The sequence below is a fragment of the Anomaloglossus baeobatrachus genome, chromosome 3 (genome assembly GCF_048569485.1).
Source record: "Anomaloglossus baeobatrachus isolate aAnoBae1 chromosome 3, aAnoBae1.hap1, whole genome shotgun sequence".
NCBI lineage: Eukaryota > Metazoa > Chordata > Amphibia > Anura > Aromobatidae > Anomaloglossus > Anomaloglossus baeobatrachus.
The window spans coordinates 266,082,126-266,323,016 of NC_134355.1; the positions used below are offsets into that span (position 1 = coordinate 266,082,126).

Consider the following 240,891-nt stretch of genomic DNA (forward strand, 5'->3'; position numbering starts at 1 on the left):
CAGCCATATAATGTGCCAGGAAGGTGAGGTGCCAGCCATATAGTGTGCCAGGAAGGTGAGGTGCCAGCCATATAATGTGCCAGGAAGGTGAGGTGCCAGCCATATAGTGTGCCAGGAAGGTGAGGTGCCAGCCATATAATGTGCCAGGAAGGTGAGGTGCCAGCCATATAGTGTGCCAGGAAGGTGAGGTGCCAGCCATATAGTGTGCCAGGAAGGTGAGGTGCCAGCCATATAATGTGCCAGGAAGGTGAGGTGCCAGCCATATAGTGTGCCAGGAAGGTGAGGTGCCAGCCATATAGCGTGCCAGGAAGATGAGGTGCCAGCCATATAATGTGCCAGGAAGGTGAGGTGCCAGCCATATAGTGTGCCAGGAAGGTGAGGTGCCAGCCATATAGTGTGCCAGGAAGGTGAGGTGCCAGCCATATAGTGTGCCAGGAAGGTGAGGTGCCAGCCATATAGTGTGGCAGGAAGGTGAGTTGCCAACCATATAGTGTGCCAGGAAGGTGAGGTGCCAGCCATGTAATGTGCCAGGAAGATGAGGTGCCAGCCATATAATGTGCCAGGAAGGTGAGGTGCTAGCCATATAATGTGCCAGGAAGGTGAGGTGCCAGCCATATAGTGTGCCAGGAAGGTGGGGTGCCAGCCATATAGTGTGCCAGAAGGTGAGGTGCCAGCCATATAGCGTGCCAGGAAGGTGAGGTGCCAGCCATATAGTGTGCCAGGAAGGTGTAGTGCCAGCCATATAGTGTGCCAGGAAGGTGAGGTGCCAGCCATATAGTGTGCCAGGAAGGTGAGGTGCCAGCCATATAATGTGCCAGGAAGGTGAGGTGCCAGCCATATAGCGTGCCAGGAAGATGAGGTGCCAGCCATATAATGTGCCAGGAAGGTGAGGTGCCAGCCATATAGTGTGCCAGGAAGGTGAGGTGCCAGCCATATAGTGTGCCAGGAAGGTGAGGTGCCAGCCATATAATGTGCCAGGAAGGTGAGGTGCCAGCCATATAGTGTGCCAGGAAGGTGAGGTGCCAGCCATATAATGTGCCAGGAAGGTGAGGTGCCAGCCATATAGTGTGCCAGGAAGGGGAAGTGCCAGCCATATAGCGTGCCAGGAAGATGAGGTGCCAGCCATATAATGTGCCAGGAAGGTGAGGTGCCAGCCATATAGTGTGCCAGGAAGGTGAGGTGCCAGCCATATAGTGTGCCAGGAAGGTGAGGTGCCAGCCATATAATGTGCCAGGAAGGTGAGGTGCCAGCCATATAATGTGCCAGGAAGGTGAGGTGCCAGCCATATAGTGTGCCAGGAAGGTGAGGTGCCAGCCATATAGTGTGCCAGGAAGGTGAGGTGCCAGCCATATAGTGTGCCAGGAAGGTGAGGTGCCAGCCATATAATGTGCCAGGAAGGTGAGGTGCCAGCCATATAATGTGCCAGGAAGGTGAGGTGCCAGCCATATAGCGTGCCAGGAAGATGAGGTGCCAGCCATATAGTGTGCCAGGAAGGTGAGGTGCCAGCCATATAGTGTGGCAGGAAGGTGAGTTGCCAACCATATAGTGTGCCAGGAAGGTGAGGTGCCAGCCATGTAATGTGCCAGGAAGATGAGGTGCCAGCCATATAATGTGCCAGGAAGGTGAGGTGCCAGCCATATAGTGTGCCAGGAAGGGGAGGTGCCAGCCATATAGCGTGCCAGGAAGATGAGGTGCCAGCCATATAATGTGCCAGGAAGGTGAGGTGCCAGCCATATAGTGTGCCAGGAAGGTGAGGTGCCAGCCATATAGTGTGCCAGGAAGGTGAGGTGCCAGCCATATAGTGTGCCAGGAAGGTGAGGTGCCAGCCATATAATGTGCCAGGAAGGTGAGGTGCCAGCCATATAATGTGCCAGGAAGGTGAGGTGCCAGCCATATAGCGTGCCAGGAAGATGAGGTGCCAGCCATATAGTGTGCCAGGAAGGTGAGGTGCCAGCCATATAGTGTGCCAGGAAGGTGAGGTGCCAGCCATATAATGTGCCAGGAAGGTGAGGTGCCAGCCATATAGTGTGCCAGGAAGGTGAGGTGCCAGCCATATAGTGTGCCAGGAAGGTGAGGTGCCAGCCATATAGTGTGCCAGGAAGGTGAGGTGCCAGCCATATAATGTGCCAGGAAGGTGAGGTGCCAGCCATATAGTGTGCCAGGAAGGTGAGGTGCCAGCCATATAGCGTGCCAGGAAGATGAGGTGCCAGCCAGGAAGGTGAGGTGCCAGCCATATAGTGTGCCAGGAAGGTGAGGTGCCAGCCATATAGTGTGCCAGGAAGGTGAGGTGCCAGCCATATAATGTGCCAGGAAGGTGAGGTGCCAGTCATATAGTGTGCCAGGAAGGTGAGGTGCCAGCCATATAGTGTGCCAGGAAGGTGAGGTGCCAGCCATATAGTGTGCCAGGAAGGTGAGGTGCCAGCCATATAGTGTGCCAGGAAGGTGAGGTGCCAGCCATATAGTGTGGCAGGAAGGTGAGTTGCCAACCATATAGTGTGCCAGGAAGGTGAGGTGCTAGCCATGTAATGTGCCAGGAAGATGAGGTGCCAGCCATATAATGTGCCAGGAAGGTGAGGTGCTAGCCATATAATGTGCCAGGAAGGTGAGGTGCCAGCCATATAGTGTGCCAGGAAGGTGGGGTGCCAGCCATATAGTGTGCCAGAAGGTGAGGTGCCAGCCATATAGCGTGCCAGGAAGGTGAGTTGCCAGCCATATAGTGTGCCAGAATGTGAGGTGCCAGCCATATAGCGTGCCAGGAAGGTTAGGTGCCAGCCATATAATGTGCCAGAAGGTGCGGTGCCAGCCATATAGTGTGCCAGGAAGGTGAGGTGCCAGCCATATAGCGTGCCAGGAAGATGAGGTGCCAGCCATATAATGTGCCAGGAAGGTGAGGTGCCAGCCATATAGTGTGCCAGGAAGGTGAGGTGCCAGCCATATAGTGTGCCAGGAAGGTGAGGTGACAGCCATATAGTGTGCCAGGAAGGTGAGGTGCCAGCCATATAGTGTGGCAGGAAGGTGAGTTGCCAACCATATAGTGTGCCAGGAAGGTGAAGTGCCAGCCATGTAATGTGCCAGGAAGATGAGGTGCCAGCCATATAATGTGCCAGGAAGGTGAGGTGCTAGCCATATAATGTGCCAGGAAGGTGAGGTGCCAGCCATATAGTGTGCCAGGAAGGTGGGGTGCCAGCCATATAGTGTGCCAGAAGGTGAGGTGCCAGCCATATAGCGTGCCAGGAAGGTGAGGTGCCAGCCATATAGCGTGCCAGGAAGGTGAGGTGCCAGCCATATAGTGTGCCAGGAAGGTGAGGTGCCAGCCATATAGTGTGCCAGGAAGGTGAGGTGCCAGCCATATAATGTGCCAGGAAGGTGAGGTGCCAGCCATATAGCGTGCCAGGAAGATGAGGTGCCAGCCATATAATGTGCCAGGAAGGTGAGGTGCCAGCCATATAGTGTGCCAGGAAGGTGAGGTGCCAGCCATATAGTGTGCCAGGAAGGTGAGGTGCCAGCCATATAATGTGCCAGGAAGGTGAGGTGCCAGCCATATAGTGTGCCAGGAAGGTGAGGTGCCAGCCATATAAAGTACCAGGAAGGTGAGGTGCCAGCCATATAGTGTGCTAGGAAGGTGAGGTGCCAGCCATATAATGTGCCAGGAAGGTGAGGTGCCAGCCATATAGTGTGCCAGGAAGGTGAGGTGCCAGCCATATAAAGTGCCAGGAAGGTGAGGTGCCAGCCATATAGTGTGCCAGGAAGGTGAGGTGCCAGCCATATAATGTGCCAGGAAGGTGAAGTGCCAGTCATATAGTGTGCCAGGAAGGTGAGGTGCCAGCCATATAGTGTGCCAGGAAGGTGAGGTGCCAGCCATATAGTGTGCCAGGAAGGTGAGGTGCCAGCCATATAATGTGCCAGGAAGGTGAGGTGCCAGCCATATAGCGTGCCAGGAAGATGAGGTGCCAGCCATATAATGTGCCAGGAAGGTGAGGTGCCAGCCATATAGTGTGCCAGGAAGGTGAGGTGCCAGCCATATAGTGTGCCAGGAAGGTGAGGTGCCAGCCATATAGTGTGCCAGGAAGGTGAGGTGCCAGCCATATAATGTGCCAGGAAGGTGAGGTGCCAGCCATATAGTGTGCCAGGAAGGTGAGGTACCAGCCATATAATGTGCCAGGAAGGTGAGGTGCCAGCCATATAGTGTGCCAGGAAGGTGAGGTGCCAGCCATATAGTGTGCCAGGAAGGTGAGGTGCCAGCCATATAGTGTGCCAGGAAGGTGAGGTGCCAGCCATATAATGTGCCAGGAAGGTGAGGTGCCAGCCATATAACGTGCCAGGAAGGTGAGGTGCCAGCCATATAGCGTGCCAGGAAGATGAGGTGCCAGCCATATAGTGTGCCAGGAAGGTGAGGTGCCAGCCATATAGTGTGGCAGGAAGGTGAGGTGCCAGCCATATAGTGTGCCAGGAAGGTGAGGTGCCAGCCATATAGTGTGCCAGGAAGGTGAGGTGCCAGCCATATAGTGTGCCAGGAAGGTGAGGTGCCAGCCATATAGTGTGCCAGGAAGGTGAGGTGCCAGCCATATAATGTGCCAGGAAGGTGAGGTGCCAGCCATATAGCGTGCCAGGAAGATGAGGTGCCAGCCATATAATGTGCCAGGAAGGTGAGGTGCCAGCCATATAGTGTGCCAGGAAGGTGAGGTGCCAGCCATATAGTGTGCCAGGAAGGTGAGGTGCCATCCATATAATGTGCCAGGAAGGTGAGGTGCCAGCCATATAGTGTGCCAGGAAGGTGAGGTGCCAGCCATATAATGTGCCAGGAAGGTGAGGTGCCAGCCATATAGTGTGCCAGGAAGGTGAGGTGCCAGCCATATAGTGTGCCAGGAAGGTGAGGTGCCAGCCATATAGTGTGCCAGGAAGGTGAGGTGCCAGCCATATAATGTGCCAGGAAGGTGAGGTGCCAGCCATATAGTGTGCCAGGAAGGTGAGGTGCGAGCCATATAGCGTGCCAGGAAGATGAGGTGCCAGCCAGGAAGGTGAGGTGCCAGCCATATAGTGTGCCAGGAAGGTGAGGTGCCAGCCATATAGTGTGCCAGGAAGGTGAGGTGCCAGCCATATAATGTGCCAGGAAGGTGAGGTGCCAGTCATATAGTGTGCCAGGAAAGTGAGGTGCCAGCCATATAGTGTGCCAGGAAGGTGAGGTGCCAGCCATATAGTGTGCCAGGAAGGTGAGGTGCCAGCCATGTAGTGTGCCAGGAAGGTGAGGTGCCAGCCATATAGTGTGGCAGGAAGGTGAGTTTCCAACCATATAGTGTGCCAGGAAGGTGAGGTGCCAGGCATATAATGTGCCAGGAAGGTGAGGTGCTAGCCATATAATGTGCCAGGAAGGTGAGGTGCCAGCCATATAGTGTGCCAGGAAGGTGAGGTGCCAGCCATATAGCGTGCCAGGAAGATGAGGTGCCAGCCAGGAAGGTGAGGTGCCAGCCATATAGTGTGCCAGGAAGGTGAGGTGCCAGCCATAAAGTGTGCCAGGAAGGTGAGGTGCCAGCTATATAATGTGCCAGGAAGGTGAGGTGCCAGTCATATAGTGTGCCAGGAAGGTGAGGTGCCAGCCATATAGTGTGCCAGGAAGGTGAGGTGCCAGCCATATAGTGTGCCAGGAAGGTGAGGTGCCAGCCATATAGTGTGCCAGGAAGGTGAGGTGCCAGCCATATAGTGTGGCAGGAAGGTGAGTTGCCAACCATATAGTGTGCCAGGAAGGTGAGGTGCTAGCCATGTAATGTGCCAGGAAGATGAGGTGCCAGCCATATAATGTGCCAGGAAGGTGAGGTGCTAGCCATATAATGTGCCAGGAAGGTGAGGTGCCAGCCATATAGTGTGCCAGGAAGGTGGGGTGCCAGCCATATAGTGTGCCAGAAGGTGAGGTGCCAGCCATATAGCGTGCCAGGAAGGTGAGGTGCCAGCCATATAATGTGCCAGGAAGGTGAGGTGCCAGCCATGTAATGTGGCAGGAAGGTGAGGTGCCAGCCATATAATGTGCCAGGAAGGTGAGGTGCCAGCCATATAATGTGCCAGGAAGGTGAGGTGCCAGCCATATAGTGTGCCAGGAAGGTGAGTTGCCAGCCATATAGTGTGCCAGAAGGTGAGGTGCCAGCCATATAGCGTGCCAGGAAGGTGAGGTGCCAGCCATATAATGTGCCAGGAAGGTGAGGTGCCAGCCATATAGTGTGCCAGGAAGGTGAGTTGCCAGCCATATAGTGTGCCAGAAGGTGAGGTGCCAGCCATATAGTGTGCCAGGAAGGTGAGGTGTCAGCCTCATAGTGTGCCAGGAAGGTGAGGTGCCAGCCATATAGTGTGCCAGGAAGGTGAGGTGTCAGCCATATAGTGTGCCAGGAAGGTGAGGTGCCAGCCATGTAATGTGCCAGGAAGGTGAGGTGCCAGCCATATAATGTGCCAGGAAGGAGAGGTGCCAGCCATATATTGTGCCAGGAAGGTGAGGTGCCAGCCATGTAATGTGCCAGGAAGATGAGGTGCCAGCCATATAATGTGCCAGGAAGGTGAGGTGCCAGCCATATAATGTGCCAGGAAGATGAGGTGCCAGCCATATAATTTGCCAGTGATATAATCTCACTTTCCATGTTATCTCCTACAATTGCATACAAGATTTCTCCCGTGCCTCCCCCATACTCTGGAATTCTGTACGCCAAGACATCAGACTCTGACGTATTGTGGACACCTTCATAAGGAACCTGAAGACCCATCTCTTCCGACAAGCCTACAACCTACAATAACCCTTAGTCGACCATAGTGTCACACGATCAGCTCTACCTTCACCTACTGTATCCTCACCCTTCCCGTGTAGACTGTGAGCCCTCGCGGGCAGGGACCTCTCTCCTCCTGTACCAGTCTGTGCCTTGTATTGTTCACGATTATTGTACTTGTTTTTTATGTATACACCTTTTCACAAGTAAACCGCCATGGAATAAATGGCGCTATAATAATCATCTATATACAGTGTATGATTGCTTTATTATTTTTGTCAAATAGCTTTTAAGTTGAGATATCGTATGTAAAAGATGATACTAAAAACGCAATGCAGTGTTGACTCTTTCACTGCCTTCATCTGTACTCTAAATGAGTATCTTTTGATATTAATGTAGCTAAAGGCAGGAAATATATGGGGGAAAAGCAGGGGTTTGGGAGCTGCTTACACGCAATACAGCAGGTGTGGGGAACTTTTTATGCGGTCCCTGGGCAAATTTCCAGGGACCATAGAGATCGGAAAGCAGCCGCGGTCTTGTCGGCTGCCAGCCCTTTAAATCACAACCCCCCCTCTCCCTAGAGCTGCCCTGGTGGTCGCCCCCTCGGGATTGGCCTCCCTCTCTCCGGTATACAGTCTTCCATTACATGTCCTTTTGTATTTCTCCTCCTCTCCCTCTCATCCTCATAATTCAGTCTACATCCATATGGCCTATTGGCCTAGTGCCCTGTATATTTTTATAAGCAGGAAACCTGTGGGCAAAAAGCGCATAGGGTCTTACCCTGATAACAGGGGGTGTAATAAGAGTAATCCTACTCACCTGTTAGAGTTGTGAAAGGCACAACTCCTGTAACCGCATATGTTGATCAAAGGCAGCAGCACCCCGATTGGCAGATAACAGAGAGAATAGCGGAGATGGGTTTTATAAACCGCGCCAGAGATCCAGATGTAAACTTGATCAATGTACACTTTATTTCGGCATAGGTCTACGCGTTTCTGGGGTCTCAGCCCCCTTCTTCAGGACCAGCAAGCACAAGATACAAAGATTCTTTGTATCTTGTGCTTGCTGGTCCTGAAGAAGGGGGCTGAGACCCCAGAAACGCGTAGACCTATGCCGAAATAAAGTGTACATTGATCAAGTTTACATCTGGATCTCTGGCGCGGTTTATAAAACCCATCTCCGCTATTCTCTCTGTTATCTGTATATTTTTATATATACCTGACCTATGACAGAGCTTATATACACTGGCATTTGTTTTTTGGACTTGTTCTTTTATGCCTTTTACTTCACTAATATGAACGCGGCGGTTACACACGGTGTTATGGTTGCTATGGTAGCGCTATAGTTGCTTCCATACAATGGATACGCCTGCGTTCCACTCAACCGGATGTGATGACATCGGGTGAGGGCGGCCACGTCACTTCAGCGACGTTGCCCGGATGACGCGTAACTTCCGGTCAGGGGTGTTATTGGAGTACACGTCACGCTAATCCAGCCATTCCACGCATGCGCCGGGCTTTATCTGGAATGCTCTTCCGGATGTCAAGCGCGGCTAGTTTGAATGAGGCTGGAGACACGCCAGTGAGCGGTGAGTTATTACAGCCTAATGGTATGCGGTTCACTATTAGTTCCTTGGGCTTTTTTCTGATTACTGTTTATTGCTATTGTAGTGAGTCGGGCACCGGTGGACGGTATTGACATAGTGACGTCCGCTATTGATATCCCACTTGGACTCCCCTGATGATCCATATTGAAACGTTGGGAGTGGGAGCCTACTGCTATATGCCTGATATGGTGTAACCGGCCGTTTTGGGATCTAAAGTGCTGAGTGAGAGCCCCCCCCTACGGAGCCGGTACTCTATATATTATGCCCGCCGTGTATCTCGGGATGTGGTAAGACCATTCCCATTTATAGGGACTACTGTTTGGTATGATTTTCCCTTTATGAGTATCTGTTTGTGATACACACACATGAATTGTTTTCCCCTAAGGTTGGGGGTTCAGAATATAACAAACTGTTTTGTGTGTATATGATACTTCTATCTTGGCTTGATACAGTGGTTGAGGTGGTACGGCCGTCCATTCACTTCAAGCAAGCTAAGGTAGCGCGTACTATTTGGGTCTCTTCTGATATCTTTTGACCCTTAGGGTGTCTATATGAGTGATTGGTTTAATGTCACCCTGTTTTTAACTCACGTCTATGAACGGAAGTTCATTTTTATATGTTATTATAGTAAAAGTTAAGTTTTAGGTCTACGTTTACTTTCTTGCCCCAACATTGATCCAGCTAATTATTCGATCCCAAGATAACCCAGCCCAGTGGATGATCGGAGCCTGGGCCCACCAGTGCCACTGGCATCGACTCCTCTCCCATCACCAGCACCATCCACGGCAGGAACACGGCGTCGCCTGGCGATCGGAGCAGAAGTCGCTGGGGCGGACTCGAGTGGGGACGTAACATACAGGTACTGGCGACAAGCACTTTTTAGACACTCAAATGAGTACAAAGCACGCTCAGACCAATTAGAAGAGTCTGTACCTTTTTTCATCAAGTCAGAGGTCTTTCTCATAAACTTCCAGTAATAATTTCCAAACCCCAAGAAACGCTGCTGTGCCGCCCCCACCCCTGTAGCAGCCAGGCTGCTCGGATCCGGACCCGCTGTGTGACTCGAGGGATCCTCCGGACGCAGGGGTCACGTGGAAACGCCAAATGAAAAGGGGGGACGTAGTTGTACGGCCTTGCCGTATTCAGTTTGTGACACCACCCACGGTGTGTGGTGAAGTGGGACACCACCGCTGCTGTTGTGGGGCACCCGGGGGAGATGTAGTGGCAGCTGGATGTTAACCCCTCCGTGGGTAGGGATGGTTGCCCCGGGACCCAGTGTCTCTGTGCAGGGTATGGCGATGGCAGGGGCTTGCGCGCCCAGACGTACCAGGGGATGTTTGGTTACTCACAATTAAATGAATCACACGAGTCTTTTGGTAAACCAAGGTGCTGGTGGCCGGCCGCCGCGGCCGGTTGTACTCTGGTCCCCCACCCGAGCTGGTGGTCGCCGTCTTTTCCCTCTGCACCGTGTTTGCTTGTGTTGAACTTCCCGGTATGGAACACGGGAGTCCGCTCACGGCTTGTTGTGTACCTGAGGAGCCGTGCCCGCTGACGCTGACCCGTGGGATCTATGGCCCTGGCGGTTGCCCTATCCCTCTCTGTGGGTGGTTGTCTGCTTTTGGGACTTTGGTTGGGACAGGACCTATAATCCTGCCCTCAATCTGTTGATTAGCTAGGCCGTTGGTTCCGGTCCTGGCTTCAGGTTCCAAGTACCCCCTCTGAGCATGGTTTCCAGGTCAGGTCTCTGGTGTCGGTACTGGCGGGCTCCAACCCTCTCCCGGTCCACCTCAGATCTCCGGCTGCCGTCTTCCCGTCGCCTGCCGACGGAGACCACCGTCTGCCACCTAGCCAAGGTACCAGGGCTCCAACCCTGGCACCGTTCAACTTGAGCTTCTCCTCTGCTGGAGCTACACCTCGCCCCAGCCTCCCCTTCTCTCAACTTGAATTACAGACTAGAACTGCTTGTTTTCCCGCCCCGGGCTGTCTAGACCCCTAGGTGGGCGTTCCCTAACTACCTGGTCCCGCCCACTGGTGTGCCTGTCTTGCTCTGAGGGGGGTGACTAGGGTTTCAGGTCAACTGCATGCAACCCTGTGAGGGATGGTGTTATGCGGGGGCCTAATGTGTGACTACCTGGTTTTGCCAGGTAGTCACACTGCAGCGTATGAAGGTTCTCAGGGCGGTCTCTTTTCAATATCACCTGTAACTTAGAGTGATCCATCCTAAACCAGGAACGGAAATTATGTAACACAAAAATGGAAGTTCCTGAATAGCAAAGACACAAATTTCTAATTTTACGTATAATTTATCCTCTCTGAGAATTTGCAAAACCTGTCTAACATGTTTCATATGAGACCCAAAATCCTGTAAATATATGAGAATGTCATCCAGGTAAATGACCACAAATTTCCCTAACAGATAAGCAAATACCTCAATACCAAAGTGCAGTCATATGGCACAGTCATAAGGTCTGTGTGGCAGTAACTTGAGTCCTGACAACCCTTCTCAGGGAACACCACCAAAATCTGTGAGAGGATCAGTAATACTAGTGATTATGGCAGAGATACAGGTCCCTAGACAGTGTTCATGTGTTCAGTAAGAGTTCCATTTAATTATGTCCTGGGTTTTCCAATCGACAATAGGGTTATGTAATGTAAACCAAGGGAAGCCTAACACTAATTGTGCAGGAAGGTCTTTGAGCACATAACGGTATGAGTTCCAAATGAAAACCCCTATGCAGAGTTCTGGGCCCTGTGCACACTCCATAAAGACCCCTTGGGAGAGAGGTGACGAGACAATGGCAAAAATCCGGACTGTACTAGATAACTCATTCATCTTTAACCCTAAGGAGTGAGCAAACTGTTCATTAATTTTATTTGCCCCAGAACCACTATAAAAAAAACCTTTATAGGAACATCCTGGCCCGTTATTTTAACTCTAGCAGGTATTATACACTGAGACACCATGGTGGAGGAAATACTTAGTCCCAGGTTAGAATCCCCCAACCCACCTAGGTCTAAAAGTCTTCCGACTGCCAATGTTTTCTTGGGCACCGAGGGACAGGTGCTAATTTGTCTTCAAATATGTATATTTATGTATTCCTATATGTGTATGTATCTGTGTAAGTGTGTGTGCACGGAGCCCACTGAGACTTTTTCGCCCGGGGCCCATGAAGACCTGGAGCAGGCCTTAATTCCAGCACAGGACACACAGGTAGATATACCCAATGACACTTGCTCATTGTCAACTTAACAAACCATGTTTTTACCCCTCATGAGACTCATGTCCTACAAAAGGGACTCACGTTTTCAAACATGAATAGCCTTGGATGAATGTGTACTCTTTAAAGACTTTTCTGTAAGAAGCTCGTTCTGCAGGTCATACACAGAAAACTATAAGTTATTCAGGGTCTGGACAGCTTTGAACATCAAACATTGAGGGACTGTTACAGGTAGGAGTACCTTTCCACACAAAGAGTAAATCTACAACCTCATAAAAACCGACCAAAGCCGCAGCTAGTTTTACAAAGGGAACCAATATGCATACCTCCCAACTTTTAAAGAAGGAAAAGAGGCAAATTTTTAGGCCACGCCCCCTAACCACACCCATTTCACAGTCACGCCCATATCCACTCCCCATCCACACCCATTCAGCACAAACACGCAGGCAGCCGGCGGGCCTCCAGCACGGACACGCAGGCAGCCGGCGGGCCTCCAGCACGGACACGCAGGCAGCCGGCGGGCCTCCAGCACGGACACGCAGGCAGCCGGCGGGCCTCCAGCACGGACACGCAGGCAGCCGGCGGGCCTCCAGCACGGACACGCAGGCAGCCGGCGGGCCTCCAGCACGGACACGCAGGCAGCCGGCGGGCCTCCAGCACGGACACGCAGGCAGCCGGCGGGCCTCCAGCACGGACACGCAGGCAGCCGGCGGGCCTCCAGCACGGACACGCAGGCAGCCGGCGGGCCTCCAGCACGGACACGCAGGCAGCCGGCGGGCCTCCAGCACGGACACGCAGGCAGCCGGCGGGCCTCCAGCACGGACACGCAGGCAGCCACAGTGAGGCGGCCGGTCGCCTTCACAGACAGGCGGCCGGCCGCCTTCACAGACAGGCGGCGGGCCGCCCGCACAGAGAGGCGGCCAGCCGCCCGCAGAGAGAGGCGGCCGGCCGCCCGCACAATGAGGCGGCCGGCCGCCCGCACAGACAGGCGGCGGGGGGCGCCCGCACAGACAGGCGGCAGGGGGGCGCCCGCACAGACAGGCGGCAGGGGGGCGCCCGCACAGACAGGCGGCAGGGGGGCGCCCGCACAGACAGGCGGCAGGGGGGCACCCGCACAGACAGGCGGCAGGGGGGCGCCCGCACAGACAGGCGGCGGGGGGCGCCCGCACAGACAGGCGGCGGGGGGCGCCCGCACAGACAGGTGGCGGGCCGACCGCACAGACAGGCGGCCGGCCGACCGCACAGACAGGCTCCGGCCGGGGGTGAGGGGGGAGGGAGGGAAATCAGCGCTGGGGAGATTAGTTTACTGTACCAGCAGCAGCACAGGCAGCGCTCCTCTCTATGCCACGTCTACTAGGATGGTAGGAGGGAAAAGCAGGGAGGCGGAGAGTGGGTGGGCGGAGCCCGGGAGCCGGCCGTCCCGCCCGTGGCAACGGGACAAACAACGTAAAGCGTGAAAGTCCCGCTGTATCCGGGACGGTTGGGAGGTATGCAGCATGTTAGAATGTGTACATAAGATCCCGCTGGTGGTGGCCGCAGCTTATAGGCCCCAAATCTGGTGACAGGTTCCCTTTAAAGTGAACCTGTCAGGTGCAATATGCACTCAGAGCCAGGAGCAGTTCTGGGTGTATATTGCTAATCCCTGCCTAACCGTCCCTGTATACACTAGCATAGATAAAGAGATCAGGAACAAATATTTTTAAAGATCTTATATCTTATGCTAATGAGCGCGGGGACTAGTCACAAGGGCGTTACTTCACTTGGCTAGTCGGCTCGCATAGCATGTTAGCATGTTATTACGCCCCTGTGTGAGTACTAACACGCTATATGAGCCGACTAGCCAAGTGAAGTAACGCCCTTGGGACTAGTCCCCGCGCTAATTAGCATAAGATATAAGCTCTTTAAAAATACTTTTTCTATAGATGCCTTTATCTATGGTAGTGTATACAGGGACAGTTAGGGAGGGATTAGCAATATACACCCAGAACTGCTCCTGGCTCTGAGTGCAGATTGCACCTGACAGGTTCCCTTTAAAGGGAACCTGTCACCAGAAATTTAGCAAAAAAAATAAAAGATTCCCCTCTGCAGCTCCTGGGATGAATTCTGGAAAGGTTCCTGTTGCTATTGTGCCCCCTTTGAGACCTAAAATAATACTTTATGAAGTCTTACCTTTTTGTATGCAAATCTGTTTTTATGGTCACGGGGGCGGGCTGCCTGGCGTCCGTTATTCCCCCTCCTGCTGTTGTACGCCGTCCCCCATTGCTCATTTCCATACATGAGGACGCCTTCCTCATGTAACTGTCCTCCTGAAGTTTTGTGCATGCCCAGTGCCACTCTCGCGGGACTGAGCACTGTGCAAAGTGTGAACGCTTTTGAGGTGATTGCGCAGGCGCGAGATTATGGGCGGCGCTGTGATTGTCATCAGCAGCGTCATCCAAGTACCCGCCCATAATCTCGTGCCCGCGCTTCTCACTCTGCCTCCACCGTTATGCGCAAGCACTGGCCATATGAACCACGTTACCTATTACCATGGGCGCGAGATTATGGGCGGCGCTGTGATTGTCATCAGCAGCGTCATCCAAGTACCTGCCCATAATCTCGTGCCCGCGCTTCTCACTCTGCCTCCACCGTTATGCGCAAGCACTGGCCATATGAACCACGTTACCTATTACCATGGGCGCGAGATTATGGGCGGCGCTGTGATTGTCATCAGCAGCGTCATCCAAGTACCTGCCCATAATCTCGTGCCCGCGCTTCTCACTCTGCCTCCACCGTTATGCGCAAGCACTGGCCATATGAACCACGTTACCTATTACCATGGGCGCGAGATTATGGGCGGCGCTGTGATTGTCATCAGCAGCGTCATCCAAGTACCTGCCCATAATCTCGTGCCCGCGCTTCTCACTCTGCCTCCACCGTTATGCGCAAGCACTGTCCATATGAACCATGTTACCTATTACCGTGGGCGCGAGATTATGGGCGGCGCTGTGATTGTCATCAGCAAAGTCATCCAAGTACCCGCCCATAATCTCGTGCAAGCAGTAATAGGTAACATGGTTCATATGGCCAGCACTTGCGCATAACGGTGGAGTCAGAGGGAAAAGTGCGGGCACGAGATTATGGGCGGGTACTTGGTTAACGCTGCTGATGACAATCACAGCGCCGCCCATAATCTCGTGCCTGCGCAATCACCTGAAAAAGCGTTCACATGCGCAAAACTTCGGGAGGACAGTTACATGAGGAAGGCGTCCTTGTGTATGTAAATGAGCAATGGGGGACAGCGTAAAGCGGCAGGAGGGGGAATAACGGACGCCAGACAGCCCGCCCCCGTGACCATAAAAACACATTTGCATACAAAAAGGTAAGACTTCATAAAGTATTTTTGTAGGTCTCAAAGGGGGCACAATAACAACAGGAACCTTTCCAGAATGCAGCCCAGGAGCTGCAGAGGGGAATCTATTACTTTTATTGTGAAATTTCTGCTGACATGTTCCCTTTAACTGGTAGGGGAGCCAGGATAAAGCAGAGCTGAAGCTGTTGGGAAGCTAGGACCCAGCAGCTCTGCTCCACAGGCAGGAGACCACTGATCGGTAATAGAAGCCTGCAGATGTCACTCTGCATAGGTTATTGTCACTGCTATCTGCAGGAGATAAGTGCTGATTGCACGGTCTCCTCAGCTTCCTGATTCCCGTGTGTCTGCAGCAGTGAGAAGCCGGGGAGTCAGAGAACAGCTGCAGACACACGCAGGCTCCGGGACTGGGGGGGGTCGGCTCTGGTGCAGGGGGGGTGGGGGGGGGCTCTGCTGCAGGGGGGTCGCTCTGCTGCAGGGGGTGATTCATACCTCAGCAGCAGTCACAGGAGTAGGTGCGCGCTCGGCTCTGTAATGAATAGTAGAAGGGAGAAACAGCGAGGCGGGGCTACAGTGGGTGGGTGGAGCCGGGACAATCAGCCTCACGGGCGGGGCCCGGGATCAAAGGCTCAGAAGAGGGACTGTCCCGCTGTATCCGGGACGGTTGGGAGGTATGAATATGTTTAAGACCAGAAGAAATAAATTCCCATAAAAAATAACCTTTAATTTATCATATAAAAGGTATAAAATTTACCAAAAAGTGTAACACTCACCCTAATACACCGTGTGCAGAATTATTAGGCAAGTTGTATTTTAGAGGATTTTTTTTATTATTGATCAACAACTATGTTCTTAATCAACCCAAAAGATTCATAAACATCAAAGCTTAATATTTTTGGAAGTTGGAGTGGATTTTTTTTAGATTTGGCTATCTTAGGAGGATATCTGTTTTTGCAGGTAACTATTACTATGCAGAATTATCCCAGGGATCACAGGTTCTCTATGGGGTTCAGATCAGGTGAACAAGTGGCCCATGTCATTATTTTTTCATCTTTTAGACCTTTACTGGCCAGCCACGCTGTGGAGTAGTTGGATGCATGTGATGAAGCATTGTCCTGCATGAAAATCATGTTTTTCTTGAACAATGCCGACTTCTCCCTGTACCTCTGCTTGAAGAAGTCTTCCAGAAACTGGCAGTAGGTCTGGGAGTTGAGCTTCACTCCATCATCAACCCAAAAAGGTCCCACAAGTTCATCTTTGATGATAACAGCCCATGCCAGTACCCCACCTCCACCTTTCTGGCGTCTGAGTGGAGCTCTCTGCCCTTTACTGATCCAGCCTCTGGCCCATCCATCTGGCCCATCAAGAGTCACTCTCATTTCATCAGTCCATAAAACCTTTGAAAAATCAGTCTTACGTTATTTCTTGGCCCAGTCCTGACGTTTTATCTTATGTTTCTTGTTCAAAGGTGGTCGTTTTTCAGCCTTCCTTACCTTGGCCATGTCCCTGAGTATGGCACACCTTGTGCTTTTCGATACTCCAGTAACGTTGCAGCTCTGAAACATGGCCAAACTGGTGACAAATGGCATCTTGGCAGCTTCACACTTGATTTTCCTCAATTCATGGGTAGTTATTTTGCGCCTTTTTTGCCCAACACACTTCTTGCGACCCTGTTGGCTATTTGCCATGAAACACTTGATTGTTCGGTGATCACGCTTCAAAAGTTTGGCAATTTCAAGACTGCTTCATCCCTTTGCAAGACATCTCACAATTTGGACTTTTCAGAGCTTGTCAAATCTCTTTTCTGACCCATTTTGGGTCCCTAATAATTAAGCACACCTTATATAGGGTGTTGATGTCATTACACCACACCTCTCCTCATTACAGAGATGCACATCACCTGATTTACTTAATTGGTAGTTGGCTCTCAAGCCTATACAGCTTGGAGTAGGACAACATGTATAAAAAGCATCATGTGATCAAAATACTCATTTGCCTAATAATTCCGCACACAGTGCAGTGTAGGGGAAAAACAACAGGTAAATATAAGAAAAGGAAAGGGAGGGGGGGGAGACTATTCCTAATTTACCCCTAATTTTTGCCCTACCTATCAATGGAGGGTATGACGCCCTAGGTTTGTGGTGCCCCCATTCACCGACGGGAGATCCTAGAGTCAACCTAGTGTCAGTGTTCCGGGATTTCCAGTTTGCTTCTGAAGGATCTTGCCCTTTGTTAACATGGAGTTTTCTGTTCTGTTGCCCTACTTCCTGTTCATCTGTTTAAAAGCCCGCCCCTAAGCTTAGTCTAGTTGCTTGAATATACTGCTTCCTGTCTACTCCTGCCTCGCTGCTCTCATTTCCTGGTTGTTATTTTGGATCCTGGTGAATCACCTGAAACCAGCCCTGGACTCCACCTGGTCTCATCGAGCTGTGCCCTTGCTGGTCCCGGACTCTGTCTGCCGTCTCTGGTTGGCGCTGGTGCCCGGTCCCTTCCGGTACATATCCACCCTAGGACCCGCGTTCCACATCCCGTACGGACAATTTTGGACTATAACCTGTTACCCTTTCGTGTCCCGGCTGCTGTGCATTTAGGCCTTCTGGGGTGATCGCCAGAAAGCCCCTGTATAGGGGTTCGCTCTTGGTGGCCTCCCTGGGGGAGTCCGGTGCGCAGTCCCGGGAATTCCCCTTCGCTCCAAACCTGGCAGGTATATACCGTGTTTATGTTATGTTCTGTGTACATATTGTTGGTTGTATATTATAACACTTCTTTGCACCAAGAACCTATCTCTGGTTGTCATTGCCCTAACGCGATCGAAATACTCAGTTCATACAATAGTATTACATTATACTCAAGCCCAAAATAAGAGGATTTCGCTGGGGCAATGACGGAGACACGGGTGGATCAACTTTTCTCCATGATTAACTCCTTGCAGCAGGAGATGGGAGGTGGTGCAAACTAAACTTAGAGACGTGGAGGTACAGCTGGGCCACAATCACCAGGTATTTGGTCCAGCTCTTCAGGATTTGCAAGCCAGAGTGAAGGCTCAGGAAGCCGCCCCCACTACATCCGTATCAGCCCCCGGTATGCCTAGGTTACCTCCATTTTGTTTCAGTGGCGATCGAAGTCAGTTCCGTGGGTTTGTTAATCAGTGTATACTGTTTTTTGATGTACATGCTGATTATTACCGGTCTGACTGGTCAAAGGTAATATGTATAATCATGTTGTTAACCTCACAAGCACTAGCTTGGGCTAATCCTATGATTGAGAATCGTGATACCCATTTAGATAACCTGGATGACTTTTTAACAGCAATGGCACAAATGTTTGATGATCCTAATCGCCGTGCTACCGCTGAATCGGCTCTGCTTTCCTTACGTCAGGGAAAGCGGTCTGTCATCGAATACGCCACCGAGTTCAAAAGGTTAGTGGTAGACACCGACTGGGGAAATAATGCGCTATTGTCAGTTTTCAGAAAGGGTCTGTCCAGTACCATCAAGGACGAGTTAGCTCGTGCCGAATCTCCACGGGATTTTGAACTGTTTCTCCGACACTGTGTGCGTATCGATACCCGCTTGACGGAACACAGACAGAAAAAAATGGGCAGCTGTAAACTGGGTAACCAACTTTGCTTTTCCTTCTACTAGGGAACCCGCTCACAAGACGCCACGGGAGGCCGAGGATGTTCCTATGCAAGTGGACTCTCTGCAAAGGCGAGAGACCAACGAACGTCGTGAACATCGGCTCCGTGAGCGTTTGTGTTTCTATTGTGGTCAATCGGACCATTTTCTGATTGACTGCCCAAAACGTCCCAATCGCCCGAATAAGGTACTGGCAGCAGTGGCAGAATGTGACAACATGGACGCAGAGTCCAATGTCTCTGAAGCAAGTATACACCTGGATGCGGTATTTCCCTCGACATTGATGTCAACGTCACCTAAGGATCCGGAAGGGAAATACACCCATTGCTCACTTCCCATTCAGATTCGGTGGGAGGGAGAGTTACTTCCTACATCTGCTATGATAGACTCTGGGGCAGGGGGAAATTTCATGGACTCTTCTTTTGCCAGGAAACACGGTATCCAGACTCAACAAAGATCCTTACCTGTTACCATGGAGACAGTAGACGGTTCTCCAATTAGTTTCTGGACCAGTTGATCGGGAGACAGTACCCCTTGAATGTGTGATGAAACCAGGTCAGCAGGAGACCCTTGTTTTCATGTTGATTTCTTCTCCCCATTTTCCGATAATTTTAGGAATTCCTTGGCTGCGGTCTACAAATCCAGTCATCGATTGGGAGACTAAAGAAACATCCTTCCCACCCCCGAGTGGTTCGACCATTAGTCCAACTGTACCGGTTCCAGTAACAGAGAACGTGGAGGGCACTGTACAGGTACCTGTTCTACCTCCGGTTTATAATGAATTCGCAGATATATGTGACAAAAAAAAGCAGATCAGCTTCCCCCGCATAGACCGTATGATTGTCCCATAGAATTTTCTCCCAGGGGCAGAAATCCCGTTTGATCATGTCTACCCGTTGGCGGCCCCAGAGTTACAAGCACTGAAAGATTATATCAATGAAAACCTAGCCAAGGGATTTATTCGACCTTCTACCTCACCAGCGGGGGCACCCATCTTTTTCGTGAAGAAGAAAGAGGGGACTCTGCGACCTTGTATCGAATACCGGGAACTTAATAAGATAACCATCCGGAACCGTTATCCGTTGCCGTTGATTCCCGAACTATTGGAGAGAGTACGACAGGCCAAAATATTTACTAAATTGGATCTCCATGGGGCATATAATCTACTCCACATACGTCCCGGGGACGAGTGAAAAACAGCGTTCAGATGTCGGTATGGACATTATGAGTATCTAGTGATGCCCTTCGGACTCTGTAACGCCCCTGCGACTTTCCAACACCTAGTCAACGATATTTTTAGGGATATAATGGACCAGTTCATGGTGATTTACCTGGATGATATCTTGATCTTTTCTGATTCCCTACAGGAACACCAGGAGCACGTCAAGACAGTCCTTGCCTCTCTGAGGGATAACCACCTGTATATTAAACTGGAGAAGTGCGAATTCCATTGCTCAAAGATTCAATTCTTAGGATATGTTATCTCTCCGCAGGGACTGAACATGGAGTCTGACAAGATCCGGGCAATTCTAGACTGGCCGGAACCGGGAAACATCAAGGAGGTACAACGTTTTGTCAGTTTTGCTAATTTTTACAGACGCTTTATCCGCAACTTTTCGGAGATCGTCCGTCCTATCACATTGTTGACCAAAAAGGGGCAAAAGTTTGTGTGATCTGCCCAGGCCCAGGAAGCTTTTGATCGTCTCAAGGTTTGTTTTACCTCGGCGCCAATACAAATACACTTGGATCCCGCACTCCCTTTTATTGTGGAAGTCGATGCTTCCGATTATGCATTAGGGGCTATCCTTTCACAGAGGACTGGGGACGAGCGTCTCTTGCACCGGTGTGCCTTCTTTTCTTGCCGGTTGTCCCCTGCAGAAAAGAACTATGACATTGCGGACAAGGAATTGTTGGCTATTACTTCCGCTTTTAAGGAATGTAGACACCACTTACAGGGAGCAGCGCAACAAGTGGTAGTTCTCACAGACCATCGCAACCTGGAATTCCTTAAATCTGCCAGGTGCCTGTCTCCATGACAAGCCCGGTGGAGCCTGTTTCTTAACCAGTTCAATTTTATCGTTACGTACTGTCCAGGATCACGTAATGGGAAAGCCGATGCCTTGTCCCAAATTCATGCCACGGACTCCGTGCCTGGAACCCTGTCTCGGACTGTTTTATCAGATGCCAATTCTGTTGGAGTAATCCAGGACCAGAATTTGTGGAAGGACATCAAGCTGGCCTGTGATGGTGACATATTTCCTGCTGCCCCCCCCCCCCCGAATGATTGGACTCTTGTCCTTCGGAATGGTATGTGGTTGAGAGAGCGACGTATTTATGTCCTGGAGGCTGTAAGACTGCGGCAGTTCATAGGGGGGTACAGAAGACGCAGGAATTTCTGAGTCGTTTTTTCTGGTGGCCTACCTGTTTGAAGGATGTGAAAGACTATGTCCACTCGTGTGTGGTTTGTGCCCGGTGCAAGGTCCCTCGTGTGGCTCCTATGGGACTCCTTCAACCATTACGCGTACCATCTCGCCCTTGGGGATCCATCTCAATGGATTTTATTGTGGAGTTGCCCATCTCGGGCGGTAACAATACCATTTTGGTGGTAGTGGACCGGTTGACAAAGGCTGCTCACTTCATTCCATGTACCGGTCTTTCCTCAGCCGCAGAGACAGTGGATTTGGTTATCCAGGATATATTTCGGTTGCATGAGGTACCGGATGAGATCATCTCTGACCGGGGCGTGCAGTTCACTTCTAAATTCTGGAAAGGGTTTTGTTCCGCACTCCATATTGATGTCTGTTTGTCTTCTGCATACCATCCCCAAGCAAATGGGCAAACAGAAAGGACTAATCAAACCCTGGAGCAGTACCTGCGATGTTATGTCATCCATCTGCAGGACGATTGGTTGAAGCTGCTTCCTTTGGCGGAGTTTTCGTATAACAACACTCAGAGCCTCTCCACTAAGGTAACGCCCTTTTTTGCTAACTTGGGTTATCATTCGAGTATTTTGCCTAGGTCACCAGTAGCAGTTTCAGTGCCAGCGGTGGAGGACAGATTGACGGAGCTACAGCAAAATCTAGAGGTTTTGAAGAACTCTTTGGCTTCGGCTCAGGAGCGTTACAAGAAGTTGGCAGACACTCACCGGAAACAGGCGCCCATGTATAAGGTAGGGGACTCGGTGTGGTTGTCCACCAAGAATCTAAAACTGGGTATTCCTTCGCAGAAGCTGGGGCAGAAATTCATTGGTCCGTTCAAGATCACTGGGCTAGTGAGCTCTGTGGCCTGTCGGCTGAAGTTACCGCGGAATTTGAAGGTACACCCAGTGTGACGCCCTGGACCCCAGGGGTCACAGAACAACATCACATACACACACCCCCTCCCCTGGTCAGGAACACCCGTCAAACAAAACCCTTGTTGCCTCCTCCAGGGTCTGATGTCCACACCAGGTGGGGTGGAGCCAGGCGGTTGGCCCCACCCACCGAGGAGTTCACAGGCCTGGAGGCAGGAAAAGTAGTCAGTAAAAGTTCAGGAGTTGAAGAAGAGAGGTGGTAGAGAGAGAAGGAGAGACTGTGTGTGTCTGGGTCGGAGCCCAGGCACCATCAGCAAGGTCGGCAGACGGTGGTGGCCATCTGCAGGAGTAGGTGGAGGTCTGCGGAACCTTAGGACCGGGGTCGGGCGGTGGCCCGCCGGTACCGAACCGGGGAGCGGATTGAAGCCAAGCACCAAGGCAGGGTACTCAGACCCCGACTAGGCTCGGAAGCCGCCGTAACGGTCAAATTCTCTGATTGCGGTCTGGACCTCAGGGGTTCATTCCCAACCAAGTCCCGTCAGAAGGCAACAGCCCAACCCGTCCGGATAAGAGCCACCGCCAATGGCCAGAGATCCAAGGGCCAGCGCCTGCGGGCAAAACAGGCTCTCCCGACACGTACAAGCCGAGGAGCGGACCACCCGTGGGAACCCATAGGGGTCAAACACTTACACATAGGTACAGGGAACAACAGCCACCATCAACCCGTCCGGGGAGAGTGAAGATACCGCAGCCAACTGTGGGCCCCATCCATCCAGCCATTTGGTTTACCAGAGACTCTGTTCTTGACTACCTGAGTGAGTATACCAGTGCCATCCGGCACAGCGCTGCACCGTAACGCTGCCCTGCATCCACGCTGCCTCCCCGCATCGGCACCTGTACCTATCCCCTCCTCTCCACTCCCCAACCGAGGCCTCGGGACCAACAGCCCCTACCCACGGAGGGGTCAACACCTTAGCTGCTCTCCGTCATCGCTCCCGGGATCCCCCGTCACCAGCAGCGGTGGTGCCCACCATCACCACAACCCGTGGGTGGCATCACAACCGACATCCCACCACCAAACCTCCCCTTTTCACTCGTGGGTGAGGAGGCGCTGCTCGAGCCCCCCTGGGTCCGGCCCTGTGCTCGAGCCACCGAGGAGCAGAAGCACTGGACCCGAGCACCAGCGATTCTCAGGCGAGCAGTGTTCCCGACCCCTCCGCCCGCGACACTGGTCTTTCACATTTCCCTGCTGAAACCGGTTCCCCTAATTCGTTTCAGGGATGTATCGTGCCTCCTCCTCCACCGGTGATGGTTGATGGCCAGGAGCAGTTTGTGGTTGAGGACATTATGGACTCCTGGCTCCATCGGCATCGGCTTCAGTATCTGGTTCGTTGGCAGGGGTACTCCATCGAGGACGATTCCTGGGAACCTGTGGGTAAAATCCGAGCACCCCGGAAGATTGCTCAGTTTCATCGGAGGTACCCGGACAAGCCTGGCCCTGGTCTGTCCTGAGGCCGTTTCTGGGGGGGCGGGGGGGGGGGGGAGTACTGTCAGTGTTCTGGGATTTCCAGTTTGCTTCTGAAGGATCTTGCCCTTTGTTAACATGGAGTTTTCTGTTCTGTTGCCCTACTTCCTGTTCATCTGTTTAAAAGCCCGCCCCTAAGCTTAGTCTAGTTGCTTGAGTATACTGCTTCCTGTCTACTCCTGCCCCGCTGCTCTCATTTCCTGGTTGTTATTTTGGATCCTGGTGAATCACCTGACACCGGCCCTGGGCTCTACCTGGTCTCATCGAGCTGTGCCCTCGCTGGTCCCGGACTCTGTCTGCCATCTCTGGTTGGCGCTGGTGCCCGGTCCCTTCCGGTACATATCCACCCTAGGACCCGCCCGCGTTCCACATCCCATACGGACAATTTTGGACTATAACTTGTTGCCCTTTCGTGTCCCGGCTGCTGCGCATTTAGGCCTTCTGGGGGGATTGCCAGACAGCCCCTGTATAGGGGTTCGCTCCTGGTGGCCTCCCTGGGGGAGTCCGGTGCGCGGTCCCGAGAATTCCCCTTTGCTCCAAACCTGGCAGGTATATACCGTGTTTATGTTCTGTTCTGTGTACATATTGTTGGTTGTATATTATAACACTTCTTTGCACCAAGAACCTGTCTCTGGTTGTCATTGCCCTAACGCAATCGAAATCCTCAGTTCATACAATAGTATTACACCTAGATTGCCCTACACTATACTAATATGTGCACCAAACATGAAATAAAATCCTAATAGTATAACTTGTCAACATAATAGTATGACTTATCTGGCAGAGGTGCATCAGATTCTCATGATCAGACATCGTCCCGATGCGTTTCTCCCTGTTAGCTTCACAGGGTTCATCAGGGGACAGCTACAGATAAATTCCAGGACTAAAGATACCACATCCCGGTGCCTGCCAGAATCTAGGTGCTGTGAGGAGAATCCCTGAGGACCGAAAGGATATGACACCCTTTTAAAGTAGGTGTGGAATGAAAGTGAGGCCTGGGCAGCAGAAACGCCCCATCGTGGATTGTTATATGATTAATTATCATAGTATGACTAATCCTACAATAACCGACAGAGAGGATTAAATACCAATACGTGATGGAACACAGATGTGCTCCACCACTATTTGCAACACACCGACCTCATAATAGAAATACAATGTGATTGTTAACATCAAATGATCAGACCGGTAATGAATAAAGTTACATGGTGGAACACAAATGCGTTCCATCACTCCGCACCGTCATCAGAGTGTGACGAATATCCGGCGCATACTGGGCTCGTCAATCGTATATCCCAAGGAAACCCCATATTAGGAGTGTCATGTGACTACTCGTGTCACATGGCTAACACGGAAGCGGCCGAGAGAATGTATAAAGTTTCATGGTGGAACGCAAATGCGTTCCACCACTTAAGTGCCATCTCCAGAGTTTGAGGAAAATCCGGCACATAATGAACGCGTCACTCATTATTACTGGAAGTGACGCGAACTGCCGGTAATATTTAAAGCTAAAGATATTAAATGTCTCACGTCAAAAGAAATAAGGGGGTATATATATATATATATATATATATATATATATATATATATATATATTATATATATATATAACATATGCGATATATCTCACATGACCAGAAATAACCCTCTCAGCCAGAAATTATGTTATTTACAAGATTTATTTTGCCAGTGGAGCATAAATGTGCCCCGACATTGGGACGCGCGTGCGCTCCATACATCACTGTTAACTCTGAAGAAAGGTTGTCAGCATATGATAAGATGCCATAGGATAGAAATAGGCTTATTTCATAAAGATGGGCCCACAAATGTAAAGTCCTCAGTGCCTAAATGTATAAATATATAGTATGGCTATATTGTATATTTCCCCACTGATTTATAGAAATAAAATAAAATCTCCAATACTTTATTAACCCTTAAACCTCAATATAATAGACAGAGGAAGGGGAGGGTTCTGTCAATAATGGCCAATGAAACGAAACTTAGTAAATTAACAGATCAAAGATGTATACAATCATACCCAAGTATTCTTATAAACTGTGATAAAAAAAAATCTATACAGTCAAAACTGACATATATATATAGGTCATAAATTAACTGGATATTAAATAAAACCAGCAAAGCTAAGATGCTCGTTCAGACCATTGGGGTTCATTGAGTTAATCAGACAAATCCATTTGATTTCGGATTGTAATATTTTCTTATTCCAATCCCCCTGTCTGGGTGATTGTGGAATAGTCTCAATAACACAGAATGACAGACTGTCCGGATGACCAAGAAGCTACACAGGCTTCTTCAAGCAGCGTTCATTCTTGGTATTATGTTGGATACAGAGAAAAAGTATTTGTGGGTTGACCATCAAGTGATTTTTATATTTTATATGCTACCAAAGATAGAAGAATTTAAACAAACCTCCGACGATCCATTGTCTCCAGCATAAGGGGGCCTATGTGAAAAAATGTGTTTATGTTGACCTTTTTTTTTACAACCTATAATAACTCATCTCCCTTCCTTTATTAGAGACATCGCAATTTGTCCAGCTCCTGAAAGTCGAATGCCTGCCGCCTGGGGCCCTCGTCATTAACTGCAATGTAGAATCACTTTATTCTAACATCAGTCACGGAGATGGTCTCAGAACTGTCACCTATTTTTGATGCTCACGTGAGTTCTCATCGTATACACGATTCTTTTCCCATTGATTTGTTACACTTTATCCTCCATCACAATTACTTTCTGTTTGACCTCTCCTTCTATAAACAGGTATCCGGCGTAGCTAGGATGCAGATTGAACTCCAGCGAAATTTTTTTTGGGTGGTGGGAGGCCACAGTTGTATACTCTTCACCAACTTATAAAGAGCATATCGTCCACTAGCATTGCTATATACAGGTATCTGGAAATTGCACCGAAGGATGAACCAGACTTGGCTGATTTCTTTTGAATTTCCGATGATGCTACAGAAAGAAGCAGTGTGTGTTCAGGTGTGCATAAAATAGATCCACAGGTGTGTCTCTAATTAACTCAGATGTTGCCAATAAACCTATCAGAAGCTTGCAAAGACATGACATCATAATATGGGCTGTAACATATTGTTTAAAGGCAAAGTACTTTTAGTGTATGTAAACTTTTGACTTTGCAGAAAGTAATAAAAATGCCTCGAAATATTCTCTCTCTCATTATTTTGGCATTTGGCAAATATAAATAATTTTGGTAAGACTAAATGACCTATAACCGGAAAGGTTTATTCTGATTTCATGTCAGATAGTGAGAAAAACATGTATATGTGTCTTTTTAGATAGTGTATGTAAACTTCTGGTTTCAACTGTATATAATGCAGATACGTGACGCCCTGGCAAAACCAGGTAGTCACAGGGTTAATCCTCCTTGGTAACCTGATCCCACTGGTATAGCAAGGCAGCTGCACCCTTCCCCCCAGTGTACTGATAAGAACAGGAGGGGAGGAGTTTTGGTCAGGGAGAGGTAGAAAGGAGAGGAGAGCAGTCGGGATTGTAGCTCCCGGGCTGCTGCAAAAAGAGAAGTGAAGGCCCAAATAGTGAAGCATGCTCCAGGAGTCCCGGGACAGGCTGTGTGTGAGGAAGGGACCTGAGGTGATCGGGACAGGGTAGTGGCCCGCCGATACCGAGAGAGGGCCCGGATCCCCGCAGTGGAGTGGACTCCCCGTTCCCGGCCGAGGAGGAGAACAGAGAAGGATAGAGAGGGCCTTGCTGTACTGCAGGTGGGATCCGAATAACACCCGCCGAGAACCTGCGGACACCAGCAGCTTCTGGATAAATACAGACTCTGTGTTTGTTATTCTCAAAGTGACAGTGAGTACCGCACACCATCCCCTGGTCCAACCTGCACCATCACTCCCGACACAACCTCACCAGGCCCCGGGGCACCCATCCCTACCCGCGGAGGGTTAACTCCATCTAGCTGCTGAAGTCCAACTCCCCGGGTGTCCCCCTGAAGCAGCGGTGGTACACACACATTACCACACACCGCGGTTGGTGTCAAGGACAATCAGAACTTTATCCAAAATCCAATCCCCGTTTTCACTCGTGGGCGAGGAGCGCTGCTCGAGCCCCGGGTCCGGCCCCACTCGAGCCACCAAGGAGAAGGTACCGGACCTGAGCGTGATCCCCCGAGCAGCCCCCGGGACGGAGGACTGGCCCCCGCCCGTGACACATACAGCAGACTATATACATTACATAGGTGACATTGCGACTGCTGGCAGTATCATATATGTAATATATATAAAGCAGTCTTAATATTACCTATATAATGTATATATAGCAGTCTCGGTATAACCTGCATATTGTATAAACAGCAGTCTATATACATTATACAGGTGATTATACAGGTGATATTGCGACTTGTATATGTAAAGTAGGTGATATGTTATATGATATGATATGAGGTGATATGTTTGTGTATGTTAAATTGGTGATACTGTGATTGCTGGCAGTATCACCTATGAAATGTATATACAGCAGTCACAGTATTACCTACATAATGTATATACAGATGTCGCAATATCACCTACATAATGTATATGCAGCAGTCTATATACAGTGAGGAAAACAAGTATTTGATACGGTAAGTTCACACAGTGCATTTTTCGCGGCGTTTTTGCTCGTTTTTCGGGTGCGTTTTGGCTCATAAAACTGCATGAATTTGCTTCCCCACCAAAGTCTATGAGTTTTCATTTTTGCTGTCTGCACACAGCGTTTTTTTTTAGCTGCATTTTTGTGGGCACCACAAAAATGCAGCATGTCAATTATTTTTGCGTTTTTCACTGCGCTTTCCACCCATTCAGTTCAATGAGATGTTCAAAAACGCAATGAAAAACGGAAATTGCAAATATAGCTGCGTTTTAGTGCGTTTTTATGACTAAAAATGCAGCTATAAACGCAAGGGGTGGGTAGTAAAGTGACATGTACAGGAAGAGGATACCTTCTGTCAGTAAACACAGAAGCGTGAATCTTCCCGGTACCGCCACCGCTGCTTCCATTTCCCGCCCGGTGCCATGTCCGCTCCCGTGCAGGAGGTGGAAGCGGCTCCTAAATCAAAAGTGAACAGCAGAAAAATCTCATACTCACCTGTCTGCAAACTCCCGGTGCCATGCTCCCAGCTCCTCTTCCCGGTACCGCAAGCCCCACTCTGGCTGTGTGCCGGCTCCCAGGCACGTACGATAGCTGCAGGACCTGGCGGTGATCACCTGATGCGGTCACCTGACGCATCAGCTGATCGTAAGTCTCTCGGTGACGGATTCACCGGGCTTGTAGTCAGTTAATGACAGCTGCAGACAGGCCGGGGTGATCTCCGGAGTTCAGGTGAGAGCACCGGAGATTAGCCCGGGATGTCTGCAGCTGTCATGTACTGAACCGCAAGTGCCGGGGAATCAATCAATCATTCGGTGCTCGCTGTAAACTCCAGGCTGCACGCCGGAGCTCAAGTGAGAGCTCCTGAGTGCAGTGCAGGTACCTGAATCAAGGCCTGACATTTTGTTTTTTTGCACTGATGCATCAGCTGATTGTATAAAAGCCGTTTATACAATCAGCTGATGTGTCATCTGAATCAGGCCCTTGAACGTGACACATCATCTGATCGCTTTGCCTTCCAGCAAACTGATCAGATGATATTGGATCCAGATTGGACGTCGCGGGACCCTTGACCCAGGATTACTGCGGAGGGGGGTTCTTTATGTCAATAAAGATGGAGTCACTAATTGTGCTGTGTTTTATTTCTAATAAAAATATTTTTCTGTGTCTTGGTTTTTTTTTTTATCTTTACAAGAAATTCATGGTGGCCATGTCTAATATTGGCGTGACACCATGAATTTTGGGCTTAGGGCCAGCTAATAATACACAGCTAGCCCTAACCCCATTATTACCCAGCGAACCACCCGGCATCAGGGCAGCTGGAAGAGTTGGATACAGTGCCAGAAGATGGCGCTTCTATGAAAGCGCCATTCTCTGGGGTGGCTGCGGACTGCAATTCGCAGCGGGGGTGCCCAGAAAGCTTGGGCACCCTGCATTGCGGATTCCAATGCCCAGCTGCCTAGTTGTATCTGGCTGGACACAAAAATTGGGCGAAGCCCACGTCATTTTTTTTTAATTATTTCATGAAATTCATGAAATAATTTAAAAAAAAAAAGGGCTTACCTATATTTTTGGTTCCCAGCCGGGTACAAATAGGCAGCTGGGGGTTGGGGGCAGCTCGTAACTGCCTGCTGTACCCGGCTAGCATACAAGAATATGGCGAAGCCCACGTAATTTTTTGGGAGGGCAAAGAAATCCTGCATACAGTCCTGGAAGGAGGATGCTGAGCCTTGCAGCTCGACAGCTGCTGTCTGCTCTCCTGCATACACTATTGGATGGAGAATGCTGAGCCTTGTAGTTCTGCAGCTGCTGTCTGCTCTCCTGCATACACTAGTGGATGGAGTATGCTGAGCCTTGTAGGTCTGCTCCCCCTGCCTCTCACTCCATCATATAGTCCTGGATGGAGCATGCTGAGCCTTGTAGTTCTGCAGCTGTCTGCTCTCCTGCATACACTAGTGGAGAATGAAGAATATATTGAAGAAGGAAATGACATCAGACCTTTTTTTTTTCTCAACAATCTTTAATGGCAATGTTCACTGATAAAAAATGCATAAAAACGCAGTGAGCAAAAACGCAGCAAAATGCAGCAAAAAACGCACCAAAACGCGGTAAAAATGTATGCGTATTTGCCGTGGGTGCGTTTTTGTGCGTTTTTTGCATAAAAAAACGCAGCGTCGAAAAAACGCAGTGTGTGAACTTAGCCATACTCTCCCGATTTTGTAAGATTTCCCACCTACAAAGAATGAAGAGGTCTGTAATTTTTATCATATGTACACTTCAACTGTAACTGACAGAATATTAAAAAAAAAATCCAGAAAATCGCATTGTCTGATTTTTAAATAATTTTATTGCATGAAATAAGTATTGATCACTTACCAACAAGAATTTTGGCTCTCACAGACCTGTTATTTATTCTTTAAGAAGCCTTCCTATTCTGCAATTATCATCTGTATTAGTTACACCTGTTTGAACCCATTACCAGTATAAAAGACACCTGTTCAGATGATCAATCAATCACACTCCACCCTGTCCACCAGAATGTTGTCTAAGGACACTAGGGACAAAATTGTAGATCTGCACAAGACTGGGGTGGGCTCTAGGACAATAGGCAAGCAGCTTGGTGAGAAGGCAAAATTTGGTGCAATTATTAGAAAATCTGAGGTCTGGGGCTCCATGCAAAATCTTGCCTCATGGGATAAGGATGATTCTGAGAAAGATCAGGAATCAGCCCAGAACTACATGGGAGGGCCTGGTCAATGACCTGAATAGAGCTTAGACCACAGTCTCAAAGATTGGTAACACACTCATGCCAGCACATGTTCAGGCCCGTTTGAAGTTTGCCAATGACCATCTAGATGATCCCGAGGTGGCATGGGATAAGGTCGTGTGGTCAGATGAGACCAAAATAGAACTTTATGTGCTCAAAGAAGAAAAAGGATGAGTACAACCTCCAGAACACTGTACTATCCGTGAAGCATGAGGGTGGAAACTTCATACATTGGGGGTGCTTTTCTGCAAAGGGGACAGGACGAGTGCACCATATTGAGAGGAAGATGGATGGGGTCATGTATCATGAGATTTTGGCCAACAACCTACTTCCTCCAGTAAGAGCATTAAAGATGGGCAGCGGCTGGATTTTCCAGCATGACAATGACCCGAAACACACAGACAGGGCAACTAAGGAATGGTTCCGTAAGATGCATTTCAAGGTCCTGGAGTGTCCTATCCAATTTTCAGACCTGAATGCAATAGAAAACCTTTGGATAGAGCTGAAACTCAATGTTGCCCAGTGACAGCCCCAAAACCTGAAAGATCTGGAGAAGATCTGTATGGAGGAGTGGGCAAAAATCCTTGCTGCAGTGTATGCAAACTTAGTCAAGAACTACAGGAAGTGTCTGACCTGTAATTGCATAGAAAGATTTCTGCACTAAATAATAAGTTCTGTTTTACTATTATATCAAATACTTATTTTATGCAATAAAATGTAAATTCCTTATTTAAAAATCATGCAATGTGATTTTCTAGATTTTTTTTTTATTCTGTCTGTCACGATTGAAGTGTACCAATCAGTGGCGTAACTAGAGTTTGATGGGCCCCGGTGCAAAGTTTGTGTCTGGGCCCCCCCTCCACATACACCGACACGTAGCGTACGGGATAATGACACTGACACTCGGGGTACAGGATAATGATGCTAACACTTGGCTCTTACCCTCAGCACCCAGATTTCTCATGATCTGAAATCCCTCTATCAGTACCCAGCTTTCCTATGTTCTGATATCCATCTTGTCCTCGGCACACTGCTTCCCCATGCTCTGCTATACATCATTCCCTCAGCACCCAGTTTTCCCATATCAGAGCATGGGAAAGCTGGGTGCTGAGAAATGATGTATAGCAGAGCATGGGAAAGCTGGGTGCTGAGGGAAAGAGCCTTTTTCCCTCAGCACAAAACGTTCCTATCCCCTGCTTGTATCTTTGTCCCCCCTTGTATATAGTTATCCAAATACTATAATGGCCCCCACATAGCCTTCCAAATAATATAAAGGGTCCCACATAACCTTTCATATATTAGAATACACTTCCATAGTCCTCCATGTATTATAATGCATTTCCCATAGTTCTCCATGCATTATAATTCACCCCATAGTACTCAACATATAATACTGCACCACATAGTCCTCCATATATTATAATGCACCCCCATAATCCTCCATGTATAAAGTAGCTCTTCAATTATTATCATGAATTTCTCATAGTTCTCTGTGTATTATAATTCACCCCATAGTTCTCCATATATTATACTGCACCACATAGTCCTCCATAAATTATAATGCAGCCCTATAGTCCTCCATGTATAAAGTAGCCCTCCAATTATTATAATGAATTTCTCATAGTTCTCCATATATTATAATTCATCCCATAGTTCTCCATATATTATACTGCACCACATAGTCCGCAATGTTTTATAATGCACCCCCATAGTCCATGTATAAGGTAGCCTCCATAGTCCTCCATATATTATAATGTAGCCCCCATAGTCCTATATGTATTATAATGCAACCCCATAAAACTTCATATTGCATTATGCAGCCCCATACTCCTCCATGCATAATGCACCCCTATATTCCATGTATAAGGTGTCCTTCATTTTGTATTATGCAGCCCCATACTCCTCCATGCATAATGCACCCCTATATTCCATGTATAAGGTGTCCTTCATTTTGTATTATGCAGCCCCACCAGACCTCCATATACTGTATAATAATGCAGCCAGCCTCTCCAGGCCTCCATGTATAATAATGCAGCCAGCCAGCCTCCTCAGGCCTCCATGTATAATGTAGCAGCCAGCTTCTCCAGGCCTCCATGTATAACAATGCACCCAGCCTCCTCAGGCCTCCATGTATAATATAGCAGCCAGTTTCTCTAGACCACCTCCATGTATAACAATGCACCCAGCCTCCTCAGGCCTCCATGTATAATATAGCAGAGCAGCCAGCCTCTCCAGGCCTCCATGTATAACAATACACCCAGCCTCCTCAGGCCTCCATGTATAATGCAGTATCTCCAGGCCTCCATGTATAATGCAGTATTTCCAGGCCTCCGTGTATAATGCAGTATCTCCAGGCCTCCATGTATAATGCAGTATCTCCATGCCTCCATGTGTAATGCAGCCTCTCCAGGCCTCCCTGTATAATGCAGCCTCTCCAGGCATTCATGTATAATAATGCAGCCTCCCCAGACCTCCATGTATAATAATGCAGCCTCCCCAAACCTCCATGTATAAAGCAGCCTCATCAGGCCTCCATGTATAAAGAAGCCTCTCCAGGCCTCCATGTATAAAGCAGCCTCTCCAGGCCTCCATGTATAATAATGCAGCCTCTCCAGACCTCCATGTATAAAGCAACCTCCTCAGACCTCCATGTATAAAGCAGTCTCTCCAGGCCTCCATGTATAATAATGCAGCTTCCCCAGACCTCCATATATAATGCAGCCTCTTCAGACCTCCATGTATAAAGCAGCCTCTCCAGGCTTCCATGTATAATAATGCAGCTTCCCCAGACCTCCATATATAATGCAGCCTCCTCAGACCTCCATGTATAAAGCAGCCTCTCCAGGCTTCCATGTATAATAATGCAGCTTCCCCAGACCTCCATATATAATGCAGCCTCCTCAGACCTCCATGTATAAAGCAGCCTCTCCAGGCTTCCATGTATAAAGCAGCCTCTCCAGGCCTCCATGTATATTAATGCAGCCTCTCCAGACCTCCATGTATAAAGACACCTCCTCAGACCTCCATGTATAAAGCAGCCTCTCCAGGCCTCCATATATAATACAGCCTCCTCAGACCTCCATGTATAAAGCAGCCTCTCCAGGCCTCCATGTATAATAATGCAGCTTCCCCAGACCTCCATATATAATGCAGCCTCCTCAGACCTCCATGTATAAAGCAGCCTCTCCAGGCTGCCATGTATAATAATGCAGCTTCCCCAGACCTCCATATATAATGCAGCCTCCTCAGACCTCCATGTATAAAGCAGCCTCTCCAGGCTTCCATGTATAATAATGCAGCTTCCCCAGACCTCCATATATAATGCAGCCTCCTCAGACCTCCATGTATAAAGCAGCCTCTCCAGGCTTCCATGTATAAAGCAGCCTCTCCAGGCCTCCATGTATATTAATGCAGCCTCTCCAGACCTCCATGTATAAAGACACCTCCTCAGACCTCCATGTATAAAGCAGCCTCTCCAGGCCTCCATATATAATGCAGCCTCCTCAGACCTCCATGTATAAAGCAGCCTCTCCAGGCCTCCATGTATAATAATGCAGCTTCCCCAGACCTCCATATATAATGCAGCCTTCTCAGACCTCCATGTATAAAGCAGCCTCTCCAGACTTCCATGTATAATAATGCAGCTTCCCCAGAACTGCCTTCCCAAGCTTCTGGCCACTGTTTACTCACTTATATTAAAAAAAAAACAACAAGTACTCACCTTCTCTCCTCCTTCCACCGCTGCTGTCCTCCCCGCTGCTCGTTCTCCCGGTGCTGCGGTCGGCGTCCTCCCGTCCTGCACTTTGTGCACTCAGCACAGCAGTCGCTCGGGAGTGACGTCACCGCACAGGGGGAGAATGGTGATGCATAGCGCGGCACCGGCCGCGCTATGCTTCATCATTACTATGCGCGGTGACGGGGGAGACGCCGCAGCCGCTGACACCAGGCAGGGGGCCCCGGTGCTGCCGCTGACACCAGGCAGGGGGGCTCGGTGTCGGCGGCGGCAGCGGGTCAAATAGTGGCCGCGTGGTCTGTGACAGATCAGCGCAGCTCCTCTCACGCTGACAGGAGCTGGCTGCTGATCTGCCTGGCGGCCGCCGGGCCCCTAACCTCCCGACCGCTGCGACTGCGGTAGTTACGCCACTGGTACCAATGAGAAAAATGACAGACCTCTCCATTCTTTGTAAGAGGGAAAACTTGCAAAATTGGCAGTGTATGAAATATTTATTTTCCTCACTGTACATTAATAAGGTGATACTGTGTCTGCTGTATATGCAATATGTACGTGATACTGCCACAGTATACATACATTATGTAGGTGATCTGAACACTGAGACTATAACAATTCCGAGAAAGGTGGCTTTGAAGAGCACCATGTAAATAAAGCTGTGGTCGATCTTAAGCACTCTGGCGCCATTCACATGTGGCTCTTCAAATACCTCCTTTAAGTGAGTGGTGAGGGGTATGACAACATAAATGCAAACATCACTGATCAGGGCTGATGAGTGTTATAGTATGTGGACTGGTGGGGTTTGTGTGCCAGGACTGCTTTTTGGTCCCAGTCCGGCCCTGTTCATTCCCACCTAAGAAGCACAGGGAATATAATATACACCTGTTTATATGGGATATATTATTATTATTATTTATTATTATAGCGCCATTTATTCCATGGCGCTTTCCAAGTGAAAGACGGTATACATGTGGTCAAAATTGTTGGTACCCCTCATTTATTGAAAGAAAAACCCACAATGGTCACAGAAATAACTTGAATTTGACAAAAGTAATAATAAATTAAAAATCTATGAAAATGAACAAACGAAAGTCAGACAATGCATTTCAACCATGATTCCACAGCATTTAAAAAAAAAAAAATAAAACTGATGAAACAGGCCTGGTCAGAAATGATGGTACCCCTGAAAATAATGTGACAAAAGGGACATGTTAAGTCAAGGTGTGTCCACTAATTAGTATCACGTGTCTACAATCTTTTTTTTAGGGCCTGTATATAGGGCTACAGATACTCATTGTGCTGTTTGGTGACATGGTGTGTACCACACTCAACATGGGCCAGAGGAAGCGAAGGAAAGAGTTTTCTCAGGAGATTAGAAAGAAAATTATAGACATGTTAAATGTAAAGGTTATAAGACCATCTCCAAGCAGCGTGATGTTTCTGTGACTACAGTAGCACATATTATTCAGAAATTTAAGACCTATGGAACTGTAGCCAACTCCCTGTGGGCGCAGGAGAAAAATTGATGACAAAGAAAGAGACGAATAATACGAATGGTAACAAAAGAGCCCAGAAAAACTTCTAAAGGGAGTAAAGGTAAACTTCAAGCTCAAGGAACATCAGTGTCAGATCGCACCATCCGTCGTTGCTTGAGCCAAAGTGGACTGCATGGGAGATGACCAAGGAAGACAGCATTGTTGAAAAAAAAAATAATCATAAAAAAGCCAGACTGGAATTTGCCAAACTACATGTTGACCAGTCACAAAGCATCTGGGAGAATGTCCTATGGACAGATGAGACAAAAATGGAACTTGTTGGCAAGGCACATCAGCTCTATGTTCACAGATGGAAAAATGAAGCATATCAAAAAAAGAATACTATACCCACTGTGAAACATGGAGGAGGCTGAGTAATGTTCTGGGGCTGCTTTGCCGCATCTAGCACAGGGTGTCTTGAATCTGTGCAGGGTGTCTTGAATCTCAAGACTATCAAGGGATTCTAGAGAGAAATGTGCTGCCCAATGTCAGAAAGTGTGGCGCCCCTGACCTGGTCAAGCACCACTGAGTACTGCACCCATGCTGGGACAGTACTTCCAGGTAATCCTAAGGGCCAGAACGAGGTGTGTATGAAAAGAGACACAGCGCCAGCAACCAGTTCTACAGGGTACAGGTCCCTAGAGCAGACTCCATTTTAACTACCTGCTAAATTTGCCTGTGAGGGGAACTACAAGTACCTCACCAACCTCACAGTGTCCGAGCCTCAGCAGCAATGCAGGGACCCATAAGGGGACAGAGCCTGGAGCCATCTCACTTGGTCCACGCTGCCGGCAAACGGGCAAAACACAGGGAAGAAAAGGCAGTAGCGACTCCCTGGATAGACCCCCATGGTACTCCACGTCAGTGGGTTATCCGAACACAGAGTGCTAGGAAGGCGAGCTAACAGGTTAATCACAGCAACGCCCGGGTCACCTCACAATAACATCTGAAGTGAGTAAAAAACAGTTGGAAAACTTTTGGACTGTGTTATTCCGGGACCCGCTACCCCGCTCACCTGAGCCCCTGGGGCCTACCTCACTCACGGGAGGCTACATCACCTGGCTGCAGACCCCATCAGCCCCAGACGCTCGTAAAACCTGCAGCGGCGGTCATCCACATCCTGGACCGCAATCCGTGAGTGGCGTCACGACACATAATAAAACTGACATTACTTGTTCGCCATATTGATCAAGCCCTGTGGCGTCCCCGAACAGGATCAGCACTCCTGGGGTGTCACAAAAGCTTGGTCTCAGTCGCAGGTCTTGCAATAGGATAATGACTCAAAACACACAGCTAAAAACACCCAAGAATGGCTATGAGGAAAATGTTGGACTATTCTGAAATGGCAGTCTATGAGCCCTGACCTAAATCCTGTTGAGCATCTTTGGAAAGAGCTGAAACATGCCATCTGGAAAAGGCAACCTTCAAACACGAGACAACTGGAGCAGTTTGCTCTTGAGGAGTGGCCAAAATACCTGTCGAGAGGTGCAGAAGTCTCATTGACAGTTGCAGGAATCGTTTGACTGCAGTGATTGCCTCAAAAGGTTGTGCAACAAAATATTAAGTTAAGGAGGAACCATCATTTCTGTCCAGGCCTATTTCATAAGTTTTATTTTTTTCTTAAATGCTGTGGAAGCATGGTTGAAAAGCAATGTCTGACTTTCATTTGTTCATTTTCATAGATTTTTAATTTATCATTACTTTTGTTAGATTCAAGTTATTCCTGTGACCATTGTGGGTTTTTCTTTCATTAAACGAGAGCTACCAACAATTTTGACCATGTGTGTGTGTTAATTTCCCTTTAACCTACATATATGTCATGTTCAGTCCCCACCTATTAAGCACAGGGAATATAATATTCACCTGATTACATGGGATATGTGTTCATTTCCCTATTATCCACATAGATTCATTGTTCATTCCCTCCTAAAGCCTGCTTTACACGTTGCAATTAGTCGTACAATCGCATTTGCGATGTGACACGCCCAGGTTGCATACGGGATCTTATGAGATTGCACGTAGGTCGTTCATTTGCTGTCACACGAGCGTTAGTAGTCTATGTTAAATTGATCAATTTTGTGTGCGATCCTTTAGATCATGTGTTCTGTGATGTATGCATTGGGCACCCTTTTTTTTTTAATTTATTGACTTGCCAAGCGTGTGTAATGTGTAGGGATGCGTTTTTACTATGTCACCTGCCATTCAGCTCTGCTACATGGCCGCTGACAGCAGCCACAGACAGCCATGTAGCAGAGCTGAATGGCAGATGACAGCAGACACAGACAGAGCCGCACTGTCAGAATGAACTCGGGTGAACCTCACCCGACTTCATGGTCATGCTGCGGCTCTGTCTGTGTCGCGCCCTGATTAGCAATCACCTGTGAAGGGCTCACCGGTGACCGCTAAACTCCTGAGTAACTGAATTGAGCAGCCCTCTCTCATATACTCACCGATCCCCGATCCCCGGCGCTGCACGGCGTTCACACTGCTCCGGCGGCTTTTACTATTTTGAAAAAGCCGGCCGCCCATTAAACAATCTTGTATTCCCTGCTTTCCCCGCCCACCGGCGCCTATGACTGGTTACAGTGAGACAAGCCCCCACGCTGAGTGACAGGTGTCACACTGCACCCAATCACAGCAGCCGGTGGGCGTGTCTATACTGTGCAGTGAAATAAATAATTAAATAATTAAAAAAAACGGCGTGCGGTCCCCCCCAATTTTAAAACCAGCCAGATAAAGCCATACGGCTGAAGGCTGGTATTCTCAGGATGGGGAGCTCCACGTTATGGGGAGCCCCCCAGCCTAACAATATCAGCCAACAGCCGCCCAGAATTGCCGCATACATTAGATGCGACAGTTCTGGGACTGTACCCGGCTCTTCCCGATTTGCCCTGGTGTGTTGGCAAATCGGAGTAATAAGGAGTTATTGGCAGCCCATAGCTGCCAATAAGTCCTAGATTATTCATGTCAGGCGTCTCCCCGAGATGCCTTCCATGATTAATCTGTAAGTGACAGTAAATAAACACACACGCCCGAAAAAATCCTTTATTAGAAATAAAAAACACAAACATATACCCTGGTTCACCACTTTAATCAGGCCAAAAAAGCCCTCCATGTCCGGCGTAATCCAGGATGGTCCAGCGTCGCTTCCAGCTCTGCTGCATGGAGGTGACCGGAGCTGCAGCAGACACAGCTGCTCCTGTCACCTCCACACAGCAACTGAAGACAGCCGCGCGATCAGCTGAGCTGTCACTGAGGTTGCCCGCGGCCACCCCTGGATCCAGTGACAGCGGGTAACCTCAGTGACAGCTGAGCTGATCGCGCGGTTGTATATGTATATGTATATACCAGGGTATATGTTTGTGTTTTTTATTTCTAATAAAGGATTTTTTTGGGTGTGTGTGTTTATTTACTGTAATTTACAGATTAATCATGGAAGGTATGTCATAGACGCCTGACATGATTAATCTAGGACTTATTGGCAGCTATGGGCTGCCAATAACTCCTTATTACCCCGATTTGCCAACGCACCAGGGCAAATCGGGAAGAGCCGGGTACAGTCCCAGAACTGTCGCATCTAATGTATGCGGCAATTCTGGGCGGCTGTTGGCTGATATTCTTAGGCTGGGAGGCTCCCCATAACGTGGGGCTCCCCATCCTGAGAATACCAGCCTTCAGCCGTATGGCTTTATCTGGCTGGTTTTAAAATTGGGGGGGGACCGCACGCCGTTTTTTTTAATTATTTAATTATTTATTTCACTGCACAGTATAGACACGCCCACCGGCTGCTGTGATTGGGTGCAGTGTGACACCTGTCTCTCAGCATGGGGGCGTGTCTCACTGTAACCAATCATAGGCAGCGGTGGGCGGGGAAAGCAGGGAATACGAGATTGTTTAATGGGCGGCCGGCTTTTTCAAAATAGTAAAAGCCGCCGGAGCAGTGTGAATGTCGTGCAGCGCCGCGCCGGGGATCGGGGATCAGTGAGTATGAGAGAGGGGGGAGAGGGATAGACTGATATGGACAGAGAGTGAGGGACAGAGATAGTGACCGACTGACAGAGATTACTGAATGACAGACATTTTGAGGCGCTTCAGAACGCAGCTTTTCAGCTGCGCTCTGAAGCGGACCTTTTTTAAGCTGCGGTGCAGAGCGCACACCTGCGCACATAGCATCAGACACCAAAATCGTATGAGGGATGTCACACGTTACAATTGACTAGGTTCGAGCAACAAAACGCTCAATTCTAGACAAAGATACGATGTGTTTGCGATCAACAGTTTTGCGTTCAATCCTGATCGCACGTAGATGTCACACGCAGATACCTCACAAACGATGCCGGATGTGCGTCACTTACAACTTGACCCCAACGACGGATTGTGAGATATATTGAAGCGTGTGTAGCGGGCTTAAGAAGCACAGAGAATATAATATACAGTACATCTGTTCATGTGGAATATGTGTTGATTTCTCCATTGTCTACATATATTAATTTGCCATTCCCCACCTAAGAAGCACAGGGAATAGCATTTTGTTATGCTTGTCAGGCAAGCACTGGGTTAGTGAATCTGTCGCGGGCGGAGGGGACGCGCATGCCACGCTCGGGTCAGGGGCTTCTGCTGCTGCTGCTCGGTGGCTCGAGCGGTGGGCCGGACCCGGGGACTCGAGCAGCGCTCCTCACCCGTGAGTGAAAAGGGATGGTTTGTTTGGGGAGAGAGTTCTTGACGCCACCCACGGGACGTGGTGATGATGGCACCACCGCTGCTGGTGACGGGTATCCCGGGAGAGATGGTAGGGAGCAGCTAGGATGTTGTCCCCTCCGTGGGTAGGGGTCGGTGCTCCCGGGGTCCGGTGATGTAACGGGGAGGCTGGATGGCCGGGGTGCAGGGTTGCAGGGACAGCGCAGCGCGGTGCCAGGCGGCACTAGTGTACTCACTCAGACAGTCAATGACAGAGTCTCTGGTAAACCAAACGGCCGGATGGACAGGTCCCGCAGCCGGCTGCAGTGTTGTTGTGCTCTCCCCGGACGGCTGATGGTGGTGGTCTTTCCCTGCACCTGTGTAAACTGTGTTGACTCCGATGGTTTCCCAACGGTAGTCCGCTCCCCGGCGTATAGGTGCCGTAGGAGCCCTTTTGCCCGCAGGCGCTGGCCCTTGGATCTCTAGCCTGTGGCGGTGGCTGTATATCCTCACGGTGTGGACTGTTGCCTTCTGTCGGGACTTGGTTGTTAGGAAACCCCTGGGGTTCCTGTCACACTCGGATTTGACTATTGTCGGCGGCTCCAAGCCTGGTCGGGGTCCGATGGCCCTGCCTGTGTGCTTAACTTCACTCCGGTCCCCGATTCGGTACCGGTGGGCCACCGCCCAACCCCGATCCTACAGTTCCGCAGAGATCCGTCACTCCTGCAGACGGCCACCACCGTCTGCCAACCTTGCCGTGGGCTCCAACCCAGACACTTGCAGTTTGTGACCTCTCACTTTCACCTCCTAAACTGATCTACTGCTTTTCCCGCCTCCAGGCCTGTGAACTCCTCGGTGGGTGGGGCCAACTGCCTGGCTCCGCCCCACCTGGTGTGGACATCAGACCCTGGAGGGAGGCAACAAGGGTTTTTTGTCTGACTGTTGCAACTGCCTAGGGTGGGGGGTTGTGTATGGTGTTATGTCTGTGACTACCTGGCTAGTCCAGGGTGTCACATTCCCCCTTGGTGAAATGCAGACTGTCCGCGGGCTGCCCGTCCATCACCGGTTTTATTTTTGTTTCTGTAAAAGATAAATTAACATGTCAACATATAACATAAGCATTCTTTAGTTCTTCCCTTTCGGGAGGCATGACACTTTAACGTTGCAAACGGTAAACATTTTTATTTCAAAACGGACGGGTTCATAGTCATCCGCTCCCCCACCCAAGCAACCTAAACCTTGGTGCTGCTCCTAAGAAACAGGCAGCACCCCTCTTCCCTAGTCCTGGTCCAGGTTACCCGAGCGGGAACGGGTACGGTGTCTCGCACCCGGCTGTCACTTCAGGGGACCCCACGTCCAGGGGGACCCCTGACCCCCGGAGGATGGCCACCGGTCCTGGTGGTGGCCGGACCCCAGCCTACTCTGCTGCGGGTCCTTCCTCAAATCTGCCTCTCCGGAGGCGGCACGGCACGGAAAACAGCCCACAAAACTATTTACAAACCCACAAGTTCGTGGGTGGCCTGCTAGTTCTCGGCCATGTCCATGAGCAGTTCCTCATGCGGACGGTAAAAACACATAGGGTCCCTCCGGGGACAACTTGTCTTAAAACGGACGACAATCAGGTGAAACTTCGGTTTGGTTAGTGGTCATTCATTCACAACTGGAACAATCAAGATACTGCACCCCTAGATGGTAGTTTCCCTGTACCTAAGTGGGGGCCTACCTAGGTTGGGGCGTGTGGACCTTCTGGGCCCAATGTAATCAGTGGAGGGCAAGGGGACAGAGGAGACAGTCAGTTCCTCCTCCTGTACGGCAGGTATGGCAGTTGGAGACCCACAGGGGTCGGGTATAGGTGCATCCCTGGAGAGTGGTTCACTGGCGGTTATTTCCGTTTCCATTTCTTCCACGTGTTGTGGGAACATTATCACCGGAAGAATCACCGCGCCGTTCTGCATAGGCCAGTCTGCTGGAAAGTCACCCATCACTGTGTGGATCACCTCCTTCTCCTTTTCCCCGCTCGGTGTGGGAACCGGAACCTCATTTGCCACTCTCAAGGGGTGGGGGGACTTCTTCAGGTGGTCCCTGGAAACTGTAGTGGCAGTCCTCCCCTGGTCGCGACTGATTAGGTAAGCCTTCTCATTCTCCCATTCAGTGGGCTGTATGACATACGGGGTCCTTTCCCACTGGTCATCAAGCTTATGGGTCCTTCTCTTCCGCTTCAGCACTACATCTCCTGGCTCAAAGGGGACGGCTGACGCTTATTTATTGAAGCGTTGCGCTTGTTTCTCTCGGCTCTGACCGAGATTCTTCTCCACATACTCCTGGACTTGTCGGTATTGGATTTGCCGCCAGGTATCCCAGCCTGCAGTCGAGGGAAGGGCCTCAGGAGCTTCCAGGTCCATTTCTAGGTCCACCGGCAGCCGGCCCAGTCGGGCTCTCATCAGATACACCGGGGTGCATTTGGTAGAACTACTGGGGATGTTGTTGTACATGTCGACCAGGTCAGGCAGCTTTTCTGGCCACAGGTTCCGCTCTTCCAACGGTATCACCTTGAGGAGGTCCAGGACAAGATGGTTCATCTTTTCACACATCCCATTAGTTTGGGCATCATATGGCGTGGTCCTGATCTTCTTACAACCGTACAATTGGCAGAACTCTTGAAACACCTCTGCTTCAAAGGCTGAACCCTGGTCCAGAAGTAGGCCTGGAACGCCCTAGCTGCGGTACGGCCGGTCAAATCCTTGACCGGAACAACCACCATGAATCTGGAGTAGTGGTACACGATGGTTAAGGCATAGGTATACCCATTCCGGCTGGGTGTGAGCTTGACGTGGTCCAGGACAACCAACTCCAGCGGATGATGGGTGACGATTGGCTGTAGAGGGGCTCTTTGGCTGACTTCATTCTTCCTTCTCACGCACAGGGGCCGCACTCTCGGCACCAGGCCTCCACAGATTCTCGCATCCCACTCCAATAGAACCGCTCTCTCAGCAACATTTCCAGCTTTTTCCAGCCGAAATGCCCGGCGCCATCGTGATATGCCCGTAGGACTTTGGGCACGCTGGCCTGAGGAACCACCAGCTGAAGGACCATCTCGTGAGTCTTCGGGTTGATCAGCCCCCGATGCACCTTCCTTTCATGCAGGTACAGGCGGGCTCGTTCTTTCCACAGCCGCTGGGCCTCGGAGGGAGCTGCAGGATCCATTCCGGAGGAGCCTTGCTCAATCATGGTCTTGACCAGCTGAACGGCAGGCGCTTGGTCTTGGGCGTCTTGCCATCCCTGACTGGGTAGTGGGTCCAGGTTCACCTGTTGTTGTTTGACATATAGTTTTTTGACCGGCGCCCGATGGAACGCGGGCAACTCGATTTCTTCGAGGTCATCGTCTTCCGGCCCCCCATCCGGCAGGTGGGGCATCCGGGACAATGCGTCCGCGTTGGTGTTCTTGCAGCCGGCTCTGTATTTGATAGTGAAGTCATAATTAGACAGCCTGGCCACCCACCGTTGTTCCAGAGCGCCCAGCTTAGCCGTGTCCAGATGGGTTAATGTATTATTGTCCGTATAGGCAGTGAACTTTGCCACTGCGAGGTAATGACGGAACCTCTCGGTGATTGCCCACACCAGGGCCAGGAACTCAAGCTTGAAGGAGCTGTAATTTTCGGGGTTTCTCTCCGTGGGCCGGAGTTTTCTGCTGGCGTAGGCGATCACCTTTTCTTTCCTGTCCTGGACCTGGGACAGGATTGCCCCCAAGCCCACATTGCTGGCATCGGTGTAGAGGACGAATCGGAGGCTGTAGTCTGGGTACGCCAGGACTTCTTCCCCCGTCAAGGCGGTCTTCAGCTGGTGAAAGGACTTTTTGTGCTTCTCCTCCCACACAAATGGGGGCCCAGGGGCCCTGCCACCCTTGGTCCGTCCCACGAGGAGGTCTTGCATAGGGGCAGCCATCTTCGTATACCCCTTGATGAAGCGGCGATAATAGCCCACCAGGCCCAGGAACTGCCTCACCTCTCTCACGGTGGTCAGCCTCGGCCAGTCCTGAATAACCGTGATCTTCTCGGGATCTGGGGCAACGCCTTCGGCGCTCACCACATGTCCGAGGCACTGTACTCTAGGCTTCAGTAGATGGCACTTGGAGGGCTTTAGCTTGATCCCGTATTTGGCAAGGGACGCAAACACTTCGGCCAGGTGCTCCAGGTGGGCCTCGTACGTCTGGGCGTATACGATCACATCATCCAGATATAGTGTCACGCTCCCCGGGTCCTCTGCTCCGCTCCCCGGGTCCTCTGCTCCGCTCCCCGGCTCACCTGCCACGCTCCCCAGCCTCCAGTACCCGCGCTTCCCAGGCCTCCTGGACCCCGCTCCCGGCGCCCGTCGGCTTCCCAGTCCCTGGCCGGCTCTGCTGCGTCCTCCTCTCAGCTTCCTGCCCTGGCTTCTGGCACCCGGGCCGCGCGCATGCGCATTAGGGCGCGCGCGCGGTCACTGACCCTTTCTTAAAGGGCCAGTGTCCACTGACAGGAAACGATGCATACAGGTACTGGGTATAAAGGGGGTTAATGTCCAAGGGAGCGGGGCCTGTTCTTCGTGTTTTCCCAAGCTAGGAGTCAGGTCTCCTTGTGTTCTGTGAGATACTTACCTCTCTGTCTTCTAGAGCCGATCCTGCATCGCCATCCGGTCCTGCTGTATCTCGAACCCCGAACGCTGCCCATCTGCCATCCTGACAGTCCGTACCATCTCGGTTCCCTGCGGTGACCCGTCATCTCGCTCCAACGGTTCCGGACCCCGCCTGACATCATCACGGCTTCCGAACCTGAGCTCCGTCACCCGGACCACCATCAGTGACCTCGTGGTCCCAGGGACTTCTCCATTGTGTTCCAGTGCACGGACTGTCCTGCTACCTAAAGTGCTCCGGCTACCGGACTCCTTTCCCTCATCTGGGAGTTCGGCCCAGTGGATCCACCTCCCGGGTCTGCCCGTCCATCTGGCCCTAACAGTAAGAACAGGCCATGGATCCCGCCGAAGCACTAGCGGCCTTGCATGAGGAACTCCAACGCCAGCGTGAAGTCCAGACCCGCATGCTGAACTTTATGACCTCCGTGGACGCCCGCTTGAACACGCTACAAGCCTCGGTCACATCTTCAGCGCCCCGGGTCTCCACTAGTCAATCCACGGCCCCCGCTCCCGTGGCAGCCTCCTCGGATGCTTCCAGACTGCGTTTGGCCTCACCACCCCGGTACGCCGGTGATCCCAAGACCTGCAGGGGGTTTATAAACCAATGCTCCCTCCATTTCACGCAGCTGCCACATTTGTTTGCCTCCGACCAAGCCAAGGTCGCCTTCATCATGTCTCACCTAGAGGGCGAGGCACTGGCGTGGATGAACCCCTTGTGGGAGAAGGAGGACCCTATGACCAAGAACCTCCAGGAGTTCCTGCAGGCCTTTCGCAGCACCTTTGACGAACCCGGACGCGCCTCCGCGTCTGCTTCATCTCTTCTCCGGTTACGTCAGGGAACTCTGACGGTGGGTCAATACGCCATCCGTTTCCGCACCTTGGCTTCAGAACTCGGGTGGAATAACGAGGCCCTAACCGCCGCCTTCTGGGAAGGACTCTCGGGTCGAATCAAAGATGAGCTGGCTGGACGTGACGTACCGTCCACCCTGGACGCCCTGATTACCCTAGCGACTCGAGTGGACATACGCTTTCAGGAGCGGTCCAAAGAGGTGTCCCGTGAGAGACGTCCGGTAAGGCATTCCTCTCCTCCACAGAAGCCCGCCGTACTCCAGTCAACGGCCTCTGGTGTCTCCGTCCATGAGCCCATGCAGATCGACCGTGTGCGACAGTCTGAACAACGCCGAGCAGAGCGGCTCGCCAAGGGTCTCTGCTTCTACTGCGGAGAGGGCACACACCTGCTACGCTCCTGTCCAGAGAGGCCGGGAAACTCCAAAGCCTAGGGTTGGTAGGAGAGGCCACCCTAGGTGCTGGGACTCTCTCAGACCCAGTTACATGGGCTGTGCAAGTGACAACGGGAGAGACGCGGTTTACGGCTGAGGCGTACCTCGATTCTGGGGCAGCAGGCAATTTCATCCAGCAGGCCACGGTGGACAAGTACCAGGTGCCTGTTACTCCACTCGCCAAACCTCTTGTGATGATTGCCTCTGTGGATGGGAGACCCCTCTCTGACACCATCTCCTGGATCACCAAGCCGCTTGAACTGCGTATCGGTGCTCTGCACACCAAGAACATCGCTCTCTACGTTCTCCGACATAAGTCACATCAAATCCTGCTGGGCCTTCCTTGGTTGCGGACACACGAGCCTTCAGTCAGCTGGGGCACTGGCGATATCACTCGATGGGGGTCTTCTTGCCATGAGAACTGTCTGAAGACCATACAACCTATCCGGCGACCTCCGGTTCCCGAGTCCCTACCGGGACTGCCCTCAGCCTATTGGTCCTTCGTGGACGTCTTTGATAAGAAGGAATCCGAAGTACTTCCGCCACATCGTCCTTACGATTGTGCCATTGACCTGCTTCCGGGAACTACACCACCTCGAGGACGGATATATCCACTGTCTCCAGCCGAAACAAGAGCCATGTCTACGTACATCACAGAGAGCCTGGCTAAGGGATTCATTCGGAGATCCTCCTCTCCTGCTGGAGCAGGCTTCTTCTTCGTAAAGAAGAAAGAGGGCGACTTACGCCCATGTATAGGCTACCGGGGATTGAACCTAATCACCGTAAAAAACAAGTACCCCCTGCCGCTCATCCCCGAATTGTTTGATCGGCTCAGAGGAGCTCGTGTGTTCACCAAGTTGGATCTTCGGGGTGCCTACAACCTGGTCCGTATCCGCTCAGGGGATGAATGGAAGACCGCGTTCAACACTCGCGATGGGCACTATGAATACTGCGTGATGCCCTTCGGCCTGTGTAATGCACCAGCAGTCTTCCAAGAATTAGTGAACGATGTGTTCCGGGACCTTCTCTACGTTTGTGTGGTGGTATATCTGGATGACATCCTTGTCTTCTCTCCGGACCTCCAGACCCACCGAGAGAACGTGCAACTGGTTCTACAAAGACTGAGAGAGAATCGCCTGTACGCCAAGTACGAGAAGTGCGTCTTCGAACAGTCTTCTCTCCCCTTCCTGGGTTACCTCATCACCGATACCGGACTGCAGATGGATCCAAAGAAGGTCTCTTCCGTTCTCAACTGGCCTCCTCCTTCTGGACTGAAGGCAATCCAACGCTTTCTGGGATTCGCCAACTATTACCGCCAGTTTATTCCTCACTTCTCGGCTCTGACTGCTCCTCTTTCCGCCTTGACCAAGAAGGGGGCTAATCCAAAGGACTGGTCACCTGCGGCCGACGCCGCGTTTGGCTCTCTAAAGCGAGCCTTTGCCTCCTCTCCTGTACTCCACCGTCCAGAGTTAAACCGCCAGTTCACCTTGGAGGTGGATGCCTCCTCCTCGGGAGCCGGAGCAGTGCTCATGCAGAAGTCCTCCTCCGGGAAGATGGTGACTTGTGGTTTCTTCTCCAAGAGCTTCTCAGCGCCTGAACGCAACTACACCATCGGTGATCGAGAGCTATTGGCAGTCAAACTGGCTCTGGAGGCATGGCGCTATCTTCTGGAAGGAGCAGTGTACCCCGTCATTATTTACACGGACCACAAAAACCTGGAATACCTGCGGACGGCTCAGCGACTGAACCCCCGGCAAGCCAGGTGGTCCTTGTTCTTTGCCCGGTTCGACTTCCAGCTCCATTTCCGACCCGCGAACAAGAATGTACGCGCTGATGCCTTGTCTAGGTCTTTCATGCCCATGGAGCAGGAGGAAGAGACATTCCAACCCATCATCTGTCCTAATAAGATCATTCCGGTGGCTCCTGTCACCCTGGCCCAGATACCGCCTGGGAAGACCTATGTCTCTGAGTCTGACAGGCAAAAAGTGTTACTCTGGGGCCATGCCTCGAAAACAGCCGGTCATGCAGGTCAGAAGAGAACATGGAGTGCGATTGCACGTCATTACTGGTGGCCATCTCTTCGCACGGACGTCGCCTCTTTTGTCTCTGCCTGCTCCTCCTGTGCCAGGAACAAGACTCCCAAACACCTGCCATATGGCCGTCTTCTGCCTCTGCCCATACCCTCAGTTCCCTGGCAACACATAGCGATGGACTTTATTACGGACTTGCCATTGTCCTCCGGACACACAGTCATATGGGTCGTGGTGGATCGGTTCTCTAAAATGGCCCATTTCGTTCCTATGGCTGGACTGCCCTCTGCCCAGGAACTCGCGGACGCCTATATACATCACATCTTCCGCTTGCATGGCTTTCCATCACACATAGTGTCCGACAGAGGAACTCAGTTCACCTCCCGCTTCTGGAGGGCTCTCTGTAAACATCTGGGAGTGACTTTGGACTTTTCTTCGGCCTACCATCCTCAGTCGAACGGCCAAGTGGAACGGGTCAATCAGATATTGACCTCTTTCTTACGTCACTACGTCAACGCCCATCATGACGATTGGTCTACGCTTCTTCCTTGGGCTGAATTCTCCCATAACCACCATGTCAGTGAGTCCTCCTCCAGTTCTCCCTTCCATGTTGTCTACGGACTTCAGCCGTCTGTCCCCTTGCCTGTATCCTCTTCCTCGGACATCCCTGCTGCTGATGCAGTACTCCGTGACTTTACAACCATTTGGGACTCAGTTAAGGCCTCCCTTGCACGTGCATCCCTGCGGATGAAGAGACACGCGGACAAGAGACGTCTGGATCCTCCGTGTTTCTCTCCGGGAGATCTCGTCTGGCTTGCTTCCAAATACATCCGACTGAAGATACCATCCTACAAGCTGGGACCTCGCTACATCGGACCATTTAAAGTCCTCGGCAAGATCAATGAGGTCTCCTACAAACTACAGCTCCCGGCCACGATGAGGATACCCAACTCCTTCCACGTGTCTCTGCTCAAGCCGGTTGTCCTTGGTCCCTTCTCCGCTGCCGCCAGTCCGGCTCCTCCTCCTATTGCTGAGGACGACATCTATGCGGTAAGGGATATCGTGGCCATGAAGACCGTACGAGGTCGACAGTTCTTCCTGGTGGACTGGGAGGGGTATGGTCCTGAGGATAGGTCCTGGGAGCCCAGGGAGAACGTGGGCACTCCTCTGATCCGTGCCTTCCTGTCCCGGTTGCGGGGAGGGGGGCGTGGGGGGGGGGTACTGTCACGCTCCCCGGGTCCTCTGCTCCACTCCCCGGGTCCTCTGCTCCGCTCCCCGGGTCCTCTGCTCCGCTCCCCGGCTCACCTGCCACGCTCCCCGCTCCCCAGCCTCCAGTACCCGCGCTTCCCAGGCCTCCTGGTCCCCGCTCCCGGCGCCCGTCGGCTTCCCAGTCCCTGGCCGGCTCTGCTGCGTCCTCCTCTCAGCTTCCTGCCCTGGCTTCTGGCACCCGGGCCGCGCGCATGCGCATTAGGGCGCGCGCGCGGTCACTGACCCTTTCTTAAAGGGCCAGTGTCCACTGACAGGAAACGATGCATACAGGTACTGGGTATAAAGGGGTTTAATGTCCAAGGGAGCGGGGCCTGTTCTTCGTGTTTTCCCAAGCTAGGAGTCAGGTCTTCTTGTGTTCTGTGAGATACTTACCTCTCTGTCTTCTAGAGCCGATCCTGCATCGCCATCCGGTCCTGCTGTATCTCGAACCCCGAACGCTGCCCATCTGCCATCCTGACAGTCCGTACCATCTCGGTTCCCTGCGGTGACCCGTCATCTCGCTCCAACGGTTCCGGAACCCGCCTGACATCATCACGGCTTCCGAACCTGAGCTCCGTCACCCGGACCACCATCAGTGACCTCGTGGTCCCAGGGACTTCTCCATTGTGTTCCAGTGCACGGACTGTCCTGCTACCTAAAGTGCTCCGGCTACCGGACTCCTTTCCCTCATCAGGGAGTTCGGCCCAGTGGATCCACCTCCCGGGTCTGCCCGTCCATCTGGCCCTAACATATAGCAAGACGGTTTCGAAGTTGAGATGTCCCAGGCAACACTCCATGAGCCGTTGGAAGGTTCCAGGGGCATTGCACAGCCCAAACGGCATGCTGTTGAACTCGCAGAGTCCCATGGGCGTAGCGAATGCCGTCTTCTCCCGGTCCTCTGGGGCGACCGCTACCTGCCAGTATCCGCAGGTAAGGTCAAGGGTAGAGAAGAAGTTAGCAGTTCTCAGCGCAGCTAGCGACTCTTCGATACGGGGGAGAGGATAGGCAACTTTATGCGTTATCTGGTTGATTTTCCGGTAATCCACACACATCCTCATGGTGCCGTCCTTCTTCTTCACCAGCACCAGTGGGGCTGCCCAGGGACTACAACTATCCCGAATGACCCCTGCCTCCTTCATGTTCCTCAACATGTCTTTGGCGCATTGATAGTGTGCTGGCGGGATGGGCCTATACCTTTCTTTGATGGGTGGATGTAGGCCTGTAGGAATATGGTGTTGAACCCCTTTAATCCTCCCGAAATCTAGTGGGTGCTTGCTGAAAACCTTTCCATACTCCTGTACTACCCGGTGTACCCCCTCTTTGTGATGCATGGGTGTGGCTTCGGTGCCTATATGCAGTTCCTGGCACCACTCCTCTAGCTGTTCGGGGGGTAGGTAGTTACTGGCAGGGGGTGCTGAGGTAGGCGGGGCGGCTTCGTGAATGGTGTGAGGGTCTAGGGTAAGCACCTTGGCAAGTGTGGCGTAACGGGGAAGCCTAACTTCTTCCTCTCCACAATTCAGCACTCTCACAGGCACTCTCCCCTTTTTGACGTCAACCACCCCTCTGGCCGCCATCATCGTGGGCCAGTGTTCGGAAGGCATGGATTCCACCATCGCCGGGTAGTCGCGCCCCTGGGGGCCCACTGCTGCCCTGCACCAGATCATCATCTCGCTTCTGGGGGGCACTACCAAGGGGGCCACGTCCATCACTCTTACGCCACCAATCTCTCCACCCGTTGAATTCACTTGTTGCCGATATAGGAGGGCCCGGATCTCACGCTGCACAGCCCTCTGTCGGCCTCCTCCTGCTGTGGCGGCCAACTGCTGTAACAAACTCAGCACCTCACTCATACAATGCTCCATCACATTGGTCCCTAGGATTACTTTTGGGTTATGGTCACTGGGTTCATTCATCACCACAATCATCCCTTGGTGTTTTAGCTCCGCACGTCCGACGGTCAGGGTCACTTGTTTGTATCCCACTTGGGTTAAAGGGAGTCCATTGGCCGCAACAAGTCAGGCTATCATCAGAGGGGGCAAGTTCATCAGTACCCCAATACAGCTGGTACAGTGTATAAGGTATAGTGGTTACCTGTGATCCTGTTTCCAATAGGGCCATAAGCAGAACACCGTCCACTGCCAGAGGGATGATGGGGCGAGCTCCGACGTACCGGTCTCGCCAGTCGGTGGGGCCGTTGATGTCTACTCCTGAGGATTGGCCCTTGGCCCCAGGGGTTGCTCGTTTAACGGGCATCGCCTAGAGTAGTGGCCAGGCTTGCTGCACCTGTAACAAATAGGAGGCCCATACCGTGAGTCATTGGTCCTTCTCCACTGCATCCAGGGGATGTCCTTCGGGCTGTCGGCGAGCTGGATCCTGTCTGGGGGCTTGATTCTCGTCGGAAGCTGGAGTGCGGCGAGGATCTTGGCTAGGTCTCAATCCATGCGGTGGACCTGGGCAGCCAGCTCCTCCATCATCCCAATGGGTGCTGCAGGGGCTGGTACAGCCGGGAGAGGAGGGGCCACCGTGATGGGAGCAGTTTCAGCCGCCCATGAGGCCGCCTCAGGGGCGTCTGGCATTGGAGCTTGCAGGGCCTTGATGGCCCGCTCTTTCAATACTGCAAAGTCCAGATTAGGGTGCTCCAGGGCCCACAGCCGTAGCTGCTTGCGGTCTTCCGTGGACCCCAACCCTTGCAAGAACTGTTCCACTAGCATCTTATTGCTGTCCACATCGTTAATGGTATCCACTCGCTTCAGCGCGCGGAGGGCTGTTTGTAGGCGTAAGGCATAGTCTCTTATATTATCCACAGGCCACTGTCGGCACTGATAAAACTGCATCCGCAGCTCCGCTTCCGTGCGGGTCTCAAAAGCGGTTTGGAGTTTCTCAAAAATGATAGTCAATGAGGCCCGGTCTGCGTCGGCCCAGGTCTCCGTCTCCTGCTCAGCCGCGCCGGTTAGCTGCCCTAGCACTACCGCTGCCCGTTGCCTGTCCGTCAAGGGATATAAATCGAGGACCGGGCTAATCTTTTTCCGGAACACCTGCAAAGCATCAGGCTTCCCGTCGTACTGCGGTAATCAGGTAGCACCAGGCACATAGGGCAGAGAGAACGGCATCACCTGGGCGACCGCTGGACCCGCGGCCTCCCCCGCTCTTGCGGCAGGAGCATGGGCTACCCCGTTTCTATCTGCGGGCGCCGCTGCGGCTGCGACCGCCACTCCTCCCACGGCTCTGTCGGGCGCAGACATCTTTTTCCTGTCCCCCTTGGTTCTTTCTAGCACATCCTCTTTGGGGCGGGGCTTCGCTTTTGCGCCTTCCCTGCTCGGGCAAGACGCTTGAGCGGGAAATCTTCGCGCCAAAGATGGCGGCGCTTCAAATTTTTCGGCCGGACGCTGCCGGCGGGGACTGCAAGGCGCACTTCTACCGGTAGGTAGACTGGTTCTATCCTGTTCGTAACGCCAAGTTGTCGCGGGCGGAGGGGACGCGCTCGCGACGCTCGGGTCCGGGGCTTCTGCTGCTGCTGCTCGGTGGCTCGAGCGGTGGGCCAGACCCGGGGACTTGAGCAGCGCTCCTCACCTGTGAGTGAAAAGGGATGGTTTGTTTGGGGAGAGAGTTCGTGACGCCACCCACGGGACGTGGTGATGATGGCACCATCGCTGCTGGTGACGGGGATCCCGGGAGAGATGGTAGGGAGCAGCTAGGATGTTGTCCCCTCTGTGGGTAGGGGTCGGTGCTCCCGGGGCCTGGTGATGTAATGGGGAGGCTGGATGGCCGGGGTGCAGGGTTGCAGGGACAGCGCGGCGCGGTGCCAGGCGGCACTAGTGTACTCACTCAGACAGTCAACGACAGAGTCTCTGGTAAACCAAACGGCCGGATGGACGGGTCCCGCAGACGGCTGCAGTGTTGTTGTGCTCTCCCCGGACGGCTGATGGTGGTGGTCTTTCCCTGCACCTGTGTAAACTGTGTTGACTCCGATGGTTTCCCAACGGTAGTCCACTCCCCGGCGTATAGGTGCCGTAGGAGCCCTTTTGCCTGCAGGCGCTGGCCCTTGGATCTCTAGCCTGTGGCGGTGGCTGTATATCCTCACGGTGTGGACTGTTGCCTTCTGTCGGGACTTGGTTGTTAGGAAACCCCTGGGGTTCCTGTCACACTTGGATTTGACTATTGTCGGCGGCTCCAAGCCTGGTTGGGGTCCGATGGCCCTGCCTGTGTGCTTAACTTCACTCCGGTCCCCGATTCGGTACCGGTGGGCCACCGCCCAACCCCGGTCCTACGGTTCCGCAGAGATCCGTCACTCCTACAGACGGCCACCACCATCTGCCAACCTTGCCGTCAGTGCCTGGGCTCCAACCCAGACACTTGCAGTTTGTGACCTCTCACTTTCACCTCCTAAACTGATCTACTGCTTTTCCTGCCTCCAGGCCTGTGAACTCCTCGGTGGGTGGGGCCAACCACCTGGCTCCGCCCCACCTGGTGTGGACATCAGACCCTGGAGGGAGGCAACAAGGGTTTTTTGTCTGACTGTTGTAACTGCCTAGGGTGGGGGGTTGTGTATGGTGTTATGTCTGTGACTACCTGGCTAGTTCAGGGCGTCATAAATCCACTGGACCGAAGTGATCACTAGCTTAGAGGAGCAAACTGGATCGGCCACTGAGCCTTCACTAAAGCCACCAGAGGTGGTGATCAGCACACACGCTAGTAGGTAGCTGACAGAGGGAAGCCCCAGGGGATCAATGGTACCTTGGCAGCTGATACCACGGGCACAAACAGTCTCTGGTTGTAAAAGCAGCTGCAGCCTGTGTCGTTGATTCGGCCGTGATGGATGGATGCAGTAGCAGCGGTTGATGTGGATGCTTGTAGCAGCAGATATTGTGGAAGCAGCCGGCGTGGATATTTGTGGTAGCAACAGCGTACAGTACTTGTCATGCACGGAAACACAGATCGGAATCAGCAACAGCACACACACAGTAACAGCAGCAGCACAAGTGGACCTGAGTACTAGAAACATATAGCACTCGTTGCCCAGGCACCTCTCTAAAGGGGAAGGTGCCTTAAATACCTAATGCCTCTCAGCCGAGCTGAGAATTACTTCCGGGTTAGGTCAGACTGGCCCTTTAAGAAAAGATGCGCATCTGCACCTGCACACTATGGGCATTCCCAGGAGGGCTATGCAGCACGCACAGACCCTGGAAGACAGGGCATGGGGCAGCCACCACTGGGCGGCTGGGATGGTGAGAGTGCCGGCGTACCCTCCAGGGGAGGGATGCAGGACAGCGCGGGGATGCCGGTATGGGCATTACAAATACACAACTTTTCATATGGGTATGTATGACAAAGGAGAGCACTGGAGTATATGGCTAAAAACAGTATTATTTTATTACATCAAAATCTAAAATGTACAAGATGAACAAAGACCACACAAGAATCTCTGGGTAAACATAATATAACCAGTAAAATGGGCATAGCAAGCAGGGCTGTAGAGTCGGAGTCGGAGTCGTGGAGTCGGAGTCGGAGCTCATTTTGGTGGAGTCGGAGTCGGAGTCGGTATAAAATGCACCGACTCCGACTCTTAAAATATATAATAAATTGGGGACAGGAGTGCAATGCAGAATGTGCTGAATATTTTACTAAATAATAACATTTAGTATAATGCTTATATTTAAGTGAAAAATTTATTGTAGTACAATGTGAACATCAGACATTTAATTGTTTTTATGATACAATAATCAAGATATTTGGATAGAACATAAAATATTTATTGGAATACAACTTTAGAACACAAAAAACTAATAAATTGTAAATATGTAATATATATATATATATATATATATATACACACAGTGTATATACACACACAAGATATATATGTAATCTACTGTATATTACATAGTGTATTACATATTTACAATTTATTACAGTTTTTTGTGTTCTAAAGTTGTATTCCAATAAATATATTTTATGTTCTATCCAAATATCTTGATTATCGTATCATAAAAATTATTAAATGTCTGATGTTCACATACACATATTCATGTACTACAATAAATTTTTCACCTAACTAAGCAATATATGTAGGAGCCGGAGTCGGAGTCGGAGCCGGAGTCGGAGTCGGAGCCGGAGTCGGAGTCGGTGCAAGAGAATTTGAGGAGTCGGAGTCGAAGGTTTGGCTTACCGACTCCACAGCCCTGATAGCAAGGTGGATAACTTTGGGTAACGATAGCTATTGTTATAATAAGTAAAAAGACTCAGATTTGGAGATTAACCCCTTAATGACCGCGGGCAGTAAAATTACTTCCTAAGCGGTCAAAGTGTAAACCCCGCTGGCTGCTGCCGGCAGCCGCCGGGGAGCTGCGTAGATATCAGCTGATTTGTACAGCTGACATGTGTACCTCGCAGGCACGAGTGGATCCGCGTTCCACCCGTGCTTGTTAACACCTTAAATGGCGTTGTCAAAATGTGACAGCACAATTTAAATGACGATCGCGGTAAATCTTTACTCACCCAGCTCTATTGGTGGCGCAGTGACATGATCACTGTGAGCCGATGGTTGTCATGGTAAAACAGGCTTCATGTGATGACTGCTGTAGCTAGCATGAGTCACTTTCTGTTTCACTCAGCCGGATTCTGCCAGAGACAAGAGGTGAGTGTTTCTAGTGATCATAGCTGTGTAGCTGTGATCAAAAGAAGTGCACAGGCGATCATACTGCTGATCCTTATATATCCCTAGAGGAACTAGTAAAATAAAAAAAGTAAAAAAAAAGTTAAAAAACCCTAAAAGTTCAAATCAACCCCCATTTGCCCCATTGAAAATGAAAGGGTTAAATAAAATTTAAAATACACATATACAGGATCATAGCATTCAGAAATGCCCGATCTATCAAAATCTAATATCAATTAATCTGTTCGGTAAACGGCGTAGCGGCAAAAAAATTCCAAATGCCAAAATTACGTTTTTTGTTCGCCACAAAGTTTGCGCAAAATGCAATAACAGGCGATCAAAACATAACTTCTGCGCAAAAATGGTACCGTTCAAAATGTCAGCTCAAGAAGCAAAATATAATCCGTCACTGAGCCATATATCCCAAAAAATGAGAACGGTACAGGTCGCGGAAAAAAACAACCCTTATATGGCAAGATTGATGGAAAAATGAAAAAGCTACGGCTCCTCGGAAGAAGGGGAGCAAAAGACAAAAACGAAAAATGGAAAATCTGCCGGGGGTGAAGGGGTTAAAGACTGCTGTGGGTACAATAGAATGTCCTCCCAAAAGGTAATATAAAGAATATAGTAAAGTTCAGCCTTACCCATAAAGTGCATCGGACCCAGTAGTCAAAAAGCAAAAGCCATCAAGCATTGCTAATATAATATACATCTTTTTATATGGATATATATGTTCATTTCCCTGTAACCTACATATATTTTATGTTCATTCCCTACCTGAGAAGCACAGGGAATATAATATACACCTGTTTATATGGGATATTTGTTAATCCAAGGACATACCATACTGATTGGGACTTTAGATTGTGAGCTCCAATGGGGACAGTGATGTACATGTATGTAATGTGCTGTGGAATTAATGGCGCTAAATAAGTGAATAAATACTATTATTATTATTATTTTCCCTATTATCTACATATATTTCTTATTCATTCCCCACTTAAAAGCACAGGGAATATCCCATATAAACAGGTGAATATTATATTCCCTGTGCTTTTAAGTGGGGAATGAATAAGAAATATATGTAGATAATAGGGAAATTAACACATATCCCATATAAACAGGTGAATATTATATGTGTTAATTTCCCTATTATCTACATATATTTCTTATTCATTCCCCACTTAAAAGCACAGGGAATATAATATTCACCTGTTTATATGGGATATGTGTTAATTTCCCTATTATCTACATATTTTTCATGTTCATTCCCCACCTAAGAAGCACAGGGAATATAATATTCACCTGTTTATATGGGATGTTTCTTAATCCAAAGACATACTATACTGATAGGGACTTTAGATTGTGAGCCCCATTAGGAACAGTGTTGCTGATGTATGTAAAGCGCTGTGGAATTAATGGCGCTATATAAGTGAATAAATATTATTATTATTATTATTTTCCCTATTATCTACATATATTCCTTGTTCATTCCCAACTAAAAAGTACAGGAAATATAATATTCACCTGTTTATACGATATACAGTTGAAACCAGAAGTTTGCATACACTATCTAAAAAGACACATCTGCATGTTTTTCTCACATGACATGAAATCAGAATAAACCTTTCCCGTTTTTGGTCAATTAGGAACCAAAATTATTTATATTTGCCAAATGCCATAATAATGAGAAAGAGGGAGAGAATGTTTTACAGAAAATAGAAAAGGTCAGCTCCAACTGAAGGAGGCGTCCATTGCAATGGAATGTGCCAGCAAGGAAACAGAAACCATGAAGACACATCCAGCAATCGGCGTCTGCCTAAAAACATCCTCTTTATTCCATTAGATTATTAAAAAATATAAAGTCATCTCAGGCCAAAATACTTCTTCCACAAGCAAGTGGTTTAAAACAACACGTTTCAGTTGGGAGTCCTTATTCATTCTATGAATAAGGACTGCCGTCCGATACACCGTTTTTTTATTACTTTCTCCAAAGTCAAAATTTTACATACTTTTCATTAGTATTTGGTACCATTGCCCTTAATCTGTGTGACTTGGGTCAATCGTTTTGGATATCCTTCCACAAGCTTCTCACAAGAGTTGGTAGGAAAGGAGGCCTATTCCTCCTGACTGAACTGGTGTAACTGAGCCATGTTTGTAGGTCGCCTTACTTGTACCTACCTTTTAGCTTTGCCCATAAATTTTCAATAGGATTGAGATCAGGGTTTTGTGATGGCCACTCCAAAACATTGACTTTGTCATCTTTAAGGCACTTTGTAATCAGTTTGACAGTATGCTTGGGTCATTGTCCATTTGGAAGACCAATTTCTGCCCAAGCTTTAAGTTCCTGGCTGATGTCATGAGATGTTGCTTCACTATTGCCACAAAATCTTCTTTCCTCATGATGCCATCTTTTTTGTGAAGTGTACCAATCTCTTTGCAGCAAAACAACCCACAACATGATGCTGCCACCTCTGTGTTTCACAGTTGGGATGGTCTTCTTAGCCTTCAAAGTATTTCCGTTTTTCCTTCAAACGTAACGAGTCATTATGGCCAAATAGTTAAATTTTAGTTTTGTCAGACCACAGGACATATCTCCAAAAATTAAGGTCTGTGTTCTTGTGTGAATTTGCAAACATTAATCTGTCTCTTTTATGTCTCTTTTGGAGTAATGACTTCTTCCTGGCAGATTGATATAGCCCATGTTGATATAGTACTTGATTCACTGTTTATAATGAGACACTCTTACCAGCTTTCACCAGCATCTTCACAAGGTCTTTTGCTTTTGTTCTTGGGTTGATATGCACATGTCTGACCAAACCATGTTAATCTCTGGTACACAGAACGCGTCTCTTTCCTGAGCAGTATGATGGCTGGACATTACCATCTTGTTTGTACTTGCGTATAATTGCTTGTACAGATGAACGAGCCACCTTCAGGTATCTGGAAATTGCACCCAAAGATGAATCAGACTTATGCAAGTCCACAATTCTCTTCCTGAGATCTTGGCTGATTTATATTGACTTTCCCATGATGCTACACAAAGAAGCAGCGTGTTTCAAGTGTGTATTAAAATACATCCACAGGTGTGTTTCTAATTAACTCAGATGTTGCCAATAAACCTATCAGAAGCTTCCAAAGACATGACATCATCACATGGGCTATCTCATATGGTTTAAATGCAAAGTACTCTTAGTGTATGTAAACTTTTGATTTTGGAGAAAGTAATTAAAATGTCTTAAAACATTCTAATTATTCTGGCATTTGGCAAATATAAATAATTTTGTTTCCTAATTGACCTAAATCGGGAAAGGTTTATTCTGATTTCATGTCAGATAGTGAGAAAAACATGCAGATGTGTCTTTTTAGATGATGTATGTAAACTTCTGGTTTCAATTGTATATGCTCATTTCCCTATTTTTTACATATATTCCTTGTTCATGCCTCACCTAAAAAGCACAGGGAATATAATATTCACCATTTTATATGGGATATGAGTTCATTCCTCTGTAATCTATATATGTTCCATGTTCATTACATGTTTAAGATGCCCTAGAAGGCTGTTAAACATCGCCATAATTTTGGACCAATAAGTTATGTTCATTCTCTTTATTTATTCATTTTCTTCCTTCTTTTTAGTATGTCCTACTTTAATTAGCGGAGTCTGAGTACCTTGGTGTAACACTGCGGTCTACCACTGGGTGGTGCTGTTGTCCCGTCTGTGATCAATAAGTACGAACTCTAGAAACTCGCGCACGCGCTGTCTTCTTGGGCAGTGACTGGAGCGCGCGGTCCCTCTCCATGGATATCCCTCCCCACCACTAGGGGCGCTGCTCTCCCCGCTGCTCCTCCCAAACCTGTCAGTCCGGCGGCTGAAGGGTGCCTGCTCTACATCCGGCTCCCCAGTTCACGTCTTTTTCGGACTTGTGTATGTGACGACGTCATCCCGGGGCGCAACACGGGGAGCTGCGGAGTGGAGGCGGCCGAGCGGAGTTGTGATTCCCGAGCGCTCCCCATCCGGCGAGGTGGTGGCCAGTGACCGGGAGCCCTGGGCTTCTGCTCCCGGGACGTGGAGGGGCGGCCGCTGAGGGAAGTTGTGCTTGTAGAGGGGCGGTGCTCCCCACCTGCTGCTGACACATGAGGACCACGGTGCCCCCCAGCACATGTGTTTTGTAGCCCCCTATGTCCCTGAGCTTTTGGTGAGGGCACATGTGGCTTGTAGCCCACCGCTCCCCCGGGTTGTGGTGTGGGCACATGTGGCTTGTAGACCCACTCTCCCCTGGCTTGTGGTAAGGGCATATGTGTTTTGTAGCCCCCTAGGTCCCTGGTCCTTTGGTGAGGGCATATGTGGCTTGAAGCCCCCTAGGTCCCTGGGCCTTTGGTGAGGGCATATGTGGCTTGAAGCCCCCTAGGTCCCTGGGCTTTTGGTGAGGGCATATGTGGCTTGTAGCCCCCTAGGTCCCTGGGCTTTTGGTGAGGGCATATGTGGCTTGTAGCCCCCTAGGTCCCTGGGCCTTTGGTGAGGGCATATGTGGCTTGTAGCCCCCTAGGTCCCTGGGCCTTTGGTGAGGGCATATGTGGCTTGAAGCCCCCTAGGTCCCTGGGCCTTTGGTGAGGGCATATGTGGCTTGTAGCCCCCTAGGTCCCTGGGCCTTTGGAGAGGGCACATGTGGCTTGTAGCCCCCGGCTTGTGGTAAGGGCACATGTGGCTTGTAGCCCCCCGCTCCTGGCTTTTGGTGGACCTTGTGTCGTGTTTCCAGACTTGGAAGTGAAGGGGTCTCCGGCCTGCGGAGCTATGGAAGGACTGTCCCTCAGTGATGCGGAGCAGAAGTACTACTCTGACCTCTTTACCTACTGTGACACTGACAGCACCAAGAAGGTGGCCTCCAATGGCCGGGTGCTGGAGCTCTTCCGAGCCGCCCAGCTGCCCAGTGAGGTCTCCCTGCAGGTAATCTTGTGTTTCCTTCATCCTCATGGTCCAGCACTAATCTCTAGCATTAGAATGGGTAATTCACTCATGAAGTGCCAGTTTGGGGAGTAACTTAAGCACAGGGTTTCTTGGGGGGACACTTTTGCATCCAAGCTTCTCCTGATCTTGGAGACTTTGGCGTCTTGTGGCTTTTTCTCCTTTGTCCTGACATCTGGTTCTTCTTTCTCTCTGGGTTTTTACACTGTCACATAATTCAGAGTGTTTTGGTAAGATTGGAGAGCTCCACATATTCATCCTGGGTTCTCATCCTGAGCTCATTCCTGTCCCTATGTTCTACAACATCCATGGTAATTGAACTCTACCAGGGCCAAATTCAGACCTCCGTGTATCAGTGTCCTGACCCCCAACCTGACAGGACCACATCTGACGATCCGTACTCAGACATGGCTGTCAGAAGCGAGCCTAAGTGCGTCATGTTATGATCTATTCGATGCTGGAGTAAAGAGTGCAGAGTCCTGATTGTGATGGTTTGGTCTGTACATGGCATCCACAGAAGGTGAACTTCCTACCTGCTGAGCCGTGGAAGCTGCAGTGATTAGGGCTACACGGTGGCTTTGGTAGTGACACAGGATGCATGGCCAGAAATTGCTGTATACTGTGGCTATAGTGTATCATAGTGCCCTCCAATATCCAATAGTTGGAACTAAGTTTGCAACTTTCTTGTCGTAATCGCGATACCTTTTGTGGCCGTATATAGTAAGCAGCCCTGGGCTTATGATAGCTGTAGTCCTGTTCATCCCATACATGTTAGTTGTGTGGTTGTAGCTCCTTCCTCGAGTGCTTGTGTTTCTTGGCTCGCTGCCACACTAAAGGGGGCTTTACACGCTACGATATCGTTAATGTTTTATCGTCTGGGTCACGTTGTTAGTGACGCACATCCGGCGTCATTAACGATATCGCAGCGTGTGACTCTTACGAGCAACCTTAAGCGACCTCAAAAATCGGTAAGGATTGTTTTTCGTTCTGGTTCGTCGCTCCTGCGGCAGCACACATCACTGTGTGTGACACCGCAGGAGCGAGGAACGTCTCCTTACCTGCCGCTGGCCACAATGCGGAAGGAAGAGGTGGGCGTGATGTTTACATCACGCTAAGCTCCGCCTCTCCGCTTTGATTGGCCGGCCGCTTAGTGACGTCGCTGTGATGCCGAACGTCCCTCCCCCTTGAGGGAGGGATTGTTCGGCAGTGACAGCGACGCCGCCGACCAGGTAAGTACGTGTGACGCTGCCGTAGCGATAATGTTCGCTACGGCAGCGATCACAAACAATCGCATGCACGACAGGAGTGGGTACTTACACGGTCGCTATCACTAGAAATTGCTAGTGATATCGCTACCGTGTAAAGCCCCCTTCTGTCTTTGTTTCAGGACACGCCATTGTATCTTATGGTGGCACTGTCAAAATATCAGACACAGAAATGCTCACAGATTGGTATTGTGAATTGCTGAGTGGTGACAGTGGCAATGAACCACCATTGTGCCCACCCGATTGACCTCTAACTGAATGGGTGAAAGTAGGAGATGCTTTGTATTTGAGTTCCATCCCTTTTCATTGATCCATGTTTACATTGGAGGTTGTCCACTACTTTAACATTGATGTCTTCTCCTTAGGATAGGTCATCAATGTCTGATCGTCTGGGGTCCCGACACTCCGCACCCCCTCCAATCAGCTGTTCTTGGTAGAGGTGAACGGAAATGCTCAGTTCTGTAGCTTCCAGTGTTCTGATAGCAGCTGGGTACTGCACATCTTCCTCCTATTGATTTGAATGGGAGGTGGATGCGCAGTACCAGACCATGGCCACTATCAGAAGACGGGGCAGCCCCGCAACTGAGCATTTCCGGCGGCGCGACTGAGAACAGCTGGATATTATATAATGGATACGTGTCGTATCAGTGAAAATCACCACTAGAGCATGCATGTGATTAGACGCTTGAGTGAGACCTAAAGGAGCATTTAAAGAAGTATATAATTGTCATACCTATTCTGTAGGACCACTCGTTCCTGATTATCTGCTGCCAGTGATCAGATGAAGACCGAGCAAAACGCTCATTCATTGGGTGGTTAGATCAGGGATGCCAGCACTTCACCCTGTGTAAATGGGTAGCATGATACTATATAGGTCCATCATTGTAGGCTGGTGCACGCGCCTACTTACACCAGCTGATGTTCTGGTATATAGTCGATAGAAGCTCATTAAGATGCATCAATAGGCCAAAATTGGCAACTTAATGGTAGGAGGAACCCGGGAAGCCTTCAGTAGTCTGGTTGTTACATACAAATGGCACACAGATGTTAAGAATGGATATTATTTATTATTATAGTGCCATTAATTCCATGACGCTTTAAAAGTGGAAAAAAGGGTAAACAAGTGCAACAATCATTAACAGTAGAAAGCAGACTGGTACAGGAGGACAGAGGTCCCTGCCCGCGAGGGCTCACAGTCTTCAGGGAATGGGTGAGGATACAGTAGGTGAGGACAGAGCTGGTTGCGCAGTGGTGTACTGGACTGAGGGTTATTGTAGGTTGTAGGCTTGTTGGAAGAGATGGGTCTTCAGGTTCCTCTTGAAGCTTTCCACGGTAGGAGAGAGTCTGATATGCTGGGGTAGAGCGTTCCTGAGTATGGGGGAGGCACGGGAGAAATCTTGTACGCGATTGTGGGAAGAGGAGATAAGAGAGGAGCAGAGAAGGAGGTCTTGTGAGGATCTGAGGTTACGTGTGGGTAGGTACCGGGAGACTAGGTCAGAGATGTAAGGAGGAGACAGGTTGTAGATGGCTCCACACAAAAAAACAAATGAAAATTAGGTCCTGCTTACTAATGAAAATCAGTTTTTTTTTTTGGTTTTTTTTTCAATGTAAAAACCCTGCTTTCACCTTTGGAGGATGGTGGGGGGATGCCTCCCTTTCTCCTTCCATGCTGCTTGATGTTGAATAGATCTACATAGTACAGAATGAGTCAGTGTGTGTGCACGGGACTGAGAAAGGTATGAGAAGTCTGCAAATCAGTCCTGTACACAATAGACCCTTACCATCACGTTTTGTTGGGGTTAATATATCCAAATGACAGATTTTTAGTGGATCTGTTGTTCTATACACCGGCCAAGGCTTTCCCAATTTACTGAAGATGGGTCCTGCCTCTTGTTTTGTGTGGGTTCCTGGCTGACTCCCTCCTACTCCTTATCAGGGACACTGCCGGCCTTTGTGACATAATGGGGTTTCTTCACAACACATGACATTGTTATTAATCCATAAAATCAGTCATATTTCAGAAGAACGACATAACCAATCTTCATCTTGGCATTGGTTACACAGCCCCCAAAAACTTGGGTTCTGGTATCTTGTGTGTGAATGAATCTTTTAGTTCAGGCTCTCTTGACATGTTAGCCTCTCTGCTTTGATTTCCCAACATATACCTGAAGTGAAAGTCCATGAGGCCTTCTTATATTGCCTGTGTCCATCGCACAGTGGTTTGAGCAGAGGGGGTATTGACTTTACAGTAGTGGTCCAGCTACTCCTACATATGCCCTGAAGAGTCACTTGTAATGAAACCACAAAGCCGGCCACCCTATGTCCCCTTCACTCGCTGTTGCCCATTCTCAGAAAAGTGGAGTACAAATGGTTAATGTAGTATGTAACAATTGTTTTGCTATCACTTTAAAATAAAAAGTGGAAAGTCCCTTTTAAAGTCACTTAATCTAGAAATGAATAAGAGAAAGCCCGGCCTCTCTTCCTTGCGGCTACGAGATAAAGGTCTGTGTCACATCTTGGCTGCAGTATACTGTTTTCTTTTAGTCCTTTCTTTTTTTTTTTTTTTCTTCCAAAACTGAGATAAGCGTGGAAAATAGATACAGAGGAAACTTGTTGGATCTGTCACGGGGGAAGTGGCAAACAAGCTGTACTAAAACCAGGAAACTGCCTGACACATCCTCCGTACATTACTGGCGTCACTCTCATCGAAACGTCTTAAAGGGATTGTCCTAAGATTACAACTTATTACCAATCCACAGGATCCTATTGTTCTCCAGAGTTTAGCTTTTCAGAGGTTTTGCCAGGACTTATTCTCCCCTCTCTTTTGTGACGTGAGAACTTGGTAGCACCGGGTGTGCAGATTTTCGAGGATTGAAAAGTAATGTCTATTTATGGTCCCTGAAGTGCTGGCACCCATAGTCTCAGCTGGTATGTGACTGACCGTATGCATTTGTTCCAACAAGTAAAGCTGTCAGGAAGATCAAAGGTTGTCCCTAAGTATAGCAGTGCTAGCTTGTAAGAGGCTGTAATCGAAGAGCTGTTTGCGGGTGCTAAATGTATATATACATAGTCAGTGTTTCTATTGGTCAATTTGATTGCAGAAATTAACTTGTCGAGTTATTTTGAACAAATCCAACATGTTAAGGTGTTATATTGCTCAAAGCCAAAGATTACATATAAGCGTCCTCTGAAGTCTGAGGACGAAATGGCAAAGTATAGGTGCACCATTTGTCCACAATACTAGCCAGCTAGAGGTCCAGATGCCTTCCAGCTCCTAAATTAGTGTCTTCTGTAGGCCTCATTTACACGACAGTGTGTTTGATCAGTATTTGCTTACCAAATCCAGGAGTATCACCAAAACAGGTGTCCTTCTTTCCATTTTAGTTTTCTTGGTAAGTCCCACTCCTGGCTTTGGCATATAAACACTGATGCAAAAATACTGATGTGAGTCAGTCCTTAAAGGGGTATTCCTATCTCCAAGATCCTATCCTAATATGTAGTAGTTGAAGTAATAATGTTAGCAAATACTGAATTTTCCAGCATATATGATGACTTTATAACCCCTGAAAATCTTCTCAAAAGTCGGGGGTCATCTTATACGGCAGTGCACAGTGCCGTCATGGCTTTACTGCCGCTGTTTACACACAAAAAAAATATTCTCACCTGTCCTCCGTTCCCGCGGTGCCTCCAGTTGTTTCTTGCAGTGCGCAGGCACACAGACCCTCTGTGATAGTGTCCGGAGCGGCCGCTGCAGGATGTCATCATGGCTTTACTGCAGTTGCATGCTTTGTGGCGCCGTAAAGCATTCAACTGCAGTAGAGCCATGATAACATCCTGGAGCGGCCGCTCTGGATGCTATCACGGAGGGGTTTGTGTGCTTGCGCACTGCAAGAAACAGCTGGAAGCATCGCGGGAACGGAAGACAGGTGAGAATATTTTGTGTGTAAACAACGGCATAATAGAGGACATGAAGGGAACTAGCAGTAGGACATTACTAAACAATGGGGCATTACTGCAGGGGACATTACTATACAATGGGAACATTACTATACAATGGTGACATTACTATACAATGGGGACATTACAGTAGGGGACATTACTATACAATGGGAACATTACTATACAATGGGGACATTACTATACAATGGGGACATTACTATACAATGGGGACATTACAGTAGGGGACATTACTATACAATGGGGACATTACAGTAGGGGACATTACTATACAATGGGGACATTACTGCAAGGGACATTACTAAAAAATGGGGACATTACTGCAAGGGACATTACTAAAAAATGGGGACATTTAACTGGAAAAGTTGGGGGTCGTCTTATACTCCGGAAAATACGGTACCTCCAATTAGAAATGTAGTATAGTTCTTCTGATTCGCTATGTCACTTGCCTCATGTGCAGGGCATTGCAGCTTATGTATCCATGGTTACGACATGCATATAGTCAGTTAGTTGCTTGTGGTCATAGCCATGGATACTGAAGGTCCTGCAATGCCCTGATCCTGAGGTAAGCGACATAGCGAATCAGAAGAACTGTGCTACATTTCTGATTGAAGGTGTTTTCTATTATTATTATTACATATTGGGATAGGATGTTGGAGCTGGGAATACCTCTTTAAATAGTACATAAAAAGCACTGCCCCATCAGGCTGAGTAAGGCTATGCTCACACGACCAGTTTGAGGGCTGTCCATGAAAAACACCGGCAGCACTCACTCCATGTTACTCAGCACGGCCGTCCAGAAGACTTTATTTTTTATTTTTCTGTCTGTGTAAAATACATTGCAGCATGCAGGGGACACCTCCATGTTTTGGTTCAAGTCTATGGGTGTGCCCAGAAAATTGCATCCCATACGGCACAACCATAAAGCAAACGATTTTTATACATGTATTGCAGTTATTACAGTCTTGTAAGGTTTTATAACTGCTGATGTATAGAAACTGCTGCATACAGACCACACAGCTGAAGTGTCTCATACACTCGTGTGAACTTTGCCTTACAAAGTCAGACCCAGCTTTGAACCTCCCAAAATGTGCAGTGATGGCGAGGTCACAGCGACCCTTCCTGCTGCAGCACTCCCCGCAGGTCAGTGCGAGGATTGTCGTCTAACACCATACACACATATTGGCAGAGTTCATGGACAGTACACAACGCCTCCAAGTTTTCTTCCAGTTAATGATTTATTTATTTTTGTTTTAAAAATAGGCTATCAATTTTAACTCCTTCTTGCCAGTGATTATATGTGTAAGGCTGCGTGCCCAGTGCCCACGATCAGTATTTGCAGCGTTTTGGATGCAGCATTCTTCAGCTGCGTCCAAAATGCTGCAGTGTACAGTACAAGCACAGTGAATGGATTTCTAGAAATCCCATGCCCACTGTGCTGCTTTTTTTGCAGCATACACTGACCTGTGGAGCGTCTTTCCAGACCGCAGCATGTCAGTTTTTTTCTATGGAATTGCATGTGTCCTCCGTAGGTAGAACAGAAGAGAAAGACCGCAGCGCACTGAACCCTGATCGTGGGCACTGACAGCTGCGTTCTCCTGTGGGGGAGACCCGCAGCCCCGCCGGTCAGGACTCGCTGCGTTCAGAATGTAGCAAGCCCTGATCGTTGGCACATACCCCCAAGTCACCCCCCCCCCCCCCCCCCCGTCTTCACATTTTCTTCCTTACAACTTGATACATCTATTAGCCATCTAATACAAGTAAAGTGTACTGATTTAGTGCATCCAGCCACCCAAAAACAAAATTGAAATGATCATAGTCATGAACTCCAAATTGGTAGCAATAAAACTGCTGTACTGTTTGTTTTGCCCGATAATCTATTTATAAATTTGGTCTTCCTGTATTCCCACCATTTTTTTTTTTCACCTATTGACAAAGTATGTACCCCAAAATGATTCTATTGAAAAATGCAACTATTACATTAAAACACCACCAATGTATCGGGGTGAAGAATGCATTTTGTGCTTTTCAGACTGGCACAAGCAGTGGCACCTTAAATCCTCTGCCCTCTGGTCTTATTTTCGCCCTCCAGTGGCTTCATCCTTTTTCAGTGCCATCTTGTGTCCATAACTTCTTACTGGCTGGAAGTCAGAAGTTACGTCACAAGCGCTCTGTGACTCTGAGAGCCAGAATGAGACTCTCATAGACTTGTATTGAAGCGTGACCTCCGATGCACTCCATGACACACTGGAGCTGCTGGCAGGTCACGAACTGCCTGACACCGACAAGAGTGGCATTGATAGCATGATGCTGGAACGTTAATATGAGACGCGGGCAGAGGACTTGGATTTAAAGCGCCACTCTAGCATTGAAATGAAAAAACGCTGGAGTGGTGCTTTTAATTTGCCTCCATCTACTCAACTGTAGTGAAGGTGGTTTTCCAATCCCTGTTCCCTGTCTGTAGGCTTAATAATATGAAATAACCCGAGTTTTAGTCTCACTGCAATGCACACGTCACATTGACAGCACTGCAGCCAATAAGTGAGCCCGTGATTAGCAGCTGCGCTGTGGACGTGATGTCAGAGCTGCAGACAATAGCCGATGCCAGGAGCAGCGGTGAGGAGTAAGTGCTGGACCCTGGGAAGGGGAGTAAGGCACAGTATTTTTTTTTTTTTATTTTATATTTAAAAAAACAGTGTATTTGGAAATTGTTTTTGTGACTGCAGAAAACCCCTTTCACACATCAGTTTTTGCAATCAGTCACAATCTGTCGAATTTTTTAAAAAAATTGATCCCCTTTTTTTCTCATCGACTTGTATAGCGAAGGATGGCCTCACGTCTTAGGCTAGGTCCACATTTCCGTTGCTTTGCATCAGTCACAATCCGCTGCTCTGATAAACGCAATCCGTTTGGCGGATTCCGTCGTTTCCCATAGACTTATGAGCGGCGGATTGTGACTGATGCCCTTGCGTTGCATCCTCCGCCCGACTGATCAGTCACGGATCGACTGACCGTCGGGCGGCAGGAACGCAGAGTGTAACGTTTTTTGAGCAGCAGAATCCTTAGAATTTCGCTGCGCATGCTCTCTCTCGGCGGCCAAACGATCAGCTGATCACCCAGCGGCCGGCTGCGGTGAGCGATCAGCTCGCTCTCATTAGCTGGCTGCCAGGAGATCATCTGTTCGCTCTCAAAAGCCGGCTATTGTGAACGATCAGCTGATCGTTCTCTCTTTCATGTTTTACAATGGAGTCCGACAATGAATTCTAATTCTTGTCACCCGTTGTACAACGCATCAGTCACAACCGTCAAGCAACGCATGTGACTGATGCAAAACAACTGAAATGTGAACCTAGCCTTATCCGTCGAAAAATGTTTGTCCGTCGAACGGAGACGACGGCCACAGTAATGTTTGTGTACCTTGAAAAAGTGGACAGCGGTAGATCAGTCGCCATCCGTTGTTTGGTAGAACGGAAGCCTATGGGCGCAGGATCCGTCGTAATCCATTAATCGTTTTTTTTTTTTAACTGAACATGCTCTAATTTTCTTTTTTAGCCCCCATCTAGTCGGATCTGTCGCATCAGTTTAGCCACAATCTGTGACGGATCTGTCAAGAAAACATGAAATGTGACTGATGGCAAAAAACTGATGTGTGAAAGGGGCCTACTCCATGTATTGACATTGATCTCAGGAGCGTGTTCCAGGGGATGATATTGTTGGTGTTCAGTCAGTGCTGTGTGGCCACAGCTGCATAATGTCCTGCCACACTCACGGGAAGGATTAGAGGACTTAGGATCAGCTTTTTATTCTTGGGTGTGCTCTCACAAACGACGCTCAGAGAACCTGCCAGGTTGCTTCTTGTTATCTTTCATAACTAGCAGAATAGTTGCATTGGGCTGGTGTGAGTCATGGGGAGGCCACACTTTACACACCTGTTGTGAATGCGGAGCGAAGAGTTGGATTCTCCCCGTAATATCTCATAAGGTTCCTGGTTAAGGCCCTGTGCTCACTGGAAAATGGAATTTTCTTAAGAAAATTCCACAGGGTCTGAAAGATTACCGCACCCGCGGTAAAAAACCACGGCAAACCGCATGTGGTATTCGCGGTATTGCCGCGGTTTTGCCGCGTGCGGGTTGGTACATGTGCTTTAATGCATTCAATGCAATAAAGCACATTGAAAAAAAAAAAAAAGTCATTTCCTTAGATAGCAGATAGATAAATAGAAGAATAGATAGAGTCCCTGTGAGCACACCTGCATTTCTCACGGTCGGTAGTGAGTTCACATTACTGGCCGTGGGAAATGCCCTGTGGTTACCTCTGTTGTCTCGTTGCGAGGCTGCATTCAGCGCTGTGGTTGTCAGTCGCGGCTGGATGCAAGCATCGCAGGACATGCATTACACCGGAGCGGTGTGTTTCGGGGGGGTTAATAAACGGGTGAACCAGGAGCTTTTTTGTGTTTTTATTTAAAATAAATGACTTTTCGGTGTGTGTTTTTTCACTTTACTTACGGGTTGATCATGTCAGCTGTCACATAGACGCTGCCATGATCAAGCCTGGACTTAGTGGCGGCGATCCGCCGCCATTAACTTCTTATTACCTGGATCGCCACCGCATCACGGCATCTGGAAGAGCCGGGGACACTCCGGGACTGCCGCATAATGCATGCGACAGTCCCGGGGCAGCTGCGGCTGATATTCTCGGCTGCGGGAGGTGGGAGGGAGGCGGGGACATTAACCCTGCCCCCCGTCCTCCCCAGCCTGAGAATACCGGGCCGCCGCTGTCTGCTTACCTCGGCTGGAAGGTAAAAATACGGCGGAGCCCACGTGGTTTTTTTTTTTTTCTTTTTTCTTCTATATTTCCGTTTGATTTCTATGTGTATTCTATGTCTGTGTGTGATGTGTGTGTTCTATGTCTGCGTGTGATGTGTGTTTACTCTCTGCTCCGCTTCCTCTTCCTGTCATAATGACATCACTTCCCTGCAAACCGCAGGCAGTGATGTACATTACCGCAGGTAAACCGTGAAATACCGGAGGGAATAACGCAGGAAAACGCAGTGAACCGCACAGAATTTGCTGCCTGTGTTATTCCCTGTGGGATTTCACGATTGCATTGGAGTCAATGGAGTGAAATCCCGCAGCGACGTGCGGAAAAGTGACATGCAATTGTTTTTGCTGCGGGAATCCCACAGCAAAACATGCAGCTGTCAAAATCCGCATAGTGCGCACAGCATTTTTTTTTTTTTTCCCATAGGTTTTGCTGGTGATTCACTGCAGAGATGTTATGAACATTTTCTGCAGCAAAACCGCGGGAAAAACCGGTAAGTGCGCACAGGGCCTTAATGTTTGCCAGCCTGACAGGTCTTGTCACCATAGATGAAACCTTGGTGGGAGCATGATGCCATTTTGACATGTGATTTACCTGGAGAGCTCTAGTCCCTATTAGTAATGATCAGCATTCATGCTCGCCTCTACTCGATTGAGCATTGGGGTGCTCGGGTATGCTCAGTACTCGGCCGAGTATCACGGGTGCTCGGAGATGAGAACGATGCCCCTTCAGTGGATGATGGGAGTAGGCACCACAGTCGGTGCCGCATGCATTCTCTGGCTAGGGGTAAAAATAACATTTTCGGATGCTGTGTGTATTGAGAACCTCATTTTTGTGTAAAATGTTCTGGACACAAGTGTTACCGATGCAGATTGAGTGCAGCTCCCTGGGACGTCAGCGCTCAGTCTTCTGTCTTTAGCTTGATGCTTATGTTCTACCTTATCCAGTATTGAACCTCTGCTTCCCCTTTTCCCCGATATTTTTCAGATCATGGAGCTGTGTGGAGCGACTAGACTTGGCTACTTCGGAAGAAGCCAGTTCTACATTGCGCTGAAGCTTGTGGCTGTGGCACAGTCTGGCTTACCATTGCGAGTGGAGAGCCTGAACTCAGGTGAGTGACTCCCTACAAGTTTCTGTCATGTGATAAACAGGTTTCATCAGAAATGCAGAACAGGGAACATATAATTTCCATGTGGAGGGCTGGTAATTATTCTAGAGTCAAAACAAAGGGCGAAGGTATTGGCAGTCAGTGGTGTCTGCAGTCAAGTTCTGTTTCTACATTTGCATTTTATCCTCCCTTTCTTCCAAGAGCCATACGTTTTTTATTTATTATAATAATAATAATAATAATAATAATTATGTATTATTAATTTTTTATTTTTACGTCCACATGTCATTTTAGGGCTTTTTTTCAGAACTAGCTGTAGCATTGAATGGCCCCATCCATTTTACCATAGTATATGCTGTTATTTATGGTATTCATTGTATGGTAAAAAGACATGATTTTCCAAGCCAGTATGATTACTGAATACTAAACTTTAAGTTGTTTTTTTTTTTTTCTCTGCTTAAAAAAAAAATTTTGGATGTTGATCTGATGGGTTTTATTGATACCGATATGGGGTACATGTGTTTTTGATATTTTAATATGACATTTTTAGAGATATATGGAGGTTGAAAACCCCCAATTCCAATATTTTGACTTTTTTTTTTCTCTTTGAGCCACATGCGGAGTTTTTGGTGCAAAAATTCTGCACTGTGTGGCAGAAAAATGCACCAAAAAAGAAATGATTTTTTTTTTGTGTTTTTGTGCCATGCGTTTCCCTTTTTTTTAATTTTTTTTACATTTTTTTTTTTTTTTTGGTAAAATCAAGAGCTACATAACCCAGGAAAAAAAACGCACAATTGATATCCTGCAGATTTTTTTTTTTTTTCTGCACCCAAAACTGCAAGAACAAAATGAGCAATGTGTGCACAGCACTTCAGAATTCTCATTGACTTTGCTTGCATAAGGATATACATCCGTTTTTGTCACAAAAACACCAAACAATGCTTTACTAAAAATGCGCTGTGTGCATGCAGCCTAAATACTCAATGTACACGTGGCCTAACGGCTGGTAATTACTTTGGTATCCTGATAGACTGGACTTTTACGGATGCAGCAATGCAAATATTTTTTTTCAATTCTGACTAGTGACACTTTGAGTTAATAACTCTGGAACGCTGCAACAGGTCCAAGTGATTCTGACATTGTTGTTTTGTGACATATTGCACTTCATGATAGTGGTAAATTGTGGTCCATATTTGTGAAAATATCAAAAATGTAGAAAATATCACAATTTTCAAACTTTGAATTAGGGGGTGGTGGAGCGAAGTCACAGGAGGCAGAGTGATGCTACAGTAGGGTGATGGCGCAGTGTCCTGGCTGCTCACTGTGAGGCAGGACGTGAGATCTTGAACAAAGAGCTCAATCTGTGCACACGCTGACTCTGGGCACCATTATTTGAAGTCTACAGCACTGACATTTTCAGGATTACCACCTGCCTCTTCCTCCGCAGCGAGCACAACTAGACATCAACACCGCCCACAGAACAGCGCATAGCCCTCAGCATCGTCCCTCCTTCCTGTCCCCCCCCCCTTTTCACCTCCCCCGTGTAAGCTACATTCTCCCCATTTTCCTCCCAAATTTGTGGTAGGAAAAGTGTCTTACAATCAGAAAAATACAGTAGTTGTGTTTTATTTTTATTTGTTTTTGCCATTTTCACACCATAAAAACTTATAACAACAATAATAATAATAAAAACATAAATTTATAGGGAAAACATGTTTGTGTTGCTGCATTCTGAGAGCTATAGTTTTGTTTATTTTTTATTTTTTTTTTGCTGACAGCGCTATATGATGTTTTTTTGTTGTACAAGATGTTTTCATTTCATTGCTACCATTTTTGTTTTTTGATCGCCTTTTATTCCACTTTTTTGTCAGTTGAATGATAAAAAGACAGTTGGTTTTTTGTTTTTTTTTTCTAAACACTAAAGGCCGCTTTACACGCAACAACATTGCTAACGAGATATCGCTGGGGTCACGGAATTTGTGACGCACATGCGGCTACGTCGTTGCGTGTGACACGTACGAGCAACCGCTAACGATCAAAAATACTCACCTGATCGTTGACCCGTCCATTTTCAAAATGTCGTTGCTCGTTCTGGTCGCAGGTTGTTCGTCGTTTCTGAGGCAGCACACATTGCTATGTATGACACCCCAGGAACGAAGAACAACAGCGTACCTGCGTCCTCTGGCAACTAGGTGGGAGTGACATTCATGCGGCTGCTCTCCGCCCCTCTGCTTCTATTTCGTGGCCTGCTGTGTGACGCCGCACGAACCGCCCCCTTAGAAAAGAGGTTGTTTTCCACCCACAGCGATGTCGTTAGGAAGGTATGTGTGACGCTTACTAACGATTTTTAACAGACGAAGTGGAGGAAAGCTTGACACGCCCAATGGAATAGGTCACCACACATCCATGGAGTGCAACGATATGAAGTCCGCCAGGTGGACTATAACTTGAATAGGAGGAAAAAATGTCGGCACATCCAACGTAAAATTTCTTTCTTTATTTTCACATAGTGTTAAAAAAGTCCATCCATATTCAGAAGACCCTGACGCGTTTCCGACGCAAAAGAGCGTCCTTAATCATAGGCTAACATTTTTAGTGAGCTCTAGACATTTATAGGTAAAGATCAACAATAGTTAGACAATTAGTAACACATGATTAAAAATCACACACTAAAAACAAAAAGTAGGATTGGACAAAAAGAAGGGGGAAGGGATTGTGAAACACCGTAGTATAGAGCATCTCATATAAAGCACCATTAATAGTATTTCAGCAACGACAGAGCAAGTCATATTTAATCTCATTGCAATGAACTGTGTGACTGAACACATTGGAGGGAGAGAAAGGAAGAAAAAAAAAAAAAATTGTTGCATATTCAATACAATAAATTGTATGATCTATATCACAATTGTTAAAAGATTGCATCGTATGCGTCTTACCAGAAGGAAGTGAAATCAGTTTTTCTATTTTGGGCATAAGGACATACATTACAAAAAAAAAAGAGGGAAAAAGGGAGATTTTTTTTCCCCGTTTTTCTTTTTATTCAATTATATATAATATAAATCATTTCTATAGTTCATACCTCCTGGAAATTTGTTTTTTAATGTAAGGATCCAGTAAGCTTCTCTCAAAGCTAGATTTTTCATCCTGTTACCACCTCTAGTGGATGCATTGACTTTCTCAATAGCAAAAAAATGCTTCATGCTCAGGACAAACACTTTATACCTGCACATAGGGGGGGGGGGGCTGGATAGCTTCTCTTTTTTTGCTATTGAGAAAGTCAATGCATCCACTAGAGGTGCTAACAGGGTGAAAAATCTAGCTTTGAGAGAAGCTTACAAAATAGAAAAACTGTGATTTCACTTCCTTCTGGTAAGACGCATACGATGCAATCTTTTATCAATTGTGATATAGATCATGCAATTGTATTGAATGTGCAACAAATTATTTTTTTTCCTTCCTTTCTCTCCCTCCATTGTGTTCAGTCACACAGTTCATTGCAATGAGATTAAATATGACTTGCTCTGTCGTTGCTGAAATACTATTAATGGTACTTTATGAGATGCTCTATACTACGGTGTTTCACAATCCCTTCCCCCTTTTTGTTTTTAGTGTCATTTTTAATCATGTGTTACCAATTATCTCTAACTATATTGTTGATCTTTACCTATAAATGCCTAGAGCTCACTAAAAATGTTAGCCTATGATTAAGGACGCTCTTTTGCGTCGGAAACGCGTCAGGGTCTTCTGAATATGGATGGACTCTTTTAACGCTATGTGAAAATAGAGAAATTTTTACGTTGGATGTGCCGACATTTTTTTCCTCCAACTAACGATTTTGTTCACAGGCACAGATGCCCCGTGACACACAATTGATGGGGGCAGCTGCGATCGCTAGCAATGTCAGTGTGTAAACCCCTTTTAAGGCCACTTTATACGCTGCGATATCATGACCGATATCGGTAGCGTGCGTACCCGCCTCCATCGGTTGTGCGACACTGGCAAATCGCTGCCCGTGGCGTACAACATCACGCGGACCTGTCACATTACTTACCTGCCTACCGACGTCGCTGTGACCGGCGAACCGCCTCCTTTCTAAGGGGGCGGTTCGTTCAGCGTCACAGCAGTGTCACTGAACCGCTGCAACAATAGAAGCGGAGGGGCGGAGATGAGCAGAACGTAACATCCCGCCCACCTCCTTCCTTTCTCATTGCGGGTGGCCGCAGGTAAGGTGAGGTTCCTCGTTCCTCCAGTGTCACACATAGCGATGTGTGCTGCCGCAGCAACCATCTACTTCGTACACCAATCAGCAGCGATATTTGGGAAGGGACCCCCAGTTCACCGATGAGCGATTTTGAACGTTTTTGCGACGATTCAAAATCGCTCATCGGTGTCACACGCAACGGCATCGCTAAAGCGACTGGATGTGCGTCACAAATTCCGTGACCCCAACGAGATCGCTCGGGCGATGTCGCAGCGTGTAAAGCCCCCTTTAGTGTCAGTGCTCGATCATTGCAGTGGATTATATGTGATTGCTGCACTTGCACACCGTGCGTCTGGCAGGTTAATAAAGTTCTTGATGTGATTTTGAGCAGTCTGAGGGGTGCAGTTTTTAAAATATTGTCACTTTTTGGAATTCTCAAAGTCATTTCAAATATGATCCCTAATGAAAAAAAAAAATAGTATTGTAAATTTGTTGTAAAAATTAGAAATTGCTGATAAACTTTTTAACCCTTGTAACTTCCTAACAAAAAATGTTTCAAAACTGGTGCTGATGTAAAGTACACATGTGGGACGTCATTTAACTATTTTACGTGACAACTTTCTAGTTTTAAGGGCATAAAAATTCACAGTTCGAAATTTTGCTAAATCTTTGCAGATTGTTCATTTTATTTACTTTTTTTTTTTTAATTTCACAAATTAACTCGAATAATATTCTGACGTTTTACCACCATAATTAAGTACAATATGTCACAAAAAAAAACTATCTCAAAGTCACCAGGATCCATTGAACCTTCCAGAGTTATAACCTATCAGTGACATTGGTCAGAATTGGAAAATATGGCCTGGGCATTAACCCCTTCAGCCCCGGGGCACTTTCCGTTTTTGCGTTTTTGTTTTTTGCTCCCCTTCTTCCGAGAGCCGTAACATTTTTATTTTTCCGTCAATCTTGCCATATGAGGGCTTGTTTTTTGCGGGACAAGTTGTACTTTTAAATGAACCCATAAGTTGTACCATATGGTGTACTGGAAAGCAGCAAAAAAATTCCGAGTGTGGAAAAATTGCAAAAAAAGTGTGATGGCTCAATAGTTTTTGGGATCTTTCTTTTTCGCTCCTAATTGGGAGACCCAGACAGTGGGTGTATAGCTACTGCCTCTGGAGGCCGCACAAAGAACTACACTTAAAAGTGTAAGGCCCCTCCCCTTCTGGCTATACACCCTCCCGTAGGAGTACGGATTCCTCAGTTTTTAGCTTTGTGCGCAGGAGGTCAGACACGCACGCATAGCTCCATTGTTTTTAGTCAGCAGCAGCTGCTGACTATGTCGGATGGAAGAAAAGAGGGCCCATACAGGGCTCCCAGCATGCTCCCTTCTCACCCCACTGTATGTCGGAGGTGTTTGTAAGGTTGAGGTACCCATTGCGGGTACGGCGGCAGGAGCCCACATGCTGATTCCTTCCCCATCCCTTTTTACAGGGCTCTGGGTGAAGTGGGATTTACTGGTCTCCAGGCACTGAGACCGTGCTCCATCTACAGCCCCTGGAGAAGATGCTGGATGGAGCGGAGTACATCAGGGACATGGCCCTGCTTCCTCAAGGTACTCTGTGTCCCCGTGCATTTGGCGCTCACACCGCAGCATGCTGGGTGTTGTAGTGCGCCGGGGGACATCAGCGCTACGGCGCTTGTGCCATGGCCTCATTCAGCTTCGCTGAAGCAGGCACACTTCTGGGAATCGGTCGCGCCGGCCGCTGGGACTGCGGCGCGGCTGGCACTTGTGGTGCGCCGGGGACTTCAGCGCGGCCTGCGCTTTTACGGCGGCCGCGCTGATAACTCGAGTCCCCGGCTTTTGCGGCCTGCTTCCGTTCGTTCCCCGCCCCCAGACCTGCCAGTCAGGAGAGGGGCGGGACGCTGGCCACTTCTGGGAATCGGTCGCGCCGGCCGCTGGGACTGCGGCGCGGCTGGCACTTGTGGTGCGCCGGGGACTTCAGCGCGGCCCGCGCTTTTACGGCGGCCGCGCTGATAACTCGAGTCCCCGGCTTTTGCGGCCTGCTTCCGTTCGTTCCCGCCCCCAGACCTGCCAGTCAGGAGAGGGGCGGGACGCTGGCCAGTGCATCAGCGCCGAGGGCTGGAGTCGTTTTTACATACTCCAGCCCTCACAATCGGCACAGAGGGGACACTGTTTCCCGCACTTTTGTTTGGAAACTCCCACGGACCGCCCCTCTCCACAGACGCCGGCAGCCATTCCTGCTGACACGCTGAGCTGCAGAGGGGAGCCGGGGAGACCCAGACAAGGAATTCTGCGCCTCTTACCCGCTATTCAGCGGGCGGTAAGCAGCCCTCAGGGCTCACCCCCTCTTGTGCCAGTAGTATTCTTAGTATTTTGTTTCTACAAATACTTGGTATTACATAGCGCTGGTCGCCCTTTGGCTATAGACTCTCTCACATTGCAGAGAGCCAGCAGCATGTCGTCCGTAAAACGCAAGGGTGCCAAGGCACAGACATTATATGCTTCCTGCACCGCATGTGGGACTTTTCTACCGGCAGGCTCCACGGACCCCCATTGTGTGCAGTGCTCGGCCCCTGCGGCGCTTGCACAGTCGGGACCTCTGCTGGACGTGACCCAGGGTGTACCACCTGTGAATGCTGTCCAGGTGACAGGAACTGAGTTTGCAGCTTTTGCTGACAGAATGTCTCTCACTATGTCACAAATTCTTGACACATTGCGAGCTAGGCCTGTACTTCAGGCCACGGACACTGTGCAATCATTGCCCCCTGGTCCCCCTCAGCTGAATTACCTCCAAGCTCCGGGACGGGCATATACACCTCAGGGTGAAGACTCTGACTCGGACGATGGCCCCGGGCAGCCTAAGCGGGCTCGCTATGACGGGCCTTCACATTCATCTCAATGGTCAGGATCCCAGCGAGATGAATCTATGGGTGATGAGGCGGACGTAACTGATCAGGATTCTGATCCTGGGACCGCTCTCAATCTAGATACACCAGATGGTGACGCCATAGTTAATGATCTTATATTTAACATCAATAAGATGTTAAATATTTCCCCACCAGCTCCTCTTGTAGAGGAGTCAGCTTCGCAGCACGAGAGAATCCATTTCAGATACCCTAAGCGTACATTAAGCACTTTTCTGGACCACGCTGACTTTAGAGACGCAATCCAGAAACCCCACGCTTATCCTGAAAGGCGTTTTCCTAAACGGCTTAAAGATACACGCTACCCTTTTCCCCCTGAGGTGGTCAAGGGTTGGACCCAGTGTCCAAAAGTGGATCCTCCAATTTCCAGGCTTGCAGCTAGATCCTTGGTTGCAGTTGAAGATGGAGCGGCACTTAAAGATGCCACTGACAGGCAGATGGAGCTCTGGCTGAAATCCATCTATGAAGCGATTGGAGCGTCATTAGCGCCTTCTTTTGCGGCCGTATGGGCACTCCAAGCTATCTCAGCCGGGCTTGCGCGAGTCGACTCAGTCACACGTGCATTTGCCCCGCAGGTAGCACCATTGACCTCGCAAATGGCGGCATTCGCGTCGTACGCGATTAATGCTGTTCTTGACGCTACAAGCCGCACGGCAGTGGCGTCAGCCAACTCCGTTGTTTTGCGTAGGGCCCTGTGGTTGAGACATTGGAAAGCAGATTCTCATTCCAAGAAGTGCTTAACCAATTTGCCTTTTTCTCGTGACCGATTGTTTGGAGAGCGTTTGGATGAAATCATCAAACACTCCAAGGGTAAGGACTCATCCTTACCGCAACACAGACAAAACAAACCCCAACAGAGGAAGGGTCAGTCTGGTTATCGGTCCTTTCGAGGACCGGGCAGGTCCCAATTCGCCTCGTCAAAAAAGACTCAAAAAGACCAGAGACGCTCAGATTCTTGGAGGTCTCAGTCACGCCCAAAAAGGACAGCCGGAGGAACCGTTGCCAAGACGGCGTCCTCCTGACTTGCGGTCTCCGATTCCCACACCCGCGGTCGGTGGGAGGCTGTCCCACTTTGGCGACATTTGGCTGTCACGCGTCAAAGACCGTTGGGTGAGGGATATTCTGTCTCACGGGTACAGGATAGAGTTCAGTTCTCGTCCGCCAACTCGTTTCTTCAGAACTTCTCCACCACCAGACCGAGCCGATGCTCTGTTGCAGGCGGTGGCCGCTCTAAAGGCGGAAGGAGTGGTGACCTCCGTCCCTCTTCAGGAACAAGGTCACGGTTTTTACTCCAATCTGTTTGTGGTCCCAAAAAAGGACGGATCGTATCGACCCGTCCTGGATCTAAAGTTGCTCAACAGACACGTAAAAGTCAGGAGGTTCCGGATGGAATCCCTACGCTCCGTCATAGCCTCAATGTCTCAAGGAGATTTTCTAGCATCAATAGATATCAAAGATGCGTATCTCCACGTGCCGATTGCACCAGAGCATCAGCGTTTCCTACGCTTCGTCATACACGACGAACACCTACAGTTCGTAGCGTTACCTTTCGGTCTGGCAACAGCCCCCCGGGTCTTCACCAAAGTCATGGCAGCAGTAGTAGCTGTTCTGCACTCGCAGGGTCACTCGGTCATCCCGTATCTAGACGACCTGCTTATAAAGGCACCCTCTCAAGAGGCATGCCAACACAGTCTGAAGGTGGCGCTAGACACTCTCCAGAGTTTCGGGTGGATTATCAACTTTCCAAAGTCTCATCTAACCCCGACCCAATCTCTGACTTATCTTGGCATGGAGTTTCATACTCTCTCAGCGATAGTGAGGCTTCCACTGGACAAGCAGTGCTCGCTACGGACTGGAGTGCAATCTCTCCTTCAGAGCCAGTCGCACTCACTGAGGCGCCTCATGCATTTCCTAGGAAAGATGGTAGCAGCAATGGAGGCAGTCCCGTTCGCGCAGTTTCATCTGCGCCCTCTACAATGGGACATTCTACGCCAATGGGATGGGAAATCGACGTCCCTCGACAGGACTGTCTCCCTCTCTCAGACTGCCAAGGACTCTCTGCGTTGGTGGCTTCTCCCCACCTCATTGTCACAGGGAAAGTCGTTCCTTCCCCCGTCCTGGGCAGTGGTCACGACGGATGCGAGCCTATCAGGGTGGGGAGCGGTGTTTCTCCACCACAGGGCTCAGGGGACGTGGACTCAGGAAGAGTCCACCCTGCAGATCAATGTTCTGGAAATCAGAGCAATCTATCTTGCCCTGCGAGCCTTCCAACAATGGCTGGAAGGCAAGCAGATTCGGATTCAGTCGGACAATTCCACGGCGGTGGCGTACATCAACCACCAAGGGGGAACACGCAGTCGCCAAGCTTTTCAAGAAGTCCAGCGGATTTTGACGTGGGTAGAAAGCAGAGCGTCCACCATATCCGCAGTTCACATCCCAGGCGTGGAAAACTGGGAAGCAGACTTTCTCAGTCGCCAGGGCATGGACGCAGGAGAATGGTCCCTTCACCCGGACGTGTTTCAGCAGATCTGTTGCCGCTGGGGGACGCCGGACGTCGATCTGATGGCGTCACGGCACAACAACAAGGTCCCAGTTTTCATGGCACGGTCTCACGATCACCGAGCGCTGGCGGCAGACGCCTTGGTTCAGGATTGGTCGCAATTCCGACTCCCCTATGTGTTCCCACCTCTAGCATTGTTACCCAGAGTTCTCCGGAAAATAAAGTCCGACTGCCATCGAGCCATACTCGTCGCTCCAGATTGGCCAAGAAGGTCGTGGTACCCGGATCTGTGGCATCTCACGGTAGGCCAACCGTGGACACTACCAAACCGTCCAGATTTGCTGTCTCAAGGGCCGTTTTTCCATCTGAATTCTGCGGCCCTGAACCTGACTGTGTGGCCATTGAGTCCTGGATCCTAGCGGCCTCAGGTTTATCTCATGAAGTTGTTGCCACAATGAGACAGGCTAGAAAACCATCCTCAGCTAAGATCTATCACAGGACGTGGAAGATATTCTTAGCGTGGTGCTTGGCTCAAGGGTTTTCTCCCTGGCCATTTGCATTGCCAATTTTTCTTTCCTTCCTGCAGTCTGGGTTGGAAAAAGGTTTGTCGCTTAGCTCGCTTAAGGGTCAAGTCTCCGCGCTATCCGTATTCTTTCAGAAGCGCTTGGCACGGCTTTCTAAAGTACGCACGTTTCTCCAAGGAGTTTGTCATATCGTTCCTCCTTACAGACGGCCATTGGAACCCTGGGATCTGAACAAGGTTCTCATTGCTCTCCAGAAGCCGCCTTTCGAGCCTTTGAAAGAGGTTCCCCTTTCTCGGCTTTCACAAAAGGTAGTTTTTCTTGTGGCGGTCACGTCTCTTCGAAGAGTGTCCGAGCTAGCGGCGTTATCTTGCAAATCTCCCTTCCTGGTGTTTCACCAAGACAAGGTAGTACTGCGTCCAATTCCAGAGTTTTCTCCCAAGGTGGTTTCTTCCTTTCATCTCAATCAGGATATCACTTTGCCATCTTTGTGTCCGCATCCAGTTCACCAATTTGAAAAGGGTTTACATCTGTTGGACCTGGTGAGAGCACTCAGGATTTACATTTCTCGCACGGCGTCTCTACGCCGTTCTGATGCGCTCTTTGTCCTAGTCGCTGGTCAGCATAAGGGATCGCAAGCTTCCAAATCCACCCTGGCGCGGTGGATCAAGGAACCAATTCTTCACACATACCGTTCTGCTGGGCTTCCGATCCCATCTGGACTGAAGGCCCATTCTACCAGAGCCGTGGGTGCGTCCTGGGCATTGCGGCATCAGGCTACGGCTCAGCAAGTGTGCCAGGCGGCTACCTGGTCGAGTCTGCACACGTTTACCAAACACTATCAAGTGCATACCTACGCTTCGGCAGATGCCAGCCTAGGTAGACAGGTCCTTCAGGCGGCGGTGGCCCACCTGTAGGAAGAGGCTGTCTGACAGCCCGTTCATGTGGTATCTTTTTACCCACCCAGGGACTGCTTTTGGACGTCCCACTGTCTGGGTCTCCCAATTAGGAGCGAAAAAGAAGAAGGGAATTTTGTTTACTTACCGTAAATTCCTTTTCTTCTAGCTCCAATTGGGAGACCCAGCACCCGCCCTATTTGTTCTTAGGGTTTCGTTTTTCGGGTGCACATGTTGTTCATGTTGTTTCTTAAGTTCTCCGATCTTGTTATCGGATTGAATTTGTTTTTGAAACTGTTATTGGCTTTCCTCCTTCTTGCTTTGGTACTAAAACTGAGGAATCCGTACTCCTACGGGAGGGTGTATAGCCAGAAGGGGAGGGGCCTTACACTTTTAAGTGTAGTTCTTTGTGCGGCCTCCAGAGGCAGTAGCTATACACCCACTGTCTGGGTCTCCCAATTGGAGCTAGAAGAAAAGGAATTTACGGTAAGTAAACAAAATTCCCTTCTTTATTCACGGTGTTCACTATATGGTAAAACTGATGTGTGGGTATGATGCCTGAGGTCGGTGCGAGTTTGTAGACACCAAACATGTGTAGGTTTACTTGTATCTAAGGGGTTAAAAAAAATTCACAAGCTTGTCCAATAAAAGTGGCGTACGTTTTGCGCTATTTTCCGAAACCTGTAGAGTTCTCATTTTTTGGGATCTATGGCTCAGTGACAGCTTATGTTTTGCGTCTCGAGCTGATGTTTCTAATGGTAGCATATTTGCGCAGATGCTACGTTTTGATCGCCTGTTATTGCATTTTGCGTAAAACTTGCGGCGACCAAAAAACTTAATTTTGGCGTTTGGAATTTTTTTGCCACTACGCTGTTTACCAATCAGATTAATTGATTTTATATTTTGATCGGGCATTTCTGAACACGGCGATACCAAATGTGTGTATTTTTTTTTTTTAACCCTTTAATTTTCAATGGGGGGAAAGGTGGGTGATTTGAACTTTTTAGGTTTTTTTTTTTAAACTTTTTTTTTTACATTTTTTTTTTTTACTTTTATTTTACTAGTTCCCCTAGGGGGCTATAGCGATCAGCAATCCGATCGCTGATCACTATCTGCTGATCACAGCTATACCGCTGTAAACAGCAAAAATAGTCATTCTTTTTTCCTCTGCTCCGTGCCGAGGAAAAAGGAAAGTGAAACTTCTTAGCAGCAGGCGTCATCACATGACCCTGTGCTACGATGGCAACCACTGAACGTCACGTGATCACTCACGTGACGTCCGGAGGGGGCGGCGGTAAGTAGAAAACATGGCCGCGCGCATATAGATCTCGCTGCCAGACTTTGGCAGCGAGATCTAAGGGGTTAATGGTTCGGGTGGAATGCGATTCCACTCGGAACATGTAGGCACACATGTCAGCTGTTGGAAACAGCTGATGTGTGCCGATCCACGCCACCTGCCCGCGGTAGGGGGCGGGGCTTACCGGGACACGATCCATGACGGAAAGATCCGTCCATGGTCGTGAAGGGGTTAAGGTCAAAATTGGCACTAAGGGGTTAAACCAGTAGTCAACTGGCAAATAAAAGCACCAATGAATTTGATTGTTGGGGGATTTCCACGGTTTTCCACAGCTTTTTGTAAAACCAAAACCATTCTCAAGCTGCAGTTGTCTTGCAGCCTAAAGCGGCTGACAGAAAACCTTCACATTACCGCAGCAGGCTGGGGAAATGACAGGCTAATTTAAGTTTTTGAGCATCTAATGTGACGGCCAACTGTGGCGAACCTTGCCGTCACTTCAAGCGTAGCTGCCATATTGAAGCAGTCACAAATGCTGTTATCTATTCCCTTTTCAGTTAAGGATCTGCCTCTGCCGAGATTCCTGGTGCCGAAAAACGAGCAAGATTCAAGACACTCAGTCACCCACAGCTCAGAAGGGGATAACTCCTCTTACTCAGGAGTTATTCCGCCTCCTCCTGGCAGAACACAAGTCAAGAAAAGCTCAGTTAGTCATGATTCTATCCAGTCACGTGGTGCAACCGATCAACAGGTATCATTTACAGTCTCTACTTTCAGTAATAAGGTTTGTCTGAACCCACAAGTGGTGAAAGGAGCGCACAGCAACTCATACTAATATACAATAAATATATGTAACAAGGTGGCACCTCCGAAACTATAAACATGTTCTACACCTATGTGGGAGCCAAGTCTACTCCACACACAATGGTGGATGTCCTCTGTAGAAAGTCAAAACCATCTACCAAATATAAAATTTCATCTATACACTAAATCAGAAAATACAAACCCCCAAATTGCTGTTTTTCTTTTTCAGGCAACACACTTACCTTTCCACCCCAATGCAAATGAAATAAATAAAAAATGCAAAATAACTTGCTATGTAGAAACAAGCCCTCAAAAAGAGAAGATAAAGGGAATCTGTCACCAGTGTAGTTTTGATAAAATCCCTGTTTAATCAGACCAGCAGTAGTTTATCATTACAGGACTACATTGCATCCTGCCAGGTAGTCCAGCATATTCATGAGCTCTGTATAACTGCTAGCTAGATCTGCAGCAGAGAAAACACTGATTTTTATCAAAATGACAGCAAACAGGTCAATAAGTGACACATTGCTGGAATCAGGGTCTCTGTCTCTACATTATGCAGCCCTGGGGAAGCAAAAACCTGATGACAAATTGTCTACAAGGATCTTCGAATAGGACTTGGAACATCTAGAGAGAGAGACATGGCGAGAGACATGGCGTCCTTCACACCTTCAGAACTGTAGCTGATTCTCTCAAAGCATGCTCTGTCTGTGAGCGTAAATATCAAAAGGTTATGCTTCTTAGAATAAGGGGAGGGAAAAGCAAAAATTTGTCGTATAAAGAACTTAGTCACCGTCTGTTTAATTTTTATTTTATAAATCAATAGTACACATGAAAATAAGCAACTTTGTAATATTTCTCAGACAAATTTTGCTTCTTTCTCTGCCAAAATGGATTCGTCATGATCAAATATCTCAATTGTGAGGTAAAATGTGTATTCAGTGAAGACTTTCCATTACTGAGAGGAGATGAGAGCCGCTACTGAGGAGATTCTATGTACCATACTTTGTTTTATTAGACACACTCCAAATATAGAGGAAAAGAAAAAGGGGGAAAGGGAATATGGGTCTGTCTTATAATCCGGTGGTGTCTTACCAGAGGGAAGGGCAGCAGTGGTGCTGGAGCGGGGTCACCGGAGGCAGGGGCAGTGGTGGAGTAGGGCAATGCTGCGGGCGGTGCAGCGGGTGTCCCAGATGCTCGTGAGGCAGGAGGAGCATCCAGAAACTGTTGACAGTGCGGGCTTCAAAGAAATGGCGCCCAGAGTTGGCATGTGCACAAATGGAGCTCTCGGCTTAATAACAAGCCGAGATCTCATCTGCGCACGTGCCACCTCCGGGCACCATTTTCCTTAAGTCTGCTGCAGGGACAACAGTGGGATGGAGGTGACGCGTGCGTGGATGCTCAATCCATGCACATGCCAACTTTGGGCGCCATTATTTGAAGCACGCACTACTGACATCTTCAGAATGGCGGCTTCTGCCACACAGCCCCTTGCCCACAGCATCTCCTCTGCCTCCTGTGACACCCCCCCCCCCCCCCCGCCGCTCTATCCACCACCCCCGTAATGTAACTTACATTCAAATTATAAGACGCACCCCTCATTTTCCTCCCAAGACTGCATCTTCTAATCCAAACAATACAGTATATAGAATAGGAGAAGGAGCTAGAGGCAGAGCGCCGCCTGTCCTCCAGTCTGTGTAGAACCTCATCAGTAGCGGCTGTCATCTCCTATCTCAGTAATGGAAAAGTCTTCACTGATCCAGATTTTACCTCACAATGAAGCATTCTGATGATGAATTCTGACAGGGAAAGAAGCAGCTTGTCTCATAGAATATATTACACTGTAGCTTGTATTCATGGGTATTATTGATCTATGAAATAAAAATTTAAACGACTGTTACGCACGTTTTTACCAGATTGTGGTAACCTACGGTTGTTAACTAGATAGTGACAGCAGGATTTATCTGACAGCAGAAATTGGCATGGGGAGTGCGTCATTCCCTGCTCCCATCAGTGCACCTGTGACGTCATTGCAGGGTGCCGATGGTTTATCATGACAGCCGGGGGTCAGCTGATGACGAACGTCATGTCAACACTGGCTACAGCGTTCATAGAAGATGATGATTTCTGCTGTACAGCGCAGTGCTAATGCCCTGCTCCGTATAGCACAAGCGATTGGACGATCACAGCTTTACGTCCCCTAAGGTGACTAGTAATTGCACTAACTGGCAATCAAAACAGCGCAAAGGGGTATAATTATAAACGTCACCTAAGGATGTAAAAAATAATCCCTTACCCAGCTTTAGATCCCGAAAAATAACGCTGCAAGTCTCGGAAGTCCGCAATAAGGCTATGTGCCCACGTTGCGTCAAGGTAGTTGCAGTTCTAAACGCACCATTTGGCAGAAATGGTATTTGCCAAAGTTGCTTTTGACCACAAAAACGCTATAAGTCCACGTGCGTTTTGGCCGCGTTTTTACCGCGTTTAACATTCTTTTCTTTATCGTTCCTATGGGAGACCCAGACCATGGGTGTATAGCTACTGCCTCCGGAGGACACACAAAGTTACTACACTCAAAACGTGTAGCTCCTCCCTCCCAGTATATACACCCCCTGCTAGCCAGTCCTAGCCAGTTTTTTGCTTTGTGTCAGGAGGCACATGCATCCTTTTTTTTTTTTTTTTTTGATTTTCATTTTTTCTGCAGATTTGGAAGAAAAGCGGGTCCACTGGACCCCCGGCATGTTCCTTCACACCCCCCTGGCGGCGGTGCTGTTAAGGTTGATTCAGGGCAAGAGCCCTTCATGCCGCGCTCCTTCACCATCCCATGCTGGGGCTCTGGCTTGAAGTGGGAGCCAACACGGTTCTCACTGCTTTGCAGGTGACCGGCCTCCATCCGCAGCCCTTTGACAGGACCCTGCTGGACGGAGCACTGGACCCCCACCCCACCAGGGACTGGACCCTGCGTCTCAAAGCTAAGTATAGAGACGTTATTCAGAGGGTCCTTCTGCAATGTGGGGCACTTTATTAGGGGGACAGTGTTTGACTTTGATAATGCTGCTTGTACTGTGTTTCCGGCCGGTTCCACTGTTTTTTTCTGTGTACCGCGCCGATGATGCCTGATTTTCGGCCGCATGTTTAACTCTAGGCCCCGGCTTCGGCCGCGGCCTAGTTCCGTCTCGTTCCCCTGCATGTCAGTCATGCAGGGGGACGCTGCAGCACCGCCCGCCGGCCGCTCTGCACAGGGGAGGACACTCCTTGTTGAGGAGATGATTCCCTCCCCTGTACATTTCTTAGCCCTCCGATTCCCGCTCCTGGGTTAACCCCCGCCCTCCCCCCTCACTCTGGCGCCATTTTCTCAGCGTTCTTAGTACGCTGATCGGCGCTGGCTGCTCTGCAGTGCAGAGGGAGTGAATATCTGGGGGGGGGCTGGGGGTCCAGGCTTGGAACCTGGGGGGGCACTCACAGCGGCCTGACAAGTCACAACCTCTGGTTGTGCACTTTTATATACTATCAGGGCATCGTGAAGGAGTTAATTCTTTATTATAGAACCTCCTCCTCAGCAGCATGTCTCACTAGGAGCAAAGCTCCAAGGCTGTACACTACATGTTCTGCATGTAAGCTTATATTGCCTGAACCGGCACAGGCCATACTGTCATGGTTCTTAGGTGGTGGTGCCTCAGCCTGGAGTCTCCCCAGGCTGAACCCCTGTCTTGTGTTTTCTACACATTCTAGACAGAGCCCCCACCTCTGCAGCAGGTCTCACAGAGCGAGGCTGCAGGCTGTTTTTTATTATCCACTGCTGGTAGTCTCGTACGGCTGTACCGAGCTCATAACCGCTGTGGCCCCTCAGCTTGGAGCCTCATGCATGGTCCCTCCAGCTGCTCCGGGTTCGGTGGCTGACCCCTGGGGGAATCTTTTTCCAGGGGTCGGCTGTCCCGGCATCCCCTGAGCATGCAACCCCCTTCTCAGGGCGTTTTCTGCTTGCTCAGCAAAGCTCACAGACCCCGTCCTCCTGACAGGGAGACGCAGGGTCCCCTGTCCTCCCCGTCCCGCAGCTCCGATACGAGCTGACCCACTGGACGAGGAGGATGTCTCTATCAGGGGCTCGGACGCTGCTTTACGTACTTTGATCCGTCCGTAGATGACGGGGATGCGAATGATTAGATTGTGTCCATTATATTGGACCTCCATCCGCTTGTATCAGGGGAGTATTCCCCGCTGGCAAAAAGGCATCCGTATACCTTTAACAAGACGAGGAGTGTGTTCCTTAACCACTCCAGTTTTCAGCCCGCTGCGTCCAAGCCCGCAGCCTGTCCTGCAGATCCCACAGCGGGGTTCTGCTGCCTGTCTCCCCCTCCCATCAGAGGTGGTCAAGGAGTGTACTCATTCGCCAAGCGTGGCCACTCCGGTGTCCAGACTTTCAGCCCGGATAGTTGTATCAGTGGCTGACGGCACCTCTATAAGGATCCCACGGTACATTAACTTTGTACTGGACCTCAATCCGCCGGAGTTACCTTATCTAGGTGAACACAACGTGTGTTCCTTAACCACGCCAGTTGTCAGGCCCCTGTAACCAGCCCAGGGTCCGCTCTGACAGTCGCTTCCCATGAAGCGTGATTCTGAGGACTGGGTTTCCCCCGTCCACCAATGATGGTCAAGAGGTGGGCTCATTCACCTCAGGTGGCTCAGCCCGGACCGTTATGTCAGTGGCTGATGGCTCCTCAGAGGAGATGCATTCCCTCACAGGGACTCTATGCCCAAGACGGTTGCCTGAACTTCCAGACTTCAGTCTTTCCATCCTCTGCCAAGTCTGCCATGCTGGACACCGCACAGCGGTGGTTTTGGCTACTTTCCTCGCTATCCGCAGGTGTGGCTTCGGCAATGGAAGGCAGATGCCTCTATAGAGGTTCCTTGCTGGGCTCCCCTTTGGTGGGACCAGTCTCTTCGGAACCAACTAGATGAAATTTAGGAAGCTCTCGGCGACGAGAGTTCTTCCTTGCCACAAACCTAAACCAGGGCAGGAATCAGTTGAGGTTTCGGTGGTTTCCGTTCCTCCTTCTGATCGTCCTCTAGCTCGGCCTTAGTTCATAGAACCAAATGGCTTGAAGCTGCGTCTTCAGAAGACCGCAGGAGATGCTACCTCGGAGTCAGCTTCCTCCGAGCTATCTGGCCACGCCAACCACCTCCTTGGTCGGTGGCAGGCTCTCTCCACTTGGCGACGTATGGTTCTACCACGTCTCCGTTCAGTGGGGGCGAGTTTATATCTCCCATGGCTACAGGATGGAATTCTGTCCACCCGCCAAACAGATTTTTTCTGTCAACTCCTCCCGGCTCCAAGGCCGCCGCCTTCTCACAGGCCGTGGAATTTCTTGCAGGCCAACGGAGTAATTGTTCCGGTTCCCGACTGGGAACGGTTCTGAGATTTTTGCTTAAATCTATTTCTAGTCCCCGAAGAGGGCGGTGCCTTCCGACCTGGATCTTTAGCTTTTCAAGCATGGTCAGGTGTGGCGTTTTCACATGGTGTCTTGGTCTTGTTCCGTGTGTTTTTCACCGGATCAATCAAGAACCCAAGGAGATTCCCTAGCAGCCATCGGCATCAGAGATGCCTTTCGGCAAGGATCAATCGCAGTTTCACACCAGCGTTGACTACGTTTTGCCATCGGAGTGGTCCAATTCGTGGCTCTTCCCTTTGGGTTAGCCACGGCCCCTCGAGTATTCTCCTTGGGGCTGCTGTGATTAGGGTCCTGCACCCCTAGGGGTTGGCAGTGATCGTTTGCCCTGGACGGTTTTCTTCTCGGGGTTTCATCCAGCGCAGACTCTTAGAGTACTTCGCTTACTCTCGCCACTCTAATCTATTCGGGTGGCTTGTCATTCTGTCCAGGTCCACTCTGACTTCGCACCAGAGGTTTTCAGGGACGCAATTCGAGACTCTGTCGGCACTTGTGAAGCTGCTCTTAGTCGATCAGTAGTCCCTCCGGGTCGACGTCGTTCTATCAGACACCAAATAAGGTGCTGGTCAGACGGTGGCGTCAATGGAAGCGATTCCTTGCCTAGTTTCTCCTGCGTCCTCTGAGACTGGAGGGTTTCCGCTGTACACGCGACCTCCCTCCTTCTCGGAGTGGTGGCTTCGCCACTGACCAGGGGCTCCTTGCAGTGGTGGTTTCGGCCGCTCTGTCTCAGGGATGCTCCTTCCTAGCCCCGTCCCGGGTGATCCTCACCAGGGTGCTGGTCTTTCCGCCTTGGGAGCAGTATATCTCCACCGTGGAGCGCAGGGCGCTTGGACTCTGTCCGATTCAGCCCTCTGGTTCAATGTGCTGGAAATCAGGGCTGTATTTCTAGCTCTCTAAGCCTTCACCATCTGTTGGCGGCTAGGCACATTCGAGTCCAGTCGGACAACGTGACAGCGTTTTCCTACATCAACTTCCAGGGCGGGACATTCAGCCGTCTGGCAATCTTGGCGGCTCATCATTCTTCAGTGGACAAGGGACTCCTAGTCCACCATATCCGCAGCCCACATCCTAGATGTGAAAACTGCGAGTCAGACTATTTCAGCTGTCCAACCGTGGTCCATTGCGGTAGGCACACTGGTTCATGTTTGATCCCAGCTTCGTCTCTACCTCTTGCCCAGAGTCCTGCGCAAGATCAGTTAAGGGGGCCGTCGGGTCATTCTCATTCTCCAGACTGACCCAGGCAGGCTTGGTACCCTAACCTGCTCCTTCTGTCCGTTGGATTGCCATGGCATCTTCCGGACCGTTCAGACCTTTTCTCAAAAGGGTCCGTTTTTTCCGTCAGAATTCTGGATTCTCAGATTGACGGCGTAGATCTTGAGTCCTGGATCTTGGCGACTTCTGGTATCCTTCCTGAAGTCATCTCCGCTATGACTCGAGCTTCAAAGTGTCCTTTGACCTTTTTAGCCTTGCCGACCCTCCTGTCTCTTTCACAGTCCGGTTTACAGCTAGGACTATCCCTCATAAGGGACAGGTCTCGGCTCTGTCAGTATGTGCCAGCGGCGTATCGTCCGGCTGGCTCCGGTGCGCTCCTTTCAGGGCGCATCTCACATTATTCCGCCTTTCCTGCGGCCTATGGAGCCCTGGGACCCTAATCCGGTCCTCCCGGTTCCCGGAAACCCCCCTTTGCGCCTCTTAGGGAGGTTTCTTTGTTTCATCTTTCACAGAAAGTAGTCTTCTAGTGGCTATAATTTCCCGCCAGAGAGTTCTAGCTGTACTCTCTCGGAGTCACCCCCTTCTTGGCCTTTTGCATCAAGACAAGGTGGTCTCCGTCCGACTCCGGACTTTTTTCCCTGAGGTGGTTACTGCTTCCACCTTATCCGGGGCAATTTTCCTGCCTCCCTTTTGTCCGGCTCCTGTTCATCGTTTGAGAAAGCGTTGCATATCCTGGATCTGGTGCGGGCGCTCCGGATCTATGTGTCTTGCACCGCCGTTATTAGGCAGTGCACCTCTCTCTGGTGCTGACCGCTAGTCAGCGTAGCGGTCTCTCGGCATCTAAGCCGACCCTGGGTTGTTGGCTTAGGTCGGCCATTTCCGAGGCCCAACAAGTGTACTCAAGTGCCTTCCCCGCCGGGGATCAGAGCACATTTGATCAGACCTGTCGGTGCCTTTTGGGCTTTCAGGCTCCAGGCTACGGCTCAGTAGGTCTGTCAGACTGCAGCTCGAATTAGTCTGCATACTTTTTTCGAAGCTCTATCCAAGCCATGCTTATGCTTTGGCAGACGCGGGCTTAGGCAGACGCATCTGTCAGGCGTCTGTCGCCCATTTGTGAAGTTAGGTTTTGCCTGCTTCTCAGTTGTCTGTTTATTCCCACCCATGGACTGCTTTGGAACGTCCCATGGTCTGGGTCTCCCATAGGAACGATAAAGAAAAAGAGAATTTTGTTTACTTACCGTAAATTCTTTTTCTTATAGTTCCGTCATGGGAGACCCAGCACCCTCCCTATTGCCTGTTGGCAGGTTTCTTGTTCCGGTGTCTTCACCGGCTGTTATTGTTGTAGACAGAGGTTCCGGTTCTTCCGGCTTTTACTCTGTCTCTTCTTGTGGGTGGATGTCCTCCTTCAGCTTTTGCACTAAACTGGCTAGGACTGGCTAGCAGGGGGTGTATATACTGGGAGGGAGGAGCTACACGTTTTGAGTGTAGTAACTTTGTGTGTCCTCCGGAGGCAGTAGCTATACACCCATGGTCTGGGTCTCCCATGACAGAACTATAAGAAAAAGAATTTACGGTAAGTAAACAAAATTCTCTTTTTTCATTGCTTAATGTCAGATGCGTTTGACAAATACACTGGAAAATAAAGTTTTAACATTCAAACACTATGAATAAATGGAAAAAAATGATAAATATCAGGATTATAATCATAAACAAAATAGCGGATTATATTAAAATGATAAATGTTTGTTAAAATTTATGTATAAAATAACGTTAAATTAATGTTTTTCTTAATTTTAATTGTCCGACTGTGTGTGTGTAAAGGGACATATCATGCCTTTAATATGTCAAAAATGCATGCAATTAAATTGTCAAAAACGCATGTTTTCTGCATCCAAAAAGCATGTAAAACACTAGGATTTTGATTTAGATTGCGTTTTGCATCTTCTCATTGACTGTTATCAAAACGCAACTCAAATGGCAAAAACAATTGACATGCTGCTTATTTAAACGCTGAGTTTTTGCCCAAAAATATGCAAATTAAATGCAGCGTTTTGAACAGCAAAGTGGGGACAGAAAATCCCTATTTCCCATAGACTTTGCTTGGAAATCAAAACGCAAGCCTTTTGGCATTAAAACGCAGTTAAAAACGCAAAGTGCGCACATAGCCTTAAGGCGTCTGTACAAAAAAAAAGTTGGAATTATTGGTAACAGCATTACACTCAGACACTGACAAGTTGTGATTGCGGGCATAAGATACCATCGTATCACTGAGCAGGATTCTCAATTCATTTTCAACAATATTGTGGATAAATGCCAAAACCCCCCTCCCCTCCCCCGATAGTTATGGATAAATTGATGAATTATGTACATAGGAGCCATGTCACCCCCCCCCCCCTCCCCCCCCCCTCCCTTTCTCTGTTCCCTCCCAATCAGCTGTTCCCTGTGCTGGGCAGAACTGCTCAGTTATGAAGCTGCACCTACATAACACAGATATTTGAGTAGGAGGCAAATGTGCACTACCCAATTATGTCCACTATAGAGTTGGCGGAGATGAACTATGCAGCTCAGTAACTGAGCAGTTCTGGCCATCACTGACGTTGACAACCACTGATTGGCGAGGTGTCACACTCCTCACCAGACATTAATGACCTTGCAGAAGCATAGGCCATCAGTGTAAGACCCTGTGCGCACACTCCGTTTTCTTTGCTGCAGTTTTTGTTCATAATCTTCATGCAGTCCTACCCCAGCAAAGTCTGAGAAATCCAAAATGCTGTGCGCACTCTGCATTTTTATTTCTTTTTTTCCCTACAGGTTTTGCTGCAGAATTTCTGCAGCAAAAAGAAATCGCATGTCACTTCTTTTCTGCGTTTTTCTGCGTTTTTTCAGTCTTCAATGTTAAAAAAAAAAGCAGTGAAAACGCACCAAACCATGGTAAAAACGCATGCATTTTTGTTGCGATTTCTTTGTCGCTCCATTGGGAGACCCAGACAATTGGGGTGTATAGCTATGCCTCCGGAGGCCACACAAAGTATTACACTAAAAGTGTAAAGCCCCTCCCCTTCTGCCTATACACCCCCCGTGCTCCCACGGGCTCCTCAGTTTTCATGCTTTGTGCGAAGGAGGCAGACATGCACGCATAGCTCCACAGCTTAGTCAGCAGCAGCTGCTGACTATGTCGGATGGAAGAAAAGAGGGCCCATAACAGGGCCCCCAGCATGCTCCCTTCTCACCCCACTCTTGTCGGCGGTGTTGTTAAGGTTGAGGTATCCATTGCGGGTACGGAGGCTGGAGCCCACATGCTGTTTTCCTTCCCCATCCCCTTTAGGGCTCTGGGTGAAGTGGGATCCTAATCGGTCTCCAGGCACTGAGACCGTGCTCCATCCACAGCTCCTGGGGACTCTGCTGGATAAGGAGCCGAGTATCGTCAGGGACAAGGCCCTGCTACTTTAAGGTACTCTGTGTCCCCGTGGGGACCGCGCACAGAAACACCCCAGCATTGCTGGGTGTGTTAGTGCGCCGGGGACCGCAGCGCTGACCGCGCTTGTGCCATCACACACTGCAGCGTGGCTGGGTGTGTTAGTTTATGGGGACTACCGCGCTGACCGCCGCTGCCATTTTTACACTGCGGCGCGGCTGGGACTGTTAGTGCGTCGGGGACTACCGCGCCGACCGGGCTTATACGCCGGCCGCGCTTATAACTTTAGTCCCCGGCTTTTGCGGCCTAGTCTCACTTTTTTCCCGCCCCCAGGCCTGCCAGTCAGGGGAAGGGCGGGACGCTGTACGAGAAGTCAGCACTGAGGGCTGGAACATGCTTTGCATACTCCACCCCCCTCACTGTGCACAGTGGGGCACCAGATTCCCGCACTTTCTAGGGCACGCCCACGGCCCCCTCCTCTCCTCAGGACGCCGGCAGCCATTCCTGTCAGCTCTTCTGACGCTGGAGAGGGGAGACAAGCTCGGGGAGACCCAGGCAGGGATTCTGGCGACCACACAACCGCTTTGAGCGGGCGGTAAGCAGCACCTGAGGTGCTGGCCCCACTTGTGCAGAAGTGTACTTATAGATTATATGATTATAGGCTATACTTTACACTGTATGGTGCACGGTTGATTTTTGGCTATATACCCTCCTGGATTGCTCAGGGGAGACAACAGCATGGCGTCCACAAGAAGCAAGGGTGCCAAAGCACAGGCTTACTATGCTACCTGCGCCGCATGTACGGCTATACTACCGGCAGGTTCCACTGACCCTCATTGTGTGCAATGCTCGGCCCCTGTAGCACTTACTCAGCCGGAGCCTCTGCTAAGGGTGGCCCAGGAGGAACCACCTGCTAACACTGTCCAGGTGACAGGGACGGAGTTTGTAGTTTTTACTGAAAGACTTTCTGAGACTATGGCTAAGATACTAGAAGCTTTGCAGTCCAGACCGGTATCTCAGACCATGGGCACTGTGGAATCATTGCTCCCTGGTTCCCCTCAGTTGGAACAACAATGTCCTCCCGGGGTGTCTCATAGATCCCAGGGTGAGGTCTCTGACACGGACCGCAGCCCCAGACCGCCTAAGCGAGCTCGCTTGGAAATTCCCTCGACATCATCACATTGTTCAGGGTCTCAGCGGGAGGACTCTCTGTATGATGAAGCGGAGGTAGCTGATCAGGATTCTGATCCTGAGGCCGCTCTCAATCTTGATACTCCGGATGGGGACGCCATAGTGAATGATCTTATCGCGTCCATCAATCAAATGTTGGATATTTCTCCCTCAGCTCCTCCAGTGGAGGAGTCAGCTTCTCAGCAGGAGAAATTCCGTTTCAGGTTTCCCAAGCGTACGAGTATGTTTCTGGACCACTCTGACTTCAGAGAGGCAGTCCAGAAACACCAAGCTTGTCCAGATAAGCGTTTTTCCAAGCGCCTTAAGGATACACGTTATCCCTTCCCCCCCCTGACGTGGTCAAGGGCTGGACTCAGTGTCCCAAGGTGGATCCTCCAATCTCCAGACTGGCGGCTAGATCCATAGTTGCAGTTGAAGATGGGGCTTCACTCAAGGATGCCACTGACAGACAGATGGAGCTCTGGTTGAAATCCATCTATGAAGCTATCTGCGCGTCTTTTGCTCCAGCATTCGCAGCCGTATGGGCACTCCAAGCTATCTCAGCGGGTCAAGCGCAAATTGACGCACTCACACGTACGTCTGCGCCGCAAGTGGCGTCCATAACCTCTCAAACGTCGGCATTTGCGTCCTACGCTATTAATGCTGTCCTGGACTCTGCGAGCCGTACGGCGGTTGCAGCCGACAATTCGGTGGCAATATGCAGGGCCTTGTGGCTACGGGAATGGAAGGCAGATTCGGCTTCCAAAAAGTGCTTAACCGGTTTGCCATTTTCTGGCGACCGTTTGTTTGGTGAGAGATTGGATGAAATCATCAAACAATCCAAGGGAAAGGAAACATCCTTACCCCAGGCCAAACCAAACATACCCCAACAGAGGAGGGGACAGTCGAGGTTTCGGTCCTTTCGGGGTGCGGGCAGGTCCCAATTCTCCTCGTCCAAAAGTCCTCAGAAGGATCAGAGGAACTCCGATTCATGGCGGTCTAAGTCACGCCCTAAAGACCGCCGGAGGTGCCGCTACCAAGGCGGCTTCCTCATGACTTACGGCCTCCTCACACCGCATCCTCGGTCGGTGGCAGGCTCTCCCGCTTTTGCGACACCTGGCTGCCACAGGTAAAAGACCGTTGGGTGAGAGACACTGTCTCACGGTTACAGGATAGAGTTCAGCTCTCGTCCTCCGACTCGATTCTTCAGAACATCTCCGCCTCCCGAGCGAGCCGATGCTCTTCTGCAGGCGGTGGGCACTCTGAAGGCAGAAGGAGTGGTGGTCCCGGTTCCTCTTCAGCAACAGGGTCACGGTTTTTACTCCAACCTGTTTGTGGTCCCAAAGAAGGACGGATCCTTCCGTCCTGTCCTGGACCTAAAACTGCTCAACAAACTCGTAAAGACCAGGTGGTTCCGGATGGAATCCCTCCGCTCCGTCATCGCCTCAATGTCCCAAGGAGATTTCCTTGCATCGATCGATATCAAAGATGCTTATCTCCACGTACCGATTGCTCCAGAGCATCAGTGCTTCCTGCGCTTCGCCATCGGAGACGAACACCTTCAGTTCGCGGCACTGCCGTTCGGCCTGGCGACAGCCCCACGGGTTTTCACCAAGGTCATGGCTACAGTAGTTGCGGTCCTCCACTCTCAGGGTCACTCGGTGATCCCTTACTTAGACGATCTGCTGGTCAAGGCACCCTCTCAAGAGGCATGCCAACACAGCCTCAACGCTACTCTGGAGACTCTCCAGAGTTTCGGGTGGATCATCAATTTTCCAAAGTCAAATCTGACACCGGTCCAATCGCTGACATATCTTGGCATGGAGTTTCATACCCTCTCAGCGATGGTGATGCTTCCGCTGAACAAACAGCGGTCACTGCAGACAGGATTGCAATCTCTCCTTCAAGGTCAGTCACACCCCTTGAGGCGCCTCATGCACTTCCTGGGGAAGATGGTGGCAGCAATGGAGGCAGTCCCTTTTGCGCAGTTTCACCTGCGTCCTCTTCAATGGGACATCCTACGCAAATGGGACAGGAAGCCGACGTCTCTCGACAGGAACGTCTCCCTCTCTCAGGCAACCAAAGCTTCCCTTCAGTGGTGGCTTCTTCCCACTTCTTTATCGAAGGGGAAATCCTTCCTACCCCCATCCTGGGCGGTGGTCACGACGGACGCGAGTCTGTCAGGGTGGGGAGCAGTCTTTCTCCACCACAGGGCTCAGGGTACGTGGACTCAGCAAGAGTCCTCACTTCAGATCAATGTTCTGGAGATAAGGGCAGTGTATCTTGCCCTAAAAGCGTTCCAGCAGTGGCTGGAAGGCAAGCAGATCCGAATTCAGTCGGACAACTCCACAGCGGTGGCTTACATCAACCACCAAGGCGGAACACGCAGTCGGCAAGCCTTCCAGGAAGTCCGGCGGATTTTGATGTGGGTGGAAGCCACGGCCTCCACCATCTCCGCAGTTCACATGCCGGGCGTGGAAAACTGGGAAGCAGACTTTCTCAGTCGCCAGGGCATGGACGCAGGGGAATGGTCCCTTCACCCGGACGTGTTTCAGGAGATCTGTTGCCGCTGGGGGATGCCGGACGTCGACCTAATGGCGTCCCGGCACAACAACAAGGTCACGGCATTCATGGCACGATCTCACGATCACAGAGCTCTGGCGGCAGACGCCTTAGTTCAGGATTGGTCGCAGTTTCAACTCCCTTATGTGTTTCCTCCTCTGGCACTGTTGCCCAGAGTGTTACGTAAGATCAGGGCCGACTGCCGCCGCGCCATCCTCGTCGCTCCAGACTGGCCGAGGCGGTCGTGGTACCCGGATCTGTGGCATCTCACGGTCGGCCAACCGTGGGCACTACCAGACCGACCAGACTTGCTGTCTCAAGGGTCGTTTTTCCATCTGAATTCTGCGGCCCTCAACCTGACTGTGTGGCCATTGAGTCCTGGATCTTAGCGTCTTCGGGATTATCTCAAGAGGTCATTGCCACTATGAGACAGGCTAGGAAACCAACGTCCGCCAAGATCTACCACAGGACGTGGAAAATATTCCTGTCGTGGTGCTCTGCTCAGGGTTTTTCTCCCTGGCCATTTGCCTTGCCCACTTTTCTGTCCTTTCTTCAATCCGGATTGGAAAAGGGTTTGTCGCTCGGCTCCCTTAAGGGACAAGTCTCTGCGCTCTCTGTGTTTTTTTCAGAAGCGCCTGACCAGACTTCCACAGGTACGCACGTTCCTGCAGGGGGTTTGTCACATCGTCCCTCCTTACAAGCGGCCATTAGAACCCTGGGATCTGAACAGGGTACTGATGGTTCTTCAGAAACCACCGTTCGAGCCAATGAGGGATATTTCTCTCGCACGCCTTTCGCAGAAAGTGGTTTTCCTAGTAGCAGTCACTTCACTTCGGAGAGTGTCTGAGCTAGCAGCGTTGTCATGCAAAGCCCCTTTCCTGGTGTTTCACCAGGACAAGGTGGTTCTGCGTCCGGTTCCGGAATTTCTCCCTAAGGTGGTATCCCCCTTTCATCTCAATCAGGATATCTCCTTACCCTCTTTTTGTCCTCATCCAGTTCACCAATGTGAAAAGGATTTGCACTTGTTAGATCTGGTGAGAGCACTCAGATTCTACATTTCTCGTACGGCGCCCCTGCGCCGCTCGGATGCACTCTTTGTCCTTGTCGCTGGCCAGCGTAAAGGGACACAAGCTTCCATATCAACCCTGGCTGGGTGGATCAAGGAACCAATTCTCGAAGCTTATCGTTCCTCGGGGCTTCCGGTTCCCTCAGGGCTGAAGGCCCATTCTACCAGGGCCGTGGGAGCGTCCTGGGCCTTGCGGCACCAGGCTACGGCTCAGCAGGTGTGTCAGGCAGCTACCTGGTCGAGCCTGCACACTTTCACGAAACACTATCAGGTGCATACCTATGCTTCGGCAGATGCCAGCCTAGGTAGGCGAGTCCTTCAGGCGGCGGTTGCCCACCTGTAGGACGGAGCCGTTACGGCTCTATTATGAGGTATTATTTACCCACCCAGGGACTGCTTTTGGACGTCCCAATTGTCTGGGTCTCCCAATGGAGCGACAAAGAAGAAGGGAATTTTGTTTACTTACCGTAAATTCCTTTTCTTCTAGCTCCAATTGGGAGACCCAGCACCCGCCCCTGTTTTTTTGTGTACACATGTTGTTCATGTTGAATGGTTTCAGTTCTCCGATATGCCTTCGGATTGAATTTACATTAAACCAGTTTATAATTCTTTTTCCTCCTTCTTGCTTTTGCACCAAAACTGAGGAGCCCGTGGGAGCACGGGGGGTGTATAGGCAGAAGGGGAGGGGCTTTACACTTTTAGTGTAATACTTTGTGTGGCCTCCGGAGGCATAGCTATACACCCCAATTGTCTGGGTCTCCCAATTGGAGCTAGAAGAAAAGGAATTTACGGTAAGTAAACAAAATTCCCTTCTTTTCTGCCTGAAGGTGCGTTTTTTACTGGAGAAACAATTCCGCAGTGTGTGCACATAGCCTTAACCCCTTAACGACTGCGGGCAGTAATATGACGTCCTAAGCGGTCATAATGTTACTGCCCGCGGTCTGCCGGCGGCAGCATTCCGCGATCGGCACACATCTGAGCTGATTTTCACAGCTGAGATTTGCCTGCTAGGCACGAGAATCGTTATCTGCTCGTGCCGTTTAACCTCTTAAATGGCGCTGTCAATGTGTGACAGCGCCATTATAATCGCGATGGGGGTAAACTTTTACTTACCCCCCGATACCATAAGTCACGTGACGGGATCACGTAACTTCCGGTGGTTGTCATGGTAGCACAGGGTCATGTGATGACTCCTGTGCTAAACATGAACTACTTTTAGTTTCATTCGGCCCGGAGCCCAGTGAAGCAGAAAATGAGCAATAATGCTGTTTACAGCTGTGTAGCTGTGATCAGCAGACAGGGCAGAGCGATCGGATTGCTGATCACTATAGCCCCCTAGGGAGACTAGTAAAATAAATAAAAGAAAGTGGGAAAAAAAAGTTTAAAAAAAAAAACCCTAAGTTCAAATCACCCCCCTTTCGCCCCAGTGAAAATTAAAGGGTTAAAGAAAAAATATACACACATTTGGTATCGCCGTATTCAGAAACGCCCGATCTATCAAAATATAAAATCAATTAATCTGATCAGTAAATGGCGTAGCGGCAAAAAAATTCCAACCGCCAAAATTACGTTTTTTGGCGCCACAACTTTTGCGCAAAATGCAATAACAGGCGATCAAAACGTAGCAGCTGCACAAAAATGGTACCGTTAATGTCAGCTCGAGACACACAAAAAATAAGCCGACACTGAGCCATAGATCCCGAAAAATGAAAACGCTACGGGTCACGGAATATGGCGTAAAACGTGTGCCACTTTTTTCAGAAATATTGTTTTTTTTTTTTTTTTTTTCTTCAACCTCTTTATACAAAAGTAAACCTGTACATGTTTGGTGTCTACGAACTCGCACTGACCTGAGGCATCACACCCACACATCAGTTTTACCACATAGTGAACACAGTGAATAAAAGATCTCAAAAAACATAGTGCTATTGCACTTTTTTTGCAATTTTTCTGCATTTGGAATTTTTTTGCCGTTTTCCAGTACACTATATGGTAAAACTTATGGTTTCATTTAAACGTACAGCTCGTTCCGCAAAAAATGAGCCCTCACATGACTATATTGACTGAAAAGTTAAAAAGTTACGTCTCTCAGAAAAAAAATGGCAAAAAAAAAACAAACTCGGCCAGTCGTGAAGGGGTTAAAGTAGTGGACAACCTGTAAAACTCCTTAAGAACCAGGCCAAATTTGGCCTTAATATCTACACAACTATATACACAACTAATTAACTGGTTTTTTTTTTGTTTGTTTTTTTCCCAAAGCTCAATGTGATTGTTTTATAGAGCTGATAATTACGGACACAGCAATACCAGATACATAGTTGGTAAACGTAATCATTTGATGGCATACACAATACTTTGCACTACTTATATGGTGCAGTCATTGTCTCTGGTTCCATGTGTTCGCTCTTGATACATAGCGGACTGGAAGCCAATCTGTAAGAATACTGCACCCCTCAAAACTGTATTAACGGTCATGTTACTGTCTGAAAGATATTGTCATCCATATCTTATGCAAGCTGTTGCTCCCTGACTGAAAAATCAGCTTTTCTTCGGCGCTCCATTGGGAGACCCAGACGATTGGGTGTATAGTACTGCCTCCGGAGGCCACACAAAGCATTACACTAAAAAGTGTAAGGCCCCTCCCCTTCTGGCTATACACCCCCAGTGGGATCACTGGCTCACCAGTTTTCTGCTTTGTGCGAAGGAGGTCAGACATCCACGCATAGCTCCACTGTTTTTAGTCAGCAGCAGCTGCTGACTATGTCGGATGGAAGAAAAGAGGGCCCATACTAGGGCCCCCAGCATGCTCCCTTCTCACCCCACTCTTGTCGGGTGTTTGTTAAGGTTGAGGTACCCATTGCGGGTACGGAGGCTGGAGCCCACATGCTGTTTTCCTTCCCCATCCCCCCTCAGGGCTCTGGGCGAAGTGGGATCTTACAGGTCTCCAGGCACTGAGACCGGGCTCCATCCACAGACCCAGAGAACCTGCTGGATATGGAGCTGAGTATCGTCAGGGACAGGCCCTGCTACATTAAGGTACTCTGTGTCCCCGGGCAAGCGCGCACACACACACCAGCATTGCTGGGAGTGTTAGTGCGCCGGGGGCACAGCGCGGAGCGCTCGTGCTATTATTCACTACAGCTTTGCTGAGTGACTTTATGTATTGGGAACTGCCGCGCCGGCCGCTGCTGGGTGTTTTTTACATTGTGGCGCGGCTGGGACTTGTGGTGCGCCGGGGACTTCCGCGCTGGCCGTGCACATGGACGGCCGCGCTTATTACTCGAGTCCCCGGCTTTGCGGCCTAGTTTTCGTTTCGTTCCCGCCTCCAGCCCTGCCAGTCAGGGGTGAGGCGGGACGCTGTACAGACAGTCAGCGCCGAGGGCTGGAGTCTGCTTTGCATTCTCCAGCCCCCTTCACTGGACACAGTGGGACGCCAGTTTCCCGCTCTTGTCTGGGGCACGCCCACGGCCCGCCCCTCGTCACACGAGCTGGAGAAGGACGCCGGCAGCCATTCCTGCACGCAGTCCGAGCTGGGGAACGGAGACATGCTCTGGGCAACCACTCACAGGGCTCTGGCGACCACACACCCGCGTTATAGGCGGGCGGTAAGCAGCACCTGAAGTGCTGACCCCACTAAATACCGAAGTGTCCATTTGTAGTTTATGCTTGTATGCTATACACTGCACTGTACGGTCGCTATCTTTGGCTATATGCCCTCCTAGATGGCGAGATAACAGCAGCAAAAAAAGCAAGGGTGCTAAGGCACAGTTTTTCTAGGCTGCTTGTATTGCATGCGCTGAAGTGTTCATTTGTACTTATGCTTGTATGCTATACATTGCACTGTACGGTCGCTACTCTTGGCTATATTCTCCTAGAGGGCTGGACGGCAGCAGCAAAAAAGCATGGGCGCCAAGGCACAGGCTTTATAGGCTGCTTGTATTGCATGTGCTGAAGTGTTCACTTGTACTTATGCTTGTATGCTATACATTGCACTGTACGGTCGCTACTCTTGGCTGTATTCTCCTAGATGGCTGGACAACAGCAGCAAAAAAGCAAGGGTGCCAAGGCACAGGCTTTCTATGCTGCTTGTCTTGCATGTGCTGAAGTGTTTATGCTTGTATGCTATACATTGCATAGATGGCTAGAATACAGCAGCAAAAAAGCAACACAGGCTTTCTATGCTGCTTTTCCTGCATGTGATACTGTTCCACCGGCAGGTTCCACTGACCCCCATTGTGTCCAATGCACCCCTGTAGCACTTGGTCAGCCGGGGTCTCTACTAGAGGTGGCCAAAGGAACCACCTGTGAACCCTGTCCAGGGACAGGGACGGAGTTGCAGTTTCGGCTGATAGATTGTCATGGGATAGAGACTTTGCAGTCCAGACAGGCCATGGGCAATCTTGATTAATGCTCCCTGGCCACCCTCATTTGGAACATAATCAGTGCTCCGGGGGGGGTCCCAGGCATTCCAGGGTGAAGGCTCTGACACGGACGGCAGTCCCAGACAGCCTAAGCTAGCTCGCTGGGTGCGGCACTCGGCTTCATCACTGGTCAAGGTCCCAGCGGGAGGACTCTCTGTATGATGAGGCAGACGTAGCTGATCAGGGCTTTGGTCCTGACACCGCTCTCAATCCGGATACACCGGATGGTGACGCCATAGTGAATGATCTTATAGCGTCCATCAATGGAATGTTGGATATTGCTCCCTCAGCTCCCCCAGGGGAGGAGTCAGCTTTACAGCAGGAGAAATCCTTTTTTTCAGTATCTCATGCGTATATTGAGTACTTTTCTGGCCACGCTGACTTCAGAGAAGCAGTTCAGAAACACCACGCTTACCAGATAAGCGTTTTCTCCAAACGTATTAAGGATACACGTTATCCCTTCCCCCTGACGTGGTAAAGCGCTGGACCCAGGGTCCAAAGGTGGATCCCCCAATCTCCAGGCTTGCGGCTAGATCCATAGTTGCAGGGGAGATGGGACGTCACTTAAAGATGCCATTGACAGACAGATGGACCTCTGGTTGAAATCTGTCTGTGAAGCTATCAGCGTGTCGGTTGCTCCGGCATTCGCAGCCGTATGGGCACTCTAAGCTTTTTCAGCTGGTCTTGCGCAGCTGGTCTTGAGCACATGTACATCTGTGCCGCAGGTGGTGTCCTTAACCTCGCAATGTCTGCATTGCGTCTTACCCTAGTAATGCTGTCCTGGGGGGACAGTCGAGGTTTCGGTCCTTCCCAGGCTCGGGCAGGTCCCAATTGTCCTCGTCCAAAAGGGCTCAAAATGCTCAGAGGGGCTCAAATTCCGGCCGGGCTCAGTCACGCCCAAGGAAGGCTGCAGGAGGAACCGCTACCGAGGCGGTCTCCTCATGACTTCAGCTCTCTCTCTCCGCATCCGCGGTTGGTGGCAGACTCTCCCGCTTGGCGACATTTAGCTGCCGCAGGTCACAGACCGGTGGGTGAGAGACATTGTGTCTCACGTGTACAGGACATTCTCCCCCCCCCCACCGAGCCGAGGCTCTTCTGCAGGCAGAAGGAGTGGTAATCCCTGTTCCTCTTCAGGAACAAGACACGGTTTTTTCCTCCAATCTGATTGGGGTGCCAAAAAAGGGTGGCTTTCCGTTCCGTTCTGGAACTAAAACTGCTCACCAAGCACGTGAAGGCCAGGCGGTTCCGGATGTAACCCTCCGCTCCGTCATTGCCTCAAGGTCTCAAAGAGATTTCCTAGCATCAATAGATATCAGGATGCTTATCTCCACGTGCCGATTGCTCCAGAGCACTAGCGTTTGCTACGTTTCGTTATTGAAGACGAGCATCTTCAGTGCGTAGCCCTGCCCTTCGGTCTGGCGACAGCCCTACGGGTTTTCACCAAGTTCAGGGCAGCAGTGGGAGCAGTCCTGCACTCTCAGGGTCACTCTGTGATCCTTACTGGGACGATCCACTTGTCAAGGCACCCTCTCAAGAGGCATGCCAACACAGCCTGAACGGGGCGCTGGAGACTCTCCAGAGTTTCGGGTGGATCATCAACTTTTCAAGGTTACATCGGGCACCGACCCAATCGCTGACATATCTGGGCATGGAGTTTCACACTCCCTCAGCGATAGTGAAGCTTCCGCTGGACAAGCAGCGTTCACTACAGACGGGGGTGCAGTCTCTCCTTCAAGGCCAGTCACACCCCTTAAGACGCCTCATGCAGAGGCAGTCACTTTCGCGCAGTTTCATCTGCGTCCACTTCAATGGGACATGCTTTGCCAATGGGTTGGGGAGTCGACGTCCCTAGACAGGAACGTTTCCCTTCTCAGACGGTCAAGGACTCTCTTCAGAGGAGTCCATCCTTCGGATCAATGTTCTGGAAATCTGGGCAGTGTATCTTGCCCTGCAAGCCTTCCAGCAGTGACTGGAAGGAAAACGGATCCGAATTCAGTCGGACAATTCCACAGCGGTGGCAGACATCGCCCACCAAGGCGGAACACGCATCGCCAAGCCTACCAGGAAATCCGGCGGATTCTGACGTGGGTGGGGGACAGAGCATCCACCATATCCGCAGTTCACATTCCAGGCGTAGAAAAATGGGAAGCAGACTTCCTCAGTCGCCTGTAGCAGCTGGGGGATGCTGGACGTCGACCTAATGGCGTCTCGGCACAACAACAAGGTGCCGATTTTCATGGCGCGGTCTCACGAGCAAAGAGCTCTGGCGGCGGGCGCCCTAGTTCAGGATTGGTCGCAGTTCCAGCTACCCTATGTGTTTCCATCTCTGGCACTGTTGCCCAGAGTGCTACGCAAGCTCAGCTCCGCTTGCCACCGCGCCAACCTCGTCGTCCCAGACTGGCCGAGGAGGTCGTGGTTCCCGGATCTGTGGCATCCCACGGTCGGCCACCCGTGGGCACTCTCAGACCGGCCAGACTTACTGTCCCAAGGGCCGTTTTTTCCACTGAATTCTACGGCCCTGATCCTGACTGTATGGCCATCGAGTCCGAGATCCTGGCGTCTTCAGGATTATCTCAAGACGTCATTGCCACCATGAGACGGGCTAGGAAGCCGACGTCTGCCAAGATTTACCACAAGACGTGGAAGATATTCTTATCTTGGTGCTCTGCTTCGGGAGTGTCTCCCTGGCCATTTGCATTGTCTCCTTTTTCCTCCCTTCCTGCATCTGGATTGGGAAAAGGTTTGTCGCTCGGCTCCCTTAAAGGACAAGTCGCAGCGCTGTCGGTATTCTTTCAGAAGCGCCTAGTACGACTTCCTCAGGTACGCACGTTCCTGCAGGGGGGTTATCACATTGTCCCTCCGTACAGGAGGCCGTTAGACCCATGGGATCTGCACAGGGTATTAATTGCTCTCCAGGAGCCGCCCTTCGAGCCTCTGAGGGATGTTTTCACTTTCTCGACTTTCACGGAAAGTGGCCTTTCTGGTAGCGGTCACGTCTCTTCGGAGAGTGTCCGAACTAGCAGCGCGGTCATCCAAAGCTCCCTTCCTGGTGTTCACCAAGATAAGGTAGTGCTGCGTCCGATCCCAGAGTTTCTCCCTAAGGTGGTATCCCCTTTTTATCACAATCAGGATATCTCCTTACCTTCCTTTTATCCATTTCATCGATATGTAATGGCTTGCATTGTTGGATCTGGTGTAGAGCACCCAGAATCTACATTCCCGCACGGCGCCCCTGCGCCGCTCGGATGCACTCTTTGTCCTTGTCACTGGTCAGCGCAAGGGATCGCAGGCTGCAAAATCCACCCTGGCTCGATGGATCAAGGAACCAATTCTGGAAGCCTACCGTTCTGCGGGGCTTCCGGTTCAATCAGGGCTGAAGGCCCATTCTACCAGAGCCGTGGGTGCGTCCTGGGCATTACGACACCAGGCTACGGCTCAACAGGTGTGCCAGGTAGCTACCTGGTCGAGTCTGCACACTTTCACCAAACATTATCAGGTGCATACCTATGCTTCGGCGGACGCCAGCCTAGGTAGAAGAGTCCTGCAGGCGGCAGTTGCCTCCCCGTAGGGGAGGGCTGTCTTTGCAGCTCTAACATGAGGTATTTCTTTACCCACCCAGGGACAGCTTTTGGACGTCCCAATCGTCTGGGTCTCCCAATGGAGCGCCGAAGAAGAAGGGAATTTTGTTACTTACCGTAAATTCCTTTTCTTCTAGCTCCTATTGGGAGACCCAGCACCCGCCCTGTTGTCCTTCGGGATTTTTGGTTGTTTTTCGGGTACACATGTTGTTCATGTTGAATGGTTTTCAGTTCTCCGATGTTACTTCGGAGTGAATTTGTTTAAACCAGTTATTGGCTTTCCTCCTTCTTGCTTTTGCACTAAAACTGGTGAGCCAGTGATCCCACTGGGGGTGTATAGCCAGAAGGGGAGGGGCCTTACACTTTTTAGTGTAATGCTTTGTGTGGCCTCCGGAGGCAGTACTATACACCCAATCGTCTGGGTCTCCCAATAGGAGCTAGAAGAAAAGGAATTTACGGTAAGTAACAAAATTCCCTTCTTTTTTTAATCCTAAGCAGACGTGGCTTATGTGCTGTGGACATGTTAAAGCGCTCCTCAAGCCTGTGCCTACCTGGTGCCAACCCTCTCCCTGACCGGCTTGACTTCACAGGTGGTGAGCTGGCAGTGAGAAAGCAGAAGGTGGGGCTGATCGGGGAATAGAGCCAACAATGCAGAGGCTTGGGAAGTGCTTTGAGAGGTTACATTAAGTAGAAGGCTCCATTGTTCTCATTTTCTCTTTCTTTGACCAGTCAGTGACTTCTTTGACTCCCAATGACACAAACAAACAAACCAACCAACCCCTACGTTGACCTTATAACCAATATATTACGATATGGAGATCTGTTTTTGTAGCATTTAACATTTTCTACCACTAAGAGTAATTGAGTATTTTTGTTCCTTTCTTTTCTAAGGAGTCCACTTCACCTGTAGTATCCCCCCAGCAGTCTCCACCATCTTCTCCTCATACTTGGAGGAAGCACAGCCGACATGCCAGTGGAGGAAACAATGAGCGGGCTGTATCGGGGTCTGGTCCATTTTGGACACCTTACAATGAAACGCAAACAGGTAAGATTGTATTCTGACCCGGAAGCACATTTTTCTATTGGAAATGTCCGAGACAGTTTGGTATATGTGGAATATCTCTGACAAAGCCAGTTACATTTAGCGAGATTTTGGTATAATTTCTCTAGCCCTGATGAAGTCCCAGCAGAGATTAGTTGTGATGGAAGGCATTGTACCCCCTCCAATACCTTAACTCTAAGGATTTTTTTATTCAAAACTTATAAATATTCTTTAGCGTTTTGAAGTGAAGATCCATTGTTACTCTTCTGATTGTGTCAGAAATCGGACTGGGATTATAAATCTTTGGTTAAAAAAAATTCCTGTAGGGTTTTGTTAAATTTCTTTTATATGCCATAGTGAGACAAAGGACCTTTTGGTTAGAACTGGCTGCTGCTAAGGGTGCACATAAGTACCCTAAAATGAGTAGGTATAACCAATGGGGGCTGTCCTTCTCATTTAATAAGTGAGGGCAGCCCCAGACTTGCGGCTATTTTAAGTAGACGTTATTGACAAGTGTTCAGAACACTCCCTAATATTCCCTTAGAGGGCCTGACTGACTTCCTAGCCAAAGTTGGGCTCGGACGTCTGCGTTCTGGCTTCCTGGCATGCAGAGCAGATTTGCACAACCCTCTGTGGCTCCTTTTGCTGAGAATGCACACCAGAGAGGCTGGGGAGGGTTTTTGGATCCCTCTCTGCATGCTGGGACTTCTTAGAGGGTCTGGATTTTTCTGAGGTCTTTTGTCTTTGACTTATATTTAGAGAAATGTTATTGACACTTCAGACCCAACTAGTCATGAGTCATGGCCACCACTTGACCAGTCCGGGGCACAAGGGTGCACCTACACTTCAGAGATGTGTGGCTCTTTCATGTTCAAGACTCCTAAAGACAGAAGGTGATTTCTATGGTCTACAAAACTCTCCAAACTGTTTTTTTACCTCATAACTCCATCTCAAGCAGCGACTGTTGGTTTCACATTCTCTTTGCCTTCAGATGAGGTAGCAAACACCTGCTGACAGATTTCCTTTAAGTGTCAGCAGCTTGGACTTGCCTGCTGTCACTATCTCACATGAGTTTAGTTTATCAATCCCAATACTTGCCAGAAGTAGAAGTAGACCTTTCTTACAGCTAAAGTCCCCAGAGACTTCTTATTCTTGGTTGTGTATTCTGTAGTTGCTTGTGTGGCATATACTTACCTTGTTGGCTTTCTCCCTAGGTGGTTCATCAGGTGACGGAGCATGGCCAGCACACTCGCCGCTTCCACATCAGGAAAATTGGGTCAGTTTTGCAGATACTCCACCAAGCAGTGCTCTTTTAGCCATGCATCCCGCCTCTGTCCAGGTGTGACATTTTATCAGTTGCATATTCATTTGCTTTGTTTAATTTGCTGCACTAGAATGGCTTTATTTTTCCATTATATTTTTTTTATTTCACTATTGCCTTTTGTTTTCTATTTTGGAGAAGGCTAAGTGCAGTAGTTTATCGCCCTACAGCAGGCACTACAATGTCACACTTTTTAACCCCTTAGTGATGACCAGTACGTCTGTGTACTGACCTGAGCTATAAGTGACCAGCATCCCTTGATGGGTGAAAGTGCAGCAGATGTCAGCTATCCAATATAAGGCATCTCTTATTAGAAAATATCGCTAATACTATGTAAAGGTGGCCAAACTCATTAGCTGAATGCTGGCAAATCGGTCAACTTTCAAAGATTTATGAGGGTGTATGAACACTCTTCCACGGGCAATTCTGCAGTTGTTTTGGTATTTTATATATATTTTTTTCTACAACATTCATTTTACTGTAAAAATGACCTGACAATATGATGCTCCAGGTCCTTACGATTATGGCAATTCTATATGCATAGATTTTGCTTTCTTTAAAGCTATAATCTGTCATGTAAAGAAAAAAACTTAACCTGCAGGTTAAGGCTGTGTTCACACACTGCGTTTTTTACCTGCGTTTTTGGTCCGTTTTGGGTCCGTTTTTGCTGCAGAAATTTCTTGAGAAATTCTTGTAACCTTTCTGCAGACATTCCCCAGCAAAACCTATGGCAAAAAAAATTAGCTGTGCACACACTGCGTTTTTTTCTTAAGAAAATTCTTTCAGTAGATTTTCTTAAGAAAAAGAATGAGCATGTCACTTCTTTTCTGCAGCTAACTGCGTTTTTTGCCATAGATAATTGGCACAATAACGCAGGGAGCAACCAGCGGTAAAAACGCACCAAAAACGGACCTAAAACGCACCAAAAACGCACCGAAAACGCGGCAAAAACGCAGGTGCGTTTTTGGTGCGTTTTTTTACCACAGGTGCACTCTTAAGAAATTTCTTAAGAAAAATCATTTTTCTAGTGTGAACATAGCCTAATAATTTTCTTACACTGTGTGTCCGCCGCAGTGAGAGCCCCACTGCCGGGTGAAGTGATCTTTTATTCCTCCTGGCAGCTTAGGCATTCAGTCATAGGACATGGCCGACGTGATTTCAGCATCACTCTGACCCTTCCATGGACTTAGATTGCAAAAGCCACTTCCGGGTCACGCAGAGCGATCCGGAGAGTATGAAGAGTGGTGATGTCACTGAGTAGGGGAACAGAACAGCTCTAGATACTAGAGAAGACAGCAGTGAGTATATTAACACACTGACGGTACATTGCATGGAGAAAAACAAGGACTTTGCACTTTATGGAGTGCTTCTTTAAAGTGATACTGCCAGCAGGTTCATGCTGCTAAGGCCTAAGATACATGGCATGAAAATCGGTGCGAGTGGAGTGCTATAAAAAAAATCACATTCCATTCGGCCCAATATTAGCCTATGTGTCAGCACCCATGAGCAATTATTTTCTCAGCCCTAATCGGACCGAGTAAACAATCGCAGCATGCTGCCACTGTAATGCGATCCTGTTTTCTCTCGCACCCATTCAAGTGTGTGGGGTGAGCGAAAAATCGCACTGCACTCACTGGTGTACCGCGAGTGCAGGACGAAAATGGCAATAGCCGGCTACGGAGGAGAGAGGGAGATAAATCCCTCCTCAGCCCCAGCCCGTCCCTCTGCAGCACTGGCCCTACAGCCTGAGTGCCGGGCCGCCCCCCGCAGCTGAGGTCCGCTCGCATGATTGGACCTCAGTCGCAGGGACACTCGCATGATACTCGGCTCAGCTGTACTGCCAGCGTGAGCCGATTGTCATGCGAGGGGATCGCAGCAATCCCCATGTGGCCCCGCCTAAAACCACCACAGGTCTTCTGTCTTCTGACTAATTTGGTGGTCGTTTAGCAAAACCATATTTTTTTTTTTATTTTTTTTTATAAAAGCGCTAGGTCAGGAAAAGGTCTGGTTATGCTAAACAGGTCTGTCCCTATTTGTGTGTAAATGGAGAACCTGTGCTTTTCATGCTACCTTAAAATACTTTAGATTTAGGATTTCCCTTTAAACTCTTCAGAAAGAGGAGATTGGACAAATGCATCAGACGCTTTCCTCTTATGGTAGGTGACCCGCAGCTGCATGTTGTGAATGTGTGCATATAGGACAAACCTGTCATGTAGACTTCGAAAAAGGACCTGTCAAGGTGCAGTTCATGGATTAAAGAGAATCGGTCACCAGGTTTTTACCATCTAATCTGAGAACAGCATAACGTAGGGGTAGAGATCCTGATTCCAGTGATGTATCACTTACTGGGCTGCTTAGTGTAGTTTTGATAAAATCAGGAGTAGATTATCTTTAGACTGGGGCCACACGGGGCACTAGTGCGATGCTTGTAGACACTCTGCTCCCGCTGGCAGCACAGCAGGAGCAGAGTGTCCCTGCATCTGAGGTCCGACTGTGCGAGCGGACCTCAGCTGCGGGGGGCGTGCTGGCACTAAGGCGGGACGGGCCAGCGCTGCGGAGGGGTGGGCCAGTGCTGAGGAGGGGAGGGAGGGATTTCTCTCTCTCTCCTCCGTAGCCGGCTATTGCAATTCTCGCTCTGCATGCACGGTACACCCGGTGTACTGCGAGTGCAGTGCAATTTTTCTCTCGCCCCATACACTTGAATGGGTGCGAGAGAAAGAGTCTCGCATTACACCTGCAGCATGCTGCAATTGTTTTCTTGGTCCGATTAGGGCTGAGAAAATAATCGCTCATGTGCGCTGACACACAGGCTAATATTGGTCCGAGTGGAATGCCATGTTTTATCGCACTCTCCTCGCACCGATATTCTCGCCGTGTGGCTTAGGCCTTAGAGGACTACTTTCCCTACTGCCAGGTAGTCCAGTATTTTTGAGTTCTGTAGAACTGCTAGATCTGCAGCAGAGAAAACATTGATTTTATCAAAATGACAGCAAACAGCTCAGTAAGTGACACATTGCTGGAATCGGGGTCTTTGTCTCTACATTATGCTGCTCTCAGATGGCAGAGCAAAAACCTGGTGACAAATTCCCTTTAAAGAGATTGGCCACTTTATTTTAATAAATGTAAAGTAAATGTGATCTGACACCTTTCCTAGCATATAAGTACTCCAGGTACTCCCCCATGTGTTACTGCAGATACTTAACACTCCAAAAGAAGTGTTGATGGAGGAGCATGAGACCCAACCCATCCATCAGCCTCCTCCAATAAAAAGTTTTTTTTTTGTTTTTTCCAGTTTTAGAAATATACATCTCTACCCTCAGAAATCAAGTCCTCGTATTGTAAAATGTGAAACCCTAAACCTCTGTGGCTTACACGCAGTAGTGTAGAAGCATTTCTATACTGTAGCCGAGCGCGTCCCAAGCACTAGACTGGCTCACAGCTGGCTTTCTATTGTAGGAGTATGGCCGCTCTACCTCATTCTCTAGCTCAGACCTGGGCAAGGGGCGGCCCGCGGGCCACATCCGGCCCGCCTGCTCTCTGTGACCGGCCCGCCCGTCTTCAGCCTGTGCAGTGGAGCCGGGCTGCAGCGTGCCGAGCAGGGAGAGAGCCTGTGCAGGTCCGCACAGTCAGTGCAGGCAGCAGAACGCAGGAGTCTCTCCTCTGTTCCCTGCCGGCACTTATTGTCAGTGACACACGCGCGCGCTCTGACGTTGTCAGTACTGCGCTGCATGTGTCATTTCAAAAGTTCCCGCCCGCCCTACAGGAGAAGGAGCAGCACAGCAGACGGAACAATTCATCTTGCAGGACCTGCGATGATGTCACGCCCATGTGACTGTGTGGGAGGAGACACGGGATGCCGGGCAGAAAGCAAGACATGCTGAATGCTGAAGGAGATGTGGACACATGACTGGCAATGAGAAAAGAGGGGACATGAGGGGGAGGGGGGCTGCAGGGTGAGTGCATATGAGGGCTGCAGACTGACAGAAGGATGTGAAGGGGTGCAGAGTGTTTGAGAGGGGTAAGTTGGGGTACAGGCAGGGTGAGATATGTGGGCATGGTGTGTGAGATATGGGGGTGTAGTGTGTGTGATATGGGGGTGCAGGCTAGTGGGGTAGTATATGGGGGTATAGTGATGTAGTATATTACAGGTGTGCTATATGGAGGTGTAGTATATTACAGGTATGCTATATGGAGGTGTAGTATATTACAGGTGTGCTATATGGAGATGTAGTATATTACAGGTATGCTATATGGAGGTGTAGTATATTACAGGTGTAGTATATGGAGGTGTAGTATATTACAGGTGTACTATATGGAGGTGTATATTACAGGTGTGCTATATGGAGGTGTAGTATATTACAGGTGTGCTATATGGAGGTGTAGTATATTACAGGTGTGCTATATGGAGGTGTAGTATATTACAGGTGTACTATATGGAGGTGTAGTATATTACAGGTGTGCTATATGGAGGTGTATATTACAGGTGTGCTATATGGAGGTGTAGTATATTACAGGTGTGCTATATGGAGGTGTAGTATATTACAGGTGTGCTATATGGAGGTGTAGTATATTACAGGTGTGCTATATAGTGGTGTAGTGATGTAGTATATAGGGGGTGTAGTGATGTAGTATATTACAGGTGTGCTATATGGAGGTATAGTATGTTACAGGTGTAGTATATGGGGTGTAGTGCTGTAGTATATTACAGGTGTACTATATGGAGGTGTAGTATATTACAGGTGTATATAGGGGTGTAGTGATGTAGTATATTACAGGTGTAGTATATGGGGTGTAGTGATGTAGTATATTACAGGTGTATATAGGGGTGTAGTGATGTAGTATATTACAGGTGTAGTATATGGGGTGTAGTGATGTAGTATATTACAGGTGTATATAGGGGTGTAGTGATGTAGTATATTACAGGTGTGCTATATGGAGGTATAGTATATTACAGGTGTAGTATATGGGGTGTAGTGATGTAGTATATTACAGGTGTATATAGGGGTGTAGTGATGTAGTATATTACAGGTGTATATAGGGGTGTAGTGATGTAGTATATTACAGGTGTGCTATATGGAGGTGTAGTATATTACAGGTGTAGTATATAGGGGTGTAATGATGTAGTATATCGGAGGTGTATTATATAGTGGTGTAGTATAATACAGGCAGTGGCGTAACTAGAGTTGGATGGGCCCCGGTGCAAAGTTTAGACCTGGGCCCCCCCTCCACATACACAGACACTTGGGGTAAGGCATACCTCCCAACTTTTAAAGAAGGAAAAGAAGGACAAAGTTTGCGGTGCGCGAAGCGCGCCGCGGCAAATTTTTAGGCCACGCCCCCTAACCACACCCATTTCAGTCACGCCCATATCCACTCCCCATCCACACCCATTCAGCATGGACACGCAGGCAGCCGGCGGGCCTCCAGCATGGACACGCAGGCAGCCGGCGGGCCTCCAGCATGGACACGCAGGCAGCCGGCGGGCCTCCAGCATGGACACGCAGGCAGCCGGCGGGCCTCCAGCATGGACACGCAGGCAGCCGGCGGGCCTCCAGCATGGACACGCAGGCAGCCGGCGGGCCTCCAGCATGGACACGCAGGCAGCCGGCGGGCCTCCAGCATGGACACGCAGGCAGCCGGCGGGCCTCCAGCATGGACACGCAGGCAGCCGGCGGGCCTCCAGCATGGACACGCAGGCAGCCGGCGGGCCTCCAGCATGGACACGCAGGCAGCCGGCGGGCCTCCAGCATGGACACGCAGGCAGCCGGCGGGCCTCCAGCATGGACACGCAGGGAGCCACAGTGAGGCGGCCGGTCGCCCACACAGTGAGGTGGCCGGTCGCCTTCACAGACAGGCGGCAGGGGGGCGACCGCACAGACAGGCGGCAGGGGGGCGCCCGCACAGACAGGCGGCAGGGGGGCGCCCGCACAGACAGGCGGCAGGGGGGCGCCCGCACAGACAGTCGGCAGGGGGGCGCCCGCACAGACAGGCGGCAGGGGGGCGCCCGCACAGACAGGCGGCAGGGGGGCGCCCGCACAGACAGGCGGCAGGGGGGCGCCCGCACAGACAGGCGGCCGGGGGGCGCCCGCACAGACAGGCGGCCGGCCGACCGCACAGAGAGGCTCCGGCCGGGGGTGAGGGGGGGGGGAGGGAGGGAAATCAGCGCTGGGGAGATTTTACTGTACCAGCAGCAGCACAGGCAGCGCTCCTCTCTGTTATGCCACGTCTACTGGGATGGTAGGAGGGAAAAGCAGGGAGGCGGAGAGAGTGGGTGGGCGGAGCCCGGGAGCCGGCCGTCCCGATCGTGGCAACGGGACAAACAACGTAAAGCGTGAAAGTCCCGCTGTATCCGGGACGGTTGGGAGGTATGGGGTAAGGGATAATGACACTGACACTCGGGGTACAGGATAATGACGCTGACACTTGGCTCTCACCCACAGCACCCTGAAATCCCTCTATCAGCACCCAGCTTTCCTATGTTCTGATATTTATCTTGTCCTCAGCACCCAGCTTTCCCATATCAGAGCATGAGAAAGCTGGGTGCTGAGAGATGTATATCAGAACATGGGAAAGCTGGGTGCTGAGAGATGTATATCAGAACATGGGAAAGCTGGGTGCTGAGAGATGTATAGCAGAACATGGGAAAGCTGGGTGCTGAGAGATGTATAGCAGAGCATGGGAAAGTTGGCTGCTGAGGGAAAGAGCCTTTTTCCCTCAGCACAAAACATTTCCATCCCATACTTGTATCTTTGTCCCCCCTGTATAAAGTTCTCAAAATACTATAACAGCCCCCACATAGCCTTCCAAATAATTGTATAAAGGGTCTCACATAACCCTTCATATATTAGAATGCAGATACATAGCCCTCCATATATTATAATGCACCCCCATAATCCTCCATGTATAAAGTAGCCCTTCAATTATAATGCATTTCCCATAGTTCTCAATGTATTAAAATTCACCCCATAGTTCTCCATATATTATACTGCACCACATAGTCCTCCATGTTTTATAATGCACTTCCATAGTCCATGTATAAGGTAGCCTCCATAGTCCTCCATATATTATAATGCAGCCCCCATAGTCCTATATGTATTATAACACAACCCCATAAAACTTCAGATGGTATTATGCAGCCCCATACTCCTCCATGTATAATTCACCCCTATATTCCATGTATAAGGTGTCCCTTCATTTTGTATTATACAGCCCCCCCCCCGACCTCCATTTTAATGCAGCCCTATAGACCTCCAGTATAATGCAGCCTCATAGACCTCTATGTATATTACACCTCTATATTCAATGTATAAGGTGTCCTTCATGTTTATTATGCAGCCTCACCAGGCCTCCATATATAATAATGCAGCCAACCTCTCCAGGCCTCCATGTATAATATAGCAGCCAGCCTCCCCAGGCCTCCATGTATAATAATGCAGCCAGCCTCCCCAGGCCTCCATGTATAATAATGCAGCCAGCCTCCCCAGGCCTCCATGTATAATAATGCAGCCAGCCTCCCCAGGCCTCCATGTATAATAATGCAGCCAGCCTCCCCAGACCTCATGTATAATAATGCAGCCAGCCTCCCCAGGCCTCATGTATAATAATGCAGCCAGCCTCCCCAGGCCTCCATGTATAATAATGCAGCCAGCCTCCCCAGGCCTCCATGTATAATAATGCAGCCAGCCTCCCCAGGCCTCCATGTATAATAATGCAGCCAGCCTCCCCAGGCCTCCATGTATAATAATGCAGCCAGCCTCCCCAGGCCTCCATGTATAATAATGCAGCCAGCCTCCCCAGGCCTCCATGTATAATAATGCAGCCAGCCTCCCCAGGCCTCCATCTATAATAATGCTGCCAGCCTCCCCAGGCCTCCATGTACAGTATAATGCAGTCTCCCCAGGCCTCCATGTACAGTATCATGCAGCCTCCCCACCCCAGGCCTCCATGTACAGTATCATGCAGCCTCCCCACCCCAGGCCTCCATGTACAGTATCATGCAGCCTCCCCACCCCAGGCCTCCATGTACAGTATCATGCAGCCTCCCCACCCCAGTTCTCCATGTACAGTATCATGCAGCCTCCCCAACCCAGGCCTCCATCATGGAGGCCTGGGTTGGGGAGGCTGCATGATACTGTACATGGAGGCCTGGGGTGGGGAGGCTGCATGATACTGTACATGGAGGCCTGGGGTGGGGAGGCTGCATGATACTGTACATGGAGGCCTGGGGTGGGGAGGCTGCATGATACTGTACATGGAGGCTCCATGTACAGTATCATGCAGCCTCCCCACCCCAGGCCTCCATGTACAGTATCATACAGCCTCCCCACCCCAGGCCTCCATGTACAGTATCATGCAGCCTCCCCACCCCAGGCCTCTGACCACCGTGTACTCACTTTATATATATAAAAAAAAAAAAAAAAAGTACTCACCGATCTTCTCCTTCCACTGCTGCTCTGTCCTGACGTCTCCTTGTTCCACTGCTGCTGTACTCCCTGCTCTCCTCCTTCCACTGCTGCTCGTCCTCCTCTCTCTCCCGGTGCTCCGGTCGGCGTCCTCCCTCCCTGCGCTCTGTGCACTCAGCACAGCAGTCGCACAGGAGTGACGTCACCGCGCAGGCACAGGGGGAGTATGATGATGCAGAGCGGCGCTGGCCGCTCTATGCTTCATTATTACTGTGCGCGGTGACGGGGGAGGGGGGCCCCGGTGCCGCCGCTGACATCGGGCAGGAGGGCCCGGTGTCGGGGGCGGCAGCGGGTCATATAGTGGGCGCGTGCACTGTGACAGATCAGCGCAGCTTCTCTCTCACTGAGAGGAGCTGGCTGCTGATCTGTCGGGTCCCCGCGAGCCCCAAACTGCCCGGGCCCGGTCGCGATGGCGACCGCTGCGACCGCGGTCGTTACGCCCCTGAATACAGGTGTATATGGGGGTGTAGTATATTACAGATATATGGAGGGAGTGTAGCATAATACAGGTGTAGTATATAGGGGTGTAATGGTGTAGTTTATTACAGGTGTAGTATATGGAGGGGGTGCAGTGATGTAGTATATTGGGTAGAACTGAGGTAATTATATTAATCCGGCCCTCTAAACCAATCCCAATTTCTCATGCGGCCCCATGGGAAAATTAATTGCCCACCCCTGCTCTAGCTCTACTTATGTGCAATGGCTCGCTTTTGTAGAAATCTAGTTCATCTGTCAAAAAAGCGGAAAAGCTGCTGGCGTATAGTCAGCCTCGGTAGATTATCATCTTTAGAGCCCTGCTGTTCTGTGCACATTATATTTTCAGAAATGTTTAAAGACCATGGCCCCGATTCATCATTGCCGTTTACGCCTGTCCAGTTTTGTGGGCTTTGCCTTTGTTTTTTTTTTTTTTTTTTTTTTGCTTGGCACCCGATTCCTTATTTCATTTGCGCCTTTTTTAAAGCCTATTCTACATGTGCTCATGTGTTTATTTTATTTTCTGTTTTTATGGTTGGAATTTAGGGATTCCCGATGTTTTCAGCTATCGTGCAACTTTTAAAATGTCGCAAGGTTTGACGAAAGTCAATTACAGTCCTTTGGTGTAGTTCTGTGCTTGTTTTGTGATATTTTAAAGGATGCATCATTGTGCTCAAGAAAAATGTGCCAAATCAATGAACCACATAGGACGTTTTGATGAATTTAGTGCAATAAACATCCGAATTGGGGCCAATGAATTTCTGATATTTAGTCTTTAATTTTACAGGCACACTTGTCTCTTTAATTCACATTTCTTTGTCGCTCCATTGGGAGACTCAGACAATTGGGTGTATAGCTTCTGCCTCCGGAGGCCACACAAAGTATTACACTTTAAAAAGTGTAACCCCTCCCCTCTGCCTATACACCCTCCCGTGGATCACGGGCTCCTCAGTTTTATGCTTTGTGTGGAAGGAGGCACACATCCACTCATGCATTCTCATACATAGTTATGTCGGATGGAAGAAAAGAGGTCCCCAATGGGGTCCCCGGCATGTTCCCTTCTCACCCCACTAAGTCGGCGGTGTTGTTAAGGTTGAGGTACCCATTGCGGGTACGGGGGCTGGAGCCACATGTCGTCTCCTTCACCATCCCTTATGCGGCTCTGGGAGAAGTGGGATCCTATGCGGTCATCCATGTGTTGGGACCGTGCTCCATCCGCAGCCCCTGGTGGAACCTGCCGGACCGGAGCTTCTTCATCCCCAGGGACCGGGCCCTGCAACTTGAAGGTACTCTGTATCCTCATGTGGGGACTGTACAGGGGTCGCATCTTCTCCCCGGAAGCCGCGGTGGTTCCGTCCGTTATCTTTTCGGCGGACCTCCGCGCCGACCGTGCCTGCTTGTCGGCCGCGGCCTTAAATTTAGCCCCTGGCTTCGCCGCGGCCTAGTCCAAAAAATCCCGCCCCCGAGCCTGCCTGTCAGGGGTAAGGGTGGGATTGCCGACATGACGTCTGCCTTGAGGGCTGGAGCATCCTGCATGTCTCCCTCCCCCCTCATTGACCACTTGGGGACTCCAGATTCCCGCTCTCTGCTAGCGCCGCCCTCGGCTCCACTCCCCCCCCTGAGAGCTCCGGCAGCCATTTTTAGCATTCTGCCGGTGGATGCTATTCAGCAGCAAGGCTCTGCAGCTCCGGGGGATCCACGACAGGGAATCTGGAGGACACACTCCGCTCGTGAGCGGTTGGTTAGCCACACCGTTCACCCGGTGCTGGTCTCCCCTAAGGTGCCGGGATGGATGGATGGATGGATGGATAGATAGATAGATAGATAGATAATCTGTTCGGAAAGGCGGTATACCCTTTTCCCATATACCCTCAGTGGTCACTCTCCTAAGAGACAACAGCATGTCGTCCACAAGGAGCAAAGGTACTAAGGCACAGATTTTTTTCGCGGCCTGTACCTCTTGTGGGGCTATGTTGCCTGCGGGATCCACCTACCCTCACTGTGATCAATGCTCGACTCCTGCCACGCTTGCTCAGCCGGAGCCTAGGGCAATTGTGGGCCCCTCGGCTCAGGTAGATCCCCCTGCTCCCCCTGAGCAGACTGCAGGGACAGAGTCACCGGCGTTGGCCCCTTTCGCTGAGAAACTGTCACTTTCTCAATCCATTGCTCAGTCTATGGACAAATGGTCATCTAAGCTGCTTGAGGCATTGCAGTCCAGACCGGGCTCTTCACAGGCCCCGGTCCCTGTTAGTTTGTCTCCTCCAGGCCCTTCTCGGTCCGCGCCGCAGCGCGCTCCCAGGATAGCCCCTAGGTCCCAGGCGGAGGACTCCTGCCCGGATTGCAGCCCCAGACCTGCTAAGCGGCCTCGCTGGGATTCTTCCCCGGCCTCCTCACGCTGCTTTGGATCCCAGTTTGAGGACTCTCAGGAAGACGAGGCGGACGTGGGAGCTCAGGGCTCTGACCCTGACTTCGCCCTTAACCTTGATACCCCTGAGGGGGACGCCTTAGTAAATGATCTTATCTCGTCCATCAACCAGGTGCTGGATCTCTCACCACCACCTCCTCCTGCAGAGGAGTCGGCTTCTCAGCAGGAGAAACACCAATTTCGATTCCCTAAACGTACGCGCAATACGTTTTTTGATCACTCTAACTTCAGGGACGCTGTCCAGAAGCCCAGAGCGGTCCCGGACAAGCGCTTTGCTAAACGGCACACTGACACGCGTTATCCCTTTCCAGCTGAAGTCGTTAAGGGCTGGGCACACTCTCCCAAGGTGGATCCTCCAGTCTCTAGATTGGCTGCTAGGTCCGTTGTGTCGGTTGCCGATGGCTCATCCCTGAAGGATGCCACTGACAGACAGAGCTCTTGAAGTCTATTTATGAGGCCACGGGCGCGTCTTTTGCCCCGTCCTTTGCGGCTGTTTGGGCTCTCCAAGCAATCTCAGCATGTCTGACTGAGATTAATGCTGTCACGCGGAATTCTGCTCCGCATGTGTCTTCCTTGACCTCTCAGGCATCAGCATTTTCGTCCTACGCCATGAACGCCGTCCTGGACTCCGCTAGCCGTACGGCTGTGGCATCCGCTAACTCCGTGGCAGTCCGCAGGGCCATGTGGCTGCGCGAATGGAAAGCAGACTCTGCTTCCAAAAGGTTCCTAACTGGTTTGCCTTTTTCTGGCGAACGTTTGTTTGGCGAACGGTTGGATGAGATTATTAAGAAATCCTCGAAAGGACTCCTCCTTACCCCAGTCCAAACCTAAGAGGCCTCAGCAGAGAAAAATCCAATTGAGGTTTCGGTCCTTTCGTCCCTCCGCCAAGCCCCAATCCTCTTCGTCCAACCAGCCGGAGAAAGGCCAGAGGAACTCCTATGCGTGGCGGTCTAAGTCACGCCCCCAAAAGGCCGCAGGAGGCACTGCCTCCAAGACGGCCTCCTCATGACTCTCGGCCTCATCTAGCCACATCCTCGGTCGATGGCAGGCTCTCCCGCTTTGGAGACGCCTGGTGGCCACACGTTCAAGACCGATGGGTGAGAGACATTCTGTCTCATGGTTACAGGATAGAGTTCAGCTCTCGACCTACGGCTCGTTTTTTCAGAACCTCCCCACCCCCCGCACAGGCCGATGCACTTTTTCAGGCAGTGGACGCTCTAAAGATGGAAGGAGTTGTGATTCCCGTTCCCCTTCAGGAACGTGGTCGCGGATTTTACTCCAACTTGCTCGTGGTGCCAAAAAAGGACGGGTCATTCCGTCCCGTTCTGGACCTCAAGCTGCTCAACAGACATGTGAGAACCAGACTGTTTCGGATGGAATTTCTCCGCTCGGTCATCGCCTGGATGTCACAAGGAGACTTCCTAGCATCGATCGACATCAAGGATGCTTATCTCCATGTGCCGATCGCACCCGAACATCAACGTTTCCTGCGTTTCGCCATCGGGGACGAACACCTCCAGTTCGTCGCATTGCCCTTCGGCCTGGCGACAGCCCCACGGGTCTTCACCAAAGTCATGGCATCCGTCGTGGCGGTCCTGCACTCTCAGGGCCACTCGGTGATCCCATACTTGGACGATCTCCTAGTCAGGGCCCCTTCTCGGGTGGCGTGTCAACGAAGTCTTACTGTCACTCTGGCGACTCTCCAGCAGTTCGGGTGGATCATCAATTTCCCGAAATCCAAGTTGACGCCGACCCAATCACTGACTTACCTCGGGATGGAGTTTCATACCCAGCCAGCGTTAGTCAAGCTACCGCGGGACAAACAGCTTTCTCTGCAGGCGGGGGTGCCGTCACTTCTTCGGAGTCAGTCACACCCCTTAAGGCGCCTCATGCACTTCCTGGGGAAGATGGTTGCAGCTATGGAGGCAGTGCCGTTCGCGCAATTCCATCTACGGCCACTCCAATGGGACATTCTTCGCAAATGGGACAAGAGTTCGGCTTCCCTCGACAAGAACATCTTTCACTTGCAGCCAAAACATCACTTCAGTGGTGGCTCCTACCCACATCTCTGTCTCGGGGAAAATTCTTCCTCCCCCCAACCTGGGCCGTGGTCACCACGGACGCGAGCCTGTCAGGTTGGGGAGCGGTTTTTCTCCACCACAGGGCTCAAGGAACCTGGACTCCAATAGAATCGTCCCTTCAGATCAATATTCTGGAGATAAGGGCAGTATATCTAGCCCTATTGGCTTTCCATCGGTGGCTGGAGGGCAGGCAGATCCGAATCCAGTCGGACAACACCACTGCCGTCGCCTACATCAACCACCAAGGCGGCACTCGCAGTCGTCAAGCCTTCCAGGAAGTCGGGCGGATTCTGCAGTGGGTGGAAGTCACAGGCTCCACCATCTCCGCAGTTCACATCCCGGGCGTGGAAAACTGGGAAGCAGATTTTCTAAGTCGTCAGGGCATGGACGCGGGGGAATGGTCTCTTCACCCAGACGTGTTTCGAGAGATCTGTCGCCGCTGGGGAACGCCGGACGTAGATCTCATGGCGTCACGACACAACAACAAGGTCCCGGCCTTCATGGCACGGTCTCAGGATCACAGAGCTCTGGCAGCGGACGCTCTGGTCCAGGATTGGTCGCAGTTTCGACTGCCATATGTGTTTCCCCCTCTGGCGATGCTGCCCAGAGTACTACGCAAGATCCGGTCCGACTGCCGTCGCGCCATTCTCGTCGCTCCAGACTGGCCGAGGCGGTCGTGGTATCCGGATCTGTGGCATCTCACGGTGGGTCAACCGTGGGCGCTTCCAGACCGCCCAGACTTGCTGTCACAAGGGCCATTTTTCCATCTGAATTCTGTGGCCCTCAACCTGACTGTGTGGCCATTGAGTCCTGGCTCCTAGCGTCTTCAGGGTTATCTCAGGATGTCATTGCCACCATGAGACAAGCCAGGAAGCCAACGTCCGCCAAAATCTATTACAGGTCTTGGCGAATCTTCTTATCTTGGTGCTCTGATAACGGTTTTCCTCCATGGCCGTTTGCTTTACCCACATTTCTTTCATTCCTACAATCTGGAATGGACAAGGGTTTGTCCCTCGGCTCTCTCAAGGGCCAAGTGTCGGCGCTCTCCGTGTTTTTTCAAAAGCCTCTAGCCAGGCTTCCGCAGGTCCGCACGTTCCTGCAGGGGGTTTGCCACATGGTCCCACCTTACAAACGTCCGTTGGAACCTTGGGATCTTAACAGGGTTCTGACGGCTCTTCAAAAGCCGCCTTTTGAGCCGCTGCGGGATGTCTCTCTCTCCCGTCTTTCTCAGAAGGTGGCCTTCCTGGTGGCAGTCACATCACTTCGGAGAGTGTCTGAGCTTGCAGCGCTGTCATGCAAAACCCCCTTCCTGGTTTTCCACCAGGATAAGGTGGTTCTGCGTCCTGTCCCGGAATTTCTCCCTAAGGTGGTATCCCCTTTTCATCTAAATCAGGATATGTCCTTGCCTTCCTTTTGCCCTAATCCAATTCACCAGTGTGAAAAGGATTTGCACTCTTTGGATCTAGTGAGAGCACTCCGGTTCTACGTGTCTCGCACGGCGCCCCTGCGCCGTTCAGACGCGCTCTATGTCCTTGTCACTGGCCAGCGTAAGGGCACTCAGGCCTCCAAGTCAACCTTGGCTCGGTGGATCAAAGAACCGATTCTCGAGGCCTACCGTTCTTCTGGGCTTCCACTTCCTTCAGGGTTGAAAGCCTATTCTACCAGAGCCGTAGGTGCGTCCTGGGCTTTGCGGCACCGGGCGACGGCTCAGCAGGTGTCAGGCAGCTACGTGGTCTAGTCTGCACACTTTCACGAAGCACTATCAAGTGCATGCCTATGCTTCGGCAGACGCCAGTCTAGGTAGGCGAGTCCTCCAGGCGGCGGTTGCCCACCTGTAAGAGGGGGCCGTTCTTCGGCTCCTTTTATTGAGGTATTCTTTTATCCACCCAGGGACTGCTCTTGGACGTTCCAATTGTCTGGGTCTCCCAATGGAGCGACAAAGAAAAAGGGAATTTTGTTTACTTACCGTAAATTCCTTTTCTTCTAGCTCCTATTGGGAGACCCAGCACCCACCCCTGTGCCCTTCGGGCTGGTTGTACTTTTGTGTACACATGTTGTTGATGTTGATTTATTCTTTTGGTTCATGGTTTTCAGTTCTCCGAACATCCTTCGGATTGAATTTACCCTAGACCAATTTATAAGTTTTCTCCTTCCTGCTTTTGCACCAAAACTGAGGAGCCCGTGATCCACGGGAGGGTGTATAGGCAGAGGGGAGGGGTTACACTTTTTTAAAAGTGTAATACTTTGTGTGGCCTCCGGAGGCAGAAGCTATACACCCAATTGTCTGGGTCTCCCAATAGGAGCTAGAAGAAAAGGAATTTACGATAAGTAAACAAAATTCCCTTTTTTTTAGCACTTATTTCTGACATTTAGTGTCTTTAATTTTACATGCACACTTGTTGTCTTTTTATTTAGCATATTTTTTAGCACTTATTTCTGACATTTTTTCAACTCCATTATAGAAACCATAGGAGAATCTACTAGACCATTTCTCTCTATTGCTGCATGCCACATTATTTTGTTTCTTGCAAGGCCTTTTGAGTCTGCATGCCTTGTGGCCAGCTCTCTAAGACAAAGGCCGTTTCCATTCCTGTTGTTTTTGGCTAGATCTTCCCAGATGTGCCAAAAAAACATTTCTTGGTTTTCGCTCTGTAAGAGGAACACTTTGGATCTGGATGAGATCGTCTCTGAAGTCATGTGGTAAAAAGAAGTGCTTACTCCCAAAAAATATAGATGTTCTCAGACCTGACAGTCCCAGAGAGGTGTCCTTTTCTGTCTTTTTCCTCAACAGAAGTACCGTATTTTTCGGACCATAAGACGCACTTTTTTCCCCCCAAATGTTGGGGGAAAGTGGTGGGTGTGTCTTATGGTCTGAATATAGGGCTGTGGCGAATGAGGGTGCTGCGGTGGAGCGGGCCATCGGTGGCATGAGCAGGCTGTAGCAGCGCCTGTCGTGACCACATGGACCCACTCATTACATATGCACACCCATCCTCCCACCCATCATCTCTCAGCGATGAAGTCGACGCTGACAGGTGGGCGGGATGATGAGTGGGGGATGCGCATAGTAAACAGCCGGCCGTGATCATCCCTGGCAACTGCAGCCTGGAGTGATCATGTGCGGCTGTATTCACTGCTCCCCGTGCATAATCATCAGCGAGGGGTGCAGTGATCAGTACAGCATACTCACTGTTCCCCTGCAGCACCGCGATCTCCTCCTGTCTGCCGGCCGCGCTGTGTGGAGACTAGCGGTGCTCAGAGCGATGACGTCATCGCTGTGCGCACGTGTCCACACGCAGCCGCACCAGCACAGACTGGAGAAGATTGCGGTGCTGCAGGGATTGTGGCCGGCTCCACACAGCGCTGCCAGCACTGACTGGAGGAGGAGCGATTCTGCGTGGAGCGAGGAAAGGTGAGTACAAACTTTTTTTTTTTTTTTTTTATGTGTGTGTCACAGGATGGGGGTATATGAGCAGGATGATGGCGTATATAGCAGGATGATGGCGTATATAGCAGGATGAGGCCATATGCCAGGATTGGGTATATAGCAGGACAGGATGCGGCCATATGCCAGGATGACGTAAATAGCAGGATGGCAGCACATACCAGGATAGCAGTATATATTAACATGGGGTTATACCAGGATGAAGGGGATTATATAAAAAATATATAATATATATATAATATATATATCAGAAGGCTACTTTCAGGTTGGGAAATGGTTTGCCTTTTTATTTTTCATTCAGAGATTTGGCTTTCTCCCACTGGTCCCATCTCCTTCCTCTCCAGAACAGTCCTGTGTGCAATGCTTGATCCTTGGGGAGGGGGGGGGGGGGGGGTGAAGGGGCCCCAGGAGTCCCTCTGCTGTGAGGACAGCTGTTAGAATCCTTCTGTAGGTGGGAACCTTGTGTCCCAGCGCTCTTTGTAGTTTACATACTTGGGGTGGAAAAATGGGCAGTGGATTTCTTCAGCAGTTAAACTCTGGATCCAGGATTATGGCTCTTCTAAAGATCTTCCTCCATTTTTGCTGGTTCAAGAACTGGCATGAGTGGCTTTAATAAAACCTAAGCACGAGGTTCCATAATATACCGTATTTTTCGTTTTATAAGACGCACCCCAAATTTAAAGATAAAAAAAGTAAAAAAAATAAAATAAAAATGGGGTTCATCTGATAATCCGGTGTTTTCTTACCAGAGGGGCACAGCAGTGGTGGTGAAGAGGGGTTACAGGAGGCAGAGATTGTGCTGGCAGCAGCAGGTTGGTGGCGTGAGCCGCGGCGGGTCAGGCCGGCTCGGTGAGTGTCCCAGTGTGTCTGTGGTCTTGGTTCAAATGATGGCGCCTAGAGCGGCGCATGCGCAAATGGAGCTCTCATCCAAGAGTAACATATGCGCACGTGCTGACTCCCGGCGCCATCATTGGTTGCTGAAGCTTCCATGACCTCTTCATTTTTGTCCTGACCTCCTTTAGTCTATTTTCCCATTTTACTTCAGCTGTATTAAATAGGCTGGCTGTTGAGACTAAAGTTCTGATATCTAGGGGCTTTTCTGATTTGAATGCTTAAACCATGGCGTGCTCCACCCCTAGGATTTGCTCTCGTTAGTGTTTTTTTTTTTTTTTTTGTTTTTTCCAATTCATGCCTCAACAATGTCTTCATTAATGGTCACAATTCAAATGCAAAAAAGGGTGGTAATCCGGGTGCTGTGTAGATCTCACCACACTGACCAGGAGGTTTTGACAATTTAATCGCACAACGCGTTTCTGGCACGGTACGTCCCCTTCATCCGGTGCTTTATTCTTATCTTTCCTTAATGGTTAGGTTTCTGCCATTTCCATTCTTTTTCACAGCACTCTGCAACATGTTTTCTGTGCTTCAGGACCTCTGCCATATTTCTCCTAAATTTCTTTCCTAGGAAGTGACGTTTCTGGTGGCTATCGTCTCCATTTGCAGGGTGTTGTAACTACCTGCTCTCTCCTGAAAGACCCCTTTCCTTGTTCTCCATCAGGGCAAGACCTCGGCCTACCACATCATTGAACACATTATTCTTGCTTTTCTTCTTTGCTTTTCTCATTCCCTTTCACAGGAGCGTTCTTTGCATTTCCTGTGTCTGGTCAACGCTTCATATTGGTAATGGAAGCCTTCCAGCATTTAAGTGTTTTGTGATGTCAAACAGGCCATGCATGGAGTCTGGAGTCCTTCAAGACCATTTCAAAGGGGATTATGTTTGTGAATGTGGAGCACTAGAAGGCCAAGGGTAGAGTTGTGACGCTAAGTAGTACACTCTGCTGTGTGTTAGTTGACCATGCAGGCCACCTGTTTTCCACCCCTTTGATATCCTCCTGTGCGGTGTCCACCCCAGTATAGAGAAAGTTGGATTTTTGTTTTTTCTCACTGTAGAATTTTCTTGTCGAATACTTTTGAAAGACACAAATTCACACTATTAAATGTTACCGTCCTGTGGATAATTCTGGGTTCCTTTTTTGTGCATTGTTCTCTTCTTGGGTCCAGGTCATGTTGTTTATTGCAGATTTTTGGGAGTCTGCTAGTTCTTTTGCCTAATGGAAAGAGAGGATACAGACCACTGGGCAAAGTCAACAAATTTTCTACTGGCCTCCTAAGGGCAGGGCCTATACCCATGAAGTTTTGTGTACCCCATTGTATTTAGCTGGAGAAGATTTTATGGCGAGTACAAAAATTTGTATTTTTACAGGCTTTTTAAGTGCTCTCTAAAGTGATAAGAGGTTTTAACCAGAAAACATACAAGAAATATTTTCTACGTAATCTATTCCTGCTTGGATTTAAATGCAATATCCCGAATTACAAATTATGGTATGGCCACCAGATATAATAACGTAGATGTCTGATTATATAGGGACCCACCTCTAGCTCCACAGAGGGGGTCCCCAACCTGTCCAGTGAGTGAGCCACTGTAATTGAGAGATACCACATGAGCACATCGCTCTGTTCACCCCAATGGGAGTTGTGAAATCGTCTGAGCACCCTGCGGCTGGGCCGTGAATGTATAACGTGGGAATAAGCGTTAGTCTCCCATTCGTATGATTAGTACCTATTTTGATTTACAAGTAAACAATAATTAGTGTATGAGGCGATTTTAAAAGTCCTTAAATGTGTATATACATACACACTACACTTCAATGCTAATTTGTATTAATGAGACCATGAATTTAGACCAGTGTATTATTTTCATAATTTTCTCAACTTTTATCATTTTGGTTAATTGGTGTTATTTCAACACTATAAAATGATTAATCTTGGGCTGCTTTCACACTTATGTTGTTTTGCATCTTTTGCCTTGAGAAATTATGGTATCCTGCAAAATATTTTGCGGTAATCCGTTTTTTTCCATATAGACTTCTATTAGCGACGGATGCGTTGCATCCGCCGCCTGACGGATCGGTCGTTTACTGACTGACTGTCAGGTGGGAGCAACGCTGAATGTAATGTGAATGAGCGATTAGCCGGCGGCCTCCTTTTTGTGAGCGATCAGCCGGCGGCCTCCTTTTTGTGAGCGATCAGCCGGCGGCCTCCTTTTTGTGAGCGATCAGCCGGCGGCCTCCTTTTTGTGAGCGATCAGCCGGCGGCCTCCTTTTTGTGAGCGATCAGCCGGCGGCCTCCTTTTTGTGAGCGATCAGCCGGCGGCCTCCTTTTTGTGAGCGATCGGCTGATCGGCCGGCAGCTGGCTGTGAAAGATCAGCTGATCGTTCACAAAAGGCGGCCGCTGGTAAAACAGTAAAAAAGAAACTGATTTTTTATATATATTTTTTTGCAGCATCAGTCACATCACTTGTGCCACTATCTGAAACATCCTTTGCATTAGTCACGCAACTGATTGTGACGGATGCAAAACAACGGAAGTGTGAGCTTCGCCTTATGTGCTCCATTGTCTGTAGATTTGTGGTTTAGTTTTCTATTGCTTGTGTTCCCTGGGTTCCACCTGCTTGTGATCTTTCTACGTTACATGTAAAGGCATGCATGACTAATCCATTCACTGTATACTTTGTGCTTTTAAGTCTTTTTCTTTTCGAAATGTTTTTGATTCAGTTCTGCTTCCACACAAGTGGCTTTTATTTTTTCTTTAAGGATCTATTTTCTTAAGCTTCTACCTGCACACTGACTTTGTTAATGTGTCAATAACCTTTTGTGCTTTCTCCAGTCGAGTAGGTCTATCTCTCCCTCCATTTCTAATAATCTCAATGATTAATAGGGAAGGATTAACCTGTAATTCCAGGACCAGACAACTGTACGCACTGTGGCCTCTGCTACCACCACAAAGGAAATCCGTAGACAATCCAGTAGTTATGACGATCCCTGGAAGATAACTGATGAACAAAGGCAGTATTATGTCAATCAGTTCAAGAACATTCAGCCTGATCTAAATGGATTCATCCCAGGTAAGAAGTGTGACCATTCCTAACCATGAGACATCTTAAGGTGGCTTTACACACTGCAACATCGCAAACGACATCGCTGTAACGTCACCGGTTTTGTGACGTAATAGCGACCTCCCCAGCGACATTGCAGTGTGTGAAACACATCAGCGACCTGGCCCCTGCTGTGAAGTTGCTGATCGCTACAAATCATTCAGGACCATTCTTTGGTCCTTTTGTTTCCCGCTGTGCAGCATGATCTCTAGAAAGTCTCAGTGTGTAAAGGGGACTTAAAACACTGGAAACGAGTGATGTGTCACAATATCTGTCAATCACTATTCTCTGTCAGTCGGTCTCTATTCTCTCTCTGTCGGTCCGTCACTATCTCTGTCCCTCTCTCACAGTCTGTCGGTCATTTTCCCCTCCTCTCTCATACTCACCGATCCCCGGCGCGGCGCTGCACGGCATTCACACTGCTGCGGCGGCTTTTACTATTTTGAAAAAGCCGGCCGCTCATTAAACAATTTCGTATTCCCTACTTTCCCCGCCCACAGGCGCCTATGATTGGTTGCAGTGAGACACGCCCCCACGCTGAGTGACAGGTGTCTCACTGCACCCAATCACAGCAGCCGGTGGGCATGTCTATACTGTGCAGTGAAATAAATAATTAAATAAATTAAAAAAACGGCGTGCGGTCCCCCCCCAATTTTAATACCAGCCAGATAAAGCCATACGGCTGAAGGCTGGTATTCTCAGGATGGGGAGCTCCACGTTATGGGGAGCCCCCCAGCCTAACAATATCAGTCAGCAGCCGCCCAGAATTGCCGCATACATTATATGCGACAGTTCTGGGACTGTACCCGGTTCTTCCCGATTTGCCCTGGTGCGTTGGCAAATCGGGGTAATAAGGAGTTATTGGCAGCCCATAGCTGCCAATAAGTCCTAGATTAATCATGTCAGGCGTCTCCCCGAGATACCTTCCATGATTAATCTGTAAATTACAGTAAATAAACACACACAACTGGAAAAAATCATTTATTAGAAATAAAAAACACAAACCAATTCCCTCGTAACCAATTTAATCAGCCCCAAAAAGCCCTCCATGTCCGGCGTAATCCACGGACCTCCAGCGTCGCATCCAGCTCTGCTGCATGCAGGTGACAGGAGCAGCAGAAGACACCGCCGCTCCTGTCACCTCCACGCAGCTAATGAAGACAGCTGCGCGATCGACTGAGCTGTCACTGAGGTTACCCGCTTTCACTGGATCCAGCGGTGGATGCAGCGGTGGCCGCGGGTAACCTCAGTGACAGCTCAGCTGATTGTGCTACTCACCGCCGCTCCGGTCAGCTCCACGCAGCAAATGAAGTGAGTAGCGCGATCAGCTGAGCGGTCACTGAGGTTACCCGCAGCCACCGCTGCATCCACCGCTGGATCCAGTGACAGCGGGTAACCTCAGTGACAGCTCAGCTGATCGCGCGGCTGTCTTCATTAGCTGCGTGGAGGTGACAGGAGCGGCGGTGTCTTCTGCTGCTCCTGTCACCTGCATGCAGCAGAGCTGGAAGAGACGCTGGAGGTCCGTGGATTACGCCGGACATGGAGGGCTTTTGTGTGTGTGTGTGTGTGTGTGTGTGTGTGTGTGTGTGTGTGTGTGTGTGTGTGTGTGTGTGTTTATTTTCTGTAACTTACAGATCAATCATGGAAGGTATCTCGGGGAGACGCCTGACATGATTAATCTAGGATTTAGTGGCAGCTATGGGCTGCCAATAACTCCTTATTACCCCGATTTGCCAACGCACCAGGGCAAATCGGGAAGAGCCGGGTACAGTCCCAGAACTGGCGCATATAATGTATGCGGTAATTCTGGGCGGCTGCTGACTGATATTGTTAGGCTGGGGGACTCCCCATAACGTGGGGCTCCCCATCCTGAGAATACCAGCCTGCAGCCGTATGGCTTTATCTGGCTGGTATTAAAATTGGGGGGGCCGCACGCCGGTTTTTTAAATTATTTATTTATATCACTGCACAGTATAGACACGCCCACCGGCTGCTGTGATTGGGTGCAGTGAGACAGCTGTCACTCAGCGTGGGGGCGTGTCTCACTGCAACCAATCATAAACGCCTGTGGGCGGGGAAAGTAGGGAATACGAAATTGTTTAATGAGCGGCCGGCTTTTTCAAAATAGTAAAAGCCGCCGCAGCAGTGTAAATGCCGTGCAGCGCCGCGCCGGGGATCGGCGAGTATGAGAGAGGAGGGGAAAATGACCGACAGACTGTGAGAGAGGGACAGAGATAGTGACGGACCGACAGAGAGAGAATAGAGACCGAGAGGGAGAGACCGACTGACAGAGAATAGTGATTGACAGACATTGTGACACATCACTCGTTTCCAGTGTTTGACTAGCTAGGTCGTTCTGCAGGTCCGGATCGCTGTTGCGTCGTTGGCCAGGTTTGCCTGTTTGACAGCTCACCAGAGACTCACCAGAGACTTTGTAGCGATCCCGGCCAGGTTGGTATCGCTGGTGGGATCGCTGAAAGTCTGTGTGTAAAGGGGCCTTTAGACAGATCACACGCATCTGTAGATAAAGGAGTAATGGACACAGGATTTAGGGCGTCTGTCAGCACAAAATGACTTTCCCAGTCAAGTAGAGCACCTTATAGGGGCCATAATTCCAATAAGAACCAAATCACGTCTTGTGTGTCCAGAATCCGTTGCTGTAATTCTGTAATTGTACTTTCCTGAGATGTGCCCATGATGTTCTTTTCACCATCAGCTCTGTGCAGCTTCCACCTTCCTCGTCCTCCAGAGATACATTTCCATGTGTTCGGATTATAGTCGTGTAGTAACCCTCATGGTTCATTTTTAAACTGCTTCTTGCCCTTATGTATAGCATACCGTAATAGATTTCTGCGCTATAATCGTATACTTTATTGGACATTATTCGTCACCTTATCCTTCTTTTTTTTTTTTTTTTTTTTTCTCTCCCCGGGTTATGGAGCGTATTTACATACATGCGCAATATAATGAACCTGCAAAGGTAATTCTCAGCAGTAAAGCTATAAAATAACCCTTGGGATAAGGCAGTAATATAACAGCTTGGAGCTAGTATATTAATAGGAACAATCTTTATTTTCACTCCTCTTTGGGAACAGTTCCTTCAACTATGACTGTGTATCTTTTGTTCTTCCACCTTTTTAAGTGAAGAAAAAAACCTTCCCTCCCTCCTAGCCCAACTGTGCACCATGGATTGTCCTAAATCTCTATTTCTACGGAAGCTTCTTAGGTTCAAAAGATGTCAGCTCTTACATGTTGCATATGGTTGCTTAACCCTTTCACCCCGGACATTTTTCAGTTCTTCTTTTTTCCTCCCCTTCTGAGAGCTGTAACTTTTTTATTTCTTTGTCGCTCCATTGGGAGACCCAGACAATTGGGTGTATAGCTATTGCCTCTGGAGGCCACACAAAGTATTACACTTAAAAGTGTAAGGCCCCTCCCCTTCTGGCTATACACCCCCAGTGGGATCACTGGCTCACCAGTTTTGTGCTTTGTGCGAAGGAGGCAACACATCCACGCATAGCTCCACTTTTTAGTCAGCAGCAGCTGCTGACTATGTCGGATGGAAGAAAAGAGGACACATATAGTGTCCCCAGCATGCTCCCTTCTCACCCCACTGTATGTCGGAGGTGTTTGTAAGGTTGAGGTACCCATTGCGGGTACGGCGGCAGGAGCCCACATGCTGATTCCTTCCCCATCCCTTTTTACAGGGCTCTGGGTGAAGTGGGATTTACCGGTCTCCAGGCACTGAGACCGTGCTCCATCTACAGCCCCTGGAGAAGATGCTGGATGGAGCGGAGTACATCAGGGACATGGCCCTGCTTCCTCAAGGTACTCTGTGTCCCCGTGCATTTGGCGCTCACACCGCAGCATGCTGGGTGTTGTAGTGCGCCGGGGGACATCAGCGCTGCGGCGCCTGTGCCATGGCCTCATTCAGCTTTGCTGAAGCAGGCTCACTTATGGGAATTGGTCGCGCCGGCCGCTGGGACTGCGGCGCGGCTGGCACTTGTAGTGCGCCGGGGACTTCAGCGCGGCCTGCGCTTTTACGGCGGCCGCGCTGATAACTAGAGTCCCCGGCTTTTGCGGCCTGCTTCCGTTCGTTCCCGCCCCCAGACCTGCCAGTCAGGAGAGGGGCGGGACGCTGGCCACTTCCAGGAATCGGTCGCGCCGGCCGCTGGCAGCGGCGCGGCTGGCACTTGTGGTGCGCCGGGGACTTCAGCGCGGCCCGCGCTTTTACGGCGGCCGCGCTGATAACTAGAGTCCCCGGCTTTTGCGGCCTGCTTCCGTTCGTTCCCGCCCCCAGACCTGCCAGTCAGGAGAGGGGCGGGACGCTGGCCACTTCTATGAATCGGTCGCGCCGGCCGCTGGAACTGCGGCGCGGCTGGCACTTGTGGTGCGCCGGGGACTTCAGCGCGGCCCGCGCTTTTACGGCGGCCGCGCTGTTAACTCGAGTCCCCGGCTTCTGGGCCTAGCTCCCTTCGTTACCGCCCACAGCCCTGACAGTCAGGGTAGGGGCGTGACGCTGCATAGAGCAGAGCTGAGAGCTGGAGTATGTTTTGCATACTCCACCCCTCTCACTGTGTGCACTGTGAGTCCGGATTCCCGCACTTTCTCAGGCACGCCCACGGCTTCCTTCTCTACAAGGACACCGGCAGCCATTAGTGTCAGTTTCTGTAGATACAGAGACAAGTGTGGAAGGCCCTGGCATTCTGATAGTCACACAATCGCTGTAACAGGCGTTAAGCAGCACCTGTGGTGCTAACCCCACTAGTGCAGAAGTGCACTTATAGATATGCTTGTACTATATACATTGCACTGTTTGGTCGCACGTTGTATATACCCTCCTGGATTATGCGGAGGAGTTATCAGCATATTCTCTGTGTAAAACAAAGGTGCAGAACCACATGTTTTTCTATACAGCTGGTACAGCATGTACGGCTATACGGCCGGCTGGTACATAGACTCCCATTGTATGCACTAATGGCCAGGGGATGAGGACGGTGTCTGCAGTATTTACTGACAGTTTTTCTGAGACTATGGCTATCATACTAGAAGCCTAGCAGTCCGGACATGTCTCTCACAATATGGGCACTATTGAATCATTGATCCATGGCCCCCCTCAGTGTGAATAACTAACAGCTCCGGGAATGTCACACGCATCCCAGAGTCACGGCTCTGCACGGACGTCAGTCCCAGACAGCCTAAGTGGGCTCGCTATGAGCGGCCTCGGTTTCATCAGGGTCCTAGCAGAAGGACTCTCTGTGTAATGAGGCGGAAGTAGCGGCTCAGGATTCTGATCCTGAGACCGCTTTCAATCTGGATACACCTGATTGTGACGCCATAGTAAATAATCTTATAGCGTCCATCTATAGAATGTGGGTTATTTCTCACAGCTCCTCCAGTGGAGGAGTCAGCTTCACGTATTTTTCTGGACCACTCTGCCTTCAGAGAGGCAGTCCAGGAACACCACGCTTATCCAGATATGCGCTTCTCCAAACGGCTTAGGATACACGTTATCCCTGTCCCCTGACTTGGTCAAGGACTGGACCCAATGTCCCGAGCGGCATCCTCCAATCTCCAGGCTTGTAGCTAGATCCATAGTTGCAGTGGGAGATGGAACTGCAAACTCAAAGATGCCACTGACAGACAGATGGATCTCTGGTCGAAAGCCATCTATGAGGCTGTCGGCGCACCGTTGGCTCCGGCATTCTCTCCCTTGGGGCACTCCAAGCTATTTCAGCTTGTCTTACACAGATTGACACGGTTACACGTACATCTGTGCCGCAGGTGGCATCCTTAACCTCTCAAATGTCTGCATTTGTTTCTTACGCGATTCAGGTTGTCCTGGACTCTGCGAACCGTGCGGCGGTAGCCTCCGCTACTCCGTGTTTTTAAGCAGAGCCTGGTCTGCTCGTTAAGTGAATGGAAGGCAGATTCTGCTTCCAAAAAAGGTTGCCTAACCAGTTGCCTTTTTCTGCTGACCGACTGTTTGGTGAGCGTTGGATGTAACCATCAAACAGTCCAGGGGTAAGGATTCATCCTTTCCTCAGCCCGGACACAACAAACCCCAACAGAGCAAGAGGCAGTCGGGGTTTTCGGCCTTTTCGAGGCTCGGGCAGGTCCCATTTTTCCTCGTCCAATGTGGACTCAAAAGGATCAGAGGAGCTAAGATTCTTAGCGGGCTCAGTCTCGCCCAAAAAAGCGACAGTCTGAAAACCCGCTTCCAAGGCGGCTTCCTCATGACTTGCGGCCTCGGTCGGCAGCAGGCTCTCCCGCCTTGGCGATATTTAGCTGCCATAGGTCAATGACCATTGAGTGTGAGACATTCTGTCTCACGGGTACAGGATAGAGCTCACTTCTCGTCCTCCAACTCGATTCTTCAGAATTTCTCCACCTCCCGGCCGGGCCGCTGCTCTTCTGCAAACAGGGTGCACTCTATAGGCAGAAAGAGTGATGACCCCCGTTCCTCTTCAGGAACAAGGTCACGGTTTTTACCCCAAATTCTTTGCGGTACCTATAACAACGGGCCGTTCCGTCCCGTTCTGGATCTAAAAATGCTCAGCAAGCTCGTGGACACCAGGCGGTTCCGGATGGAATCCCTCCGCCATGTCATCGCCTCAAGGTCCCAAGGATATTTCCTAGCATCATTAGGCATCAAGGATGCTTATCCACACGTGCCGATTGATCCAGAGCACTAGCGTTTCTACGCTTCGTTATAGGAGACGAACACCCTCTGTTCGTAGCTCTACCTTCCGGCTAGCGACAGTCCAACTGGTCTTCGCCAAGGTCAGGGCAGCAGTAGTCACAGTCCTGCACTCTCAGGGTCACTCTGTGGTCCCGTATTTAGACGATCTACTTGTCAAGGCACTCTCTTAGGAAACATGCCAACACTGCCCGAACGTTGCGCTGGAGACTCTCTAGAGTTTTGGGTGGATCATCAACTTTTTAAAGTCAGATCCGACCCCGACCCTATCGATAACATATCTAGGCATAGAGTTTCTTACTCTCTCAGCGATAGTGAAGCTGCCGCTAGACAAACAGCATTCACTACGGGCTGCAAGCTCTTCTTTAAGAACCAGTCGCACACATTGAGACGCCTCATGCACTTCCTACGTAAGATGGTAGCAATGGAGGCAGTTCCTTTCGCGCAGTTTTACTGCGTCCACTACAATGGGACATTCTCCGCCAATGGGACGAGGAGTCGACGTCCCTCAACAGAGTCGTCGTTCTTTCTCAGGCGGCCAAGGAATCTCTACGGTGGTGGCTTCTTCTCACCTCTTGGTCAAAAAGAAGGTCCTTCCTATCCCCGTCCTGGGCGATAGTTACGACAGACGCGAGTCTATCAGGGTGGGGAGCAGTTTTTCTCCACTACAGCGCTCAGGGTACGTGGACTCAGCAAGAGTCCACTCTTCAGATCAATGTTCTTGAACACAGAGCAGTGTATCTTGCCCTACAATCCTTCCAACAGCGGCTGGAAAGCAAGCATATCCGACTTCAGTCGGACAGCTCCACAGCGGTGGCATACATCAACCACCAAGGAAGAACGCGCAACCGGCAAGCCTTCCAGGAAGTCCGGCAGGTTCTGATGTGGGTGGAAGACGCGGCATCCACCATATCCACAATTCACATCCCCAGTGTGGAAACTAGGAAGCTGACTTCCTAAGTCGCTGAGGTGTGGCCGAAAGAGTATGGTCTCCTCACCCGGACGGGTTTCAGGAGATCTGGCGCCGCTGACAGAGGCCGGACGTCGATCTAATGGCGTCACGGCACGACAACAATGTGCCAGCTTCATGGCACGGTTTCACAATCATCGAGCTCTGGCGGCAAACGCCTTAGTTCAGCATTGGTCGCAGTTCCAGCTACCTTAGGTGCCACCGCTGGCATTGTTGCCCAGAGTACTGCGCTAGATCAAGACCGACTGCGGCCGCGCCATCCTCGTCGCTACAAATTGGCCGAGGATGTTGTGGTACTCGGTTCTGTGGTGCCTCACGGTAGGCTAACCGGGGGCACTACCAGACCAATCAGACTGGCTGTCTCAAGGGCCATTCTTCCATTTGAATTCTACGGCCCTCAACCGGATGGTGTGGCATTGAGTCCTGGAACCTAGTGTCGTCAGGATTACCTCAGGACGTGGTTGCCACCATGAGACAGGCTAGCATACCAACGTCCGCCAAGATTGACCACAGGACGTGGAAGATGTTCTTATCTCGGTGCTCGGCGCAGGGTGTTTCTCCCTGGCCGGTTGCATCGTCTATGTTTCCTTCCTTCCTGCAATCTAGGTAGGAAAATGGGTTGTCGCTCAGTTCCCTTTAGGGACAAGTCTCAGCGCTATCTGTATTTTTTCAGAAACGACGACTTCCTCAGGTACGCACGTTCCTACGGGGAGTTTGTCTTCTCAGCACTCCGTACAAGCGGCCGTTAGAGCCCTGAGATCTGAACAAGGTTCTAATTGCTCTCCAGATGCCGCCTTTCGAGCCTTTGAAGGATGTCTCCCTTCCCGTTTTTCACGGGAAGTGGCCTTCTAGTAACGGTCTCGTCTCTTAGGAGAGTTCCGAGCTAGCAACGCTCTCATATAAACTCCCTTCCTGGTCCTTCACCAGGACAGGGTAGTTCTGCGTCCGGTTCCGGAATTTCTCCCTAAGGTGGTATCCCATTTTCATATCCATCAGGATATCACCTCACCTTCTTTGTGTCCTCGTCCAGTCCATCAATTTCAGAAAGATTTGCATCTGTTGGTTCTGGTGAGAGCACTCAGGTTCTACTTCCCGCATGGCGCTCCTGCGCCACCCGGATGCACTCTTTGTCCTTGTCGCTGGTCGGCGTAAACAGTCGCAAGCTTCCAGATCCACCCTTGCTCGGGGGCTCGAGGAACCAATTCTTGAAACCTACAGTTCTACTGGGCTTCTGGTTCTCTCAAGGCCGAAGGCCCATTCTACCAGAGCCGTGGGTGCATCCTGGGCATTACGGCACCAGGCTACGGCTCAGCAGGTGTGTCAGGCACCCACCTGGTCGAGTCTACTTACTTTTACCAAGCATTATCAGATGCATACCTACGCTTCGGCAGACGCCAGCCTAGGTAGATAAGTCATTCAGGCGGCGGTTGGCCACCTGTAGGAGAGGGCCGTTTGACGGCCCTATCATGAGGTATTCTTTTACCCACCCAGGGATTGCTTTTGGACATCCCAATTGTCTGGGTCTCCCAATGGAGCGACAAAGAAGAAGGGAATTTTGTTTACTTACCGTAAATTCCTTTTCTTCTAGCTCCAATTGGGAGACCCAGCACCCGCCCTATTTTCTCGGGGTTTTTCTGTTTTTTCGGATACACATGTTGTTCATGTGGTATGGTTCAGTTCTCCGATGTTTTCCTCGGATTGAATTGGTCTTTAAACCAGTTATTGGCTTTCCTCCTTCTTGCTTTGGCACTAAAACTGGTGAGCCAGTGATCCCACTGGGGGTGTATAGCCAGAAGGGGAGGGGCCTTACACTTTTAAGTGTAATACTTTGTGTGGCCTCCAGAGGCAATAGCTATACACCCAATTGTCTGGGTCTCCCAATTGGAGCTAGAAGAAAAGGAATTTACGGTAAGTAAACAAAATTCCCTTCTTTTCTAGCATTCTTGCCATATAAGAGCTTATTTGTTGCGGGACAAGTTGTAATTTTGCATTAAACAATGTTTTACCATATATTGTACTGGAAAACTGCAAAAAAAATTGCAAAAAAAAAAAAATACCTGATTTATTGGGATATTTTTCTCATTGTGTTCACTATATGGTAAAATTGATGTGTGGGTGTGATGCCTCAGGTCGGTACGAGTTCGTAGACACCAAACATGTATAGGTTTCTTTTTATGTACGGGTTTTTTGCTCCTTTTTCCGCGATCCGCAGAGTTCATTTTTCGGGATCTCTGGCTCAGTGACACTGCTTATTTTTTGTTTTTTGCATCTCAAGTTGACATTTTTAACGGTACCATTTTTGCGCAGATGCTACGTTTTAATCGCCTGTTATTGCATCTTGCGCAAAATATGCTGCAACCAAAAAACATAATTTTGGCGTTTTGGATTTTTTTTTACCAATCAGATTATTTTTATAATTTAATAGATCAGGCATTTCTGAATGCGGCGATACCAAATGTGTTTTTTTTTTTTTTTTTTAATTTTTTTTTTTTTACTCTTTAATTTCAAATGAAGCGAATGGGGGGTGATTTGAACTTTATTTTTAAGGCTTTGGGGTTTTTTTTACTTAAACTTTTTTTATTTTTATTTTTTTTACTTTTTTTTTTTATTTTACTAGTCCCTCTAGGGGGCTATAAGGATCAGTAGTCTGATTGCTTCCTTTCTGTAGATCGCAGCTGAGATCTACAGAAAAGCTGCTCTCTTCTCACACAGGGCAGTCCCGCGGGTGTAAGAGGAAATGACTCATGATAGCTACAGGAGTCATCACATGACCCTGTGCTACCATAATAACTATCGGATCCATGTAATCACGTCATGTGACTATCGATGGCGCAGGGTAAGTGCTTACCGCGGCGCACCATTTCATCTCACTGTCACATTTTGACAGCGAGATGCAAGGGGTTAACAGGCGAGAGTTGGTCCCAAACATGCCTGATAGTCGCATATGTTACCTGTTCAAATCAGCTCACATGTGCAGGGATGGCTGCACACGCCAGCCAGCAGGCATTAACCTGACACGATCCATGACGTACCCAGTATGTCATGTGTCGCAAAGAGGTTAAAATAGTTGAGATTCGCCAATGCAAGTCCATTTTTTACTGATACATTGTCATTCTGTAGCCTCTAACACTGTAAATTGGCCTGTAGATGATTGTAGAGTAATAGCTGCCGAGAAAAATAGGCATATCATACGGATGGCATACAGATGCTAGGCGAGAAAAAAAAAATCTCGCACTCACATAACATATGGAATACCAAACCGATTTCACTGATCCAACTCTTCTGGATGAAAATCTGAGCTAATTATTTTTTTTTTTTTTTTTTAAATCCAACTGTGAGTGAACCCTAAAAAGCATATTGCTTGCATATTTTAAACCCCCGACTGAGCAACGTTTTGTTTTTAATGCGCCTTCGGTTTTTCCTCCCTTGATATATATATATATATATATATATAATCTCATTAGTGCCTACAAGTCGTATTCAACCCCCCTGCAGGTTTGATAAGATGCAAATAAGTTAGAGCCTGCAAACTTCAAACAAGAGCAGGATTTATTAACAGATGCATAAATCTTACAAACCAACAAGTTATGTTGCTCAGTTACATTTTAATAAATTTTCAACATAAAAGTGTGGGTCAATTATTATTCAACCCCTAGGTTTAATATTTTGTGGAATAACCCTTGTTTGCAATTACAGCTAATAATCGTCTTTTATAAGACCTGATCAGGCCGGCACAGGTCTCTGGAGTTATCTAGGCCCACTCCTCCATGCAGATCTTCTCCAAGTTATCTAGGTTCTTTGGGTGTCTCATGTGGACTTTAATCTTGAGCTCCTTCCACAAGTTTTCAATTGGGTTAAGGTCAGGAGACTGACTAGGCCACTGCAACACCTTGATTTTTTCCCTCTTGAACCAGGCCTTGGTTTTCTTGGCTGTGTGCTTTGGGTCGTTGTCTTGTTGGAAGATGAAATGACGACCCATCTTAAGATCCTTGATGGAGGAGAGGAGGTTCTTGGCCAAAATCTCCAGGTAGGCCGTGCTATCCATCTTCCCATGGATGCGGACCAGATGGCCAGGCCCCTTGGCTGAGAAACAGCCCCAAACCACCATGCTTGACTGTAGGGATGGTATTCTTGGGGTCGTATGCAGTGCCATCCAGTCTCCAAACGTCACGTGTGTGGTTGGCACCAAAAATCTCGATCTTGGTCTCATCAGACCAGAGAACCTTGAACCAGTCTGTCTCAGAGTCCTCCAAGTGATCATGAGCAAACTAGACGAGCCTTGACATGACGCTTTGAAAGTAAAGGTACCTTACGGGCTCGTCTGGAACGGAGACCATTGCGGTGGAGTACATTACTTATGGTATTGACTGAAACCAATGTCCCCACTGCCATGAGATCTTCCCGGAGCTCCTTCCTTGTTGTCCTTGGGTTAGCCTTGACTCTTCGGACAAGCCTGGCCTCGGCACGGGTGGAAACTTTCAAAGGCTGTCCAGGCCGTGGAAGGCTAACAGTAGCTCCATAAGCCTTCGACTTCCGGATGATGCTCCCAACAGTGGAGACAGGTAGGCCCAACTCCTTGGAAAGGGTTTTGAACCCCTTGCCAGCCTTGTGACCCTCCACGATCTTGTCTCTGATGGCCTTGGAATGCTCCTTTTGTCTTTCCCATGTTGACCAAGTATGAGTGCTGTTCACAAGTTTGTGGAGGGTCTTAATTAGTCAGAAAAGGCTGGAAAAAGAGATAATTAATCCAAACATGTGAAGCTCATTGTTCTTTGTGCCTGAAATACTTCTTAATACTTTAGGGGAACCAAACAGAATTCTGGTGGTTTGAGGGGTTGAATAATAAATGACCCTCTGAATAAACTTTTCACAATTTAAAAAAAAAAAAAGAGAAAACATTCTTTTTTGCTGCAGTGCATTTCACACTTCCAGGCTGATCTACAGTCCAAATGTCACAATGCCAAGTTAATTCTGAATGTGTAAACCTGCTAAATCTGCAGGGGGTTGAACACTACTTATAGGCACTGTGTATGTGATATATATATATATATATATATATATATATTTGTTTTATTTATTTTTTTTTTTTTTAATATTGCTCTAGCCACATGGCGCTTGTGTTATGCAGGACGAGTTTTACTTTTAAGTACTACATCAAATCCGCATGCATTATGATGTGATATTGATGTGACTTTTTGCCAGGAGATGTAGATTTGGTGCAGGAATATGATATAAACATTTCACCTCCAAATCTGCTTTTCTTTTTGGCAAAAAAATATGCGGTTTTCTGCCAGGTGATGCAGGTCTGTCAACTTGTTGAGGTCATTTTACCTGGCGCTACTGGTATTTTCAGGCTGGTGAGACCCATAGATATTGGCAATCTGGGTAACAAGGAGTTAATAACAGCTCACATCTGCCACTTAGCCTTAGATTAGTAATGGAAGGCGTCTGAGACCCCTCCCCCCATTACTAATCTGTAAGTGAAGATAAACCTAACACCCGAAAAATCCTTTATTTGAAATGAAATAAAAATAAACACCCTCTTTCAACCATTTATTAACCCCAAAAACACCCAGGTCTTATATAATCCACACTAGGTCCCACGACTATTCCAGCTCTCCTATTATGAGCGGCCATAGAACATGACCGCCTGCTGTGGGCTTCAGGCAAAGACTGCGTGAGCCGCACAATGAACGGTGACGTCACTCAGGTTATTTGAAGGCACAGCTAGAGGTTACCACGGTTCTTCACCTGAGGCCACTCAGTTTAATGAGGTCACCTCAGATGACGTTACCTGCGATCACAGGTGGAGGACCACGGGGACCGCAATCTGTGGCCACAATCTGAGTGATGTCACAGATCATCGCGCAGCTCATTTTCTGCCTGAAGCACACAGCGTGCGGTCGTTTTCTATGTCCACGCTTTGTGCCTTCAGTAATGTAGCAGAGCTGGAATCGTCGAGGTTCTTCGTGAGGATTATGTTGGACCTGGGTGTTTTGGGGGTTAATAAAGGAGTGAAAGTGTTTCTTTGTATTTTATTTCAAACAAAGGATTTTTTCAGTGTTTGCATTTATTTTATTTTCACTTAGAAATTAGTAATGCGGGGGTCTCATAGACCCTCCCCATTAGGGCTGTTTCACACATCCGGCATTTCGCCAGATTGCCGGATCCAGCATACTCTAGTACAGTGCAATACAACACAATGGCATTGCAGCAAGCTCCCGTCACATGCTGTCATGTGACCGGAGCTTGCCACAATGCCATTGTACAGTATTAGTGTACTGGAGTGTGCCGGATTCGGCAATCCAGCGAAATGTCATATGTGTGAAACGGCCCTTACTAGTCTAGGGCTTAAAAGCAGCTGTGAATTGTCATTAACCTCTTTTTACCCCAATTGCCACCGCACCAGGGCAATCTGGATGAGCCATGTAAAGTTCTGGGATTGTTGCATCTAATGGATTCGACAATCCTGGGCTGCTGCAGGCTGCTATTTTTAGGCTGGGGGGACCCAATAAGCATGGGTCTCTCCAGCCTGAAAATACCAGCTGTCAGCTTTATGATGGCTGAGTATCAAAATTTGAGGGACCGCAGTGTTTTTTTTTTGTTTTTTTTTATGTAAATTAAAAAAACAAAAAAAAAACAGCTGCATGTACCATATTTTTCGGACCATAAGACGCACTTTTTTCCCCCCGAATGTTGGGAGAAAGTGGGGGGTGCGTCTTATGGTCTGAATGTGGCTGCAGGGAATGAGGGTGCTGCGGTGGAGCGGGTCATCGGGGGCACGGACAGGCTGTAGCAGCCTACCGTGACCACGTGGACCCGCTCATTTAATATGCACGCCCATCATTCCTCAGCGTTGAAGCAGGCACTGACTGATGGGCGGGGGATAAACAGCCGGCCCGCATGATCACCCCTGACAACTACGGCCTGGAGTGATCATGTGCGGCTGTATTCACTGCATCATCATCAGCGCAGGGAGCAGTGAATCAGTGTACAGTACTCACCGTTCCCCTGCAGCATCGCTCGTCCTCCAGTCTGTGTCAGCGGCAGCGCCGCTGAGTGGAGCCGTCCCCGTTACCCTGCTGCATCGCGATCATCTCCTGTGTCTGTGCCGGCGGCTGGGTAGAGACTAGCGGCGCTAGAAACAAAATGATAGTCTTTGTAGTTGTGATACCTTTTTAATGGCGAACTACAATAAATGATGTTACAGAGCAAGCTTTCCAGACTCCTTACGTCTCTCCAGCAGGCATGGTATAACAATTTTTATCATACCATGCCTGATGAAGGGACTGGAGATGTCTGGAAAGCTTGCTCTGTTACATCATTTATTGTAGTTCGCCATTAAAAAGGTATCACAACTACAAAGACTATAATATTTTCTCACTGAGAGCAATCAATAATCTAATCATGACACACTTTGGTGTAAATGTAGCCCTTCATAACAAAGCGATAGGATATGTTCTGAAAAATTCTCTATAAACTGCCCTTGAGTCACAAGGGTTAAGCCTTCTGCGTGATGGTTTTATTGATTGTGGACTTTTTTTTTTTTTTTTTATCCCCAGTGGATATTTTACTGATTAGATTTTTAACCAGTAGGGCTCAATTTTCAACATAATCATTCAATTGCTTTGTCGTGTGCATAAAATGTCTATTGTGGAAGCAGTTTTTATGTATTGGGGTATATGGGGCCAGTAACTGAGCACACAAGACAAGCTCCCATTCACAGTATGTTCTTATCTGCGGTTCCATGAAAAGGAAAAGCGGAATGCTTGGATGTGTAGCTTCTAGTATCTAGATGTTTTAAATGCAATCCGTAAGCAGATTTTTGCTATACAATCTGAGAACATGATGATGTGGGGGCTGAGACCCTGATTTCAGTCATTTACTGGGCTGTTTTGTGTCTTGAATAAAATGAATATCCTCAGCAGGCCATTATTCATACAGGACCATGGCCCTGATTCATCAAAGCAATTTAGCCAAAATTCTGACTTAAATTGCTTTGAAAAGTCGCAACTTTTTGGCACAACTTTTAAAGATGTTTTTTCGTGTCTTTCTAAAAATGGGCCCAGCTGGGGCACAATGGAGGTATGACGTTACAGCTAGTCTAATTTATGAGGCATTTCTTACACCAGACATCTTACTTTAGCTGGGGATTTCCTTCCTGAATCAGGAATGTGACTCCCCTTATTAAGACTGGTGAGAAAATTGACGGTTTTGATGAATCAAGGCCAAAGTGTTGCGCACCTCCTGTTCCATCCACGCGGTCCCACCCCCCCCACCCCGCTCACTGTTTGCCATCATTCTGTCAATATACAATGTACACAGAAAGCTGCCAATCAGCAGTAATCTGTGTAACTCTGCCTCCATCCACTAATTAGTAGCTTTCTCACAATAAACAGTGTACACAGGGAGCTGACAGTCAAGGTGCAGGTTTTACACAGAGCAGAAGACTTGGCTCTGCTACATCTACATCAGACAAAACAGGTGCTACACTGAGCAACCTAGTAAGGCTACTTTCACACATCCGGCTGTAGCAGTGCGGCACAATCCGGCGCTCTGCTGAAGAAAAAACCCTTTTTTTTTTTTTTTTTTTTTTTGCTGCCGGTTTAGTTTTTTCCAGCATTGACTTGCATTGGCGCCGCAAGGGCGTTCTGTCCATTTTTTGCCGCATGCGGCAGATTTAGCCGATGCGGCGGCCGGATGGAACGTTCCCTGGCACGTTTTTTGCTCCGGCAAAAAAAAAACCACATTGCGCCGCATCCAGCCGCTGTGGCGCATTTTTCAATGCATGCCTATGGACGCCGGATGCAGCGCGATGCGGCAAAAACCGCATCCGGCCGCCACATGCAGTTTCTTCCACTGCGCATGCTCAGTAGCGTGCCGCAACTGGAAAAAACGGACGGGCCGCATGTAATAACTTATGCAGAGGATGCGGTGTTTTCGCCGCATCTGTTGCATAGGTTTCACAGCCGGATTGAGCCGCAGTGCTCCAACCGGATGTGTGAAAGTAGCCTAAGTGATACATCACTGGAATTTGGCTTTCTTGTCCTGTTTTGCTGCGATTAGGTTCCATTGCAAAAATCTGTTCACAAGTTGCATTCAAGTCAAAAATGAACTTTAGTGACCTACAGTTTTTTTTATTTTTTTTTTCTTATTTTTTTTTCCCTACGGAGCATTGGTGTGTGACAATGCAGCATATTAGTAGAAGCTTAAATCTCTTAATTTCAGTGTTTTTCAGATCCATTAATGTGATTTGTCTATTTTTATACTCAGCATTTATTTATTTTTTATTTCTAGGATCAGCTGCAAAAGAATTTTTTACAAAATCTAAGCTTCCAATTCCAGAGCTTTCTCATATATGGTATGTTTTAGTGTCTTTTATTGTAAATCTTCTAGTTCATTCAGCTTTTTAAAAGGGTATTCTTATATTTATAAAATTGGGTTATTTAGTTAGTATGAAAATAAGCCACTTTGCAAGTAACTTCCTTTTTCTAATTGCTGTCATTTTCCCACACTAAGAGCTTTTATCTTTCATAATGTACAGCTGCTTTACATGGAGCTGTGTCATTAGTGCTTTCCTAGGCTCTGGCCAGTGTGCCCAATAGCTAAGTTTTAACATGCCAGCCACCTTTCTCCAGCTTATTGATTTCTATTCAGCAATACGCAGCTTACGTCCCCCTCCATCTCAGCTCCAGACAAGCTGCTGTTATAAATCTTGCAAAATCACCAACCCCTGCCATTGTCTGCTTCCAGAGCAGATCTCCTCACTGATCTCATGTGTTATTGCTCAAATGCCCTCTTATAATTGTGCAAATATAGTGAGAACAATGTAGAACAAACCGCTGATGGCTGAATGTGTTAGTAGAACGTTTTGAGCTTTACAGTTGTACTAATACTGCAGTACTGCTTTTTGCCAAAACTGTCACTCAAGGAGGAGTTCCCGCCCACTTTAAACCAGGAAGTGACAGACTGGAAAGCTGTGTGCTGCTCAAGAGACAATTTGGAAATAGCCCTTTTAATCCCTTAGTAGCGAGGCCAAATTTGTCTAATCTGACTTGTCACTTAGTAGCAATAGCTCTGCAATGTTTCAACATGCATATCCCAGTGATTTTTTTTTTTTGTGACACATATTTTATGAGAATGCTAAATTTAGGTCAATATGTTTTGCCTTTTATTTAGAACCATATTAGAAATTTGCAATTTTCAAACTTTATAGCTTTAATCAGACTCTGTTAAACATCTGGAAGCCGTAGTTACTATTGACAGCAGCATCTAAGGGGTTAAACGGCTATGATTGGTGCCTACACCGATCGTGACTGGTGCACAGCATTTTCACGCATTGGGAAATGCTATTCACTTATATTTGTCATATTGGTGGTTACTAAGAGATTAAGTGTACATCTAATATATAAAGCTGAGTGTGTATGTATGTCCGCTAAAGAAATCCGCACCATCACATTTACAATCACGAAATTTTGCACAGACGTCTCATGTGACTCGGGGAACGTCAGACTATGTTTTGACGGGAAAATGTAACCCTGCACTTTACTTACACTCCAAAATCCTGCCTCCATTAAACTGAATGGAGGTGGAAGCTACAGGCTATTAATGGCAACTGTCAGTGGTTGCTTTAGGAACAAAATAAACTGTTAGCATAAGAAGCTTATGTGTGAGGTAATATGTCAGTGGTGAGACGGATAGAGTGAGACAGAAAAAGACAGACACAGACAGACTGGGAAAGACACAGGCGCGGGCAGGCAGAGAGACACAGTTGCTATCCCGGGCAATGCCCGGGTACTACAGCTAGTCCAGATATAAAAATGCTTTCTATAAGTCAAGAGTACAAGCTAAGGTAAGAAATTTCTTATCTGCCTTATTACAGAAAAATAGTTTCTTCTTACCTGCTCTCTCAGACTTGGCTCCTTTTTGAGTTATCCTTTTACACATCACAGGAAAGTGGAGCTACTGCTCCCCTATTTCTCTGTAGCACCCCTTCAGATGCAGCCGCAGCATAAATATTATTCAGCAGGAGCAGTCTCTTTATAATTCCACCTCCGGGATAAGGTGGTAAACCCATGAGAAGATGCACTGTCTCGATATCTCTCCAATCGCCCCTCCTACCTCTCGTGTTTTCATGGACTTCCATGAATAGTAGCTGGAACCTAAAGGCCCCGTCACACTAAGCAACATCGCTGCTAACGAACAACTTTTGTGACGTAGCAGCGATGTTGCTAGTGATGTCGCCGTGTGTGACATCCAGCAACAACCTGGCCCCTGCTGTGAGGTCGTTGGTTGTTGCTGAATGTCCTGGGCCATTTTTTAGTTGTTGCTGTCCCGCTGTGAAGCACAGATTGCTGTGTGTGACAGCGAGACAGCAACAACTAAATGTGCAGGCAGCAGGAGCCGGCTTCTGCGGAGGCTGGTAACCACAGTAAACATCAGGTAACCAAGAAGCCCTGTCCTTGATTACCCGATATTTACCTTTGTTACCAGCCTCCGCCGCTCTCACTGTCAGTACCGGCTCCTGCTCTGTGCACATGTAGCTGCAGGACACATCGGGTTAATTAACCCGATGTGTGCTGTAGCTAGGAGAGCAAGGAGCCAGCGCTAAGCATTGTGCGCTGCTCCCTGCTCTGTGCACATTTAGCTGCAGTACACATCGGGTAATTAACCCGATGTGTGCTGTAACTAGGAGAGCAAGGAGCCAGCGCTCAGTGTGCGCTGCTCCCTGCTCTCTGCACGTGTAGCTGGGTGCGCTGGTAACCAAGGTAAATATCGGGTTGGTTACCCGATATTTACCTTAGTTACCAAGCGCAGCATCTTCCACGCGGCGCTGGGGGCTGGTCACTGGTTGCTGGTGAGCTCACCAGCAACTTGTGTAGCGACGCTCCAGCGATCCCTGCCAGGTCAGGTTGCTGGTGGGATCGCTGGAGCGTCGCAGTGTGACATCTCACCAGCAACCTCCTAGCAACTTACCAGCGATCCCTATCGTTGTTGGGATCACTGGTAAGTTGCTTAGTGTGACTGGACCATAATCTCTCAATGATCGGACCATGTTATCTCTGGAGATGAATCTAACCATTAAATTCAGATTAATAAGGATGTGGAGGAGAGGATGCATTTTTCTGTAGTAAGACAAGTTTGTGTTTATTTTTGCTTGTGCTACTGATTTATGTAACATATTTTTTATAATTGGAGGTACATTTTCAATGTGTTCTGTTTAGCATGTAAAATATGTCTCTAGTTCACATATCGCTGATCTGATGTTTTATATATGGTGATAAAAATTCAGTATGTGCAAACTTGTATGTAATGAGTTGTGTGCTTATAATATGCTTAACATTGTAGGGAGCTCTCGGATTTTGATAAGGACGGAGCGTTGACGTTGGATGAATTCTGTGCTGCTTTTCATCTCGTAGTCGCTCGAAAAAACGGATATGATTTACCTGAGAAACTACCTGAAAGCTTAATGCCTAAGCTCATAGACTTAGATGATACTGCAGGTACTTTTTAACCTTTTGTTTTTTAACCCCTTAACAACATATGATGTACGGGTACGTCATATACCGGCTCCCTGACTTTGATGCAGCTCGAGTGCCGGGCCCACTTCTTTCTGATTTAATCAGCCATCAAGTGCCTTTTAACAGCCTCGTGAGCTCCGCTTACATGACAGCCAAGCCCCAACTCTCACAGCCAGGGGCATTCCCCGTGTCCTCTCTAGGTGTGACATTCCCCGTGCCAAAGATATCATGCACCGCATTTAGAAGGGTGGGGTGATGTGTACTCCCTCTTTTATCCAATTTCGACCCCCATGGCGTCATTGTGAAGGCCTGATCGTTGCCATGGTAACCCGAGTTCGTCATGTCTTCCTCCGGGTCACCCAGCTACAAAAATCCTCGGAGGGTGGTGGGGGGGTTGTCTTCAGAAGCACAAACTAGGCACAATATACAGGCACTACAATGTGCTGGGCAGGTCCAGAGCTTATTTGCAATTTTTAATTCTGCAACATTCATTGTGTTTTACTCCATGGGTGTTTTCCAGAGACTAAATCTTCACCTCACCCATGGATTAATTCCCAGAGGGGTGTAATTTCCAAAATTAGGTCAGTTGAGAGGGTTTCTGTTGTTCTTGAGCTTAGGGGCTTTGCAGATGCTGTCAACAAACTATTCTAGGAAAATCTGTACTCCAAAATTCAATTGGTGCTCCTTCCCTCTCGAGCCCTCCCATGCGACTGTACAGTCACGTGGGGTATTGTCACATTCAGGAGAATTTGTGTAACACATTATGGGGCCTTCTTTTATTCCCCTTGTGAAAATTGGAAATCTGGGGTTAAAACATTTTAGTGGTAAAAATGTAATTTTTTTTTTTTCACCCCCAATAGTATAAAATTCTGAGAAACCTGTGGTGTCAATATGCTCACTGCACCCCCAGATGAATTCATTGAGGGATGCAGTTTGTAAAATGGGGTCAAGTGGATTTCTGCTGTTCTGGTATCTCAGGGTATTTTCACAAATAAACTCAATATGTCTCGAAAAAACAGTCTCAGAATCACAGGGATCCGTTGAAGTGTTTCAGAGTTATTAATTCATGATGCTGGTTAGAATTTAAAAAAAAAAAAAAATGGCCTAATCATGAAGGGAAAACACGCATCGGAGTGAAGGGGTTAAAGATTGCCCAGTTGTACATTTTTGGGTTGGAGATGAGCTTAAAATTAACTCCCAAAACGTTTTACCAGGTTTTAAATTTTCTTCATCAAGTAGCTGTGCAGGTAAAAGTCTGCATTTTGCAAGACAGCCATGAATTTTGTAAAGAACATTGCTTGATCACATGCTCCGAAGTGTCCTCTGCTTGGCCAGCCAGTAAGAGCCTTGAAGATGAGAGAATGACCTTGTCCCTTTGTCACTTCATCTCAACCCTATTCAGAACTCGTGGACCCTTTTTACACAGGAGGTTTCTGGTGAAGGAAAACTGTACACCCCTCTAAACAGTGTCTTGTAGGCTGTGATTGGTGCTGCCCAAAAAGTTGATCGTTAACAGATTTAGAACTGGCAGACTCCATGGATGGAATTCTGGCTTATGTTTGTTACTGAAAACATGGGTGGCTTTCTCAGTCACTGATACCTCTCCCCTCTCTGCCAGTCCTTTCACTAGCTTCCCATTGCCCAATGACTCCAATTCAAAACCCTAACCATGACCTACAAAGCCATCCACAACCTGTTTCCTCCTTACATATGTGACCTAGTCTCCCGGTACTTAGCCACACGTAACCTCAGATTGTTAAAAGATCTTCTCTACTCCCCTCTTATCACCTCCTCCCACAATCACATACAAGATTTCTCCAGTGCATCTCCCATACTTTGCAACTCTCTACCCCAACATATCAGACTCTCACCTACCTCTTCCGATATAGTTATATTTAAAAGGAAACCAATCTAGTAAAGGGAATCTGTCAGAAGGATCAACCCTCCTTAAACTGTATGTAGGGCATGCAGGTCATAGGAAGTTGAATAAAATGAATACCTTGATATCAGCAATTCTATGTCTAATTCTAAAGAGAGCCACATGTGTTTTTAATATGTAAATGAGCTGTTATTATCTATGGGCGGGACAGATTTCCCTGAAAATTTGCCTCCTATGCTTATTTGAAATGACTAGTGTGAGACATGTAATAACTGATGGCTTTCTCTTCTTATCGACATGTCTCACACTGGTAATGACCCTTTCCTTTAAAATAATCTCTGGCGGGAGACCTGTTTCCAGTCCATTGATCTTAACAGATAATTTATAATTTATATATTAAAAAACATGGATTTTTTTTTCTGGAATAAGACATCGGATCACAGATATAAAGGTAAAATTTTATTTATCTTTAATGAAATGGTGTTGGGAAAACACTTTGGTTCGGATTCATCAAGTCTAGTGTTTCCGCTGCTCTTGATGAGGCAGTGTGCTGGAGTCAAACGCTTCTGATTAATGAAGTGCACACGTCTTCATGGATCTAGAGCGTCTGACGAGCGGCATGCCACCTCCATCTGCTCCATCAGAAGTGTCTCTCCAGTCAGATACTGGAGTGAGATCCTTGGCTTATGGAATGCCACTGCTCGTTATAGATGAGAAGGTTTGTGGCATACCACCCTCGTCCCCCTAGAGTTCTGCCCTTTTGTCAGAGCTGGGAAAAAGTGTTGTGAAAATGACAAGTCAAATATTTGATGAATCGGGCCCTTTAGCTTTGATTTATTGACTACATCTAAGAGCAGATGGCATTTACCGTTCTCTAGAAGGGACAGCTCGGGCTGCTTATGTCTGAAGAAGCCCTGAAGACACCATTGAGAATCGCTGGCCTAGCACCAAGATTTTGTAATATAATATCCTTTCTTCGGCGCTCCATTGGGAGACCCAGACGATTACGATTGGGGTGTATAGCTACTGCCTCCGGAGGCCACACAAAGCATTACACTAAAAAGTGTAAGGCCCCTCCCCTTCTGGCTATACACCCCCAGTGGGATCACTGGCTCACCAGTTTTTTGCTTTGTGCGAAGGAGGTCAGACATCCACGCATAGCTCCACTGTTTAGTCAGCAGTAGCTGCTGACTATGTCGGATGGAAGAAAAGAGGGCCCATATAGGGCCCCCAGCATGCTCCCTTCTTACCCCACTTGTGGTTTGTAAGGTTGAGGTACCCATTGCGGGTACGGAGGCTGGAGCCCACATGCTGCTTTCCTTCCCCATCCCCCTGAGGGGCTCTGTGGAAGTGGGATCTTACCGGCCCCCAAGCCCTGAGGCCGGGCTCCATCCACAGACCCAGTGAACCTGATGGATACGGAGCTGTGTACCGTTCAGGGACAAGGCCCTGCAACTTTCAGGTACTCTGTGTCCCCGTACAGGCGGGCACGCACACACCAGACTTGCTGGGTGTGTTAGTGCGCCGGGGACAGTAGCGCTATACGCTGGGGTTTTGAGTCACAGCAGCTTAGCTGTGTGACTTCATGTGCTGGGAACTACCGCGCCGGCCACTCTCGGAGCGGCGGCGCGGCTGGGACTTGTAGTGCGCCGGGGACTTAGCGCCGACCGCGCTTTTACGGCGGCGGCGCTTATAAATTTAGTCCCCGGCTTTTGCGGCCTAGCTCCGCTTCGTTCCCGCCCCCTCCCTGTCAATCAGGGAAGGGGAGAGACGCTGTACGATTACTCAGCGCCGAGGGCTGGGGCCTTATTTACATGCTCCAGCCCTCTCACTAGGCACAGTGGGACGCAGGTTTCCCGCTTTTGGTCTGGCACGCCCAGGGCCCGCCCCCCCCTTCCACAGGACGCCGGCAGCCATTCCTGCATGCAGTCTGGCTGGAGGACGGACACAGGCTCTGGGAGACCCAGACTAGGGATTTCTGGCGACCACACACCCGCGTTTAGCGGGCGGTAAGCAGCACATTAGTGCTGGCCCCACTAGTGCCACAGTGTGTATTGGTATATTTTTTCCTGTACCTGATATATATATATATATATATATATATATATATATATTTTCTGCACTGTACGGTCGCTTCTTGGCTGTATACCCTTTATTGCTCTGGGAAGACAACAACATGTCATCCACAAAACGCAAGGGTGCCAAGGCACGGGCTGTTTACACTGCTTGTACAGCATGTGGGGCTAATCTACCAGCAGGCTCCAACGACTCTCATTGTGTGCAATGTTCAGTCCCAGTGGCACTTCGTCAGCCAGAGCCTATGGTGGTGGTAGCCCAGGCAGAGACGCCTGTGAACCCTGCCCCGGTGACGGGGACAGAATTTGCAGTCTTTGCTGATAAAATGTCCGTGACTATGACAAAAATCCTGGAGACCTTGCAGTCCAGGCCAGTTGCTCAGACCATGGACACTGCTGTGCCGATGTTCCCCGGTCCCCCTCAGTTGGAACTAATCCGTACTTCAAGGGGGTCCCAGGCATCACAGGCTGAGGGCTCTGACTCCGATGACAGTCCCAGGCCGCCTAAGCGAGCTCGCTGGGAGAGACCCTCCACGTCATCACGCGGGTCAGGGTCTCAGCGAGAAGGGTCTCTATATGATGAGACAGAGGTGGGTGATCAGGAGTCTAGCCCTGACACCGCACTCAATTTGGATACGCCAGATGGTGACGCCATGGTAAATGACCTTATAGCGGCCATCAATAGGCTGTTGGATATTTCTCCCCCAGCCCCTTCAGCAGAGGAGGCAGCTGCCCAGCAGGAGAAATTCCATTTCCTGTATCCCAAGCGTAAATTGAGCACTTTTCTGGACCACTCTGACTTCAGAGCATCAATCCAGAAACACCATGCTTATCCGGACAAGCGTTTTTCCAAACGTCTTAAGGATACACGTTATCCTTTTCCCCCTGACGTGGTCAAACGCTGGACCCAGTGTCCAAAAGTGGACCCTCCAATATCCAGGCTTGCAGCTAGATCCATAGTTGCAGTGGAGGATGGGGCTTCACTTAAAGATGCCAATGACAGACAGATGGACCTTTGGTTGAAATCTGTCTATGAAGCTATTGGCGCGTCGTTTGCTCCAGCATTCGCGGCCGTGTGGGCGCTCCAAGCTATTTCAGCTGGTTTGGCACAGGTGGACTCTTTCATACGTCCAGCAGTGCCGCAAGTGGCGTCCTTAACTACACAAATGACCGCGTTTGCGACCTACGCTATTAATGCGGTACTGGACTCTACGAGCCGTACAGCAATGGCATCCGCCAACTCTGTAGTTTTGCGCAGAGCCTTGTGGTTAAAAGAATGGAAAGCAGATTCTGCTTCTAAAAAATGTTTAACCAGTTTGCCATTATCTGGAGACAGACTGTTTGGTGAGCAATTGGCGGAAATCATTAAACAGTCCAAGGGTAAAGACTCTTCCTTACCCCAGCCCAGATGAAGCAAACCTCAACAGAGGAAGTGGCAGTCAAAGTTTCGGTCCTTTCGAGGCTCGGGCAAGCCCCAATTCTCCTCGTCCAAAGGGACTCAGAAAGAGCAAAGGAGCTCTGATTCCTGGCGGGCTCACTCACGCCCCAAGAAAACAACCGGAGGTACCGCTTCCAAGGCGGCTGCCTCATGACTTTCGGCCGCCTCCCTCCGCATCCTCGGTCGGTGGCAGGCTCTCCCGCTTTTGCGACATTTGGCTGCCACAGGTCAAAGACCGGTGGGTAACAGACATTTTGTCTCACGGGTACAGGATAGAGTTCAGTTCTCGTCCTCCGCCTCGGTTCTTCAGAACTTCCCCACATCCCGACCGAGCAGATGCCCTTCTGCAGGCGGTGAATTCTCTAAGAGCAGAAGGAGTGGTGGTCCCTGTTCCTCTTCAGGAACAAGGACAAGGTTTTTACTCCAATCTCTTTGTGGTGCCAAAAAAGGACGGCTCATTCCGTCCTGTTCTGGACTTAAAACTGCTCAACAAGCATGTGAACGCCAGGCGGTTCCGGATGGAATCCCTCCGCTCAGTCATTGCCTCAATGTCTCAAGGAGATTTCCTAGCATCAATAGACATCAAAGATGCTTATCTCCACGTGCCGATTGCTACAGAGCACCAACGCTTTCTACGCTTCGTGATAGGAGACGACCATCTTCAGTTCGTAGCTCTGCCATTTGGTCTGGCGACAGCCCCACGGGTGTTCACCAAGGTCATGGCGGCAGTGGTAGCAGTCTTGCACTCTCAGGGACACTCTGTGATCCCTTACTTGGACGATCTACTTGTCAAGGCACCCTCTCAGGAGGCATGCCAACTCAGCCTGAATGTTGCACTGGAGACTCTCCAGACGTTCGGGTGGATCATCAACTTCTCAAAGTCAAATCTGTCACCGACCCAATCACTAACGTATCTTGGCATGGAGTTTCATACTCTCTCAGCGATAGTGAAGCTTCCGCTGGACAAGCAGAGGTCACTACAGACTGGGGTGCAGGCTCTCCTTCAAAGTCAGTCGCACTCCTTAAGACGCCTCATGCACTTCCTCGGGAAGATGGTGGCGGCAATGGAGGCGGTTCCGTTTGCGCAGTTTCATCTGCGCCCACTTCAATGGGACATTCTCCGCCAATGGGACGGGAAGTCAACATCCCTGGACAGGAAAGTCTCCCTTTCCCAGACGGCCAAAGACTCTCTGCAGTGGTGGCTTCTTCCCACCTCATTATCACAGGGAAGATCCTTCCTACCACCGTCCTGGGCGGTGGTCACGACGGACGCGAGTCTGTCAGGGTGGGGAGCAGTTTTTCTCCACCACAGGGCTCAGGGTACGTGGACTCAGCAGGAGTCCACCCTTCAGATCAATGTTCTGGAGATCAGAGCAGTGTATCTTGCCCTACTAGCCTTCCAGCAGTGGCTGGAAGGAAAGCAGATCCGAATTCAGTCGGACAACTCCACAGCGGTGGCATACATCAACCACCAAGGGGGGACACGCAGTTGGCAAGCCTTCCAGGAAGTCCGGCGGATTTTGATGTGGGTGGAAGCCACGGCCTCCACCATATCCGCAGTTCACATCCCCGGAGTAGACAACTGGGAAGCAGACTTCCTCAGTCGCCAGGGCATGGACGCAGGGGAATGGTCCCTTCACCCGGACGTGTTTCAGGAAATCTGTCGACGCTGGGGAAGGCCGGACGTCGACCTAATGGCGTCACGGCACAACAACAAGGTCCCAACCTTCATGGCACGGTCTCGCGATCACAGAGCTCTGGCGGCAGACGCCTTAGTGCAAGATTGGTCGCAGTTCCGGCTCCCTTATGTGTTTCCACCTCTGGCACTCTTGCCCAGAGTGCTACGCAAGATCAGATCCGACTGCAGCCGCGTCTTACTCGTCGCCCCAGACTGGCCAAGGAGGGCGTGGTATCCGGATCTGTGGCATCTCACGGTCGGCCAACCGTGGGCACTACCAGACCGACCAGACTTACTGTCCCAAGGGCCGTTTTTCCATCGGAATTCTGCGGCCCTGAACCTGACTGTGTGGCCATTGAGTCCTGGATCCTAGCGTCTTCAGGATTATCTCAAGGGGTCGTTGCCACCATGAGACAGGCTAGGAAGCCCACGTCCGCTAAGATATACCACAGAACGTGGAGGATATTCTTATCCTGGTGCTCTGCTCAGGGAGTGTCTCCCTGGCCATTTGCCTTGCCTACCTTTCTTTCTTTCCTGCAATCTGGGTTAGAAAAAGGTTTGTCGCTCGGCTCCCTTAAAGGGCAAGTCTCGGCGCTATCCGTCTTTTTTCAGAAGCGTCTAGCACGACTCTCTAAGGTGCGCACGTTCCTGCAGGGGGTTTGCCATATCGTACCCCCGTACAAGCGACCGTTAGATCCATGGGATCTGAACAGGGTGCTAGTTGCCCTCCAGAAGCCGCCCTTCGAGCCTCTGAGGGAGGTTTCACTTTCTAGACTGTCACAGAAAGTGGCTTTTCTGGTAGCGATCACATCTCTTCGGAGAGTGTCTGAGCTAGCAGCGCTGTCATCCAAGGCTCCCTTCCTGGTCTTCCACCAGGACAAGGTAGTGCTGCGCCCCATTCAGGAGTTTCTCCCGAAGGTGGTATCCTCTTTTCATCTTAATCAGGATATCTCTTTGCCTTCTTTTTGTCCTCATGCAGTTCATCGGTATGAGAAGGATTTACATTTGTTAGATCTGGTGCGAGCACTCAGAATCTACATTTCCCGCACGGCGCCCCTGCGCCGTTCGGATGCACTCTTTGTCCTTGTCGCTGGTAAGCGCAAGGGGTCGCAGGCTTCTAAAGCCACCCTGGCTCGATGGATCAAAGAACCAATTCTTGAGGCCTACCGTTCTGCTGGGCTTCCGGTTCCATCAGGGCTGAAGGCCCATTCTACCAGAGCCGTGGGTGCGTCCTGGGCATTGCGTCACCAGGCTACGGCTCAACAGGTGTGCCAGGCAGCTACCTGGTCGAGTCTGCACACTTTCACCAAACATTATCAGGTGCATACCTATGCTTCGCCGGACGCCAGCCTAGGTAGAAGAGTCCTGCAGGCGGCAGTTGCCTCCCCGTAGGGGAGGGCTGTCTTAGCAGCTCTAACATGAGGTATTCTTTACCCACCCAGGGACAGCTTTTGGACGTCCCAATCGTCTGGGTCTCCCAATGGAGCGCCGAAGAAGAAGGGAATTTTGTTACTTACCGTAAATTCCTTTTCTTCTAGCTCCTATTGGGAGACCCAGCACCCGCCCTGTTGTCCTTCGGGATTTTTGGTTGTTTTTCGGGTACACATGTTGTTCATGTTGAATGGTTTTCAGTTCTCCGATGTTACTTCGGAGTGAATTTGTTTAAACCAGTTATTGGCTTTCCTCCTTCTTGCTTTTGCACTAAAACTGGTGAGCCAGTGATCCCACTGGGGGTGTATAGCCAGAAGGGGAGGGGCCTTACACTTTTTAGTGTAATGCTTTGTGTGGCCTCCGGAGGCAGTAGCTATACACCCCAATCGTAATCGTCTGGGTCTCCCAATAGGAGCTAGAAGAAAAGGAATTTACGGTAAGTAACAAAATTCCCTTCTTTTACCACTAAGGGACAATTTGGGGCAGCATGTGGCTCCCTAACCACTGGCTGAGGAGTGCTGCAGTCAATGAAGAGTTTTGAATTTGTTCTGTTTTCTAACTAATCCCTTTTTGAAAGCTTTATGCTTTTTGTTTTTCAGCTGGAGAACAATCCGGTGAGGTAGGATATTCAAGTTCTCCTGCTGACCCTCCTCCAAGTAAATCACCCTCTATGCCATCTTTGAATCAGACATGGCCAGAAATGAACCAAAGTAGTGAGGTAAGAATATGTATCAGATATGGCTTCTCCGTTTGGGATTCCATTAATTAATCTATACCGATATTTTCCAAATTGTGCACTGTAGAGTGTTATGCCATGTCCCACCAGGAAAAAAAACTTCTAAAGCAGTAGGGTCCTACAGCTGTTACTGGAGTGTCTTATTTTTATTTTATTCCTTAAAATAACTTATTTTAACTACCAAAGCTTTATTAGTTTCAGGGTATGTTCACATGTTGCTTTTTTTTTTTTCTTTTGGGCTGCTTTTTTTTTCATGAGTTTTGTGCAAATTAGAAGCTGCTTTTTTCCAGTAGCAGCAAAACCTATGAGATTCCAGAAATCTCATATAGAACGAGGTAGATATAGAGATATCTCTATTACACACACTTGCTTTTTTTTCCTAACTGAAAACTGCTGCATTTTTTTTAAAGAAGCGGCTTTTTCACCATTGAAAGCAATGCATGCAAAAACGTAACTGCGTTTTTGCTGAATTAAACAAACTTTAAATAAACATGTCCTGTAGACAATTGACACACCAAAAATACATTTAAAAAATGCCACAAACCTGCTTTTTTGAAGAAGCTGTTTTTGCTGCAGAAAAAAAGCGGTGAAAAGGAAGCTGTGTGTGCACATACCCAAAATGCTAGACTGTTTGACAATTGTTGAATATGCAGTCTTTGCAAAGTAAAGACCATGGGAATATAGAATTTAAATATCCATACTTATACCCATACTTCTGTGCCAGTGCAATTAGAGCTTAAAGAGAATTTTTCAACAGGTTTTTGCTACCTCATTGGGGAACAGCATGATCTAGGCAGAGAATAGAAATCCAATTTCTTTGTCGCTCTATTGGGAGACCCAGACAATTGGGTTGTATAGGCTATGCCTCCGGAGGCCGCACAAAGTACTACACTTAAAAGTGTTAAGCCCCTCCCCTTCTGCCTATACACCCCCCGTGCTCCCACGGGCTCCTCAGTTTTTTGCTTTGTGCGAAGGAGGTCAGACACGCACAGCACAGCTCCACAGATTGGTCAGCAGCAGCTGCTGACCATGTCGAATGGAAGACAAGTGGGCCCATATAGGGCCCCCAGCATGCTCCCTTCTCACCCCACTCTTGTCGGCGGTGTTGTTAAGGTTGAGGTATCCATTGCGGGTACGGAGGCTGGAGCCCACATGCTGCTTTCCTTCCCCATCCCCCTCAGGGCTCTGGGCGAAGTGGGATCTTATCGGTCTCCAGGCACTGAGACCGTGCTTCATCCACAACTCCTGTGGAGACTGCTGGATAGGAGCCGGGTACCGTTCAGGGACATGGCCCTGCTACGTGAAGGTACTCTGTATCCCTGTGGGGACCGCGCACGGCAACACCTCAGCTTTGCTGGGTGTGCTAGTGCACCGGGCCGCGGCGCTGACCGGGTTAAATGTGCCATTACACACTCAGCGTCGCTGAGTGTGTTTATATGTAGGGGCTACCGCGCTAACCGCCGCTGCCATGGGAAACTGCGGCGCGGCTGGGACTTGTAGTTCGCCGGGGACTTCGGCGTGTACCGCGCTTTTACGGCGGACACGCTTATACTCGAGTCCCCGGCTTACTTGCGGCCTAGTTTTCCCTTTCTCCCACCCTCAGCCCTGACAGGCAGGGGGAAGGGCGGGACGCTGCACGGAACGAGCAGCACTGAGGGCTGGAGTATGATTTGCATACTCCACCCCCCCTCACTGTGCACAGTGCGGGCACCAGTTCCCGCACTTTCTCGGCCACGCCCACGGCTCCCTCCTCTCGTCAGGACGCCGCAGCCATTCCGGTCAGCTCCTCCGACGCTGCAGAGAGGGATTAACCCTGGGAGACTCAGACACGGTCTCTGGTGGCCTCACAACCGTTTTAAAGCGGGTGGTAAGCAGCACCTGTTGGTGCTAGCCCCATGGTGCTGTAGTGTATTGATACATGATTTGTTTATAGTATATACTCTACACTGTATGAGCACAGTCCATTCTGGCTATATACCCTATTGTGTTACACAGGGAAAACAATAGCATGGCGCCCACAAAAGGCAGGGGTGCCAAAACACAGGCTTATTATGCTGCCTGCGCCGCATGTATGACCCCACTACCGGCAGGTTCCACTGACCCTCATTGTGTGCACTGTTCGGCCCCTGTGGCACTTATTCAGCCAGAGCCTCTGCTAAGAGGGGCCCAGGGGGAGCCACCTGTTGACACTGTCCAGGTGACGGGGACTGAGTTTGCAAAACTCTCTGAGACTATGGCTAAGATACTAGAAGCCTTGCAGTCCAGGCCGGTATCTCAGCAAAGGGACTCTGTTGAATCATTGTCCCCTGACCCCCCTCAGTTGGTCCAACAATGTCCTCCCGGGGTATCTCATACATCCCAGGCTGAGGGTTATGACTTAGACCCCAGCCCCAGACCGAATAAGCGGGCTCGCTTAGAATTTCCCTCGACATCATATTGTTCAGGGTCTCAGCGGGGGGAATCTCTGGTTGATGATGCGGAGACAGCTGATCAGGATTCTGATCCTGAGGGCGCTCTCAATCTTAATACTCCAGACGGGGACGCCATAGTGAACGATCTTATTGCGTCCATCAATCAAATGCTGGATATCTCTCCCTCAGCTCCTCCGGCGGAGGAGTCAGTGTCTCAGCAGGAGAAATTCCGTTTCAGGTTCCCCAAGCGTACACAGAGTATGTTTCTAGACCACTCTGATTTCAGAGAGGCAGTCCAGAATCACCATGCTTGTCCAGATAAGCGTTTTTCTAAGCGCCTTAAGGATACACGTTATCCTTTTCCCCCTGACGTGGTTAAAGGTTGGACTCAGTGTCCCAAAGTGGATCCTCCAATCTCCAGACTGGCGGCTAGATCCATACTTGCAGTGGAAGATGGGGCCTCGCTCAAAGATGCCACTGACAGGCAGATGGAGCTCTGGTTGAAATCCATCTATGAAGCTATCGGAGCTTCTTTTGCCCCAGCATTCGCAGCCGTATGGGCGCTACAAGCTATCTCAGCAGGTCAGGCGCAAATTGAAGCGGCTGCGCCACAAGTGGCATCCATTACCACCCAGACCTCGGCAATTGCGTCTTACGCTATTAATGCTGTCCTGGACTCTGCGAGCCGTACGGCGGTTGCGGCCGCCAATTCGGTGGTACTCCGCAGGGCCTTGTGGCTACGGGAATGGAAGGCAGATTCTGCTTCCAAAAAGCGCTTAACCAGTTTGCCAATTTCTGGCGACAGGCTGTTTGGCGAGCGTCTGGATGAAATCATCAAACAATCCAAGGGAAAGGATACATCCTTACCCCAGCCCAAACAGAACATACCCCAACAGAGGAGAGGGCAGTCGAGGTTTCGGTCCTTTCGGGGCGCGGGCAGGTCCCAATTCTCCTCGTCCAAAGGGTCTCAGAAGGAACAAAGGAACTCTGATGCATGGCGGTCTAAGTCACGTCCTAAAAAGACCACCGGAGGCGCCGCTAACAAAGCGGCTTCCTCATGACTTTCGACCTCCTCTAGTAGCATCCTCGGTCGGTGGCAGGCTCTCCCGCTTCTGCGACACCTGGCTGCCACAAATAAAAGACCGCTGGGTGAGAGACATTCTGTCTCACGGTTACAAGATAGAGTTCACCTCTCGTCCCCCGACTCGATTCTTCAGGTCATCCCCGCCTCCCGAGCGAGCCGAGGCTCTTCTGCAGGCGCTGGGCACTCTGAAGGCGGAAGGAGTGGTGGTCCCTGTTCCTCTTTAGCAACAGAGCCACGGTTTTTACTCCAACTTGTTTGTGGTCCCAAAGAAGGACGGGTCTTTCCGCCCGGTCCTGGACCTGAAACTGCTCAACAAACACGTAAAAACCAGACGGTTCAGGATGGAATCCCTCCGCTCCGTCATCGCCTCAATGTCCCAAGGAGATTTCCTTGCATCGATCGATATCAAAGATGCTTATCTCCACGTACCGATTGCTCCAGAGCACCAGCGCTTCTTGCGCTTCGCCATAGGAAACGAACACCTGCAATTTGTGGCACTGCCGTTCGGCCTGTCAACAGCCCCACGGGTTTTTACCAAGGTGATGGCTACTGTAGTAGCGCTCCTACACTCGCAGGGTCACTCGGTGATTCCGTATTTGGACGATCTGCTGATCAAGGCACCCTCTCAAGAGGCATGCCAACGCAGCCTCGACGCTACCCTGGAGACTCTCCAGGGTTTCGGGTGGATCATCAATTTTCCAAAGTCAAATCTGACACCGGCCCAATCGCTGACATATCTTGGCATGGAGTTTCATACCCTCTCAGCGATAGTGAAGCTTCCGCTGATCAAGCAGCAGTCACTATAGAAAGGGGTACAATCTCTCCTTCAAGCCCAGTCACACCCCTTGAGGCGCCTCATGCACTTCCTGGGGAAGATGGTGGCAGCAATGGAGGCAGTCCCTTTCGCGCAGTTTCACCTGCGTCCCCTTCAATGGGACATCTTACGCAAATGGGACAGGAAGCCGACGTCCCTCGACAGGACCGTCTCCCTCTCTCAGGCGACCAAAGCTTCCCTTCGGTGGTGGCTTCTTCCCACTTCATTATCGAAGGGGAAATCCTTCCTACCCCCATCCTGGGAAGTAGTCACGACGGACGCGAGTCTGTCAGGGTGGGGAGCGGTTTTTCTCCACCACAGGGCTCAGGGTACGTGGACCCAGCAAGAGTCCTCGCTTCAGATCAATGTTCTGGAAATACGGGCAGTGTATCTTGCCCTGAAAGCGTTCCAGCAGTGGTTGAAGGGCAAGCAGATCCGAATTCAGTCGGACAACTCCACAGCGGTGGCATACATCAACCACCAAGGCGGCACACGCAGCCGGCAAGCCTTCCAGGAAGTCCGGCGGATTTTGATGTGGGTGGAAGCCACGGCCTCCACCATATCCGCAGTTCACATCCCAGGCGTGGAAAACTGGGAAGCAGATTATCTCAGTCGCCAGGGCATGGACGCAGGGGAATGGTCCCTTCACCCGGACGTGTTCCAGGAGATCTGTTGCCGCTGGGGGGTGCCGGACGTCGACCTCATGGCGTCCCGGCACAACAACAAGGTACCAATGTTCATGGCACGGTCTCAAGATCCCAGAGCTCTGGCGGCAGACGCCTTAGTTCAGGATTGGTCGCAGTTTCAGCTCCCTTATGCGTTTCCTCCGCTGGCACTGTTGCCCAGAGTGTTACGCAAGATCAGGGCCGAATGCCGCCGCGTCATCCTCGTCGCTCCAGACTGGCCGAGGCGGTCGTGGTACCCGGATCTGTGGCATCTCACGGTCGGCCAACCGTGGGCACTACCAGACCGACCAGACTTGCTATCTCAAGGGCCGTTTTTCCATCTGAATTCTGCGGCCCTCAACCTGACTGTGTGGCCATTGAGTCCTGGATCCTAGCGTCTTCAGGGTTATCTCAAGACGTCATTGCCACTATGAGACAAGCTAGGAAACCAACGTCCGCAAAAATCTACCACAGGACGTGGAAAATTTTCCTGTCGTGGTGTTCTGCTCAGGGTATTTCTCCCTGGCCTTTTGCCTTGCCCGCTTTTCTGTCCTTCCTTCAATCTGGACTGGAAAAGGGTTTGTCGCTCGGCTCTCTTAAGGGACAAGTCTCAGCGCTCTCTGTGTTTTTTCCAGAAGCGCCTAGCCAGACTTCCACAGGTACGCACGTTCCTGCAGGGGGTTTGTCACATCGTCCCTCCTTACAAGCGGCCGTTAGAACCCTGGGATCTGAACAGGGTGCTGATGGTTCTTCAGAAACCACCATTCGAGCCAATGAGGGATATTTCTCTCTCACGCCTTTCGCAGAAAGTGGTTTTTCTAGTAGCAGTCACTTCACTTCGGAGAGTGTCTGAGCTAGCAGCGCTTTCATGCAAAACCCCTTTCCTGGTGTTTCACCAGGACAAGGTGGTTCTACGTCCGGTTCCGGAATTTCTCCCTAAGGTGGTATCCCCCTTTCATCTCAATCAGGATATCTCCTTACCTTCTTTTTGTCCTCATCCAGTTCACCAATGTGAAAAGGATTTGCACTTGTTAGATCTGGTGAGAGCACTCAGAATCTACATTTCTCGTACGGCGCCCCTGCGCCGCTCGGATGCACTCTTTGTCCTTGTCGCTGGCCAGCGTAAAGGGTCACAGGCTTCCAAATCAACCCTGGCTCGGTGGATCAAGGAGCCAATTATCGAAGCTTACCGTTCGGCTGGGCTTCCGGTTCCCTCAGGGCTGAAGGCCCATTCTACCAGAGCCGTGGGCGCGTCCTGGGCTTTGAGGCACCAGGCTACGGCTCAGCAGGTGTGTCAGGCGGCTACCTGGTCGAGTCTGCACACTTTCACGAAGCACTATCAAGTGCATACCTATGCTTCGGCGGATGCCAGCCTAGGTAGACGAGTCCTTCAGGCGGCGGTTGCCCACCTGTAGGAAGAGGCCGTTTTACGGCTCTCTTACGAGGTATTATTTTACCCACCCAGGGACTGCTTTTGGACGTCCCAATTGTCTGGGTCTCCCAATAGAGCGACAAAGAAGGGAATTTTGTTTACTTACCGTAAATTCCTTTTCTTCTAGCTCTAATTGGGAGACCCAGCACCCGCCCCTGTTTTTTTGTATACACGTGTTGTTCATGTTGAATGGTTTCAGTTCTCCGATATTCCTTCGGATTGAAGTTACTTTAAACCAGTTTATAATTCTTTTTCCTCCTTCTTGCTTTTGCACCAAAACTGAGGAGCCCGTGGGAGCACGGGGGGTGTATAGGCAGAAGGGGAGGGGCTTAACACTTTTAAGTGTAGTACTTTGTGCGGCCTCCGGAGGCATAGCCTATACAACCCAATTGTCTGGGTCTCCCAATTAGAGCTAGAAGAAAAGGAATTTACGGTAAGTAAACAAAATTCCCTTCATTGTCTGTTAGTTTACTGGCTGCAGCCATTCTGATATCTGCATTTTAGGTTTAGGGGTGCTTCACACACAGCGATATCGCTGCTGAGATCGCTGCTGAGTCACGGTTTTTGTGACACAGCAGTGACCTCATTAGCGATCTCGCTGTGTGTGACACTGAGCAGCGATCTGGCCCCTGCTGTGAGATCGCTGCTCGTTACACACAGCCCTGGTTCGTTTTTTTATTGTTGCTCTCCCGCTGTGACGCACAGATCGCTGTGTGTGACAGCGAGTGAGCGACGAAATGAAGCGAGCAGGGAGCAGGAGCCGGCATCTGTCAGCTGCGGTAAGCTGTAACCAGGGTAAACATCGGGTAACCAAGGTGGTTACCCGATATTTACCTTCGTTACCAGCCTCCGCCGCTGTCACGCTGCCAGTGCCAGCTCCCAGCTCTCTGCACATGTAGCTGCAGTACACATCAGGTAATTAACCTGATGTGTACTGTGGCTAGGAGAGCAGGGAGCCAGTGCTAAGCAGTGTGCGCGGCTCCCTGCTCTCTGCACATGTAGCGACATTATGATCGCTGCTGCGTCGCTGTGTTTGACAGCTAAGCAGCGATCATAACAGCGACATACAAGGTCGCTGTTGCGTCACAGAAAATGGTGACGTAACAGCGACGTCGCTGTCGCTATGTGTAAACCCAGCCTTAGTCATGTAGCAGTTCAGGGAGCTATCTCTGCCCCATCAGGCTTTCTATAGAGATTGTACATTGACTGTGAGGCATTGATCACAGCAGGGGGTGTTTTAGACTTCTTTGCCGGCATCTGGCAGCTGAGGTAAGCTGTAACTAAGATAAACATCGGGTAACCAAGGTGGTTACCTGATATTTACCTTAGTTACCAGCCTCTGCCGCTCTCACGCTGCCTGTGCTGCCGGCTCCGGCTCTCTGCACATGTAGCTGCATTACACATTGGGATAATTAACCCGATGTGTACTGTAGCTAGGAGAGCAAAGCTAAGCGGTGTGCACTGATAACTAAGGTAAACATCGGGTAACCATACCCGATGTTTACCTTAGTTACCAGTGTCCGCAGCTTCCAGACGCCGGCTCCGTGCAAGCGCAGCGTCGCTTGCACGTCGCTGCTGGCTGGGGGCTGTTCACTGGTCGCTGGTGAGATCTGCCTGTTTGACAGCTCACCTGTGACCATGTAGCAATGCAGCAGCGATCCTGACCAGGTCAGATCGCTGGTCGGATCGCTGCTGCATCGCTAAAGTGTGAAGGTACCCTAAGACTGCAAATTGTCCATGTTGTGGGAGGGGAAACATTTTCCTTAAAGGGAATGAGGCAGCAGGTTTTAGCATTTAATCTGAGAGCAGTATAATTAGAACACCAGCGACCATGTAGCGACGCAGCAGCGATCCTGACCAGGTCAGCTCGCTGGTGTGATCGCTGCTGCGTCGCTAAAGTGTGACTGTACCCTAAGAATGCTTCCAGAAACCTGGAAAGCCAAAAGACATGTGGTCTTGGTTTCTGTTAAGGTCCATAGGAGTAGACTATGTCAAGGCTGAGGGAAGAAATGGCTACGATAGGTGTGAACAAAGCCTGGGAGACAGCAGCCATTACATCACTTACTCTATTATATGCTTTAACCTGTTCAGTACTTGCTCTGGCCATGTTGGATAAGGGAAAAATAGCATAAAGCTGCAATACATAAAATCAATGAAGCCACAAACTATATATAAGAAGTGCAATTTCCAAAGAGGTATGTAAAATTAAAATAAGAGCCAAGTAGAAGTAGTGGAAATTACAACCACTGATAGCGGTCACGTCATATAGCAGGCTGTGAGAGGGAGGGGGCTCCCTCTCACCCCCCCCCCATCGGCACCCCTGTGACACGACACAGCGCTCTATTTCGCCTGGTGACGTGGATGATGTTTGTGTCATCCAGATAACTAGGCAAAATCTTACACCTGCTCAGAGGCCTCGACGTTTCACACATGCACACTTATGTATTGGGCTCTGCCCGCAGTAGGGCAGAGCAAAGTGCGCCTGCAATAGCCGGCAATGTCTTTGCGCAGGCGCGAGACTTCATTCGGCTCTGTGGATGATGCTGGAGGCGTCATCCACGTCAATCAAAACAAGAACATGACTATCTGTGCAGAGAGGAGGGACAGGAGCAGCACCAAGGATTTACATACAGTGCCGGAGATTTTCAAAAGGTATTTTAGGGGGTGTACAGGGGGAGTCGGGGACAACATGCACCTTTTATGAAATGCAGCCGAAGAGCTGCTGGAGGTGGTAATTTTGGATTATACATGAAAAATCTGGAGACCTTTCCCATTTAAATTATAATTAAACGTATTGTATTCATGAAAAAATTAATACAGAACGGACATGTGACTGAAGCCTTAAAGGGGTAGTTCTATCTCCAAAACCTATCCCAATAAGTAGTAGTAGCAGGAACCCCCAATTAGAAGTATAGTATAGTTCTCCTCATTAGTAATTGCCCAGGACCCCCACTGGTGAACAAACAAATATAATATTATTCTTGTAATAAAGATAAGCCACAAAAGTATACCATCTCTGGGTCGGGAAAAATCCAGAGGTTATTTAAACCACACTGGAGACGCGTTTCGAGCACATGGCTCTTAGACCAAGGTCTAAGCCTACAATAGGCTCTGGTTGCAGTTCATAACTGAAGTTTCCTGGCAGCTAAAAAAGTTAGAATAGAGCAGAGCACTTTATTAAAAAGAGAAGACAGCCCCCCAAAAAAATTAAAGATTGGTGTGTTTGTGTATACATATTTGTGTGTGTGTGTGCTCGTGGATACATGCATGTGTGTAATATACATGTTTGTATCACATACTGTGTGTATGTAGCATGCACATTTATAAATCCCAGCAGCGCAGAGGAGTTCATAGATGTAAACATGTCAGCAATCGCTCAATGAACCCACAAAATGCTGTTTATTCATGGGGCGATTGGATTATTTATGGTGGAACAACAATCATTGTTCTCAGCAGGGCATCGCCCAATGTAATCTGCAGATGTGCCGCCGATGACACGATACTGTATGGGGACAGATATGGGCTACCAGTGATCATTGTGTGCCCATCATTCCTCGTCAATCTGTGTACACAGGTCAGGAAGCAAGCACCGAGGGACATGAATATTGTCGATAGTTGTCATTTAACAATCAGAACTCAGCACATGTGAATGCAGCCTAAATCTTTGAGTGTGATGGTGCAGAATGTGAGCATTTACGTCCTCTTTAATCTTTTGCCCTGTGCCCCCCTTTGTGTAAAACCGGCCCTGCTCACGCAAACACAGGGAAGACTTACACATTGATGATGATTTCCTTGGAGGGGCCCCTTGAGCTCTTGCTGGAACATAGTATATAAAAATATATATCAATATAAAATCTACATGGTTTATGGAGGCACTCTTGAGTTACCTCCATTTGATCTGCGCTCTATGGGTCCACACACTGGACAATTGCTCATTTCACTGCTTGAACCACGATTTGCCCGCAATGTGTGAACTTGCAAATAGTAACAAATGATTTTGGTGGATCTTTTATTATACTGTGTACATGCCAAAGCTCCAGATGTTTCATGTTTTTAACCTTTCCCAGAGAAGATACCCAGTGCTGTAAAAAGAAAACTTTATTTTCAATGAGCAGATGTAGAATGTTTTTATAGTAATGTGATATTTTTCTGATACCCTCCTATAATTGCCCTGTAATATAGAAAATATACATGTTTTGTGTCTAGCAATTCTGTGTTTGATAAAGAACTTGTGCAAAGTGTTATTGATTCTTATGCCTAACTGTGGAAAGACCCCTTATCGGTTGTACAAGTATCCCACCTAACCATGGCACTTGTATAGCCAGACCTATATATGTGACATGATGGTTCCTGCAGTCCATGGGTGTGCTTATGCTTTATACTCCTAATGACTCTGTCCTGGGTGATTGTGCATGCTTCCCACTTATTCAATAAAATAATGAAATGTGTGTCCAGTGACCTAATGTGATACCACCCCTCCTTCCAACACAGCCCTTTGCCAAACTTGCACATTTATCATACAGTGCCTTAAAGCAAATCTGCCAGCTGGTTTTTGCTACCTTATCTGCGCAAAGTATGATGTAGGCAAACAGAGCCTAAATCCAACAATGTATCACAAAGATTGACAAACGCTGCACCTAGTAAATTGAGATTTTTGCTTTAGCAAAACAGCAGAGCTGAGAAGCTGCCCTGCCCACACCAGGCTCTCTGTCTACAATGCCTATAGACAGAGAGGTGCTAATCACAGCTGGGGGAGTGCCGGACTAGCTGACCTCTAGGTAACCCAGTCCGGCAATGATAATCTGATCAAGCGAAATCAAACATTGCAGGTAAACAGCACACAGTGTGATAAGAGACACATCACTGAAATCTGTGTTCACCCCCTACAGCATGCTGACTTCATATTACCTAGCAAAAACCTGCTGACTGGTTCCTTTTAAGGAGTTGTCCACCTTTTGGGGACCATTTCCTTTAGTTCTAGTTATGTATTTTTGGCCAAAAATAAAATAGTTAAACTGGATTTCATATGTAATCTTGCAGCGTTCGTCTCCTATAGCCTTGTGTTACACTGGCTATTGCTGGCTGCTTTATGGGTTACCTGACAGTCCAGCTCCATTTCCCGGTGTAATGGGAGAGTTCCCAAATGTATCTGTCTTTCTCTGAAATCCTTTCTGGCTTTTTCCAGGCACATTGCACTTTGTAGTCTGTGGTCATAAATCAGCAAATGGTGTAAATGTATACTTTAATGGAAACTAATTGCAAGATTTTGTTTTTTAGCCACAAATACATGCATTTAAGTGATCCAAAACCTGTCCCTGGAGATGGATAATATATAATGTAGCTCTTGTGGCCACTACACACACATGTTGTGCCATATTGGCCCTGTAACTCGCCTCACATGATGGCAGGCCCACCATCTTGATGTCACGTACATGTTTCATTATTTTTGTAGATGTGGTTGGTTTGCTTTGTTCTGATCATGTCATCCTATATATTGCATGATACATAACCTTGCCCTGGCTGGAGGCCAGTCTTTCGGCTATTCTTCTGCACCACTAAGTGTTGAAGAAAGCCCTGTTCAGATATCGTTCTATGTGTCCTTATTTTATTGCACAGTTCTTGTTAACCTGTCCCATTAATCAGCGTGATATCAATCAGTTTAATCCTTGCCGAAAAAATGGATTGCACTGACTGCTATCTTATGCCAATTACAAAAATAAAACTCCAATTCTGCTTTCCAGTGTGGGAAATAGTGTGCTCTGTCTGTATTAGCCCACGCTACCTGTATAATTGGCACAGAAGTGGCAGTGGAAGCCATGAATGAGGGTTTGTTTCTGCTCAATCTCTTCCTCTCCTCTTACCATGCTGACTTGTGTCTCCTCTGTCTGTTCAGCAGTGGGAGACATTTAGCGAACGCTCTTCAAGCTCACAAACTCTGACCCAATTTGATTCTAACATTGCACCAGCTGATCCTGTAAGTCAATCACATAGCTCGCTTGTTTGATATTAATCAATGTATTAACACGGGTTTCACTACAGTGGAGCTCTGCAATTCTTTGTTTGCATGTTTCAATGACTGCTTCTAATGGTGGATAAGCCTGATCTATAGAAAAAGCTTTTATATTCTCACTTCTGCTAGGATGGGAGCACTATAGGCTTCTGTGACTTTAGACCAGCATAGTATTCATGAGTGGCATTGAAGATGTACAGTAAATGCTTTTATATAGTGTCCACCCATATCCTGTCCACCGCCATTAACTTGAGAACGGCAAAAGCTATAGGCATAGCAGTGGTGTCTAGGTATAGTAAGTAGCCATGTACTACGCAATCAAACCACCTATAGTGCCACCTGGTGGAAAACAACAAAATTAGCATTTTTATCTCAAACTGAACGAGATGGAGAAAAAGAAGTGAATTACACAGTTGTAGGGCATCATCAATTCAATACGAATCGACACCTTGCATACAGAAATGCTATGATTAGAACGTGTAAACCTCACAAAGCTGTGGACGTGAAGTGATACCTCATGGAGACCTTCCTACAAGTCATTAGGTATGGTGGCTGTGTGGGGTGGCCTCCACGCTGACCTGACCCCATTAAACGTCTTTCTGTGAGGTCACATCAAACAGCAGGTGTATGCGACCCCTCCACCAACAATGCAGGACCCCACGACAACGTATCACAGATGCTTGTGCAAACGTGTCACCTACCATATTGCACAACGTGCAGCAAGATACAGTATGCTGTCCAGAGTCCAGATGTGCATTGCAGCTGACGGGGGCCACTTTGAGCATGAAAGTTAAATGAGCGCCATATGCGTGACCAGCATTCAATGTTTTGGAGGGGTCATGGGTTTCATATCATAGCATTTCTGTATGCGAGGTATTGATTCGTATTGAATTGATGATGCCCTACAACTTCGTAATTCACTTTTTTCTCTATCTCTCTCTATCCGCTTTCCTTGATAAAAAATGCTAACTCCGTTGTTTTCCACCAGGTGGTGCTATAGGTGGTTTCATTGCATAGCGCATGGCTATTTTACTATACCTAGACACCACTCCTATGCCTATAGCTGCCGCTGTTCTCAAGTTAATGGCGGTGGACAGGATATGGGTGGACACACTGTATAGTATTATTGTCCAAGTCATTAAACTGTAACCCTAGTACGGCTTCTTTTATTGTTTTCGTTTTAAGAGTGCCCATTGCTTATGGGTACGAACATATTGACATTAATACCCATCTACAACAGATCTAATTGACAGATTTATTACCCCGTTTAAACAGATGTAACTGTCTGAACTGCACATTTCATATGTGGTCCAGGATTTCCCCTTATAGACATGTACGTGTCCATAGAAGCCAATATTATGCATGAGTTGAATGCATAAACTGTATGTAGTGCTTCCAATAAAGAGTCAATTCATACAACCTGCTGGAGAACGCCTTTACTGCTTCATATTAATGTTCATGTATCATGTTATAGTGGAAATCTTTACATTGTCATTTCTTTTTCCAATATGTTATTTTTTCAATTTGTGTAGCAAAATGTTACAAAGAATCTGGGCTTGTAGCTAATGACAATCTTAGAGATTATCCAAACCTTTCTTTTTATCATATAACCTTAATGTGCTGTAAAAATAAAGTATAAATTGTGTCCTATGGAGCCACCATCCTGCTGGCCAGATCACTCACTTCATCTCCTCCCTTTACCACTTTACATGAGGTTTTTATGTTACATGCATTTCTAAAAAAAAAAAAAAAATGCCAATCCTTTTTGGGGTTTTTTTAATGTTACAATCTTTATTTAAAAGGAAAATTGGTAATCCTTCAATTGCCACACTAGCCACTGTTACTGATACGTCTATATACAGCTGATATCACATGAGCCACCAATCACTATAGGCAATATCACAGCTTCCTCTGCCTTCACTTTTGCACATGCTCATTAGGCACTTCAGTTACAAAAGTCACAATGCTCGGATCACAATCTATATACATGTTTCCTGAAACAATAGGAAGTTAGTCTTAAAAAGTCCCTGCAAGATTTTTTTGATTGTGACATTTTAAAAAAAAAAAAGCCAACATTTAAAAAAAAAAAAAAAATTAAAAGGACCTTTCACAAATTTTTTTCATGTTGAACTGAACACACAATGACTAGGCTGCAGAGTCAAACACATTTTTTAAAAAAATTTATTTAGCCTCTCTATTGCAGCGATATTAAAAATCAAAGTATTTGGCACCTAATGAGTTAACACCCATTTGGATTCAACAAGTTACCAGTTTTCTCTTCTCCCTGTATTATGCTGTCCAATCATAAGCAAGCAGTAATACAGTGGAGAAAGAACACGCCCCCTCCGTAGCTTACAGCAGGCTTATAGGCATGTGAGATGTAGTCACACTCATGTCTGCTGTGCTCAAGCAACTTGTAATCACTCAGCAGTGAGATCAGGCAGTCAGTACATGTGTCTGTTCCTGGCTACCTTGGCATGACACAAATAATAAACTTCCCTGATCTCACTGCACAGTGATTAAAATTTGAGAACAACAGAAGTGTTATTGACACCTGTGGACAGGCAGTGTGCAGCACAGTACAACAGGGGTGATGGTGCTATGAGATGAGGAAAGCTGACTGAAGGGTTTGTAATGTGACCCAGCTAAACATAGCTGTGCTGCCCTGTCCCCACAGGGATCTTATCTGAGATGCTAGACAGCTCTATTGTCTAATCAAGGAGGAGGGTAGACCAGGAAATCAGGCCTGTCTGTCCTACAGATCACACGCTGAGACATCTGCTCTAAACTGGTGAGGGTTTGCTCCTTTTCTGTTGTGTGTCGTCCTGCTTATAATTGGTAAGCATTAGAATTTGAGATGTATACTCCCATTTGGACTATGGGGTTTGTTTTTTATAAAAAAGTGAGTTTTATTCCACTATGCAGCCACTACTGTATTGTGTCAAGTTCAACATGAAGAATTTGGTGAAACATCCTCTTTAGCACAAGCACCTGATTTACACAATAGGTGATTTTCTGATGACCCATTAATTTGAACTTTTCAGAGTGATTGTTGTGTGTGTATACAAGCATATACATCAGCAACAATCAGCCTGACAGGTAGGCCTTAATTAAAGGGATACAACTATTAATAAAAGCCAATTGAAAAGGTAAAAATATTGAATCTCCTTTGATTCATTAAAGTATGTAAAGAATGGTTTATACTTGGAAATGTGCGCAAGGAGGCACAACACACCAACAGGAGGAGATATCACAGGAACATAAAGTTGTGCTCTAAAATATATATATACACATATATAATTATAAAAAATCCACACTTAGAACATCACACGAGAATACTGAAAGAAGGCAGCATTGTGACCGTGTACCCATAAGGGTAAACAAACCTGTGGGTAGCTACTACTGAAATGGCGCCAGGATCCCAACACATGTTTCACTATATTCTTGTGTGATGTACTAAGTGTGCTTTCTTTATATGTGTATATATATTTCTGTCATCCATCTCCTCCTGTTGGTGTGTGCTGCCCCCTTATGCACATTTCCTTGTATAAACCTTTCTTATTTATTTTAATGAATAAAAATGTTTTCAATATTTTCCCTTTTCAAATGGCTATTTATCAATAGGTGGTATATACATTGTATAGCCATATAGATCACTGTCTGCCAGGTTTGGGAGAGTGCGTACAGGAGGCATATACAGGCTGAACATTTGTCCACAATCCCATCTGTCTTTTTGGACTGTACCTTTTGTATTCATCTGATTTAAAGGGAACCGGTCATGTTAAAAGTGCTGTGAAATCTACAGGCAGACTGAGCTGAGCCAGTTGATACATATTTTTATGGGAAAAGATTCAGCATGATTTAATATTTTTTTTATTCTCTAAATGGTCCTCTAGTTTTGCACTTTGGAGTACAGTCCGTGGTCCTCCTTGGTGATTTTTAAGTCCTCTATATATGCAATGTTTTACAAGAGGCTGTCACGCTGGCCACTGGACTCCTAAGCTCAGAACTAACAGGTTTAAGAATAAGTAGCCGGTTACACTGAATCCTTCCATGAAAAGGTATTCCACTCGGTTCATCTTTGCTTTCAAACCTGGCGTCTGCAGACACGACTACCTTTTCCATATAAACTAGTTAGTTTGCTGTAGACTTCAGTAATAATCAGTGTTGCTGAACAGATTTAGATCCTCCTGTTCTTCTCATGCACACTGTGTAAATCTTAGGAGACTCCTTTTATCTCCCTTTATTTCCATGATCAATGTGCAAGCTTCTTAATTTATTGCTCCTTGTAGCACTAATTAGATGGCTTCTACAAGCTCTTACAGTGACTGAGCTTGGAGTGCTGGTATGGTGCCACCACCTCCCTGTGCTTCATCAGCTGCCATTTGTACAGCCTCCAGATGTATTGAGCCGTGGACATGCAGCTTCCAAGAAGCATGGCACAATTTATTTCCTATTAGATTTGCACTGAGACTTAGAGGAAATAAAACCCTCTACATATGAAATACACACAAACTACTTGCAAAAAGTAAGGATTATTTGGCTTTCCGGTGAAATTTATAGAAAATGTAATAAGTTCCAGCTACAGTGATATTTTGTAATGAAAGTGGATAATTTAAGTAAAAGCGTGCAATGGGGATTTCCTCATCTCTAGCTATTTACTGAAACAAAAGAAAACCGTAGTAGTGGTTATACCCCCCCTTACTAAAAAAAAAAATGTCCCGGTCCGTCTTACTTGTCATGTGACCTTGAGCATCAATTACAGCTTGATATCGACGTGTCATGGCTTTCACAAGTGGAGTTATTGCCTGTTTAGGCATGACCTCTATTTGGTGACCTGGCTAATTCCCTAGTTTTTCTATGTGATTTAGGTCTGGAGAAGTGCAAGCCACTCTATTTGAGGTACCCCAGTCTCCAGGAAACATTCCCTAATGATGCTACCTGAATGAGCTGGAGCATTGTCGTCCATGAAGCTGAAATTAGACCTGTTCATGCAATAAATAGACTAATGATGTTATTCAAGTAGTAGGGGGTTGTCACTGTACCATTCACAAAGTATAGTTCAGTTCTGTATTGACTTGACACATGCCCACACTCTAATACCACTGCCACCAAAAGATCGTCTGTTAACAATAGTGGCTGATGTATAGCGCTTTCCTTGACGTCTCCAATATCATTGGCGGCAATCATTTCTGCTCAGCGTGAATTGACTTTTTCATCAGTGAACAGTACTAAGGCCCATTGGTCCCTCGTCCAGCAAGACGGTGACACCTGTGCCTGATGTGGTCAGGAATCCTTGAAGGTCATTTATAACACAGACCACGCTGATATAAACTGTTTAGAACGGTCCGATATGACACTTGTGTGCCTTTCTCCTCCCTTAAATGTGCCTGTAGTTGTGTGGCATTCATAATCTAGTTCCGAAGGACATTGTTCACAATGAAGCGATCATCAGTAGGGCCAAAAGATTTCCACTTTTATGCCTTTCTGTGTCTCTTCCAGTCTCTGTATCTCTGTTGCAACCTGCTGGTGACACTCTAAACTCAGTGGATACTTCCGTCTGAGAACATCTTCCTGCTTGAAGCCTCACAATGGAGAGGCACTGTTGGTGGTTAGGTGTCAGCTTGGTCTTATGAGATCAAAATGTGAATAGTATGAGGATGAGGACTGTTTAAATATCAATTCTAATTGAAGCCTGAAATGTATTGGGAGATTCATGGATCAAACACCTGTTGTGAATTTTGCCATTAAGCTCCTTGTTAGGGAACAGTATGTTGTGAAAAAGTCCTGAAACGTACAGTTGGATGTGAGCATTTAAAAGATTAGAGAAGGTCACATTAAGATCCCCTGAAAGGGTTAGAGGGCATTATAGGATCATCCTGAAATTTCACCCGAAAGCCAAATATCCCTAACTTTGTGAGTAGTGTATACGTGTGTATGGGCGCAATTATGGCTTGGCATAACAGAGTAAAGCAGGAGGATTTAGTTGCTTAATTTAGGTTTGGAAGAATGAATGCTGGAAAGATTAGAATTTTTATCTAAAAAGGATAAACATTAAATGAACCTAATTTAAGTGCTTGAATTCCATCACAATCCAGCGATGGCCAGCAACTTGTGGCATGTGTGACCATTTTGGTTACTGTATCTTGTGGTTTCCAAATCCTACCATATATGTAACCATTTAATGGCTGCACTCTTGTAATATATTCCCCAATGATGCCCTGTAAGTCCATCAGAATAAGGAAGCACTTGAATCATTTTACTCATGTGCTGTGTGTATTTTCACATTAAGAATCTTCTCTTTTCTTGGCAGGATACTGCTATAGTCCATCCAGTCCCAATCCGGATGACGCCAAGTAAAATTCACCTGCAGGAAATGGAGCTTAAAAGAACTGGAAGTGGTGAGCGTCCCAAACACCGCAATGTTTACACCAAAATAAGTACTCTTAAAACTCTTCATAGGACAACCATTTTTGTGTTTTTTAGTTTTGTGGTTTGAGTTTGGGTTTGGCTTTGGTTTTGTTTTGTTTTTTTTTGTATTTTCCATCAATACGACGCGTTGATTTTTTTCTATTACAGCATTTAGAGGGATGGAAGGCTGGTGTTTGTGATCCTTGCTCCCGACATAATGTTTTGCTTGTAACCAGCCTCTTAAGGCATAATTCAGACTGTAACTTGTCTAGTTTTACCAGGCTTGTTTCCAAATAATCAAGTTATCCCTCATCCATAGGGCAGATGATAACTTGCTGATCACTGAGGGTCTGGCTGCTTTGCAGCCCCATTCTGAACTGCTAGGTGTACATTTGCAGTCTCCTCTTCATTCATTGTCTATGGGACTGCTGAGTACAGATCTTTGGCAGTCCCCTTAAGCGGGCTTTACACGCTGCGATTTTGCTACAGCGATCTCGTTTGGGTCATGGATTTTGTGACGCACTTCCGGCCGCTGTAGCGATGTCGTAGCGTGTGACTCCTAGGAGCAATTTTGGATCGTTGCAAAAACGTACAAAATCGCTCCTCGTTGACATGGGGGTCCGCTCCCAATTATCGCTGCTGTTGCTGAGGCGAAGTTGATCCTCGTCCCTGCGGCAGCACACATCACTACGTCTGATGCCGCAGGAACGAGGATCATCTCCTTACCTGCTTCCGGCCACAATGCGGAAGGAAGGAGGTGGGCGGGATGTTAGGTCCCGCTCATCTCCGCCCCTCTGCTATCATTGGGCGGCCGCTTAGTGACGTTGCTGTGACGCCAAACGGACCGCCCCCTTAGAAAGGGGTCACAGCGACGTCTAAGGCCATGTAAGTACGTGTGACGGGGGTGCGCGTTTTTGTGCACGACGGACAGCGTTATGCCCGTTGCGCACAAACGATGGGGGCGAGTCTCATGCTAGCGGTATCGGGCCGGATATCGCAGCATGTAAAGCCACCCTTAGTCGATGAATAGAATGAAGGCTATGCTGAAGATGAAGCTGCAGAGCCCTGTTCTCAGGATCGCTGGGAGTCCCAAGGCTCAGGCCCCCTCTGCAATCAGTAGATTATCACATATCCAATGGAGTGGGAATGACTTAATTTTTATTTTTATTTTTTTTTAATAACCCTTTAACAATAAACGCCCTTACTCGTTGTGCCCATTTTGCATTCTTTTCCCAGACCAATAATGGCATTTTCAGGTCCGTGCAGAAAATCACACACGTGATCTGTTCCATTGAATTGGTCAGTGATCAGTCTGAACGCTGTCCAATCTATACGGATTCTTGCCCGTGATCACCTTTCATGTGGCCAGGGCCTTGGTTGTGTTATGGTGGCTGCTGTTAGATTAATTTCCTGGACTTGTCATTAGGTGTAAAGCAATGCAGAACGCTTTATTTGTGTTGATGCTATTTTTTTTGCCATTTGCTGTCAGGTAGGGTCATCATTTTGTAATCTCGCCATTCTGTCCTAAGAGGGCACCCTGGCTGTATATGGAGGTGGTCAGGTGAAGCGTTCAGGGAAAGGAAGGAACCATAAACGTTTCAGGCTATTTACACATTTTATCTGCATTTTCTAGATTCTGCCAACCCCACAAGTCCTATACAAGTAAAGCCTCAAGAACTTCCAGAAGAAAGCTCATCTGTCATATTTGTTCCTGGCAATCCCGTTGGTAAGTAGCCATACTATAATCATTCTACTAACCTTTTTGGAAATGTAGGTTTCTCTATTTAGTGCAAGACAAGAGATTGAAGCCATGAGCAGACAGTGTAGATTTTCTATATGCTGAATGAATATGTATTAGTCAGTATGAACCCAAGTTTTCATTATTTTTAGTTTTTGTTGTATATGATCTAAGTACTGCTAGTAATGAATACTATTCCAGACAGTAATGGGGCAATAGATCTGCCAACTGTCAGGAGATGCAAATCACCATTTAATGCAGATTTTAGGGTAGTTGCAGATTTTTCTTTACCAAAAATCAGTGTGTTGGGAGCATAAAATAGGCATGTTTTTGGTGCTTTCTATGTGCATTTTGTCTTTTTTTTATTTTTTTTTTTTATTTTTTTTTATTCCCATTTTCTTTGTCGCTCCATTGGGAGACCCAGACAATTGGGTGTATAGCTATTGCCTCTGGAGGCCACACAAAGTATTACACTTAAAAGTGTAAGGCCCCTCCCCTTCTGGCTATACACCCCCAGTGGGATCACTGGCTCACCAGTTTTGTGCTTTGTGCGAAGGAGGCAACACATCCACGCATAGCTCCACTTTTTAGTCAGCAGCAGCTGCTGACTATGTCGGATGGAAGAAAAGAGGACACATATAGTGTCCCCAGCATGCTCCCTTCTCACCCCACTGTATGTCGGAGGTGTTTGTAAGGTTGAGGTACCCATTGCGGGTACGGCGGCAGGAGCCCACATGCTGATTCCTTCCCCATCCCTTTTTACAGGGCTCTGGGTGAAGTGGGATTTACCGGTCTCCAGGCACTGAGACCGTGCTCCATCTACAGCCCCTGGAGAAGATGCTGGATGGAGCGGAGTACATCAGGGACATGGCCCTGCTTCCTCAAGGTACTCTGTGTCCCCGTGCATTTGGCGCTCACACCGCAGCATGCTGGGTGTTGTAGTGCGCCGGGGGACATCAGCGCTGCGGCACCTGTGCCATGGCCTCATTCAGCTTCGCTGAAGCAGGCTCACTTATGGGAACTGGTCGCGCCGGCCGCTGGGACTGCGGCGCGGCTGGCACTTGTAGTGCGCCGGGGACTTCAGCGCGGCCTGCGCTTTTACGGCGGCCGCGCTGATAACTAGAGTCCCCGGCTTTTGCGGCCTGCTTCCGTTCGTTCCCGCCCCCAGACCTGCCAGTCAGGAGAGGGGCGGGACGCTGGCCACTTCCAGGAATCGGTCGCGCCGGCCGCTGGCAGCGGCGCGGCTGGCACTTGTGGTGCGCCGGGGACTTCAGCGCGGCCCGCGCTTTTACGGCGGCCGCGCTGATAACTCGAGTCCCCGGCTTCTGGGCCTAGTCTCCCTTCGTTACCGCCCACAGCCCTGACAGTCAGGGTAGGGGCGTGACGCTGCATAGAGCAGCGCTGAGAGCTGGAGTATGTTTTGCATACTCCACCCCTCTCACTGTGTGCACTGTGAATCCGGATTCCCGCACTTTCTCAGGCACGCCCACGGCTTCCTTCTCTACAAGGACGCTGGCAGCCATTAGTGTCAGTTTCTGTACGATACAGAGACAAGTGTGGAAGACCCTGGCATTCTGATAGTCACACAATCGCTGTAACAGGCGTTAAGCAGCACCTGTGGTGCTAACCCCACTAGTGCAGAAGTGCACTTATAGATATGCTTGTACTATATACATTGCACTGTTTGGTCGCACGTTGTATATACCCTCCTGGATTATGCGGAGGAGTTATCAGCATATTCTCTGTGTAAAACAAAGGTGCAGAACCACATGTTTTTCTATACAGCTGGTACAGCATGTACGGCTATACGGCCGGCACATAGACTCCCATTATATGCACTAATGGCCAGGGGATGAGGACGGTGTCTGCAGTATTTACTGACAGTTTTTCTGAGACTATGGCTATGATACTAGAAGCCTAGCAGTCCGGACATGTCTCTCACAATATGGGCACTGTTGAATCATTGATCCATGGCCCCCCTCAGTGTGAATAACTAACAGCTCCGGGAATGTCACACGCATCCCAGAGTCACGGCTCTGCACGGACGTCAGTCCCAGACAGCCTAAGTGGGCTCGCTATGAGCGGCCTCGGTTTCATCAGGGTCCTAACAGAAGGACTCGCTGTGTAATGAGGCGGAAGTAGCGGCTCAGGATTCTGATCCTGAGACCGCTCTCAATCTGGATACACCTGATTGTGACGCCATAGTAAATAATCTTATAGCGTCCATCTATAGAATGTGGGTTATTTCTCACAGCTCCTCCAGTGGAGGAGTCAGCTTCACGTATTTTTCTGGACCACTCTGCCTTCAGAGAGGCAGTCCAGGAACACCACGCTTATCCAGATATGCGCTTCTCCAAACGGCTTAGGATACACGTTATCCCTGTCCCCTGACTTGGTCAAGGACTGGACCCAATGTCCCGAGCGGCATCCTCCAATCTCCAGGCTTGTAGCTAGATCCATAGTTGCAGTGGGAGATGGAACTGCAAACTCAAAGATGCCACTGACAGACAGATGGATCTCTGGTCGAAAGCCATCTATGAAGCTGTCGGCGTTGGCTCCGGCATTCTCTCCCTTGGGGCACTCCAAGCTATTTCAGCTTGTCTTACACAGATTGACACGGTTACACGTACATCTGTGCCGCAGGTGGCATCCTTAACCTCTCAAATGTCTGCATTTGTTTTTACGCGATTCAGGTTGTCCTGGACTCTGCGAACCGTGCGGCGGTAGCCTCCGCTACTCCGTGTTTTTAAGCAGAGCCTGGTCTACTCGTTAACTGAATGGAAGGCAGATCTGCTTCCAAAAAAAAAAAAAAAAAAAAAAAAAAAGGTTGCCTAACCAGTTGCCTTTTTCTGCTGACCGACTGTTTGGTGAGCGTTGGATGTAACCATTAAACAGTCCAGGGGTAAGGATTCATCCTTTCCTCAGCCCGGACACAACAAACCCCAACAGAGCAAGAGGCAGTCGGGGTTTTCGGCCTTTTCGAGGCTCGGGCAGGTCCCATTTTTCCTCGTCCAATGTGGACTCAAAAGGATCAGAGGAGCTAAGATTCTTAGCGGGCTCAGTCTCGCCCAAAAAAGCGACAGTCTGAAAACCCGCTTCCAAGGCGGCTTCCTCATGACTTGCGGCCTCGGTCGGTAGCAGGCTCTCCCGCCTTGGCGATATTTAGCTGCCATAGGTCAATGACCATTGAGTGTGAGACATTCTGTCTCACGGGTACAGGATAGAGCTCACTTCTCGTCCCCCAACTCGATTCTTCAGAATTTCTCCACCTCCCGGCCGGGCCGCTGCTCTTCTGCAAACAGGGTGCACTCTATAGGCAGAAAGAGTGATGACCCCCGTTCCTCTTCAGGAACAAGGTCACGGTTTACCCCAAATTCTTTGCGGTACCTATAACAACGGGCCGTTCCGTCCCGTTCTGGATCTAAAAATGCTCAGCAAGCTCGTGGACACCAGGCGGTTCCGGATGGAATCCCTCCGCCATGTCATCGCCTCAAGGTCCCAAGGATATTTCCTAGCATCGTTAGGCATCAAGGATGCTTATCCACACGTGCCGATTGATCCAGAGCACTAGCGTTTCTACGCTTCGTTATAGGAGACGAACACCTTCTGTTCGTAGCTCTACCTTCCGGCTAGCGACAGTCCAACTGGTCTTCGCCAAGGTCAGGGCAGCAGTAGTCACAGTCCTGCACTCTCAGGGTCACTCTGTGGTCCCGTATTTAGACGATCTACTTGTCAAGGCACTCTCTTAGGAAACATGCCAACACTGCCCGAACGTTGCGCTGGAGACTCTCTAGAGTTTTGGGTGGATCATCAACTTTTTAAAGTCAGATCCGACCCCGACCCTATCGATAACATATCTAGGCATAGAGTTTCTTACTCTCTCAGCGATAGTGAAGCTGCCGCTAGACAAACAGCATTCACTACGGGCTGCAAGCTCTTCTTTAAGAACCAGTCGCACACATTGAGACGCCTCATGCACTTCCTACGTAAGATGGTAGCAATGGAGGCAGTTCCTTTCGCGCAGTTTTACTGCGTCCACTACAATGGGACATTCTCCGCCAATGGGACGAGGAGTCGACGTCCCTCAACAGAGTCGTCGTTCTTTCTCAGGCGGCCAAGGAATCTCTACGGTGGTGGCTTCTTCTCACCTCTTGGTCAAAAAGAAGGTCCTTCCTATCCCCGTCCTGGGCGATAGTTACGACAGACGCGAGTCTATCAGGGTGGGGAGCAGTTTTTCTCCACTACAGCGCTCAGGGTACGTGGACTCAGCAAGAGTCCACTCTTCAGATCAATGTTCTTGAACACAGAGCAGTGTATCTTGCCCTACAAACCTTCCAACAGCGGCTGGAAAGCAAGCATATCCGACTTCAGTCGGACAGCTCCACAGCGGTGGCATACATCAACCACCAAGGAAGAACGCGCAACCGGCAAGCCTTCCAGGAAGTCCGGCAGGTTCTGATGTGGGTGGATGACACGGCATCCACCATATCCACAATTCACATCCCAAGTGTGGAAACTAGGAAGCTGACTTCCTAAGTCGCTGAGGTGTGGCCGAAAGAGTATGGTCTCCTCACCCGGACGGGTTTCAGGAGATCTGGCGCCGCTGACAGAGGCCGGACGTCGATCTAATGGCGTCACGGCACAACAACAATGTGCCAGCTTCATGGCACGGTTTCACAATCATCGAGCTCTGGCGGCAAACGCCTTAGTTCAGCATTGGTCGCAGTTCCAGCTCCCTTAGGTGCCACCTCTGGCATTGTTGCCCAGAGTACTGCGCTAGATCAAGACCGACTGCGGCCGCGCCATCCTCGTCGCTACAAATTGGCCGAGGATGTTGTGGTACTCGGTTCTGTGGTGCCTCACGGTAGGCTAACCGGGGGCCCTACCAGACCAATCAGACTGGCTGTCTCAAGGGCCATTCTTCCATTTGAATTCTACGGCCCTCAACCGGATGGTGTGGCATTGAGTCCTGGAACCTAGTGTCGTCAGGATTACCTCTGGACGTGGTTGCCACCATGAGACAGGCTAGCATACCAACGTCCGCCAAGATTGACCACAGGACGTGGAAGATGTTCTTATCTCGGTGCTCGGCGCAGGGTGTTTCTCCCTGGCCGGTTGCATCGTCTATGTTTCCTTCCTTCCTGCAATCTAGGTAGGAAAATGGGTTGTCGCTCAGTTCCCTTTAGGGACAAGTCTCAGCGCTATCTGTATTTTTTCAGAAACGACGACTTCCTCAGGTACGCACGTTCCTACGGGGAGTTTGTCTTCTCAGCACTCCGTACAAAGGGCCGTTAGAGCCCTGAGATCTGAACAAGGTTCTAATTGCTCTCCAGATGCCGCCTTTCGAGCCTTTGAAGGATGTCTCCCTTCCCGTTTTTCACGGGAAGTGGCCTTCTAGTAACGGTCTCGTCTCTTAGGAGAGTTTCCGAGCTAGCAACGCTCTCATACAAACTTCCTTCCTGGTCCTTCACCAGGACAGGGTAGTTCTGCGTCCGGTTCCGGAATTTCTCCCTAAGGTGGTATCCCATTTTCATATCAATCAGGATATCACCTCAACCTTCTTTGTGTCCTCGTCCAGTCCATCAATTTCAGAAAGATTTGCATCTGTTGGTTCTGGTGAGAGCACTCAGGTTCTACTTCCCGCATGGCGCTCCTGCGCCACCCGGATGCACTCTTTGTCCTTGTCGCTGGTCGGCGTAAACAGTCGCAAGCTTCCAGATCCACCCTTGCTCGGGGGATCGAGGAACCAATTCTTGAAACCTACAGTTCTACTGGGCTTCTGGTTCTCTCAAGGCCGAAGGCCCATTCTACCAGAGCCGTGGGTGCATCCTGGGCATTACGGCACCAGGCTACGGCTCAGCAGGTGTGTCAGGCACCCACCTGGTCGAGTCTACTTACTTTTACCAAGCATTATCAGATGCATACCTACGCTTCGGCAGACGCCAGCCTAGGTAGATAAGTCATTCAGGCGGCGGTTGGCCACCTGTAGGAGAGGGCCGTTTGACGGCCCTATCATGAGGTATTCTTTTACCCACCCAGGGATTGCTTTTGGACATCCCAATTGTCTGGGTCTCCCAATGGAGCGACAAAGAAGAAGGGAATTTTGTTTACTTACCGTAAATTCCTTTTCTTCTAGCTCCAATTGGGAGACCCAGCACCCGCCCTGTTTTCTCGGGGTTTTTCTGTTTTTTCGGGTACACATGTTGTTCATGTGGTATGGTTCAGTTCTCCGATGTTTCCTCGGATTGAATTGGTCTTTAAACCAGTTATTGGCTTTCCTCCTTCTTGCTTTGGCACTAAAACTGGTGAGCCAGTGATCCCACTGGGGGTGTATAGCCAGAAGGGGAGGGGCCTTACACTTTTAAGTGTAATACTTTGTGTGGCCTCCAGAGGCAATAGCTATACACCCAATTGTCTGGGTCTCCCAATTGGAGCTAGAAGAAAAGGAATTTACGGTAAGTAAACAAAATTCCCTTCTTCTCCCTTTTTATTTGGGTGAAAAACTGTTGAAAGAATTGCATAATTGAAAAATTCACTATTATTCAAACCCACAAGGAAAATATAAGCGGCATGTGCACCAGATTTCAGAAATCTCACTCACTTTGCTGATACTTTAAAGGGCAGCATTTTTAATGTTGAAAAATGTGTGACAAGTGCAACATGAACAATCCCTTAGGTCTAAGAGTAGAAAAATCAGAACCAGTTAAAGGAAATCTTTCACCAGGTTTTTGCCACCTAATCTGAGACCAGCATAACGTAGGGGCAGAGACCCTGATTCCAGCGATGCATCACTTTGCTTAGTGCAGTTTTGATAATCTACTGCTGATCAATGATTTTATCATTACAGGACTACTTGGCTTGCTGCCAGGTAGTCCAGCATATTCATGAGCTCTGTATAACTGCTAGAGCTGCAGCAGTGAAAAGTGATTTTATCATGACCACAAACCGCTCAGTAAGTGAAACATTGCTGGAATCGGGGTCTCTGTCTCTACATTATGCTGCTCTCAGATGGGGGACAAAAACCTGGTGACAGATTCCCTTTAAAGAAGAAAGTTCCCCAAAGGGGTATTTTGCTTCTTCCATGTAGTTGCAGCCCTGGTCTATTGGTCGTGCCTTAGAGAAGCAGAAAATACAGAACATTTACCCGCTACTTTCTTTTGGGAAGCCGTTCCCAGAATCTGTTGGTGTCTCCCCTCAGCAGCAAGCACTGCATAATTATTGCTTTTGGTCCATATAAAGTTGTGAGATGGAGTGTAAACATTGTTTTGCCTATTTTGCAATGATCCATAGTTGCAGCCTGTATGCTATCTCAGTCTCTGCTGGTTATTACTAAAAGCTATCAGTAGTCAGACACATTACTAACAGTGCAGTGCGGTAGTGATACTGTCAGGGTATGTTATTTATTAACCTATTTCCAGCAGGCATGGGGGAAGTGATATAACCCCCTTTGTGTTCTGGTTTTTCAGCGGATGGTTACAGCAGTTCAGACAGTTATAACTCTGACCCTGAAGAGATTGGAAATGTGGACACAAGGCAGCGGTGAGTACTAGCTCGTTCTGTCCCGCGTTTGGACTCCTGTGTAATTCTATTTCTAGTTTGCTTAAAGAATGGCCTTGTTTTCTTCAAATTGAGTATAGTATAGAGGCTGAACATTGTTCCTTCCCAGACAATTTATTTTGCTGTTTAAATCCCTTCCCGTCATTAGATTTACTGACATGTTGTATTTTACAGTAAGTTCCCACATAGGTGCGTACCAGTACGTCCTGGTGATCATGCAGGCTGAAAAGCTGTGCTCTGTGATCACAAAGTGACTGATAGCCAAGCTCCTGCTATAATAGCCAGGCCTGGTATCTGCACTGTGGCTGGCTGTTTAACGATGTAAATGCTGTGATCAATAGCAATTACAGCATTTATAAGGTTGGCCCTCTCAACTCATTGGCACCCCTTCGACACAATCATGGGGAATCTGATGGTTATCACAATGACTTCTGTGTCTACCAGCCGGTTTTCTGTTTTCTTTTGTTTTCTCTTACTGGCTCACAAAAAGTGGACTGAAACGTGATAGTCGAATGGAAAGGAAAATGGCATCACTGAAACCATTGACCACAGTTTTGTTTACCTCTGTAAAGATGGCTACCATAAGAATAAAGGTCATACAGAGTCCACGACATGCGTAACGACAGTTACCTCTTTTATGGTAGCGCCCAGGGCATAGAAGACTGTTGTCGGACTGCGACCCTATACTTAATACCGGAGAACTCCCTGCTGTCATCTGGATGCGCCCCCTGGACTGTCCAGATCACAGTAGAGGGAGGAGATCAGCGCCATTTTTGTTGGGCACACAGTGTATGCCGTGTGCTCCACTTTCCTCCTGTCACCTGCCGGGATGTGAGTACGGGCCGCCGCCCCTCCCCCCACCCCCTCTAGCGTCTCCAATGACACCCCCTCCCCCCACTCTACCCTGCCCGCTCCCCCTAACCCGCGGGCATACATACATGCAGCAGTGTGTGTGTGTGTGTGTGTGTGTGTGCAGCAAGCGAATGTGCATGTGGCAGAGCATTAGAGCATTGCTTGCTTGCGGGCGGGCATGAAGCGCAGACTGTACGTCATTACACGTCTCATACTGGTAACCCCCCGCCCCCTTTCCTTTCCAATGAGATCTGAAGCACTTTGGGATAATGAAGAAACAATTTGGTCATAATCAGACCCATTAAAAAAAAAATGTATAAAGGCAATAAAAACATCATATTTCCCCAAAATATCAATAAAAACATTGACTCGGACTGCAAAAAAACCCATTTCACTTCATATCCCGAAAATTGAAACGGTTCTGGCTTTTGGAAATCCTGATACAAGCAAAAAAAGTAGAGATATAATTAATTTATTTTTAAACAAATTACTGAATTCGTTTTCACTATTTAAAATAAAAATGATGCATCCGTGTAGTTGTACTGACCTGGAGAAGCCTATTGAACAAATAATAAGTAAATTAAAAAAAAAATTGCCCTTTTTTTTTTTTTCATTTCGCATATTTGGATTTATTTTTTTTTTATTTCTTTAGTGCGTCATATGATAAAATGGATGATATTGGAAATACAATTTGTCCTGCAAAAAATCAAGTCTCCACGTCTGTCAACAGAAAAATAAAAAAAGTTATGGCTCTTGGAAGAAGTGGAGGAAAAAAAAAAATTGTACGGGCTGGGAAGGAGTTAAAGGGGTGTTCTCACTGTATTAAATTGTTTTAAAGAGAACCTGTCAGTACAATTTTGTAATATACAGTAAATACACGGCTCTAATGGGGCTGTAATACTGATTAATACTTTTGTGGAAGAAATTCTGTTGTTCTTCTGCAATCGGCATTTGACGTTTCCAATTAATTAGGTCTTCCCCGATCGATCTGTGATTTCCCAGCCCTTCTGTCTGCCTCCAGTCTCTGAATGACAGGCCACTGCTGAGATTTAGAACAGGAGACAGATCAGTCACAGACTGGAGGCAGTGTGAAGCTGGAGACGAGTGGGTTAGAATCTGCTCGACCAAACGATCCAATGATGAACAGGAGACACCACCTTCATCAGGACAAGCCATTGATTGGGATTTATCCTGATGAAGTGGTGTCACTTCAAAACGCGTTTACAAACTGCAGTTCTTCATTCTTGTCTTTTTGTTCATTATTGGACAATTTGGCAGTGCAGATTTTAACCCACTGTCCTCCAGCTTCACACTGAGCTCATGTCGTGGATTTGCAGGAGCCTTCCTTAAAGTGATTTACAGGAGCGGTGCATTTTTACAACCACACCACAGCTGCCTTTTTTTGTCTCCCTGGTTTTCTCAGTTAGGACGCTATTTGCGCTGATTGTTTTTCGAGTTTCCTCTTTTATATTAAATGTTGGAGGCATGCAGAGGGGCTGGAGAATCAGACAGGGAAGTGAAATCCCATCCACTGTGCACTGGAATCTAATAGTGATGAGCAAGTACTACCATGGTCAGGTGCTCTGTACTCGTAATGAGCATTTGGACACCCCTACAGGCGCGACTCATACCCAAGTATAATGAAGGTGAATGGGAAACGCAAGCATTTTAATAGAAGAAATAAAAAAAACATGCATTGGTGCTTTAAATATAGTGTTGTATAAAATGTGTGAGCAGCTGAGAATCTGGGAGCCACAAGCAGCAACATTACCACAAAGCGTAGGGCTCATTTAGGCTTTTTTTTTTTTTCTCCAAGTGAATTAATGGAGAAGACACAGAGGGATGTAATGCTGTATGGCTCTTCTTTGTCACAGCAGGATGATTTTGCCTCTGACAGGAACACAATCAGTCAGTGTTTTGCACAGTGTGCTGTATACCAGTTATTCTTTTACATTGCATACTTTCAATTCCATCTATGAGCTCTTTGTTGTGCCCTTTAGTCACCTTAGTCACAGCACTCTAAGAACTTATTGCTGACAAATTTCATCTTTAGATCTCAGTTAATCTTTTGGATGAGACGAACAAGTCAACCTTTGGATGACGTGGGACTAGCAGAGATGGAGGATACAATTTAAAAAGCCTAACTGTGTTTGTGGCACTGTCAACTGTGGTGGTAGTGGCACACTGTGTAAGGGCAAATCCAGAGGTGGGCACCAGGTTAGGTTAGCGGTCAGGAATCACGTGATATTTCCAAGACCTCTATCAGCCAAACAATTTTTCAGGGGTGGATGTGCTTCTTCCCCAGTCAGCTCGTGAGCACGTGATGCCACAACTGCTATTGGTGGAGGATGTTCAACAGCGCCTTATAAAGCTTTGGTCATTGGGCTAGCGAGTCCCACATGCTGGCATCTTGGGTGTGGGAGTGCTTTTCAATGCGGTCGGCCAATGGAATCTTGTAGTGTTCAGTCCTTTTGTAGGAGTACTATAACTCTCTGTTAGCACATACAGTGAGATTACCATGCTCGATTGGGAAAAGGACGCTCGCCAGCAATATGAGCAAGACACAGGCATTCCTCCTACTTCTCATCTCGCTGGTCTTTGTGTGAACAAGAACGCATCCTCAAGTAGTACCTGGTCAGTCACTTTATCATCCTCAATCAAAACTGTTTGTGCTACTCGGACAACTCCACTTTCTCAGGCACAGCGTCAGTCTCCATCCCTGGGTTGTCAGCGTATGCTTTTTCCTCACAACAGTCATCCACTTGTGTGCCAAGTCAACTCTCGCCTGGTCAAATTGGTGGTGCAGTCGCATGTTATAGAAAACTGCTGGAGCGTGTTCAGCACCACTTGTAAATACCATTATTTGTTGCAGAAAGAGGTGTCCATCTAAGTGGTGAAAAAATCAGACATTTGAGAGTGGGGGTGAACTTGTCTTCATTTTTTTGCGACCCATGATCTTTCCAGTTTGTGGAGCTGTGGAAGGGCTTATTTTTTGCAGAGCAAGACTGATTTTATTGATACTATGTTATGATAGATGTGACATTTTGATCACTTTTTACAGCCTTTTTTTTCTGTTTTATGATGTTTACAGATCAGGTTAACTATTTTTATAGCTAGGACTTTTCTGAATATGGCAATAGCACGTGCATATTTTTTATTTCTTTGTCGCTCCATGGGAGACCCAGACAATTGTTTTTTGACAATTGGGTGTATAGGCTATGCCTCCGGAGGCCGCACAAAGTATTACACTAAAAGTGTAAAGCCCCTCCCCTTCTGCCTATACACCCCCCGTGCTCCCACGGGCTCCTCAGTTTTTTGCTTTGTGCGAAGGAGGCAGACATGCACGCATAGCTCCACAGCTTAGTCAGCAGCAGCTGCTGACTATGTCGGATGGAAGAAAAGAGGGCCCTTACAGGGCCCCCAGCATGCTCCCTTCTCACCCCACTCTTGTCGGCGGTGTTGTTAAGGTTGAGGTATCCATTGCGGGTACGGAGGCTGGAGCCCACATGCTGTTTTCCTTCCCCATCCCCCTTAGGGCTCTGGGTGAAGTGGGATCCTATCGGTCTCCAGGCACTGAGGCCGTGCTCCATCCACAGCTCCTGAGGACCCTGCTGGATAGGAGCCGAGTATCGTTCAGGGACATGGCCCTGCTACTTGGAGGTACTCTGTGTCCCCGTGGGGACCGCGCACAGCAACACTTCAGCATTGCTGGGTGTGCTAGTGCACCGGGGACTGCGGCGCTGACCGCGTTTGTGCTATTACACACTGCAGCGTCGCTGAGTGTGTGAGTGTAGGGGGACTGCCGCGCTGCCCGCCGCTGCCATTACTATTACTGCGGCGCGGCTGGGACTGTTAGTGCGCCGGGGACTTCAGCGCCGACCGCGCTTTTACGGCGGCCGCGCTCATAACTCGAGTCCCCGGCTTTTTGCGGCCTAGTCTCGTTCTTCCCGCCCCCAGCCCTGCCAGTCAGGGGAAGGGCGGGACGCTGTACAGCACAGCAGCACTGAGGGCTGGAGCATGCTTTGCATACTCCACCCCCCTCACTGTGCACAGTGGGGCACCAGTTCCCGCACTTTCTGGGTCACGCCCACGGCTCCCTCCTCTCCTTAGGACGCCGGCAGCCATTCCTCAGCTCCTCTGACGCTGCAGAGGACAGACAAGCGCTGGGGGACTCAGACAGGGATTCTGCTGGCCACACAACCGCTTTAAGCGGGCGGTAAGCAGCACCTCAGGTGCTGGCTCCACTTGTGCAGTAGTGTAAAGATATTTATAGGCTATACCTTACACTGTATGGTGCACGGTTGTTTCTGGCTATATACCCTATTGTGTTGCTCAGGTGCCAAAACACAGGCTTACTATGCTGCCTGCGCCGCATGTACGGCCTCACTACCGGCAGGCTCCACTGACCCTCATTGTGTGCACTGCTCGGCCCCCGTGGCACTTACTCAGCCGGAGCCTCTGCTAAGGGAGGCCCAGGGGGAACCACCTGCTAACACTGTCCAGGTGACAGGGACGGAGGTTACAGTTTTTACTGAAAGGCTTTCTGAGACTATGGCTAAGATACTAGAAGCTTTGCAGTCCAGACCGGTATCTCAAACCAGGGACACTGTGGATTCATTGCCACCTAGTTCCCCTCAGTCGGAACAACCATGTCCTCCCGGGGTGTCTCATAGATCCCAGGGTGAGGTCTCTGACACGGACCGCAGCCCCAGACCGCTTAAGCGAGCTCGCTTGGAAATTCCTTCGACATCATCACATTGGTCAGGGTCTCAGCGGGAGGACTCTCTGTATGGTGAAGCGGAGGTAGCTGATCAGGATGCTAATTCTGAGGCTGCGCTCAACCTTGATACTCCTGATGGGGATGCCATAGTGAATGATCTTATCGCGTCCATAAATCAAATGTTGGATATTTCTCCCTCTGCTCCTCCAGTAGAGGAGTCAGCTTCTCAGCAGGAGAAATTCCGTTTTAGATTCCCCAAACGTACGAGTATGTTTCTGGACCACTCTGACTTCAGAGAGGCAGTCCAGAAACACCGGGCTTGCCCAGATAAGCGTTTTTCTAAGCGCCTTAAGGATACACGTTATCCCTTCCCCCCCTGACGTGGTCAAGGGCTGGACTCAGTGTCCCAAGGTGGATCCTCCAATCTCCAGACTGGCGGCTAGATCCATAGTTGCAGTGGAAGATGGGGTTTCGCTCAAGGATGCCACTGACAGACAGATGGAGCTCTGGTTGAAATCCATCTATGAAGCTATCGGCGCGTCTTTTGCTCCAGCATTCGCAGCCGTATGGGCGCTCCAAGCTATTGCAGCGGGTCAAGCGCAAATTGACGCACTTACACGCACGTCTGCGCCGCAAGTGGCGTCTATAACCTCTCAAACGTCGGCATTTGCGTCCTACGCTATTAATGCTGTCCTGGACTCTGCGAGCCGTACGGCGGCTGCAGCCGACAATTCGGTGGCAATACGCAGGGCCTTGTGGCTTGGAAGGCAGATTCAGCTTCTAAAAAGTGCTTAACCGGTTTGCCATTTTCTGGCGACCGTTTGTTTGGTGAGAGGCTGGATGAAATCATCAAACAATCCAAGGGAAAGGAAACATCCTTACCCCAGGCCAAACCAAGATTACTCCAACAGAGAAAGGGACAGTCGAGGTTTCGGTCCTTTCGGAGCGCGGGCAGGTCCCAATTCTCCTCGTCCAAAGGTCCTCAGAAGGATCAGAGGAACTCCGATCCATGGCGGTCTAAGGCACGCCCTAAAAAGACCGCCGGAGGTGCCGCCACCAAGGCGGCTTCCTCATGACTTACGGCCCCCTCACACCACATCCTCGGTCGGTGGCAGGCTCTCCCGCTTTTCCGACATTTGGCTGCCACAGGTAAAAGACCGTTGGGTGAGAGACATTCTGTCTCACGGTTACAGGATCGAGTTCAACTCTCGTCCTCCGACTCGATTTTTCAGAACATCCCCGCCTCCCGAGCGAGCCGATGCTCTTCTTCAGGCGGTGTGCACTCTGAAGGCAGAAGGAGTGGTGATCCCTGTTCCTCTTCAGCAACAGGGTCACGGTTTTTACTCCAACCTGTTTGTGGTCCCAAAGAAGGACGGATCCTTCCGTCCTGTCCTGGACCTAAAACTGCTCAACAAACATGTAAAAGCCAGGCGGTTCAGGATGGAATCCCTCCGCCCCGTCATCGCCTCAATGTCCCAAGGAGATTTCCTTGCATCGATCGATATCAAAGATGCTTATCTCCACGTACCGATTGCTCCAGAGCATCAGCGCTTCCTGCGCTTTGCCATAGGAGACTAACACCTGCAGTTCATGGCACTGCCGTTCGGCCTGGCGACAGCCCCACGGGTTTTCACCAAGGTCATGGCTGCAGTAGTTGCGGTCCTCCACTCTCAGGGTCACTCGGTGATCCCTTACTTAGACGATCTGCTGGTCAAGGCTCCCTCTCCAGAGGCATGCCAGCACAGCCTCACCGCTACTCTGGAGACTCTCCAGAGTTTCGGGTGGATCATCAATTTGCCAAAGTCAAATCTGACACCGGCCCAATCGCTGACATATCTTGGCATGGAGTTTCATACCCTCTCAGCGATAGTGAAGCTTCCGCTGAACAAGCAGCGTTCACTACAGACGGGGGTGCAATCTCTTCTTCAAGGTCAGTCACACCCCTTGAGGCGCCTCATGCACTTCCTGGGGAAGATGGTGGCAGCAATAGAGGCAGTCCCTTTCGCGCAGTTTCACCTGCGTCCTCTTCAATGGGACATCCTACGCAAATGGGACAGGGAGCCGACGTCCCTCGACAGGAACGTCTCCCTCTCTCAGGCAACCAAAGCTTCCCTTCGGTGGTGGTTTCACCCCACTTCATTATCGAAGGGGAAATCCTTCCTACCCCCATCCTGGGCGGTGGTCACGACGGACGCGAGTCTGTCAGGGTGGGGAGCAGTCTTTCTCCACCACAGGGCTCAGGGTACGTGAACTCGGCAGGAGTCCTCACTTCAGATCAATGTTCTGGAGATCAGGGCAGTGTATCTAGCCCTAAAAGCGTTCCAGCAATGGCTGGAAGGCAAGCAGATCCGAATTCAGTCGGACAACTCCACAGCGGTGGCTTACATCAACCACCAAGGAGGAACACGCAGTCGGGAAGCCTTTCAGGAAGTCCGGCGGATTTTGAGGTGGGTGGAAGCCATGGCCTCCACCATCTCCGCAGTACACATCCCGGGCGTGGAAAACTGGGAAGCAGATTTTCTCAGTCGCCAGGGCATGGACGCAGGGGAATGGTCCCTTCACCCGGACGTGCTTCAGGAGATCTGTTGCCGCTGGGGGATGCCGGACGTCGACCTAATGGCGTCCCGGCACAACAACAAGGTCACGGCATTCATGGCTCGTTCTCACGATCACAGAGCTCTGGCGGCAGACGCCTTAGTTCAGGATTGGTCGCAGTTCAACTCCCTTATGTGTTTCCTCCGCTGGCACTGTTGCCCAGAGTGTTACGCAAGATCAGGGCCGACTGCCGCCGCGCCATCCTCGTCGCTCCAGACTGGCCGAGGAGGTCGTGGTACCCGGATCTGTGGCATCTCACGGTCGGCCAACCGTGGGCACTACCAGACCGACCAGACTTGCTGTCTCAAGGGCCGTTTTTTCCATCTGAATTCTGCGGCCCTCAACCTGACTGTGTGGCCATTGAGTCCTGGATCCTAGCGTCTTCAGGATTATCTCAAGAGGTCATTGCCACTATGAGACAGGCTAGGAAACAAACGTCCGCCAAGATCTACCACAGGACGTGGAAAATATTCCTGTCATGGTGCTCTGATCAGGGTTTTTTATCCCTGGCCATTTGCCTTGCCCACCTTTCTGTCCTTTCTTCAGTCCGGATTGGAAAAGGGTTTGTCGCTTGGCTCCCTTAAGGGACAAGTCTCTGCGCTCTCTGTGTTTTTTCAGAAGCGCTTGGCCAGACTTTCACAGGTACGCACGTTCCTGCAGGGGGTTTGTCACATCGTCCCTCCTTACAAGCGGCCGTTAGAACCCTAGGATCTGAACAGGGTGCTGATGGTTCTTCAGAAACCACCGTTCGAGCCAATGAGGGATATCTCTCTCTCACGCCTTTTGCAGAAAGTGGTTTTCCTAGTAGCAGTCACTTCACTTCGGAGAGTGTCTGAGCTAGCAGCATTGTCATGCAAAGCCCCTTTCCTGGTGTTTCACCAGGACAAGGTGGTTCTGCGTCCGGTTCCGAAATTTCTACCTAAGGTGGTATCCCCGTTTCATCTCAATCAGGATATCTCCTTACCCTCTTTTTGCCCTCATCCAATTCACCAATGTGAAAAGGATTTGCACTTGTTAGATCTGGTGAGAGCACTCAGACTCTACATTTCCCGGACGGCGCCCCTGCGCCGCTCGGATGCACCCTTTGTCCTTGTCGCTGGCCAGCGTAAAGGGTCACAGGCTTCCAAATCAACCCTGGCTCGGTGGATCAAGGAACCAATTATCGAAGCTTACCGTTCTGCTGGGCTTCCGGTTCCCTCAGGGCTGAGGGCCCATTCTACCAGAGCCGTAGGTGCGTCCTGGGCTTTGAGGCACCAGGCTACGGCTCAGCAGGTGTGTCAGGCGGCTACCTGGTCGAGCCTGCACACTTTCACGAAACACTATCAGGTTGCATACCTATGCTTCGGCGGATGCCAGCCTAGGTAGGCGAGTCCTTCAGGCGGCGGTTGCCCACCTGTAGGAAGGAGCCGTTACGGCTCTATTATGAGGTATTATTTACCCACCCAGGGACTGCTTTTGGACGTCCCAATTGTCTGGGTCTCCCATGGAGCGACAAAGAAGGGAATTTTGTTTACTTACCGTAAATTCCTATTCTTCTAGCTCCAATTGGGAGACCCAGCACCCGCCCCTGTTTTTTTGTATACACGTGTTGTTCATGTTGAATGGTTTCAGTTCTCCGAAATTCCTTCGGATTGAATTTACTTTAAACCAATTTATAACTTTTCCTCCTTCTTGCTTTTGCACCAAAACTGAGGAGCCCGTGGGAGCACGGGGGGTGTATAGGCAGAAGGGGAGGGGCCTAACACTTTTAGTGTAATACTTTGTGCGGCCTCCGGAGGCATAGCCTATACACCCAATTGTCAAAAAACAATTGTCTGGGTCTCCCAATTGGAGCTAGAAGAAAAGGAATTTACGGTAAGTAAACAAAATTCCCTTCTTTTACTGGCTGATATAGGAGATGATTTGAAGTATTGTTTGTTTAATATTTTTTAAAAAAACATTATTTTTTTATTTTTACTTTTCATTTAATCTATTAGTCCCCTTACTGAACTTGAACTTAAAATCATCTGATTGCCTGTACTATATACAGCAATAAAGGGTGTTATCAGAAATGGAAAATTAATATTCATGTATTTTTTTGCATGTACACAAGTATAGTATTAAGAAGTATATTCACGTGTTCATGTAGAGGACCTATTGGGAAGACCCTTGGCAGAGGAGCAACACAACATAAAAAGGAAATAGATCTGGTCAGATGTGTAGACATTTTTTATATAGAAGCCCAGCAAAACGCACTGCACATGGTAAATAAAAAAAACAAAAGAATAATTGTGAAATTGCATTTCCAAAAACAAGTCTTCAAATGGCTATCTTAACAGAAAAAGAAAAGAGTTATGGCTCTTGGAAGAAAGGGAGGAAAATCAGCAGGTGGTGAAGGGGTTATGTGGAAAAAAAATCAATTTCAAAAAGAACCTTTTTTGCTTGTCTTAATTCTGAGACTTGTCGCATGTTAATGTTTTTGAGTCCAGGGCACAGTGATGGTTTATTGTTTGCGCCCTGAGCTGCCGTTTTTATGGATACCATTTCTGATCACCTCTTATTGCATTTTATTGCAATTCTGTGGTGGTCAAAAAACCCAATTCTGGTTCTTCAGTTTATTGTTCGGATTATATTTTTATATTTGAATCGGACTTCTGCGAGAGTAGCAATACCACAATATTTCTTAATTGTTTTAGTGGTGGTGATTTGAACTTTTAGTGTTTTTGTTTGTAAACTTTTTTTTTTTTTTTTTTTCTGTATTCATTAATCCCATTAGGGGGCTTGAACTTGTGATCACTTTTTGCTAAAGATAGGAATGCTAAATGTTGCTTTCCGAGATTGACAGCGGCATATAACAGGTTAACAGCCGCAGCTCATTTTGTAGTAAGTCTGTTGACATTGGCTTTTAAGTATGAGCGGGGAAAGAACAATGTCCCTGAGGTTGGCTGTGCAGAATCCTGAAGACATGCGCTCCTTTAGAGCCGGACCAGGACACCACATCTTCTGTTCTCCTACCCTCACACTGCCATCACAGGCCTGTAACCTTGGACCTGTTGGTCAGGTTTTCCTTTGACTTCTATCTAACCACTGCCTTGGTTTCCCTGTAACAGTATAGTATCAATAAAACACACATTAAAAAAAAAACCCTGAAATAAGCCACAATGTTCCTAGCAGTAAACAGAAGAGTTGCCTAAGAATCAGATGTTGAAATCATTTTTCTACCTGTGTCCTGTGATATTTAACCAACGCCCTACAAGACACTTGTTTCTATGGCAACTTGGCTCGCTAAAGTCAGTTCCACCTACTATGTAGTTTATCTAGATGACTTCAGTGATGAGGAGTAGGTTGCACGGTGCAGATGCAGCAGCCCACCTCCCCTTCTGTGTCTCGCAGCTAGTCAGCGTTGGTGTGTAGGTAGGCTCGGTCTGTGGCTGCTCGGTTCATTAGGACTCATACATAGAAGCAAGAAATGTACAAACTGAAGAGGTGAATCAGTGGTGAGTTACTGTGACCGAGTGTCTTAGCTCTGTGATTTCTCGTTTGAAGTGTCATTGCTTTTCTTGTAGGTCCCATTCTGGCACTTCTCCAGACAGTACAGCACCACCACCCCCTCCACCAAGACCACACGCGTCCCATTCTCGCTCCTCATCCTTAGATATGAACAGAACGTTTGCCGTTACAACAGGTGAGGACTTCTGCAAGTTGCCAAGTGAATGTAGAAAGTTTCTAGTAAAGTGTGGTGTTCTGAGAAGAACAGATAATGTGAACTAGAACTGAAGTGTTTTGTTAAGATAGTATTGTGCACCTTCCTAAAGATACTGTATGATAATTCATCCTCTGATGACTTGGATGTGGTGGCATTACAGGTCAGCAAGACGAGGACATTTGCAGAGTTTTATGCTTGTGAGACATTTATTGGTTTCTAGACCTACTCCATTTATACATTTGGTTTCCTTTTAAAAGGAACATTTGTAAATATTAAATTAAATGATCACGGCCCTTAATTCCGGCATAATGCATGACCTAAAGATAAGCGGATCGCCTCCACGATGTTTGTATATGTGGTAAGTGATAGTGCCACCACTGTCACTTGTCGTTCTTCACCGTCATACTACATTATGGAGCAGTGAAGCGGCATCGGCAGCAGTCTCACTGGACAGGTTGTAATGACTCCTAAAAAAGGGTGTCCGATGAGAAAATCACCGCTTATATAAATGCTGACCCATTGCACGTCATACATGCATTAGATTAATGCAACAACATTAGATATAGGTATAAGAATAGAACAAAACCGAACACACCCCAGGTGTAGAGTGCAGAAAATGGGAAGCCTTCAATGGTGTAAAGTGGAGGGGTCACCATTTGAGTAAAGTAGGGAGATAATAGCTCTTTTATTAGCGATTGTTTGCAGCATGTGTATTATGCACACATAACTTTACAGGTCACTCTTTATCTACACTCTGCAGCGCACACTCGTGTACAACACTGCTACTTGTTCAGTGAGTGCACACTCAGCTCTCCTAGACACACAGCACTGCTACATGCACACACAGCTCTGCTACATCATGAAATCAAACACACAGTATGCACATTCCCATATTTTTTTTCTTCCAGGCATGGGACTAGTCGCATAACTGGAAGGTCCTTTAGCTTGTCACAATCTGAAGCATCCATACAGGTTCTGGTTGCTTCCCCTCCTGCCCTGCCCCTGTCAGACTGATCAGTATTGGAGCGGAGGAGGGAGAGGAGTTTTCCGTTATCATGAGGACACTTTTGTCAGTGTTCCACTCCACCATAGAAAGACTATAAGGCCCTGTGCGCATTAGAAAGGATTTTTCTCAAGAAATTTCTTGAGTGAAAGATTAGCGCACCTGCGTTTTTGATGCATTTTTCCCGCAGGTTGGTCCCTGCGTTTTTACCATTCTCTACGGCAAAAAGCAAAGGTACCTGCGGAGAAGTGACATGCTCATTCTTTTTCTCAAGAAATTCTGCAGAAAGAATTTTCTTGTGAAAAAAACGCAGTGTGCGCACAGCTATTTTTTCCCCCCATAGGTTATGCTGGGTGATGTCTGCAGAAAGGTTACAATCATTTTCTCAAGAACTTTCTGCAGCAAAAACACGGGTAAAAACGCAGTGTGTGCACAGGGCCGAAGACGTACACCCTTTATAGCATATTTTTTTTTGTATTGCTAAAAAAGGACCTCTTAAAGTTCCAAAAGTGTATTGACTTGTGTTCTTTATGGTGATATACATGTATGGTAATAAGGGACGATGGGAAGAGATGGAAACTGCTCAGTCTCCGATCAAGTGACTACTCATGCCACACTGGGTGTGATGTGACATCAAATAAGTGGTCATATTTTCTTCTTTTATAACAGGACAGCCCCAGACTGCCACAGTAACACATCCACCTGCAGTTCCTCCCCGGCCTTTGCCTACTCAGGTATGTGCCAGTATAGGCTTCTGTTTTTACTGTGTCTTCAGGTCCTCTAGACCCTCAGCTAAAATTAGGACGTTCAAAACAATGCATGCCAAAGGCTGATTATAGCCCAGCACGTTAGTAGTACAGGTATTCGTCTGCCCACCTATTCGTGCTCATTCTGTGTTGGTGAGTAACCATCTTGTGGTTCTGGTCACTAGGTAGTATAAACACCACCTCTATTTGTAGAAAAATAATGCCTTGCAAGGTCCTATCCTTACTGTGACTACTCACGTATTGGAAAACTTTATTTAGGTCATATAATTGTAGAGCAAGTCAATAGGACCATTTACGTCAAGTGCTATTACAGTCATCCAAAAATTTTCCAGGAAGAGACAACTCCTAATTCGTTGTCGGTAATAAAACTTGTCAAAGGTATGATGACAGGGTAGACATTGTCAAATGGGTATCCCATGTGTGATTTGTAAGATGCCATATACAAATCTAACAGCTAATGTAATGAATCTGTGAACTGTGTATTAAATCTAGGTTTACACAGTCCGGTATGCAGATATTGGTACTGGTTATTAGGAAAAATCCTTTAGTGGATAACAAATGAAAAATGTGTGAAAGACTGAATTGTCTCCTCTTAATACGCACTGCTGGCTTTGGGTTAGAAAACGCCTACAAACCGATGGCTCAGGGCTAATGGGGCATTATAACATTTCCCCTTCTGATTTGTCATATACAGTTTTATGAGTTTAGGAGCATGCGGTTTACTCTACAGTCATGAGAACGACTAAGTACACCCTCTGAATTCTTTGGTTTGTAAAACGAAAAATGTTCAATAACATATGTACCCCCCAAAAACCAAATAAATATAGACATAAATTAGAATGGAGTATAAAAAGTTTGTTCAATGACCTTGCCATATCACATCCAATAATAGGACAGAGAAAACGAAGTCAGAGTAGCGGTAGCCTTACCTAGCAAGAACATTAATGCAAGTTAAGCTTTACACATGTAAAACCTCTCCTCAAACTGAATAGACTTACAATAATATACAATTAACTACACGAATCATTCAAACATTAATTCTATGGTTTTAAAGGGTACCCTTCACATGGGAAAATGCTATTAACCTGCAGAAACGGGGTTAATCTGCAGGTTAATAGTGTTATGACCCCCCCTGCCAGGAGGAAATTAATCCTACCAGCAGTGTTCTGGCTTCAGTCATGGAGGTGGCGCCGCTGCAGGTTGTCACTGGCTGAACCCAGAACACTACCGGGAGGATTAAAGTTAATTTCCTCCTGGCAGCAGGCTTTAATGTGCAGACGCTGGGCTTCTTCAGAATGCTAATAATCTGCAGATTAACCCCATATTTGCAGGTCATTAGCATCTTTCCACATGACGGGATCACTAAGTATCAAAACCTAATTTAAAACAAATCTGTTCCTCACATTAGTCTGGAAGAAATTTGGTCCATTCTTATTTACAAGGTTGCAATGGCTCATTGACAATTGTGGGCATTCATTTTCTTTTACAGCATTTCATATTGTTGATTTATTCACTTTGTGCTATTGCAACATCGTGATTTCTGTTTTTCAGCCATTCTGATGTAGATTTTGTGCTTGTACCAATTTTGGCCAGGCTTTTTTGCTTTTTTATAGTTGCCTCACATTTGACTGTGGAATACTTTGTATAAAGGGGAGTTCATTGACTCCGTGACGACATGGTGCCTAGATTCTATGGCTGCAAAACGAGCCCAAATTGTCACCCCCTTTACCACTGTTCTTGATGGTTTTAGCATATCAAGCTGATCATCTCCTACTCTATAGTTCCTGTGAACAGATTAGATAGCCTTTTAAACATGATAGGTTACATTTATGTACGGAGGGGAGTTGCTACTGCTAATGAAATGACTTTGATTTTTTTTTGTCAGTGTGACCACCTGTATAAAAGCAGAGGTTTTGTCAGTTTGCTGGTCATGAAGACCTGTTATCACAATATCAAGGCGTAAACGCAGCCACAATCTTCAAGAAGCAATGATTGCTGCCCATCAATCTGAGAAGGGTTATAACCATTTGCTAACCATCTTGAGTCCATCAATGTACAAGTGGAGTGATTGTTCACAAGGGAAAACATGCGTAGATCAGACTGCATGTAGAACATAATAGGGTCCCTTTATTTTTCACACTGCTTCTGAATTTGTGCCTTGAATAATGCCAGTGTACTTTATCATGTCGTGTTCATCTGAGGTTAGATAAACCTAATTTTAATGCTTTTAAGGACCAGGGTTTTATGTCCTGAAATGTGGAACCATAGCATTAAAAGGGTGCAGTTAGTTTTTTCTCATGACTGTATTTCCTCGTTCTCTAGGAAATATCTTTGTGATTTCTATTCCACTACAATCTTGAGAACAGTACTAGATAAAGGGAAATTGTGCAGCATGTTTCCGTAGTTGTAAGGCTGCGCGTGAGATTGCATCTTGTTGGGCTTCTAGTGGCTGAATACAAAGCCTTGCTTCATCATGTCCTTGTCCGTGGTCCTTGCAGACGTCTGGCTCACACGTGCATCGCTCTGTGGACGCTGAAGGTCTTTTATCTCATTCGAGTACATCTCCTCCACAAATTCCAGAGCAGCCAAATTTTGCAGACTTCAGTCAGTTTGAAGTATTTGCATCATGTGTGACAGAAGAGCAAGCCGAGGATCCTGAGAAGCCAGAAGTTGTACAGGTGCGTAGGCCTCGCTTTATCAGAAGGTATGTCACGTTACACAGAGCTAGCTGGAGCTCCCTTTTACACTTTATGCCAGAGGCATTTTATTCTAATTCCATTCCTGATGGCTAATATGCCGAGTTAATGTGTTTGTTGTGTGGGCCACATATTTATGATGCTGTATTCAAAGATGCTTGGTTTTTTTTTTTTGTTTTTTTTTTTAACTTCGTTTTATTAACACCAAAGTCAAGTGCTACAGATTGAATCATATATAACATTACATCAACAATATCTACAGATGTCCATCAGGCAATACAATACAAAATCTTCATTATCTGTACCTCTATCCATATTGTTGCCTACATGCTTCTGTATCGGCGTACCAGGATATACTTATATATAACATACCGAAAACCTTACTCAGTGTGGTCTGATTATCCAACTCAGAGTAAAAATAACTACCAACTATTTACAATCTAACTGTCCCACTGGAACATGCGTTACCAACAAGCACTGAGAAGGGATCTGTTGTCTTTCATTATGATCACCTTTAGGCCTCCATTAATGTGCCAGGGGAGGAGTTCCACAGGTCCCAAACCTTTGTTGAATTTTTCCGGGCGCCCTCTAATAGATTATACCACCCGTTCGTATGGTATGAATCTAATGTGAGCCCCCAGAGTCAGATCCGAGCCACCCATCCATTTTAATGCTATTAATTTCCTAGCCATGAATAGTCTCTGATTAGTATTTTCATATAACGATCTCCCACTTCCTGATCCATTCCCCCGAATAGACATGACCTAAAGGTTCACATGGGACAGGTATTGATATAATATGATGATAGTAAGGAGGTCACCTCTTGCCAGAAAGATAATATAACCGGGCAGCTCCATACCATGTGTGAAAAATTCACTTCCAGGCAATGACATAGTGGACATTTCGGCGTGTGCAACCATCCCATATTAAAGAGCTGCATTTCTTGATACACGGCATTACATGTAGCTCTTCAGTGTCCCGGAAATATGTGAACCATTTCTGTACATCCATTGTTTAATATGTTATGCATATAATAAACTTTGGATTATTGTAGCCTTTTAAGATCTCTAATACTTGCCTCAATAGGCCGAGCAGCCATCAGCTGATGGGACCCGTAGTGCCAAGATAAATGGACGTGTTGAAGATAAAGCCGTCGCTGCTGTTCCTGCAAATCCAGTGAGTATGCGTCTGTATACTTTCACAGTGGGTTTTATTGGTTCGCGAGATGGATAACAGAACCAAAATATAAATTCACAGCATAGAACAATCAAACAAAACAATCAGCGGCACACAGGTATTCCGTACATTGAGAGTGGTCTGCTGTTCAAGTTTGTGAATCCATGTATTCCAACTAATGAAAAAGCTTGTGAATTTATTTAGAGGAAGGACAATAGATCTTTCATACAGGCAGTGTTTATTCTATTAGTGATTTCAGCAAGTGTCAGAGCCTCGGGTTTTTTCCAATAATAAGCGATCTTCTTTGATGCATTGGATTATAATACTTTTGTAAATAAGGAGAAATACATCTACATTTAGCATTATTAGGGCTTGTTCAGCTGTTAGGGATTCTGTAATTACAGATTCTGGATGTGTACTATGAGAGCTGGGGGTCTGATGAAGACCCCATAGCTGTCATCTTGTTGCTCCAGTGATGCTCAGCCATAACGGAATTCCAAAAGAGACTAAAATTGTCACTAAATCCTGCAATACTGTGGTAGGACAGTATATAGTATGAGCGATCATAGGGGGCCAGAAAAAGGAAACAAAATTTAAAATATACCTTTTAGGCTAAGTTCACATTTCCGTTGTTTTGTATCAGTCACATGCGTCGCTTGACGCATGTGACTGATGCGCTGTTCAACGCTGTACAACGGATGACAAAGAACAGAATTCTTTGTCGGATTCCGTTGTGTGCGGGGGGCGGAGTTCGGGGGGGTGGGGAGCCGAGCGGGGCCGTGGCACTGAGGACGTCAGTGCCGCAGGGACTGCAGGACAGGTGAGTGTGTGTGTGTGTGTGTGTATACACATGCTGAATGCGGGTGGGGGCGGAGCCGAGCGGGGGGCGGGGCCAGGCGCTGAGTATGTCAGTGGCAGTGCTGCGGTCTGCATGGCTGGGGACAGGTGAGTGTATCTGTGAGTGAGTGTGTGTGCATGTATGTATGTATGTATGTGTGTGCACATGCGGAGTGCGGGAGGGGGCGGAGCCGAGCGGGGAAGTGTCGGCCTCCCTGCACACGTAACCAGACTAAATATCGGGTAGCAAAGCACCCGATATTTACCTTGGTTACCCGATATTTACCTTGGTTACGGGCCTACACCGCTTAGCGCTGGCTCCTTGCACCGTAACCAGGGTAAATATCGGGTAACCAACCAAAGCTGGTGACGTGTGCAGGGAGCCAGAGAGCATGCGCAGCGAAATCCGACGGATCTCGCTGCTCAAAAAACATTACATGCTGCGTTCCTCCCGCCCGGCGGTCAGTCGTTCCACGACTGATCAGTCGGACGGAGGGTGCAACGCAGCATCATCAGTCACAATCCGCTGCTCATACAAGTCTATGGGAGCAACGAGACAAGTTTACAAGAGCAGCGGATTGTGACTGATACATTTTAGCGGAAATGTGAACTTAGCCTTATTTATCACACATGTAAAAATGAACGCCCTTTCTCCCTATTAAAATATAAAGTAAAAAATATTTTTGGTATCGCAGTGTTCATAAAGGTACAATCTATTAAAATATGGAATTAATTACCTAATCGGAAAAAGAGAAAAAAAAAACTAATCTACCAGAATTGCAGGCTTTTTTTGGTCACCTCACCTCCCTAAAAATGTAGTAATAGGCAACCAAAGCATCATATGAAAACTTAAAGAAGTTGTTCAACCATAATATCAAACTTTTTTAAGCTAATCTGTGCTGTATTGTAATCTAAAACATCCCTACATTAATTATGAATTATCACTTTTTTTTCTCTGCACCCACTTTATTTAGCTGCAGCTCAAGAAAACTTGACATCTACCTTTGCTTGACTACCGAACTTCACAGTCAGAGCTGGCACCGCCCTGTCAAGAACCCACTTTCTACACACTCATTGGCTGTCAGTACTCTACCCAACACTGAAATCTCATCACTCCAGCATTGGAAATAACAGCCCCACAAAGCGCTGTGCACCTTCCCCCCCCCCCCTTCCCACCCCCTCCACCACACACACATAGCGCTCTACAGCCCATTACAGCATTATGTGCCCCCACCGTGTAGTGAGTAAATACATACCTCTCCTCGGTCCCCGCCACTGCTTCTCGTTCATTCGCTATATGTGCTCTGCACATCTCAGCATAGTAGGGACGTCACAGCTGTGCTGAGCTGTCAGAGCACAACCACCAGTGGGACTAATGAGAGAGAGTGCTGCGCCAGCTCACGGGCCCCATAGCAGTGACCGGGAGGGTGCGGAGGAGAGTATGGAATGTGGGGATTGTGCAGAGGAAGGGTGTGCAGGGACTCCGACGCCCTGTACATGCCCAGCAGGGCGGCTACATGACATTGGCTATGATGCCAGTCTACAAGCTCCTGACCCTGTCGACGTGACATCACAGGAAGTAGCAAAATCTCGGCAAGAGCAGTCAGATGCCTGCCCTGACCCTGGGGAGAGGGGCTGACAGCAGCGCAGGTAGGTAATTGTGATCTACCTACCTGCCTTTATGTAGCCCAATAATGAAATAAACAAAAATAAGCTGGATAACCCCTTTAATTGGTGTCAATAAAGCTGTTGTCTCACCTTTCTAAAAAAAACAAGGTCTCATTCAGCCGCATAAACAAAAAATACAAACGATTGGTCTTGGAAAATGGTGACCCAAAGCAAAAAGAAATAATTTTTTTTTTTTACCATCACTTAAATAGAAAATTGCTGAATGTTTGGTATTGCCATAATCTGATGGATCTGGACAATCATTCTAGGTAATTTTTCCACACAATGAACTCTAGGGAAAAATAAAACTCAAACAATGGCAGAATTACTTATTTATTTTTTTTTCACCTTTTCATCACACTTTGGAATTTTCCGGCATTTCAGTATGGTTTAGTATAGTATATGATAAAATGAATAGTGTTATTCAAAACTCCAAATCGTCCTGCAAAAACAAGCACAAGTCTATAAACAGAAAAATAGTGTGTGGCTCTTGATAGAAGGTATGGAAAAACAGCGCAAAAAGAAAACATCTACAGGTCCTTTAAAAAATGTATTGAACATTTTCGATAAAAAATAAGTAGAGGCATATTCCCAGAAGTGTTTTTCCATAGAGACCCAATGGCCTTCTTATCGCATGTCAGGCAGTAGTTCCACAATACTATTGTATAATTGAAGGCCTGCCTTCGCCTCCTTTAGACATATGAAGGTACAGACACTCCAATTGAACTCTTGCTTTTTTGTTCCTCCAGACACTCTTTGGATTAAAAATATTTCATGAGATGATGAATAGGTAGATTTCTAAAAGCCTATAATATTGATATAATAACTAGTGATGGTGATAGGCGAGAACTAAAATGCTCGAGTACTCGAATCATGCAGATCGGACACTCAGATGGGCTCAAGTAAGGCTAGTTTCACACTTGCGTTCAGCGCATTCCCTCACTATGCAGAATAGCGCAGTCCGTTAACGGCCTGCGCTATTCTCCATAGAGTTGTATGGACGACGCACTGTAACGCAAGTGTCTGCGTTGCATCCGCTGGACGACGCAGCGTCGTTATTTTGACGCTGCGTCGGGCGGATGGAACGCTGCATGTAGCGTTTTTCTGCGCTTGGTGGAGTGTCAAAAAAACGCAACCTGCAGGAATCCGTTAGGCATCCGTTGTTTTTATAATGGGCGCCTATGGTGGCGGATTCCGTTGGATGCGTTAACGGAATCCGTCAAATGACGCATTCTGTCTTTACACACCTGCGCATGCCCAGATGTGTAAAGTCAAGGGAAAAAAACCTATAACTGATTGCGTTATTTTGTACGATCCGTAGCATCCGTTGTGCCACTATATGCAACGCATCCGTTGCATGCGTCACACAACGCAATGCTACGGATCCCATCCAACGCAAGTGTGAAACTAGCCTAACGAGCAGAATGGAAGTCAATGGGAAACTTGAGCATTTTTCCGAAACCCCAACCAGGAAGGCCGGGGTCGAGAGATCTTTGGGAAATTGAGCATATTAAGCATCCGCGCTATACTTGATCCAAGTAATGAGCGTCTCAAGCACGCTCTTACTCGATTATCGCGCAGTGCCAAGCATGCTCACTCATCACTATTAACCATCATATTAAGACTCCATTTGTCCCTGCCAGGAAATGACAGTTTTAAATCCTTCATAGTTAACTTTATAATACAAACTATATCGTTACTTTATCACTGAAAGGGGTAAAATAATTTCAGTGCATTATAATCGGTTTGCTCCATGCCTAAATTGAGGACCTGACACTTAATAGCACTAACTCTACAGCAGCAGGTCTGGTTGAAAATCTCCACCACCTTCATAATTTCAGGATGAGATTGCATCGGGTTTTGAAGAGTGAGAATATCATCAGGTGCAAGAAGGTCTATTTTATGGGATGAGTTTGCAATTTAGGATTCTTTAGGCTTTGTGCCCACGGGGACATTGTCCTGCAGATATATCCGCAAGACATTCCGCAGGTGCTCCCAGAAATCCGCAACAGAACTTTCTCTGTTTCAATGCTGCAGATGCACAGCGGAATGTCGTGCGGATATGGTGCGGGCATTCTGCATTGAGGATACAGTACCATGGCTTCGGCACTTCATCCTCAATGCAGAACAAGTGCTGCAGTGATCGGGGTGCTCATACTTACCTCCATCATGCAGCACCTCGCTTTCCGGCGGCCGGGTCACTGTCAGGCAGCGTCTGGTTCACTGTGCTGGAGGTGGGCGGGCCTGAACTAGCTCTGGTTGTCACATGACCGGAGCTCGTGCAGGCCCCGCCCACCTCTTCCTTCCTGTACCTGGCTGGATCCACCGCGCTGCTGCCGCTACACCGGACGGAGAAGTGACTCGGGTCTCTATCAAGGCAGGTAAGTATATGGGACCCTGCGGAGAAATCCGCAACAATAATTGACATGCTGCAGATTTTTCCGCACGAAAATCCGCACGATTTCCGCTGCGGAAAAATCCGCAGCGTGGGCACAGCATTTCCCAAATGCCATAGAAATGGCTGGGGAGTAGCTGTGCTGCAGATTTCTGGAAAATCCGCAGATTTTCTGCGAAAAATCCGCGGCAAAATCCGCGCATTTTCCGCAGCGTGGGCACATAGCCTTAAGGTACTGTCACACATAACGAGATCGCTAGCGAGATCGCAGCTGAGTCACCGTTTTGGTGACGCAGTTGCGATCCCGTTAGCGATCTCGTTATGTGTGACACTTACCAGCGATCAGGCCCCTGCTGTGAGATCTCTAGTCGTTGCAGAATGGTCCAGGCCGTTTTCTTCAAAGGCGATGTCCTGCTGGGCAGGACACATCGCTGTGTTTGACACTGTGTAACAGGATCACAGTGACTGCTGAGATCGTTATACAGGTCGCTACTGCGATCTGTATTGTTCTGCATCGCTGGTAAGATCTCACTGTGTGACATCTCACCTGCGACCTCCCAGCGACTTATCTGCGATCCCTATCAGGTCGCATCGTTTTTGGGATCGCAGGTAAGTCGTTATGTGGGAAGGTACCTTAAGTGTTAGGGTTGGATCTTGTATATTTTGAAACAGGTTTTTGTAGCGAGAGCAAAGATGATAGGAGAAAGGGGGTGTCTCTGCTTTTCTCGATTTATGTATTGGAAATGGGTCGAAAATAAATCATGATGGGTTGACCCGTATATAAAGCCATTATTAGTTTAACCCCTTCACGACCTTTGACTGATCTTTCCGTCATGGAGCGTGTGCCGTTAAGCCCTGCCGCAAGCAGGATGCAGCGATCGGCACACATCAGCTGTTTTTCAACAGCTGACGTGTGCCTGCATGTTACGAGTGGAATCGCTTTCCACCCGTAACATTAACCCCTTACATCTCGCTGCCAAAGTCTGGCAGCGAGATGTATATACGCGCGGTCACGATTTTTACTTACCGCCGCCCCCACCGGAAGTCACGTGAGTGATCACGTGACTTTCGGTGGTTGCCATGGTAGCACAGGGTCATGTGATGACGCCTGCAGCTATGACTAGTCACTTTCGTTTTCACTTGGCCCGGAGGCCAGTGAAGCAGGAAGTGACCGTATCTGCTGTTTACAGCTGTATAGCTGTGATCAGCAGATAGGGCAGAGCGATCGGATTGCTGATTTGCTATAGCCCCCTAGGGGGACTAATAAAAATAAAAAAAAAGTTTTAAAAAAATAAAAAGAACCTAAAAGTTCAAATCACCCCCCTTTCACCCCCATTGAAAATTAAAGGGTTAAAAAAAATAAATAAATATACACATATTTGGTAATGCCGCGTTCAGAAATGCCCAATCTATCAAAATATAAAATCAATTAATCTGATTGGAATTTTTTTGCCGCTGCGCTATTTTCCAAACGCCAAAATTACGTTTTTTGGTCGCCGCAAGTTTTATGCAAAATGCAATAACAGGCGATCAAAACGTAGCATCTGCACAAAAATGGTACCATTTAAAAATGTCAGCTCAAGACGCAAAAAATAAGCCATCAGTGAGCCATAGATCCCAAAAAATAACGCTACGGGTTTCGCAAAATGGCGCAAAACGTACGCCACTTTTATTGGACAAGCTTGTAAAACATTTTTAACCCCTTAGATACAAGTAAACCTATTCATGTTTGGTGTCTACAAACTCGCACTGACCTCAGGCATCACAATGACGCATCAGTTTTACCATATAGTGAACACGGTGAATAAAATATCCCAAAAACTATTGTGCCATCACACTTTTTTTGCAGTTTTTCCACACTTGGAATTCGTTTGCTGTTTTCCAGTACACCATATGGTAAAACTTATGGTTTCATTTAAAAGTACAACTCATCCCGCAAAAAACAAGCCCTCATATGGCAAGATTGATGGAAAAATAGTTACGGCTCACAGAAGGGGAGCAAAAAACAAAAACTGAAAGTGCCCGGGGGCTGAAGGGGTTAAAAATGTTCACTAAAAGTGCAAATCTAAACAAAACTACTTCTAGATAACTCCAATACAAACCTTTGCATCCAAGTAGAGGAGCAGAAAAGGTGCCCACTATATGAATCAAGTTAACGAATTTTCTCGGACTATTGTTGTTTTGTCTTGATTTTAAAGGGGTTATCCGACTTATTTTTCTTTTTATTTATTACACTATTGGGCTACATTGGGGCAGGTAAGTAGATAGTAGCTACCTATTTGCCCTGCCGTCAGCTCCTCTCCCCTGCTCAGAGCGGTCATATGACCGCTCCTGCCTTCATTTTACAGCTCCCTGTGATGTCACAACAACTGGGCATGCTCTCTTATGCTGCCTTGTCAACGGGCATCACAGCCGACATCATGTAGCCTCCCTACTGGGCGGGTACATGGCGCCGGAGTCACTGCCTCCCCCTCCCCACATTCCATAGTGCAGGTGTCTCACTGCTTGTTTGTTCATACAGCCCCTGATGCTGCTGGCGGCGTGCAGGCAATGGCCCCCTTGCTGAACGCTGCCTGTGCAGGTGCCCGTGCAGTCAGCGCTGTATAGCAGATGACTGATTCCCGGGCGCTCTGCAGATGGGAGTGCTGTATACAGCTATGATCAGCCGCCGGCCAATCAGAGGCCAGCAGTGAATCATTGCAGTAGCTGTATACAGAGTTCGACTCTGCAGAGTGCCCGGTAATCTACATCTGATATAAAGCGCTGTCAGCGGCCTCTGCAGGGCACTGTGCAGTCAGCACTTTATAACAGATGACAGATTCCCGGGCGCTGTGCAGAGCTAAGCTCTGCATACCGCTATAATCAGCTGCTGGTCAGTCAGAGGCCAGCAGCTGATCACTGGAGAAGCTGTATACAGAGCGAGTCCTGCACAGTGCCTGGAAATCAGTCCTCTGCTATAAACCGCTGACTGAACGGCCCCTGCACCAGGAGCGACCAGCAAGGAGGGGCCTGCAGCTGCAAGATGCAGAACACAGGGCACCGAGGGAATGAGGACAGGTGAGAAGGATTTGGTTTGGTTTTTTTTTGTGTGTGAAGAATGGCAGACTAGAGGGCAATTCTACAGGAGAGAGCATTGCTACAAGAAGAGGAGCCCAAGGGGACATTACGATAAGAGGAGGAGCCCAAGGAAAGGGGATATTGCTATAGTATGGGGACAGGGAAAGGGGACACTGCTACATTATATGTGCAGTGGATGTGAGGATCACTGCTCTGTACTACCAATGATTGGATATACAGAGCAGTGATATCTCATCTGTGCAGTACAATCATGTAATAATGGTCAGTGCTGGGGCAGAATACTGACAGGGAATGTGTGTACAGAGGGCTGGCAGAGGGCGGGGATGGACAGTGAGGCCGGGCGGTGCCAGCTGTGACTGAAGTTTGGCATAGGAAGATGTCATGTTAGGTTGAGCTGCATAGAATAAAATGATAAGTCAAGAGAAACAAAAATTAGAACACAATGTAGGGGTGTTTAAGATGACCATACAGCACAGATTAGCTTAAAAAAATTTTGGAGTTTGTCGGACAAATCCTTTAAGAAAGCCTACTTAATAATTATTAATGTGGTGAATAAACTTAGAAAATCTTATTGCTAATATTTTTGAATAACCTACATGTAGATCTAAAATAACTAGGATATGTCTATAGGTTTCCCAGGTTTTGGTAAGGTAATAAGTGCTTAAGGCAACCTGTCGCGTGGGGGAAAAAAAGCTATTAACCTGCAGATATGGGGTTAAACTGCAGGTAAATAGGATTTGAACTAGCTTTGCACCCTCACATTGAACCTTCATCGTCCTGTCAGGTTTCAGTCATGTAGGCAGCGCATCAGCACAGGTTGTCACCGCACTGTCTATGGAGAGCGGTGGCTGTAACCACGTCCACCACACGGACTGATAGCTGGTTCTAATAGTGAGTGGTTGTCAGTCAGTGTGGGGGGTGGTTACAGCTGCAGCTTACATACACAGAATGGTGACTGAACCCACACCGGCACCACCCCCATGACTGAAGCCTGAACGTTGCGGGGAGGAAATTAACTTTAATCCTCCTGGCAGCTGGGTTCGCTGTGCCGGCTCCGGGCAGGTTGCAAACACTCTTAACCTGCAGATTAATCCCATACCTGAAGGTTAATGGCATTTTTTTCAGGTTCCTTTTTAAATACTTTTGTGATTAATTGTTCCTTCAGCAATAAAATCCATAAACATACGTATTAGAACTATTTGTTTTATAATCCTTTAAATAACTTGTTAGGTCCTGCAATTTTGTTATTTTATAAAAAAAAAAGGTTATATTAAAGACTTCAGAGTAGAATGTAAACTATGTAATTGCTCCTGGGACTAATTGGGTAATGAAAAATTATAAAGGCGTTAATGGACCAAATGGAGGAATGTGGCGTTTTTGGGCCTTTGGAAATTGCATAGATTTACCGAATATTTTGCAAAGGTGTTCCATTAGTTTGGGGTTTCTATGCTTGCTTTTGTTTTTAACTGCATGGAAAACTGTTTTATTTTTATTTTTTGCTTGCTTGGTTTAGATTTAATTTTCAATAAAATGTGGACTCTGCTACCTTTTTATTAAGATTTATTTAGTACATTAACTGTGGTGGTTCGGCAGAGGACCGGAGCCACGCTGGAAAGTGGAAAAGACTGCAATTCATAAGGATTCTGAAACTGTTAGCCTGTGTTCACACGCAGTGTTTTTTTTTCTGTAGCCAAAACCTGTCCTCTTGCCAGTAAGAATGCTGCTTGTTTGGGGTACGAATTTACTCCGCCTTTTCTCTAGTACCTGTTTAATAAACTTAGTTGTATTCCCGCAGAAACGCAGCATTCTGTCACTTTCTGATTTCTTACTATAAAAAAAACACAGCTGTCAAAATCCTGACAGAATTGACACGCTGCATATTTTACACTGCAGTTCTCCAATTCGGTCAATAAAAATAAGCGTATCGGAGGTTTCCAAAATCTCCTCGTTTTTGCTGGTATTTTAAAAGGTTGCTTTTCATTTGCATAGAAAAAAAGCTGCAAAAATGCTGCATGGGAACGCAACCTTACACTACACCACATGCATTAAAAAATACCGTTTGGCCTTTTGTTGTCCCAGTTATGCTGGGAGCTTGAAAACTTTCATCCTACTGAATTGGAGTGTTTATTTAGATAATAGCTCTTCCATTTTTCTACTTTTAAATTTACTAGGGAAAAGTAAGCACACCTCTAGCACCACCGCCTAAACCTGTCCGTAGACGGTTAAAATCTGAAGATGAACTCCGACCAGAGGTGGAAGAATCTAATCAGAAACAGGGTACTGTACCGGCAGTACTCGCCCCCCAGCCATCTATCCCAAGGTAAGCTGAATGCACTTGATCTACGTCGATACATTGTATTAGCTTTTCAGAGTAGAAGGATTTATGGTGTATTTCAGGGACTTTTAGACTGGGTGTAATTACATCTACCTTGCAGCAGTGAGAAATATTAGTTCTATACAAGCTCTCGGCCTCTGGATGGAAGCAAGATGGCTGCTGGCAGCAATATAATAATTTGCGTGGAAGGGAAGAAAATTGAAATTTCAAATGTTCACTAAAGGCCCTGTCACACACAGTGATAAATCTGCGGCAGATCTGTGGTTGCAGTGAAATTGTGGACAATCAGTGCCAGGTTTGTGGCTGTGTACAAATGGAACAATATGTCCATGATTTCACTGCAACCACAGATTTATCTCTGCGTGTGACGGGGCCTTTAGTACCCACTATCCCTGGTGCTGTGATACAGATTATATCGATACCTTTTAGTGAAGAAATCCACTTGTTGTTCTTCAATAACCACCATATGATATTTTCTGCTAATTAGGTTTCAGTACACAGGGGTGGACTGTACACTGGGTCTTCTCCTCCCTGTCTGTGATTCCCCAGCCCTCCGCCTGCCTCTGGTCTAAGAAAGACCTCCTCTGTTTGAAATTTCAGCAATTATTAGTTATTCAAAGACCAGAGGCAAAAAGTGGATTTAGTCACCGAAAGTATGAATTTAACTGCCATTAGTCATGTCTTTACAAAATCGTGCTGACAGGTCCTTTTTAAGAGATCTAAACTGTTATGTACCACATAATGGTACCCATAAAAAGTTCAACTCAACACTTCTAAAAACAAGCCCCCTTTCAGGTCTGTCAATGGAAATAGAAGGGGTTTCAAGTTGCTGGTAACATACACTCTGGGGATCTGACAACAGGGTCCCTGCATAGGCCCAGCTTATTTTAGCTGTAGGTCATCGTGCACACTATAACTCCATTCATTCTTATTGGGAACTCCGGAGATGAGGGCGCTGACCTGAGCTGATCGGAGGTCTCATTAGAATGAGAGCACCCCTTTAAACCTACAAGTCCACCCGTATGTCACACAAGTAAATGCTCAAATTCCTTTGGTCAGAATTATTCTTCTGTGTGGAGTTCTAAGTTCTTAACTGAACCCACCCCCAAATGGATACAAATCAGTAATGAATAACGTTTCTACTTTTTGGGTTTTAGATCAGCTGGAAAAGACAAAAAATCAATCCAGGCCTCCATACGACGCAATAAAGAAACAAACACCGTTCTTGCACGGCTGAACAGTGAATTACAGCAGCAGTTAAAGGTAAGCACCTCCTCAGTGATGGAAACAATGGTTTCAGCGCCCCGCCAATTGGAGAAATGCAATTAAGAATCCATGTTCTGACAATTTTATACCGATCTCTGGTGAACAATAGTACTGAGTAAAAGCCATACATTATGGAACTCAAGACAAAACCAGCCGCCTTATGCATTTTAACTCCTATGAATAGGGATGATCGAATACCTCAAATATTCAGCTTTGCGAATATTCGACGAATAACTCGCCGCTATGCGACTATTCAATGCGCAATGTAAGTCTATGGGAAGCCCAAATAGTTCTGAATAGCTATATGGGTTTCCCATAGACTTACATTGCGCATCGGAAATTCGCGAATAGCAGCGACTTATTCGGAAAATATTCGCGAAGCCAAATATTTGAGGTATTTGATCATCCCTACCTATGAATTCTTAATTATAAGAATACTTGCTATGATTAAGGTCTCATGGGAGTTTGAAGCTTTTAAGGCTATGTTCACATCAGGCTCGCCCTTATGCTCAATTTCACCGTCTGGGTTTGTTTCCGAACTCCCGCAAGACAGGATTTGGGTGTCTGTCGGAAATCATTTTTGGCCGTATATGCATATTTAGTTGAGTCAGCAAAATCTAATCTACTACGTCTTGCTGCCTGCCTCAGCTATGGCTGAAAATGAACTACGAGGGAGCTTTCGCACCTACAGTAGTTCCCATTTTATGTATATGGTTTTTGAGAAAAATATTTTATTTCTATTTTTTTTTTCCAATTGGTGCCGAATTAGAGCTTTTTAGTCCTATTTTTCTATTGTTTACCTCTTCCATGAGATGCTCTGTAAATTAACACTTGCTACACTTGTCCTTTTTAGAAAAGTCATATCCTTACTGTTTTGTAGAACTGAAGTGGACCACACGGCCATAGAGCTAAGCATGTGCACACACTGCACGACTTTTCCATATATATGCATGCAGGGAAAGGATTTCTCTTCATGAGGTAAACCGTATCAAAACTCCAGTCCCATTGACCTAGAAAGCTCAGTGCTCATCACTGATGTTTTACTTCTGCTTGATTCCAATACAAAACTATGGCCACAGGCACAACACAAAAATACATATGGTGGTCACACTTCTTAGGCATGAAAGAAATGTCATCATGTATTTTGTTACATTTTGTGACCATGCTTTTTTATATTGGAATAAGGCCCGTTTCACACGTCCGTGAAAAACACTGACGTTTTTCACTGGCGTGTAAAACACGCACATGTCCCCCCGTGTGCCGTGAATCACGGCACACGTGGGTTGTCTAAATGCAATCCGGGCTCCGTTCTCCGTGGCCCGTGATTGCACTTAGAGATTCACTCACCTGCGCCCACTCCCGCTGTCCATGGTGCTGATCTCTCCCACGGTGCAGCATCCGGCCGGCGCTGACCCCCGCAGCAGCTGCTTCCAGGTCGGCTGTGTCGTGCATCATGAATATGCGCGACAGTAATCAGCCGGCACAGAAGGAGCAGGGAGAACGGGCTGCAGAGGACATCGCTGGACGCCGGGTGAGTAAAAATGATTTTTATTTTAAAAGCACGTTTTTTTCTGGCACGTGTTTCACGGACCACACCACTGCGTGGTCCGTGGGACATCAGTGATGCCAGAAAAAAATGGACATGTCTCCGTGCGGCAAACACGGACACGCGGGTACGCCGCACGGAGACACGTGCAGTGACAAATCACTGACATGTGAGCAGACCCATTCATTATAATGGGTCTGCGTATGTCAGTGATTCTGGTACGTGGAAAAGCACAAACGTCCCAGAATCACTGACGTGTGAAAGGGGCCTTAAGCATATTAAAGCATCAGTGGTGAGTGCCACGCTTTCTATCTAATGGGACTGGAGTTTTTGAAAAGTCTATCGCAGAACACCAATATGTCTGACAAGTTTCTGACCAGGGGTTAATTGCTTCACAATTGTATAACCGCAGTGCCAGTGTGTGTTTTTCCGTGTTTGGACGCCTTTCTATAAATTGGGCCACATCTCATGTTTGTGGCAATCCTTATTGGACTGACCAGCAGCACTTCTCAATCACTGATCAGGAAATATTTACCAATCATCGTACATTTAAAGGGAATCTGTCAGCAGGTTTATGCTACCTCATCTGAGAACAGCATGGTGTAGGCAGAGATCCTGAATCCAGCGATATATCACTGTTAGAATGGCTGCACACAGTAATCTGCGTTTTCAGCTTTAGTCATGTAGCAGAGCTGAGAATGCTGCCCCCACCCACACCAGGCTCTCTATAGAGGTTGTAATTTGATAGTGAGGTGTCAGAGGAGGGGGCATGCCGGACTGCCGTCACTTTGTAGTCAGAGCAATAAGGGTCTTGTTGCTTAAACATAGCAAATAAACAACAGATCAGACTGTGACGAGGCTGGAAGCCGTGAATTTTAACCCTTGCAGCATTCTGGCTTCAGCTTACCTATACAAAACCTGCTGACAGATTCCCTTTTTGTAGCCTTTTTACACTGTCTGATCGCTGCAAACGATATGCACTGAGCGATCTGTAATATCTGTAATTGCTCTGCACATGGGCTGCCATTGTTCTCTGAAAAGGAAGTTCTTTTCCACCGGACAACATAATCTGGTCAATGAAGGCGTATGCAGCAACCCTAACGACGATCATTTTTGTCTTGTTTCAGGACGTTCTTGAAGAAAGGATATCTTTGGAAGTTCAACTGGAACAATTGCGACCATTTTCTCACCTTTAAATAAACTCTTCAGTATCCATGAAGCCAGGCCTGCTCTATAATCAGCCCAGAGTCCCAGCTCACCGCAATGATGCGGCTCCATTCCTCTGCCATATCTATGTCCTTGCACTAGTTCAAAGAAGTGAAATAACGGAATTTCTTCACCAAACCGCCCTTGTTTTATTTTTTCCGCATGCACGTCACAACCTACATAACTATTCAAGTAGTTTACATATGGTGGAGAAGCAACGTGGTCTCTAGTACTTAGCAGTCAGGCAAATGCCAAGGAGATTCCTGGTTGCTATACTTTACAAAGTATTTCTGATGATTGCGCCATCTTGTCAAATCTGCCTGACAAAGTATTCCGCTTTCTTTATAAAGCACTATGAATTGTAATCATGCGAGTGAGACTGTTACAGCCCGTGTGATGGTCGTGTCTGGCACCATGCATTCATTCATTCATTTGTATAATAGTGTACGAGAGGGATTGATTCAATAGTATATGGAATTTTACTAACTCCTTACCAAATCACGTTCTAACCTACTAAACCTAATCCAAAGGCGATTCCTCATCCACGGCATATCACATGCATTAGTCTGTTCACTCTCTTCCCTGATTTGCACGTCTTAATCGTCGGCTTGACCAAAGCCTTGTCCGTTGGACACGTTTTCTTTGTTTCCTACACTGCCCTTGTTGATCCTGACAATTCAGTTCTCTCCAGAGCAGTATATTTCTGGGTTCTCTTCCATCTCTCCTAAAGGCCTTACTACTTTGAGCTATAGACAGGCTTTACTAATCGCAGCAATCTCCCGGAGTCTTTCCTGCTCTTCAGGTGGATGTACTGTAATAGGGTTTTGTTCTATATTGTATGATAAACACCTTTTGATCTCATATGTAAATTTGAATTGTAAGCTGACTAACAGCAATTATTGTATTTAATAGCTTATTCTGGCTGTGGGATCATAGATGTTAAAGTGCATGGATGTATCTCGGCAGAATCAGAACTAGCAAAAGTGTGATTTTTACACCAATAAAACAGCACAATATTTTAACCATTCGCATCCTTCTTCCTTTTTGTCTTGCAGTTTTAAAAAATATCATGCACATAAACATGTAAATTAATTGGGATTGTGTTTTAGATAGTATCTTACAGAGGGTCTCTATGGGGTGCTTCACACACAGCGAGCTCGCTGCCGAGATCGCTGCTGAGTCACGCTTTTTGTGACGCAGCAGTGACCTCATTAGCGATCTCGCTGTGTGTGACACTGAGCAGCGATCTGGCCCCTGCTGCGAGATCGCTGCTCGTTACACACAGCCCTGGTTCGTTTTCTTCAAAGCCGCTCTCCTGCTGTGACACACAGATCGCTGTGTGTGACAGCAAGAGAGCGACAAATGAAGCGAGCAGGGAGCAGGAGCCGGCATCTGACAGCTGAGGTAAGCTGTATCCAAGATAAACATCGGGTAACCAAGGTGGTTACCCGATATTTACCTTAGTTACCAGCAGCTCTCACGCTGCCTGTGCTGCCGGCTCCGGCTCTCTGCACATGTAGCTGCTGTACACATCGGGTTAATTAACCCGATGTGTACAGCAGCTAGGAGAGCAAGGAGCCAGCGCTCAGTGTGCGCGGCTCCCTGCTCTCTGCACATGTAGCTGCATTACACATCGGGTTAATTAACCCGATGTGTACTGTAGCTAGGAGAGCAAGGAGCCAGCGCTTAGTGTGCGCGGCTCCCTGCTCCCTGCTCACACTGGTAACTAATGTAAACATCGGGTAACCATACCCGATGTTTACCTTAGTTACCAGTCTCCGCAGCTTCCAGACGGCGGCTCCGTGCAAGCGCAACGTCGCTTGCACGTCGCTGCTGGCTGGGGGCTGGTCACTGGTCGCTGGTGAGATCTGTCTGTTTGACAGCTCACCAGCGACCATGTAGCGATGCAGCAGCGATCCTGACCAGGTCAGATCGCTGGTCGGATCGCTGCTGCATCGCTAAGTGTGAAGGTACCCTAACTTGTCTCTGCCACGCAACTCTTTGTCAGCTGATTGCAAAGTAGGGTTTGTGAAACAGACTAAAAATGGCTTGATGCATTCCATCGTAGGCTGGTACAAGATTGCCATCATGCACGTGTCGATCATCCAGAATGAATACATTATTATTTCTATACAACCATTATATTCCTATAGGACTTTACAAGTCTTTAGAGACATGTATGAACTGTATCAGACATAGCAATATTTTATTTGCCAATTAAACAAGAGTGTATAGTCCTCACTAAATTTCTCCATAGTCTCACAAAAGCTTTTTGTCATAATCAACTCCCATTTAGCATCCCTCATATGTAACACAGACAGACAAACTGAAACTGGCGACTCATGGATGAGGGAGGTGCGGCACTCCTGGAACTACGTCTTATACTGCTTAGCCGGCCAACTTCACTTTCTACATTAGTGGATAGCTGATAAAATCGTAGGGGGGTCTTCAAGGCACCAGTGCAATACTTGGGCTCTTTCTTGCCAATTAAGGCTATGTGCGCACATAGCGTTCTGTCCCTGCAGAAATTTCTGCAGCGATTTGAACAGCACACGTGCGCTTCAAATCGCTGCAGAAAGAGTCCGTAATGAAAAGAAAAAGCCGATTTCATGCGCTCTGAGTGCAGCCCCTCCCATAGACAGAGCGGGGGCTGCATGCTGAGCGCACGGAATAAGTGACATGTCACTTCTTAAAACGCGCGCTTCGGGCAGCAGCCGAAGCGCTGCGCTCTAATGACACGTGCGCACGTCTCCTGCGTAATCTTCATAGATTATGCTGGGGACGCAGAACGCATGCAGTTACGCTGTGGTGCAGATCGCAGCGTAACTGCATGCAAATACGTAACGTGCGTACATAGCCTATGACTTGCAGTTGGATTGTAGTGCCACCAAAAAGATTTTTCAATTTAAAGACATGCGCTGAATACACTTTATGGCATAACCAAGTTCTTCCCAAAATGCTCAGTTTTCGTTACACTTTAAACCCCCGTCACACATAGAGATCGCTAGCGAGATCACTGAAACGTCACAGGTTTTGTGACGTATCAGCGACCTCGCCAATGATATCGCTGTGTGTGATAAGCAGTAGCGAGCGGGCCCCTGCTGCGAGGTCGCTGATCATGACAAAACGACCAGGACCATTTTTTGCTCGTTGGTCTCCCGCTGTGCAGCATGCATCGGCGTGTTTGACGGCGGGGGACCAACGAGCGCCGATTCTGAGTTGCAGGGTGCCGTCGTTACACGGGTCGCTGGTTGCTGATGGCTGGTCACTGGTCGCTGTGGAGATCTGCCTGATTGACAGTTCAACACCTACCATGTAGTGAAATTCCAGCGATCCCTGCCAGGTCGGATTGCTGGTACGTCGCTATGTGTAACGGGACCCTAAAGGGGGCTTTACACGCAACGACATCGCTAACGTCACTAACAAAATTACTCATCTAATCGTTGATCGTTGACATGTCGTTCTAATCCCAAATATTGTTGCAGGACGCAGGTTGTTCGTCGTTCCTGCGGCAGCACACAACGCTATGTGTGACACTGCAGGAACGAGTAACTACATCGTACCTGCGGCCACCGGCAATGAGGAAGTAAGGAGGTGAGCCGGGATGTTACGGCCGCTCATCTCTGCCCCTCCGCTTCTATTGGGCGGCCGCTTAGTGACGCCGCACGAACCTCCCCCTTAGAAAGGAGGCGGTTCGCCGGCCACAGCGACGTCACCAGGCAGGTAAGTACATGTGACGGGTGTTAGCGATGTTGTGCGCCACGGGCAGCGATTTGCCCGTGACGCACAACCGACAGGGGTGGGTGCTTTCACCAGCGACATCACTAGCGATGTAAAGCAGCCTTTAGGGTCAAGAAACTGGCACTGGCATATATCCAGGCTGTTTTTGTTCTTGTTTCCTTTGATCATTGTCAACAGCTTTATCAAATTCCCAGTCACACTTTCCGTAGCTATCTGCAACCAAGACATGTCCTAAATACCGAGTTCCCAGACATTGGAAATTCTCTCAAATACCGTGATTGGGATTCTAATGAGCCATGGACCCAAGGAGTTGATCTTTTTATACACCCAATTACTAAGTAGGAGACGCTCCTCATCCCCGTTGTTGGTAGAGACCGAATGAAGGACAGTAAAGGTCCAGTCACACTAAGCAACTTACCAGCGATCCCAACAACGATAGGGATCGCTGGTAAGTTGCTAGGAGGTTGCTGGTGAGATGTCACACTGCGACGCTCCAGCGATCCCACCAGCAACCTGACCTGGCAGGGATCGCTGGAGCGTCGCTACACGAGTTGCTGGTGAGCTCACCAGTGACCAGCCCCCAGCGCCGCGTGGAAGATGCTGCGCTTGGTAACTAAGGTAAATATCGGGTAACCAACCCGATATTTACCTTGGTTACCAGCGCACGGAGCTACACGTGCAGAGCAGGGAGCAGCGCACACTGAGCGCTGGCTCCCTGCTCTCCTAGCTACAGCACACATCGGGTTAATTAACCCGATGTGTCCTGCAGCTACATGTGCACAGAGCAGGAGCCGGCACTGACCAGTGAGAGCGGCGGAGGCTGGTAACAAAGGTAAATATCGGGTAACCAAGGACAGGGCTTCTTGGTTACCCGATGTTTACAGTGGTTACCAGCCTCCGCAGAAGCCGGCTCCTGCTGCCTGCACATTTAGTTGTTGCTGTCTCGCTGTCGCACACAGCGATCTGTGCTTCACAGCAGGACAGCAACAACTAAAAAATGGCCCAGGACATTCAGCAACAACCAGCGACCTCACAGCAGGGGCCAGGTTGTTGCTGGATGTCACACACAGCGACATCACTAGCAACGTCACAAAAGTTGTTCGTTAGCAGCGATGTTGCTTAGTGTGACGGGGCCTTAAGGCTGGGGCCACACGGGGACTACTGCGATCCACTTGCATGACACTCGGCTCGTGCTGGCAGTACAGCAGAGCCGAGTGTTATGCGTGTGTCCTTGCAACTGAGGTCCGTTCGTGCGAGCAGACCTCAGCTGCGGGGGGCGGGCCGGCACTCAAGAGGGGAGGGAGGGATTTATCTCACTCTCTCCTGCGTAGCCAGCTATTGCCATTCTCGCACTGCACTAGCGGTACACCGGTGTACCGCGAGTGCAGTGCGATTTTTTTTTTTTTTTTTCCTCGCCCCATTCACTTGAATGGGTGCGAGAGAGTCTCACATTACAATCGCAGCATGCTGCGATTGTTTTCTCAGTCCGATTAGGGCTGAGAAAATAATCGCTCATAGGTGCTGACACACAGGCTAGAATTGGTCCGAGGGGAATGCGATGTTTTATCGCACTCCACTCGCACTGTATTTCTCGCCGTGTGGCTTAGGCCTAATACCTTCTAGCAAAGAAGGATTGGTGCAATGCCTTGACCTCCCCAGATATTTTTTTAGCAGCAATTAACAAGATGATCCAAATGTATATACTCAATCAATGCTACCTAACACCTAGGTTATATAAAATGGGTAGATCTGCCACTTCACATTGTCATAGTTGTTGGGAAGAGGTAGCACATTTTTAATTTTGATTCCATTGCATACTTTTGGAAAGAGTTCATAACTATCTTCATAGAGATCATACAATGCCCCTGTACCACTCTGTCGTAAGGTGTGCTTATTAGGAATCCATCATGAGGGGACCTGGCCTCATCACACTCTTATCAGGGAAATGCTGTTTTTGGGTCGCAAGGCTATCGCCATGAGATGGATGGGAAGAAGACCCCTGTGGATTTCACACTGGGTCAGTATGATAAATACTGCAGTTTCCTATGAGAGGGTGATATATAAAAGTAGACTGTCCTCCAAAATTTGACAATTTATGGAAGCCTTGATTTGATTGACGTCTTCAGGCGATGAGGCGTATTCTCTTATTATTTTAAAGTAGGGGATATTTGGTGCCTGCAAAACCAGGCCGCAGCCGATATTAAAGGGTATAATACAATTAAACCATGGAAGTGAAAAACCCAATTAAAATCTAACTTTTAATATCATTAAAAAGTCAGGTGACCAAACAAACGCAAAAACAAATTGGTAGGATACAGCAGATATAATGACAAACACCAGGAGGGAGAATACAGATAAACCACAAACTGGCCCTAGGTAGACCCTAATAACTTCTCCCTACCTAACAAGGGATGGTATGACGCCCTAGGGTTGTAGCGCCCCCATTCACCGATGGGAAACCCTAAGTTGCTCTTTTAGATCATACACAAACAGACACCAAAATTAACATAACAATAGCCCCCATTGCAATTGCAACGGTAGGAGAACGGTAACTTATCCGATAATGATACTCAGAGACTCAATCACGACGGGTTTCCTCCCAAGGATGCTAGGGATTCATCGGGGGACACAGACCAGAGGGTAGACAGTGAATGCATACGCCTCCCTGGGGTACCAAATGGATGATGCAAGATGGTGATACCTAAAGAGCCCGTATAGGCCTGCTATTTATATCTATATCCGGGGTGGGCAATAACCCCTAAACCAGAAGTAAATAATTCATCCATCAGCCCCGAATCCAAAATAGTGCAGTATACAGTGTGTCCACCCATATCCTGTCCACCGCCATTAACTTGAGAACAGTGGCAGCTATAGGAATAGAAGTGGTGTCTAGGTATAGTAAAGTAACCATGCGCTACGCAATGAACCCACCTATAGCGCCACCTGGTGGAAAACTGAGTTAGCATTTTTATCTCAAACGGAACGAGAGCAAGGGGAAAAAAGTGAATTCTGGTCACATTGAATGCTGGTCACGCATATGGCGCTCATTTAACTTTGATGCTCAAAGTGGCCCCCGTCAGCTGCAATGCCCATCTGGACTCTGGACAGCATACTGTATCTTGCTGCACGTTGTGCAATATGGTACGTTTGCACAAGCATCTGTGATACGTCGTCGTAGATCCTGCATTGTTGGAGGGGTCGCATACACCTGCTGTTTGATGTGACCTCACAGAAAGAAGTCTAATGGGGTCAGGTCAGGTGAGCGTGGAGGCCACTCCACGCAGCCACCAAATACCCAATGATTGTAGGAAGGTCTCCATGAGGTATCGCTTCACGTCCGCAGCCTTGTGAGTTTTACACGTTCTTATCCTAGCATTTCTTCATGCAAAATGTCGATTCGTATTGAATTGATGATTCCCTCCGGTGCGCCCCGCATGAGTCAGTCGTTTGGCTCACTCACTTCCAGTGGGCCCTGTTCACAGCGCTGTGGAACGCATTTGCGTTCCACATGTTTCTTCTAATGCTGAACACTATGACCACATCTGGTCACCGCTGTGCAGTGTCTGCAGTTTTTCTAATTTGTAGCAATTTTGCACTATTGGTGTCTCCAATGAGTAATCTGGCCCCAATATTTTTATGGAATTTATATTCTTAACTATTTTGGATGCAGGGCTGATGGATGAATTATTTACTTCCGGTTTCGGGTCATTACCCACCCCGGATATAGATATAAATAGCAGGCCTATACTGAGGCTCTTCAGGTATCATCCTCTTGCACCATCCATTTGGTACCCCAGGGAGGCTTATGCATTTGCTGTCTACTCTCTGGTCTGTGTCCCCTGATGAATCCCTAGCAACCTTAGGAGGAAACGCGTCGGGACTGGGTCTCTGAATGTCATCAGATAAGTTCCCGTTCTCCTACCCTTGCTTTTGCGATGGGGACTATTGTTATGTTAATTTTGGTGTCTGTCTGTGTAGGGTCTAACAGGGATACTTAACTTTCCCGTCGGTGAATGAGGGCGCCACAACCCTAGGGCATCATACCCTCCATTGCTAGGTAGGGAGAGGTTATCAGGGCCTACCTAGAGCCAGTTTGTTGTTTATCTCCATCTCCCTCCTGACGTTTGTCATTATACAGTATCTGCTGTACCATACCAATGCGTTTTTGTGTGTGGTTGGTCACCTGACTTTTTAAATTCATATTATTAAAAGTTAAATTTTAAAAAAATTCACTTCTATGGTATATTTGGTGCCTGACAAGGGTGTCTTATGCTTTTGGTTAAGAAATTATACCCATTGTCAGACCATTAATGAGCAATGAGAAATGCTGTTGCTTCCATTGTTCTATGATGTAATCTTATTTGTATAATCTTTAATAATAATTTTTCATTTTTTTTAAAAAAAAGGAATGAGGGCCCTGCTTGCAAGCTATAAGGAAATAGGGAGGACAGAAAAAGTGAATAGTGCTTGTCATGTATGGTCCAGCCACAACTATAAAAAGGAAAAAAAATGGGGGTATTTGAATAAAGCTGCATGAACAAGTCACTAGTAATGGATACAAAGTGCTACTGAGTGCAAGGATAATGGGGACAGATACATTTATAACTCTGGATACTTGAAATTAAGCAGATTAGGTTAGAATTTGGCTTGGCACAAAAGAAGCCCTGGATAAAGGCGTGAGAGGTTCAGATACTAGTCTTGGGTCATTAGCAGAATGGAAAGCACTGGTATGGTGGAGAAGGATGATGGAGGGGCATGTTGGCTGGTGCGGAATTGTGCATGAGTTATAAGTTTATATTGTACTTTGTAGTGGATGAGCAACCAATGGAATGACTAGCAAAGGTTGGACAGAAATATGACTCTAGCTGTTGCATTCAGAATAGATTGGTATCACTCCAAGTAAACGCTCCCCTCTCCATAATAAGTGAAGAGTTGTAGTAGTCCGGACAGGAATTAATCAGTTCAACCGTAATGATTTTTTTTTTTTTTTTTTTTTGCAGGATCGGGTAAGAAAAGGATGAATTCTCAAAATTGTTTTTGATTTGTATTTAATATGAGTGAGAGTGATTAGATATAAGAGGTGAAGAAACTGGAGCACCCAAAGGAAATACACAAACTGGGAGAACATACAAGCTCCTAATAGATGTTGTCCTTTTTGAGGTTTGAACCCAGGATCCCAGTGGTGCAAGACTGCAGAGGTAATCACTGAGCCATCATATCAGAAATATTAATCATTAGTAGCATGCCTATATGTAGAGTGCACATTTATGCCTCCATGCACATTGAAAGCATTCAGATTCTAAGCGCTCTCTACCCATAGAAATGCTGTCAATGATTAAAGGGGTTATCCGGCTTCTTTTCACTTTTTTTTTTAATTTTTTTATTACCCTATTGGGCTACAGTGACCACTTACCTGCCCTGCTGTCAGCCCCTCTCCCCCGGCTCAGAGTGGTCATGTGACTGCTCCTGCCGCGATTTTGCTGCTTCCGGTCCTTTCATGTCAACATGGGCAGGACCATGTTGACATGCAAATCTGGAACAGCATGTCGCCTCCCTGCTAGGCGGGTACAGTGCGATGAGCCCCGCCCCCTTCCCTGCACCCTCCCACACATTCTCCCGCACCCCGTACTCTGCCCACAACCTCCCCATGCACTGCTGTGGGGTCCGTGACCTGGGGGAGGGGCCTGGCGGCGGTTGCCCATGGTGTCACCGCCAGCTGCTTCTCATCACTGTCCCGCTGTCTGTGCTCTCTTCAGCACAGCGGTGACATCACTACTGTGCTGATATGTCCAGAGCACAGACAGCGTGCGAACGTGCAGGAGCGGTGGGGACCGAGGACGGGTGAGTATGTACTCCCTACATGTGTTCCCTATGGGGGTGGAGGGGTCGGTACAGAGCCTTGTGTGTGTATGTGTGTGTGGTGCAGAGCCGTGTGTGTGTGTGTGTGGTGCAGAGCCCGATGTGGGGCTGTTATTTGCAATGCTGTAGTGATAACAGGTCAGGTGCTGGGGAAGAATACTGACATGGAATGTGTGGGCAGGGGGCGGGGCTGGACTGGACACTGAGGTCGGGCGGTGCCAGCTCTGACTGAGGTTTTGCACAGGAAGTGGTCAGAGCTGGATGTAAACAAGGAGCTGCAGAGAATAAAGGGTGAATTCAAGAGGAACAAAAGTTAGAAAACAAAAAATAACAATGTAGGGGTGTTTTATATGACAATACAGCACAGATTAGCTTACCAAAAATGTTTGTCGGACAAGCCCTTTAATAAATCGGTCACTGGTTAAAAAGGTATATCGGCTCTGCTCACTTTTGTATCGCAACAACACATCTACAGACACCTTGCAGGACATGCACATGTTTAGCAGGTATCGTGGACTGGTCCTATCCCTGTGAATAGAATAAGTGCATGATACCTGATGATGGTACACGCATTTTGGCCAGTATCTGTAGTCATGATGTTAAAAGTGACGGGAAAAAAAGTGCTGGAGAGGATGAAAACTTTGAAAAAATTGAGGTTTTAATGGTTTATCAATCCAGAAAATGCTGTATGTATGAGACAAATATAAGTAACTAGCTGTACTACCCGGCTTCGCCCGGGTTAATAACTGTTGTTAACAAAATAGAATGTATTAACAAAAATTTAATCTGCACACAAAAACCACAAAACAAATAGAAATGTAATTATTAACCCCTTCAGCCCCCGGGCACTTTCCGTTTTTGCGTTTTTGTTTTTTGCTCCTTTTCTTCCAAGAGCCGTAACTTTTTTATTATTCCGTCAATCTTGCCATATGAGGGCTTGTTTTTTGCGGGACGAGTTGTACTTTTAAATGAAATCATAAGTTTTACCATATAGTGTACTGGAAAACGGCAAAAAAATTCCAAGTGCGGAAAAATTGCAAAAAAAGTGGGATCGTACAATAGTTTTTGGGATATTTTATTCACGGTGTTCACTATATGGTAAAACTGATGTCTGGGTGTGATGCCTCAGGTCGGTGCGAGTTTGTAGACACCAAACGTGTATAGGTTTACTTGTATCTAAGGGGTTAAAAAAAATTCACAAGTTTGTCCAATAAAAGTGGCGCACGTTTTGCGCCATTTTCCGAAACACGTAGAGTTCTTATTTTTTGGGATCAATGGCTCAGTGATGGCTTATTTTTTGCGTCTCGAGCTGACGTTTATAATGGTACCATTTTTGCGCAGATGCTACGTTTTGATCGCCTGTTATTGCATTTTGCGCAAAACTTGCGGCGACCAAAAAACGTAATTTTGGCGTTTGGAATTTTTTTGCCACTACGCCGTTTACCAATCAGAATAATTGATTTTATATTTTGATAGATCGGGCATTTCTGAACGCGGCGATACCAAATATGTGTATATTTATTTATTTTTTAACCCTTTAATTTTCAATGGGGGGAAAGGGGGGTGATTTGAACTTTTAGGTTTTTTGTTTTTTTTTTTATTTTTTAAAACTTTTTTTTTTACTTTTTTTTTTTATTTTACTAGTCCCCCTAGGGGGCTATAGCAATCAGCAATCCGATCGCTGATCGCTATCTGCTGATCACAGCAATACCGCTGTAATCAGCAGATTCACTCACTTTGGTTTTCCCTCTGCTCTCGGCCGAGGGAAAATGAAAGTGAAAGATCATAGCAGCAGGCGTCATCACATGACCCTGTGCTACGATGGCAACCACCGATAGTCACGTGATAACACACGTGACTTCCGGTGGGGGCGGCGGTAAGTAACAAACATGGCCGCGCGCATTTAAATCTTGCTGCCAGACTTTGGCAGCAAGATTTAAGGGGTTAATGGCCGCGGGTGGAAGCGATTCCACCCGCGGCTAGCAGGCACACATGTCAGCTGTTGAAAACAGCTGATATGTGTGCCGATCCACGCCGCCTGCCCGCGGCAGGGGGCGGGGCTTAACGGGACACGATCTATGACGGATAGATCCGTCCAAGGTCGTGAAGGGGTTAAAAGGCAAAAACTAAGCTAATAGAAGCATTTCACAACATATATTTCAACACCACAGATATTCCACACAGATTTAACTAAATTGGCCAAGTAATGTGCTCCGTCTGTCTCTTTCGCCGTCTGCCTGTCTTTTTTTTTTTTTTTGTCTGTCTCTATCTCTCTGTTTCTTTCCCCATCTGTCTCTTTCCCAGGTCTCAGATGCACACCAAGATATAGAATAAAAAATTGCCTTTATTATATACCAATATTAAAAACATTTAAAAAATACAAATATACAAGTCACCAGAGGTCAAGGCAAGGATGCCCTGGGCAGAACAGATCACGGTAACAACAATAATCACATGCGTAAATGCATCAATCAAAAGGGAAGTTATTGCTGTGAAAGGAGTGTGCCAATGTATAATACTGCACGCCTAACAATATTGAGTCAAGACAACCAGGGGTATAAGAGTGACAGTTGTATGCAGTATTAGGAGGGAGCAAAAATTAATATGATAATTCAAACAACAGGATCATAAAGGCATGAATTATACAAATAATGAAGAGATGCAATAGTCCAAAATATTCATCATAGATACATCAAAAAAAGGGATTAGCCTAAGTGGACAATTACCATGCCGAGTAACCTGATTGTACTCCCTAAACCTGTATATAAAGGTGCAATGCATATAACCTATATATGTGCCAAAAGAGAGTACTGGCAAGAGACTGCACCAGAGTCTAGTTAGAAGATACAATACCCCAAATGGTTAATAAGGGTTGTGCAGAGAGGCATAGAATGGCACGAGGGAATGCCCAGGGCAGGCAGGCCAACGCGTGTCGCCGCCTAAGCGGCTTCCTCAGGGCAAGTTTTATTCTATATCTTGGTGTGCATCTGATACATGTGCGGTTGCTTTTTTCTTCCTTGCTGCGTTCACCCATTCTACCGCACCAGGTAGCACCCCTTCTTTTTCATTGTTTTTCTTTATTCTAGACTATTGGTGCGCTCTTACCAAATTTTGTATTGCTCTTTCCCAGGTCTGTCTCTTTCCCCGTCTGTCTCCCAGTCTCTGTGTCTTTTACTGTCTGTCTCTTTCCCTGTCTGCCTGTCTCTGTCTCTTTCCTTGTCTGTCTCTATTTCTCGGTCTCTTTCCCCGTCTGTCTCTATCAAGGTCTGTGTCTTTCCCCATCTATCTTTGTCTGTCTCTCTGGCTGTCTCCTCCTTCCCTGTCTGCCTGTCTCAGTCCCTGTCTGCATGTCTGTCTGTCTCTGTCCAGGTCTGTCTCTGTCTCTTTCCAGGTCTGGCTCTGTCTCTTTCCAGGTCTGTCTCTGTCTCTTTCCAGGTCTGTCTCTTTCCAGGTCTGTCTCCCCACCGACATATTATTACCTGACATATAGGCTTCTTATACTATGAATGTCTTTTGTTCCTATAGAAACCAATCACAGCTCCTACTAATAACCTGTAGTTCCAGGCTCCATTTACTTTAATGAAGGCATGTTTTTTGGAGAGTAACTGTAAAGCGCAGGGTTAAATTTTCCTGTCAAAACATAGTCTATGACGTTCCCTGGGTCACATGAGGTGTCTGTGCAAATTTCATGATTGTAAATGCGACGGTGCGGATACACTTTTCGTTTCACTTTTTCCCCATTATGTAGATGGGGCAAAATTGGTAAATTGGAATGCGCAGGGTTAAAATTTCGCCTCACAACATAGCCTATGACACTCTTGGGGTCCAGACGTGTGAGTGTGCAAAATTTTGTGGCTGTAGCTGCGATGGTGCAGATGCCAATCCCGGACATACATACATACATACACACACACACACACACACATACATACATACATACATACATACAGCTTTATATATTAGATTTAAATACTCCTTACAAGAGTACCTAAAAGAATTGATGCTGGTTTAAAGGCATACTGTTGTTGACGACGTAGCTCAAACATCTTGGAGATAGTTGATCTGTGGCTGTAGGCTTGTACAAATTCAAGTCTCCTCATATAAGCCCACTTAGACTCGATGATGATGAGATCAGGACTTTGTGGGGCCATATAATCACTTCCAGGACTCCTTGTTATTTTGACCGAAAATAGTTCTAAATGACATTGAGAGTATGTTTGGGGTCCTTGTCCTGCTTCAGAATAACTTTGGAGTGAATCAGGTGCTTCCCTGATGGTATTTATGGTATCTGTATTTTACAGCATTATGAACCAAATCTCCAACTCCATTTGCTCATACGTAGCCCCAAACTCTACCGAGCTTCACTGCTTCTGGCAGACCCTCATTAGTGTACCGCTCTCCAGCCCCTCGGTAACACAAACTGCCTTCTTTTGCAGTCAAGTATTTACATTTTTCACTTATCAGTCCAGAGTACCTGCTGCCATTTTTCTGCATCTCACTTCCTATGTTTTATGTCAATTGCATGTGGAGGGCCCAGGGCAGAGCCAAAGACACTACCCGCAATTCTGCCCCTTTGCCCCACCCCAATAGCTTAAGGTACCCAAACGTCTAATTAAGGTTAAAAGATGATTGGACCCATGGATGTTCACCTTCGGCCAGACTTTAAAAGAAAAACACAAAGCAGCTAAAAATGTGAAATCTCAACTGTTATGCAAAAACAAAGAAATGTACACGTAATTGGCATCACTATATCTGGGACAGTCTGTGCTAGAAATCTGCCACATTTATCACATACAGTGGGCACCATGAAAAAAAATCTAGCTTTTTTTTCATTAAAAAAAGTGTTTATATATATATATATATATATATATATATATATATATATATATATATAAAAACGTGATCACAATGTTGTGCTTAAAAAAAAAAAAGTGACTAAAAAAAAATCAATTTGCATCACAAAACTCAATCTATGGGCTCGGTTGGCTGAAAAATAATGTTATAACATAACCTGAGGTGTTTGAGCCGTGTGCAGACTGACACAGTGGACAGAATTTTTTGAAAAATGGTATGTATGCTATTCAAGGCATGGGGAAACGGAAGGTATCTTAAAAAATGTTTTTTACCAAAGCTCCCCACCAGGTGAAAAAGTGGCGCTATACAGTGAACGCGCCTTGGAACTCAATCTGCAAGATGCCTGTCTCTTTGCCGGATTGTGCGCTGTTAGTGCGGTTGTTTTATGAGAATGCCAGGAATGCTACAGCTGCAGCAGGGTTACTGAGTGTTCAGTTAAGGCACGGGTGACGACCAGTAATCAGAGAATTTGTGGAGGACCTTGCCCCTGCTGTCGTGAAACAGGGCATGAACAACCCTGCCAGGAACAGCAGTGCATGCAGTGTTTCCAGGCAATTGGGGCTCCCGTACAGCAGTGTGGAAAGTTCTCCGAAAGGTCTTGCGGGCATACCCCTACAAAATTAGCCATCATCAACAACTTCTTCCTCGTGACAATGGTACCCGCATGACATTTGCATTCATGTTTCTTGCAACAGTGGCAATGGATGGCAATTGGCCTTGGAATGTTCTGTGGTGTGACGAAGCGCATTTTTACCTGAATGGAATGGTGAACACACACAACTGTCACATGGACTAATGAAAATCTGCATGTGGTCGAGGGGGCTCTGCTGCATTCGCCAAAGGTAACAGTTTGGTGTGGCTTCACTTCATCATTCATCCTCAAAACTTTCTTTTTCGAAGAAATGAGGCCAACTGGGGTTGCTACCTGTCACGTGACAGCAGCAAGATACCAGACAATGCTGGAAACAGTGATCGTTCCACAGCTCCAGCAACGTCAGTGTCTTCAGACGACAACCTTCAAGCATGATGGAGCACCTCCTCACATCGCAAATTGTGTGAAGAACGTTCTGGCTGCACATTTTCCCAATAACAGGATTTTGAGCTGCTCCTTCCCTAACGCATGGCCACCGCATTCTCCTGATCTCAATCCTTGGAATTTCTGGCTGTGGGGACACTTGAAAGAACATGTTTATCGGGGAAATGACGACACCCTGGCTGACCTCAAAGAGCGCATCACTTTGGAAATGCGCAACATCTCACCAGACATGCTCTGCATAGGATGAACATGATCACAATGCATGATGGCAGCCATATTGAACAGTTATGCTAGTCTGTGGAATAATTGTGACATCTCTAATTAATAGCATACAGTTTTTGGGCTGCTCACTCACTGTACAGCGCCACTTTTTCACCTTTTTTTTTTTTTTTTTTTTTTAAAAGATGCCTTCTGTTTCTCCATGCCTTGAATAGCATACATACCAATTTTCAACCAATTCTGTCCACTGGGTCAGTCTGCACACGGCTCCAAACACCTTGGGTTATTTTATGGCTACCTTTTATACAGTGTGTCCACTCATATCCTGTCCACCGCCATGAACTTGAGAACGGCGGCAGCTATAGGCATAGAAGTGGTGTCTAGGTATAGTAAAGTAGCCATGCGCTATGCAATGAAACCATCTATTGCGCCACCTGGTGGAAAACAACGGAGTTAGCATTTTTATTTTGAAAACAGAACGAGATAGAGAAAAAAAAAGGGAATTACAAAGTTGTAGGGCATCATCAATTCAATACGAATCGACACCTTGCATACAGAAATGCTATGATTAGAGCGTGTAAAACTCACAAGGCTGCGGACATGAAGCGATACCTCATGGAGACCGTCCTACAAGTCATTGGGTATGGTGGCTGCATGGAGTGGCCTCCACGCTCACCTGACCTGACCCCATTAAACTTCTTTCTGTGAGGTCACATCAAACAGCAGGTGTATGCGACCCCTCCACCAACAATGCAGGACCCCACGACAACGTATCACAGATGCTTGTGCAAACGTGTCACCTACCATATTGCACAATGTGCAGCAAGATACAGTATGCTGTACAGAGTCCAGATGTGCATTGCAGCTGACGGGGGCCACTTTGAGCATCAAAGTTAAATAAGCGCCATATGCATGACCAGCATTCAATGTTTTTTTTTTGGGGGGGTGGGGGGGTGTCATGGGTTTCATATCATAGCATTTCTGTACGCGAGGTGTCTATTCGTTTTGAATTGACAATGCCCTGCAACTTTGTAATTCACTTTTTTTCTCTATCTCGTTCCGTTTTCGAAATAAAAATGCTAGCTAATACCTGGTATGTTAAATCATCCATCCTACTTTCCCAATATATGTGGCCTGTTGTCTCTTTGCTTCAATATCTCCCTGGCATGCTCCAGCATCTCAATGTGACCTCTCCCCCCTTTTTCCCCACCTTACTTTTATGACCTTTGTTTATTTTGCCTATGTGAAGCTGCATCTGGCAATTTGAGTGATCAAGGGGTTCTTGTGGCACCCCACCCCTTCACAGCTGCTTGCACTTGTATGTGCATATACTGGGGCAGCTCAAAGTCTGCACCATATAAGTATGATGCATTGAATTAGGCCAGAATTGACCGGAAGGTAACTGGATATATAGTCACAGATAATGTTCGTGTGTCTCTTAACTTTCACCCCTATAATACCACACTTTCTACTGCCCCCTCTGATCTCTACACCCAGTAATGAACTTTTCATCTCTCCCTCCATCCTCCCCACCCATCTCACCTTCCCCTCAGACATTTTCCTCCACATCATACCCAGTGTCTCCAGACACACACGGCCTCTCCTGCTCCCACCTACTAACACTCTCTCTTCTTCTCCTCACTGTTGGGGATATCTCTCCAAATCCTGGTCCTCCTCACCCCATCCCTAGTGTCACTTCAAACCCTCATCCACAACCTAACACAAATTTCCGCACCCTCTCAAACCTCATACACATTCACCCAGCCCTGGCTCCCCCAGTCCCACAGGAGCTCTATGGAACGCTCGCTCTGTCTGCAACAAACTATCCTACATTCATGATCTTTTCATCACTAATAAATTTTCCTTCCTTGGCATCACAGAAACCTGGCTCACCCCCTCTGACACTGCCTCTCCTGCTGCACTTTCTTATGGCGGTCTCCAACTCTCTCACACCCCCCGCCCCAGCAACAAGCATGGTGGAGGAGTTGGTTTGCTCCTGTCCGACCAATGCTCCTTTATACCAATTCCACTACCACCCTCTGTTACTCTCCCATCTTTTGAGGTGCACTCCGTATGCATCTACTCCCCTTCCAACCTCCAACTAGCTGTAATTTACCGCCTTCCAGGGCCAGCCACTGCTTTTTTTGATCATTTCACCACCTGGCTACTACATTTCCTTTCCACCGACATCCCCACCATCATCATGGGTGATTTCAATATCCCCATTGACACTTCCCACTCATCTGTCTCCAAACTTCTAACACTCGCTTCCACCTTCGGCCTCACCCCTAATGGTATATAAAGTGGATAGGACCCTGCGTCACTTACTAGGTGCTCTGGAGAAAAAGTATCACTTATAAGAGGAGAATTCCGGCACACTACGCCCAATAAAGATAACACTCAGAAAAAAGTCTTAAATCAATTCCATTTATTTTTCTAAATTTGCATAGAAAAACTGTCCTTATGAGCATCAAAATTTGCATAGAAAAAAAACTGTCCTTTTTGAGCAAACGTTTCGACCGTATCCGGTCTTCCTCAATCAGGACTTATCTTAGTGCAGGGCGTACTGATGGATATGTACTCAGAAATGCGGCACAATTGATGCAGGAACATAAAGGTAGTGAGTAAAGGGTGTGATTCCACTGGTATATGGCTCCAATGTTCCTGAGGTCAATATCACCACTGGCTATGGGGATGCAGTATAATCGTTACAGGAATACAGGGAATGTAAATTAAGGCGTCATTCCACTGCCATAAGGAAAGAGTAGTCAGAACGGGTGTCACCATAAGGGGATTCCACTAGTTTAAGTCCAGCGCGATTAATTCACAGCCGTGATTGTCAGGCATCCATAAGTACCCAGACTAATAAGTGGTATGTATGTCAGGGGGCAGTACTTCTCTGACTAGACACAACATATAAACCCCCATTGCACAAGCTGTACACCCGGCAGTCCCCAGGAACCCATGATAACACAGAACCCATTCATTCTCATACCAATAAACTGACACAGACACTTGAATATGGTTGGAAAAATTGGCCGTATTGTTTTAATTAAGGGTTACCAAACTTAACCAGATCTCATAAAAACCATAAAAATCATAAAAATACCACTTTAACCTTAAAGATACCATTTTACTGTACTGAATACCAGAATCCACCCATGGCCAATGGGCGATTTTACCCCACTAGGACACTAATGCCTCATTAGTAACCCCCCACACAACCACAGCCATTTTTCCACCATACTCTGAAGTCCAAGATTGAAAATATCAATATCTATGTCCGTCCGATAGATGTACTCCATCAGGCCAATAAAGGCCACCCTCAAAACCCCCTAAATCCACATGCCTAAATGAAAACTCACCCAAGGAATTGAAAACTTTAGCAAAAACCCTATTTATTCTTTTCCTAATGTTTTTCATAAATCCAAAATGAGAACAATTCCAACCAATCCAGGAATGATTTCCGAAAATACAACGGAAGCTGTAGGAAAAAAGGTTCTTAACAAAAATAATGTCCCTTTCAGCCCGAGAGATAAACTCAAGATTCTTCACCCTACTCAAATCATCACCTCCCAGGTGGATTATTAAAAAATCCGGTGACTGATCTCGCCTAGCACTCCTCTTCAGCTCAGCTATCAGGTGCTCCCATCTCATACCTCTACAACTAATCCAAAAAATAATTAACTTGATCATGTGAAAAAGAGAGCTGTTCTGTGTACCTCCGCACAGCAGCCCGCTTCTGGGCCAAATAAATAAACAAACGCCCAACAATCCACACGATCAAGGGTTCTGAAAATAAATATAATTAATTAAACAAAAAATTCGGTCAAA

General features: G+C 48.2%; 1 protein-coding gene across 4 annotated transcripts; it reads left to right on the forward strand.

Moving 5' to 3' along the window:
• Positions 1 to 60,420: 60,420 nt before the first annotated feature.
• REPS1 (RALBP1 associated Eps domain containing 1) lies at positions 60,421 to 222,370 on the forward strand. Of its 4 annotated transcripts, none has more exons than XM_075339820.1 (20): positions 60,421 to 61,523; positions 72,572 to 72,695; positions 85,608 to 85,801; positions 109,620 to 109,773; positions 110,985 to 111,109; positions 131,781 to 131,943; positions 148,941 to 149,004; positions 151,992 to 152,146; positions 161,265 to 161,383; positions 173,701 to 173,781; positions 180,131 to 180,218; positions 181,862 to 181,954; positions 189,433 to 189,505; positions 201,236 to 201,354; positions 203,048 to 203,112; positions 205,644 to 205,823; positions 206,928 to 207,017; positions 217,167 to 217,315; positions 218,488 to 218,593; positions 221,270 to 222,370. In XM_075339820.1, exons 1-20 carry the CDS (start codon positions 61,371 to 61,373, stop codon positions 221,336 to 221,338), a joined length of 2,364 nt encoding a protein of 787 aa, XP_075195935.1. In that variant the 5' UTR covers positions 60,421 to 61,370; the 3' UTR covers positions 221,339 to 222,370. The 4 variants fall into 4 exon arrangements, with proteins under 4 accessions (XP_075195935.1, XP_075195936.1, XP_075195937.1 ...); XM_075339821.1 differs by having other exon boundaries at positions 173,704 to 173,781; XM_075339822.1 differs by having other exon boundaries at positions 60,422 to 61,523; positions 110,985 to 111,046.
• Positions 222,371 to 240,891: the final 18,521 nt, after the last annotated feature.

Excerpts from the sequence above, each read along its gene's own strand:
- REPS1 (XM_075339820.1), top strand. The coding sequence starts at position 61,371 with ATGGAAGGACTGTCCCTCAGTGATGCGGAGCAGAAGTACTACTCTGAC. Across the intron at positions 149,005-151,991 it reads CCAGAGCTTTCTCATATATG|GGAGCTCTCGGATTTTGATA; the intron begins GTATGTTTTAGT and ends TTAACATTGTAG. Across the intron at positions 218,594-221,269 it reads AATTACAGCAGCAGTTAAAG|GACGTTCTTGAAGAAAGGAT; the intron begins GTAAGCACCTCC and ends GTCTTGTTTCAG.